At 42.5% G+C, this 288,358-nt stretch overlaps 1 protein-coding gene across 1 annotated transcript; it reads left to right on the top strand.

Annotated features, from left to right (window-relative positions):
• The first annotated feature begins 36,554 nt into the window (after positions 1-36,554).
• MTX2 (metaxin 2) lies at positions 36,555-178,733 on the top strand. Its single transcript, XM_077448083.1, has 10 exons — positions 36,555-36,709; positions 61,051-61,098; positions 71,221-71,267; positions 112,325-112,397; positions 150,571-150,647; positions 154,140-154,232; positions 155,745-155,783; positions 156,319-156,444; positions 165,533-165,609; positions 178,342-178,733. The coding sequence occupies exons 1-10, from the start codon at positions 36,670-36,672 to the stop codon at positions 178,550-178,552; spliced, it is 831 nt and encodes a 276-aa protein (XP_077304209.1). The 5' UTR covers positions 36,555-36,669; the 3' UTR covers positions 178,553-178,733.
• Positions 178,734-288,358: the final 109,625 nt, after the last annotated feature.

Raw genomic sequence — 288,358 nt, forward strand, 5'->3', positions numbered from 1 at the left:
AGAAATCATATTGAAAGCCATGGGAGGCTGACACAGAGAGGAGGTGTAGATTTAAAAAAGAGAGGTCCAAGAACAGAACATTGGGGAACCCCAATGGAGAAAGGAAGGGGAGAGGAGGAAATAGAATTGCAGTTGACACTGAAGGTGCAGTGGCATAGGTAGGAAGAGAGCCAGTGAAAAACACAGTCATGGAGCTGAAAGGAGTAACGTTTTTCCTTTTTTTTTTGAGGAGGGGGTTGTCAACTGTATCAAAGGCAGCCAAAAGGTCCAGAAGTAGGAGTACAGAATAGTGTCCATTGGATTTTTACTGTTAGTAAGTCATTTGTGAGTTTTAAAAGAACAGTTTCAGTGGAGTGCTGAAGGCGAAATTCAGACTAAAGAGGATCAGGCAGATTATTCTTAATGAGGTGGTCACTCTGTTGGCTGGAGACCATGTGTTCAAGGAGTTTAGAGAAAAAGGGGAACAAGAAGATGGGACATAGATTGTTAAGGTTGGTAGGGTCCAAGGAAGGTTTCTTAAGTATGAGGGGGACTAGTGCATGTTTTAGAGAGTTGAGGAAGATGTCAGAAGAGAGGGAGAGATTGAAAATCTGGGTTAGGGAGTGTAGCAGTGGCAGGCCAATGCCGCCCCCCATCCATGCGTCCGGCCCTCTAATCTACATGCAGGGCACCGGACGCATGGATTTCAATATGGATTTTTTTTAAGCACATGATTAGAGCCTGAGGCTCTAATTGGCTAAAAAAAAAAAAGGGTGGGCACTGTGCTCTGGGCCCACCTAGTTGTGTGACAATAGTAAATTAATATTCGTTATTGTCTTCCCGATTCTCCTCCTGGCCAATCAGGAAGCAGTTCCCAAGACTCGAATGGCCGGGAGTTTCAGTCAGGACCCACTTCCTGTTTGGACTGGGGGAGAAGCAATGTCCCCAGAACGAGGATCTGCAGCCCAGATCCATGTCTGCCTGATCTGCCTCCTTCCTAAGGTAAGCAGGCCACTGATCATCGTCGTATTCCCGTCCGTCTTCCATGGGGGGGTCACCGCATTCCCATCTGTCTCCCGCGGGGGGATGTTTAGTTTGCCACCACCCCAAAATATTGAGCACCAGCAGCCACTGGAGCGTAGGATAGAGTCAGAGGGTGACCATTATTTGTGAGGAGACAGGTGGTTAGGTGGGTGCTAGAAATAAGTTTAGCACCCTCGCCTATAGTAGTAGGGTTGAATAAGGGGAGTATTGATTGTACCTGTTGACACGGGGGAGATACCAGTAAAGTGGAGATTTCGTCACAAATTTATAAATATATACTGTATATATATTGCTCTATATTTGCATATATTCTATAGTGTATATATATATATGATAACACTTGCATTAAAGTGTACAAAAACAAAAAAGGACATGATTGGTTCTCTGTGTTACTGTTTATAGTGTACTTTTAATAACAGTGGAAAATTACTGTTGATTCTGACAGATTATTGCTCTTCCATGTTTAACTACACTACCTGCAAATTCTCTACCTGCTGAACATATAGTCACACACTCTCTTAAAGCGATATTAAACCCAAAACCAAAAATGTATTATATTGCAGCTTACCAATCATTAAATGTGGTGGCTGCATCAGATTTCTTTTCTTTGGCTTTTTCCCCTCTGTTTTCACCTGGTGATCTGGCCAGTAACGCACTTCCTTTATTAGTGAGGCACGACTGGATGAGGGAGCAGATGAGGCACAGCAGACAGCAAAATTGTCAGTCTGGGGGAGAGGGGAGTATTAGATGTACTAACAGTTTTAAATACAATAACTAATTGAAGCCAAACACCAGCTTGCACTTTATAATCAATCATAGCATTTTTTTTCCTTTTGGGATAAAGATTTTGTACAAATAAATAAAGGCTGAGCAATTTAACCATCCCCTGCCGGTGTTAAATGGTTTGTTTTTTAATGTATGGCCATACTTATGCTGGCCATGCTTATGCTGGCCATACATTATGCAATTTTCATATTCAATTTCCTTTAGATTTAACTTCAACTATCTAGTGCAAGGGCCTGCCTGATTGCATACAAATTGAAAGTGTTTAGGTCTGACCTCATATTATATGGTTTTGGAAAATCTAAAAGAAAATTGTATAATGTATAATATATAATGGCCACTCTTATTGGCTGGGTTACCAAATGAAAACATAAGAAAGAAAGCCTAAAAAAAAACATCACATCTAAGCCCCTGTACACACGGTCGGAGATTTCCAAAACCAAATCCGTCGGATTTTGCCCGTCGGATTTTGTCCATCGGATCATGTCCGAAACTGTTGCATACACACGGTCGGACTAAGTTGTTGAAAAAATCCGATCTTTCAGAACGTGATGACGTAATTTCGTTACGATGGGACTACGTTCAGGCTAGTAGCCAATAGCTTTGATGTAGGAATTTGATCTGAGCATGCGTGGCACTTGGTCCGATCAAAATTCTCTACACATGATCGGAATATGTCCGATCAAACCAGTTGGTCGGGAAATATTTCCAACATGTTGGAAAATTGGGTCCGACGGATATTCCGACGGAATCAGTCCGATGCATACCACACACAGTCGGATTATCCGACAACACGGTCCGATAGGACACATTCCGACGGATTCTCCGACCGTGTGTACAAGGGCTAAGAATTGGTAAGCTGCAATATAATAAATGTTTGCTTTTGGGTTTAATACTGCTTTAATTTCATTCAGGCAAAGTTGTGGCTTTAAGCTGGCCATAAATGTGTAGATTTCTCTAGTCTATGCTAAAAGCCCCAGCCACAAGCCATTTTATCATTTGTTATTATTCTTATTGAAAATGACCCCTCAATTTCGACTACAGGCTATATTATTTTCTACAATTGTACACATTCTAATATTTTTCCTTGCAATAAAGCCATTTTCATTTGCTTCTTGTTTGATGGGTTACAATTCTGCATGGAGCTGGAATTTAAATCAGAGGCATTCCCTACAAACATACCTCCCAACTTTTTGAGATAGGAAGGAGGTACACCTATGAGCAAAAGTATGTAGGCACAGGATACACTCCCTGCCACGCCCCCTTAAAGGAGATTTAAACAAAAAAAGAAGATTAGTTATATCCAGAAATGCTTTTTTTTTTACCACTACTATTCCTTTATACTAGATTTTGAAAATTACAGATGCAGCAATTTAGAAATTGGATGAAAGGTTTAGCACTGGGAAACACTTTTCAAAAGATAAATAGTGAATTTTAAATACAACTATATAGATCAGACCAAAATGAGGAACAAATAAGGAGGAAATAGGGACAAAGGGTATTTGTTCCTAATCAAGGACAGTTCCTTTAAATCAGGGACAGTTGGGAGCAATGCCTACAAGTGGTGCTTACTGATGCTTGCAGGGCCATACACTGCTTGAAATTTCAGCTAACGCTTTCCTGGCTCAGCAATCTTACATATCTTTTCATACCTTCTTTGTTCTTTTTGGTCCCCTTTTTTGTTGAATTTTAGTACTGAGGCCCTCAGACTGTGTAATTCCGTTTTTGGAGGATGGAGTGGTCTCCTCTATTTGATTGATGGGATGTACATTTCTTAGCGTGAGGAACGTACTCTGAACCCCGTTAAATTGCATTGTTACCATAACGTAGAAGGACATACTGAGACTTCTAGGTTTTACAGTCCGTTTTATAGTCTGTTTTGATACTAGCAAATAAGCATCATTATTACAGATTGTAGTTATACACCCCTGAAATATAAGAGGTTAGTTGTCTCAGGGAGCATGGTCTATTGCCATGCAGATTGTTGTAATATGTCCTTTGCATTGTACTCATGCAATTATAAAGTATGACTTTCTACTTTTATACAGTATGCAATTCAAATTGTGGAAGCTACGTATTGTTCAAAATCAATGCTCGAAGCTTTAATTTTGTTTTGTGAAAATCTTCTCCAAAAAAATATTAAAACAGAAATTCTAGCCAAGCTAGGAGGAATTGTCTAAAATTCAAGCAGTATATAGCCACCTTTATGCCTCGTGCACACGATCGGACATTCCGACAATGAAATCCTGGGATTTTTTTCCGAAGGATGTTGGCTCAAGCTTGTCTTGCATACAAACTGACGCACAAATGTTGACGGAAATTACGATCGTCAAAAACACGTTGACGTACAACACGTATGACGGCACTATAAAGAGGAAGTTCAATAGCTAGTGTGCCACCCTTTGGGCTCCTCCTGCTAATATCGTGTTAGTAGAAGTTTGATGAGAGACGATTCACGATTTTTAGCCCCGTGCTTTTCAGTTTGTTACTGCCCTTCAGTTTGTGCTTGTGGGTTCATATCTGGTTTTCAGTTTGTGTAGTCAGTTCGCCTCTGGTTTTCAGTGCATATTTTTATATTACGTATTTGATTTTCAGTGCGTTCTTGTTCTCGCATTTCTGATTTTCAGCTCGCTTTTCTCAGGCCTTTCAGATTTTTAGTGCTTTCTGTTAGTTCAATTTGACCAGCCGACTGTTTTTAAGCCAAGTTGCAGGTACAAACTCAATGTACAGTTCGCGCTGTGCAAGGTCTTGTTGTTGGGGTTCTTACTTTGACCCATGCCCAGTCCATGAACAGGGCAAGGAGGAGTTCACGGACAAAGAATTGGTTGCTCCATCGTGACCAATTCTCTCATATGCCTTTGTTGCAGGAGATCCCTGTGAATAATTCTGATGATTTCACGAATTATGACGGACCCCGTTTTTCACCGTCTGTTGGCTTTGCTGTCCCCTAATACGAAGCAGGATACCTGCATGCGGCAAGCCACCACTCCTGAGCAGAGGCTAGTCTCCACTTTGCAGTACTTGGTGATGGGGAGAAGTCTGCAGGACATCAAGTTCTCGACAGGCATCTCCCCCCAGGCTCTGGGAATCATTATTCCAGAAACTTGTTCTGCCATCATTCAGGTCATGCAGAAGGACTATATTAGGGTAATGCCCCGTACACACGTTCCGATTATCGGACCACAAAAGTCGCTTTCGGACAGATCGTTCGATAATCTGATTGTTAGTACGCAGCTTTCGACAGCCGATCACGACAGTCCGTCCAACTAAATCTGAAGGAACAAACAGGAAAACTTTGGTCGGATGACAGCCCATCGTACGACAGTCGTGTAGTCAGTACAGTATGCGTCCGATAAAAGTCATTAGACAAACACCACGCATGATCGGAAACATGAAAATAAACCAGAAGGACACACAGGTCACACGTTTTTGACATCATTTAAAATACGTAGCTACGCACGACGGAAGATTTTTCCAGAATCGTACGACAAAAGTCTTACACACATTTTGCACTGTTGTATTCAATCTTAGTTGTATACAACAAAATGTGAACGATCGGTCTTACGATAATCGGAACGTGTGTACGGGGCATTAGTTTCTGCTCTCTCGAAGTCCTGGACCGGATTGTGCTCCCTATTAAATGGACTGCTCAGGCTCCCAATTTTGCCTGTCAAATAGTTGATGTGTGCCCTGGGGTACAAAGGCTTCGCCAATTTCACCAGTTTATCCATCGTTGGCTTCCTCTTTATTTTGTTATGACTCCTAATAAATGTCAATTTTTTGTCTAAAATCATTGGCTAAATGTTAAAATTAAAAAAGGACAGTTTGTTTGTGAGTAGGCAGGTACATTTCAAAAAGACAAAATTAACAAGGGACACCAACACCAAACAATCTCCTTGAGATTAAAAAATACAAGATAATAATGGTGTTGTGGTAGCTTGACACACAAAGCGACACAAAATATTATGGAGATCACAAGAAAACAAAACAGGAGATCTTGATTGAAAAAAGAAAAAAGGAGATTACTATAAACAAAAATTAAAAATATTATTCTGGAGATCTGGAAAAATATATATATATTTATGAGATCACAAGAAATAATAAATAAATCAGTTTGTGTGAATATGAGCAGCAAAACAACTTCATTCTTCTAGTACTACCCTGTTTCCCCTAAAATAAGACCTAGCATGAGTGTCGGTGATGGCTGCAATATAAGCCCTACCCCCCAAATAAACCCCATCCTCTTTCCCCAAAAATAAGCCCTACCCCGAGAATAAGACATAGAAGGACTTTAACTAGGGCTTATTTGGGGGGTAGGGCTTATATTGCAGCCATCGTCGACAATCACGCTAGGTCTTATTTTAGGGGAAATAGGGTATTAAGAAGAAGAAAATGCACTGCATTTAAAGATTTCAAAATTTGCAGTGTGACGAATGTGCTATCTCCATTACAAACGTTCGTTTTATCAGACCGAGTACTTCCGTCTCGTACTTGATTTAGAGCATGCGTGGAATTTTGTGCGTCAGAATTGTGTACACACGCTCGGAATTTCCGTCAACGGATTTTGTTGTCGGAAAATTTAAGAACCAGCTCTCAATTTTTGTTGTCGGAAATTGACAAAAAATGTCCGATGGAATCTACACACGGTCGGAATTTCCGACAACAAGCTCCCATCGAACATTTGTTGTCGGAAAATCCGATCGCGTGTACGCAGCATTGGACTTGCAGGTGGGGCTGGGGGCAGGCCAAGGTACAATATGAGTAGTGCAGTTACATTTTATACCAATGCAATATACTACATCTTTTACTGAAATGATTTGGTAATCTGTCCTTTTTATATTCTCTATGTAATATAAATATAGTACAATATTCATATGCCAACAGTGATGCATACAGACACTATCATACTTTCCGTTATTTGTAGAAGATAAAGTAATTAACTATTGCTTTCTGTTGCAAAAAAATCTTGCAAGGGATTTGTCTCTCTCAACACAACCTAAGTGTCCTGGGAGAATGGTATAATGCTTCTCATGAACAACATTATTAATAATGTACTAAGCTTACATAGGTATACTTTAATGTGATCCTTCAGCATCCTAGTTTTATGTGCTGCTTATGGTGTATGGATATACAATGGGATATTTTTATGTATAAACGCAATGGGGGTTATTTACTAAAGGAAAATCCACTTTCCACTACACGTGCACTTGGAAGTAAAGTCGCTGTAGATCTGAGGAGGACATGCAAGGAAAATAAAAAACAGCATTTTTGCTTGTACATGATTGATAATAAAATCAGCAGAGCTTCCCCTCATTTCAGATCTTCCCCTCAGATCTACAGCGACTTCACTTCCAAGTGAACTTCCAAGTGCACTTGCAGTGTAAGGTGCATTTGCCTTTAGTAGATCAATCCCAATGTTTCTCTTTTAATAAATATGTGTATGACCTGAATGTTGTAGGAAAAGGAAAAACTTCTTTTTTTTTTTTTTTTTAACTGTATGGCTGTAGTTAAGGAGCCCCTGTCACCAACCTATAACATTTCAAGTAAAAGCATAGAAAAAAATAATAAAGTACCGTATTTATCGGCTTATAACACTCGCCGGCATATAACATGCACCCTAATTTAACAGGGACGTTTCTGGAAAAAAAACTTAAAAAAAAAAAAACACTTTGAAGCAAAATAATGGTCAGTGAGCATCATTACAGCCTGATTAGTGCCCATCTGCAGTTTCAGTGCAGCCTGATCTGTACCCATATGCAGTCTAATCAGTGCCCATCTGCAGTCTAATCAGTGCCCATCTGCAGTCTAATCAGTGCTCATCTGCAGTCTAATCAGTGCCCATCTGCATGCTAATCCATGCCTACCTGCAACATTGATCCTCACTGCAGCTTGATCAGTGTCCATCTGCAGCCTTGCTGGAATATAGGCTGCCACCGAAGGGAAGGAGAGGACGAGCGCTGCCAAAATAGAGCCGGATCTCTTGTGTACTCGGCTCGGCCTCATGCCCAGTCCCGTCCCCTGGCCCGGATTCTCTGATGGACATAACGCCGGTCCAATGCCGGGATGTCGATGCTAGGAGCTGTTCAGTGGGTGGGACTGAGTGTGACTGCGAGCAGTGCTGAGTAGACAGGAGATCCGGTTCTATTTTGGCATCGCTCGTACCCTCCTTCCCCTCAGTGGCAGCCTATATCGGCGTATAACACACACACACGATTTTACCCCTATTTTAAGGGGGGAAAAGTGCGTGTTATACGCCAATAAATACAGTATTTTAAATCCTTACTTGCAGCTTTTCCTTTATATAAACATTTTTTTTATTTGCAATGTGAAAGTCAATTCCTCTCCTCTTCTTGGAGTGTCCAATTACTGTCAGTGCTGGCCCAGCAAATACTCCCTCCCATCACCTTCCTACATAACCTGTTAAGTTGCAGCAAAAGGGAAACACTATAGAGTTGCTCTGAGTTTGCTAGGGCTGCTGACATCACATCCAAGATGGCAGCACCTAGCAGCAGTCTGAGGGTTTTGGATGTCTACACAAGGGAGTCTTTTACCGGTAAATACCATGCATTAAATACGTTATACACTGATCAGCCATAACTGCAGATATGCTGTGGTATCTGACACCAAGCAGATCATGGAAGATCCTTTAAGATCTGTAAGCTGAGAGGTGGTGCTTCAATGGATCTGACTTGTTTTTCCAGCACATCCCACAGACACTCAATTGGATTGAGATCTGGAGAATTTGGAGGCAAAGTCAACACCTTGAACTTGATACATATTGTTAATCTGGGGGGAAAAAAGACACAAGTTCATCCAGTTCAACCAACAGAGAAAAACACACACATATAAACACACATAGAAACACACATAGAAAATCTCCACAGTTGATCCAGAAGAAGGCAAAAAAAAATATTCTTGAACTATTTTTGCAATGTGGCAGGGTGCATTAAGCGGCTGAAAGAGGCCACTGCCATCAGGAAATACCATTTTTACAAAGGGGTGTACTTGGTCAGTAACAATGTTTAAGTAGGCGGTACATGTTAAGTAGCATCCACATAAATGGCAGGACCAAGGTTTCCCAGCAGAACATTGCCCAAAGCATCACACTGCCTATGCTGACTTGCCTTCTTCCCAAAATGCACCCAGGTGCCATCTCTTTTACAGGTAAGTGACTTACACGCAGCCAGCCAGAAACATGATGTAATAGAAAACGTCAGACCAGACCACCTTCTTCCATTGCTCCGTAGTCCAGTTCTGATGCTCACATGCCCATTGTAGGCTGTGGACATGGGCACCTTCACCAGTCTGCAGCTATGCAGACCCATACACAACAAACTGTGATGCCCAATTTTTCTGTTTTCAACACATCTGCTTCATGGACAACATGTTTACTTGCAGCCAGGTTGAGTTTTACAGTCCCCTATTCAGGAGGGTTAGTGTTAATTGTGTTTCACAGTTCTTTCTTGGTGGTTTTCCTGGGTCTGACCCACTGGTTCTATGTATTATAAAAGAGACAGGGGTGCAGACCCGAGAGGCCTGTAGCCAGAGCGGGAGTTAATAAGTGCACAAGAAGGTTACTGAAAGTCTGTGGTTGCTGCTGTCAAGGTTGCCGGAGTCTGTCCTGCTCGCCTGCTGAGCCTGCTGATATGCTGAGACTGGAGGGGCAACAAAGGATCATCTGGCCTCAGTACCCTTCCACGGCTTAGGGGGATTGTCGGGACTTGAAGTCTTCCCTGAACATGTCAATCCTGGGTACTACCAACATGGACTCAGACAGAAATGGACTCTATGCTGTGCAGGTATGCTGGGGCAGCCACAAGCCTGAGTTAGGGATTAGTTTAGGGTAAAGAAGATAAAGAGATAATTGAAGTGCATGTATGGTAGTCAGTGCTAGGTGTACGGCAGGGCTCCATACCCTTACTGGGAGTAAGTCCTTCCTAAATACATCAGTGACTGTTGTGGTGTATAAATTACAAAGTTACTAAAGTTCAGTCATCTGTTTAGGCAAAGGTACCCCATGTGTAAGGTACTGACCTGTTCTAAGTGCCTAACATAGCCCAGAAAAACCCACCCTGGGGTAGGACTCCTATGTGACCCACTGTTGGCGCCCAACAAGAATGAGAACATGGATGACATGTCACCCTACTTCCCCCACCTACGCTTACATAGTTACTGCCCAAAATATATCCCATTGACTTTCAGATGCCATTGTAATGAGATAATCAATGTTATTAACTTAACCAGTCAGTGGTCATAAAGATAGGGCTGATCAGTATATGCATATACTGTATATTGTTATGTGAAGATTTTTGCCGAAATGGATGGCCTGTTAATAGGGCCCTTTAAAGCACCAGTGGAGGCAAAAAACAAAACAAAGCCAAACAATTTGAACAGTATGGTTTTTAAGGACAGTCTCAGTGATATCATACACTGACAATACATATTTGTCTGTGGAATTGATCTGTTTATTTTACAAGTAGCATTGCATACATACCATAGCAGTATTTTTACAGGTAGTTTTAGCAAGGACAAATGCTTTTCATCAAACGATAACAGGCAGGCATTGGCCCGGCAGATAGAAAGATAGAATGGGTCAGTAGTTTATTGAGGTTGTCCAAGTTCTCAATGCGCAAAACCTGTCCTGCTGGACTTCTATCAAACCCTTATTTGGAATTTAGAGATCGCAGATGATACAGCATTGTAAAATTGCCCAGCAGCCAGACATTTTTAATGAGGAAGAATTGGCCCGAAATGTACTAGAGACAAAGAGTAATGACAGATGTTTGACTACAAGAATTGAAAGACTGCAGACGAAACAGCAATGCAAAACTAACCAGCCATTTTAATGAGCAAGGCTAAGCCCAAATAAATAGAGACAAAGAACACAGGCTGGAAAAAAAATGTAGTAAAGGCACCTTGCCATACCTGCTAATCAGCAACGGCAATTAAATAATTGTTGCTTAAAGCGGTTCCTCATCCTAGAAACAAAAAATTTAAAGTCAGCAGCTACAAATACTGTAACTGCTGACTTTTAACAATAGAACACTTACATGTCCAGGGATCCAACGTGGTCCTCACCCATGCTGGCTCTCAGTCTTCAGGTACCGGCGCTGCCATGTTTTTACTGTGGGAAGCTGGCTGTGGCTGCGCGTGACTTCACAGCTGGCTTGCGTGAGCTGAGCTGCACTTTTGAATGGTCCTGCAGCCTTCTGGGACCTGTGATGTGTCCTAGAAGGGAGCGGGGGAAGGGGAGGGAGGAGAACTTCTGCTCGGATCACTGCGGCGATCTGACCAGAAGTAGGTACCTGTCAAAATCAGGTATCTGCTCCCCCCCCCCCCAAAAAAAAATGCTTCCCGTCCATGTACTCTTTTCTTGAAAGCATATTCAATTTTTATAAAATACTGTCAAATCTATATATGGTATAGCTGTGTTCAAACATTTTCTTTTGCCCAAATAACACCATGATGTTTGCAAATGACAGCCAAATATTTCACATTTCGTAATGTTTACAAAATCAGTTTTCAATGCAAACAATATGAGCAAAACCCATATTTTGGGTATATCTGAGTACTACCATCTCATAGTAACACATGGCAGTGATCAGCAGGCCCAGGGATATGATACGGAATTTCACACCTACCAGAGGAACTACATCAAAGTATTGTGTTAATTCAGATCTCCATCGCATCAATGAAATATAATCTACAAAAATGTAGCACAGGGTAACCAAATGATGAATGGCTATAGTTGGTGGGAGCTACGATGGAATATTAGTTATGCTGAACATGCTAGCCTGGAGCTAGTGGAGATGAAGTAAAAAAAGAACAATCTGATTACACAAATTCTCCAATGTACTGATCAATGAAACCAAATAAAATTATTTTGGTTATGTGTAGAAGCTGTATCTGCGTGCTTTGCTAGAAAGTATAATGCAAGTTATATACAGCGTTATTAACGCAAGGATGACCTTTTAATAGCATTCTGCAATAAGCAGAGATGTGTGGTAGCCTGGCAGGACCCTCATTTTAACAGTTTAATGTAGTCAGAACAAAGAAATGTATTCTTGCTATTAGTGAGCGAACTTTGCACTTTTTTCCATGACTTGGATATAGGTCAAGACATTTAAATGTTCACTACAGAAAAATATACCGTATTTATCGGCATATAACACATGCCGGTGTATAACACGCACCCCAAATTTAGGAGGGAATTTTAAAGAAAAAAACTTTTATGAGGGAAGTTTAAGGAAAAAAACTTACATTTAAATGCCCATCAATGCAGCCTTGTCAGTGTCATTTGCAGCCTTCCATTGCAGCCTTGCATGTCATTTGCAGCCTTCCATTGCAGCCTTGCATGTCATTTGCAGCCTTCCATTGCAGCCTTGCATGTCATTTGCAGCCTTCCATTGCAGACTTCCATTGCAGCCTTGCCAGTCATTTGCAGCCTTGTCAGTTTCTTTTGCAGGCTTCCAGTTTAAAAATGGTGCCGCCGAGATACAGAGTGGATGTCCTGTGTATCTCGGCGGCGCTCAGTAGCTCTCGGCCGTTCTCAGCTATTTTCAGCCGCACTCGGCCATTCTTGGTGGTTTTCGTCGGAAAGCTGCCAAGAGCGGCCGAAAATAGCCGAAAGCTGCCGAGAATGGCAGAAAAGGCAGAGAAGCTGACAATCGGCGGGGGATCGGCATATAACACGCACCCACTATTTTCCCCTAAATTTAAGGGGGAAAAAGTGCATTTTATACGCCGATAAATACGGTACATAAAGGGGTAGATTTACTACAACTGGAGCGTGCAAAATCTGTTGCAGCTGTGCATGGCAGCCAATCAGCTTCTTACTTGAGCTTGTTCAATTAAGCTTTGACAAAGAAAGTTGATTGGCTACCATACAGAGCTGCACCAGATCTTGCAATCTCCAGTTTTAGTAAATCAACCCCACAGTGTTTGTAAATCCATATTCCAAAAAAAATAAATGGTCCTAGAATCCCTGCAGTATATCTAATAACTTAAAGCTACCCTAAACTACAAGGTGTGTGTAATCACAGAATGCCAAAAAAGACCAAAAAAGGAAAAAAGAAAAAAAGAAAATGTATAGACACAAAATCCCAAATCCCCCCCAAATTTCTCCCACCCACAACCAATCCGCTAAAAAACAATGCCCTCCAATACATCAAACCCTTCCCTCTAAAACTGCGACACTCCCACCCAGAGCAAGGACAGGGCAGCCCTACTGCAACCCTACTATAAGCACCTGCATGCTGGTAGAATCTGTTGCGTGTATATACATTTTCTTTTTTTTTTTTTTTTTGGTGTATGGTGTATTACAATCACTAATAAGGATGTTAATGTTTTTTTTAAAAGTAATTTTACAAAATGACAGTTTTATATATTCAGTTTTCTTTACAATTCTGCATGGGGATCCTGCCAACAAGGGCTTTATGCATGCACTTCCTGTTATAGGGTAACAATACACTATCATTGCCTCCCAGTTGTGCTTCTGCTTTGACACCTTCCAATTGAGACTACAAATGACCATTTCATCACAAATTGCACTCTGGTAACTCAAATTGCACTCTGTAGCCTCTACTATAATCCTGCTGTATTTTTAAGCTCACCTTAGAGTAGTTAAAAAATAATTCCTTGCACTGCATGGGTTAATTGCCTGCTTTGTCTAGGGAAGATGAGACATAATTTTACTTACCTGATCCTCCGCTCCCCCTGCAGGAGGTGCTCCCGCAAAATCTGGCAATGGACTTTTCCTGGACATCCGATCGTCCAGAACAGGGCTATGAATCCTGCTGTGGCCTGCTCTGGACTTGATGACATTGGGCTCCTAGAATGGTGGAGAGTGGGGGTGCAGAAGCTGCAGAGACTGGTCCAGCTGCATAGAGGAGCAGAGGATCAGGTACATGTATCTCCTTTCATTGTTCCCCTGGACATAAAGGAGCATTTAACCTTGCAGTGCAGGCACAGCCCCACTGTAAGGGATCATTTTTCATTTGCCCAGTGTTGGGCTTTAATGCAAAACAAACAATGCTACTCAAAAAAAGGACTATCTCTGTATACTAGCCAGTCAAAAGATATAATGCCTATATGATCACCAGCAAACAAGGGATGTGATGTAGTCACCAGCCAGTCCAGAGATGCAATGCATCTAGCTAGTGAACATACACATTTGACTAGGCCACATGAAACTATGTTAAGTTTGCCATTCTCAGTCCAATATTTCAGTAAACCTGGGTTTAGCATATATGGAGGAACTAATTTGGAAAACTCCAGCTCCTTAGAATTATATTTTTCACATAAAGTCTTGGAGGCATATACAATATAATTTAAAGGGTAACTTCTCTTTCATGGGAGGAAAAAATAGCAAATAAAAAAAAATAATATAGCGCATATAATTGCGACACAATTCATATTGTAATTGAATGTTATTAAAAATTACTTTCCTTTTCAATCAACAGGCACTGAAATTTTCTAAAAATGCAATGCAATATGGCTACCTGGAGTGGTTCTGTACACAGAATGTGTACTGGACACATCCCAGAAACGTAATTTCCTGCTTCTGTGATTGGCTCACCAATTTTCTCAGAAGTCTGCCTAAGATACAAGTCAGATTTCAGGCATCCCCTGCAACAAAATTTCATTTTTGGAGAGATATATTCAATAGAAACACATCTAAAGGGCTACAGGCCCAGCTGATTTCCTCATTAGTGCTCTGCAGCTGCACAGCTGATGGATAATTATAAAATCACTTCCATTAGACCCATTCAGAACAGAAGCACAGAGGAACATACAGGGATTTCTTCAGAATAACAAAAGGTAAGAATCTGCAACAAAGGTTGTTATAATCCTTGCAATGCACATAGATCACCCAGGGGGAATGTTTTTTTCTTAACAAAACCATTCTGTAAATTGAAGTTTGATGCATGCCGATAGAGTGGGAATTCCCTTTTAGTAATTCACTATTGGTTTGAGATTATTTCTTCACTATAATGATTTTGCTTCAATAAACAGCTTCTCCATTCCTGGCGATGGTACATCTACGTGATCTCTCATGGGTCTCATGGTGGACCCCCCCCAGCCTGACAGCAGTTCATAGATCCGGGGAAAATGGCTCCTGAGGTTTAAGTGCTTTGGTTGATGTACATTCTACTATACCTCTTATTTTACTCCTTGAAGAAGATTTTGACTAAAGTAATTGAAACATGTTGGGGATTTTGTTCTTGGCAGGACTTACTGTTGGAGGAATTCTACTATAAATCAGCAACATATGCTTGCCCAGTATAGTGTATAAGTGTACAAATTGGGTTTTATATTAAGCCTTGTGTGTGTTATTAAATGTGCAATGTTTTAATTCTGTACTATAAAGTTGAAAAAGAATCATATTTATATTAATAAAAAGTGGTGGAGGTATTGTTTGGCTTTTAAAATCCCAAGGAGAAATAATAGGAATGTGTATCAATTAGATTATTGGGATGAACAGCAATCGCTCTATGTATCATAAAACAGTAATGCCCTGTACACACGGTCGGAAATTCAGACGGAAAAAATTGGATTATGTTGTTGGAAAATCTGATCGTGTGTGGGCTCTATCAGACTTTTTCTGCCAGATTTTCTGACACACAAAGTTTGAGAGCAGGATCTAAAATTTTCCGACAACAAGATCCGATTGCATAAATAACGATCGTGTGTAGACAATTCCGACGGACAAAGTGCCACGCATGCTCAGAATTAACTAAGAGACGAAAGCTATTGGCTACTGGCCCATTTATAGTCCTGACGTACGTGTTGTACGTCGCCTCGTTCAGAACAATCAGATTTTCAGACAACTTTGTGCGACCGTGTGTATGCAAGACAAGTTTCGGACAAAATCTGTCGGAAAATAATCAGATTTTGTGGTCGGAATGTCCCACCGTGTGTACAGGGCATAACTCTACTAAAAAGAGTACTACTACTACTATAAAGGCCAGCCTTAGCTCCCCATGTGCATCAATGAGCCTTGGCCGCCCACGAGCCTGCTGCCAGGTCACTGTTTTTCCTTCTTTGGACCACTTTTGGTAGGTCATCCCCACTGCAGACTGAGAAAATCCCACAAGAGCTGCAGTTTTGGAGTTGCTTTTACCCAGCCCTCAAACCAGTGCAATTTGACCCTTGTCAAAGTCTCTCAAATCTTTATGCTTGCCTATTTTTTCTGATTAAAACACATCAACTTCAGGGACAATATGCTCTTTTGTTGCTTATTATATCCTACCAATTTTCAGGTGTCACTTGTAACTTGTCAGTAGTCATAAAGTTATGGGTGATCGGTGTATAAAAAAATCAATGGTAAATATTTATATTAGGTTGCTATATATCTTCAACCCCTCTCTGACTTTTATTTTAACATTTACATCAGTGTTGATAGTCTATGAGACTGTCAATATATTTGAGCATCATAATTTTTTTGTATGGCATAAGGAATAATAAACATTTAAAGTGGTTGTAAACCCACAAAAAAACAAACAAAAAAAATCCGCAAGACAAAGGCATAATGAGCTAGTGTGTGTAGCATACTAGCTTTTTATGAAATACTCACCCTAGATCGAAGTCCCCATAGCGGTCTCCGTGCACAGCTCTGGCCAGCAATATCGCTCCCGGAGTTATGTCTGGGAATCGTGGGCTCCAGTGCTGTTACATAGTAGGTAAAGCTGAAAAAAGACACAGGTCCATCAAGTCCAACCTATGTGTGTGATTTTATGTCAGTATTACATTGTATACCCCTGTATGTTGTGGTCGTTCAGGTGCTTATCTAATAGTTTTTTGAAACTATTGATGCCCCCTGCTTATACCACCACCTGTGTAAGGGAATTCCACATCTTTGCCGCTCTTACAGGAAAGAACCCTCTACGTAGTTTAAGCTTAAACTTCTTTTCTTCTAATTTTAATGAGTTGCCACGTGTCTTGTTAAACTCCCTTCTGCTAAAAACTTTTATCCCTATTGTGGGGTCACCAGTACGGTATTTATAAATTGAGATCATAACCCCTCTCAAGCGTCTTCTGCAGAGAGAATAGGTTCAGTGCTTGCAACCTTTCTTCGTAACTAATATCCTCCAGACTCTTTATTAGCTTTGTTGCCTTTCTTTGTACTCTCTCCATATCCGGTACATCCTTCCTGAGGACTGGTGCCCAGAACTGGACAGCATACTCCAGGTGCGGCCAGACCAGAGTCTTGTAGAGGGAGGGTAGAATTATAATTTTGTCTCTGGATTTGATCCCCTTTTTAATGCATGCCAATATTCTTTGCTTTGTTAGCAGCAGCTTGGCATTGCATGCCACTGCTGAGCCTGACATCTACTAGGACCCCCAGGTCCTTTTCCATCCTAGATTCCCCCAGAGGTTCTTCCTCCAGTGCATAGATTGCATTTATATTTTTACCCAAATGCATTGCTTTACATTTTTCTACATTAAATCTCATTTGCCATGTAGTTGCCCACCCCATTAATTTGTTCAGATCTTTTTGTAAGGTTTCCACATCCTGCGCAGAGGTTATTGCCCTACTTAGCTTAGTATCTTCCACAAATACAGATATTGAACTGTTTACCCCAACCTCCGGGTCATTTATAAACAAAATAAATAGGATTGGTCCCAGCACAGAACCCTGGGGGACCCCACTACCTACCTCTGACCATTCTGAGTACATTTATCACAACCCTCTGAACTTGCCCTTGTAGCCAGTTTTCAATCCATGTATTCACCCTACGGTCCATGCCAACAGACCTAATTTTGTACAGTAAACATTTATGGGGAACTGCTGTGGCCTAAACCATGACGACGTCACTCCGCATGTGCACGGGAGCTGCCGGTAACGACACACTAGCTGAAGCAGCGGCACGAACGAGCCATTGCTTTAGTGCGCATGTGCCGATGACGTCAACACATACTGATACAGGGAATATCTCCTTAACCATGCAAGTTTAGGAGATATCTGGGTTAGCTACAGGTAAGCCTTAATATAGGCTTACCTGTAGTAAAAAAAGTCATCTGTAAGGGTTTACAACCACTTTAACTAACTGGAGAGAACGGGCTTTACAAACTTTTCAGAAGGTGATATACAATTCTTTGAACTTATGTCGTATGTGTTATAATGAATTTGCTTGGAAAACCTAGCATGTATGTTCATACAACAGAATGAAAAGTATTCTATAATATAAGACAAACGTTGCTGTTAGTGGGTTGTATAGAATTATTACCTACGTCACTGACACCTACTCGCTACTAGTCTTGAGATTTTAATATGCAAAAATTATGGGCCTAAAATACTCTTTTATGATGGAATATGTCAATATGTGCTTCTCTTTTATATCATAAGTATCACAACTTTGTCTTTGCTAATCACATTTATTCCACCTGCTATAACCTTGCATCGACTGCTCATGAAATATGCATGAAATAGCAAGCTTGAAATGAATATACTGAATATACTTTGTGATACACTTGAAAAAAACTTGATAAACAGTTATTCATAGGCTCCTTGGCATCCACACATCGCAATATGGAGGTTAAAAGGATATTAAACCTTGGAATAATATGGGAACATAATACAAAGAAAATAAAAATGTTCCCCCATTCATATTCATGGCTGAAATAAGATAATTTACCAAATGGGTAAGACTATAAGGATCTTTTCTCCCTTTCCTTCAGACGCCTTTAAGTTTGCAGTTCTTGACCTTTCTGAAGCTATGATAGTATTCCCTTTTAGTCTGGGACCCCAGATGTCAGATTTACCATTGTTTTGGGACCTCAAAAAGATAAGGACCCCCATACAATATAGTGCAAATATGGTAATTAAAAAATAATAATTCTGGAGCCTCATTTTCAAACCCAACTTATTGTACTATTTTCTAATGGAGGGCTGCCATGGCTACTTATGACCCAGAAGCAAATAAGCAAATTGAGTTAAGTGACCCATGGTAACTCAGTATGAGCTACTTATAGATTACATTATATAATTAAGAAATATCAGACGTAATAGTGTTTTTGTTAGGCATGATATCAGCGATGGGACTTATACTCACCCCCTGCCTATTCACTGGATCTGTTTCTGCATTCTTTGCTAAGGTTTACAGAGAAGACTATGTAAGGTTATAGTAACTGAGATTTTACCTTATTTTCACCAGACAATTGAGAAGATGAAGCCCACAGGCTGAGTAACATACATTGGCACAGAATTCCCTACTGCTCAGCCTGTCCATTGTTCTAGTGTATACACATTTGTCAGGTTTAGAACCGGGGATACCTTGGATGACTTTTGGACTGATGGATTTCATCTATTACCTCAAACCCAAATGTAGAACAAAAGTGGAACATTTGTCCTTAATATTCATTCTACTAAGCGTGTCCAAGATGGTTGCTTCACCATATGCCCCAACAACAAGTGCTTTTAGTCCACATAGAGAAACTTAATAATAATTACCTTCCCTATTGTATTTGCAAGATAGGCAACAGCTAAACTCCAGCAGCTTAGGGCTTGTGTTGATGGGTTGATGGCATCAGTTTGACTTGAGCTTGAGCTGCTTTTGATATCATTTAAAATTGCAAGTATTGAGTGCATTGGACCTGCAATTGACCTCCTTCTCATCTGTATTTGACACGCTTCAAGCAGTTTTTGCATTCCCATAGACCTGTAAGGGAGTGCAAGCCCATCTGACAATAACAAAAGCCCTTATTCAATGATGAATGCTTATTATTAAAGAGGTAGTAAACATCGCTTGGACACCTGTACCTACAGGCAAGCTTTTAATAGAGCTTAACTGTAGGTACAAGGAATATTTCCTAAATGTGCTCTGTTTAGGAGATATTCACTGTTTCTGCAGGCGGTAATCAGCCATCCCTTCAGAGCCCTGTGCTGCGGCTGTAACTCCCGTGTCCATGTGCAGGAGTGACGTCATCGCGGCTCGGCCATTAAAACAGCCATAGCCCACGAACCTGGAAGGAAGATCAGGTGGAAGTTGGAAGCCCTGTCAGCAGTTACTAAATGCCACTGGATGCCTTTGTTTTAAAGTAAGTCTTTATTAATGCGCTGGTATGCGATACGTACTAGCACATTATGACATTAATTTGCAGGGAGTTTTTTTTTTAATGCAAGAGTTTGCTACTGGTTTAAGTACTAAATCTAAAATCCAGCGCCCAACAGCAAACAGAATTCCACTTTAAGGCTATATATGGCCACATTTGTCTGTGCAGCATCATCATACTGCATATTTTTGGTGCCAGGGATGTCCTGGTATTGCTTAGAGCTGCCCATAGACGTGAATGGGCAAAAGCAGCTGTGTTTTTACACTGCACGGGCAAAAGCCCCATATACATGAAGACTAAATGGTCTGACTTCTTCACTTTAAATTCTGTTTGATTGCTATGGCTTGGTGCACTGAAGAATTAGCTTGATGAACAAGCGCTAAATGTCATCCTAGATTTCATAAAATAGCCCCTAAGGGCAGGTTCACACTGTAGCTTTGAAGTATTTATGTTGCATGTAACCCAAATGTACACATTGGAACCCACTGTGCATTATATTCTTTAAAAAAAAAAAGGGCAGGTGCGACTTTGGCTGCACTGGGCCATTCAAAATGATTGGACTGCCTGAATATATTGCACGTTAACGCGTGACATAATGTGCATTAACACACAAGACAAGTGCAAACCCAGCTGTATACTCAGTAGCTGTAATTGAAGCCACTTTGATAATATTCTGTGAGCTCCTAGAACATAGAGTGGTGCTATGAGCCTGGACAACTCTCAAACAACTTTTCAATCATTTGTCTGACGAAAGTGATTATCAGCAGTAATACCAGGTGCTCCTCTTGCTCAGCAGTCACCAAGGCAGCTGACTTGCATCCTGAGAGTGCTATTCTTTCCTCACCACTATTTTTAAATAGGCTAATGCTATGCATCCTACAGAACGCAGCACACAGGATTCACTAGCCCTTCACATTTATAGTGGCAATATATCTATAGCATTTTTATTTATTCCACTTCAGCATTTTCTTGGATTTTTATGAGAGCTCATTCTGCAAAGTTCCTTTGTAGGCTTCTTTCAGGGTGTGTCGTGTATAGGTGAACTAATTAGTTCTATGGTGATGATTTTACAGACATTATTGAGATAATAGTACTGCTCTCACCTTACTGTATGAATATGAATACTATGTTCAGCAAAGATATAATGCTACTGGGTCAAACTTTCAGCCACCCTAAATTCATGGCAGACATAAAAGACACAAAATAATGCAACTCTGCATTCACTAATAACGCAATACATTTATTTTTTGCTTAAACTAGACTAGAGTAAGGACCTACATTTTGAGTTGGCATCAACTTCTTGCAATTTCTTTTAGCCCTGGATCATATTAATGCTACTTTGAAATTGCACTACTTTACTTGAAGTAGCACGATTTCAAAGTAGCAAGTCAGAGCAATTTCATGTACAGTTGTCTATTGTCTAATAGTCGTACACGAAATCTGTAAAAGTAGTGTAGGAACTGGTTTTGCAAATCGATGTGGTGCCGCACCGATTGGAAAGGTGCCATTCCTGGTAATAGGCTGCAACTTGTCATGCCATTTGAAATAACAAGGTGACAGAAAGAGAGAGCAGAATGCGCAGACAGATGCCCTCATCAGTCTGCTGCTGCTCCTTCACTATCCAATCAGCAGCTTTTGTCAAGTAAAGCAGTTACCTGTACATTGTATGTAACTTGAAGTTAAACTTTAATACTCTTGATCTCCCTTTAGTCCGCCATGTACCATTAAGAACCCAGCTTTCTTCTCCTGCTGGAACTTAATCCTAAACATTCTGGTCTCACTCATTCAGAGGGAAGGGGGGTTAGTGTAGCTCTTTGCTAAAGTCGCTGAGATTTAAAGCTGAACTTCAGGCAAACCGCTAAATACACACAATATTATATATATATATATATATGAGAGCTTTTTTACCTGCCAAAAGGACCTGTATTCCTGTCTATCTGGCCTCGAGATTTAGGCCCCTTTCACACCAGCGGACCGATTGGTCCACTCATTGTTCTCTATGGGGCGGCGGAAATGTCAGAAAACATGTGTCCATTGACACCCATCAGGCATCCGATCTGATAAAACTGATATATGGCGATACGTTCGCCATTCATCCGGCTGATCAGATGACAATTGGATGGAAATGGACATGCAGTCCGCTTCCATCCAACTGCCCGATAGAGAAAAGCGGGACTGTGTCTGCTCTGCATAGCGAAGCGGATATGGATCTGTCATCCGCCTGCTCAGAGGGGAACAGCGGAGAGATCCCTCGCTGAGCAGCCGGATCTGCTTGGATGGACCCGCTTCGTCTGAAAGGGGCCTGGACATTTTTACAGCTGCTGTTTTTTAATTCAGGCGTTGTTTTCTGCAGCCAGTAAACTCCCTAGCATGTTATCCTATAGCCACGTACACACGATCGGATGTTCCGACGGGAAATGTTTGATGACAGGCTGTTGGCGGTAAATCCGACTGTGTGTATGCTCCATCTGACAATTGTTGTCGGATTTTCCATCAACAAATGTTGGCTAGCAGGTTTTCAAATTTTCCGCGGACAAATGTGTGTTGTCGGATTTTCCGAGCGTGTGTACACAAGTCCGTCAGACAAAAGTCCAAAGTACAAACAGGCATGCTCGGAAGCAAGGACAAGCCAGAAGCGGTTGGTCTTGTAAACTAGTGTTTGAGAATTAACATTTGTGGCGTGGCAAATTATGAATTATCAAAATGCAGTGCACATTCTCTTCTTCTTTAATGGGATAATAATGAAGCTGCTTTGCTGGTGATACTGATGGAGTTATTGCAACTGAATTTTCAAAGCTTTTATTCTCTAGTGATATCAAGAATAATATTATTAAGCTTTTTTTTTTATTTGGGTAAGTTACTACAACACCATAATCCTGTAGTTTTTAAGATCAAAGATACAACTATGTTGGTGTCCCTTGTCAATTTTACATTGTATTTTTTTAAATGCAACTGCCTACTCCCAAACTGTCATTTGAAGTAAAACACATAGCCAAGTATTATTCTCCACAATTTTTTTATTGTGCATTAAAAAAAGAAAACAAATACAATTAGACATGCTATCTGCCAATAGAACTTAACCAAAAAGTGCATTCTATGCATCCAAAAATATAGAAAATATACCAAATCAAATCATTATTATTCAACCAAAAAAAATAATGTCAAAGCATTAACTCCAAGGCCAATAATAAATAACACGTTATCTCCTCCAATTCCGCAACGTGTCTGGTTGACGAATGGCTGTTCAGAAACGAACTGAAAAGCGTGAAATGAAAAGCGCAAAATTAAAAGCGCGAATCAACAATCACCAAACTTCTACTAACACGAAATTAGCAGAAGGAGCCCAAAGGGTGGTGCTAAAGAGCTGAAAAACCATGTAGTACATCTAGTATGTCACTACATCTGTAATTGTTGGCCAACAATTGTCTGACCGTGTGTATGCAAGACAAGTTTGGGCCAACGTCCTTCTGACAAAATTCACGGTTTTGTTGGCCAACAATCCGAGGCTTATGCGTCTTTTATCAGCAGTTTTTAGCAGGGGTGTTTTCTGGCTGGAAAAAAACAGAACTAGTGAGTTTGAAGAGGAGTTTTTCAGCTGTAAAAATGCTTTAACTCTTTAACTGGCTTTTCTGCGCTTATGAGCGTTTTTGAGCCATAAGCTTTTGTGGGAGTATAGTTTTGCTAAGAAAGCTAAAAAATACTAAAAAACTCATGCTTTTAAAAGCGGAGGTCCACCCTAAAGTGGAGCTTCCGCTCATTGGAACCCCCCCCCCCCCGGCGCCACAATTGGCACCTTTCAGGGGGGAGGGGGGTGCAGGTACCTGTACAGTACAGGTATCTGCACCCACTTCCGGCGTAGATTCTGCAGAAGCTACGCCCCTTTCTGCAGAATCTACGCCCCTTTCCGAAGGTCCCCCGCTGCCTGCTGGGAAACACACGGATCCCAGAGACAGTGGTGACCATCCTTATTGCGCAGTGCGACTCGCGAATGCGCAGTAGGGAACCGGGAAATGAAGCCGCAAGGCTCCACTTCCTGATTCCCATACCCAAGATGGCGGCGGCAGCACCCGAAAGACGATCGAGAGATTGGCTTCGGGGGCCGACATCGCGGGCGCGCTGGGCGGGTAAGTGTCATTATTTTAAAAGTCACAAAAAAACAAAACGGCGGACTCCCGCTTTAATGTAGAATTCTATAGCTAAAGTGACTTGAATTTTTATAACATCCAGTGTGCATGAGGCCACAACACAGCTGCACATCACAACATTGCCTGTCAGGGATGGGATCTGATCTTTCTCTGCTTCAGCTTCACTTTTACTTATAGGTCTCCTCCCCACCTCTACCTTGTGTCTGCACAGTGAAGGGTGAAGTGATAAAGTAAAGTGGTTCTAAAGGCAGAAGTTTTTTTACCTTAATGCATTCAGCAGCAGCCACCTCACCCAGACCCCCTTATACTTACCTGTGCCTGAGGGCAGTGGCTCTCTCTCTTCTAACTGGACATTGAGGCAGCAGGGAGAGCCATTGACTCCTTTGGCTGTCAATCACAGCCTGTGAGGAGAGAGCAGAGGAGGGGGTTGAGCCAATCTGTATGTTAAGGGACATAGCAAGTGTCTTTCTTTGGGGGCAGTCAGAATGGTTAAGGGGCCAGGAGCATAAGCGGGGGGACCCCATAAGAGGAGGATTGGGGTTGCTTTGTGCAAAACCCCATTTATTATTTATTAGTTTTTTATTACTTTTAGAATCAACTTAAAGCAAAGTAAAAATTTTAATAGGAGATTTATTAAACAGAAAGTAGTATTGTAAGTTATATGACTTATGACAGCTGCAGAAAGCATATACTATCTAATACAGGTTTATATGTAGTTTGGTTTAGTTTTTGTTGATTTCTAATATGTTTAACATTTGGCATTTCCTGATTATGTGGATGAACACCAAACTTCTAGCTTATTCAAAATGTTTTTTTCTGTTCACATCAGCTTGACCCATATAATTCTACTGGCCCTTGTTCTGAACTAATTTTCTGAATACTAATCGAATCTTCATTTAGCACTCCCACCAGTACTGGGTACAGATTACTGCACCCACTGACCAATATGTCTGCAGGAGGTAAGTAGAGTGGATATAGTCAGTCTGCTGTTTCTGTTTTTCAGCAGAATGTAAAAGAAGGCATGAGATTAGTGATAGCCGAGAAATTCTTTTACCGCCGTATTATCATATGGAAAAATTGCCACCTTTCTGACACTTTCATTTTTATTACAAATAAACTTACTCTTTCAAGTGAAAAATCAATAGTTCATGTATTGAGAGGTCTGCCAAGTTGCTATGTAGTCATAAGCTTTCGTGACAGCTTCCAATTTAATCCATATTTTTTTTTATTTTTTTATTGATTTTATGACTATTTCATATAATTGATCAGAACAATTTAGAAAGGATTACATATTGGCTTTTGCAGTACTAGTTGTGTCCTTTGTTCTTCTATCTAGAGTCTGATTTTGTGAACTCCTTTTGAATGTGAAGCTAGGTTTAAAGTCTCCCCCTACCTATTTTCCCAAAAACTCATGCTTCCCTTCCAACATAATGCATACTGTTAAAAACACATACGTGTATACTTGTGTTTAAAAATGTAAGGCCTGAATCCTAAACATCCATATACATGTAAGCCCAAATGTTTATTTTCATTTTAGAATCAGTGGTGAGGGGTTAGAACCCCTGACAGGTTTTTATTGCTGTCTGTGCTATTATTATCATTCACAATTTATATAGCGCCAACAGTTTACGCAGCGCTTTACAATGTAGAGGGGGAACAGCACAATTACAGTACAGTTCAATACAGAAGGGACAGGAGGGCCCTGCTCGTAGAGCTTACATTCTAAAGGGAGGGGGTGGGGGTACAAAAGGTAATAGATGCAGGGGATGATTTGATGGGGTTGTTAAGTGGGTGTGGAATAGGCTTCCCTGAATAAGTGAGTTTTCAGGGATCTACTAAAGGTTGGCAGGTTAGGGGCTGATCGGATATACCGGGGCAGGGAGTTCCAGAGGATGGTAGAGGCTCTGGAGAAGTCCTGAAGGCGAAAATGGGAGAAGGTAACAAGGGAGCTAGAGAGCAGGAGGTCCTGGGAGGAGTGAAGGGGACGATTTGGGCGATATCTGCAGATGAGGTTGGTGATGTAGCTGAGGGCGATGTTGTGGATGGCCTTGTGTGTTCTGGGTAGCATTTTGAATTGTATATGGCGGGGTAGGGGAAGCCAGTGAAGGGAACGGCAGAGAGGTGCTAGGATGATACTCTCTATTGATATGTCCTAATGATCGTTGTCACTGGGACTGAAAGCAAGAGAGAAACCAAAAGTGTCACCAGCAAAAGGGCAACACTTCCTATGGGGACACTCGCCCTGGTGACAACTGCCTAAAACAGCAGTTACATCACTTTAGAGAGACTTTCTTCCACTTCTTATGCTTCTTATGAAATATCCCCTATGCAAAAACTAACTTGATTATTTATTTTACATAGGTCTTATCATACACCTGAGAAGCTATTTAAATGGAAGCATAAAAACACACCCCTAAGCCCTAGATGTAATTGGGGCCTGGCTAATTTAATACATGTTATGGAGTAGCCCAAAACTCCATCAATACTGACAGGGGGTTGTTTCTACTATCAATGGTCTTTTTGGGATAAAGATGGCGATGGAGCAATAGTAAGGAGTTGGTTTCAGGCTCATAAGCTCATAGCACAAAAATGGATGTCATCATACCCTCCAACAAGAGTGGAATGGAGAACAAAAATAAAAGAATATTATAATTCTGAGAAAATATGGATAGGGTGGTCGGATACTCTGGATTGAATGCTGAGTTCGGAGCACATAGATAATTTTAGTGAGAGACTATTAGAGAAAGGAAGGTTTTTGGATTTTTTCTTTTTTTTATGTTGATTGTATTATATGTGAATATATAGTTCATATGTGACACATTTTTCTTTCATTCAAACTGAGTAAGTCATGTGACTATGACGATACGCGTTGGGCGGAGTCGGTTAAAGTAGGATTGTGAATTGTGAGTCGCACAGGAGCTGCAGCCCCGTTGCATGTTTATGTACATGCGTATTGTCTGTTTTTAATGTAAGTGGAATCGGATCGCATGGGTGTTCAGATGCGGGGTTCCCCTTAAAATCCATATCAGACCTGAAGGGCCTGGTATGGATTTGGGGGGGGGGCACGCTATTTTTTTTTAAATCTTGGCGCCGGGTTACCCTTAATATGCCTACCAGACCTGAAGGGGGAACCCCCCCACTCCATTTTTTTTTATTTTGGCACAGGGTTCCCCTTAATATCCATACCAGTCCCTAAGGGCCTGGTAATGGACTGGGGGGGGGGGGGGGGACCCATGCCGTTTTTTTCAATGATTTTTATCTATATCTAGATTTAAAATCTAAATTTTATCTATATTGCCGGGATCCGGCAATACACTACAGCCACGAGCAGTTTTAAATGAAATATTTTCCTTTACAAATGTAATTTTGCTGCTCTCATTCATAAAACTATGTATGCCCACTATGTAAGCAGCCTAACATAGTGTGGGGCGTGGACTCAGCCCACTGAGCCATGATTGGCCAAAGGCACCCTGCCTTTGGGCAATCATGGCTCTCACAGCAGAGCGCATTGTGATTGGCCAAAGCATGCAGGTCAGGTGCATGCTTTGGCCAATCAGCAGCTGTCAATGCACTGCGATCTCGCAGTGCATTGACAGTATCGCTGTTCGTTATGTGGCGTTCTGTGATTGCTTGAATTTCCGGCGAACGCCCCATAATGTTCTAAATTTGGTGAACAGGCGAACACCTGGTGTTTGTGTTCAACTTACATTCGACTCAGATTCAAAACATCAGGCTCATCCCTACAGGTAAGTATAACATGTTTGTTATTTATTTATTTCCTTTAATATTACTTTAAGCTTTGACAGTAAAACCTGAAAGCTGATCAGTTACTACAGCTGCACCAGATTTTGTGTGCACTAGTTTTAGTAAATCTCCCCCAATATGTATAAGCTGTAGTTACATTTTATTTTAACATTGTTTGACCAGCTCCAAATGTTGGTGGATGTGGGAAATGGGGATAACGGACGTTTTAGAGAATTCTTATAGCTGTACAAATTAACTCAAGCTTTGTTGCACACCTGGGACATTTTCCAATATACTATTCTAAGAGCTAGATGACAATGAATTATTTTATTGACATATAAAATTGACTTTAGAGTAGAGTTTTTTTTTTTCATTTTAAATTGTTGCATATGTAAATAGGGAATGACTTCTAATGACCACATTTTGCCAATTCCCCAGAGAATATGAAGCAACTTACTCCTGCTAGGGCCTAGAGCAGGTAGAGTTGCACATAACGGCTTACCCCAACACCTTCAGCACAACATGTGTAAAAGTTTCTAAAGAGTAAGGATGGGCTCAGGGTGTTCGCAACTGCACGTGCAGAGCCCGCCAGGAAGTCAGCACTGCACATCGCTAATCACAGGCAGTGAGACATTTCCCGATCTCTGCCGTGGATCAGGAAATGTTTCACTGCCTGTGATCAGTGCCGGCTTCCTGGTGGGCTCTGCACGTGCGGCTACGAACATACCTGAGCCCATCCTTATTAAAGAGAAACTTAACTGGTTCAATTTAGCACAAGTTTACTGTTCTAAAATCACTTGTTTACTGGAAACCTGGCATCATAAAAACTTAAATCAGTCCAGCAAGGGGGCTGAATGCTCATAGAGCTCTTGCCACATGGTTACAGGTCCAGATGATTGGTGTAAAAAGTAGACATGTGCATTCGTTTTCGTCCGAATGCATTTTCGTCCGAATTTCAGCTATTTTCGTTTTCGTTTTGACAAACGATAACGAAAGCACAAAATCCGAAAAACGAAAGATCCGACATAAATAAATGCTTTATTTTCGTTTTCATTGTTACAACAGTTCGATATAGAATAGGAGATTCGACATGACTCTGACAACAATCTGTGTCTATAGAACCTGTGTTCGAATGTGCCTAACCTTACCTCTATTAGTCCAAGATTATATAGAGAAAATATTCGACAGAGAAAAAAGATTTGACAGAGAGAAAAGATTCTGCAAGATACTGTCCTAAAAAGTGTTTGGGGACCCGGGTCCTGCCCCAGGGGACATGGATCAATGCAAAAAAAAGTTTTAAAAACTACCGTTTTTTCGGGAGCAGTGATTTTAATAATGATTAAAGTGAAACAATAAAAGTGTAATATTCCTTTAAATTTCGTAGGGGGGGGTTGTCTATAGTATGCCTGTGAAGGGGCGCATGTTTCCCGTGCTTAAAATTGTCCCTGCACAAAGTGTCATTTATGCAGGAAAAAAAAGTCCTTTAAAATCACTCGCAGCTATTATGAATTGTCGGCTCCCGTAATACAGAGAACACTCATTGAAAGTCATTGATAAAAAAATAAATAAATAAATAAATAAAAAAGCGTGGGGGTCCCCCAAATTCAATTACCAGGCCCTTCAGGTCTGGTATGGATATTAAGGGGAACCCTGCCTCAAATTTAAGAAAAAATTTGACGTGGGGTTCCCCCTAAATATCCATAACCAGACCCTTCAGGTCTGGTATGGATATTAAGGGGAACCCCGCGTCAAATTAAAAAAAAAATTGACGTGGGGTTCCCCCTAAAAATCCATACCAGACCCTTTATCCGAGCACGCAACCTGGCAGGCCGCAGGAAAAGAGGGGGGGACGAGAGAGCGGCCCCCCCTCCCTCCTGAACCGTACCAGGCCACATGCCCTCAACATTGGGAGGATGCTTTGGGGGTCTGTGACCCCTCAAAGCACCTTGTCCCCATGTTGATGAAGACAAGGGCCTCATCCCCACAACCCTGGCCGGTGGTTGTGGAGGTCTGCGGGCGGGGGGCTTATAAGAATCTGGAAGCCCCCTTTAACAAGGGGACCCCCAGATCCCGGCCCCCCCCCTGTTTGAAATGGTAAGGGGGTACAAAAGTACCCCTACCATTTCACAAAGAAAGTGTAAAAAATGGTTAAATAAAACAAACACACTTTTGAAAAATTCCTTTATTAAAAATAAAAAAATGAAAAAAAGATTCCAGCGGCGGTAATCCACTCTTGCTATCCAGCGACGGACGATCATCTCTCCAGCGATGTCTCATCTCATCCAGCGCAGCGATCCATCCTTCTTCTGTCTCCGTGGAGGAGACACTGCAGGCATTCCGGCGGCTGACGTTTCTTATATACGGAGGGCGGGGCCACCCGTCACCTGACCCCGCCCCCCTCTGACGCAAGGGGAAACCCGGGGTTCCCTGTGACGTATGGGTGACCCCGCACCCCTCTGATGTAACACAGGCAGGTTTCCGTTACATCAGAGGGGGGCGGGGTCACCTATACGTCACGGGGAACCCCGGGTTTCCCCTTGCGTCAGAGGGGGGCGGGGTCAGGTGACGGGTGGCCCCGCCCTCCGTATATAAGAAACGTCAGCCGCCGGAATCCTTGCAGTGTCTCCTCCACGGAGACAGAAGAAGGATGGATCGCTGCGCTGGATGAGATGAGACATCGCTGGAGAGATGATCGTCCGTCGCTGGATAGCAAGAGTGGATTACCGCCGCTGGAATCTTTTTTTTATTTTTTTATTTTTAATAAAGGAATTTTTCAAAAGTGTGTTTGTTTTATTTAACCATTTTTTACACTTTCTTTGTGAAATGGTAGGGGTACTTTTGTACCCCCTTACCATTTCAAACAGGGGGGGGGGGCGGGATCTGGGGGTCCCCTTGTTAAAGGGGGCTTCCAGATTCTGATAAGCCCCCCGCCCGCAGACCTCCACAACCACCGGCCAGGGTTGTGGGGATGAGGCCCTTGTCCTCATCAACATGGGGACAAGGTGCTTTGAGGGGTCACAGACCCCCAAAGCATCCTCCCAATGTTGAGGGCATGTGGCCTGGTACGGTTCAGGAGGGAGGGGGGGCCGCTCTCTCGTCCCCCCCCTCTTTTCCTGCGGCCTGCCAGGTTGCGTGCTCGGATAAAGGGTCTGGTATGGATTTTTAGGGGGAACCCCACGTCAATTTTTTTTTAAATTTGACGCGGGGTTCCCCTTAATATCCATACCAGACCTGAAGGGTCTGGTTATGGATATTTAGGGGGAACCCCACGTCAAATTTTTTCTTAAATTTGAGGCAGGGTTCCCCTTAATATCCATACCAGACCTGAAGGGCCTGGTAATTGAATTTGGGGGACCCCCACGCTTTTTTTTAAATTTATTTATTTATTTTTTTATCAATGACTTTCAATGAGTGTTCTCTGTATTACGGGAGCCGACAATTCATAATAGCTGCGAGTGATTTTAAAGGACTTTTTTTCCTGCATAAATGACACTTTGTGCAGGGACAGTTCTAAGCACGGGAAACATGCGCCCCTTCACAGGCATACTATAGACAACCCCACCCTACGAAATTTAAAGGAATATTACACTTTTATTGTTTCACTTTAATCATTATTAAAATCACTGCTCCCGAAAAAACGGCCGTTTTTAAAACTTTTTTTTGCATTGATCCATGTCCCCTGGGGCAGGACCCAGGTCCCCAAACACTTTTTAGGACAGTAACTTGCAAATTAGTCTTTAAAATGAGCACTTTAGATTTTGAACGTTGGAGTCCCATAGACTTTAATAGGGTTCTAAAGTATGCTATATACTAGCTCCGTCGAATCTTCTTTATACATTCGACAGACACCATAAGCCTTCAAAGACAGATTCGACCGTGATTCATGTGGATTTTCGGACGAATGCAATTTTTGAACGAAAAACGAAATAAATAAAAACGAATTTCGGGAGTAACTAAATAAATTAAGTTTTCAGACGAAAACGAAATTCCGAAACGAAATATTTTACTCTGCACATGTCTAGTAAAAAGACTAAACCATGACTAGACAAGTTGGCATTCATGATTTGCAGATTGACCCTATTTTAAGGCTTGATCCAAGCATTTATGCTCATCTCTAGTCCTGATTGATTTTGCTGGCCCTCTATTGCATGCATAGCTGCCAACTCTTCCAGATTTTCACTCACAGGCTTTGCAGATCAGTAATGAGAAACTTTACTGGTTTTGAATACTGATCAACATAATAACTTTTTTATTTTATTTTAAATCCAATTGAATATGTGCTGTTGAAATTATGTTCATTATGTTTAAATTTACTACTTTTGGGCTGGTGGCCACAAGAGTCAGACTCAGAAGGAAGTCAGATGCATTCGGGATAAGGTGCATTTCAGATAAAAATTGCTTTTGAGATGCATTTATCATTCGTTTAGATTGCATTCACATAGAGGAGTAAAATCCTTTCAAACAAAGCAGAATAGGACATGCTAAGTTAATAAGAAATTCAGTGCAATGCATGGCAAAAGCTACAATAAGCACAAGTGAAAATGACTTTATAAGGCTGGTTTACCTGAATCAAATATAAATGCAGTGTGCATTCCTGTGCGATTCAGTGCGGTACGATTTTCAGCCCATTTATTTGAATAGGCTATAATTGTCCTGGATTACACTAAAAGTAGTGCATGCACATGGTTCTGGAAAAGTGCATGGAAGGCAGGGTTCCTGTGCTTTATGGCAACACACAAACATCTGTGTACACAGGCCTTCCAACAGAACCTATACTTTGTCCATACTAAAGAAAAATAACAGGTTTGCTGCATAAGTGCCACTGTCTTGTACTTTCCTTCCATATGCCCCCTGCTATCCTAACCTTATATAGGGTTGGATTAACCATTAAGCAAAATAGCCACATGCTTAGGGCACCAAGGGAAAGGAGCATGTGGGGCAGATCAAGGTGATAAGGTGGTCTTTACCTTCTCCATGTTTGCATTCTCATTGGGCATTAAGCAAGGATCACAGAAGCCTACTCCAGATGGGTTCTTCTGGATTGCACTAGGCACTTCATTTAGGATCATCGCTGTGGTATCTTTACTTGAGCCACGCTCACAACCCAGACATGTGATCAAATATGAGCAAACTCTAGTAAACTCTTTTGAGGTCATATACACCAACACAGTCACTTTTGCATTTAGGAGGGACACGCAGAGCCCTTGCCTTCGCCACCTGTCAATATTACGCTGCCTCACCCCCAGTAACCGTATGGGGTCCTGCCGTGCACATAGCATGGACTCTATGCATGTACTGATTTAACTCTTTCTCTTCCATACTGGAGTACAGGATGAGGGCGCCGGCAGTGCAGATCTGCTTGCATTGCTATGGGTGATGTATCGCAGCAGAAAGAGTGACGACAACATCTCCCTCATGCAAGAGGTCACCCCACCTGCCACATGTACACGTTTAATGACCAGCTACTAGAGAAACCTTAGTTACCCTTGGTACCCACTATATCTTCACACAGTATTAACTCTTGCACTGATATCTTCATACCCCAGTGTATTTAATAACCCAAGCTGTAGATTTGTGTGCCGGATACTTGCATTGCAGCCCTTTAGTGACTTCAGACCAGACAAGTGCAAAGTTTCAAACATTTTACTTGAAGAATATAGGGAAAGGGGGGGGGGGCCTGTCTTAAGGATAACCTACATTTCTATAGGTGGATTTCTATGACCTTATTGACCTATCCCAAACTCATCCTATTTTTTGCCCTTTTTAATTGGATGACTTGCTGGCAAATTGAAATACTCTATTTTCAAAACTTTTAAAGGGTGATGCCAATAACTGCCGCTGCCTCAGATCCCATGAGGAAAGGCTTGTCCCCTCTATATCCTTACATTCTTGCACAGTTAACACTTTGTAATTGGTGACAATACTTCTTACACTGATGACACCATCACACTGTGGACACAACTTCTTGGGGAGGGGGAGGAGTCACTAGCAAAGGGGCCAAGCACGCCACCCCTTCACTACCAGAGCATCCGTCACCCTTTCCATGTCATCTGTTTCCTGGCAGGTTGGTTGCATTAGCAAGTGACACAAACACAGTAGTCCATAGCACCTGCACTCTAGCCTCCTTAGGACAGATTCTCTGCTCGTTAGACCCACGTACTATATAATTTCTAACTTATCATCAGTTCCCTGTTGTAAACCCTGTTCTTTTGATACACTATACATGCAACCCCTTTAAAGACTTCAGACCAGGCAATTTAGATGAACAATAAAAATCTCTTACTGAGGTAGTTAAATGAGACCTTTGAGCTGTACTTGATAACATCTTCAACACATCCCCAAAAAGTGCCCTTGAATAGTGCCCCATGAGGTAGCCATACCTTGTTTAGGTAGTAAGGTCCATAAAAGAGTCCTTTCCAATGCAAGAGTCTATAACTGGCAGCAATCTACATAAGGTAGCCATAATCCATAGGCAACAGATAGCACAAGTCCATGTAAATACATAGGCTCCCTACGCCATTGGCAACTCTGACTGGGCTCCCCCAAGGGGTGGTGCAATCTGACAGAGTAATGGGTAAATCTTGGCAGACGTTCCCCTAAACGACCTCTCTAGGGCACTAATGAGCCCCTACTTATATGAAATGACCTGTAGCAGCGATACACCTTCCTGAAAAGAGCAGGACCTGGCCAGTAGTGTTAGCTCTTCTTTCTCAGGAACCACCAACTCAGGTCAATGAAGGACACAGTGTAATAAGCTTACATTGTAACAAATTATATTTCCACACAAATACAGTTGAAATTAGCATATAACTCAATAGCAGCTGATTCTTGTCACCAGAATTTGAAGAGCAGCCCAAAATTGCCCGTTTGAAGGAGGCATTTTAGGTGTGCTTTTGGCCTTCTGAACAAACACTTTGCAGCTCCTGTGTGCTGGGTCATAAAATCCTTGGCGCTTTCTGAGGCCTGGGAAGCTGCACAGGCCGCCTACAACTGCCAATATAAGTGATGATATCTGTATTTGCATTTACCCCCACATGTGCATACCATGCTTCTCCCTAAGGGCTTGTTCATACCATACATGCATGAAAACTCATGGGAAAACCACACAGATTTCACTTGCAGAGAGTTTACATTAGTTTCACATCAGTTTTCATGTGCGTTTTAGTGAGTTTTTATGCAGGTTGACATCAGTTTTTATGCACGTCAGTTAAGTGCCCAGTTCACACCAATGTTGATTTCATGTCAGTTTTTTTCTTGTAGAAAACTGCATACACATTGCAAAATTCCTGCGCAGAACAAATCTGCATGTCGTGGTGTGAACAGGGCACATAGTGAACCATTGTTTTCTTTGAGCCCTTGCAAAGTGCATGCAGAAAAACTGACGTCTCTGCACCATGGTGTGAACAAAGCCCAAATGTGTCACTTTCACCAGAAAGCACAGAGAATTTTACACCCCAGCACATAGGAGCTGTTAATGGGTCCACAAGGCCCTATAGATGATAAACCACAAAGCTGGTTTATCATCTATGTGCTCTGGATGGGGAAAGGAATCATGGAAAGTCTTCAAAAAAGGTGGCTGCCTTGGTTTTACTGCGGTGACTGCTAACTTTACCCCTCCCTCCTTTTTCCCCTTTTTTTTTTTTTTTGTTTTTGTTTTTGTGTGCTCACCCCTACTTTTACAATTTGTTATACTTACTATAGCTCAGGACTGGGCAGCGCTGTCACTCTCCCCAGGACACAGTTAGTTCCCAGAAGGGGTGTTCAGGGGTGACTGATGGTGCTCTCATCCTCTCAGGATTTGTTCTTAACCACTAACATGTACATCTATGTTTTCAATGTACTTGCTTTTATTAGACTAAGCTTCCCAAATGGAAGCAACGACTACATCTACACGAAAATGTAAGTCCTATATTGCTGTTATTTTTTTTGTGCAAAATTTAATAAAAAATAAGATATAAAAAAAAAAAAAAAAGGTGGCTGCCCCAAAAATGCAGCAATGAAACGCTATGGTATCTAGCTGTTACATGCATTTTGCAGCAAACACATAAAATACACAGTACTGTGTCTGTTGTAAATGAGCCCCAACCCAACCCTTAGACCCTTTTCACACAGAGGCAGTTTTCATGCGCTTTAGCGCTAAAAATAGAGCCTGCAAACTGCTTCTCAAGCCCCCCCCCCCCAGTGTGAAAGACCAAGTGCTTTCCCACTGAGGTGGTGCGCTTAACCGACAGGAAAAAAATTCCCGCAAGCAGCATCTTTGGGGCGGTGTGGGAGCGGTGTATACATCGCTCCCACACCAGCAAGGCACCAGCAAGGCAAGGTCCGCCACTGTCTGCCGAACCTTCAGCCGGGCATTCACAGCGCACGCGCCACTGACGTCAGAGGCTGCATGCAAAGTGAATATCTTTTAAACCGTACAGGTGTAGGAGAAATTAATTTTACCAATGGGTAAGCCTTATTATAGGCTTATCTATAGGTAAAAATGTAAAAAGTGGGTATACAGCCACTTTAAAAATAAGGGTATACAACCACTCTAAAAAATTCTCATTAACATCAACTGTTACTTCTTCAGTCCTGAAATACTATATTCCAGGGAACAAATCGCTGTCAGTTATGTCAAAATCTATAGTTTCATTTTAAACAAAATCCTTTTGCCATAAACAAATATGGCTGCCCTGCTCTCCCTGCGTACACGTTCCCTATCACATGACTTCAACTCTGAGCTGGGGAAAAACAGCTTTCTAAACGTTTTTTTTTTCAATATTCTTTATTGACACGAAGCACGCATGTAGCTGTTCGTGTTTTCGTTACCAGGGATACGGACGGAAGTAATCCCCGGCAGGCCTGTCACCCCCACACACACACTTCCTGTTTTTGTGACCTTAACCTTGCATGTGGAGCGGAGGAATTCCAGACAGTCATGTCTCTGGTTACCGATGCCTTTGTGTCGCAGATAGCAGGTAACGGTGATCTGTCCTGTTCTCCTATGAGACAAGTGTGCAGCTCAGGACATAGGAGAGATCACAGCACAGGTTACATGCACACCTCACCTCTTCTGTGTATTCTGTACACAGCTCCACAATGGGAATGTTCTGTCTTAATTATAATTGTGTTTAACCACTTCAGCTCCGGAAGGTTTTACCCCCTCATGACCAGGACATTTGTTGCTGTTTGGCACTGTGCTACCTGAACTTAATCATGCAACACCATGCCCACATTATATTTATATCATTTTTACACACAAATAGTGCTTTCTTTTGGTGGTATTTAAGTACCATACTTTTTTTTATTGTTTATTCTATAAACAAAAAAATGATGACCGCTGTATCAGCAATGTTTTGAACTGTCATGAATGGGCTACGTTCATAACAGCTGTGATTGCTAGTGATTGGCCCAGGTACTATGTGATAGCTGTGGGCCAGTCACAGTATCACTGTATAGGGAGCACAGCTTTTATGAATGACATTTTTTCATGACAGCTTTGTGATAGCGATCACATGATCCCCGTGCCGCTCAAATCAGCTGGGTACCGGGAGCTGCAATCTGCTGTGTTGCAGGAGTGGCAGCGGTGCACTGTTGTGTGCTCCAGGCTGGATGACATACATGTACTCAGGATGAACTCCGGCGTGTTCACATACTCCACGTGCAGACGGGTTAAAAGGACAAGTCCAGCCAAAGCTCCGATGGATCACAGAAGTCCAATTTGTTTTGCACTCCTGTGACACGTTTTCAGCAGAGAGCAGGCTGAAGTGCTCAGTGTGTCCATTCAGACACGGAGCTGCAACTAGGCCCTGTCCCCTCTGCCGCTTTATTGGATCATTGACTTTGACAGCAGTGGGAGCAAATTGCACTTCGCTGCTGCCTCAGCCTATGAGGAGGAGAGTCCCAAGCAGCCGAGTCTCTCCTGTAACATCGCTGGTTAGAGATGGGCTCGGGAAGTATTGGGGGGGCTGCTACACACAGAAGGTTTTTTATTCTTCATGCATAAAGATAATATAACCTCCTGCCTTTACAATCACTTTAAGATGGCTCTTTATAGGGAAACATTGAATGTGACATTTCATGCGACTTGGGGCTCACAAGTCAGATCCCATGTCGCAGCATTGTGAACCGAGCCTTGGACCCCTTTCACACTGGAGCCATTTTTCAGGCACTAAAGGGCTAAAAATAGCACCTGAAAACTGCCTCCCCTGCAGCTCCAGTGCTTTCACACTGGAGCGATGCGCTTGCAGGACGTTAAAAAAAGTCCTACAAGCAGTATCTCTGGAGTGGTTTAGGAGCGGTTATACAGCACTCCTCCACCACCCCTGCCCATTGAAATGAATATGTACTGCTGCCGAAGCGCCTGCAAAGAGCTTTTTGGGTGCATTTATCCCTTTATTTGGCCGCTAGTGGGGGTTAAAAGAGCCCTGCTAGCGGACGAAAAAAGCGCCGGTAAAGCGCCATTTACACTAGAGATGCTTTACTGCTAATGCGGCGCAATGCCAGCGTGAAAGGGGTCTTGGGAAGCTTTAAAGCCCTGGTGCCTGCATGCAGCCTGTTGTTCTCTGTGTGCGGCCAGTAGGCTGTTCGGCACCATATAGTTAGCAGATTGGCAGCAGAATGCCAGCAGAATGCCAGGAGCTTCAACACTATCTGTGTGCCAGCAACCAGCAATGAAAGAGAGACTGTACTATGGTCAGAGTTTCTCATGTTTCCTATACTTCACTGAACAGCAGGGGCGGATTGACAACTCATGGGGCCCCCGGGCAATAGGAGATTATGGGGCCACACAGTATAGACAAACACAGTATACAATCACACAGTATACACAGACATGTTTATATTGGCTGAGAAGGTACTGGAGAGGTGGGGCAGCTATAATCTCTGGATTTTTAGATCAAAAGGATGTCGGTAAGGGATATTTCAGAGACAGATGTAAAAAAACAAAAAAATAAATAAATAAAAAAACACACATTTTTACATACTGTCCCTTGTTTTACTGAGGCTGGCAATCCTGTTGGGGCCCCCTAGTGGCACGGGGGCCCTTGGGCAGTGCCTGAGTGGCCCAATGGTCAGTCCGCCCCTGCTGAACAGTAATAGAGGGGAAATCCTCCAATGCAGACTAGTTCTGGTCACCTTGGTGATAACCAGGGATTTACTCACTTTGGAGGATTTCCTCTCATTTCCAGTTTTACCTATGGGACAGGAAGGGAAAGGATTGAAACCCAGATGGCAACAAAAAGTGACAGGGGTTATAACCCCCCTCACTCTATCCAAAATTAAAAAAATAAAATTGTTTTGCCGTAATATTTTCATTACCATACAGGGCTGAAGTTTGCTTTCAAGATTTAAAAAAGTGCTTGCTGAAAGCTTTACAATTATTATCTAATGTCCATATGCACACTGTGTTGTTTACATTCTTATTCGAGAGCAACGTTTAGGGGAAAACGTAAACGTGCCTAATCGCATTTGTCTATGCATTCAAATCTATTCTAGTGGCTAGAAGAAATTATTATTCTAGGCCAGTGGTCTCTAAACTGTGGTCTGAGGACTGGATGTGGCCCTTGGCGCACTATTGCTCGTAATGATTTAAGGCACTAGTCTTCCCACTGACACCAACCATGGGGCGCTATTTCTCCCACTAACACCAAAAATGGGGCATAATTCCTGGCACTGACACCAACAATGGGGCACTATTCCTCCCACTATTACTAGTGAAGAGGCACAATTTCTCATCCTACTGACTGATGTAAGTGAAAATGCAGTCACTGTATAGTGTAAATTGCTGCAGCTCAATGTATAATTAAAAATGTTTAAAGTAGAACTATAGGCAAAACCTCCTCCCCATCCCCCCCCCCCCCACTGTTTTGGATAGCGTGAGGGAGGGTTATAACACGTGTAAGAATTTATTTTGCCATCTGTCTTTCATTGGGGAGATTTCCCTTTAATTCCTGTCCCGTAGCCAAAACAGGAAGTGAGTGAAAATCCTTGCAAATTAAGTGAATTATTTGGGGATGTCCAGCTCACCAGAACTAGTGTCCCCATTAGAAAATTTCCCCTCTGTTACTTTTCTGGGGACAACCCAAAATTGAGTTTTTCTATTTTACTTTCACTTTTAATGATAATAGTAAACAGAACAACATAGAGAGGATGAATCTCCCTCCTAATAGGTGTTCTAATCCATCTCCACTGTGTCTAAAACGGGAAAAGGTTTTTTGCCTATAGTTATACTTTAATCCTGCCTGCTAAGCTATGTATAGCTGACATGTTTGTGTTTTATACTTCTCATGGTTAGTGGGGGAGTCATCAGTAGGAGTCTGCTATTGGTTGGTCCAAAAATAAGGAATACTTTGCTTGTAGGCAGGACGAATAGACTTGCCCTGCAAATGTTTTAGCTGGGATAACATTAAGAAAGTTATACAAGTACTCTACGCTAAATCATGTGTGGTTTTGTACTGGTCACATAACAGAGCTCAATATCAAAAGAACAGCTACTTGGTCTTTGAAAAAAAAAGCATGTATTTATTTAACAATATGCATTTATTATTGAGTGTATAATTATTATGTTTTTTAAATAACCAAGACCTTTGTGATCACACTCCTTTCTTAGCAGAATACAATTGAGAATATATTTTCATAGTGCAGCATATTATTCTGGTTCATGTCCGCTGTATGGTCAATCACAGGATGTGGTGGAGTGTAGACAGAGCATAATAAGGTGAAGGGGGATGGCATGGACACATAGTGAGGTAGTTGAGCAAGTGGGCATGGACAGGACTAGATGTGAACACTTTTGGCATGGACATGGCATCCTATCACGGATGGGTGAGCACAGACTTGACAACATGTTGTGGACGGAATGGGTAAGGATGTTATATGCCATCGTGGACAGGATTGGCATGGTGGGAACAGATATAACCTGATGCCACAGTGGGTGTGGGCATGGATACAGCATGATGTCACAGAGGGAGTGGGCATGGATACATCATGATGCCACAGAGGGGGTGGACATAGACTCAATTTGATATTGTGGAGGGTAGGGATGAGCTCAGCGTGTTCGCATGGAACACGTGCAGTGCCCGCCAGGAAGGCAGCGTTGCGCTAATCACAGGTAGTGAGACATTGCCCGATCTCTGCAGCCGCACATCGGGGAAATGTCTCACTGCCTGTGATTAGTGCAGCGCTGCGCCGACTTCTTGGCGGGCTCTGCACGTGTTCCATGCGAACATGTCTGAGCTCATCCCCAGTGGAGGGTATGTTGATATCACAGCAGGAACCAAAACCATTTCTTCATTTTATGAGGGTATGTTGATGATGTCATATAAGAGGTGGAGAAGGATGCAACTTAATGTTATGAAGGGTATTTTGATGATTTTGTGGATGGTTTGGACAAGGACACAACTTGTTGTTGTGGGGGATGGATAAAAACGCAAGCAACTTGGTATTTTGGAAAAGATATTGATGATGATAAGGACGCAGCTTGATATTGTGGTATGTTGATGATGTCATGGAAAGGGTGGACAAGGATGCAACCTGATGTTGTGGAGGGGGTGGGCACGGACACAACCTTTTTCCTGATTTGTGGTCCTAGGCTATGTAAAAGTTACCAATTAAAAGTAAAGGCTGCTGTTTCTGCTTAAAAGAGAAGTATAGGTTTTCTTTTTATTTATCAATCATACTTCCCTAGGTGGATGCAACATCGGTCCCCTGGCACCTCTAACACTGAGAACCGAGCGATCGAACACCCTGAGCAGAGCCCGCTGTCTGCTGAAAATGGTTCAAAGGAGAGCAGAATGAACTGCACCTCTGTAATCCATAGGAGATGTAAAGCCAACCGAGCTTTGGCTGTACTTCTGCTTTAATATCATTCTCTTAATATCATTCTTTAAAGTTTAATAAAGACAAATTTTTTTTTTTTTTTTTTTTTTGTTCGATAGAGGGGAGATGGATTAGAACACCTGTCATTTTTTATTGCTGTCTGTGTCCCTGTTAAGGAGATTCACCCTCTCTGTTTACCCTTATCGCTGAAAGCAAAAGTAAAAAAAAAAAAAAAAAATCTTCCAATAGGGACACTAGTTCTGGTGACCTGATGTCCCCAAGAGATTCCCTTAATTTGCAGAATTTCAATCACTTCCTGTTTGACTTTGGGACAAGAAGTGAAGGGAAATCTCCCCAGTAGAACAAATATGTCAGAAATGAGCCTTGCAGGGCTTATAACCCTCCCTTACTCTATCCAAAATAACTACTTTAACCACTTGCTTACTGGGCACTTAAACCCCCCTCAGTCCCAGACCAATTTTCAGCTTTCAGTGCTCTCACATTTTGAATGACAATTACTCAGTCATGCAACACTGTAACCAAATTATTTTTTTGTCCTTTTCTTCATACCAATAGAGCTTTCTTTTGGTGGTATTTGATCACCTCTCGGTTTTTTATTTTCTGCGCTATAAATCAAAAAATACCGAAAATTTTGAAAAAAAATGAATTTTTCTTTGTTTCTGTGATAAAATTTAGCAAATTAGCAATTTTTCTTCATAAATTTTGGCCACAATTTATACTACTACACATCTTTGGTAAAAATAACCCAAATTGTTGCATATTATATGATCTGTGTGAAATTTATAGAGTCTACAAGCTATGGTGCAAATCATAAAGATTTGCAAAAAAAAGATCACATCTGATGTACTAAGGCCTATCTCCATTCTTGAGACCCTAACAAGCCAGGAAAGTACAAATGCCCCCCAAATGACCCCTTTTTGCAAAGTAGACATTCCAATGTATTTAGTAAGAGGCATGGTGAGTTATTTTAAGTTGTCATTTTTTCCCACAATTCTTTGCAAAATTACGATTTTTTTTTCCACAAAATCTTCATTGTAATAGCTCCCACACGGAATGTGCATACCACAAATAACACCCCAAAATACATACTCCTACTCCTCCTGAGTATAACGATACCACATGTGTGAGACTTTTACACAGTCTGACCACATACAGAGGCCTAATTTTGAAGTAGCACCTTCAGGCATTCTAGGAGCATAAATTACACATTTCATTTCTCAACCACCTATTACAGTTTTGAAGGCCCTGGAACACCAGGGCAATGGAAACGTCCAGAAAATGACCCCATTTTGGAAAGCTAACACCCCAACGTATAATCTGTGAGGCATAATGAGTCTTTTCAATGGTTCATTTTTTTTCCAGAAGTTTTCGGAAAATGTGGAAAAAAATGAAAACGCATTTTCTTTTTTTTTTTACACAAAGTTGTCCGTTTATAAGATATTTCCAACGCATAGCATTTACATAGCAAAAATAACACCCCAAAATACATTCTACTACTCCTCCTGAGTATGGCAATACCACATGTGTGAGACGTTTACACAGCCTGGCCACATACAGAGGCGCAACATGCAAGGAACACCGTCGGCGTTCCAGGGACACATAGCCTGCACATACCAAGAATTACACCCCCAAATACATTATGCTGAGCAAAGGGTAAAGTAAAGATTACCTGTGGTTTTAGAAGCGCAGTTGTCCACAGGAGGATATCACTGGTCCAGGCAGCAGGCAGGGATACTGTCCATATTACAGTCCAGGGTCAGTGCAGAGATGTCAGCAGTGCCAAAAATATTGGTCCTGGTAGTAGGCAGATCCTTGTGGTGTGGTCAGTGCGGCATGATGGCAGTAAGTCCTACAGGCAGCAGACAGAAGTAGAGCCTCGTTCAGGACAGAATGGGGCTAGGGGTAGAGGCTTCTCCCTCCCAAATCTCTTTGAAGCCTCCGAGTCTCCAGACCCTAATCTAGGAATAAGAAAACAAAGAAAATTGTTTTCTTCTTCCAGAAAAACTATACTGGAGCCCCTCGCATATGTGAGACCCCGTGTTGAATCCCACTAGTCCAGTTGCAGAATACAAGATCAGTCCAAGAGGCAGGCAAATATCGTAGTCAAACAGTCCAAGGTCAGTTCCAGATCAGGCAGAGGTATGTACAGAATCGTTAGGCAGAAGCATGGTCGAATAACAGTCCAGGGTCAGTTCCAGATCAGGCAGCGGTATGTACAGAATCGGCAGGCATAAGAGTGGTCAAATAACAAGCCAGGGTCAGTTACAGAGCAGGCAGTGGCATAAGGGGTGTGAAGGTGTATGAAGGCAGGGACTGAGGATTATGTTTACCATACTTCACTAAAAATGTATTGAAGTATGGTAATGCCGAAAACAGTCGCCTATGCAGAGGCCTGGTTGGGAAGGACATTGTGCACAATAATAGATGTGTCTCTTCTGACTCCTGCTCTGGTACACACCTTACATCTTTTTTGACGTCTTTGGCCTGTTGGTTTGGGAGGGATTTTATCGGGAAAGTGGCGCTCGGAGAGTCGACTAATAACATCTGATCGGATATTTTCTGGTGGGCCGTTTGGGAAAATAAGGGCAGTGAAAACTTCCTCCTGGTAGCCAAAGAAACGTTGGGGGTTTTGGGTGGAGTTGCGGTAAATGACATAGGAATTGTAAATGGCCAATTTAAAAAAATAAATTGCTACTTTTTTGTACCAATGGTATGTCCGTCTTGTGACAAGATATGGTTCCATCATTTGGTCGTTGAAGTCGACTCCCCCCATGAACAAATTGTATTCATAAATGCATTTTTTTTTTTTTTACGGGGCCATTCCTTCTGGGGATTTCCACAAAGGTATCATTGTGGATAGAAGACAACATATACACATCCCTTCTGTCCCTCCACTTCACTGCCAGAACCTCCTTGTTTCTCAGACTTGCTGTTTCTCCTTTTCGCAGCTTCTTCTTCACAAGACTTTGAGGAAAGCCCTTCCGATTCCTTTTTACGGTGCCACATGCTGGCGTCTTCTTCCGGTGAAGGTTGTGGAACAGGGGCAGAGATGTGTAGAAGTTATCTACATACAGGTGGTAGCCTTTATCCAATAGGGGTTATATGAGGTCCCAAACAATTTTTCCGCTGGATCCCAAGTAGTCCGGACAATTAGGGGGCTGCAGCTGGGTGTCCTTCCCTTCGTACACTATGAATGAATATGTGTACCCTGTGGCTCGGTCGCATAATTTGTAGACCTTCACCCCATAGCGGGCCCTTTTGCTGGGCATAAATTGCTTCATTTTAAGCCTGCCGCTAAATTTAATAAGGGACTCATCCACACATATGTGTTGGTCCGGGGTAAACAATTTGGGGAATGTTTCTGAAAAATAATTAAGTATTGGTCGAATTTTGTAAAGCCTGTGGTAATTTGGATCATTTTGTGGAAGGCACTGGGAATTGTCGCTGAAATGTAAGAACCTCAGGATCATCTGATACCTGGTTCTGGGCATTACCACGGAGAAGAGCGGTGTGTGGTGGAGGGGGTGGGTTGACCAATAGGTACGCAATTGATTTTTTTTGTTGAGTCCCATGTTAAATGTGAGGCCTAAAAAAACCTTGAACTCCTCCACCGTTAGGTCTATCCATTCGTAGGGACGGGCATAATAAGATGTCGGATTTTTCAAAATAAATTGTTGTGCATACAGGTTGCACTGGGCCACAATTGACGACAACATATCCTCCGTAAAAATTAAATAAAAAAAAAATCTATTGGGGTAAAATTCTCCGTGTCCACCTGGACTCCTGGCTGGGCAGTGAAAGGGGGAACATTGGCCTCTCCTGAATTAGGAGGAAGCCACAAGGGGTTCTGAAGGGCATAGGGAAGGCCGGCATGGCTCCTAACCCTTTGGGGCTGAGATGACACCCCACTGGTACTTGGCCTTTCTTGCCGGGGCACTGCGGTGCTGGTGGACGGCACTGCGGTGCTGGTGGACGGCACTGCGGTGCTGGTCCAGGGGACACGGCCAACACATTTTTTCCCCGATGCGCGCTCCCGGGGAGCCATTAAAGGGGACGACGTCAATAGACGTAGTCCCGGCATTCGAGATCCGCGCTGTAGCCGTCATTTGACTATAGCGCGGATCTCAAGTGGTTAAAGAGGAAGTAAACCTTGGTGGGTTTACTTCCTCTTTGTTTCCCTGCAAAGGTAAAGCATAATGGTCTACTATGCATTTCATAGTTGCCCATTATGTGTCGCTTACCTGAAACAGAAGCCAGCGATTTCACCGATGTCCCCTCTTCCACGGAGCGTCCATCCTCTTTCCGTGTATCGTGGCGGCAGAGCCGTGATGACGTCACTCCTGCGCATGTGCACGGGAGACGCCACTAACGGCATGATCGCCGTTAGCAGCAGCATGCTCAGTGTGCCTGCGCACCGCTGTCTACGGCGCATGCGCCGTAGACAGCCGTGCCTGTCTTTTTGCAAATATCTCCTAAACTGTGAAGGTTTAGGAGATATTTCTTGGACCTACAGATAAGCCTTAAAGGGGTTGTAAAGGTTAATTTTTTATTTTCTATATAGGTTCCTTTAAGCTAGTGCATTGTTGGTTCACTTACCTTTTCCTTCCATTTCCCGTCTAAATGTTTTTTTTCTTTGTCTGAATATCTCACTTCCTGTTTCTCCTCAGTAAACTTCCCACCATCATCCGAGCGGTGGTTAGTCAGCCAGAACAGCTTACTGAACAGCTTACTGAGAAGGAACAGGAAGTGAGAAATTCAGACAAAGAAAACAAAGAAAAAAAAACATTTAGAAGGGAAATCGAAGGAAAAGGTAAGTGAACCAACAATGCACTAGCTTAAAGGAACCTATTTAGAAAATAAAAAACAAACCTTTACAACCCCTTTAATCTGGGCTTGCCTGTAGGTCAAGTGGTTTGTAAGGGTTTACAACCACTTTAATGTTTGTTTTGGTACATGAATTGAAGCTTTGTTCCCTAAGTGCAATCTTTTTTTCTACACACATATCCTTTTGCCATATTTATTTCATAGTGGTATAGTATGGTGCTTTTTGTTAGTGCTTTGATTTAGTGTATAAAGAAGAACTCTTGCCAGGAAGGATTTTAGTTGCTTATCAGTAGTCCAATAAAGAATTTCTTGTCTGATCATAATACTCTCTTGATTTGTGCACAGTATTTCCCCTCATGTGTACAGTATTGGTTTTGTAAATATTAAACATCAGTTGTGTTTTCTTGTAAAGAGTTAACCACCTTGGCTTGGTCTCGAAGTCTCAAACAGTTTGGGAATCAGCTGAGGAAATTGAGATTTGGAGTAATGAAACGGGAGCAGTGAATCAGTCCGTTAAGTCTCTCTGCTATGAAACTCCTTGGCATGTCCAGGCTAGCAAGTCAGCCAATCAAAACACTTCTAATTGTGTTCTTTCTGGCTGCACGGTTTCATAATTTTAATGAGATATGGGTTTCTGGAGCCATTGAGTTCTCGACTGTGCGTTCTGCTTTCTTGCTATTGATATTTTGCAAGAGCCCGTGCGGTAGTTAATCATCTCAGGAAAATTTCTCACAGCACTACACACGGCAAAACAGAAATTTATGCTTGAGGAATAAAATGCCCACCCCCGAAATCATCATCGGGCTTTTGGAGCCCCCACCAAAACCTCATCAATGGTGCTTATAGACACTGCATGATTATCTGGACAGGTTGAACAATGGTTGTTATATATGTGTGGCCAAACCATTCTAGCACAGGACTCTAACCGATCTCTATTGGCAGTGGGTGGTCAATCCAATATGCCCAAAAGGCCATATTGGATTTTTTCAGCTGCTGCGGTTAGCTGCTCAATATGTAGATGTGCACTTATATTCAATCTACCATAAAAAGTTTAGGGAACACAGCCTGCCTGCTGACTGCCTCTTTCTGGCAATTTCCATGTGCAACTGAATACCCAGCTAGCTGAATCTCTTTAGTTGTCAGTATCCTGATCCTCTAAATCGCCTAAATTTGAGACTGTGAAAATTATGTTTTCTTATGTTCCTAAAAGCGGCGCTCCACCCGAAAGAGGAATCTCCGCTTGTTTGCACCCTCCCCCCTGCACATTTGGTACTTTTTGGGGGTGATCGGGTACCTGATTTTGACAGAGCTGCACAATTAATCTTTAAAAAAAATTGTGATCTCGATTCAACCCCTCTGACATCTCTATTGCAGAGTTTGCTCATTCTTTCATATAACAAGTGGAGAGACTTCTCTGCTCACTCAGCTGTCAAAAGAAAACATCCTCTGCCAAGTTTTTAAAATGAAATATTGTAACTAACTCTTCCTTCTTAGATCAAAGGGAAACTTGTGTGTGTAAAATTTTATATATATATATATATATATTTATAGTTTGGTTCACCATTATATTGGTTTAAGGATTTTATTGATTGCTTTTTTTTCTCACTATATGGACGTTTTATCATATCCTGCACTTTATTTGGAATATTGTATATATTTTAGCACGTTATCACTTTATTGCTGTTGTTTTATAGCACATTTTTTCGTTTCACTATTTGGATTTTAAGTTTGAAAGAGCAGCGTACTTTAAAATATTGGATAATCTTTACATGATTTATGAGATTTGTGCAACGCTAGCTGCTGATTCAAAATTATAGTGTAATTTGAGAGACCCTATTTTGGGCTCATAGCAAGTGGTGGCTCGCAGGACATTACATTGTTTAATATTATCACTGTGGCAAGAAATGAGGCAAAATTTTAAAGAACTCCATCAACCTCCCCATTTTTTTTGGCCCCGCTTACCTGATGGTGGTATCTGTACATTTTCAGATACTTGCCCGTCCAGTGGATTCAGCGTTGACCCGCTGAGATCATCTCATGCCCAGCCACAGCTCCATCCCGCCCCACCATGCTCTCTCTGACATCGAGAGGCCCGCAGGCTCTTCTGAGTTCAGCGGGCGGGCCTCTCAATGACGTGTTGATAGGCCCGTTCCCTCCTCCCTGTTCTTTGGTGAAAGGTTATGCCTCCTGGTATTCATGATGTACATATCCCGGGAGGCACAGAAGGCATTGTGCGCAGCGCACCATTCACCTAAGGCGAGTGTCATGCATGGAGAGGTGGGGTGGACTTTCAATAAAAATAAATAAAAATAAAATATAAACAAAACAAAAAAAAGCCCTATTCCTGCAGGGGAAGGGAGGAGGGGTGGAGAGGCGGGATCTTACTCAGGAGGGGGAAGGTCTGCTTTAACCTCTTGCTGACCAGCGGATGCTGATTTTGTGTTGGCAGAATGGCACTGGTGGGCAAGGGGCACTGGTGGGCAAAAGGGCATACAGGTACGTCCCCTTTAAGAAGCGGTGCTGCGGGCTTGAACGTGACCGCGGGTCCCACGGACTCAATGTCCGCCGGGTGCCCACGATCGTGTCACAGAGAGGTAGAATGGGGAAATGCTTTTGTAAACAAAGCATTTCCTTGTTCTGCCTGGTGACAGGACAAAGATCACTGCTCTCTGTCACCGAGAGCAGTGATCGCTGTCATGTGAAGTGTAGCCCCTTCCCCCCACAGTTAGAATCACTCCCCAGGACACACTTAACCCCTTCACCGCCCCCTAGTGGTTAACCCCTTCACGGCCAGTGTCATTTACACAGTAATCAATGCATTTTTATAGCACTGATCGCTGTATAAATGACAGTGGTCCCAAAATAGTGTCAAAAGTGTCCGATCTGTCCGCCATAATGTCACAGTCCTGATAAAAATCGCAGTTTGCCGCCATTACTAATGAAAAAAAAAATGCCATAAACTATCCCTTATTTTGTAGGTTAGATCAGTAACTATTTATTTTCATATTACTTGGTTTAATAACACTAAAAGGGAGAACACAGGAGACAATAAAGCAATAGTTTCTATTGCTGCTGTGTCTCTGTAAGAGATTTCATCCACTTCCTGTTTTGGTAACAACATTGTCAGCTGGACAGGAATTAAGGAAAAATCTCCTAAACATGGCTGCAGACAGAAAAAAAAATGACCAGCTTTTCTTTTTTTTTTTTTTTTTACTGTTTCCCGCAGCTGATCCCTTCATAAGTATTCCAGGCTTAGTATATTGAAGATCACACAGCTGCAATCCTGTTTTCACTTTCATTAACCGCTTCAATACCAGGCAATTTTGTCCATTCCTGCCCAAGCTATTTTTTAGCTTTCAGCGCAGTCACTCTTTGAAAGACAATTGCGCGGTTATGCTACACTGTACCCAAACAATTTTTTTATCATTTTGTTCCCACAAATAGAGCTTTTTTTTGGTGGTATTTGTGACTGCTGCCATTTTTATTTTTTACGCAACAAATAAAAAAACACCGAAAATTGTGAAAAAAAAAAAAAAAGTTTTCTAAGTTTCTGTTATGAAATTTTGTAAATAAATATGTTTTCTCCTTCACCGATGGGCACTGATGAGGCTGCACTGATAAGGTGGCACTGGGCTCTACTAGTCGGCACTGATGAGCACTGATAGGTGGCACTAGTATGCAGCACTGATGGGCATTGATAGGCGGCACTGATGGGCATTGATAGGCGGCACTGATGGGCATTGATAGGTGGCACTGATGGGTACTTATGGGTGGCAGAGGTGGGCACTGATAGGGGGCACTGATGGGCATCACTGATGAGACATCTGGCAGGCACTGACTGGCAAGATATGTGGGCACTGAATGGCATTATTTGGGCACTTACTGGCATCCCTGGTCATCCATCTGTTGTGGGCATTCCTGGTGGTGTCCCTAGTGATCCAGTGTGGGCATCCGCAGGGGGGCTGCAGCTCTCCTGTCAGGAGAGCCACGGATTGGCTCTCCTCTAGTGAGGAAAGCTGATAAATGGCTCTTCCTGTTTACATCGTGATCAGCTGCGATTGGACACGGCTGATCACATGGTAAAGACCCTCCGTCAGAGGCTCTTTACAGAGATTGGTATAGAGGTGTGTCAGACTGACACACCACACCTACCGATCGCTGCGATGTGTGCCCCCACGGGCGAGCGGCGGCTGTTATTCTGCTGGACGTCATAGGAAACCCAGTCAGGATAGCGGAACCGCCACCCGGCTGTCATTCTGCTATAGGCCGGATGAAAAGTGTTTAAAAAAAAAAAAAAAAAAGGAATCTGTCATTATATTTAACATGTGTCTGCTGGAAGCTACCATACTCTGATTCCATCTTCCTCCCAGGGATGCTGAACTGGAGCTACAGAGCCTTGGAATTGGCATGCAGCTTGTGGGTCAGACAATGGCAGCCTCCACCTGAAAGTTATTATGACAAACGTTCCCTTTAAATCCTCTACTTCACCCAACCTTTCCTGAACACCATAAGCAAGCTGCCCATAGGAACCCATTATATTTCAGCTATTTCTTTCTGTACTTCAAGTTGGAAAATAGAAATGACACAGCATTACGGTTTTTACCTTCTGTCTTATTTATCTGGTTACTTCTTTTCTGATGTTTATTTTATAAGCAGCCCAATTCTCCTTCTGATTAATTAGAAAAGCATCAAGATGTAATAGATTCTGCTGTAAAATTGCTGTAGATTTTCTTTTTTCCCCTCCCGGTTGGCAGGCACACACTTAATCATCAATATATCTAACAAACATCCTTACTTTGAAACTTCTATTAAAATTGCTTAAGACTAATTTTCTTTGTCTTGTGAATCAATTTCATAAGACCAAAAAGGCAGCGCGGGCTGCAAGTTATTAGAAAACGTCTCCTATTTAGTCGGGTGAAGTATATAATGAATTTTCTATCTGTTAAATATCCAGGAACATGTATATTACTATCAATATGATGAATTGTCTCCATCTTGGAAAAACAAATATTATCCTTAGGGGTTTTTCATTCCTCACAAAACAGCTTTGTATTTCTGTCTTGTGTTGAAAGACCTTGACAGATCTTCAAATAATCCGACCACAGAACATCTCTAAACTGTGTTCATTTTTACACCGAACCAGTGGGTCATCATTACCATCTATTTGGATGTTTTGACCCCTAGTATCCGAATCTTTTAGTCCATTGATTTTTGGTATCCCTTGTAAAATTGATCTGCCCTTTTCATGAAGGTGGGTGGAATTGGCTGATGTTCAGGCAGCATATAATTACCAACTTAGGTATTACTTCCATTATTGATCATGACTAATGGAAGAGACTTTTTACAACTGCGCTTCTCTGCTTGATTCATGCATGCCTTACAGAGCACCAGCCAGTGTTGCCTGACTATGGAAGTAGGTGGCAGAGCTGGTATCTCAGGGGGATTCCTGGGTCTCTTTGCTACTGTCAGCCCAGGAGAGCATGGTGGGTAGTCCTTGTGTAATATGCAAATGTGACTGACTGCCAAAATTTGGATGCATATTGGTGGGAGGGTTGTAATCTTGTTGGCTGTAAATGCATTTAGCTTTAGGGCCCCTTCATACCAGCTATGATGGGCAATGCACATTAGAGCTGCACGATCCTGGCTAAAATGAGAATCACAATTTTTTTGCTTAGAAGATAGATCACGTTTCTCGCAGCATAACATCATCTTTCACATTAAAACAAAAAAATTAGGCTAACTCTACCGTTTCGTTTTTTTTTTTTTTTATTAATTGAAGTGTTTTTTCCCAAAAAATTATGTTTGAAAGACCGCTGGGCAAATACAGTGTGATGTAAAATATTGCAGCAATTGACATTCTATTCCCTAGGGTCTCTGCTAAAATATATATAATGTTTGGGGGTTCCAAGTAATTTTCTAGCAAAAAATATTGATTTTTAACTTAAGAAACAAGTGTCAGAAAAAGATTTAGACTTTAAGTGGTTAAACTTCCTGCATTTACAAGTGGTAAAAACTTGGCAGACTGCCTGAATTTTTTTCTTTACACACACAAGTTTCCCTTTTTGATCTAAGAAGGAAGAGTTAGTTACAATTTTTCATTGTAGAAACTTGGCAGACTGCCCAGATGTTTTCTTTTGACAGCTGAGTGAGCAGATAAGTCTCTCCACTTGTTGTTATATGAAATAATCTGCAATAGAGATCTCAGAGGGGTTGAATCGAGATCACGATTTTCTTAACGATTAATTGTGGAAGCTCTAATGCATATACAAGACAAAATACTTTGACCTATGGTTTTGGTTCACACGCTGAAATAGGAATCATTACATTTTTATGCATCACAATTTGCTGCAACACATGGTAAAACCATTGCAGACCAAATACAAAAATGCACTGCAATGATTGCAATACAGTGCAATTTAAAAATGCTTGCATGTCGCCACTTGCACATTATATACTTGACAACACATGTACTGTAGTGTGAAGAAGCCTTAAAGCGTTTGTTACCCCAAAACTTAATCTTCCTGATATGTGCCTCTGTACCATGTACTTGTATGAGAAAGTATCCTGTTCTCTCTGTATTGCTTCCTTTATGTAAAATCCCTGGTGTTCCTGCCAGTCCCTCTGCTTTCCTATTAAAACTGACCACACTGAGCACGGGAGCACACCACGGTCAGTTCTCTAGGTATACTGGGAACTCTGTGTGCTCTCCTCCAATGATCAGACCTGTCCTGACACCCCCCCCCCACAGCCATTCACTGGGAAGCTCCGTGTACTGCTGCTCCCCCCCCCCCCCCCCCAATCTCATATGCAGCTGAGAACAGAGGGAATTTGATCACTTATAAAAAAAAAAAAATGGAAAAAAGATATTTAGAATGTTTTCTTTATATCTATACAAAACAGTTTTTTTTGCCTTTTGTTTCTACTTTAAACTGAATGGGTTGTTTTACAAGGCTATCGCTTACAATCATTTTTAAGTTTCTGTAAACCGACAATCTATTGGTTAGTAGAGAGCTGGCAATTGAACATTCTTGTGCTGCAAACAAGGACTGGCAATGGGAAGGTAGAGGGCTTTCTTCAGTGCTAAGCATACCTAGTTATTACAGCAGTGCATGGAGACTGTACAGAGGACTTGTATAGCGACTAAGTGCATAAACCGTTCAAAGGTGAAACCAAAGACTTTTTTTATTTATAAGTAAATCAAAAATAAGGCTTTCTTTAGCACACAGATCAAAATATAAACCAAAGTCCACTTATCTTCAGCACAAAAGCAAAAATGAAAATGAAAGAAAAAACATACAATTCTGTAGCCGGGTCTTCGCCCCAAAGTTTTGAGAGTCCTTATTGAATCTTTTGCAGCCTCCAAAACAGCAAGACAGCTCATCAGACAGGTATAAATCACCTACTCCTCCTCCTCACCACCTCTTCATTACTTCTTGTGTTTTATGAGCTGTTTCCTGGAGGCCTTTAACCCCCTGTGTGCTGAATCCCTGTGGTCAGGGAGGGAGGCTCTTTCCCACCCGAATATCACTTCAGAGCCCCCCAAACTCCAGGTCCCAACTAACTCTCTTAAAGAGGAAGTAAACCCTTACAAACGACTTTGACCTACAGGTAAGCCTAGATTAAGGCTTACCTGTAGGTCCAAGAAATATCTCCTAAACCTATATGGTTTAGGAGATATTTGCCCAGCGGCGCGCAGGCGCACTAAACGCGGCAGTTCCAAGAATGGAGCTGCCGCATTTGTCGACTCCCGTGCGAATGCACGGGAGTGACGTCATCGCGGCTTTGCCGAATGACAGCGGCGGAGCTGCGAGACGCCACTCCCGTGCGCATGCGCAGGAGTGACGTCATCGCGGCTTCGCCGCTGTCATTCGGCGGAGCTGCGAGACGCCACAAGCAAGATGGATGCGGCGGACTACAGGGGACAGCGGCGACTTCGCTGGCTCCTGTGTCAGGTAAGTGACACATAATGGGCTACTATGCGATGCATAGTAGTCCATTATGCTTTGCCTTTGCAGGGAAAAAAAGAGGAAGTAAACTCATCAGGGTTTACTTCCTCTTTAATATAGAGAGGACCGCGAGTCAGTCCTCTCCTGATGACTACACCCGGAATTCCTCACCCATTCTGGGTGACCCCCTGAAGTCAAGGGGCCCCAATCAGAATACTGGTGCTACATAGCACCCGTCCAGGACCCAACCTTGGCGTCCTGTACTATATATATATATATATATATATATATATATATATATACAGGATTGAAGAACAATCATGGCTACTTCTATATTTGCTTTATAAAACCAAAGACCAGTACTAATACTGTTTGACTTAATTTTTGCCTTTCTTTTCCAATATTTTTTTTTTTTGATTGACAAAAGTTTAAAAAAAATACTGAGATGTAGAAACAAATACCAAGCAGTGGTGCACAACCAACTAATGTCAAAATCCAGCACGTCCTAGTCATAGGAAAAATTGAATATTTAGGAACATCAATACATCACATGATAGGCCCAAATAAGTAGAGCGTCATCCGCAAAAGTGCCCAAGTACATAAATAAAACAGTATGGTATCAAGATTTCACAATATCATGTTTTAGTTCTGCGCCATATTTGCTACTCTACATATATGATAATGTAGGGTGCTCTAAGAGCATTTGACGTTTCATATACTAAATTAGTAATTATATGCTCATATAACTGACCTAGACTGAGAAAGGCCCTGGGGCCCACACCTAAGCAACCAAACAAAAGATAATAGAGAAACCAGAAATAAAGATAAGATGAGGGGAAAGGAGGAAGAGCAAAGAAAAAGAGAGAGTGGAGCATAGCATGCAATAAGATAAAAAAAAAAAAAAACACTTTAATTGAACAAGCTGAAGTTAGAAGCTGATTGGCTACCATGCACAGCTGCACCAGGTTCTGAGTGCTCCAGTTTTATTATATTAATATTAATAATTTATATTAGTAAATCCCATCATAGTATGAGGAGATATAGTGGTTGCTAGAAACCTCAAGAATTATCTCGCACAGTGCAGATCATATACACCTCAGAAAATAAATAGTGAATACTGGGAGGGGGGGGTGAGGGGGGTGGATTTACTAAAGGCAGAGATAGACGGTGCACTCATTTCCCCAGACCTTAGTGAATGTGGTGAAGCTTCACCTTGTAAAGAATACCCAATCAGGTGCAAGGGAAAAAAAAAGAAACCCACATTGCACATGATTAGATAATGGATATCAGTGGAGCTTCACCACAATCATTTAACCCTAGAGCTGCACAATTCTGGAAAAAATGAGAATCACGATTTTTTTGCTTGGATTAAAGATCACGATTCTCTCATGATTCTCAGCATAACATCATCTTTCACATTGTACAAAAAAATAGGCTAACTTTGCTGTTTTTTTTATTTATTCATTAAAGTGTATTTAAAAAAAAAATAAAAATTGCGTTTGATAGGCCGCTGTACGAATACAGTGTCACATAAAATATTGCAATGACCGCCATTTTATTCTTTAGTGTCTCTGCTAAAAAAATATTTAATGTTTGGGGATTCTAAGTAATTTTCTAACAAAAAATACTGATTTTAACTTGTAAGCAACAAGTGTCAGAAAAAGGCCTGGTCTTTAAGTGGTTACTGGTTTTATTAACCCACTAGGTTAAAATGACATAATCCACTCTATGTATTAATGTAATGTGCCCTGTGTCTATGCCTTATAAAAATAATGCCGTAATATACCTGTTTCAGAGCTCTGATCAGCAGCCATGATCTGCCGTCTCTCTCCTTTCCTGACAGCTGCAGTGGGCTGGGCTGATGATCCCCCGATATCAACCAGGAGGGGAGGAGAAGAGAGGTGGTCCACTGCGGCTGTCATGTGAGTGAGGAAAGAGACGGTGGATCACGTGATCGCCGATCTGCGCTTGCTTTATTTTTATAAGGCATAGACACGGCACATTACATTTAATACATAGAGAGGATTATGTAATTTTAACCATAATTTGAGCGGGGGAGCAGGGCGGCGCGGACATGGAGCTGACAGGCAGGGAGAAAAGGGGGGGGGGGGTGAGAGAGCACAGAGGCAACAGACCAGGCTCCGGATGATGGAGGCACGTAAACTGACCACAGTGTAAGGGCTCATCAGCCATAACACACTGTGGTCAGTTTACAGGGGAGAGGGTATAGCCAGGTATTGCAGGTTATAGAACGGTCCAAATGGCGCAGCACAAGCACTGTGGTGTATAACATGCTTTAAGGGAACAGGTTTTTTTTAGTTTTTTTTGTTTTTCGTTAACTAACACTTTAAAGAGGAGTATGGGTTTGTTTTTGTTTTTTCCCCATCATACTTAGGTGGAGGCGGAATCGGTCCAATGCTGCATCTGTCCTCTGGTGCCTCTACACTGAGAACTCAGTGATCGAACATCGTGCTCCTCCATGCTCACTGGTGTACGGAAAGCCATTGTCTCAGGCTCTCAGTGGCTCCCTGAGAGCCTGAGACTGGTCTTGGTTGAGGCAGCTGGTGGATCCAGACTTCCGTTGTCATGATTATGCGGTGCCTGGACTGATTCCTGCAATGTCAGCAGTGAGCGGACTTCAGACCGCTCTCTGCTGGGAACGGGTCACAGGAGTGCAAAGCGAATTGCACTCCTGTGACTCATAGGAGAAGCCCAGCCAAACAAGCTTAGGCTGGACTTCTCCTTTAAACTGAGCTCATTTACAGACCGAAGTTCATCCCTCCCAGCACTGAGTGAGCAGAGACCTGCTCTACACTGTTTACATAGAATTGTGGAAATGCTGGATTAAGATCGTGAGGGGGGTTGAATCGAGATTGCAATTTTTTTTTCCAAGCAATTAATCGTGCAGCTCTAATTAGCCCTGGAGAAAAATGTGTACAACTGCACTTGCAAAGTTCACAGTCTATTTTCCTTCAGTAAATCAACCTCAGTTAATCACTATTCTGCAAGCACTAACCCCCCCCTCCCCCCCTACAAAACTCTGGCAGCAAATAAACCCGTCCCGCTACTGCCTTGGCAGCACACACATCCATCCTCACTCTCACAAATCTGCCACCCCCGTGCTCTTAACATCCACCAACACACTTGCACTTGCATGTCGACTCCTCCTGACCACTGTGTCTGACCCCCCATCTCCCTTACAATTATACCCCTTCCACTGTTACCACCACCTGCCATGCCCTGTCTTTACCCCCATTGCCAACTAGTTTAAAATATAGAAGAATGAGACTTGCACATATAATGCATCATTTTTTGTTAAAAATGTTAGGCTAAGAACCCTTTTTGGTTCCTCTTTTAAATGCATACTTTCATAATTCAGTGGATCAAATTCAGGAATATTCTGTATATATAATGTGTTATTTACCTGCTTGCCTGTCTGCCTAGGGGAGCCTTGTAGTCAGAGAATAAACTAGAGTTTGACTTCATTATAGCGTGAATGATAAGTTTATGTGGAGTTATTATAACATTAATCAAGTTGATGGATTGGAAATATGACAGAGCTGTAGCAATGTGTAATTTCCATGCCTACTGTTCTACAAATGTTGTTCACCTTTCAGATCACAATTCAAGAGTGAAGCTGCCAGTTTTGGGAGCGTTGTGTAACCCTTGTTGTGCCTATCTGGAGTACGGCTTTATTAGTAGATTACCATGATCCCAAAGCATGTGAGTGCCCAGGAACATGCTGATGCTGTAATCAGTTATGGGAGGCCATGGACATTAGATGACAATTGGATATGTAGGACCAATCGGACTGACTTTTTAAATTTATTTTTATTTTTTTATTATTATTATTAAATCAATCATTATATTCACATATACACTTGTATTTTTTCAAGCGCGTATGGTAACGTTATGGAGGAGAAGCACCATACACCCCGAGTACAGGCCTTATCTAGAGGGAATCAATATTGATTAGCCACAAATCCCAATTGGTCTGTATAAAAACAACAAAAAACACTTGACTTGTAACAAAGCAAAGCACCACCTCTGCACAATAGATGAGCTCCTAAAAGTGAAGCATGGACTTACAAAAAACATACATTCGTAGTCACCTAGGGGGATGCAGCATTGATCCCGCACTGGCTCTGCAGTCAGAACTGAGCGATCAAAGGCTGCTGATCATTCTGGCTCTCTTCTCCAATGTTCACTGCAGTGTTGGGCTGTGAAGGGGGTGGGAGGAGCGGGCTCAGGCTTTCAGCGGAATGCTGAGAGGCTGAATCATGTGCCGGTCCAAGCATCTGGGTAAATCCTGACCATATGGTCAGGATCTTTCCAGAGTCTGGATTGGCTGAGTAACGACAGACTTTAGACTGCTGTTGGCTGGAAACGGGTCATAGGAGTGCAGAATGAACTGCACCCTGTAACCTACAGAAGAAGTATAGATAAAATAACTTTGGCTATATTTCTTCTCCTTTTTAACATATACAGTATTTAGGGATGCCCTTCTGCACACCATTGTTGTAAAGAGCAGTGAACTAAACAATTACAGTCTTCTGTCAGCTTGAAGTCTGATCATTTTGCCCTGGCATCTCTCATCAAAGAGACCCTGTCACCAGACTATTCATTTTAACATCAATCTTCCCATAAATGTATACACCGACCAGCCATAACATTATGACAACTGACAGGTGAACTGAATAACATTGATATTCTCATTCCAATGGCATCTGAATGTGGGTGGGATATAATGGACTGCAAGGGAACATATTGTCTCTGAAATTGTGATGTGTTGAAAGCGGAAAAAAATGGTCAAACAAGGATTTGATTGACTTTGACAAAGACCAAATAGTATTGGTCCGATGACTGGGTCCGAGCAACTCCAGAACTGCAGCTCTTGTGGGAAGTTCCTGGTCTGCAGTGGTCAGGACCAACCAAAAGTGTGAAATTCCTGGTCTGCAGTGGTCAGGACCAACCAAAAGTGGTCCAAGGAAGGAAAACTCAAGCAACAAGGGTGATGGGCGGTGTAGGTTCATGCAAGTGGTGAGCAAAGACTGGCCTTTGTAGTCCGATCCTATAGAGCGATAAGAGCTACTGTAGCTCAAATTGCTGAAAAGGTTAATGCTGGTTCTCATAGAAAGGTGTCCAAACACTCAATGGATCGCAGTTTCTTGTGTATGGGCTATGTAGTCTCAGACTGTTTGTTCAGGGTGCCCATGCTGACGTGTGTCCACAGCCAAAAGCACCTACAATGGACAAGTGAGCATAAGAACTGGATCACAGAGCAATGGAAGAAGGTGGCCTGCTCTGTCTTTTACATCATGTGGCTGGCTGGGTGCGTGTGCACCGCATACCTGGGGAAGAGATGGCACCAGGATGCTTTATGAGAAGAAGACAAGCCAACAGAGGCAGCGACTTGCTACTGTCAGCCTATTGCTAGATACTGCAGCATATCTCTGAGGTCTAGTTGAGTCCATGCCTCGATGACATAAAGCTGGTTTAGTTGAAAAAGGGGGAGATACTCAGTATTGGGTGGGTGGTCATAACTTTATGGCTGGTGTAAGCGCATTTACTTTTTTTTAGGCACATTATTTACCTGTAAAAGCTTCCCTTGTGTAGAAATCCGAAAGACGTGAGACTGCTGCCTGACACCACCACCACCTCAAATGTGCTTTCTGCAGCTCTGACAGACTCTGGCATTCCCCTTCAATCCTGCCCCTGCAGATACATAATGGTAAAACAAAAAGTCTGTAAATAGAGGAGCTGGGCCAGCACAGACATTTAATTTTACAGTCCCAGAAAAGGAGAGGTCTATGATATGACAGGAAGGAGAAGTTTTGCTAGGGAACTGACTCTTCTGAAGTAGTAAGATTTACTAGCTCATGCAAGTAAAACCTCTAGAGCAGCCTTTCTCAACCTTTTCAACCCAGAGGAACTCTTGATATAGTTCTCCGGTCTCGGGGGAACCCATGCTAACAATTAGAAATCTACAACTCGTGATACAGCAGTGTGATGGGCAGTGGGAAGAATGGTCCTTACACTTGTGGTCATTGGGAAAAATGACTTCCTTACAGATAGCTAAAAAGGATCAATGGTGTCGGTGGGAACTTATCTGAGAGGCAGAAATGGCCCAATGCTGAAGGAACCCCTAGGAACCTCTGGAGGAACCCTGGTTGAGAATCACTGATCTAGAGATTGCAGTGTATGTATAGATTAGTACCAGCAATTATTGTCCAAGTCGTTTAGATCTTCCTTTATTAAAGCCCATGCAGGATAAAAGGTGAACATCTGTGGTCACTGTATACCATGCAAATTACAACCGTGCAACTGCCATGTCCTTATATCTCAACTATTGTATGCATTGCTAAGTGGGAGGAGCATGTTTTCCTGACTCCTCCTCCAATACTAGTGTTTGTATTACACTTTTCAGCCAGACAGCTAGGTAGAGTCCAATTCTTGAACATAATCTGAAGGTTTCCCAGGAAAGAGAATTCAATTGGGGATGATCCTTACAAAAAACAAGCAGTCCCGGCCTGCTACATTATTTATTTTTGTCGTTTGCCACATGTTAGTTTTAAACAGATTATTATTATTATTATTATTATTATTATTTTTTTTTTGTAGGAGTAAAGGACTTTGTAGTAAATGCATATTTTTGTTAATCTGTGCAGTAAATCCTAAATCTTCTTCCTTTTTTTTTTTTTTCTTCACAGCTGTGGAACCATGGCCTGAAAATGCTACTCTTTATCAGCCGATGAAAAGTAAGTATTCCTTTATAACATTTATACAGCAATATGGCTCAGTCACCCCTTGTGGCTAAAATTAGCATATTGTAACAGAACATTTAGGGGGCCCTTGTACATTTGTGCATTTAATTATTGCAGGTTATATCACGTATTAGTATGTGTTAGGGTTGCACCACTTTTTTTTCAAGACCAAGTACAAGTACCAATGCTTTTTTCAAGTACTCGCCAATACTGATTAGCAAAATTTAATTATAATGTAATTTTACAATGCTTTCCTTTTTTTTTGGGGGGGGGGGGGGGGGGATGGTGCCAGTGTGTGTTGTTTTATTTAATTCTTTATTTTATTTTAAATTTTTTTTGCAATTCAACTTTTAAATCTTTTTCTTGTTTTTTTTACAATGGAGAGACCTCTAAAATGTTCAGATTTTGGGGAATCCATATTAAAAATGATACCCACAACTCATGGCACGTTGGCGTGATCAATAATTTGTAGAAAGTTTTAAATAAAAGAATAAAAAAAATTGACACTCAGGGTGGATCATTTTTAACACCACCTACTGTATAATATTAAAAAAAATGTTCGGTTGGTATGGGCAAAAACAAATGCGGGCAGTGGAAATAACTTATGAAATTGGTAGTCAGTGGAAATTGTCATCCTTTTATCGGTGGTCAATGTGGATGGGAAATCAACTCACCATGGCACACTGCTCAAAGAACCCCCAGAAACCTCAGAAGGGATTGAGAAAGGCTGCTCTGGTGGTACTACAGGAAAATGCCACATGGCCACACACATGATCAGCAGACTGTAAAGCTAAGATAGTAGAAGATGATGAGAATTGGCTTCAGCTCAGTCCTCTACCCATAGAGGAACCCCCCAAATGCATTTCATTCATGTGGGGCTTAATCATGGAGGCATATCTTTTGCTATCTTAGCTTAACAGTCGGCTGATCCTATGGGTGGCCAGACACTAGTTTCCTACAGTCTAAGCCAGGGTTTCTCAACTAGAGCTCCTCCAGAGGTTGCCTGGGATTCCTTGAGCCATTTCTTCCTCTCAGATAAGTTCCCACTTACACCATTGATCTTTTTAGCTATCCATCAGGGGTTCATTTTCCCAATGACCACAAGTGTAAGGAGCATTCTTCCCACTGACCATCACACTAATGTATCATGCGCTATAGAGGGATAGTCATTTTTGGCAGAGGGTTCCCTGAGATCAGAAAGTTATTTCAAGGGTTTCTCTGTGTTAAAAAAGGTTGAAAAAAGCTGGTCTAAGCTGAGCCAAATAAGCTTTACATTCTGGCCAGCACCAGCACTTTCTTTCTTTCTTTCTTTCTTTCTTTCTTTCTTTTTCTTTCTTTCTTTCTTTCTTTCTTTCTTTCTTTCTTTCTTTCTTTCTTTCTTTCTTTCTTTCTTTCTTTCTTTCTTTCTTTCTTTCTTTCTTTCTTTCTTTCTTTCTTTCTTTCTTTCTTTCTTTCTTTCTTTCTTTCTTTCTTTCTTTCTTCAACATGCTTTACCTGGGTTTTTCCTGACAATAAAATTTCCCTTTCGAAATAATTTTTGATGTGAACATTTCTAAAATGCTTTATGTACTGGAAATGGTCCTTTATAGTGCAACAGCTTCCAATAGAGACTGATGACCTGACACTGGCCTGAGAGGTCTACAGTTTCTATTTTAGGACAACCTTCCTACAGGACACATCTTTCCTTTAGCCAGTGCAATAAATAGGTTTGGTAACGTCAGCCAGCAGAGTGGTTAATTGTGAGACTGATCAATAGCTTGGGGATGGTGGCAGAGGGAGTTGGGTTTGCTAGTAGGGATGATTGAGTTTAGGCTGATGTATGACTGAGCTGAAGAGGGAAGGCCTACAGTGCAAAGCATCATCTACTGTAGTCTGTTTTAGTTTGCTTCTCCTTTATTTTATCTACACATTTAAATGTATGACTTACCCTAGTCATTACTTATGTATATATTACTATATCCCCATGTAGTTTGCAATTTTATCTTCCTTACTTTATATATAACATATTGTATTTTCTTTCCCCCTATATTCTTAAATGAATAGAAGCTTTATTTATTTATTACAGGTTGTTTATATAGCACCGTCAATTTATGCAGCGCTTCACATAATATATTACATATTCACATCAGTCCCTGCCCTTAGGGAGTGCACAATATAAGTTCCCTAACACACATTCATACATACACATACTAGGGCCAATTTTGACAGGAGCCAATTAACCTATAAGCATGTCTTTGGAGTGTGGGAGGAAACTAGTGCTCCCGGAAGAAATCCATGCAGGCATGAGGACAGCATGCAAACTCCAGGCAGGTAGCTGCATGGTTGGGATTCGAACTAGTGACCCTAGAGCTGCCAGGCGGAAGCCTTTAAAGCGGAGTTCCAGTCGGGGGGGGGGGGGAGGGGGAAATGTATATAAAAGTCAGCAGCTACAAATACTGTAGCTGCTGACTTTTAATATAAGGATACTTGCCTGTCCAGGGATCCCGCAATGTCGGCACTCCAAACCGATACGTCCATCGGCTTGGGTGCATCCACCAGCATTGCAAGTAAGGAAAACCTTAGGTTTCCTACTGTGCGTGCGTGAGTTGCACTGCGTTTTCTGAATGATCCCACCGTCTTCAGTTACACACACACACACACACACACACACACACACACACACACACACACACACACACACACACACACACACACACACAGGTCCCATAAGGCAGTGGGGGGAAGGAGGAGGGTCCAGACATGACGTAGATGATAGATCGCAGATGGCAATCTTACCAGGAAGTGGGAGGGGGTATCTGTCAAAATCAGGCACCCACTCCCCCGCAAAAAGGACAAATGTGGCAGTGGAGGTGGAGAGGGTGCGAAGAAGTGGAGCTGCTTCTTTTGGGCGGAGCTCTGCTTTAACTGATAAACAACTTGTATGAAAAGGGGTGGACCCATTTTTAGTAATGGGCAATGTTCTCACTACACAAACTGTTTGAATCTTGGGGGGGGGGGGGGGGCGGTTAACCAACGCCACCCTCCCACCCTTGGCGGTGAGACAGACATTAACACGGGGAACATCGCCTCCCCGCGGCCAGATTCTGATCTCCCCTTCTTGAACTTGGGAGTGCTGGATGGCTGAGCTGGATGGTGAGCCATCCCTGGAGTGGCGGCTCGTGGGTCCATTGGTCTTCCCCTTGCTTCTTCCCCGGCCACGCATCTCCTCTCTCCTCATCGCTCTCCTCCCCTGGCCAATAACTTCGCTTCTCCTTTTAGCCAATCTGAAACGGTCTCACGACCCACTTCCTGATTGTCTGGGAGGAGAATCAGTGTGAAAATAGCACATATTAATTCGCTATTCTCATGCAACAGGGTGGGCTCTGAGCGCAGTGCTTTGTGTCCCGAGCCCACCCTTTTTATGAAGCCTATGATCACATGCTTCAAACTACCCCCCCCCCCCCCCCCCCATTGTAATCTAGGATATATACTCCGGCACCCTGTATGTAGATTAGGAGGCCATACACATGGATGGGGGTGCCCCTAATGGACGGGCTGTCACTAGTCGTCAGAATCCCAACCATGACACTACCTGCCTTGAGATCCATGCTCTCCCTGTGCCTGCGTAGGTTTCCTCTGGGTTTTCCGGTTTCCTTCCACTCCCCAAAGACATGCTGGTGAGTTGATTGATTGATTCCTGTCTAAATTAGCCCTAGTATGTGTATGTGTGAATGTGAGTTAGGGAACTTAGATTGTAAGCCCCTAGAGCCCCTTGTTCACATTGGGCCAATTTGCATGCCAAATCGAAGCCTATTGCACCGTCTGAATCGGTGCGACTCCGACTTTGCAGCGCTGTACCGATCCCCAAATGTAGTTCTTGCACTACTTTTGGCGACTTTGGGAGTGATTTCACTAGACATCTCTGCATGAATAAATGAACAAATGTCCGAAGTCGGACTGAAATGCCGGTTTGAAGTCTTGCGCGTTCAGCTGAACTCGCGCGATTTCAAGCCCGCATTTAGTGTGAGCCTAGATCTAGGGCAGGGACTGATGTGAATATACAATATATATGTGAAGTGCTGCGTAAATTAACAGCGCTATATAATAATCTGTAATAAATAATATAAAAAGTGTAACGGTACTGCCTAATATTGAAGTAGTATAGTACAGTGCTGAAGCAATCCCTGTATTAAAGAGACACTTGCAACGTGCTTAATTATCAATGCATACAATGACTTTGAGCACAGCCTTGTAAAATCCCTCCCAAACAGCCAGGATTGTGTTATTGACTTGGTAATGTGGCCGCCGATGGCTATATGAAATAATACCGAGGCAGGTACAGTTGGCATGGTTACTGCAGTGGAAAAGCTGAGCCAGCAGATATTGGAAGTGTCATGGTTAATGGAAAGGGGTGGAGGGGGCTGCTGGAGAAGGAGCTGTTAAAATACACAGGCTGGAGTGGTCCTTGCTCCCTTCAGCAGCTCTTCATATATCATCAGATTACATTATTGCCCACATTTGGTGATCTGCAGCCTGCTCCAATTGTCAAAAGGCTGCAAAGTAATGAAGACTAATACATGGCAGCCTGTAGTCTTTTAGGCATGGAATTTTTATTGCAGTGATCTTGTCATTCCTCTTTTGTCTGATGGCTCGAGCTGCCTTTTGCAATATAAGCTGCAAGCTCGTATGGTGTGATACTGAATTTCAGATGCTTTGTGATCTCTAATATACATGGATTTTTTTTTTTTTGTAACATAAAAAAATGAATGGGAAATCTGAAAGCTACATGAAAAATATTCTTATGCGCTGCAATGTTTATCTTCCTGAGCGATACATTATTACATATGTTAAGGTATATAATTTTCTATAAAGCACAAAAATTGTCCATTTGATTAACTGGTACAAGTTTTATAACACCCCCCCCCCCTCCTCCTCCCACCATATAAACTAATATGTGCACAAGGCAGCCTGATTATATGGCAGTGCTGTAGACTGTAGATTGATTCTTTCGGTCCACGGTTTTTGTTTAGTATGTGTGTTTTGTGTCTTATCTGCACCTACGGGTAGACCTATTTTAAATACGCATTTCTATTTTGTACTGCAGAGATCCTCATTTGCATAATCATTCAGCTCGTTATGGGAGTGGCTCGTATACTAATCCTGCTAATGCAGATTATACATTTATTTCACTTGCCATTAGGAATAGTCCCTATCTAGTTATACACGTCAAAAGGAACTGACAGCAATGAATATTTTTTTTTTATCTATCGTTAATTCACTGCAACGCGTTTTTTTTACTTTTTAAATCTATTTCTGGGTACAATAAATGAGAGCCCTCCTTGTTATTATTCTAGGATTCTTGCCCTTTCCTTTGGAAAGCCAAGAAGGAACGTGCTAGTTGTGACATAGTAGTGACATAAATGATTCAGGTTGGACAAATGCAGTACTGGACAAATCCCAGAAGTCCGATGGGCAGTAAAAAAATTACAGATGCCATCTTGGTTTGTGAGCTTTATCCATTGCTGTCTATTGCTTTGTCTGCACGGATTGGGACTCATGCGGAAGGAGTTGTGACTCAAGTATTTTTCAGCAGTCAACGTTTGGATATCGTCTGTAATGCCCTGTAGACACGGTCGGACAAAGTTGTCAGAAAATCCAATCGTTTTGAACATGGTGACGTTTGTTGCGTATGAAGGGACAACGTAGAGGCTACTAGCCAATAGCTTTGGTAATTTGATCTGAGCATGCGTGGCACTTTGTCCGTCAGCATTCTCTACAAACGATCGGAAAAAGTCTGATCGGATTTTTTTGTCGGAAAATTTTAGATGCTGCTCTCAAATTTTTTCCGTGGGAATTTCCGACGGAAAAAGTCTGATAGAGCCCACACACAATCGGATTTTCCAACAATATAATCCGATCGGACCTTTTCCGTCAGAATTTCCGACCGTGTATACAGGGCATAAGATGTTTCTCAATATTTATTTATTGCTCAGTACAACCAATCCATAAGTGCCCTATGTACTTATAACCAATAGGATCACAATATAAAGAAAATATGTGTTGACTTAGAGAAAACTTTTACTTTAAAAAAAGTCCTCATGGGGCAGACACCTCAAAATGCCAACATATCTAACTCAGGGGTGTCAAACTCCATTTCATTGTGGTTGCCCTCAAAGGGCTGTTTGTATTTGTAAGACTAGATGTCTAGGGCATCCCTCTCCCACCTTACATCAGATGGCAAGACTAGGGGTTGACCAATATCATTTTTTTCAGGGCCGATACCGATTTGTCAGCCGCTTTTCAGGCCCATAGCCGATATCGGGTGCTAATGTTCTGTGTATCACTGTCACTTGCCACTGTCACCTGCCACCCAGATGCAGCATGTCACTTGCCACTGTCACCTGCCACTCATTTGCAGCTTATTACTAATCGCACTATTTCTGGCTGCCTCGCTCCAGTGGCGTCCAAGTGGGTAAACTTCCACGCGCAGGCGGGCAGTGAGAGATGACCTAACTGTCTCTCTGCTTGTTCACAGCTGCAGCTCTGTCAAGAGCAGCCTTTGCAGCCCAGCTGTAGGGGCAGATGTGAGGCGGCAGTGAGCGATGATGTCATCTCTCTGCTGCCCGCCACACAGCTCACAGACTGCAGCGAGTGCCGCACGCGAACAGGGGGAGGAGGTCTGACCATTATCGGTACGTTTTTGACCAATACCGATTATTTGAAAAATATGAATATCGGCCCCCAATAATTGGCCGCTCCGATAATCGGTCCACACCTAGTCAAGACTAGCCCACCCTCCTGTACATCAGTGCATCCCCTTTAGCTTGTTCTGCTGCTGGTAAGAGCTTGGGGGGGGGGGGGGGGGGGCGGTGTGCTTAATGCTGAGACCAGGGGAGGGCGGAGATGAGAGAGTGCTGCACAGAGAGATGCAGGATCTGTAGGAAGATTTCTGTCATCCACCCTGCTTCCGACTGCTGAAACTGGGAATAGTGGGGGGACAGAAACCATGCTCTCTGCGGCTGCGAAGGAGTTTTGTCCTCCTTTCTGTAGACGACTGCTGAGTCAAGGTAGGGGCAGAAATGATGGGGGGTTCTGTAGGAGAGGTGGGAGGGCCACATGAAATGGTCTAGAGGGCCAGATTAGGCCCACTGGCCTTGTGTTTGACACATGTGATCTAAGTTGAAGGCGAGATGCCATAATGTAAACTCTTATTTAGTTCCCATAAGCATCATCCCATGTATATATACAAATTGACAAGAGCCAAAAGAAAAAAAGGACTTGAAGACCAGGCCTTTTCTGGAACTTTCTGTTTACAAGTTTAAATTTTAGTATTTTATTTCTTGTTAAAAAAAAACAAAAAAAAAACTAGTATTTTATGCTAAGAAATTATTTATTTACTCCCAAACATTATTTACTGTATTTTTATTTATTTTTTTTCATTTTTATTAGCATAGACCCTAGAGAATAAAATTGCAATTCTTGCAATATTTTATATCGCACAGTATTTGCACAGTGTTCTTTCAAACGCAGTTTTTGTGCTGCGTGTTCTAATTGGTCTCTGCTGTCTTCTGGGACCTGTCTGTCTCTGTTTTCCAGAAGACAGGCGGGGGGGGGGGGGTGGATTTGCTGGACATTGCAGTGGGAGCAGATACCTGGATTTCACAGGTATCTGCTCCCCCCTTCCCCCTGAAAGTTGCCAAATGTGACAACGGAGGGGGGTGGGGACCTGAACAGCGGAAGTTTCATTTCTGGGTCGAACTCCGCTTTAATGTCCAAACCGCTGGCAACAAAAGTGAGTACGCCCCTAGGTGAAAATTTCCAAGTTGGGCCCAATTAGCCATTTTCCCTCCCCCGGTGTCATGTGACTCGTTAATATTACAAGGTCTCAGGTGTGATTGGGTTGCAGGTGTGTTTAAATTGGGTGTTATCGCTCTCAGTCTCTCATACTGGTCACTGGAAGTTCAACATGGCACCTCATGCCAAAGAGCTGCCAGATGGCCTAGGCTATAAGTAGATTGCCAAGACCCTGAAACTGAGCTGCAGCATGGTGGCTAAGACCATACAGTGGTTTAACAGGACAGGTTCCACCCAGAACAGGCTTTGCCATGGTCGACCAAAGAAGTTGAGTACATGTGTCTTATCCGAGGTTGTCTTTGCGAAATAGACATATGAGTGTTGTCAGCATTGCTGCAGAGGTTGAAAGGGGGGGGGGGGGTCAGCCTCTCAGTGCTCAGACCTTACACCACACACTGCATCAAATTGGTCTGCATGGCTGTCGTGCATCATCTTTAGAAGAGGCTTCCTTTTGGGACAAGAAAGCCGCAAGCAGACTAAGCACATGGATTACTGGAACCATGTCCTGTGGTCTGATGAGACCAAAATAAACGTATTTGGTTCAGATGGTGTGTGGCGGCATGATAACGACCCCAAACACACCTCCTAGATGACCACTGCCTTGCTAAAGAAGCTGAGGGTAAAGGTGGTGGACTGGCCAAGCATGTCTCCAGACCTAAACCCTATTGAGCATCTGTGGGGCATCCTCAAATGGAAGGTGGAGGAGCGCAAGGTCTCTAACATCCACCAGCTCCGTGATGTCTTCATGGAGGAGTGTAAGAGGACTACGGAGGCAACCTGTGACGCTCTGGTGACCTCCATGACCAAGATGGTTAAGACCGTGCTGGAAAATAATGGTGGCCACACAAACTATTGACACTTTGAAATCTCTACTTTACATTATTATTATTATTATTATTATTATTAATATTATTATTTGAGGTACTTATATAGCGCCATCAATTTATGCAGTGCTTTTTTATATATATATCAGTCCCTACTGAGCTTACAATCTAAGGTGATTGTAGCAAAGTAATCTCTTCAGTGTTGTCACGTGAAAAGATCTAATAAAATATTTACAAAAATGTGAGGGGTGTACTCACTTTTGTGAGTTACTATATATCATCTAAATTCATCAATACACATAGCTCTGACCTTAATCCAAAGAAAATAGGTATACGAAACATCAATCGTAAAAACAGAAAAATAAGTAGGGTGGGTGATCAAGAGGTTCCTCCACCATCAGGCACTTGAATCAGAGTAAAAAAAGCCTCCACTTAGGACCACATGTCATTACAGGCATAATCCACAGATTATTACCCGTGCCCCACACAGATGTACACATTTCTAATTTGACAACTGCCTTGGAGGAACAGAACCCCTGCACACTGTACAGTTTGGGGGTAGGGTCTGTCTGTATAATAAAACTGGCCTAGCTGTTGGTTCCCCTTTGAGGACGGCAACCCTCTGGAGTGCTGATTTGTTAGAGGGGATCTTCACTGCATCTGAGCACTATAAAAACACTATTTATCATTATCATTTTTAATATTCAAAGCACAGTCCACCATCCATCCATCCATGTCCGTATGCCTTATTTTGTTGAGAAATCACTTTGAAAACCAGCCCCCTAGCATTTCTGGCCATGGCCATCTTTAGTAAGGGCAAATTATTCATGTAGCATTTACTTCCTGGAATCCACCGGCCCTTAGCTCAGGCATGCAGGAGAGTTTACAGAGAGAGAAGGAGAAAACCCCTCCTTTTTCTCCCCTCCTAAAGACTCCTGGGTTATTTAAAAAGTAACCTAGTTGTTGACCCTCCTGAGGATTCCTGGGATGTATGACATCATTTGCTTAGGCAAGAAACCAGGAAGTAACAGAAGAAATGTGTAAAAAAAAAAAAAAAAAAAAAAAAAAAGTTTTAAAACAAGTAAATATGATATACTTTCCTATCTATTTACTAATGCTAACAGCATGAGGGTGTAACTATTTTCCTTCTGCTCAATAAAATCTATATTAAAAAGCCTTGGAGGATTTTTAATTTTCATTACGTAGAATAATGTATCCAATATGTTTCTCAGAAGAGAAGCTATTGGGTACACATTAATGCTTTGAAATTCTGTTTCTAGAAAGAAGTCTCTTTTTTTTTTTTTTTAAACTGTTTCCTGGTTGTCTGCCCATAGCAACCATTTTAGCTCCCAGTTGTCATTTGTTGTAGTGCTGATTGTCATGGATTCTTTCTCAGGACCCATTGTTGTCTTCTAAATATGTTCAGAGTGTTCAAACTGCTGTTTTTGTCTTTCCTCAGGTGAACAAGTTCTGCTTTCTGACAATGCATCCTGCCTTGCTGTCCAGGTAATGATTTATTCTTTAAATCTTGGTTGCTGTGCTCTGCCTTGTTAAAAATCTGCAGCTGCGGCCCACCAGTGACCCGTTTTTAGTTTTCAGCCAAATCCAACTACCTCTCTTCAGGAGATCCACAAAGCAAATCTCGCCATCTAACCTAGGCCATCTGCTGGAGTACAAACTATCTGCTGGTACTGGCCTTTAACCACTGTGTGTGTTTGTGTATATGTATATATGTGTGATATATATATATAATTTCTGTGTGTATATATATATATATGTGTATATGTGTGTATGTATGTATGTATATATGTGTGTATATATATATATATATATATATATATATATATATATATATATATATATATATATATAATATATAATATCTGCACGACTAATAGATAACAAATCAAGATGAGATCGTGATTCTACCCTTGATTCAGTGCAGAGAGTTCTCTGCTCAAGCTGACAGCTGTCAAAAAAAAAAAAAAAACAGGCAGCCTGCCAAGTTTATCACAACATTGCTCAGGCAAGAAACATTGTAACGTTTCTTACCTTTTAGAGATCAAAGGAATGAACGTCTGTCTGTAGATGAGATAATTTTAACCACTTAAAGACTAAAACTTTTTCTGACACTTGTTGATTAAAAATTAAAATCAGTATTTTTTGTTAGAAAAGGATTTGGAACCCCCAAACATATTATATTTTGTGTGTGTGTGTGTTTAAACTGACCTCACCTACAGACAGACGTGTGTGTGTGTGTGTGTTTTAGCAGAGGCCCTAGAGAATAAAATGCCGGTTGGTGCAATATTTTATGTCACACTGTAGTATTTGCGCAGAGGTCTTTCAAATGCAATATTTTTGGAAAAGTACACTTTACTGTTTTAGTTTTTTTTTTTTTTAACTCAATAAAGTTAGCCCAATTTTTTTGTATAATGTGAAAGATCTTATGCCGAGAGAATCGTGGTCTTTATTCTAAGCAAAAAAATCAGTTGCGATTCTCATTTTAGCCAGAATCATACAGTTCTAATTAAAACAAAAAATAAATAAATAATATACACACACACACACACACACACACACACACACACACACACACACACTGTATCTACCCAGTATTGATTATAAAGTGCTAATGGGGGGGGCAGGTGTTAGAAGTGGGCTGCTTTTGATGTGTGTAGAGGCGCCTGACATTTAGGGTGTGTTCGCATTGAACACGGGTTTGAAATCGTGCAATTTCAGCTGAACTCGCATGGTTTCAAACCCACATTTCAATGCGACGTCGCACTGATTGGAACAGGGCCGTTGCCGGCAATAGCCTGCGATTTCTCATATCATATCCCGTAGATGTGAACGGGGGGCTTAGAATACTTTCAACTTTCTAAACTGCAGTCTGAAAGAGTAGCTTCACCCTTCCTGTGTACATTTTTGTTTATATGGTCCCTTATCTTTTTAGCTGTGGCATCTGCAAAAACATCCATATAACTTCCGACAGCAAAATTAAAGTGAAAAGAGATTATCGCTCCAGGTCATGATCCTGCATTGACGATATCCTTGCTAAGTTGGGAGATAAAGGGTGCCGGCTCAGCAAAAGCAATTATTGGAAGAAAGGAAAAATGGATGGCCGCACTCCAAATACACCTTTATTCACATATCATGATCCATACACCAACGGAGGCACAGGTTACAGATGTAGATAGTTGACGCATTTCGCATTGTCATAGCTGTAGGACCACCGACCCCAATCTTTCTTTTATATGTATAATCTACTGGTCACCTGACCAAACGTATTTGTTCCAGATTGTGATCAGGTGTAGTCCTTAAAGGCTTTCACACACCTGAAAAGAGGAGTGGGTGTGAAGGCGATCAGTGCAAATAGCATGCCTAAATTTAACCCAAAAATGAAGGGTAGAAATTGTTAAGAAATGTTGGGTCCATATAAACAAGCTGCAAATAATTGCTTACCAACCAACTCCAAATTTCATTCGATGTGCTTGTACATCAATCAACACTCCATGCCCATGTACCTAGTATACAGCTAATAAAAACACATTTTGAAAATGTTATACATAAATATAAGCACGTGGACATAAATGCATCATATAAAAATATGTGATACTCAAAAAACCTATATATACATGTAGTCCATGCTCGCCAGAACGGTGTCCAAAAAATGAAACGTATACATATATGTACAGAGATCCTTACATTACATTTTGAAAAATTATACAGGAATACAAATGACTGTATTAAAATATAGTGAACTTGTCTCAAAAACATATGTATATTCAATGAACATACCATCCATATAATATAATCTAGTCAAGTAGATGGATGGTATATTCATTGAATATACATATGTTGTTGAGACACTTTTTTGCTATATTTTAATATAGTCATTTGTATTCCTGTATAGTTTTTCAAATTTTATGTAAGGGTCTCTGTACATATATGTATATGTTTCTCATTTTTTGCTATTTGGGTGGAGTCCTGTTTTGGACACCATTCTGGCGAGCATTGACTAAATGTATATATATGTTTTTTAGATTTTCACATATTTTTATATGATGCATTTATGTCCACGTGCTTATATTCATGAATAATTTTCAAAAATTAGTTTTTATTGGGTGTATACTAGGTACATGGGCATGGAGTGCTATTTATTGGTGTACAAGTATCGAATGAAATTTGGAGTTGGTTGGTAATCGATCATTTGCAGCTTGTTTATATGGACCCAACATTTTGTAAAAATGTCTACCCTTCATTTTTGGTTAAATGTAGGCATGCTATTTGCACTGATTGCCTCCACACCCACTCCTCTTTTAATATGTGTGAAAGCCTTGGACTACACCTAATAGGTACAGAATAAGGGTAAAATGGCGCTACCTATATACTAAAAAGCGACAGACCCAGGCCGCTTTTTAAGTGATGTGTGCCTCTAATGTGACTATTAAATGTGCATATACCATTAATGCAAATTAATGAACTCCTAGCTTTAATAGCTAATTAGTATAGGCTTTAGCCAGCTAGACTTCCCTCCTATGTCACCCTCCGATATCCAGTGCAGGTAAAATTTTCATGCAAAAAATAAGATATGGGCTCTCATAGTGTAGTAATCAAATTTGGGAAATGTTTTTATTTCAAAGTTAAAACCGTAAGAAAAAACAAACCAAAAAATAAGATAAAAATAAAAACAAATGTTCCATGCAATGGAAACTCCTCAAAAAAGCTCTACAGCTATGGGTAAAAGTGATAGCTTCAGAGCCGTGATATATCTCGCTTGCAGCATGCGTTCCAGCTGCGTTCCGCAGACCCACTGAGCTCCTATCACACCCGGAAGTGACATCAGTGCGTGACTCCGCCTTATGCACGTTTTATTATCAAACGTCTTCTGAGATCTAGGAGAGGAGTCTAGCTGGCTGACCTTCCCCTGGAGAGATTATCTGCACGTTCAGTTTGATCTAGATGTGAGATACCCCTGGCAGGGCCATAGGGGCTGGATATTGGATGGAAAGGCTGGAGACTAGCCTGGCTGCATGACCTGACTCTGGAAGCATCATCTTTACATGAAGCTTGTCCTCTGTGCGAGATACCCCTGTAGGGGTTATTGGAGCTGGTGAGTGGGGACCCAAGAGGGGGAGCACCAAAAGTCACCTGGATTTTTCTTGTAGTTACAGTCACCAAGCACTTAAGAATCTCAAAAGGCTGTTTTGATTTTTTTGATGCATATTGTCTGGATTTAGCGTGTGTTTCACTGACCACTGGAGGTGACATTGTTTGGACTCGAAACCGGAATTTACGTCAACTCGTTTTGCCCTCCCACAAAACGTGATCAAAGACCACTTCCGATTTTTGGTGGAAAGCACACTGGATGCAACGATTCCTATTGCATTTCCTTGCTAATCCATGCACGATTTTATTTTTTCTCATTTTGTAAGTACCTATCCTAGTTTGCGTAATAAAGCCTTGCAAACTGTACTTCAACCATTAGTTCCCTTCTTTTATTTAATTTTTGGTAAAACCATCCACGCATGGCCGTTATATCTGGGGGAGATCTTCATTGGTTCCTGGTGTGAATTGCCATCCCTGGCCAGCATTCTAGTGTAAACGACCCCTAGACTGAAAAGCTAGGGGTTCATTCCATTCGGTGATTGGGCACACAGGAGGGGTGTGTGGTGCACCTTGAAGTTTGGAGCACAATTGCACTTTATCCATTGGAGCACATTTTTCACTATTATATGGACGTTTTTACTGATTTTGTTTTGTAATATTGTGAGTGTTGTAATTATATCCACTTTCAATTTGTCAAGTAATGAGCACTGTGTACAGCAGCTGCAACCACTAGTATCACTTATTTTTATTCAATTCTAGCGCTACTATATATATATTAAGTTGATATATATTTTTCACAAGTGAGGACACCGCTGGGTTCCTGGACAGGTAAGTTCTCTAATATTAAAAGTCAGCAGCTACAGTATTTGTAGCTGCTGACTTTTTTTTTTTTTTTTTTTCTGAAGGAGCCTGGAGCTCCTCTTTTAATAATGACCACTACTGGCAGTTACAGGATGGTAGCAGACAGGATGTTTGTGTCATAGTTGTACATCCTTGTGGAAAAAGAAAATTAAAGGGCTGTATCTCAATAAAACATTGACATTGAAAATATAAAGTTATTATTACTGTGCTTTGTGTAATTGCCTCTAATTTTGCTTTATAATGAAGCCCTGTCATCCTTCGCAGGTCGGCTAAAAATTTCCAGCCAGGCTGAGTGGGAGGTCATACACTTGCTGTTGAAAAGCAATAACATAGAGCAGGGATAACCAACACATAATCACATTGGCTGCTACCTGAAGTTCTGACAGTATCATTTTTCAGGCTCTGAGATGAGGGTGAGAAAGTGAGGTAATTGTTTAGCATACAGGGTTCAGGAATACCTATACAAAACCGAGCTCATGATATTTCCTCCCCCCACGTGCCTCTTCCCCTGATTTCTCTGTCAAAATCAATGGCTCATCTATCAACCTGTCCCCCCATGCCAAGGTCTTGGGTGTAATCCTGGACTCTGAACTATCCTTTCGGCCCCACATCCAGTCGCTGTCCAAATCTCGCAATATCTCCAAGATAAACCCTTTCCTAACCAATGACACTGCAAAGCTTCTAATCCACTCCCTGGTCATCTCTCGTCTCGACTACTGCAACTCCCTCCTCATTGGCTTACCTTTTTAAATAGGCTATCCCCTCTTTAGTCCATTAACGCTGCTGCCAGGCTCAGCCACCTTACAAACTGCTTGGCATCTGCTACTCCTCTTTTGCAATCCCTCCTTTGGCTGCCACTCAACCAACTAATTAAATTCAACATACTAACCATAACTTAAAAAGCCATCCATAACTCGGCCCCCAGCTTCATCACTAACTTGGTCTCAAAATACCAACCAAATAATTTTCTTTGTTTCTCCCAAGAACTCCTGCTCTCTAGCTCCCTTGTCGCCTCATCCTATGCTCACCTCCAGGACTTCTCCTGAACCTCTCCCATTTTCTGGAATGCTCTACCCCAATCTGTCCTGCTTTGTCCACTTTTAGACCATCCCTAAAAACTCATGTCTTCAGAGAAGCCTATCTGGCCCCCACCTAACAACGGTACATTTGTTTTCAGCACATGCCCCACAGTTATTACCTCTTGTATCTCTTGGCCCTCCCTCTTAGATTGTAAGCTCTAAGGAGCAGGGCTATCTGATTCCTACTGTTTTAAAGTGTACTGTAGTTGTACTGCCAACCCTCAAGTTATAAAGCGCTGCTGTGTAAACTGTTGGCACTATATAAATCCTGTATAATAATAATTGTAGGCTTAGAACATTTTATCTCCTTCCATTACAGAACCCATGTCAGGTTGTGCAGACAATACCTTATAGGTAGGCAGTGCCCAGTGCACTTCTAACTGGGGTTCCTCTTTAAGGTTTACTGGAGTGAGTGCCTTTTTTAAAGTGTTTTCCTCCTGCCGTGTGCATTATTTCTAAAGATGGTCAATGCAGCATTGTTTATTCTCATTACCTTATACCATACATTATTTAATATCTGGACATTTAACCATGTACTGTGTCTAGCCTTCCCTACGTACCCAATGTTTGAATGAAGCTGCATAATGGTTTTGCTGGCCTGTTCTCTTTGTATTTCTCTGAGCTGTCTGTGGTCTTTTTATCAACTTTTACTCTCATCAGTCAAAGTTTAAGGCTTATGGTCTTCAGTCCTAAAGACTCATGGGAAGGCCATTAGTCTCTCACTCCCCAATGCTCAGTGCCTTATTTAGTTTAGTCTGAGTTCATTTCATCCTGAGGTCATCTTTTTACTGATGCAGCAGTGAGAGTATAGCAGGCAAAATCCATACTGGAATAATTTTAAGATTAGACATAGACTGTTATTTGTGATTTGGTGTCAAGGAGATTGCAACTGCTCTGTAGCATATTATCAATATTTCAGATGTGTCTGTAGCAATAAAACCCCAGGCTGTAGAGAAAATGTCATCAAAATTCACATACAGTCTTGGAGAGAATAGACCATGTAGGAATGTTAGGTTGTCGCACGGATTTGTTTCACTTAAGCCTTGTACACACGGTACGATTGTTGGCCAACCAAGTGTCTGATTTTTCTTGTCTTGCATACTAACAGTACACAATTGTCATGCCACAAACGCGAACATAGTGACGTGCTACAAGGTATTTCAGCTCTTGAGCGCCACCCTTTGGGCCCCTTCTGCTAATTTCGTGTTTGGTGAGCATTGATTTCGAGCATGCGTGTTTGTACTTTGGACTTTTGTGTGACGGATTTGTGTACTGACCATACGAAAATCTGACATCAATCCGCTGTCTGCAGAAAATTTACAAGCCTGCCATTCAGCATTTGTTGCCCGAAAGTTGGACACAAATTGACAAAAGGAGCGCCAAATTGCCCCAAAGATGCTTGCAGAACTTTATTTTCCTGCCCCTGCAAGCGTACTCAGGCTTTCACACTGGAGAGGCATAAGAGGCAGTTTTTAGTCACTTTACAGGTTTAAACACCTGAAAACTGCCTCAGTGTGAAAGGGGTCTTACAGCCTTTAGTCTGTTGGGATGTGTCTCTGCTAACTTTGCACATCTAGACTTTGCAATATTTGGCAACTCTTCTTTGCAGAGCTACTCAAGTTCAATTAAATTCGATTTTTGTTCTGTGGAATGACACCAATTGTGTCATTCCACAGATTTTCAATGGGGTTTAAAGTGGTTGTAAACCCTTACAAACCACTTTGACCTACAGGTAAGCCTAGATTAAGGCTTACCTGTAGGTCCAAGAAATATCTCCTAAACCTACACGGTTTAGGAGATATTTACTAAAAGACAGTCACAGCTGTCTACGGCACATGCACCGTAGACAGCTGCATGCAGGCGCTCTATCACCGTTATGGCATATCGCCGTTAGCAGCGGCATGCTGCTAAGTGGAGGCTCCCATGTGCGGGAGTGATGTCATCGCTGCTCTGGCGCTGTGAGTGGCCGGAGCAGCAATACCCGGAAGAAGATGGACGCTCCGGACTACAGGGGACAGCGGCAACATCTCTGGCTCCTGTGTCAGGTAAGTGACACATAATGGGCTACTATGCGATGCATAGTAGCCCATTATGCTTTACCTTTGCAGGTAGACAAAGAGGAAGTAAACCCATCAGGGTTTACTTCCTCTTTAAGTCTGGGCTCTCGACTAGGCTATGCAAGGACATACACATTTTTTCTCCTTCATTATCATGTTGGAAGGTAAACCTTCTCATTGGCAACTTTCTGGCAGGGGACAGCAGATATTCCTCAATAATCTGACGGTATTTCTATCCTGACAAGTGCACTAGTCCCTACTGCAGAGAAACACCCCCATAACAGGATATTTCAAAGTCAAGGTCCATAAAGACATGGATGAGCCAGTTTGGGGTGGAGGAAAGTGACTGGCCTGCACAGAGTTCCGACCTCAACCCGATAGAACACCTTTGGGATGAATTAGAGCAGAGACTGTGAGCCAGGCCTTCTCATCCAACATCAGTGCCTGACCTCACAAATGCGCTTTTGGAACAATGGTCAACATGTTCAAGGATAGTTGTACCAGGTTGACATAGCCTCTTTCTTTTACAAACAAGTTGGCCTCTCTGCCTGAATTTTTTTTGCGAAGAGTGGCATTTAACATTACAGAACAGGTCCAGTTGACTGTGACTAGCTACTACTAGACATACCATGTCCTGGATAAATGAGAACCTTCATAGGCTTTCTGGTTCCATGTTCTCCTACCTGTGAGATTTGACCATACAGCCTGGGGAGGACAGAATTTTTCCAATGCCATGTGGATTGGACATTTCAACGCTGCATGACTGGTTGAAATCCGTTGTGTGGAGCAGGTGGCATGAGATCTCTACAGCAGTATATACAAATAGGTCCATATATATTTAGACACAGGCACAATTTTCATCATTTTGGCTCTGTATGACACCAGAATAAAATTAAAATGAGGAATCCAAATGAATTTGAAGTGCAGACTTTCAGTTTTAATTCAAGGGGTTGAACATAACTGTCAAGTGCACATTTTAGGAACTGCAACAGTTTTTATGCACAGTCCTCCCATTTTCAGGGGCTCAAATGTATTTGGACAAATGAATATAATCATAAATAAAATGTTCATTTTTATTTATTTTTCTTAATGTTTTTTGAGAATCTTTTACTGGTAATGACTACCTGAAGTCTGGAACCCATGAACATTACCAAAGACTGGGTTTCCTCCTTTCTGTTGTTTGGCCAGGCTCTAACTGCAGCTGTCTTCAATTCTTTGTGGGTCTTTCTGCCTTTAGTTTTGCCTTCAGCAAGTGAAATGCTCAATTGGGTTGAGCTCAGGTGATTCAGCCATTGCAGAATATTCCACGTGTTTTCCTTTAAAAGCTCCTGGGTTGCTTTTGCAGTGTGTTTTGGATCATTGTCCTTCTGAACTGTGACATGCTGCCCAATCAAGTTTGCTGCATTTGGCTGAATATGGGCTGACAGTATATCTCTAAACACTGCAGAATTTGTCCGGCTGCTTCTGTCACAACATCAATAAACATCAATAAACGCCAATGACCCAGTAGCCATGCATGCCCATGCCATCACACTGCCTCCACTATGTTTTACAGATGTCTTGTACTTTGAATCATGAGCTGTTCCAAGCCTTCTCCACACTTTTTCTTCTTCTCGTCATTCGGGTACAGATTGATCTTAGTTTCATCCGTCCAAAGAATGCTTTTCCAGAACGGGTCTGGCTTTTTTAAATGTTTTTTTTGGCAAAGTCTATTCTGGCTTTTCTATTCTTCAGGCTTATAAATGGTTTGCACCTTGCGGTGAACCCTCTGTATTTGCTCTCTTGAAGTCTTCTCTTGATTATAGACTTTGACATAATAGCCCACCTCCTGGAGAGTGTCCTTCACTTGTCTGGATGTTGTGAATAGGTTTTTCTTTACCATAGAGAGGATCCTGTAATCATCCACCACTGTTGTCTTCAGTGGACGTTCAGGCCTTCTTCGGTTGCTGAGCTCATCATTGCGTTCTTCTTTTCTCAAAATGTACTAAACTGTTGCTTTGGCCACTCCTAATGTTGCTAATATCTCTCTGATGGATTTTTTTCATTTTTGAAGCCTGTTTCACTTGCATGGACAGCTCCTTTGAATGCAAGATGTAGCTTCACAGCAATAGATTCCAAATGCAAATACCACACTTAGAATCAACTCCTAGACCTTTTACCTGCTTAATTGATGAAGAAATAACGATGGAGTAGCCCACACCTGACCCTGAAACAGCCTTTGATTCAATTGTCCAATTACTTTTGGTCCCTTGAAAAAGGAGGATGGCTATTCTTAAGTGCTGTAATTTCTAAACCCTTCCTCTTATTTGGATGGTCATACCCTCAAATTAAACCAGAGAGTGTGCACTTTAAGCCCATATCCATTATCTAACTATAGCTTGAATATAAGGCAAAAATTAAAAACAAGAACTGGGCGGGACTTTATATGAAGTACGGGGTTAAAAAAAGACAAAGTGGCTATTGAAAAAATGTATTCGTTTTTTTTATCTAGCAAAGCATGATTACATGTATATGGAGAGGTGCGCAGACAGACACATCATTGACATCAGCATTTAACTTTATACAATCATAATGACCAATACAGAATAAATAATAAAAGCGCACCTCAATTATATACATAAAATAACCAATGATAATGATGAAGAATGGACAATTGATAAAGTATGGCAACTACATGAATCTATGACTTCATGGTTGTTGCAATGAATTAATAAAAAAACATGATTAGTACAGTATTACAAAAAGCAATGCTGTTGAGATTGGGGTACCAGAATACATGGCAACTAATAGCTCTACGCATTTTGCGGCTTACTGCCGCTCATCAGGAGCAAGCTCGTGATTGGTCTAAAAATACAGAGTAGTAATAAATTAATATTTGCAATGATGGAACAAGGGGAGGTTAAAAAAAAACACCTAATGGTCACTTACACATAGCCATGCAGTCGTAGGCACGGTATCGGAAGCCACCAAGCACCCAGAGCGACGGTACGGGAGCTGAGGAGGCCCATCCTGCGGCAATGGGGCCCACAGAGTGCACACACAGGCAACCACCGGGACAACAAGGGCATTTGTCAAATGGAAACAAAATCCGCATTATAAGTGTAAGCCTAATGGGTGAAAAAAATATACATAATAAGAACTACAGGTATGGTGTAAAATATATATGAGTGCAAGTGAAGAAAGAAAACGAAAAGAGGGTGTGCAGTAAGGAAAAAGTAAGGGAAGTGTGCAATTAAGAAAAGTGTTAGGTGTGTGTAGAAGTGAATACAATTTACAGAGGAGGGGAGGGAGGGATGGCCAATATATACCATCCCCCAATCTAGTTCCCAAGTGACAAAGTGACAATAAAAGGGAAGTGAAAAGAAAAAGGGGAGCTAGAACAATAAGTGCAAGGATACCTTGTGTATGGAGAGAACACGGAATCATAAGATTGTAATGTATAATAAGTGGTTAGCCCCGGTTGTTCCGGTCCCGCCTGCCGCCGCCAACCATGGACACCACTATGCCGCCGTCAGAAGGCCCCCAACGTCACACGCACGAAACACCATGAGGAGGAGGGGAGAACGCCGGCCCTGGGATATATCACCGCCCTGAGCCGGCATAAAAATTAATACTAACTGTAACGCAGGTAAGGTATTTATACTGCTCAGTGACTGACAGAGCAGGACAGATTACTTTACACAGATGATAGGATTTATTTTTCAGTCAGTTTTATTTGTTTTACAAAATAGATTAATACAGTTAGTATATGTTTTTTTTTTTTTTAAAGGGGGGGGGGGGTCAGCCTGTCAGTGCTGGTAATACACCGCACACTGCATCAAATTGGTCTGCATGGCTGTCGTCCCAGAAGGACCCCCCCTCCCAATTGTTGAGGATCGTAGGCTACCTGGGGACATCATTGCCGGGAGCTGTGGTGGCGTATTCAGTGATAGCAACCGACATAGACAGTATTTAAGGTGGATGTAGGTCCGTAAGGCACTCCTGGTGTAGAATAGAAATGATGAGTGGGCCAACCAAGTGGAATCTCTGTGAGTAAAAAAAAAATCATGGTTGGCAATGGAACCCCCTGATAAGTGCAAGTGTAAGAGCTGGTGACAATTTGGGCTAGGCAAAAATAGAAGGTAGGTGAAAGGTAATACTTGCAACCGTGGAGCTATCCAGGAACAGTCCACAGGTTCAATAGATAATGTTAGGTTTTCATGTGTTTCTGCTTCTTTAGGAGCACGAGAAATGCCTTTGCCGTCACAGGGTTGTCCCATCATGCCTCCATGTGTATATATTTACATGCACACATACAGCAAGCATTCACCAGCATGTGTAATATTGTATTTTTAGGCTGTACAGTTCTAGAGCTTTATCTGTCAGCAGAGTGATAAATTAAACTGTGTATTTATTGAAACTGCATGCTTTAGTTTAATAATCCTCACTGACAGCTGATAGTAGCCATGGTTATTCGTGGTCACTTTATGAAAATATCTGATTCCAATAGCCTCAAAAGACTTTTTTATTTTTATATGAGGTTCATTAAATACAGATTCAGCCTGTGGCTTGTGCATATTTTTGATCTATAAAGATATCTAACAATGACAGAATGAAGCGATATCTATTTTATCGTGAAGCTTGCATTGGGAATATAAAACAACATTGGCTTATCTCAAGTTAAGGCCTTAGAAGTTTAAATAAGACAAATACTGTTTGAATATTGTGCTGTTTTGCTTCTTATCAGGTTAGAGTTACAGTGATGCATGAAACTGCGCAAAGTGCACTTGTTACGGACATACCGTGAGCTCAAATAGTTTCAAAAGTGTACCTGTCACAAACCAGAGCTTGCGTTCACACCTGAGCAGAGTGTATTCCTGGTAAGTTTTTGCATGTGTGTAAAGCATCATCATTCATATACAGGTACTCCTATTGAAGTATTGTAGTCCAAAACCTAAATACACTAAAAAGAAGCTGTACTTTTTTAGCATAGTGCGTAGAATATAGGGAGACTGAATAGGAACAGTTTGAAAGAACGGGATTCTGCATAATCAGTCATAGAAAACAAGCATAAAAATACTCACGTGTGAGTGGGAGCTTAGTGGATACTAAATGCAAAACAACAATCAAAATAGTTTAAACACTCCAACGCCTTGATTGTTATGTATCCAAAGGTGTCACAATTCGTAATACTTCGTCTAATGCAGCCCTCCTCAGACTGGGAAATTTACAAAAGAGCTGTAGGGTGCAAACACCTAGTGCATTACCACAAAAGACAAAAACATACTTAAACACCAGCTTAGCTCTGAAGAAGGGCCCATGTCCCTCGAAACATGTTAACCTTCCAACTTTGCTATACATGGTCAGATGACATCGGTTTATGGCTGAAGTAATGCCTTTTTTTTATGTTTGTGTATATGTTTTTGTGTGTTTTTACAGTTTGCAAAATAACAATCCGATCTAGAAATACTAACTGCTGACGTTTTATGCAAATTTCAACTTTTCAGAAGTCACGATTGCCCCTCCCCCTGTCTTCCTTTTTTCAAACACACCATCTATAACCCCAGAACACCAATAGGAAGCTGGAGAAGCTGTATGAGGGAGAGCCACACTTTATTCTTCATTGGAACCTAGATTTGCATATAACATGTTTTATTTCTGCATCTGATAATCATTCTGACATGCCAGAGATATAATCTTTGTTTATATGGTTTCTTCATTAGATTCTCAGTTTAAAAAGTCAATCCAAACTTTTCCTGTTCTCCTCCTCTTTTCGGCATATTATCTTTACCAGCTTTACAGTCGCTCCTTAATGGCTCATTTATACAATGAAACTTGTTTATTAAGTAAAAGACATCTGCATACTGCAGTGAGCCACGGAAATATTAAATGGAATTTCATTCTCGTGAGGGAAGTAAACCATGCTTATAAACTCGGTTACATGAGGAATAATGTACACGTTTTAACAACACTTGGAAGAATTGTTTTTCTTTATTATTAAATCTTCTTGATGTTGAAATTTATGGATTTCCCAAAACCATTCGGGCTTATTTAAAGCAACCCGGTCACATAATAAAAAAAGGTTAACCAAGCACATATTTGTAAAGAAGCAAGAAGCACATACCTATGCTAAGGGAATGTCCGCCTCTTCTACCACCTGCCCCATTGAACATTGCCGTGTTGCTGAGAAATGGTCCCGTTAACGTCCTCTAGGGAAACGGACACAAATCTCTTGGGTGCCCTGCAGCCATGCCTGGTTTCTTCTGGTGATCCCCAGGTCCATACTCGCTCTCCCTCTCCTGGTGTGATGTGGAGCTCAGCAAGAGGAACCAGTGAGAGATGCGGTGGTCCCAGGGGATTGGTACTCTTAGCCCTTGTACACACGGTCGGAGATTCCGACAACCAAATCCGTCGGAGTAATTCCGACGGAATTTATTCCGGAAGAGGTCCGGAAGTGATGTTGCATACACACGGTCGGACTAAATTGTCGGAAAATCCGATTGTACATAACGTGATGACGTTATTTCGTTACGACGGGACTACGTTCAGGCTAGTAGCCAATAGCTTTGGTCTAAGAATTTGATCTGAGCATGCGTGGCACTTTGTCCGTCGGAGTAGGCTACACATGAGTATGTCCGATCGGAGCATTTTGTCGGAAAATTTTACCGGCAACTTGGAAAACTTGGTCCGTCAGATATTCCGACGGAAACAGTCCGATGCAGACCACACACAGTCGGAATATCTGACAAAACGGTCCGATAGGACACATTCCGTCTGAATCTCCGACTGTGTGTACAAGGGCTAAGAAGTGTTGGTTTTTCATCAGATTTTGGACCAATTTTGACCCAATTTTCAGCAACAGAGTGGCCTTCTGTAGCAGAAAAGTTATGTATGCCTTCTCTTTACAATTGTGTGCTTGGTTGAAACTTTTTTATTATAATGTGGTAGGATCAGATACAAGCTAAGATTTGGAGTATACTGCATCTATTTCCCATGAATGCTCTTGAGTACTTCTCTGTTCTGCTCTAAACTTTTCGTTTACTTTATCTAGGTCCCCCATCTTTTCAGCATTATTAGGCAGAATACTGGTTTAAAGGCAGTGGAACCAAGTAATATTACGGTATATTGTTGTAACCACCCCAGAACTAAACCATCACACAGCCCTTGTGTAGAGTAGTTGAGGATATCACTGCCTTGTGTATGGTCAGAGGTGGTCACAAAAAATATATAATTTGCCCCACAAGCACACATTGCACTAGGTGCTACATATTCTCATTGGTGACGTTGCATGTCCAGGTTGTAGTTTACATCTCTAAATTAAGCTCAGGGCTTTGCAGCTGACAGGGAATGGCAGAGGCACATCACTGTGTACATGACATTGGTTAGCAAGATGACATTATCTTCCAAACTTTATTAAATGATACAAAAGCATATTAACAATAGGCTGAAGACCACAAAAATGCATTTCAAATAAATACCCAGTCCTGATTCGGTGAATGTAGCATATAATCATATGCTTTATACAAAGCAATACAGTAGATATAAAAAGTCTACACACCCCTGTTAAAATGTCAGGTTTCTGTGATGTAGAAAAAAAGAGGCAAATAATTTCAGAACTTTTTTCGCCTTTTAATGTGACCTATAATCTGTACCATTTGATTTGATTACAGCTCTGTCTTTTTGGGTATGAGTCTATCAGCATGGCACATCTTGACTTGGCAATATTTGCCCAATCTTCTTTGCAAAAACACTCCAAATCTGTCAGATTGCAAGGACATCTCCTGTGCACAGCGCTCTTCAGATCACTCCACAGGTTTTCAACCTGATTCAGGTCTGGGCTCTTGCTGGGCCATTCCAAAACTTTAATCATTTTCTGGATAAGCCATTCCTTTGTTGATTTGGATGTATGCCTGACAGTTTTGTGCCAATATTGACTGGTATTTGGAACTGTTCATAAGTCCCTCCACCTTGACTAAGGCCCCTGTTCTAGCTGAAGTAAAACAGCCCCAAAGCATGTTGCTGCCACCACCATGCTTCACTGTGGGTATGGTGTTCTTTTGGTGATGCACAGTGTTGTTTTTGCACCAAACAAATCTTTTGGAATTATAGCCAAACATTTCAACATTGGTCTCGTCAGACCAGAACACCTTTTCCCACATGCTTTTGGGAAACTTCAGATGTGTTTTTGCTAAATTTTGCTGGGTTTGGATGTTGTTTTTCATAAGAAAAGGCTTCCATCTTGCCACTACCCCATGGCCCAGTCATATAAAGAGATTGTTGTCACATGTACCACGCAGCCAGTACTTGCCAGATATTCCTGCAGCTCCTTTGGTGTTGATGTAGGCCTCTTGGCAAGCCTCCCTGACCAGTTTTGTTCTTATATTTTCATCAATTTTGGAGGGACGTCTAGTTCTTGGTAATGTCATTGTTGTGAAATATTTTATCCACTTGATGACTGTCTTCACTGTGTTCCATGGTATATCTCTTCTCCTGACTAATACCTTTCAACAATAAGATCCCTCTGATGCTTTGGTAGCTCTCTGCGGACCATGGCTTTTGCTGTAGGATGCGACTAAGAAAATGTCAGAAAAGACCTACTGTAACAGTTGAACTTTTATTTGGGGTTAATCAGAGACCCTATAAATGATGGCAGTTGTGTACTGACTACTATTTAACATGAGTTTGAATGTGATTGCTTTAATTCTGAACATAGCTACATCCCCAGTTATAAGAGGGTGTACACACTTATGCAACCCCCCCCCCCCCAAAAGATGTCCGTTTGTTTTTCAACTGAGTTGTACAGTTTATAGCTCACATTAAAGGTGGAAAAAGTTCTGAAATGATTCCTCTTTGTCTCCATTTTTTTTTTTTTACATCACAGAAACCTGACATTTTTAAAAGGGGTGTGTAAACTTTTTATATCCACTGTATATAATAAAGTCTATAAGTACATCCTAAAACAGTAAAACATGTGGTAAAGTGGACTGCATAAACATAGCTATATCATAGCATATCAAGTTTTAGGTTACTGCTTGGGCAGTTTTTAGTTTCATAGCTCAAGTAGCACAAATCGAAAGTGTTTGTGCTGTTCTTTAATTGCATCACACAAATCAAAGGACAATTCTGCACGAAGCAATGTTAGAAATAATGTTTTAGGTAATCTTACAGCTTAAGGAAAAATATCTCTTGAAAGTTTGAACAAAGATACCAGCATAGTAGTTAAAAATGCAGATAAAGGGGGTTCGGTGGTAGACCTAGATTCAGTAAGTTATAGGAGTGAAGCATTTTCTGAATCTGCCATTTACTGAAAATTGAGGGTTGACCCCGCTGAGCCTTTTAAAAAGGAGCTCTCTAATCTCATAGATAGAGCTGTATCAGTGGGTATATTCACACAAAAAAGAAATATTCATCCCTGATTTTCCAGTAATGCCAGTATTCCACCATCTACTAAAGATACATATGGGGTTAAATCCCCTTAGAGGTAGACCCATAGTGCCCGGCATAGGCTCTTTAAACGAATGGTTGGGTCAGTGGTTAGATCAACAACTACAGCCATTAGTAATAGACCTACCAGGTTTTCTCCTTGACACTAAACAACTCCTGTCAAAACTGAAAGATTTAAAGTGGAACAGCAACTACAGTTGGATTTCTTGTGATGTGTCAAGTCTCTATTCTTCAGTCCCACATACCTTGGGTTTGCAGGCTTTCCTACATTCTCGGTAGATCGGGAAGGTTTTCACCAGTCTTGCAGGAATTTATTTTGAGCTTAGAGTATTTTCTCACACACAATTTCTTCATGTTCGGGGATTATTATCTCCAGAAATGTGGAGCCTCCATGGGGGCTAAATTCTCACCATCCCTGGCTAAGTTATACATGGGATTGTGGGAGAAATTACGCATTTTTGGACCCGATAGTCCCCATCGAAGTGATACTGTATTTTACCGTAGGTATATTGATGACCTCTTTGTGGTCTCTGGACAAAACATTAGCCTTGATACATGGTTGCAATACATGAATGACAATCGGTTAAATCTAAATTTCACTGGATGCCATGATTTGGTGTCCATTAAACTTTTAGATGTGGTTCTAACTGGAAATAATGATGGAATCACTTCGAATTTATATAGAAAACCCACTGCAGGCAACACATTATTGGGAGCAAATCATCCAGGGCAAACAATAAAAAGCATTTCAGTAGGACAATTCCTTAGGCTTAAACATTTATGTAGTAGCGATTCTGATTTTAAACGGGTAGCCATTCATATGGCTTCCAGATTTGAGGAAAGAGGATATTATAAATCGGTCATTAATAGGACATTTTGTATTGCTGACAGGGTCCTTCAGTGCAATTTATTGTTAGATAAACCCTCTTCGAGGGACAAATTCAAGTATGAGAGGTCCAGTCAGTTCAGCTGCATCCCCATTTTTGTCCACGCCCTATAGTGAAGAATTTAATAAAATCATTGACAAATATCTGCCTGGACTATGCAACGACCCAATATTTTCTCAAATACTCTCTAAAGGGATCCGGTCCATCTCTAGGTGGGCACCCTCACTTGGCAGATGGTTGTCACCTAGTCTCTACACAAGTACAGCAGTGTCTACCCATTGGCTGCAATTTAAGGACATATTTGCACATAAGCTGTGCTTATTGTCCTTTCATCAAAAGGGGAGACACAGTCCTTTCAGTCACTATTGGCAAGTCCCATAAAATACTGTCCTTCATTAATTGTAACACTCACTTTTTAATATATGTGATCACATGCACATTGTGTTCCATTCAATATGTGGGTAGGATGACACAGAGACTATGATCACCTCTACGATATAGAGAAGAATTATTCTACTAACGTAGCTTGTCATTGGAATGATCATCATCATAAAGATGTGTCCAGCTTGGTGATACAGGGTATGGAAAAAATAGTGAGGCTACCCAGGGGTGGAGATAAAGTCAAAATCTTGTGTAAACAAGAAGTTCATTGGATTTTCAGATTAAATACTAGAAAACCTGCTGGCCTCAACTTTGAGTGGGACGTGTCTCATTTTTATGAATAAGATAGTTTTACAAATGAGACACATCTTTGCAGCCTTTCAATATACACATATAATTATTTCTGACCCCTTATTGTTGCCACTAATAAAGGCTTGTGACATAACAGCACTACAGATCATACCCTATGATCACTCCCTCTAATCTAAATGCGGTTTGTTTTTCTTATGTGCTGCTTTCAGCTTCCACCCAGTTTTTCAATGTAACCAATATGAACCTTGCATATTAACAAAAGTAAATTTTTTACTGAAAGGTTATCGTGAATGGCTATTTACATACATATATATATATATATATATATATATATTTACACACAGCCGTTCCATGCCACACTAGCTATGACTAAGCATCAACCCACAGTGTGAAACGTGTAAGATGTTTGCCCCCCCCTCCTCTGTACACTATTGACTGACTGACTGTTTTTGGATTTTGAATCTAGAAATAAAGGTGTTGTATCAGTGCGCGGTCGTCCAGGACTTTTTTTTCTTGCTCTTTGATAGCGGTATTCTGCCATTTTTCTATTTGGAGAAATTTATAAAAAAGTTTCAGAAAAAACAAAATGAGTTGGCCCAACAAGTTTGTCGGAAATAGACTAAACAAAATGTACAAAAATTGATCCTGGACTGTTTATTAGATTTAAAAAAAATGTGGTAGGCAAGGTTGTCACTTAGATCTGGTTAGGTTTAATTATTTTTTATTATTATTACTGTGTTTATCGGCATATAACACACACCTTAACTTTAAGAGGTAAGTTTCAGAAATAAAACCTAAATTTTAAAATAAGGGTCAGTGCTCTGCAGCCTCACCAGTGCCCATCAATGCAGCCTAATCTATGCCCATTATTGCAGCCTGTTTAGTGCCCATCTGTAGCCTCTAATGTGCCCGTTATTGCAGCCGCTAACATGCCCATCTGCAGCCTCTAGCATGTCCATGATTGCAGCCTGTTTAGTATACATCTGAAGACTCGCCTTTGCAGATAATTGCACCTGCGCCAGCATTGGATGACACAGATCCATGATCTCCTGTGTATCCATCGCTCAGTAACTCACAGTCCGCCCGGCTCATATGATGGACAGAGCAGTGGTCCAATGCCTGGCTGGGGGGCAGGACGGTGTGTGACAGCGCCGGATACACAGGAGATTGCGGCTCTGTGTCATCCAGCGGCGATTGTCCCCTCGTCCCCTCCTATTCCGAGTTGCGGGAATCGGCGTATAACACGCACACACGATTTCCCCTTGATTTTCAGGTGGAAAAGGTGCGTGTTATATGCCGATAAATACGGTATATTATAATATTATTATTATACAGGATTTATATAGCGCCAACAGTTTGTGCAGCGGTATACAACATGAATTACATGAAAGACGTTACTTTTTTTTTTTCTTTAATAGTAAGATCGTGTGCTTTTCTAGTGAATTTAATGAAAATACATTTTTATTTTTATTTATTTTGTACTTTTTTAAACCATTCTAACCTGGACCTCAAAAGTTAGTGTAAAGACAGTAGAACAATGAGTTTATACAAAGCGTAGTATTCAACAGCAAAAGATGATGTCATTACACTACAGCCCAGTGCAGCTACAAATATGATAGCAGGTTGGTTGCTTTTTGTTGCCACATGTATAAAATAATATTTTGTGTATTACCCTTCAATCTAGATCAGTTATCTGAATAAATTTAATGCATTGCATATCTGATCAGAGGACCCCCAGGAATATATATAACGGATCTGTGATGGGAGAACTATTTGCCAATCTCCCCTCACTGGGCATACAGAATCCTGTCTCTACCTGCTGTAAATTTGCAGCTAAGCAGTTTCACCGTGTGAGTGCAACCATCTCTCATACAGGTCTCCGATGAAATTACAGCCAAATGAATAGAATCTTCATTTATCTTCCGTACCTCCCCTGTGCTACAAGTGAATTTACTCTTTCTAAATCCTGCACCAATTATATTATATCATTACTGAAGTGTTCAGCGGTGGCACAAAATAAATAGTTTCTCAAACTTAACTTGGCATTCCTATAAATTTAATTCTCAGGTATAAAAGAATTTATTTTGCTGTAAATCGGCACAAACATAATTAGGCGCCCTCTTTGTGGTAAACTATAGATGCCACAATTACCCTAAATCAATTAGCAGCTTGGTATATCACGGAGTAGAATACAATTGTGTTATGAATCTACAAGGTTAGACAGCAAACCTCAATGACAGCCTATTTCAGCATTTTGTCTTATGATTACATTTGTTTAAAATATGTTGGCTTTAAAATAATCTTTGATGTTGCAGGTTAGGTGTTCTAATTTTTGAATATTGACATCCTATCCTAAATCAGATTTATTTAAAAAAACAAAAAACTCTCCCTCTCAATTCTTTTCATTGTGCCTCCATGCCTTTATTGAATGTAGGGGGTGGTATGATCAGACACATTTTGTAGGGGTATCGGAATCTGTAGAGCTCATTTAAGCGCGTTTAAGATTGTTCAGATTAATAGGAGTAGGCTAGAAATAATTTTAAAGTGGTTCTAAAGCATGGTCCTTTTATACCTTAATCCTTTCCCTACATTTAGGTAAAACATGTCCCAGTGTTTGTATGGCCCCCTCATATACTTACCTGAGCTTGATTTTGATCCATCGCTATGCCCATCTGCAGCGACTCTATTCTTCCTTCTCTACTCACATAGGCAGCAGCTGGAGCCTTTGGCTCCTTCTACTGTCCATCAAATCCTGTGAGCAGACAGTGTGGGGTGAGGCTGAGATGTGCTGTGTGTTTCAATAGCTCCACACAGCCCTGCCCAGTATCAAACCTACAGGTTTGTCCTTATAGCAAGCAGAGGAATAGAGAGCACCAGCGGGTGACCCAAGGAGAGGAGGTTCAGGGCTGCTCTGTACAAAACCATTGCACAAAGCATGCGGGTATAACATGTTTGTTATTTTAATTATAAAATGATTTACCTCTACAAACACCTTAAATGTAATGCTGAAATAAAAGATTTTACATTTTGACTAGAAGTATGGGCTAGGTTAAGGTTTGTTAAAATCAACCAAAATAGTTTTCAGAAGTTAAAGGATGAAAATGTCACCAGAGCCGAGTATGTCCATTCAGATCCAGAGCTGCGGCCCGGCCCCTCTCTCTCCTGATTGGCTAACTGACTTTGACAGCAGCAGGAACCAATGGTGCCACTGCTGTGTCCCAGCCAATCAGGAGGGAGAGTCTTGGACAGCTGAGACAGAGATGGGGCTTAGGTAAGTATTAGAGGGGCTGAGGGGGGGCTGCTGCACACAGAAGGCTTTTTATTTTACTGCATAGAATGCAGTAAGATATTAAAACCTTCTGACTTTACAACCCCTTCAACCACTTTAACCACTTCCCTACCACTACGTCATTGTCATGACGTCCGCAGGAACCCTTCGTCCCTCCGGGCGGGCGTCATGACATCCTGGGATTCCCTGCATTGTGGAGAGCGTGCGCCCGATCCACGTGCCCGGCGGCCTCGATTGTCCGTTAACCGAGCAGGACCGTGGATCTATGTGTGTAAACACACAGATCCACGTCCTGTCAGATGAGGAGACTGATCGGTGTTCCTCTGTAATGGGAACACACAAATCGGTCTCCTCCCCTTGTGAGTCCCCTCCCCCTACAGTTAGAATCACTCCTAGGACACACAGTTAACCCTTTGAACCCCCCCTAGTGTTAACCCCTTCCCAGGCCAGAGACATTTATACAGTAATCAGTGAAATTTAAAGCACGGATGGCTGTACAAATGTCACTGGTCCCAAAATAGTGTTCGATATGTCCGCCGCAATATCGCAGTCACAATAAAAATCGCAAATCACCGCCATTACTAGTAAAAAAAATTATAATAAAAATGCCATAATTCTATCCCCTATTTTGTAGACGCTATAACTTTCATTCCAATCAATATATACTTATTGCGATTTTTTTTTTTTTTTTTTTTTTTTTACCAACATATCTGCCTAAACTGAGGAATTTTTTTTTTATTGAGATATTTTATTATAGCAAAAATTAATAAATATTGTGTTTTTTTTTTTTTCTAAATTGTCGCTCTTTTTCTGTTTATAACGCAAAAATTAAAAACCGCAGAGGTGATCAAATACCACCAAAAGAACGATCTATTTGTGGGGCAAAAAAATTATCAAAATTTATTTGGGTACAACGTCGCATGATCGCACAATACTTATTCAAAGTGTGACATCGCTGAAAGCTGAAAATTGGCCTGGGCAGGAAGGGGGTCAAAATACCCTGTATGGAAGTGGTTAAATTCTGTTGTTTGCTGATCCCCATTAGGAAGTGGAGCATGTATTTCCTCCCCCTGCCTTGTGCAGGCAGGTGCCATACCTGCAGTGGACTTTTAAGTCCTGCGCTGCCAGAGGGATCAGTATACAGCATCTTCTTTTACAGTGTGACCTTTACATTTTATGGCAGATCAGTTTGAAGCCAGGCACAGCCAAGCAACCAGCAAATTCAAGAAGAAGCCAGGCTGTGGTTACTGCTCCTGTATAGCAGCACTAGGCTCATCGATTTGAATCCCCACCATGGCACAACCTGCCTGGAGTTTGCATGTTCTGCCTGTGCCTGCGTGCCTTTTCCTCCCACACTCCAAACACATGCTGGGAGGTTAATTGGCTCCTGTCTAAATTGACCCTTGTACTGTATGTGTATGAATGTATGTTAGGGATCTTGGATTGTAAGCTCTTTGAGCGCAGGGACTGATTTGAATGTACATTTATATATGTAAAGCGCTGTGTATATTGACAGTTTTATAGAAGTACCTGTAAAAAATAAATAAATAAATGAATAGCAGACCTTGATTTTTTTTTCTCATGTTAGGTGTCCTTTTAAATCATATCTAAACCCCAAAACAAAAATGTAACATGTTGCAGCTTAACAGTCCTTGGGGATAGTGGCAGCATTTGTTTTTGTTTTTTCGTTTTTATGCTTTTTTTTTATTTTCATCTGGTGATCCTGTGAATTGCGTTATTCTGTTTCTTCATGTCTACATTCATTTCTCCTTTATATCTATGGGGGCAGCCATGGTTTCACAAAGGATGGTCTTGTCTATCTGTGTTCGTCTCCAAATTCCACCGGTAGTTTTACACAATAAAGATAAAGTTCTCTGTGCTTTCTTTTCGTCTCGAAGGAAGTGACAAGGGCATTGCATTTCTGGCAGAAGCTACAGGGGTTTTCTGTACCTGCTAAAATGTTTTTAAGGCAGAACCTTTAAGCCTAGCACAGACAGGCCAATAAAAACTGTCCGAAATTCTGGCTTCTGTCAAAGGCTCATGACCGAAAAAGGTCTGCCGACTAGCTCCAGGACTCTGTGATTGAATGTTGCAGCAGTGTGGGCAGAGTCCCGCATGTCTGCACTGTTTAATACTGCCAGTGGATGCGGGGAAAAGGCCCCCCGCCCGCTGAGGTGGAGGAGCGGGAGGAGAGGCAGGAGCTGGAACATGTCACATGTTTGACCCTGAATACAGGTGGAACATGTGATATGTTCCAAAGGTGAAATGATCCTTTTAGACCCCTTTCACACTGGAGGCGGTTTTCAGGTGCTTTAGCGCTAAAAATAGCACCTGAAAAAAGCCTCAGCTGCAATCCCAGTGTGACACCCCGAGTGCTTTCACACTGGGGTGCTGCACTGGCAGGACATTAAAAAAAGTCCTGCAAGCAGCTTCTTTGCAGTGCTGTAGGATCGGTGGATACACTGCTCCTAAAGCGCCCCTGCCCATTGAGATGAATGGGCAGTGCCAGCAAAGCACAGATTTGCCGATGGTTTTCGGCCATTAGTGGGGGTTAAAAGTGCCCTGCTAGTGCTGCAAAAAACGGCGGTAAAGCAGAGCTAAAAATAGCTGCCCTTTACTGCCGACGCCCGGGCACTGGCAGTGTGAAAGTGCCCTTGTTACTGCGACGCCATGTAGTTTCATGCACTTGAAAACGTGCTGTTTTTCCCATGTGTGGAGTTGCCATTAAGAATTAATGGCACCTTTGCATGCCTGCTAAAGGGCAGCATGTTTTGATTGCGAGTTGGGGAGTGCATGTGATTTACACATTCCCGGACTCGCTACAGCGTGAACCTAGCCTCCGATGCACCCTGTATTTGGTGCACCCTGTATTTGGTCTAGATCTTAGCTATTGTTACTGAACTAAGTTCGGGTCTGGTCAACAAACATCTGAGTATCTTAATGACTATATGACAATGGGAGTCTGTACAAGCACCACACTCTAACCTACACTGTTGATACGTGTTAAACAGTGCTACTTCTGAAGTAAGGATGGGCCCAGGCTTGTTCTCAACTCGAGATGCCCGCGTTGGCCAGGAAGCTGACACTCCGCAGTGCTAATCACAGGCAGTGAGACATTTCTCCATCCGCGGCTGCACAGATCAGGAAATGTCTTACTACCTGTGATTAGCGCTGCAGAGTGTCGGCTTCCTGGCGGGCGCGGGCAGGTACGTGGAGATGTGCACACGCTAAGCTCATCCTTATTCTGAAGCTGTAACTTGTTCAATGTATGTATCTTTACTTTTGTTTTATTTTTTTTGTTTTTTTAAGTTTTGGAGTGGAGAGGGATTACAACACCTGTCAGATTTGTATTGCTGTCTATGCCACCGGAGATTCACCCTCTCTATTTGTTTTGTTTACTTTTATTGCCAAATGTACAAGAAATTATCAAATTTTGGGTTGTCCCCGGAACAGTAATAGAGGGGAAATCTTCTAATGGGGACAGTAGTTCTGGTGACAGCCAGGGATTCCTCATATTGGAGTAAGGGACAGGCATTGAAGGGAAATCTCCCCCCAAAAAACCTCCAGGGAAACAAAATTATTCCTTGCAGGGGGCTGTGCACACATTGCAAGTAAAATGATTTACTTAACTGATCCTCTGCTCTTTACTGCAGCTAGACCAGTGCCCCAGGCTCCACTGGTCTAGGGTCCTAACATCATCAGGACCAGAGGAGGGTCCAAGTTCTGGACCAGAGGATGCTGAGGGACAGTCCACCACAGGATCGTGAGGGAAAGTAAAACTGTTTCTCCTCTCCCCTGTGCAGACACAGCCCCATTGCATTTCAAGGGATCATTTCTAATTTTTCTGGACTTGGACTTTAAATTAGGAATGTAACAAAAAAGAAAAATCACAACGTTTTTGCGTTTGACTTGTGGCTTTTGTCACGCTACAGTTTAGATGGTGCTCTAATATCTTACTCATCAGAAGACCTTGAGAAGGCGTCTTACAGATTTTAGAGTAGTAAAGTGTTTTTGCCCTCCTTGCTTATCTTCTGTCTTGTCATTACCAGTTATGTGCAGTGGTTGTGCCATCTGTTTGTGAATCCGTACAGGAAGTGAAATAAAACATAAGGCAACAATTAACTTAAGCGAGTATGGCTTGGCATGGGTTCCTAAATATCCACAGTAATTTAAAGTAACGCATTTAGAAGAGTCCCTGTGTTTGGGACATGATCCAAATTTCAAGTATCCCTGCAGCTCTTTTAATAAAGTATTAAGTATTGGATACAGGATACCAAAGCAGCAGTGCTTTTTTAAAGGGAGTATTACAAAACAATTGACGATTTTAATATTATATAAAGCCGCGCTTAGGTCACACAAAATTTGTTGCAGCCTCCCCCAAAAAAAAACCCCAGTGGAGTCTTTACGATTTAAGATGTAGGATTATTTATCAGGTAGCGCCAATTACCCCCTTCTAATATATTATCAATTACAAAACAGTTGTTGCAGTGTACTTCATAATGTAAAGATATACAGTGCCTTGCGAAAGTATTCGGCCCCCTTGAACTTTTCAACCTTTTGCCACATTTCAGGCTTCAAACATAAAGATATAACATTTTTATTTTTTGTGAAGAATCACCAACAAGTGGGACACAATTGTGAAGTGGAACGAAATCTATTGGATTTTTGAAACTTTTTTAACTAATAAAAAAATGAAAAGTGGGGCGTGCAAAATTATTCGGCCCCCTTGCGTTAATACTTTGTAGAGCCACCTTTTGCTGCGATTACAGCTGCAAGTCGCTTGGGGTATGTCTCTATCAGTTTTGCACATCGAGAGACTGAAATTCTTGCCCATTCTTCCTTGCAAAACAGCTCGAGCTCAGTGAGGTTGGATGGAGAGCGTTTGTGAACAGCAGTTTTCAGCTCTTTCCACAGATTCTCGATTGGATTCAGGTCTGGACTTTGACTTGGCCATTCTAACACCTGGATACGTTTATTTGTGAACCATTCCTTTGTAGATTTTGCTGTATGTTTGGGATCATTGTCTTGTTGGAAGATAAATCTCCGTCCCAGTTTCAGGTCTTTTGCAGACTCCAACAGGTTTTCATCCAGAATGGTCCTGTATTTGGCTGCATCCATCTTCCCCTCAATTTTAACCATCTTCCCTGTCCCCGCTGAAGAAAAGCAGGCCCAAACCATGATGCTGCCACCACCATGTTTGACAGTGGGGATGGTGTGTTGAGGGTGATGAGCTGTGTTGCTTTTACGCCAAACATATCGTTTTGCATTGTGGGCAAAAAGTTCGATTTTGGTTTCATCTGACCAGAGCACCTTCTTCCACATGTTTGGTGTGTCTCCCAGGTGGCTTGTGGCAAACTTTAGACGAGACTTTTTATGGATATCTTTGAGAAATGGCTTTCTTCTTGCCACTCTTCCATAAAGGCCAGATTTGTGCAGTGTACGACTGATTGTTGTCCTATGGACAGACTCTCCCACCTCAGCTGTAGTTCTCTGCAGTTCATCCAGAGTGATCATGGGCCTCTTGGCTGCATCTCTGATCAGTCTTCGCCTTGTCTGAGCTGAAAGTTTAGAGGGACGGCCATGTCTTGGTAGATTTGCAGTGGTCTGATACTCCTTCCATTTCAAAATGATCGCTTGCACAGTGCTCCTTGGGATGTTTAAAGCTTGGGAAATCTTTTTGTATCCAAATCCGGCTTTAAACTTCTACACAACAGTATTACGGACCTGCCTGGTGTGTTCCTTGGTCTTTATGATGCTCTCTGTGCTTTCAACAGAACCCTGAGACTATCACAGAGCAGGTGCATTTATACAGAGACTTGATTACACACAGGTGGATTCTATTTATCACCATCAGTCATTTAGGACAACATTGATCATTCAGAGATCCTCGCTGAACTTCTGGAGTGAGTTTGCTGCACTGAAAGTAAAGGGGCCGAATAATTTAGCATGCACCACTTTTCAGTTTTTTATTTGCTAAAAAAGTTTAAATTATCCAATATATTTCGTTCCACTTCACAATTGTGTCACACTTGTTCGTGATTCTTCACAAAAAATTAAAATTTTATATCTTTATGTTTGAAGCCTGAAATGTGGCAAAAGGTTGAAAAGTTCAAGGGGGCGGAATACTTTCGCAAGGCACTGTATGTATGTGTATATATATATAATATATATAGTGTGTGTGTGTGTGTGTGTGTGTTTTTAACTTTGATTTTCAACATTTTACTGCTTATTTTTTTTCGCTTCCTTTATTTTCAAGTCTGTAGCTACAAATACAGTATAAGTGGGGAGTTTGGGACTTTAGATGAGGCACATATAATATGCCTCCATCCCGTTTTCAATGAGAAAAAAAGGGGAATTTTGGGACTTTAAATGAGGTGGTTGACTTGTGTAGATGAGTGCAGTCAAATTTTATTTTTGGAGTAAAAATGATATAAATGTATAACAATAATAAAATTCATATAAGAGTAAATAGGTAATTATTATCATATTTGTACGTATGCATAAAAATAGTATCATCATGTTCACAAATGTATACATGCTAAGCACATGGTAATCGTATATAGCATGATCGATTCACATAACAGCTGGCAGCCTAATCGATAATTCAAAAGGTTGAAAAATATGACATATCTGTGTAAAAACACTTAAAAACGCATCAATTGGACATACTTTGGAGATAAGGGGTTTGCGTCACTTTGTTGTGAAGGTCTCTGCATGTGCGCCCCCGTGGATATGGGGCACATGATCACCTCAGCTCCCAGGACAGACTATCCCTATGGCTACGGTTCTGCTCATACTGTCACTACTTACTGGCATGTAAGTACGCAGGGTGGACGACATTGTCATGTCTTGTCCTGCTGTACTTACCTCAATACAAGGATTAAATCTTACGTTATGTTTTTATAGATACCCTACAATATCCTCCCCTGAAGAAGTGTTTTTACACAGAAACGCGTCGGACTTTAAGGATGTACCTATGTGCCCTACTAGGATAATATCTGGATATGTCGTATTTTTCAACCTTTTGAATTACCAATTAGGCAGCCAGCTGTTATATGAATTGATCATGCTATATACGATTACCATGTGTTTACCATGTATACATTTGTGAACATGATGATACTATTTTTATACATACGTATAAATATGATAATATTTACCTATTGACTCTCTTATATGAATTTTATTATTGTTATGCATTTATGTAATTTTTACTCCAACAATAAAATTTGACTACATTTATCTACACGAGTCAACCACCTCATTTAAAGTCCCCAAATTCCCCTTTTTTTCTCACAGTTACAAATACCGTAGCTACTGAATTTTAAAAATCATCAGGTAGCAGTGCCAGCACTGTCTACCTGCAGCTGGTTCTACTTACTGCTGCGGGTTTCTAGTGCTACCATTTTGGATATGGGATCCAGCTGTGGCCGATAAAAATCAGTACACACCCTCCCAAATCCATCCCCTCAGAAAAAAACCTGTAGCCGTTACAAGGTGGGGGAGGTAATTCACTTTTTTTTAATGCAGTTTCGCTTTAAAGTGCAAGTCCACCCTAAAACTAAAATTTCTGCAATCAACTTACTGAGTGACATATTAGTATGGATGTCGCACAACTTCCTCAAACTCAATCTTTCTAAAACTGAGCTTGTTATATTTCTTCCTCTCTGATCCCCTCCCCAGGACTTTACCACTGAGATCAACGGCACAATTATTGATCCCTCCACACATGCCAGGGTTCTGGGTGTAATCCTGGACTCTGACCACTGGCTACATCTGGCCACCTTTAACCTCTGCAACGTTTCCAGAATTCGCCCTTCCTAACGACATCACAAAACAACTTATTCACTCCTTGGTTATTCCACACCTTGACTACTGCACCTACCTCCTCACTGGTCAACCTTTTACACAGGCTATCCCCCCTCCAGTCTATTATTAATGCTGCTGGTAGACTAATACACCTTTGTAACTAATCTGTGACTGCTGCTCCTCTTTGCCAATCTCTTTTCTGGCTTTCCCTACTCCATTGTATTAAATTGAATATGCTAACCACAACATATAAAGCCACCCACAACATCGCCCCCAGCTACATCACCAACCTCATCTGCAGATATCACCCAAATCGTCCCCTCCGCTCCTCCCAGAACCTCTTGCTCTCTAGCTCCCTTGTTACCTCCTCCCATGCTCGCCTAGAGGACTTCTCCAGAGCCTCTCCCATCCTCTGGAACTCCCTGCCCCAGTATGTCCAGTCCGCTCCTACCCTGTCCACCTTTGAGCGATTCTTGAAAACTTGCCTATCAGGGAAGCCTACCCCACCTCCACCTAAAACTGTACCCGAGTCACCTCCATCAGATCATCACCTTCAGCTATTACCTTTTGTACCACCTCTCCCTCCCTTTAGATTGTAAGCTCCATGAGCAGGGCCCTTCTGTTCCTACTGTATGTATTGTAATTGTTCTGTTCCCCCTCTACATTGTAAAGCGCTGCACAAACTGTTGGTGCTATATAAATCCTGTATTATTATAAAAATCATTTTAAGGGTTCAGTTTTTAGGGTTCAGATTATGTTTAATTTTGAGTAATTAGTTCTGAAACTTCTATCCTTCAGATCTGCTTTATTACTTTTTTGGCATTTGAAACCACTTTGTGCTGAAGTGACTTGTTCTAAAACGACTGTGCCGAAGTCTGTGCGCCAAATGACAACATTGTAATAGCATATAGCATAGTCTTTTTTTTTTAAAGTGTATTAACTAGCCATGCCTTCTGCTATAAACGGTCTGTTTACGTTTGAATAGAAGAATTTGTTGACTATTCCATCTTGCTGTCAGTAACCCTATCTGAGTGAAATCTAGATTGTCAGCAAGCTTTATCTTCCCAGTAGGGAATGGTCAGGAAGCCTTTATTTCACCTTGGGTATTTGGGATAGCCTGGTGAGGAATAACTTCCACAATGTCAAATGAAACCCGTAATGATTCATAAGACCCTGGTCAAGGTCAGGGAGGTAAAATAGTCATGTAGCAGACACTTGACAAGCAGTAGAGGCTCTTTTCCTATTAGTCTGGCATCCCAGTTCAGCAGTTTGTGTCAACTTCAAGCCCTCAACCCACCGCTTACACTCGCACTCTGTATCCCCAAGACATTCATACACATTGTCTATGCCTTTGATCTATTATGTGATACTTCCATAACAAAATTGATGTGAAGCACGTTGACTCAAATGCTTAGCTTACATTCTGGAGGATGGATCTTGTTTTTTTTTATATTTCTTAGAAGATTCAAAATGTTGAAATGTACTTTACTCTTCTAAATTCTGTGTTTACAGAAAAGCAAACTCTTACAGCAGACTGAAAAGTAAAAAGCAAGGTCTGCTTAGAGTGTTACTGTAAACTGTAAAATCAGCCCGTATATGCAATAAAGCATGCTTGTTATACTCGCTGTGAAACCTAGGCAGTTAATCCTTTGCATTGTGTTTAAAAAGGCGGTTTCACCCCATCTCCTCTGATCCCCACGTTCTTCCACAATCTGATGATAGAACAGAGCCTTGGGAGCAAGCTGCACATGCTCTGTTTTGGTGTATTGCTAGAGAGTTTTTTTCTTGGGAGGGTGCACGTTTGTCCTATCTGTTTGGACAGTGCTGATTGGCTAATCGGGGTATTTAGCCGTTTATATTTACTAAAATAATTGCATTCCCATGTTCTATGTACTGCGGGAGAACAGATATAGTGAATGCAGGGTCCTGGGTTTAGTAACACTTTAATATATCTGGGCCCCCTCCACCATACTGCCGAGGCAACAAAGGAGTGGCTCAAGAAGAATCACATTAAGGTCATGGAGTGTTCTAGCCAGTCTTCAGACTTTAACCCTATAGAAAATGTATAGGGGGAGCTGAAACTTTGAGTTGTCAAGAGACAGCCAAGAAACCTTAAGGATTTAGAGAAGATCTGTAAAGAAGAGTGGAACAAAATCCCTCCTGAGATGTGTGCAAACCTGGTCACCAACTACAAGAAATGTCTTACCTCCTGTGCTTGCCAACAAGGGTTCTCCACCAAGTACTAAGTCATGTTTTGCTTGGAGATCAAATACTTGTTTTACTCACGGAACTGCAAATTAATTTATTTTGTTTTATGTGTGTTTTTCTGGATTTTTGGTTGATATTCTGTCGCTATCATTTAAAATACACATATAACAATTATAGACCCTTCATTTCTTTGTAAGTGGACACACTTACAAAATCAGCAGGGGATCAAATCATTATTTTCCCCACTGTATCAGCCAGTAGGGTAGACTGGAATTCATAGCATGTGTATGTTGCCCATACAGGTGTAAATGAGTAAGCCGAGATGAAGCCACTGCCTATCTGATGGGAAATTGGGGTAAATTCAGTAAACAGCCAATAGTGTTGTATACATAATCTTAAAATAAGAGGACCAACTTCCCAATGGGGAACCATCCAGACCCAATGTGAACAAGTCCCCATTAAGACAGCATAGTAGTCAAGGCACATTTATTCCAAAGAGAGGGCTCTTGATACATATCTTAGAAACAAACTCAATTCACATAAAATCAGCATGGGTGTTTTAAAAAAACTTCTGCAGAGAGACCACTGCTTCCACACAAAGGGCGGGGACTTCTTTGCAGCAAGCTCAGTCTAGAGCTGCTTTCTAAAGAAAACTAACTGCAAGTTTATTTGGTTTGATGCACCTGGCATGTATTTAGCTGATGTAAAACTGAAAGTTCATTACCCTTACCTGTTAAAAGATCTCTTTCTCTCCCACGTCTCTTACACAGAATTGTAAAACATTTCATTATTTAAAAAAATCTTTAGTACCTTTTTTTTTTTTGCCCTGGTTCCTTCATTAGGCTAGAATTTTATATCTGGACCCCTGCATTCTCCTGGGGTTCCTCCTGATGTTGGGTCCCAACATAACTCTAGCCCAAATCCGAAGCAGTGGACTGCAGCATATCTTTTGGCATGCATGATTTTTAAAGATGGCAGTGTGGAGTAGAGGCAGCAGGCAAAGAATATCCCCGTGGAGAAGTTCATCTTTAATGGCTGGGAGCTTGTGGGTGGAATTCTCAAAATTACAAAGTATATGTTCAGGCAAAACGTTTTTATTTTTTATTTCAGAGTGTAGTGAAGAATGCTTATGCTGCGTACACACAACCGGACTTTCCGGCAGACTAGGTCCGACGTAATCAGTCCATCGGACAATCTGATTGTGTGTGGGCTAATCTGGTCGTTTTTCACATAAAAAAAAATCAGACGGACCTAGAAATAGAACGTTTCAAATCTGTCCGATGGACTCAATCCCTATCGGGAAAACCATTCATCCATATGCTGGTTCGACGGACCAAATATGACGTAAGGGCAACTTTTGGCTACTGGCTATTAAACTTCTTTTTTTAGTCGCGTCTTCCATCATCACGTTCAAAACGAATGGACTTTCGAACGGACTTCGTCCATTCGTGTGTGGGCAGGTCCGTTCATTTGGAAGGTCTGTCGGAACTCCACCGAAAGTCCGTCGATAAGACCGTCGGATCTAGTCTGCCAGAAAGTCCGGTGGGGTGTACGCGGCATTAGATTCCCTTTTGGGTCTTTACTGTTATCTGGGCTTCATTTACATCCTGAGACTATCAGTGAGAAGCAACAGTGCCTTAGATCTCATACTGGCTCCAGGCACAGGGGTGTCTAGGTACAAGAAGTGCACTGCTAATTTCAAGCTACTGCTTAGGCACATTTAACATTATTTGTCCTCTAGTATAGAAGATCATACCTTTCTGAGTTCATGTCCATTTTAATTTCAGTGGATCACCATAACAGCCAGCCAACATTAATTTTTAGAAGGAAATCTCAGCAATGACAGCCTCCGTATTCTATTAGTACTTTTCTTTAACCCTTCCACTACTGCTGTAAATTTACGAATGGCGGAGAGGTGGACTCTTATTTCCCTAACATTTATAAATTGCCCATGGGCAACTGTTGAGCCCATTATTGGCTGTGAACCAAGCTGTCAGATCCCACATACAGAATCAATCTGAGTGACTCTACCACTACGTGATCACTGTTATGACCAATCATAGTGATCACAAATGTAAACACACTACTGTTTACATTGTTGATCCCTCTCCTTCCTCCTACAATGGTGGAAGGAGAAGAAGTTATAGTAATCCTTGAATGGGAAATCTGCTGATCCATTCATTTGTTCATTCATTACTGAGTGTATTTAATAACCCTCCCTCACCTCTCCTACACATCTTCTGATATTTCCAGCCTGTCCCTGTGTATGATATTGTATATGACCTCTTTACCTCCCTTATCCTGCATTTTAACCCCTACATCTCCATCCTGTCACTGAATGTGACTTGTACATTAACCCCTTCTCCTTCCTTTTGTGTATGACCTATGATGCGCCGTGTCTAGTGTATCAAGCTCCATGTTTTAACCCCTTCAATACCAGCATGTTCCTTCAATTTTTTTGAAAATTGTGGCAAAAAATGAGATCAACTTGTGCTGTCCACTTTCCAAAAAGGGGCCGTTGTTTTATACCATCTTGGTATTTTTATGTGATATGTTTCATAGGGGAAATTATTTTTCCTTTTCATAGTTAAAAATTATTAAATAAAAAAAAAACAGTAGTTATTAAATGCCACCAAAAGAAAGCTCGATCTGTCTCAAAACAATTATATCAAAATTATTTGGGTACAGAGTTGCATGATGGGCGTAATTGTCGGTCAAAATATCATAGCACTGAAAAATGGCCTGGTAATGAAAGGGTACTACTGGCTGGTATGTATGTAGCTAATTATCTATCTCCACAAGATTGTTAACATAAGTACCATTTGAATTCAAGTCTGGTACTACATCGAATTGAACAATGCACACGTGGGTCCACTTTCTAAGAAATTAATTTAGGTTTGTATACAAAATCTATGCTTCCAGCATTAAACTGGAAGAGTAAATGTTAAATGAATAAAGGCATTAGGGGACATGAAATGCATTGCAAGTATCTATTTTGCCCTGCTTCCTTTTGGCTGTACAAGCAGAATTTTGTCATTTCGATGCTGTCGGACTCTATTATCCATTGTTTGATAACTACAAGTCTGAAAGCTGTTAGATCATCTTCACAGAGCCCACTGTAATGCAGACACAGTGTCTCCTGAGCCATCCCTGAAACAGCACATGATGAATATAAAATAATTCAGACTGAGACTAGACTTCATTTATTGGCCACTTATTAATATTCCATTAATCATACAATGCTAGCTGAAGAAGAAAGATTTGGAGTGGAAGTGTGCATTTCAGATGGTCGTTTTCAGAGTAGAGACAAAAATATATTGTTATTTATAGCTAACTTGGTGGATACCATGCAAGATTTACTGCATTCAATGTAAAAATTATACAATACGCATTTTGTTTACTTGTTAGAGACTCCTTGCTAACATGCTGGCTATTACATGATTTGATCTCCTTGTTTCCTGTTGCATGGCTGTGGGACATTCCGTTACGTTGGTACATTCTATACATTTAACTTCCAAGGCTAGGGTGGGAATGCTTAGAGCAGAACTTGATGTCTTGTCTGGAAATTTTTACATTTTAGAAAACATACATGGTGGATTTATAGCTCCCAACTGGCCCTGATTTTGAGGGACTGTCCCTGATTTGGAGCAATGTCCCTTTGTCCCTCATTTTAGTCTGATCTATATAGCTGTATATAAAATGCACTTTTTATCTATCAAAAATGTTTTCCAGCACTAAACCTTTCATCTGATTTCTAAATGGCTGCATTTGCAAAAGCCAATATAAAGGAATAGTAGTGGTAAAAAAAGCATGTATGGGTTTTAACCCATCTTGTGTTTTTTTGTGTACACTTCTCCTTTAATGGGGCATGGCAAGGGGTGTGTCCTATGCCTGCATACTTTTGCTGATAGGTGTCCCTCCATCCCATCTCAGAAAGTTGGGAGGTATGTGGATTTACCCTGTTCCATTGGCTCATATAGTTTCTATTTTTCTTCCATGCTAAACTGAATCACATTTGAACCAGCCCATTGGGAAAGAATGGAGTTTCTCCTCCAAATGCATCTTCATGCTGCAAAATGCATAATGCATGATAGAGATGCACGATTCTGGCTAAAATGAGAATCACAATTTTTTTTATTTAGAAGATAGATCATGATTCTCTCATAATTCTCGCGGCGTAACATCATCTTTCACATTAAAACAAAAAAAACAAAAAATGGGCTAACTTTATTGTTTAGTTTTTTGTTTTATTCATTGAAGTGAATTTTTTCCCAAAAAATTGCATTTGAAAGACCGCTGGGCAAATACAGTGTGACATAAAATATTGCAGCAATTGCCATTTTATTCCCTAGGGTCTCTGCTAAAATATATAATGTTTGGGGGTTCCAAGTAATTTTCTAGCAAAAAATATTGATTTTTAACTTCAGAAACAAGTGTCAGAAAAAGATTTAGACTTTTAGGCCCCTTTCACACATGCGGATGGTATGTCCATATTTCATCCATCCGTTTGCGGATGAAATACGGACATACATTCATCCCTATGGGATAGCGGGTGTCTGCGGATGAGCATCCGCAGACACCCGATATCGTCCGCCTCCGCTACTGTCCGATTCTGCAGACGGAGGAAAATCCTATTTTTCTATCCGTCTGCAGAGCGGATCGGACGAACACGGACACACGGTCCGTGCTCGTCCGATCCCCATAGAGGAGAGCGGAGATCTGACAGGGCGGTCCCTGCACAGTGTGCGGAGACCGCCCTGTCCGCAGCCGGCTCAGCGGGGACAACGGAGCGATCCCCGCTGAGCGAGCGGATCTTCACGGGGCGGATCATTACTGATCCGCCCCGTGTGAAAGAGGCCTAAGTGGTTAAACTTCCTGCATTTACAGTTGTTGAAAACTTGGCATTCTGCCCGATTATTTATTTACACAGAAGTTCTATCCCTTTGATCTAAGAAGGAAGCGTTACAATGTTGCAAGTTAAAAAAAAAACTTGGCAGACTGCCCAGATGTTTTCTTTTGACAGCTGAGTGAGCAGATAGTCTCTTCACTTATTTATATGAAAGAATCTGCAAACTGTGCAGGAGAGATCGTCAGAGGGGATGAATCGAGATCACGATTTTTTAACGATTACTTGTGCAGCTCTAATGCATGAGTTTTGCTTCAGGAAAACAGACAAGTGTAAATAGGCCCACATTGCATGATACATGATTTTAATTTATTATAACAAAACAATGGCAATGGTCTTTAGTTTACATTTTGTATTACATACAGGAGGAGTTTGGACCTAACTGCTTGCAGGTGTGGATTTCTATGATCACTTGCCAAACATATCAGTTGAATTCTTTGTTAGTTGTTTGTAGACATGATTAATCAAATCCAATCCAGGCTGTATGCAGGCATGTAGCAAGTTTTGAAGAAAGAATGAATGTATTGTAAGTTTGGTTACGCAGATATATAGCGTCCTTGTAGTTTTGGGCTTACAAGCTTTTCTTTGGTCAATTGTGATAGCGCTGGACCAGTAAAATTGGATGTTTTTAAATTTAAAAAAAAGGGGATATTCTACTTGGAGGAAGTAAACCTATTGTGGAAGGATGTTATGTTTAGACCTAATTTAGGTCCCAGGATTGTTCCCATTCTGATAACGGTGGTGGAATTGATCACCAGAAAAACCAAATCATTGGTGTATACTTGGGAGCTCTTAATAAATACTAACACATTAAATTAGATCAGTGGTCTCCAAACTGCGGCCCTTTGCTTGCTTTTATCTGGCCCTTGGGGTGCTATTTTATTCCATAAAGGGCACAATTCCTCCCAATGACACCAATGATGGGGCACAATCCCTCCCATTGCCACCAATGATGGGGGATTGTTTAGTCCCACTGGCGATGGGACGTTTTGTACTCCCGATGGCCACAGACCAGCCCCCCTAAAGTCTGAAAGTGGTTGTAAAGCCTCAAGCTTTTTCACCTTAAAGCATCTATGCATTAAAGTGGTGTGTGTGTGTGTGTGTATGTATATATATATATATATATATATATATATACACACACACACACACACACACACACACACACACACACACACACACACACACACACACACGTGTATATAGCACACACACTTTTTTTTTTATGTTTATACTATGAGGTATGGTCTTATTCAGGGGTCTCCAAACTTTATAAACAAAGGGCCAGTTTACTGTCCTTCAAGGGGTTGTAAAGCCAATGGCTCCTGCTGCTATCCACCTGAGATATATATAATTGTTCTTGTACACTAGCCCTGTAGAAGAGTGAGGCCCATCTCTCGGAATGCATTGGTTATATCTGATTTTTCTTGTTCCGTAAGTTGTCAAACTTCTGAGCGGGGTGATTGTTTTTCCTATGTGCTCCCAACTGCAGTACATACTCATGATTTGAATTTTTCTTTGGTGTAATCTACAGTAATTTGCTCCTATCCCCGATCTCGCCATGTTTCTATGCCCTCGTGGGTTGATGAAGTCCTGATAAACTTGCCTCTTTATCTGCAGTATGTGACTTTGTACAAAGATTTTGTGCTTATGGTAGAAATTTGCAGAGAACTGGAAGTCTTAGGCCGCGTACACACGGGCGGACTGTTCGCCCAACCTTGTCCGCTGAACAGTGTTTGGGCGGACAGTCCGCTCGTGTGTGGGCTTTCAGCGGACAGTTTCAGCGGACAGTTGGACGGACAAAGTCTTTCGGAAATTCCGAAAAACTGTCCGCTGAAACTGTGTTTGAGCGAACAGTCCGCCCGTGTGTGGGCCTGTCCGCTGTACTTTCGAAATGAGCGGACTGTTCCCGCTCGGAAAGTCCGCCCATTTCGAGCGCGTGTACAGGTAGGCGGGGCCCGCGAAGGAGACGTCGCGGGCTCCGCCGCCTGGAATGGGCTTAAAGGGGAACCCCAACGCCGAAAAAAATCGGCGTGGGGGTTCCCCCCAAGTCCACACCAGACCCTTGTCCGAGCACGCTACCCGGCCGGCCAGGAAAGGGGGGCGAGCGAGCGCGCCCCCCCTCCTGAGCCGTACCAGGCCGCGTGCCCTCAACATGGGGGGTGCCTTGGGGAAGGGGGGGGCCGCGCGGCCCCCCCACCCCAAAGCACCTTGTCCCCATGTTGATGAGGACAAGGGCCTCTTCCCGACAACCCTGGCCGTTGGTTGTCGGGGTCTGCGGGCGGGGGGCTTATCGGAATCCGGGAGCCCCCTTTAAGAAGGGGGCCCCCGGATACCGGCCCCCCACCCTATGTGAATGAGTATGGGGTACAATGTACCCCTACCCATTCACCTGTGAAATAAAGTACAAATAAAAACACAACACAGGGGGAAAAAATATTTTATTGCACAGCCGGGGGTCTTCCGTCTTCGGGGGTCTTCTCGCCGGACTCCTCCGCTATGTGTGTGTAGCTCTTTTGCCAGCGGAGGAGTCCGGCTTTCTTCCTCCCCGCCGCCGGCCTCTTCTCCCGACTTCGGGGGTCTTGTCCCCCTCTTCGGTTCTTCTGCCGGGCCACCGCGCCTGGTCCGGTGGCCCGGTCTTCTGTCGCCGTCTTCCGTTCTTCTGTCGCCGCCTTCGGTTCTTCTGCCGGGCCACCGCGCCTTCTTGTAGCTCTTTTACAGGCGGTGGCCCGGTCTTCTGTCGCCGTCGCCGCCTTCCGTTCGTGTTCTTCTTCTTGTTCTTCTTGTTCTTCTCCAGGCGATGTTGACTCGACGAGCTCTCCGGCCGGAATGCCGGGGACGCGCTGTGCGGTCACTTATATAGTGACAATGGGGCGGGGTCACATGGTATATGTCACATGGGTTGGTCACATGGGTTGATGTCACATGGGGACTATGACATCGTAAGGGGGCGGGGTCACCATGTGACATCAACCCATGTGACATATACCATGTGACCCCGCCCCATTGTCACTATATAAGTCACAGCGCAGGGCGGCTCTGGCATTCCGGCCGGAGGGAGCGACGTGTCAACATCGCCTGGAGAAGAACAAGAAGAAGAACACGAACGGAAGGCGGCGACGGCGACAGAAGACCGGGCCACCGCCTGTAAAAGAGCTACAAGAAGGCGCGGTGGCCCGGCAGAAGAACCGAAGGCGGCGACAGAAGAACGGAAGACGGCGACAGAAGACCGGGCCACCGGACCAGGCGCGGTGGCCCGGCAGAAGAACCGAAGAGGGGGACAAGACCCCCGAAGTCGGGAGAAGAGGCCGGCGGCGGGGAGGAAGAAAGCCGGACTCCTCCGCTGGCAAAAGAGCTACACACACATAGCGGAGGAGTCCGGCGAGAAGACCCCCGAAGACGGAAGACCCCCGGCTGTGCAATAAAATATTTTTTCCCCCTGTGTTGTGTTTTTATTTGTACTTTATTTCACAGGTGAATGGGTAGGGGTACATTGTACCCCATACTCATTCACATAGGGTGGGGGGCCGGTATCCGGGGGCCCCCTTCTTAAAGGGGGCTCCCGGATTCCGATAAGCCCCCCGCCCGCAGACCCCGACAACCAACGGCCAGGGTTGTCGGGAAGAGGCCCTTGTCCTCATCAACATGGGGACAAGGTGCTTTGGGGTGGGGGGGCCGCGCGGCCCCCCCCTTCCCCAAGGCACCCCCCCATGTTGAGGGCACGCGGCCTGGTACGGCTCAGGAGGGGGGGGCGCGCTCGCTCGCCCCCCTTTCCTGGCCGGCCGGGTAGCGTGCTCGGACAAGGGTCTGGTGTGGACTTGGGGGGAACCCCCACGCCGATTTTTTTCGGCGTTGGGGTTCCCCTTTAAGCCCATTCCAGGCGGCGGAGCCCGCGACGTCTCCTTCGCGGGCCCCGCCTACCTGTACACGCGCTCGAAATGGGCGGATTTGCCTCCTCCTTACGTGGGCGAGTCCGTTCATTTCAAAAGTTGAGCGAACTGTTTGCCCAACCTTGTTCGTCAAACAGTCCGCTCGTGTGTGGGCAAGTCCGCTCATGCAAATTTTGAGCGGACTGTTTGACAAACTGTTTGCCGAACAAGGTTGGGCGAACAGTCCGCGCGTGTGTACGCGGCCTTAGTAAACATGTTTAATGATCCGCTACATATTGTCTTTTGATATCTTTTTTTTTTTTTTCTGCCATCAGCCAACATTTGCTTTATTTCCGTTTTCAATGTCTTTCAGGCCTTCTTACAAATGTGCAATCTGCCAGTCCAGGTGGTTTGTAGGGCAAACGCTGAATATATGTCTCCATCTGGTAAGCATGGTATTCATTTAAGACGCTGTGTTTGAAATGGTGCTTTGACTCCATGGCAACTCCACGCAAGCCTCCTAGTCATAAATATATCTGCATTACTGTGCATGCTGATTCTTCTCCCTACAACTTGTAATTCTTGCTGCTTGAAAAGGCTATAAAAATGATAAATCTTGCTTAATATTTTCACCTGTACGAGTGGAAAGTCTGTATACTAGTAGGGGAGCAGCATTGTGTTTTCTGTGTGCTAGCTGTGCTTCTACCTCCGCCAGGAGCTCCCATGGATAAAAAGCCTGCGGACATTTTCATGTGATGTGCAGCGGCAGGAAAGTCACCTTCTCTTTCTAATGCCTCCGTTGATTCTCATGTGTTTCATTGGAGTCGGAAATGTTGGCATATCGTCTTCTGTTCTTTGCTAATGAAGAACTCCAGTCTTTTAATGCAGTTATAATGGGCTCTCGCTACCTTTTTCTGGGAATTCTGTTTGTCGGGCTATTTGCTCCCCATGATAAATGTCCAGCTAAAGACTGTAACACCATTTTCTACTGTAAGTCCTGTATCGTTTCTCTGGAAAATACCACGGTGCATCCAGAAAGTATTCACCCCGCCTCACTTTTTCCACATTTTGTGATGGTACAGCCTTATTCAAAAATGTATTAAATTCATTATTTGAATTACATTTTTACAAACAATACCCGATAATTTCAACGTGAAAGAAGTTTGTTTAAAAATCTTTGCAAGTTTATTAAACATAAACAATATTCACAGCCTTTTCTCAGTATTTTGTTGAAGCACATTTAGCACTAATTGCAGCCTATTTCTGGGCAGTTTCTTCCAGTCTTCTTTGCAGGACCTCTCAAGCTCCATCATGGATGGGGAGGGTCAGTGTACAGCCATTTTCAGATCTCTCCAGAGATGTTCAATCGGGTTTCAGTTAGGGATGCACCGAAATTTCGGCCGCCGAAACATATCTGCCGAAAATTGTGTTTTCGGCAAATTGCCAAAAGGAAAATCTTGCCGATAATGGGCCGAAAATGGGGACGGGGCCTGTGTGGGGCTCCGCCCCCTGGCACCGCCCATTGCACGGGTGTTTTCCTGGCTCGTCCTCTGTCCTCCGTCCTCCCTCCTCCTTTCCTCCCGCCCGACAGTGCGGTGATCTCCGTGTGTCACGGAGCTGTGCATTGAATTGCCTGGGCGGCTGCAGTAACAATGTCCCGCCTCCTGTGACAGACGGTACACTGATCCAATGGCGGGACATTGAATCAGCGTGACGTGATTACAGGAGGCGGGACATTGTTACTGCAGCCGCCCAGGGAATTCAATGCACGGCTCCGTGACACACGGAGATCACCGAACAGATCCGGGCATGGGTGAGGCTGCATTTAGACACTGGCAAGCTGCATGAGGGGGCAAGAGTGTGCCCAGGGCAAGCATTGCAGAGTTTTGTCCGCAGCTAAATCAAGTTTTTTGTGCCCACAGTGCTGCTGCATCCAAAAGTCATTTGTTTGCCTCTGAAACTATCTACCTCTGGCCAATTGTGTGAATGGAGCCATGCTATATAAACCAGGTCACAGGACAAAGGCTGTACTCACTTTATTGACCATATAAAAAAATAATAATAATCTTGATTTTGACCCAGCTAGGTTTTTATCGCCATGTGATAGAATGGGGAAGGGTTAAGTTATTGCTAGTAGAGATAACGATATGAGCATTCCCAATAGAAGTCTGTTGGAACGGAACCAGGTAGCTTGCTTGGGGCCAGTTCACACCAGATGCAGTTCCTTTGTGCTTTTTTTTTTGCACAAAATGCATGCACAGTGTTTTCCATGTATTCCAATGGCTCTAGTTCACACCATGCAGTCAGTTTCCGCACCGGAAACTGACTGCATGGTGTGAACTAAAGCCATTGGAATACATGGAAAACAATGTGCATGTATTTTTATCAGGCAGGCTGCATCTGAGGGGAACTGGTGAGGCTGCTTTGATCTCCTGTACCATGCCTGCAGTCTCTGACCAGCTCCTGTACCATGTCCCCCAGTCTCTGACCATCTCCTATACCATGCCTGCAGTCTCTGACCATCTCCTGTACCATGCCTGCAGTCTCTGACCATCTCCTGTACCATGCCTGCAGTCTCTGACCATCTCCTGTACCATGCCTGCAGTCTCTGACCATCTCCTGTACCATGCCTGCAGTCTCTGACCATCTCCTGTACCATGCCTGCAGTCTCTGACCATCTCCTGTACCATGCCCCCCAGTCTCTGACCATCTCCTGTACCATGCCCCCCAGTCTCTGACCATCTCCTGTACCATGCCTGCAGTCTCTGACCATCTTCTGTACCATGCCTGCAGTCTCTGACCATCTCCTGTACCATGCCTGCAGTCCCTGACCATCTCCTGTACCATGCCTGCAGTCCCTGACCATCTCCTGTACCATGCCTGCAATCCCTGACCATCTCCTGTACCATGCCTGCAGTCCCTGACCATCTCCTGTACCATGCCTGCAGTCCCTGACCATCTCCTGTACCATGCCTGCAGTCTCTGACCATCTCCTGTACCATGCCTGCAGTCTCTGACCATCTGCTGTATGAAAATATTTTTTAAAAACAGTCATTTTCGGTATCGGTGCTGTTTCGGTAATCGGTTTCGGTTTTCGGCCTAGTGTATTTTTCATTTTCGGTATCGGTTTCGGCACCAAAAAACCCATTCGGTGCACCCCTAGTTTCAGTCTGATCTCTGGCTAGGCCACTCAATTACATTCACAGAGTTGTGCCAATCCTTTGTTATCTTGGCAGTGTACTTGGGGATCTTGTCCTGTTGGAAGATGAGCCTTAGCCCCAGTCTGAGGTAGAGGTCGACCGATATATCGGCCGATATTTGCCGTTTTTTAATTAATCGGCATCGGCCGATTGTGCTGATAAAAAGCCGATTTAGAACAGCGGGACTTTGAAATGACTTCTATAATAGAAGTCAGTGTAAGTTGCCTGAGTCGTCATAGAAACGTCTTTCCTCCTCTCTGGGCAGTCTGCCAAGAAAAGAACAGAAAGATACAATGTTTACACTTGAATGAATGAAGTCATCTCAGTGTGTAGAAGTTCTCAGTTTAACCATTTAAAGACTAAATCTTTTCTGACACTTGTTGCTTACAAGTAAAAATCCTGTATTTTCTGCCAGAAAATCACTTAGACCCCCCAAAAATTATATATATATTTTTAGCAGAGATCCTAGGGAATAAAATAGCGGTTGTTGCAATATTTTATGTCACACGGCATTTGCACAGAGGTCTTTCAAATGCATTTTTTTGGGAAAAAAATACACTATTTAAAAAATAAAAATAAAATAAAAAAACAGTAAAGTTAGCTCATTTTTTTTTTTTTCGTCCAAAAGTTTTGACTACCTGTTTTTATTTAATATATAGTTTTTTTTTTTTTTTATCTAAATCATACATACAAGTAAACTGATTGGAGGTTTGTTTTTTTAATAAATGTTTAAATGTAAGAAATTTTCTGTATCACTTATGAAGGCTGCTTTCACACTGGAGCGGGCAGGCGTTGATGGTAAAACGCAAGTTTTAGCGGCTCTTTACCATCATTTTAGCGGCGCTATTTGGCTGCTAGTGGGGCACATATAAGCCAGCTAGCGGCCAAGGAAGAGGTTAAATGCGCCCATGAAGCACTGCTGCCAAATCGCATTGCATGCGCTTCGGCAGTGGTGCCCATTCATATCAATGGGCAGGAGTGGTGGAGGAGCGGTATACACCACTCCAAACGTGCTGCTTGCAGGACTTTTTTTTAAGATCCTGCCAGCGCATCGCCTCAGTGTGAAAGCAGACTGCAGGGGAGCCATTTTGCAGGCACTATATTTTTAGCCCAAAAGCGCCTGAAAAATGCCCCAGTGGGAAAGGTGTGTTAGATCAAGGGGGATTTAAAAAAAATAAAATAAAAAATAAAAAAGGAAATAAATAAATAAATAAAATAAAATCGGCCTAACATATCGGCCCAAAAAAATCGGCATCATATATCGGCTATCGGCCGCCATGATTTCTAAATATCGGCATCGGCCAGAGAAAAACCCATATCGGTCGACCTCTAGTCTGAGGTCCAGAGCTCTCTGGAGCAGGTTTTCATAAAATATGTCTCTATACATTGCTGCCTTCATCTTTCCCTCGATCCTGACCAGTCTTCCAGTTCCTGTCGCTGAAAACATCCCCACAGCATGATGCTGCCCCACTACGCTTCACTGTAGGGATGGTATTGGCCAGGGGATGAGCTGTGTCTGGTTTCCTCCAAACATGACGCTTTCCATTCAGGCAAAATAATTCAATGTTTTGTTTCATCAGACCAGAGAATTTTGTTTCTCATGGTCTGAGAGTCCTTCAGGTGCCTTTTGGCAAACTCCAGATGGGCCTTTTACTGAGGATTGGCTTCTGTCTGGCCACTCTATCATACAGGCCTGATTGGTGGAGTGCTACAGAGATGGTGCTTCTTCTGGGAGGTTCTCCTCTCTCCACAGAGAAACGCTGGAGCTCTGTCAGAGTGACCATCTAGTATTTGGTCACCTCCATGGCTAAGGCCCTTCTCCCCCCGATCGCTCAGTTTGGCAAGGCGGCGCGCTCTAGGAAGAGTCCTGATAGTTCCAAACTTCTTCCATTTACGAATGATGGAGGCCACTGTGCTCATTGAGACCGTCAATGCGGCAAAAACTTTTCTGTACCCTTCCCCAGATCTGTGCCTCCATACAATCCTGTCTCGGAGGTCTGCAGTCAATTCATTGGCCTTTATGGCTTGGTTTGTGCTCCAACATGCACAGTTAACTGTGGGACCTTTGTGTAGACAATTGTGTGCCTTTCCAAATCATGTCCAGTTAACTGAATTATCCACAGGTGGACTCCAATCAAGTTGTAGAAACTAGAGGGGAACAGAATGGGTTTTTTGGTGCCGAAACCGATACCAAAAATTAAAAATACACTAGGCCGAAAACCGATACCGAAACAGCACCGATACCGAAAATGACTGTTTTAAAAAAATATTTTCATACAGCAGATGGTCAGAGACTGGGGACATGGTACAGGAGATGGTCAGAGACTGCAGACATGGTACAGGAGATGGTCAGAGACTGCAGACATGGTACAGGAGATGGTCAGAGACTGCAGACATGGTACAGGAGATGGTCAGAGACTGCAGACATGGTCCAGGAGATGGTCAGAGACTGCAGACATGGTACAGGAGATGGTCAGAGACTGCAGACATGCTACAGGAGATGGTTAGAGACTGCAGACATGCTACAGGAGATGGTTAGAGACTGCAGACATGATACAGGAGATGGCCAGAGACTGCAGACATGCTACAGGAGATGGTCAGAGAGTGCAGACATGCTACAGGAGATGGTCAGAGACTGCAGACATGCTACAGGAGAGGGTCAGAGACTGCAGACATGCTACAGATGATGGTCAGAGACTGCAGACATGGTACAGGAGATGGCCAGAGACTGCGAACATGGTACAGGAGATCAAAGCAGCCTCACCAGTTCCCTTCAGATGCAGCCTGCCTGATAAAAATATATGCACAGTGTTTTCCATGTATTCCAATGGCTTTAGTTCACACCACGCAGTCAGTTTCCGGTGCGGAAACTGACTGCATGGTGTGAACTAGAGCCATGCAAAAAAAAAAGAGAACTGGCCCCAAGCAAGCTACCTGGTTCCGTTCCAACAGATTTCTATTGGCAATGATCATATCGTTACCTCTACTAGCAATAACTTAACCCTTCCCCATTCTATCACATGGCGATAAAAACCTAGCTGGGTCAAAATCAAGATTATTAATTTTTTTTTTATATGGTCAATAAAGGGAGTACAGCCTTTGTCCTGTGACCTGGGTTATATACCGTAGCATGGCTACATTCACACAAGTGGCCAGAGGTAGATAGTTTCAGAGGCAAACAAATGACTATTTTGGATGCAGCAGCACTGTGGGCACAAAAAACTTGTGATTTAGCTGCGGACAAAACTCTGCAATGCTTGCCCTGGACACACTCTTTCCCCCTCATGCAGCTTGCCAGTGTCTGAATGCAGCCTTATCCATGCCCGGATCAGAGCGGTGATCTCCGTGTGTCACGGAGCTGTGCATTGAATTGCCCGGGCGGCTGCAGTAACAATGTCCCGCCTCCTGTAATCATGTCAGGCTGATTCAATGTCCCGCCATTGGATCAGTGTACCGTCTGTCACAGGAGGCGGGACATTGTTACTGCAGCCGCCCAGGCAATTCAATGCACAGCTCCGTGACACACGGAGATCACTGCACTGTCGGGCAGGAGGAGGGAGGAAAGGAGGAGGGAGGACGGAGGACTGGGGACGAGCCAGGAAAACACCCCTGCAATGGGCGGCACCAGGGGGCGGAGGCCCGCCCAGGCCCCGTCCCCATTTTCGGCCCCATTATCGGCAAGATTTTCCTTTTCGGCAATTTGGCGAAAACACAATTTTCGGCCGATATGTTTCGGCGGCCGAAATTTCTGTGCGTCCCTAGTAGAAACATCTTAAGAATGATTAGTGGAAACAGGATGCACCTGAGCTCAATTTTGAGTGTCATGGCAAAGGCTGTGAATACTTATGTACACTTGATTTATTTATTTATTTTTTATAAATTTGCAAAGATTTCAAACACACTTCTTTCACGTTGACATTATGGGGTAAAATAATGGGGGAAAATAATAAATTTAGCCCTGGTTCACATTGATGCTACATACAGATAGTGTGGTAATATGGCATACTTTGGATATGACATATTACATATAAATGGATGTGGTGTGTATTAGAAAAAAAAACGGGGAATTAAGTCAAGTCCATAAAAATAAGTCCATGTAAGGATAGCTTTTATGCTGTCCTCAGGAGGCTGCCAGTGTTTCGTCATATATGGTGACCCATCACATTTGGCTACCTGCTGGACTGCGCATGCGCGACGCCGCTATATGCGTTCCAACACTGTGGCGATCTTGCGCAGAATTTTGTGCCCACACCCCTGAGTCCAGGTTCAAGCCCCACCATCCAAGTAGACACGGTGTTAGATTATAATTATGCAGAGCGAAGCGAGGCCATGACCAAAGCGTGGAGAGCGGCCCTGTGTTGGAACGCATATGGTGGCGTCGCGCATGTGCACTCCAGCGGGTAGCAAAATGTGATGGGTAGCCGAATGTGACGTGACACCAGTTCAGTCGTTTTGGAAGGACAAAACTCTGGAATGTAAGAAGGACAAAGAACATCACCCTCTAAGTGCAGCAGGTAAACAGTTTTAATAGTAAACAATCAATATGAATACACTCACTAAAGAGTAGTATGTTCAGGCATAGAATATAGTTCATCTGCTGTGGCTTCCGGGTGGATGCTGGCGTCACTGGCTTAGATGTTGGTCCACAATCTGGCCATCCTCCAGCCGCATCGGGTGGTTCACATCGCTTCAGGATGGCTGGAACAATAATTGGCGATGCACACAGACCGCGTCACTTCTGGGTCAGGTCAGCGGGCATTGATGCTACTTTGAGATTGCGCTAATTCACATGAAGGTGCTACTTGATAGACATCTGTGTGGCTTAATGCACAGATGTTTATTGAAGTTGCACTAGAAATCGGCAAAAGTAGTGCAAGAACTACTTTTGCAAATTGGTGCGGCGCAGCAAAATCGGTGTCGCTCCAATTGGAACAGTGCCATTGCCTCCAGTAGGTTGCGTCATTCGTTTTTGATCTAACAAATCACCCCAATGTGAACCTAGACTTAATCCACTTTTGGAATAAGGCTGGATTCACACCTATGCATTTTTAGTGCGTTTTGCAGATTTGCACTACAGGCCATTTAACATGGTTTCCTATGGAACATGTTCTGTAGTGCAAATCTGCAAAATGCAAAAAACACAAAAAATGCATAGGTGTGAATCCAGCCCTAAGCCTGTAACATAACAAAAAATGTGGAAAAAAGTGAAGCGCTGTGAATACTTTCAGGATGCACTGTATATCTGGCTGTGGCCTGGACTCTGAATGTTGCCTAAACACCACCTATTTTCCTTTACTGTATCTGAAATGCATCAGGTTGCAGATGGAACAGGAAATTAATTTGCATGTGTCAAGCATAAAAACGGTCTTCCTTCCCTTGAATATGATCTAGCCAGTCAGTCATGACTCTTTCTTATAGTCATGACAATGGTGCATGTATTGTAGACAGAACCCTTGCTGGAAGACTGGTCATTATTGAGGGTAAAATGGGTGACGCCAAATACAGGATAGTTCTAGAGGAAAACCTGTTTAAGTCTGTGAGGGACCTGAGACAGGTAGCTGTTCACCTTCCAGCAGAATGACGGTTATAAACTTACATACACACAGATCAGACTATCCGGTGGACTTAGTCCTTAAAGGGGAAGTCCTACTCCGAAAAAACTGCGTGGGGGTCCCCCCTAGGTCCCCGCCCATTATGATGTCGCAGCCCCAGAAGATGCTGGGACTGTGACATCATAATGGGCGGGGACATCACCCGGCGATGTCCCTATATAAGTCGCCGCACATTGCGGCCAGAGACAGCGACGAGTCAACATCTCAAGAAGAAGAAGAGAAAGCGGCGGCGGCGATAGAAGACCGGGCCACCGCTTGTAAAAGAGCTGGAAGAAGGCGCGGAGGCCCGGCAAGAAGAACCGAAGAGGGGGACAAGACCCCCGAAGAGGGGGGCAAGACCCCCGAAGTCAGAAGAAGACCCCCGGGTGGCGGCAACTAAGAAGAAAGCCGGGCTCCTCCGCTAGTAAAAGAGCAGAAGATAGCGGAGTCTGGCGAGAAGACCCCCTGAAGACGGAAGAAGACCCCCGGAGCTGTGCAATAAATTATTTTTAACCCTTGTGTGTTGTGTTTTATTTACATTTTTTTCACAGGTGAATGGGTAGGGGTACATTGTACCCCATACTCATTCACATTGGGTGGGGGGCCGGTATCCGGGGGCCCCCTTATTAAAGGGGGCTCCCGGATTCTGATAAGCCTCCCGTCTGCAGACCCTGACAAACAACGGCCAGGGTTGTCGGGAAGAGGCCCTTGTCCTCATCAACATGGGGACAAGGTGCTTTTTTGGTGGGGGAACGGCTTGGGGGGGGGGGGGGCGCTCGCTCATCCCCACCCCTTTCCTGACCGGCCGGGTTGCATGCTCTTATAAGGGTCTGATATGGACCTGGAGGGGGACCCCCACGCCGTTTTTTCAGCTTAGGGCTTCCCCTTTAAGTCCATACAAGGTGATGGGGCCAGCGACGTGTCAATCTTATGACATTGACTTCCTTCGCTAGTCCCGTCTACCTGGAGCCGCGTTCAAAATTAACAGACTTTTCTCCGTGCGGGAAAAGTCTGTTCATTTCAAAAGTACGGCGGACTAGCACACACACGGCCATATTGTCCGCCGGACTGCGAGTCTGGCGGACAATTTTTGAGTCAAAACTACTTTCTAAGTCCGCCGGACTTTTGGGTAAAAAAAGTCAGCCGGAGCCCACACATCGGCGGATTGTCCGCCGGATAATTTGATCTTGTGTACGCTGCATAAGCAACACTTGAGTGGTTTAAGCCAAACACATAAATGTCATAGAATGGCCAGTTCAAAGCCCACACTTTAATTTGATAATGCGTGGCAGGCCTAAAAATAACTGTTCACTAATGGTGACTTTTCAACCTGGCAAAGCCAAAACAATTTGCCAAGAAAAGGCAAAAATTACAAGTTCCAGCTGTGCAAAGGGAGAGACTTTTTACAAGCTGTCATTGCAGCTATACATGGCTCGATCAAGTATTAAAGTGGTTGTAAAGGCGCAAGGTTTCTTACCTTCATCCATTGAAGGTAAAAAACCTTCTGTGTGCAGCAGCCCCCCCCCATTACTTACCTAAGCCCTCTCTCGATCCAGTAATGTCCTCCAGAGCTGGGGATTCACACTCCTGATTCGCTTTTGACAGCAGCAGGAGCCATTGGCTTCCGCTGCTTTCAATCACAGCCAGTGAGTCAATCAGGAGACCGAGGTGGCGGGGCCGAGCCGCTGCTCCATGTGTGAATGGACACACAGAGCCATGGTTCTGGAGCGCGCCTGCTTGGGTGCCCCCCAGAGCAAGCTGCTTGATCTAGGGGCACCCAACAGGAAGGAGGAGCCAGTACCACTGGCGTGGAACCCAAGAAGAGGAGGATCCGGACTGCTGTGTGCAAAAGCACTGCACAGAGCTGGTAAGAATAATGTGTTTGTTTTAAAAAAAAGAAAAACAAGGCTTTAACCCCTTGGCGCAGGCTGCACGCAAATATGCGGCCTCTCCGTGCATGGTCCTTGGCGCCGTGGGGGCCGTATAGTTACGCAAATTGCTGTCCACACAGCTGTGACCAGAGCGTGCACAGTGCGTGCTCTCGACACAGTTACCGGCGCCCAATTGATAACAATAAAAGCTATCACATGCCTGACCTTTCGGCGTCTTTAACTTCTTAAAGAATGGGAGACGCCAGCTTGAAGAGGTTAATATTGCTTTAATGCAGTTTTTGCATGACGGTGAGAAATATTTTGTACCTTCAGGGCTAATTCACATCGAAAACTGCGTGTTTTTGATTCCATGTTTACTTGCGTTTGAAGCGTGCTTGACATGCATTTGAATGCGTTTTGCAATGCATTTGCAGTGCTTTTTTCTATAAGTTTTTGGGCTGTGCTTTCTTGGCTTAAAGTGAAACTTCATTCTCTCAATCAACTTTGATTATTTTTAATCCTCATACTGCTAGCATTAGTAAATGGATAGGAAAGTAGATCATATTTACCTGTTTTAACCACTTCAATACCGGGCACTTAAACACCTTCCTGCCCAGACCAATTTGGAGCTTTCAGCGATGTAGCATTTTGAATGACAATTGCGCGGTCATGCTACACTGTACCAAAATAAAATTTTCATCATTTTTTTCTCACAAATAGAGCTTTATTTTGGTGGTATTTAATTACCTCTACGGTTTTTATTTTTTGCTAAACAAATAAAAAAAAAAAACGAAAATTTTGAAAAATTGTTTCAGTTTCAAAACTTTGTAAATAAGTAAGTTTTCTCCTTCACTGATGGGGCTGCACTGACGGGCACTGATAAGGCGGCACTGATGGGCACCGATGAGGTGGCACTTATGAGGTGGCATTGAAGTGCACTGATATGTGGCACTGATAGGCGGCACTGATAGGTGGCAGAAATTGGCACTGATAGCTGGCACAGATTGGCATGGATAGGCGGCACAGATGGGCATGGATAGGCAGCATGGATGGTCACTGATAGGTGGCATGTATGGGCACTGATAGGTGGCACGGATGGACACTGATAGGCGGCATTGTATTGTATTATATTGTACTGATGGATGCCAATCAGTGCCAAAACAATAATGTATGCCAATCAGTGATGCCCATTGTGGGCACTGATTGGCATCCATTGTGGGCACTGACTGGCATCCCTGGTGGTCTAGGGTGGCATACCTGGTGCTGGGCATCCCTGGTGGTCCTGTGTGGGCATCCTCGGGGGGGGGGGGGGGCTGCGCTGATAATCGATCAGCACAGACCCCCCCTGTCAGAGGAGCAGCCAATCGGCTCTCCTCTACTCGCGTCTGACAGACGCAAGTGAGGAAAAGCCGATCACTGGGTGATTGGACACGGCTTATCACGTGGTAAAGAGTCTCCATCGGATCGACACCCCGCAACAACGATTGCCAGAGTCGCGCAGCGGTACAAAATCCTGAGGACGTCATATGACGCCCAGTCAGGATTTTGAAACCACTTTGCCGCCGTCATTCTGCTATAGGGCGGGCGGCAAGTGGTTAAAACTTTTTTTTAATATATATTTCTTCAGTTATTCTTCGGTTATTTTCTGATTTCTCTTGCCTAGGCAAATTTTTTCATACATCCCAGGAGTCTTCAGAAGGGGAGGAGCTAAGCACACTCTCCTTCATGCATGCTTGAGCTAAGGGCAGATGGATTTCAGGAAGTAAATGCTACATTAATCATTTGCCCTTACAGCCAGAAATGTGAGGGGGTTGTTTTTCAAAGTAATGGATGGGGGAATTTGCTTTGAATATTAAAAACTAGTGTTTTTTAGTCTGTGGTGCTCAGATGCAGTGAAGATCTTCTTTAAATGGGCGTGATGCAGGTGCGGTGTGTTTGAAGCACGTTTGTAGTGTGTTCCCTGCATTTGCGGTGCAGGAAACTGCGGCATGCTCTACTTCTTCTTTTTATTTTTTTATTTTTATTTTTTAACTACGCTGAACTGCACTGCAATGATGTGAAATATGCCCATAGGATTACCTTGATTTTGACCTGTCTATGCAGTTGGAGAGCAGTTCAAAATGCATCCAACTGCAGCCAGCTGTGTTCAGTGTAAACAGGGCCCCCATTTCTGACAGGTAGCATGCTTACCTGTCCCTTAGATTTTCACTGTGACAAGCACAGTACAGATTTTGCATTGCAGTAATTGGTGATTGAGACAGATGCGTGAAAGAAGCAAGACCTGAAAGTGAGGATTTTTAACTACAGGTGGCATGGTGCCAATCAGATGACACAGGATGTATCTCCATGCCTTGGAATTTTTGAGGGGCATATAGAGAATAGCAAAAACACTGATATAAAAGCAGAAATGTTTATTGTTTAATAACATTAATATCAACAGTAAGACTCTACAAAAGCCTTTAAAATATGTCTGCCTTTAGGTTCACAAGTAATGATGACATCATTCAAAAGAAAAATCCACATAAACTCAACGCGTTTCAAATGATCTTTCTCAGGAGTACATGTGAAAGAAATCGATACGATGGGACCCAGTTGCTATTTGGAGTTACGGAGTACAATATTGGCTGGAATAGGTGCTGCTGGACCTAGACGATTATGATTTGGCAATATAGTTTACAACTTGTACTTTGATTCACTTATGATGGATGACCTGCTACTGCTGACCAGGGATATCCATGGTCCCCTCATAGTTTTTCCTTTCTGTTTTGTGATGAACGTTTACATACACGTTGCCAAATTATGTTATTTTTTTAAAGACCTTGTATTAGAGACATGCATTTGTTATACTTACCAAATTTGAATAATGCACAATTTTGAAAATGGCGGCCTTCTGCCTGTTTGGTGTCCATGCGGCTCCAGGGGGATGAAGGAATCGTGCTTGATCTTTATTGCAGCTGATATTGTACTCTGTAACTCCAAATAGCAACTTTGTCCATCGTATCAATTCTTTTCACATGTACTCCTGATGAAGATCATTTGAAACGCGTTGAGTTTACATGTGGTATTTTATTTGGAATCATTGCATCTATGTAAACCTGAAGGCAGACATTTTTTTAATGACTATTGTAGAGTCTTCTTCTTGATTTTTAAAGTTGGTAAAAAATAAAAATGTCTGCTTTTATATCTGTGTTTTTGCTTTACTCTGTATGTCTCCCCAGAAGTCCACGGCTATGTATCAGTTCTCCATGTGTATACTGCCTTATAAGGAGGAGGGCATATAGCACACATGGTCTTATATATCTTATATCTATATGTGTGTATATATTAATTTTTTTCTTTTTTTTTTATTCTAATTTGTAAAACTACAAAAACCTCCCCCCTAAAATGTGCTCATTCCTTGAATGAATCATTTGGAACGGTAACATTAGTCTACTTTGGATTTTTTAAGGTCGGTGCTTGGCATTTGCATTGTAGAGAACTGGCCATGCCTGCTACAGTTTAATTTTTTTTATTAAGTTCATAAATCTAAATGATGGGGGCTCACATAAGATCTATGGCACTCCTAAAATTTGGAAGAGGATGGATAAAACATTTATTGCATAATATGGCTCTCGGCCACATCAATTGCAATCTGATTGTACAATATCCTTTAGATTTATGAACAACTATGTATTGCAGGGCTCTGATTAAATATGATTTGATTAAGCAGGTCTAATTTTGTTTCTGGTAAATCTAAAAAAATATTGTGTGGATATTGTAGAATCATTTTTTAATGGTCACCTTGATGTCATGATTCTGCATGCAGATCTGCAAAGAGCAGCTCCTCTCTGTTTTGATATTACTGTGTGTTCTTGCTTTGCACTTCAATCTTCTCTAAACTGAAGGTAACCTGGCATTGCCAGGGTATAGGGACGCATGTGCACTCAACTGTATGTACACTATATTGCCAAAAGTATTGGGACACCTGCCTTTACACACACACACATGAACTTTAATGGCATCCCAGTCTTAGTCCGTAGGGTTCAATATTGAGTTGGCCCAGTTTTCCGCTATAACAGCTTCAACTCTTTTGGGACAGCTGTGCACAAGGTTTAGGAGTACGTCTATCGAAATGTTTGACCATTCTTCCAGAAGCGCATTTGTGAGGTCAGGCACTGATGTTGAACGAGAAGGCCTTGTTCGCAGCCTTCGCTCTAATTTATCCCAAAGGTGTTCTATCGGGTTGAGGTCAAGACTCTGTCCAGGCCAGTTAAGTTCCTTCACTGCAAAGGGTGGGCCAACTCAATATTCAACCCTACGGACTAAGACTGGGATGCCATTAAATGCCATTATGGACCTTACTTTTTGCACTGGTCCAAATCTTTTGGTGGAGGGGGGATTATGGTGGGGGGTTGTTTTTCAGGGGTTGGGCTTGGCCCCTTTGTTCCAGTGCTTGTAAAGGCAGGCGCCCCAGTACTTTTGCCAATATAGTGCATTTTACTCTGGAGTAGTAGTTTTATAGCTACAACCGCTGCACTGCCAATGCATTTAGTAATACAGTGGGACTTTCACATATCAGTCTGTCCAATAACATGGTAGTCTTACATAGTTGGGCAGGCCTATAGGTGTCTTGACTAAACTCACTGGGTAATATGTGCACATTCATGAAAATCCAGCCCCCTTTTAAAGCCACACCCCTTTTCAGACAAATCACTTGCGCTATTTTTTTTGGCCCGCATTTTTTAACCCCGATAAACTACCTGCATGCCTAGATTTCACCTGACCAAAGAAACTTTAGCATATTTCTTCTCTGTATTACTACTTTGTATAACATTGAATGGATTGTCCAGACATAATCATAGTCCTGCTGAGTCGTGCATTATTTCCTGGTGCGGCAACACATTAGAAATAGAGCTTTGATGGTGCTTCCTATCCACAAAATATCTAAAAATAATAACCACTCTACTGCTATTGTGGGTGTCACAATAAAGAGACTATTGATCTCCAGGGGAAGGTGCTGAGCTGACTTTTCTCTAAGCATCAATTGATAGAGAAGCTAATGGAAAGCTTGAGCAAGAAATCAGTGGAAGAGTTATTAAGGCTGCTGAGGCGAAGTGCTTTAGATCTAGTATTGGAAAGCAGTTAGCGCTGCTGGGAGACATCGGCCTATGTGCCAATACAAAGCAACACAAACAGATTAGGAAAAACATACAAATGGTCACTTCCATTCTTGCCTATTTGTTTACATCAGTTGTCAGTTTGTTTTAGTTTTCCATCTGGAATTTACAGTCACTGTGATGTCAGCCATCGTAGAGGAGTCTGGAGTTGTGCCTGTATTCATAATTAATAATACACTTTTAGATAGGCCACATTGTTTGCCTTAAAAGGGAAAACCCCAGTTCCAAAAAAAGTTGGGATGCGGTGTAAAATCAACATAAAAACATAATGCAATGATTTACAAGTCTCATAAATCCCTATTTTATTCACAATTGAAACTTGAAAACTTAGCTAATCTTTTAACTGAAAAATGTTTTAGAAAAAAAAAAAGTAATTTCAAAACTAATGGCTGCAACACTTTCCAAAGAAGTTAGTGCAGGGCAACAAAAAGCTGGCAAATTACAACCCCAATTCCAAAAACCTTGGGACTAGGCCATGTTTGCCAAAGGTGTAGCATCCCCTCTTCTTTCAAACGTCTTGGAACCGAGGAGACCGGTTGCTGGAGTTTTGGGAGCGAAATGTTGTCCCATTCTTGCCTAAGCATATGCGGCTCTAAAACCTGGATACGTCTTTCAGCATTGGTGGTGTCTTTCCAGATGTGCAAGCTGCCCAGTCCATATGTAGTGATGCAGGCTTTTGAACTGAACACTTTTAACAAGCCAATAGGTCCCTCTCCTCTTTAGTCCAAAGGATATGGTGCCCTTGGTTGCCATAAAACATGTCAATTTGACTGACCATAGAACAGTTTTCCACTTTGCAACAGACCATTTTAAATAAACTTTGGTCCAGAGAAGACATCCGCATATCTGGATCATGTTCAGATATGACTTCTTCTTTGCATGATGGAGCTTTCCTTTGCATTTTTTGATGGCACAATGAACTGCGCTCACAGGCAGCTATGTTTGGAAGTATTTCTGAGCCAATGCAGTGAAGTCCATCACAAAGCCTTGCCTGGTTTTAATGGAGTGCCATCTGAAGTCCCAAAGATCACGGGCATGCAATATTGCAGTTTGGCCTTGTCACTTGCTGGAATTTTTTTCTCCAGATTCTCTGAATCTTTTGACGATGATATATAATGTAGATGATGATATATTTAAAGTATTTGCAATTTATTTTGAACATTATTGTGAAATTATTTGACAATTATTTAAACGCAGCTTTTCACAGATTGGTGTACCTCTGCCCATCTTTACTTCTGAGACACTCTAAGTCTCTAAGATGCTCTTTTTGTACACAATCGTGTTACTAACCTGTTGCCAATTAAAGTGGTAGTAAACCACAGCTTTAAAAGAAAAAAATCCCTGCAAAGGCAATGCCATAATGTGCTAGTATGCATTGCATACTAGCAGACTTTGAAATACCCTAGAACGTGGAGACTGCTGACAGTACTTCCATCTTCCCCCAGTCTTCTTTTCGGGTTTGTGGGCTCCGGCTGTATGAGTGGCCAGGCTGCGATGATGTCGCTTCCGTGCATGCACGTGGGAGCCCTCGGCTGCAGCACAAAGCTCTGAAGGTCCAACTCAGTATTCCAGACCTTCAGTGCGCATGCGCCAGTGACTGCACCGGCTGCATCCAGTGAAAATATCTTCTAAAAACCTCAATTTCAAGAGTTATTCAATGTACCTACAGATAAGTCTTATTATAGTCCAGAAAATGACTTTACTTCTACTTTAACTTAATTACCATATTTTTCGCTCTATAAGACGCACCTGACCATAAGATGCACCTAGGTTTTAGAGGAGGAAAACAAGAAAAAAAATATTCTGAACCAAATAGTGTACTAAAATATTTTCCAGTGCCCATGAAATACAGCCTGACCTTTACCAAAGAAAGGCAGACTGACCATTGCCATAAACGCAGACTGACCATTGCCACAAACACAGCCTTACCTGATGTTATCCAATCTGCTGACGAGCAGCCCGAGCAGTTGAATGCTTTGTTTTCTGTGTTTGGCAGAGCAGGGGGAATCGCCTGGCGCCCACGGGGGTTTGAATGTCTGGCAGAGCAAGGGGATTTCCCCGATGCCCACGGGGGTTTGAATGTCTGGCAGAGCAGGGGGATCATCTGGCGCCCACGGGGGTTTGAATGTCTGGCAGAGTAGGGGGATCATCCGATGCCCACTGGGGTTTGAATGTTGGGCAGAGCAGGGGTATTGCCCGGCGCCTACGGGGGGTTTGAATGTCTGTGCCCCGTTCTCCTGCCTCTCTTCTAGTGGGGGGGGGAGCTGTGCCTGTCGTTTATTCGCACCATAAGACATTTTCCCTCATATTTTTGGGGGGAAAAAGTGCGTCTTATGGTTCAAAAAATAGCTCTTACTTGTTAATACCACATACTTTGCCAGCTTTTTGTTGTCCTGTCCCAACTTTTTTATACAGGTGTTTCTGGCATTAATTTCAAAATTACCTTATTTTTTTCCTAAAATTGTACATTTTCTCAGTTTTAAACATTTAGTATGTTTTCTGTTTTCTATTATGAACAAAATATTGATTTATGAGATTTGCCAATTGTTGAATTCAGTTTTATATACATTTTTACACAACGTCCCAACTTTTTTGGAAATGGGGTTGTAATTAAAAAATATTTTTTTTTACCAGGCAATTTCTTTAAAAGGGACTTGTCAGTATAGGAAAATGGGAGATTACGTTTTGTTTTTACAGGTACTGTATATACCCCAGGGCTGTCATCTTTATCCTTCTGTAATTAACAAGTCACCGACATGGAACAAACATGCACATAAGGTGTTAGAATGTCTGCTATAAGGATGCTTGTTATGGGACAGGGACTCCCAAAGTAGTGATGGAAGGATAAGGATCCTCCTTTCTTGCAGTAATGTCTGCTCCATATGGCTTTCCAGGAAAATGCTTATTAACAATAAATGTGCAATGTGTACAGAATATTCCAAGACAGAAGAGCTCCTAAATAGAAATGTGTAATATCCTATAACAACCAGAATATTGCTATGAGGAAGGCTGTATTAGCCAAAATGCGTTAGTGGTATGTGCACCGACATACATACATATATACGTAGCCAATAAAGATTTACATCAAAAAGTACAGAGTGGCCGGCTTTAATTGTCATGGACTATTTTTATTGGGGATGGAATATCCCAGCCAGAGCACTGGTTATCAGCTTTTGAATCCTGAACGTGGTTGAGCTGGGGTATGGTTTTGTATCTATTAGCAACCAGAAATTATAGTTCAGTCTGTGAACTACGAAGGGGAATTATGCTCCTTGAACATCATCATCATCATTCCTCATTCAAGTTTAAAGCGTTGCAACATAAAACACAGTTTTTATCACTATCCGTAGATCGATTTGCACTACTCCTGAAAATTGTGACCTGCAATTTGCCACCCATTCATAAAATGCAGACTCTGGTATCCTTTGAATTTTTGTCTGCTTAACGCAGCAGAGAGAACTCCATGATTGGAGGAGAGGCAGTCATGTGACATTGACAGGTCTTGTTCTGGCTTTTGTGTGAAAAAAACTTTTTACTTTTATTGCACTTCTCCAACTTTAGACGCTTAAAACCAGTGGAGCTTTAAGGGGTTGCAAACCCTCAAGGATTTTCACCTTAATGCATTCTATCTATTAAGATGAAAAACCTGTAGTGCAGCAGCCCCCGCAGAGCCCCCCTTTTACTTACCTGAACCCAATCGTTCCAGAGATGGGGACGAGCACAGCAGCTCCAGCCGCTATCTTGAGTCCACATTGGATAGATTGATAGCAGCGGGAGCCATTGGCAGTCAAATTCAGTGACGCGGGAGGAGGGACTTAGTCCTGTGTTCGTCAATGGACAAAGCAGCATGACTTGGGAGTGCGCCCACACGAGTGCACCCATGGAGTGTGGCTCTCCATGGGGGGCACTCGAAGAGGAGGAGCCAGGAGCACCGCTGAGGGACCCCAGAAGAGGAGGATCAGGGCCGCTTTGTGCAAAACCCTTGCACAGAGGAGGTTAATATGACATGTTTGTTATTTAAATAAAAAAAAAAAAACAACAACACCCCTTTAATGAACATTTTTAATGCACAGGATGCATTAAGGTGAAAAAACATGAGGGTTTACAAACCCTTTAAGTCCTGCTAGATCACTTCAGGCTGGGCCCTTTTTCAGATATAGCTATGTAAAACATTACAAAGAAGTGTCTATACTGTTTAAAATCCAGCGATACACTGCCTCACCCTGCTCTGCACATGCTCAGTTGCTCTCCATTTTTAGGTACCACTGAGATTGCAGAGGCCGATCTGCTGACAGCCTTAAAGCGGAATTTAATCCTCCTATCCTTTATAGCCAAGGAAGCTCCTTCTGTTTTAATCTGCAACTGCCATGGTGCTGCACATGTGATCGGTTATGACACCAGCCGTTTGACAGTTTGGTTGAGGACACAAGTAAAAGTGACAGTTGACAATCTTGGCATTCCACTAATGTAACTGTTTTTTAAAGCTGTTTAAATTGATCAGTTTAGTTCCGTTTTATGATTTACTGCTGTTCAGGTGCTCTGAGCTTAAGCAAAATGGCAGCCTCCAGCAAGAAGAAACGAGCAATGCTGGAGGCAATTCATAGCACAAATTAGTTTTGGTAGCATCATTATTAATGTGGAAAGTTGAAGAACTTGTTGAAGAACACAATTTTTTTATCAAGTTGTTATGGGTAAAGTTCCACTTTGGGAACCCCTAGCAACCTCTGGAGGAACCCTAGGGTTCCATTGGACCCTGGTTGAGAATGGCTGATCTAGATGCTGACTGGGTGGCAATTCGTTTACATGTGCACCTTGTATCATAAACAATTGCCATGTTATTTTCATCCTTTCTTTTTGTGCCTCGACGCTGCTGATCTCCTACATCCTCTGTTAGATATTCCTGTTTTCATGCATGGACTCCAGCATCTGAAACACACAATTGTTCTGCCCAGTTTACTCATAATGACAATGGTGGGAAATGGCTACACAATGTATGTTGGCACGGCCACTTGTATTCTCCACAAGGAGAGCATATGACAAGATGACAACGCAGGAGAGTAATTGGGAGACATAGACAGAGCATTGTCACCCCACAACGGAACGTTTCATAGCAAATTCACCAGATTAAAAAAAAATAGATTGAAACTGACTATTGAGATTACATAACCATGATAAGAGTTTATATCTTTTAGTGATAGGGTTTAGATCCACATTAACACAAATGGAATTGCTTTTAAGCCCCACCCCTAGTGTTCCCCAATGTATTTTATTTTTGTGGTTGATGTAACTCTCACTTAGTACCATTGAGTTCCAAACATTGACTGTCATTTCTGACTGTTGATGGCTGTTTCTGCATGGCTTTTCTGTATCACTGATATGAATGTTTTTCTGACCTATATGATGTATGCGTGATGTGCTGTTATGTTTTTCCTGGAGTAAAAGAATGTAAGGCCAGTTTCAGATGTTGAATATGGATGCCAGAATATGAAAAGATCTCTCAACCAGTAACATGGCTGTACAGTCTGAATAAAACCTTTGACTCCTTGCAGTTCAAAAAGCCCTTCATTTCTTTTGTAATACACTTTAGAGTATGGATGCAGATGAGGTCTTTGTTGGTGCCATGCACCTCATCCATTACCCTTAGGCTGACTGTGAAGCAAGAGAAGAGGGAATCTGTTGAAAAGGACCATGACAGAGCCTGCTGTTAGCATGAACTCTGTGTGAACCAGGCCTAACAGCAGGTTTCCTGCATGTGCTTCGGGGGAACATTTGGTGAAGAACACTCAAAAACCTCCAAGTATCACGTGAATCCACAGGAAACTACACATTTTTCCACCAGTTTCATAGGATACTCCTTCCTCCTCTGGCTGTGAAATGACTCTACTAATCCAGACGGTGCAGAGAAGTGCTGTATTCTTTTAAATAAAGTTTTCTAACAAGAACTTGGGTGTGTAGTAACATTCCAGTTTTGGTCTACCAGGTCTTGTTGATACCAACAGAGTTTTAAGAAATTTTACTATTTTTTAATATTTTATTTAAAGCGATAATTCAGTAAAAAATAAGTTGTCAGCATTTTGAGCCTCAGTAACTTATAGATCCGACATCTAACAAAAAAAAAAAAACCTTATGTAATATACTTCTGTAACTTAATAATAAAAGAGAAATAAAGGTAACATAGATTGTAAGCTCTAACGAGCAGGGCCCTCTAATTCCTCCTGTATTGAATTGTATTGTAACTGTAATGTCTGCCTTCATGTTGTAAAGCGCTGCGCAAACTGTTGGTGCTATTAATAATAAATATATGCCACTTGCAAGGCTTCATTGCAGGACCCCACTAAGATTTTTTCCGTATTTTTAAACTGACCTCAAGAAAAGTAAAGACAGAAAAAGAAGAAAAGTAAAGTAAATCTAAAAATGTGTTGTGCACCACCATATCAGAAAACGAGTGTCCGATAACTCCTCGAGAGCATAAAATTGATCCATCAAAGCCACGTTTCGTGAAATCGAGCTTCCTGTCTATTCATTGATGCAGTAACTTCCTCCATGTGCTTTATATAATTTACTGCTCTGATCCAATGACCTATAGTAGGAGGAAAGGCAGATTTCCACTGTTCTGGTATATAGGCCCTAGCCGCATTAAGTAGATGTCTCACTACAGACTGGTGATACCTGTTTTTAGAAAGAGAGTTAAGGTGTAGTAAGCAGGCTGCTGGGTTCTGACCAAAAAGAGCCAATAAGAGCCTTATTTAAAGTACAGACATTTTGCTTGTAAGGACGAATTCGGGGACCAGAAGATGTGAAAAAGTGTTCGCCTGTCTTCTCCACATCTCCAACATGTAGGGTCACTGTTCGGGAACATACGGTGTAATATTTTTCCAGAGACCTATATGATCTGGTCAACAACTTATAGCCTGACTCCTGCAATATTGAGGATATTGATGATTTCCGTAAAAAGTTAAATCTCTTTGGTCAGTGGACAGTGTTTTATTCAAGTCTTTTTTCCCATGCCAAAATAAAAGATGGAGTAAAGGAATCAATTTTTCAAATTGAGATAAGGAAAAATAACCCGTGCAACACCGGCACAGTCTAAGAATATTAAAGTGATTGTAAACCTATTTACACCACTTTTATCTACAAGTAAGCCCATAAAAAGGCTTACATGTAGGTACTGGAAATATCTCCTAAACCTACACAGTTTAATAGATATTTACCATGTACGCTTGCGCCGACATCGGCGCATAGGCCCTGAAAAAGGGGCACAATCATGCCATTTCTAAAGGGCCCATGCTGCAACCGGGAGTGACATTATGCGACTCCGGCCAGTCACGGAGCCGGAGTCCACAGCCCCAAAAGGAAGAGGAGTGAAGATGGATGCGGGGACAGCAGGGACATCACGGGCTTCGTTTGCAGGTAAGTGTAACAGTGGGCTAGCATGCGATGCGTGATGGCCCATTGTGCTTTTACTTTGCAGGGGAAAAAAAGAGGAAGTAAACCCCATCAGAGTTTACTTCCTCTTTAAATCTGCACAAAACTGATATAATTTTTTGGTGGATAGTCAAATTATCCATTCCTTCTTTACATTTTTTGGGAACCCAGTGGGCGAGATCTCTGTGGCCCCTGGCTCTGCTCACTGCCATCTGCAATGTGGAGAATGGAGCTGGATGACTTGTAAACCATCCGCAATGCCTGAAAATGGTATGAATCAAGTGGGTGATCTGAACATGCAAGCATCATTGCAGAACTGAACTACTGCTGTAGTTTTGGGGGAGATTCTTTCCTTTTTTTATTTTAAGTGATTAAAATGGACTTTGAGTAACTTTACAAGTTTGCATGAATAAATTCCTCACATGGTACAATAGACGACATTAGTATAATTTTTTTTAAAAAGTGTACCAGTAATCATTTAAGGGCCCATTTAGACCCCTTGCATCGGTAGGGTGTCTTAACAATGTTACAATGCACCCAGGAGGAACAGGTGCAGTGTTCACCTCCACTGCCTGCAGCCTGTCAGTCTATGGCAGGTTGTGTCTGGACAGTGCTGAACGTTCTACCAAGTGGTACTTGCATTTAGGGCGCTTATATCTTCAGGAACAAATGCTTGGAAAGGTCAGAAGGTCTGGGTTTGAGGAATTCTAAATCCTTGAACATTTAGGGACCTAAACGCAAGAACCGCTCAGTACAGCATCTAGCCAAAGTCCAGCTGCTGCATTTTTCAGCCTGCCATAGACTGGACTCTTCACCTGTGCTTCTCAGCTAGATGCCCCTTTCCAAGGGGTCCTAGACCTTACATTTAGGTAACACCTGGCAACACATGATTACGGTGCTATTCATTTTAAAAGTCACCCCAATGCACTAAGGCAGGGGTTTTCCCTTTACAGGCGATAAAAAAAATAACAAGATCGCCTGTCAGTGTTTGGAGCTCTGTGTTATTTACAACACAGAGTGGATACTCTCAATCAGTGATTGGCCAGGACTCACTGATTGGCTTGTGCAGTAACAAAGCACATCGCATGCGCATGCCCCCTACCCAGAAGTGCTGATCATGTATTAGATACGTTATCCAGAGCAGATCCGCTTCCTTGCAGCAGTCTATCTGCATGGGGTGGTCGGCAAGCTGTTAATTTGCAGAGATTTCCGCTCGCTTCTTGTTTTGGCTTTAGGAGAGGAAGTGAAGGGAAATCTCCACAAAATCTCCACAATGGGACACATGGCGCAGAAAAAATTAAATAAAATCTGACTGGGGTTATAACCCCCTCCCTTGCTCTATCCAAAATGATGATTGGGGGGGGGGGGTTTTGCCTATAGTCTTACTTTAAGGACCCTTGGGCTTGGTCAATGGAGGCTTCCTACCATATGTATCTTTACTTGTGGTGGTAAAGTGCTGTAGTCACATGTTGTACACCCACAGGGGTAATTATGGGCTGCATGCAGAAGATCTTTTGGGATTTTGTTTGCAGTAATGTCTGTGGCCAGCTTAATTCTTTTCAATGTTTGATATCATCACGTGGTTTTCTTGCCATCCATACCTAACGCCTTGTCTGCTTTGTTACTGTTGAATTCCTGCACTGCGAATCAGTGGATTCTATGGCTGAGCTTATCAGTATTTTTCAGAACGATTTTTCTAGCGCATAGCAGAAAAAACTTCTAGCATGTTGAAATAGGCAATTGATCAGTGCTCCTGATTTCTATCATAAAATGTATTTATAATCGTTTGCTGCATCTGGACACAGAGATGTAGAAGTGCCACTCACGTTTTTATTATAGTTGAAAACATGTCTGCATATGAAGAGCAAGGGGTACATGCAATATCCAATTAGTCTAATTAATATTTATTAGGCTGTTTTATTTATGGTGCATCAGCAAACATCTGCAGCATTGTTGAGTAAGTAAAATAACAGTAATATACTAATGGACAGCTGCAGAATATAATTAATATGTATTTTCGGCATGTTTATCTGTAAAAGCCTCACTTGTGTAGACATTCCAGAGCTCTAAGACTGTTGCTGGGCATCACAATTTTGGATGTGATGTCAAAACTGTCACTCATGAGATTCTATAGCTCCTTCTCTAGCTCCTACATAAAAGGTTATATAGAGAGGGGCAGAGGAGCTAGGCCAGCACAGACATTCACTAGAAAATGCCCCTGTGCCAGTGGGAGTAAACCTTGCCTCTGGCTTGGTCAGTGGAAGTAAAAAAATTATGAATTGTGACCCATCATTGGTGTCGGAAGGAATAGTTCCCCTGGAAAATGATTATTATTTTATTATACAGGATTTATATAGTGCCAACAGTTTGCGCAGTGCTTAAAAATAATGAAGGCAGACAAGAGAAATCGGAGGGCCCTGCTCATTAGAGCTTACAATCTAAGAGGGAGGGTAGGTTGATTCAAAAGGTAATGGCTGTGAGGGCTGAGCTGATAGAGGAAGTAAAACTGTGTATTAGAAGCAGAATAGACTTCTTTAAAGAGAAGGGTTTTCAGGGATCGTCTAAAGATGGATACTAGGGGACAGTCGGACAGATTGGGGTAGAGAGTTCCAAAGGATAGGAGAAGCTCGGGAGAAATCCTGGAGGTGAGCATGGGAGGAGCTGACAAGAGAGCTATAGAGCAGGAGGTCTTGGGAGGACCGAAGTGTGTGGCTTGGTTGGTATTTTGGGACTAGGTTAGTGATTTATCTGGAGGTTAGAGTTATGGATAGCTTTGTAAATTATTGTTAGTACTTTGAATTTTGAGGGTGAGTGGAAGCCAGTGGAGAGATTGGCAGAGAGGGGTGGAGGACACTCTATGGTTGGTAAGGTGGAAGAGTCTTGCAGCGGCATTCATTATGGACTGAAGGGGGGATAGTCTATGTAAAGGTAATCCAATGAGGAGGGAGTTGCAGTAGTCAAAGTAAGAGATAACCAGGGAGTGAATTAGAAGTTGGTGGTGTCATTAGTTAAAAAGGGGCATATTCTAGAAATGTTTTGGAGGCTAAGGCGGCACGATTTGGGCAGATATTGGATGTGGGCCTGAAAGGACAGTTCAGAGTCTAAGTAGGCCATCATTTATATGAGTGGGAAGAATAATTTTTCTGGGTGACAGTAGAGCTGCACAATTAATCGTTAAAAAATTCTGATCTCGATTCAACTCCCTGACGATCGCTATTGCAGAGTTTGCCGATTCCGATGCCGATATAACAAGTGGAGAGACTTATCTGCTCACTCAGCTGTCAAAAGAAAACATCCCAGCAGTCTGCCAAGTTTTTAAAATGAAACATTGTAACTAACTCTTAAGCCTCATACACACGATAGGACTTTGTACAAACTTTCCCTTGGATTTTTGTACAAAGGGCGTCGGCCCTGAACTTGTATTGCATACACACAGCAGGACTTTTTCAGCCAACTTTCACCAAATCATGTGGTTTTTCTGCTCTTTACCGCCACCTTTGGTCAACTTCTGTATTGTTGTCTGATCTTTTGCATTGGTTCTGAGCATGCCCGTTTGTACTTTGTACAAAAGTCCTATGGTTTTCTGTACACACGATCAGACTTTGCTCCATAGGACTTTTGTTGCCAGAAAGTTTGTCCGTTCGCACAGCCAACAAAAGTCAGATGAAAACCAAAAAAGTTTGTCCGATGGAGCGTACACACGGTAGGATGTTGCTCCAAAACAGCTAATTTGCATGTTTGTTGTCAAAAAGTCTGATCGTGTGTATGGGCCTTTAGATCAAAGGGAGAAACTTCTGTGTGAAAAAAAAATCCAGGCAGGCTGCCAAGTGTAAATGCAGGAAGTTTAACTACTTAGTGTCGGTTCACACTGAGGCAACATGACTTGCAGCGCGACTGCCTCAGACAACAAGAAGTCAATGCAAGCCGCCTCCAAAGTCATACAGGAACCTTTTTCTAAGTCGGAGCTATTGTATAGAATGGGTTGTCCCAGTGTGAACTGACCCTAAAAGATTAAATCTCTTTCTGACATTTGTTTCTTAAGTTAAATTACTTGGAACCCTCAAACATATATATTTTAGCAGAGACCCTAGGAAATAAAATGTCAATTGCTGCAATATTTTACGTCGCTCTGTATTTGCCCGCAGGTTTTTCAAACGCAATTTTTTGGGAAAAATACACTTCAATGAATTAAAAAAAAAAATAGTAAAGTTAGCCCAATTTTTTTGTTTTAATGTGAAAGATGATGTTACAATGCGAGAATCGTGATCTATGTTCTAAGCAATAAAATCGTAAATTCTCATTTTAGCCAGAATCGTGCAGCTCTAGGTGACAGTCGGAGGAATTATGCCCCATTGTTGGTGTCAGCGGAAGGAACAGTGCCTCATTCTTGATGTTAGCCGGAAGTATAGTACCCCATGGGTTAGATGAATGCAAGCAAAGAGCCGCATCGGGCCCGTGGGCCATAGTTTGGTGACCGCTGGTTTAAAGGCAGATTGCAAGTGAATAAATCATTTCTGTAAAGGAAAACACTGCAAGTAAGCAGCGTTTAAAAAAAAAAAAAAAAATAAATTGTATCACTTTTATTGCTGTCACAAGGAATATATACATTGCAATAGGCAGTGACAGGCACTGGCTGGGGAGAGATCTGGGGTATATTAGACCCCAGATCTCTCTTCTGTCCTTAAAAGCAAGATTGGTGTGATCAGATGCTTTTAATTTTTAAAAATGGTGCTGTTTACTTCTGAGGTGGTGACTCCTGCCTCCTGTAAAAGCAAAAGCCTAAATAGCAAAAAAGCCGATTGCCTCCTGGCAGAAACAATACTGGGATGCCTGTAGCTTCAGGCGTTCACAGAGTTCTGTGAATGTGAAAACTACAGGTACCAACAGCCTTTGCGGCTGCCTGCTTGTAGTTCGCAATGAATTACCAGGGAGCTGTTGAACGCTCTAGGACAGGTAGTTTTATTGCTTCTTCCAGTCAGTGTGCAACTGCCTCCTGTACAAGGTATGAGCACACAGCTTACCCTGACAGTCTGCAGGAGCCCTGCATTGCACCCGAGATCTGCTGATCATAGGTGCAATGCTTTGCAGGATGCTAGTAAAATAATAATAAATCCACATTTTTTTACCTGCAAAAAGATGTGCATTTATTTATTGTATCTTTTTCTACAAAGGTGAACTCCTTTAATCCTTGCAGTGTGGACAGAGATCCAGTGTAAGGAGGAACTTTGTGATTTTCAGCAGGTTATTGTTGGAAGCAGACAGAGACAGAGTACCTAAACAGGATCATCAGGTAATTGTTTATTAAAGGAGAAGTCCAGCATAAGCTCGTTTGGCTGGGCCTCTCCTATCGGACACAGGAGTACAATTCGTTTTGCACTCCTGTGACCCATTTTCAGCAGAGAGCGGTCTGAAGTCCGCTCTCTGCTGACATCACAGGAATCAGTCCAGGCACCGCGTCATCACGACAATGAAGTCTGGCTCCGCCATGTGCCTGGACTGATACCCATTTCAGCGAGCCGCTAAAAGCCTGAGACGGCCGCTCCCCGCCCTTCCACAGCTCGGTGCTCCAGTGAGCATGGGGGAGCAGAGTGGAGAGCTGCTGATTGACAGTCAGCAGCTCTCTGCTCAGAGAGCTGTGAGAACCGAGCCATCAGGGATGTGCGATCGCTCAGTTCTCAGTGAAGAGGCATAGGGGGACAGATGCAGCATCGGACCGATTCTTCATCCACCTAAGTATGAATATGGAAACCCCCCAAACCCATATTTCTCTTTTAAAAGCTGCAGTGTTAAAAGGAATTCAAATACTTTTGAAAGGAGATTAACACATTAAATGTATACAACATTTTAGTGATTGGGTTCACATATTCTATATTATTATTTATATTATACAGCTGCTTTAATATTTTTGAATATATCATTCTATATTATTTTTGAATATAGCTATTTATCAGTGCGGGATCACATGCAACTGTTTTAGTGTTGTGCCCAGTGTGCCATATTGGTGCCAGCAGTCGATCAGGGGCAGTGGTACAGAGAGTGATCTGTGTTTAGCAGAAGATAATGAAGATATAAAGGAACAGGTGTATGTTGTCATGTTTCTGGAGTAATGATTGGTCCAAGATCTTTAGCGGCTTTCTGTTTGAGCGCAGAAGCCATTTGAAGAGCAGATGTCAGAAGAGATAAGAAAAAAAAAAACCCCGATGTACTAGATTATTAAGGATTAAGATATGATGTACGATCTCTAAGCCTATGATAGATTAGGGGCTTCATGTCTGTGCGGGGCCACAATTCTTCAAACGTGGAGGAGTAAGAGAGCTCCGTGGACGGGCAGTCATACCACTTCATAAATAATACAGGCGTACTGGATTTTTTAAGGATATCACTTGACAACGCAGGGAATTGTGCTGTAGGGGAACTTTAAGAATTAGGGCAAAGGCTCTCGGCATGAGGCAATTTACAGTTGAATTCCATGCAAACTGCTAAATTTAAAAAATACAAATATATATAAAAGGATTGCTGCTAAAGGATTTGTATTTCTGTTTAAAGTGGTTCCAAACCTTTACATATACCCGATAAAGTCACTGGCCTCAGGTAATACACAGAGATGAAACAAATCTTTTAACATAAGCTGTACCTGTTTATCTGTAGTCTTTTCTTCTCTACATTCGTTCAATGTCCAGAATTTATAACGCTTTTTTTAGCTATCAGAAAACAAGGAGTAGAGAGCTGAAATCGCACTGCAGAGCTCCGTGAAGGAAGCTTTGAGAGCTGACTGGAGGGAAGGAATAACCCCCCTCATTACACAGCACCTAGGAGCAGAGCTGAAGCTGTCAATCTGCTGAAGTTACCTCCCCTGTCACCTTTTTTCTCTTGGTGTCAGGAAAACTTGTCAGAAGTGATTCATGCTGATAGCAGAGGAACAAAGCAGCAGACAGAAATTACACTTAGTGCTCTGGATTGAGACAAGTGCACACTATAGAGCAGGGGTCTCAAACTGGTGGCCCTCCAACTGTTACGAAACGACAAGTTCCATGAGGCATTGCAAGGCTGATAGTTTCAAACATGACTCCTACAGGCAGAGGCATGATGGGACTTGTAAATTTGCAACAGCTGGACGGCTGCCGGTTTGAGACCCCTGCTATAGAGGGATATGCTTTGTTCATATTTCATGTGTGAGGTTTACAACCACTTTAAGCGAGTCTTAGGATACTAATCTCCTTGCCCAACAGAAACAGCAGGTTCTAGACCTCCCCTATAGCTACGTGGCAGATAAGGGTAAGCTGGCAATAGATGGCTTGAATTTTGTCAGATTGCTGCTGAATGGGCCGAAACTTGAGCTGGTGGTGGTCCTACAAGCATTGCTCAACTCCAACTTTATTAAAAAATTGACTGAGCTTGGTGGAAAAAGGACAACTCAACAAAGGCACCACTGTATTCAGACAGGCGCAGGTGCCACCACTCCTAAATACCGATGTCAGCAGTGGAGATTCTTCCATCCATTCTGTTTAGTGAGGATGGGAGAATCAATTGATTGTCCTCTTGCCTAGCCTGTGGGCTGAATGAGAGAAAATCTGTGTATGGCTAGCATAAGTTTTGATAGATATAAAAGCAGTGGTGGCTGGTGCTAAACATTTTTAGGGGAGCAGCAAACAAACCCCCCCCCCCCAGGTCTGGACTCACCCCTCCAGTGGTCGCGGTGTCGCGGCTTTCCTGTCTTCTCCGCCCGACCTAACCTGGTCTTCTTTAGATCCGCTTTCTTTTCTGATTGGCTGCGGGAAGAAGCCAGAAACCGATAGCAAATATTGATTCGCTCGTATCACAAGAGGGAGAGTTCGGAGCACAACCTTTTTCAAGCCAATTAGAGCCTCAGGCTCTAATCATGTGCTTGGGGGAAAAAAGAGACCTCGTAGAAAGGCATTAGTCCGGCACCCCGCATGCAAACTAGGGGCCTGGCGCCCTGCGCCCCTGCACCTCTTATGGACCGGCTGCCACTGTATAAAAGACCTGCAATTTTTCCAATTCTGTAAATCTGTTAAGATGCGTTTTACAGAGTAAATCTTTGTCTTTTATACAAATTTTCTGCAATCGCCTATACATCCGTGTAGCACTTTCAGCCATTCGGGCCTTACTACATTGCCCAGTGCAATCAATCTAACAAATGGGAATTGCTCATCGGAGGAATAAGTAAAAAGGTGATATCAACAGTAATCCAAGTTCTCATGTGCATATTTTTCCAGTATGCCTTTTCTTTAGTCTTTTTGTGCAATCTTGTTACCGTATATACTCGAGTATAGGCCGACCCGAATATAAGCCGAGGCCCCCAATTTACCCCCAAAAAAACTGGCAAACTTATTGACTCGTGTATAAGCCGAGGGTGAGACATGCCTGTCCATCCCTGTGTGTGTGTCCGTCCATCCCTGTGTGTCCGTCCATCCCTGTGTGTCCGTCCATCCCTGTGTGTCCGTCCATCCCTGTGTGTCCGTCCATCCATCCCTGTGTGTGTGTGTGTCCATCCATCCATCCATCCCTGTGTGTGTGTGTGTCTCCATCCATCCATCCATCCATCCCTGTGTGTGTGTGTCTCCATCCATCCATCCATCCATCCATCCCTGTGTGTGTGTGTCTCCATCCATCCATCCATCCATCCCTGTGTGTGTCTCCATCCGTGTGTGTGTGTGTGTGTGTGTGTGTGTGTGTGTGTGTGTGTGTGTGTGTGTGTCCAGCCTACCTTTGTCCCGAGCCTCCGTCCCGTGCCTTGCCTCCTTGCCTCCGTCCCGTGCCGGGCCTTGCCTCCTTGCATCCGTCCCGTGTCGTGCCTTGCCTTGCCCCCGTCCCGTCCCGTCCCGTGCCGTGCCGTCCCGTGCCCTCTTCGTCGGCGGCCATTGTAAGTTCAAAAGCTGCGCCGCCGCCTTCGCCTGTGATAGGCGGAACACTGAATTTCCCAGCAGCCTGTGTTCCGCCTATCACAGACGTCGTATCATCCTCGTCCGTAGTACGAGGATGATACGACGTCCGTGATAGGCGGAACACAGGCTGCTGGGAAATTCAGTGTTCCGCCTATCACAGGCGAAGGCGGAGCCGGAGGCGCGGCTTTTGAATAGAATGGCCGCTGTCTGTCTGCTCGACACGCTGATCGAGCGGGCAGACAGCGATGACTCGAGTATAAGCCGAGGGGGGCACTTTCAGCCTCAAAAAAGAGGCTGAAAATCTCGGCTTATACTCGAGTATATACGGTATATATAAATAAAGATTACATTAAAAAAAGACAAAACAAACAGTAGCTGTTTCTTCACTCTGCATACATAGACTTTTGTAAGCTGTAATGGTCTGACCACAGTGGAGATAAGTGAATGATTAGGATTTTGCATAGAGTTGGCTGGAGATATCTGGATTAGAAAAGTGGACACAGCTGCACTTATACTTTAGGCAGTATTCCACCCTTCAGGACCCAACCCAGTCTGTGAGAGGACAACAAAGAAGCAGCAGCACTCTGATGAGGTCCCCCTTCTGCTCTCTTCACCTGTAAGTTCTCATGCACACAGGACGTTTGCAAACTCTCCTAGAAGTCTCCTGGCAGCAGAATTTTGGCAGAAAAAAACACCTGATGCTTGTAAAAGTATGTAATGCATTTAGGTGCATTTACAGGGGCCAAGCTTTTGAGCTTTAATTCATTCCATTGACCAGAATAATAATATATTCTAGTCATTGACATAAGTGATCAAGCCCTAAATGTGCCTAGCGTTTAAATGTGTTTTACATCAATGTTTTTTCTGCCAAAACTCTGCTGCTCCTAGAAGCACCGGCAGTGGGGTTTTTTTTCAGTCTTTAAAAGGCCCTGCCACTTAATGCTGCTAAAATCCTATGTAGGGGAGTGTAGAGGTAGGGGAAAAAATGCCCGATGCCCCTAGAAGCAGTTGCAAAAACTTCCAAGTGTGCATGAGGCCTAAGCATGCTGTCTGTGTTAGGTAGCATTGTGATTTGCAGTAGAGCCCCGATTGGGCTTGACCTCTGTTTCGCAGCCTTAATAATGCATACACATCCACTACCCCATTTCCCCAAAAATAAGACCTAGTGTGATTGTTGGTGATGGCTGCAATATAAGCCCTACCCCCCAAATAAGCCCTACTCTGAAAATAAGACCTACAAGGACTTTAACTAGGGCTTATTTGGGGGGTAGGGCTTATTTTCGGGGAAACAGGGTACTTAAAGTGGAAGTAAACTTCCTCTGCTGACATTTACCTATAGGTAAGCCTATAATGAGGCTTACCTATAGGTAGTGAAAATATCTCCTAAACGTACACCGTTTAGGAGATAATTACATTGCATGTAGCCAGTGACATCACTGGCGCATACGCTCTGAAGGAACGGCTGTGGGTGCCGTTCCTTCCAAGCCCCGTGCCGTAAACTAGCATGCACGGGAGTGACGTCATCGCGGCTTTGGCCAATCACGGCGCAGGGGCCCGCGGACCCGGAAGAAACTTCAAGGAAAATGTCAGCGGTGTGTGGGTGCTGCTGGAACAGCTTCGTTCCAAGGTAGTATACATCACATACTATGATTATGCCTTTGTCTTACAGGGAGTTTTTTTTCTTAGTTTTTTTCTGAGGCTTACTACCTCTTTAGTGGCCCTATAATCTATAAAGGAGAAATACAGCCAAAGCTTGTTTGGCTGTACTTCTGTTGATCACAGGAGAGCAGTTCGTTCTGCCGTTTTTAGTAGACAGCGGGCTGAGGTCACAGTGCCAGTCAAGGCTCAGGCAAGATCACCACCATATGGTCGGGATCTGCCCACATGCCTGGACCGGCACCTGACTCAGCCACTCCAGTGAGCATCCGGAGGGCAGAGGGCGGGTGGGTGGGTGCAGAACAGAGAGCCGCTGACCAGTTGTCTGTTCATGGAGCTGTAAGAACCGATCGATCAGTGGTGTTTGATCGCTCAGTTCTCAGTGTTAGGACCAGCAGTTGACAGATGCGGCATCGGACTGATGTTGCATCCAGCTAGGTAAGTATGACACTACAATAAAAATAATACCCTTACTTCTCTTTTAAATAGTTTCTTATTGTGTTTTTCTGCCTCCTTGTAACATCCTCCGTAAGCTCCTGAGCCTCTCCTTTTTCCTCCACGCTTCTGTTTGTTTGGAATGAGCAGGGCACATTAGTGGCAGTCATCTGGACTGCTGTGTGCACACTACAAATCTCATAGTCCATAGTCAATCATCGGAGTGAGCAAGAGAGGGTGCCTATGTTTCTTATATACCGTGGCACTGCGGAGAGCTAACTTATCCACTCTCTAACAGAAAGTCGCATCACAGCAACCAAAGAAAGGGAATTTGGAAATTTTGAGGAAGCTGAGAGCAAAAGAAGTTACTTTGAGTTAAAGCTGTTGTAAACTTTTTTATTTTTTTACTATTTTGATAGGAAATGGAGTTAGACCATGCAAAGGTGATATTAATTAATCCTGTCCTACTGCTATCTGATTACGAAATCTCAATGTAAAAAATGTGTGAAGGAGAGACAGTGCTGTGCCCAGGTGTGTGCTAAACGAATATATCCCCCAAAAAAACATAATAACTTAATATATGTGTGTAACTTAACACAATCCTATATTCTCTCTCTCTCTCTCTAATAATTTCTAATGTGATGATGGCAATTCTATCTGAATAATATAATGGAAGTGAAAAACCCTTTTGCACAGAGCATGCAAGTATAACATCTTTTTTATTTATTTTAAAAAAAATTTAAAAGTGTAACCTACCACAATCTTATATTCTCTCTTTAATAATTTCTAATGTGATGGTGGTAATTCTATCTAAATAATATATAATAGAAATATATTGTGATGTGCGACGACACCAACACATATTAAATGAGTGGGTAACTAAATGCACATAAGCATCCGCTTAAATCTATGTATATCTATATCTAACCAAAAAACAAGAACAAAATTCAAAGTCCATAAAGTGTCCCAATGATGTAGTGCCAAAAAATTGTGCCAGAAAAAAAATATCATTTGTAAACCTATGTATAAAAAAAAAAAAAGAGTTCAATAAAACTTTGTTCACTCCCCCAAGTGTAAATAGCAGATTCTTCATATATTGTATCCTCCACCTCTCATGACCTAAATCACTCACCGATATATGTGGCTGGTGATAAGGAACCAGCAAACGTGCATTCTCTCGTAGCAGGGTGCAATATTCTGCAGATCTGTGATAGATGATGATCTCAGATCTCCTAAGATGCAATCAATCTAGACATTCAATGGGTAAATTCCTTTCCATCTTGAAGTGCAATGGTCTGTAAAAGATAACCGTTTCCGACTCTCTTCCACAATTATATAAATGGTCTCTCCAGAGAGGTGTAATCGGAAATAAAAGAAAAGCACAGTATAGCATAAAATCCTTTAAAAAAAGGTTCCTTATTTATTTAAACCACATAGCACTCACATTTAAAAGTGTGTCCCGACACTGGTAAAACAGGCATAAGTTATATATGTCTATTCAGGTCTCATCATCCCATGAGTAGACATCCAGTATAGCATGGTAACAATGCCTCCAACAACTTACCCTACGTACGTTTCGTCGATAGACGTCCTCACGGGAGAATGCGTGTTTGCTGGTTCCTTAGCAGGCACATATATCAGTGAGTGATTTCGATCATAAGCGGTGGAGGATACAATATATGAAGAATCTACTATTTACACTTGTGGGAGTAAACAAAGTTTTATTGAACTCCTTTTTTTTTTTTTTTTTTGATACATATGTTTACAAATATTTTTTCTGGCACAATTTTTTTGGCACTACATCTTTGGGACACTTTATGGACTTTTGAATTTTGTTCTTGTTTTTTGGTTAGATATAGATATACAATGTACATAGATTTAGATTTGGTGTCATCGCACATCACAATATATTTCTATTAAATATTATTTAGATAGAATTACCACCATCACATTAGAAATTATTAGAGGGAGAATACAGGATTGTGTTAGGTTACACTTTTTTAAACTAAAATAAATAAAATAGATGTTATACTTGCTCTGTGCAAAAGGTTTTTTCACAGAGGGGCCAAGAACCTCATCTTCTGGGGTTCCCCTGCCAGCGCTCTTGGCTCCTCATATTCTCCGTGTGCCACCATAGGAAGTCACTTTCTGTGGTGGCATTTGGTGCAGACTCTCTCCTGAACCAATTGCTCCCATTGATACAGGACTTGTGAAAAGCTACCTATACACCTATAGATTATCTGCAGATTTTCTATGGTTAGATGAAAAAAATGCAACAGATTTCTCAATGTTCACTAAACAGTGTGGATGGAGGAATCTCCCACTTTTTCCTGCTAACCATAGAAAATTTGTAGATAATCTATAGGAGTATGGCGAGCTTAAGTATTTAGGGAGGGGGAGAGGAACAGCTACTGAAGTGTTTTTATTTTATTTGTTTTCATTCTAAATGCATAAAATGCATTAGAGAAAGACCTTTTTACATTAGAACCACTTTAAGAATACATACCTGAAAAATATATATTTTTTTTAACCAACTAAGAGTTTAGTGTGAGACCAAATTTAGGCACTTATATGTAAAATTTGTTTGGTGACATAACTGGATAAAATGTTGTTTTGCATAGCTAACTATAATTTGGCCTTAGGCCTAGCTCACACAGGGCATATCAATGTGCCACATGTGAGGGCTATGTTTAGAGGGATATTGCTCCACACCAGCCTTTCTCAAACTTTGCAACACAGAGGAACCCTTGAAATAGTTCTGGAGTCTCGGGGAACCCCTGCTAAAAATTAGAAATCTACAACTCATGATACAATAGTGTGATGGTCAGTGGGAAGAATTACCCCCTTACAGATAGCTAAAAAGATCAATGGTGTCAGTGGGAACTTATCTGAGAGGCAGAAATGGCCCAATGCTGAAGGAACCCCTAGCAACCTCTGGAGGAACCCTGGTTGAGAATCACTGCTCCACACTATGAAGTATAAAAAAATCTCATGTATGGTGGTAAGGTTCAACTATAGAAGGCACAAGGAATTCTCCTATCCCCAGGCTCTTGCGGATATGGATCTCCATCAGCTTATCTTCAATATGTCCCAATACTGTGTGTAGAATTAAAGTCTTGTATGAGTTTCCTGGATCTGAGAATGTGAAGTTATTTTGGAGACCCTTGCATTTTCCCCGGTAGCCATATGTGAACTGCACAGGGGTGTCATTTAGGAACATATGAGTATTTTAGGAGCGTAGAAGGGAAATTTGGCAGCCGTGTGCGGACTATAGATAGTAGTGCTATAAATCCAGGATTTTGCTATACACTTTATCACACAGTGAACTCTAGTTTCCAGGATCACATTTTAGTAACTAGTTCTGCACTTTTTATACAATAAAGCCTCATATTTTATTATAAAATTTTATATTATTATTAAAAATAAATATTTTCTTATTAGACCGCTGTTGACTGAAATGATCAATCCTCTTTGTATGAGACGTGAGTGGGACATTTTCAGGTTTGCATCAGTGGCCTGTGGCTTTTGATTATATATCTGGCGTGGTGCACTAATGATTACAGCAGAAATGTCTATTATTGCATTGTGACCTGATTGGCAGGATTTATTTGTTTGATTCTTTATTGTTCGTGGATTCAGAAGAAGTAAGCCTGTTCTGGGTTTTGCTGCCTACTGAAGCTGACTTGGCATGCACTGAACTACAGATATGCAGATCAGAAGAGACTGTGGATGCTAAAGCCCCATACACACTATCAGTTTTCCTGCTGATTTTTTTTCTTCAGATTTACCAAAACCATATAATATGAGGTCAAACCTTAGGAGTTTCAATTTGTACGCAATCAGGCAGGCCCTTGTACTACATGGTTTTGGTAAATCTGAAGACAAAAATCTGCAGAAAATCTGATAGTGTGTATAGGGCTTTAGAAAAACCATTATGATTTCCTTTTCTGTACCTAAAGGGGTTCCCCACATTCTATATGACATTTTTTTTAATTGTCCTTGATGCTGATAGAAGAAAGGAACTGGTTGGGACTGCAGTTCATCCCAAAAAGCAGAACAAGTGTTCTAGTAAGCTTAGGGTTAATTTTATAGGCATTGGAAATAGCTAATGGCCTGGAATTTAGGGTGATATATATGGAGTAATCCCCTTCAGTGAGCATCAGAGGCTGGATAAGGTTTCCCTTCTTCTGACAAATAACAAGATAATAAATAAATACTTATTGAACTGCTATGTGTACCATGCTTATTCCAGCCAATGGCTTAAATGATATCATACTAGTAATGAAGAGACCTGACTAACCACACATTTGTGACTTTTTTATTTCTGTTAATGGTTTTTTAATATTACTTAAAGTTTTTTGTTTTGTTTTTTAACTTAGGAAAAGTTCCTTTTATCCATGTTGGGAATCAAGTAATATCAGAACTGGGACCAATAGTACAATTTGTGAAAGCCAAGGTAAGGCTTCCAAGAGAATACACTAAATGTGTGTGATTGTTTACAAGAAAACTTAAAGTAGAGTTTCATACATTTCTTTTTTTTTTTTTAATATAGAATTACCCCTGTGACAGTCACTGCTTGGTCTTTACAATTCGGCCATCCTCAAAAGGGTCCCCTGCGGCTGAACTGCTTATTTTTACTGCCCCCAGCTACCAGTGTGAATGAGACCTTAGACTGCACATTACAAAGCCCTCCATCATACCAGGGCATTAAAAGTTGGGAACTTGAGTGAAACATCTCACCCCGCCAGTTCAGATACATGTAAGAAAGTAGAATAAATCAACCAACCAGCTTCTAGTCATAACTGAAATATTTGTTTTTGGTGGGATGATGCTTAAAGGCATTGTAAACCCTCAAGGTTTTTCACCTTAATGCATTCAAAGAATTAAGGTGAAAAACCTCCTGTGATGCAGCTGCCCCCCAGAGACCCCCTTTTTTACTCACCTGAACCCTGTTTTTACAGCAACGGGCACAAGCACACCAACTCTTGGGTCCTGATTGGACAGATTGATAGCAGCGCAGCTATTGTCAATCAAATCCAGTGACGGAGCCGGGGGCGAGTCCTGCTGTCTGTGTCAATGGATGCAGCAGCAGGACGCGGGAGCATGCCCACAAAAGGGAAGCGGCTCTCCAATGGGGCGCTCGAGAAGAGGAGGAGCCAGGAGCGCCACGAGAGACCCCAGAAGAGGAGGATGGGGGCCACTCTGTGCAAAACCAACTGCACAGAAGAGGTAAGTATGACATGTTTTTTTTTTTTTTAAACTAACCTTTACATAGCCTTTAAAAAATTCTGGATTTTGTGAGCCTGAATCCACATATAGTCTTTCTATAACAAAATACTGCTGTATATTATGCAGTAAAATAAAATCACTGGACAAGTTCTGTCTGTAGATATTATAGTAAAAGCATTGGAAAGCATCCAGGCTGGTCTGGGGATATTCTGTCAAGCTGAATTTATAACCCTAGTAAAGGGCCACTCTGCATGACGTGTATGTGTACCACAGGCTGCCTAATGGCTCCACTGAGACACAGCAGATACCTAGAATTTGTTACATATATCTCTGTGATTGCAGTGGGGAGATGGCAAATGCATACATTTACATTTAAAGTATATTTATTTTCAGTTTTGCAGCCAAATTTGAGAAACCCCCGCTATGTGTGTTATATGTTCCCATTCACCCTGCATACCTAAAAAATAAAAATCTTATATTTCTGGGTGTTTCTTTGCACATGGTTCATACGTTTTCTGTGGGCAGTTTTTATTGTTTAGAATAGTTTATAATGTGCAATTAGGTGCAGACTGAGGGACAGTTTTTTTTAATGTGTATTGCCATACAGTACAGTGCTGCACAGTGTACCACCTGAGCATTGAGATCTTTATCTCTTCTTTGGGACAGTGCAGAAATCTAGTTTACAACTGATAATGGCATATGGCAGCACAAAACAGACAGAGTTATGATAGTAAACATCAATTCCCCAACTTCTCCAGTACCATTACATGGGAAAACTAGGTAGTATTTTTTGTTTTTGTTTTAGTAAGCTGCAATTTTTTATATTTTTAAGTTGCTTATGTGAATGGGAGCATGGAACATATATAAGGCCCCTTTCACACGGGACGGATCCTTAATGATCCGCCCCGTGGTGATCCGCTTGCTCATCGGGGATCACTCCGTTGATCCCCGCTGAGCCAGCAGATGACAGGGCGGTCCATGCACACTGTGCAGCGACCATCCTGTCAGATCTCCGCTCTCCTCTATGGGGGATGGGATGAACACAGACCGTCTGTCCATGTTCATCCGATGCGCTCTGCAGACAGATAGAAAAATAGGATTTTCCTCCGTCTGCAGAATTGGACCATAGCGGAGACGGACGATATTGGGTGTCTGCGAATGTTCACCCGCAGACACACGCTATCTCATAGGGATACATGTATGTCCGTATTTCATCCGCAAATGGATGGATGAAATACGGACATACAGTCCACACGTGTGAAAGGGGCCTAAAGTAGTCTTTATCCTAATTTAGCTTCAAAAGTGTAAATGCCCTATAAGATAATCTTTCCAGTCATTTTGTATAATAATGTATGGCTGTGAATTTGTTGCCTTATTATTAGTATTCTGACCTAATGTAAAATATATTTTTTAGAAATGATTTGTTCTTAAAGTGGTATTAAATGTTTGACTTAAAAAACAAAAACAAACATGTTATGCTTACCTGCTCTGTGTAGTGGTTTTGCACAGAGCAGCCCAGATCCTCTTCTCTTCGGGTCCCCCACCAGCGCTCCTGGCTCTTCCCCCTTGACCAGTGACCCCCTACTAGCAAGCCGCCAGCTTAAGGCTGGTCATGTATTAAGCAACTTTCTTTCCTTCCATCAGGGATTGAAGGAAAGACAAATCACTTAATTCCCATATCAACACATTTAGAAAAACCTGACAGTCTGGTTGTACTGAAGTAGTCTTTATTATTTATTTGTTTCCATTTCAGGTACTTATGTAGCGCCGTCAATTTACGCAGTGCTTTACATCTAAAGTGTACATTCACATCAGTCCCTACCCTCAAGGAGCTTACAATCTAAGGTCCTTAACTCACATATACTATACTGTACTAGGGCCAATTAAGACAGGATCCAATTAACCTACCAGCAAACTCCAGGTAGGTAGGGTTGTGGTTGGCATACGGACCATCGACCCTTTTGCTGCTAGGTGAATGTGCTAACCACTATACCACTGTGCCACCCATATAGATCAATTTCAGTACAAACAACCTGCCCATAGATGGATCAAAATTCTTTTGGTTCCTGCTAAATTGGCAGAATTTTGATAGTTCTATGGCTGGCTTAAATCTTTGCTAACAATTGGATATGTCATGAGGTGGATCTATGTACTCAAGTTAATCAGAGAATCCTGCTGCTTTTGGCTGGATTGGGCAGTGATAATATCTGTATGGAAGCCCTTCATGATTGTTGCATTAAGAATCTCAGAAGGAACAATTGATCAAGCAAGTTCGAGAATCTGCCCGATTTGGATTATTTTCCTCTGATAAACACCACTGGGAACATCTGTCAGTGCAACTTAAATCCTCTGCTTTCCCTCTGAGTAGCAACAAGCATTAAAGTGCATCTAAAGCCAAGAACCAAGAAAGTAATAAATGTCTATAGATATGGTTGGGGCATTTGTTTGGTTTTATTGCTTTTTTTTTTTTTGGTGTGAGATCTTGCAACTAGGATTCCATTAAAGACTGGTGCAGTGCAAAAAAAATCTTCTAACACACAATAATCTTAAGCTAATATGTCCGTTTTGTGGGGAATTACCTTTTAGGACTTAAAGGGTAATTCCCCACAAAATTGAAGTATTAGTTTGAGCTTAAAGCTTAAGTGATTAGGTGTCGATGTTAATGTGAGTTGTGTTAAAGACCACCATATAGTCAGCCATTGGCATTCTCCCTACACAGGGCCATTCCCTCAGTGACGGATTGGATGAAGTCCAGAGAGCAGAGATGAAAGCCTACATGGAACTGGTTAATAACATGCTTTTGACAGCAGAGGTAACTAACTATGCCACTTCATTTTATGGTATATCAATGTTAAACCCACTAAAAAAAGTTCTATATTGATTTGCATTTTAATGAGTGAAATAAGTATTTGACCCCTTCGCAAATCATGACTTAGTACCTGGTGGCAAAACCATTGTTAGCAATCACAGAGGTCAGACGTTTTGTGTAGTTGGCCACCAGGTTTGTACGCAGCTATGTCTAAGCATATGTTTGTGATGTGAAACGCGTTAGCTGTTCTTCCCGGTCTTCTATGCCTAAGATATGACCATTTTTGGATTTTAATCTTTCAATAAAGATGCCTTCAGCAGAAGGATTTTTCCTTCCTTCCAGGTTTGTACACATCTCAGGAGGAATCTTGTCCCACTCCTCTTTGCAGATCCTCTCCAAGTCATTAAGGTTTTGAGGTTGACGTTTGGTAACTCGAACCTTCAGCTCCCTCCACATATTTTCTATGGGAGTAAGGTCTGGAGACGTAGGCCACTCTAGGACCTTAATGTGCCTCTTCTTGAGTCACTCTTTTGTTGCTTTGGCCTTGTGTTTTGGGTCATTGTCATGCTGGAATACCTATCCCAAACCCATTTTCAATGTTCCGGCTGAGGGAAGGAGGTTCTCACCCTAGATTTGACAGTACATGGCATATTTATTTCACTCATTAAAATGCAAATCAATTGATAACTTTTTTGAAATGTGTTTTTCTGGATATTTTTGTTGTTATTCTGTCTCTCACTGTTAAAATAAACCTACTATTAAAATTATAGCCTGATCATTTCTTTGTCGGTGGGAAAACCTACAAAATCAGCAGGGGATCAAATCTTTTCCCCCCCTCACTTTAATGCCCCGTACACACGATCCGAAAATCGGACAACAGATCGTTTGACTTTTTTCACTTACTAGTCGCAAGTAGAAATTGAATAGGTTACTGAAGTCATGAAAATTCAGAACAAAAAAAGTAGGAAATTATGTCATGTGTTGTAGTGTATTTCTATTGTTTTTTCTGACGACAACTGTACTGACTAAACGAAAATTGTACGATCTGATATCGTATGAGGAAAATGTTTGTGCTTGTCCAATCAAATAATATCGGATGAACTGTTCTGATCGGCTCTCGAAAGCTCTGTACTAACGACCTGATTATCGTACGATTGCGTAGAAAGCGGTATTTTTCATCCAATTTTCGGATGGTGTATACGGGCCATAAGTCAGGTAGGCCCTCACATTACACAACTAGTGGCAAATCTGCATATTTGATAGAGCAACAATCTGTGTGATGTGAACACCTTAATTTTTGGTAAAAGATAATTCAGTAGTTGGATTGGTCTACAGACGTCCAACTTCCATCCAATGTCTTTGGCTGGACTTGAACGTTTCTGTTGAGCTGTTCTATAGTCCTCTTTACTGGACTATGTTTGAAAACAAAGAAAGCTCGTTCTATTTGAATGCATTTCTCCCTTTGCCTCCTCTCTTTGTACATGATATTTTTTTGTACTGTTTATTTTCTTGCAGTTATATATTCAGTGGTGTGATGAAGCTACACTAGAGGAGGTGAGTGACTCCAAAGCATTTATCTTGGTTAAAATTTAATGAGAAAACACTTTTGCTCACAATTGTTGGTCCCTTCTCATAAATGAAACATTGAGGTTTTATGCCATTAGTTGATACAGTGTGTTTTTTTTTCTGCTGGCACATACATTTTACAATACATCTGGCAAATTTTAATATAGCTGTTAGCCATTTTATATATATAATATATATAATAATATATATATATATATATATATATATATATATATATATATATATACATACATACATATATACATATATATATATATATATATATATATATATATATATATATATATGTATATGTATATATATATATATATATATATATATATATTTTTTTTTTTATTATTATTATTATTTAGAATAAGCAATGTTTAAAGGGAAATATTTACTGCTGCAGGCTACGATTTTCATTTGGGAAATATCCATTGTGGATAAATGCAGCTTATTAGGCCGTGTTGTATATTTTCTTCCTGTGTTTGAGGTTCTTGTGGTCTTTGTGTTTACGCAGATCACTCAGCCCCGGTATAGCTCGCCGTATTCATGGCCACTCAATTCCATCCTAGTTCTTCAAAAGAAATGGGAAATTAAGAGGAAAATGAAAGCCATTGGGTGGGCTGGGAAGACACTAGAACAGGTGAGTAGAGGAATGGCATTGCTTTCCCATACTGTATGCTGGGGGAAAAAAATGTGATATTCAAAAAAATATCAATGAGGATATATGCAAGGTGACGTAACCCGTATGAGTATGAATTTCCTAAAGCTGGAACAAGTTCTGATTGGCTGCTTTGCATTACTGAACTTTACGTCTCCTTGGCTTATTAAATATGCCCGAACATGTTTATAATTGTAGTTTATTAATTTTAAAGAGAATCTGTCTTGACTAATATGTGAAAGTCCTCAGATGAAAGCTTACATTCTTTGATTTGTGTAAATAACCGTTTCAAAGTATTGACCTTTACAGTAAACCTTTGGCCTGGCTATGGACATTCAGGTATTTTTTATAAGTAGCAAATGACCTTTCAACAAGCCATCCTGGACTTCTGGAGCTGCAGGCAGAATTAAGCAATTGCTCCTCTAAAAGTCACTGCAGAAGCACTAAAGACTTTTCAGGAGCTCAGCTCCCTCTGCTCCCCCTCCCTGCAGTGGCTCTGAAGCCTTGAAGCTTTCTAATCGGCATTGTAAACATAGAGCAGGTGATATGGAAGAGAGAGAGTAGCAGGGTGAGCTGAGCTGCTGAGAAGCCATTATTTCAGTACTTCTGCTTTGAAATTTAAAGTGGAACTAAACCTTATCTGAGCACCACAAACTGAAAAACTCTACTTAATTCATTTTTAAAGAGGAAGTAAACCCTGATGGGATTTACTTCCTCTTTATTTACCTGCAAAGGTAAAGCATAATGGGCTACTATGCATCGCATTTTAGCCCGTTATGTGTCACTTACCTGAAACGGAAGCCTGTAATGTCACCGCTGTTGCCACTAGCAGCGAGCGTCCATTTTCACCCCTTTTCCTTCCGGGGCCGCGAACTCCAGCTCTGTGACTGGCCGGGCCACATGCGCGTGGGAGCCATCAGTCATGGCATGATCCCCTTTAGAAACAGCATGATCTGCCCTTTCTAAAGTGGGCAGACATCGGCGCACGGCTTTATTTTAAATATCTCCTAAACTGTGGAGGTTTAGGAGATATTTCCAGCACCTACAGGAAAGCCTTAATATAGGCTTACCTGTAGGTAAAAGTGATTGTACAGGGTGTACAACCACTCAAAGCAAACTTACCCATACATGTCTCCATGCTTTATTTTGTTGAGAAATCTATTTGAAAAACACCCCCTAGCATTCTTAGCTGCACTCATCTTGAGTAAGGGCAGTTGCTTCATGTAGTATTTACTTCTTGGAATCCCTCTCCCCTTAGTTCAGACATGCAGGCAGGAGGGCGTGCTTAGCTGAGAAACCATTCCTCCCCTCCTCCAGATGAAATAGAAAAAAAAGCCCATGAAGACTCCTGGGATGTATGACATCATTTTGGCTTAGGCTAAAACCAGGGAGCAATGGTAAAAAAAAGGTTAACGCTAGAAAATATAATATACCTACCTATATATTTACTAATGTTAGCAGCACACGGATTAAAACTGGTTAATGTAGATTGAGTTTATTTATGCTTTAGGGAGGAATTACTCCACAGTAGCTGTAGCTAAATTAGTCAGTGAGGGATTGCTATAAAGCTCAATTACTGCCTTTCAAGGACCTTAAATTGCCTTTGCCTAGTCACAGGTTTACTTTAACCTGTTAATTCAAGACATTGGGAGCTTATTTTTGAAGCTTGCTACACATGATGGATGTCCATCCTTCTACTTGAACACAAATTATATTCCACTTGTATACATCATCGTGGGAGCCCCATGTACTGCATTGTAAGTAAAATTGTGCTGCCATTATTTAATTTCAATCTTTTTGTTGAGCTTCCATAACAAAGAAGGCCCCCAACAATCGGGAAGAGTGAACAGGCACTTGGGTACATATATCATCAGTAGTGTTACAGAATCAGCCATAACAAGGCTTTCAGCTTAAGCATAAAGAAAATTATGACTATGTCATAACAGTTGATTGCAGAATAAAGAAGTGAACGATAGCTACATACCGTATATACTCGAGTATAAGCCGAGATTTTCAGCCTCTTTTTTGAGGCTGAAAGTGCCCCCCTCGGCTTATACTCGAGTCATCGCTGTCTGCCCGCTCGATCAGCGTGTCGAGCAGACAGACAGCGGCCATTCTGATTCAAAAGCCGCGCCTCCGGCTCCCCCTTCGCCTGTGATAGGCGGAACACTGAATTTCCCAGCAGCCTGTGTTCCGCCTATCACGGACTTCGTATCATCCTCGTACTACGGACGAGGATGATACGACGTCTGTGATAGGCGGAACACAGGCTGCTGGGAAATTCAGTGTTCCGCCTATCACAGGCGAAGGCGGCGGCGCAGCTTTTGAATTTTACAATGGCCGCCGACGAACGAAGAGGGCACGGGACGGAGGCAAGGCACAGGACGGCACGGCACGGGACGGGACGGGACGGGACCGGAGGCAAGGCATGGCGGCGAGGCACGGCGGCGAGGCACGGAGGCAAGGAGGCTCGGCACGGGACGGAGGCTCGGGACAAAGGCTCAGGACACAGGTAGGCTGGACACACACACACACACACACACACACACACACACACACACACACACACACACACACACACAGGGATGGATGGATGGATGGAGACACACACACACAGGGATGGATGGACGGACACACAGGGATGGACGGACACACAGGGATGGACGGACACACAGGGATGGACGGACACACACACAGGGATGGACAGGCATGTCTTACCCTCGGCTTATACACGAGTCAATAAGTTTGCCAGTTTTTTTGGGGGTAAATTGGGGGCCTCGGCTTATATTCGGGTCGGCCTATACTCGAGTATATACGGTAACCAGTATTTTTGGCTACCGTTTTTCTTGTACACAGTATCAAAGAGTAAATAAGGTACAAAAAGGTTGAAGATTTTCAAGATCTCCAGGAGAAAGATTTTTTCTTCTTTAAAAAATAAATAAAAATGAGGCCGGGGGGTTGTGATAGTGGTTGAGGAATAGATACCCAAGTGGCACTACAGTAGACCCTGTCCAAGTACCAAAGCCACGGTGGCCAGGTTTTATTGAATTGAACTGGATGCTAGTAAGGGCACACAAAAGTTTATAGTTGACCATTAACCAGTTCAGTTTCTCTTTAACTTATTCAATTGGTTCCAGCACCTGGCTTGCAATATTGATAAGGCTCATGAAATCAGGTGTTTGAAGATCTTGTTGGCCATAGGAATTCCTCTCCTTGTTTTAACCTCCCTGGCGGTATGATTCAGTCTGGAATAAGGTGCTGAAAGCGGTACAATTATTTTGCATGGAAATCTGGCTTTTATTTTGTAGTCCTGTAATTCTTAGGAATAACGCTCTGAAATCTCTTCAAACCAGAGTCTAGCGGACATCCCGGGTATGATAAAGTTTATAATATAATAAAGAATAATAAAAATTATTCAATAATGTAATCAAATCCAAAAAAAACTGAAAAAGGGACATGTTTTGGTTGCTATGGACAATCTCCAAATTCCAAGCAGTAAAAAACTGTATTTATAATATAAAAGTGCATGCAGGGCATTGCACAAACCACTAGGGACAAAGGGGGTGTGTATTTTTTACTACAGCACTGTAATCTGTAAGATTACAGTGTTGTGTGTGTTTTGTGTACTTTTACTTTTTTGAATTTGCCGCCGTTCTCCGCTCCCGTACGCCGTAACGCCGCAGGGAACGGAGCTCGGCGGCATTCGGCACTGTGAATCGAGCGGAGGACAGCTCGATCACACAGCGCGGCGGACATCGCTGGATCCAGGGGACAAGGTAAGTAACGATCCCTGTGTCCTCCCCTGCATCGAGCGGTGCAAGCCCGAGTCTGGCTCGGGGTTACCGCTATTGTAATGAAATTCCCAACCCGAGCCAGACTCGGGATTACCGCTAGGGAGGTTAATATCTTAAAGTATCGTATTTATCGACGTATAACACTCACCCCAAGTTTAGGAGGGAAGTTTAAGGAAAAAAAACTTACATTTAAATGCCCATCACTGCAGCCTTATCAGTGTCATTTGCAGCCTTGTCCATCATTTGCAGCCTTGTCATGCAGCCTTGTCCATCATTGCACCCTTGTCAGTGTCATTTGCAGCCTTGTCCATCATTGCACCCTTGTCAGTGTCATATGCAGCCTTGTCCATCATTTCACCCTTGTCCGTGTCATATGCAGCTTCGTCCATCATTTGCAGCCCTGTCAGTTTAATTTTCACCTTTGCCTTTTAGAAATGGCGCCGCCGAGATACAGAGCCGGATATCCTGTGTATCTCGGCGGCGATCGGTAGTTCTCACCGGCTTTCGGCCATTCTCAGCAGCCAAAAGCCACCGAGAAGGGCCGAAGGAGGCTGAAAGCTGCCCAAGGCTCACAATCAGCTGGGGATCGACGTATTACACACACTCGTGATTTTCCCCTGATTTTAAGGGGAAAAAAGTGTGTGTTATACGCCGATAAATACGGCACCCATAGACCAGGAGGTGACCGTTGTAGACATTTTCACTTGGATGGAAGAAGATGGTACAGTGGGTCTGCATTTTTATTGAGGTTAATGTTAACCACCCTAAGGGCCAGTTCACACTAGGGCAATGTCGGACCAAAGTCATGCAGGACTGTTTATTGTCCGCACCAGAATCGGATCGCATGGATGTTCTCACACCCATGCGACTCGATTCTGAAAATCGCGCTGTGCTTTGCAAACTGATTGTGGGGGTTTTGTTAACATATACTCCGCAATTGGTTCGCATGAACAGGTTTGCGATTTAGATGCGCATCTAGTGTGAACCGAGCATGAAAGAATACAATATTGTCAATAAGCCACTTTGTTTAAATTGCACTGTGCAGTTTGAAATGACACACCTTGTGATCACCCTGGGGGATGCTTGAGTACTGGGAGGTGTGGAGATGCAGGCATGTCATATACAGAAAGTCTTGCAGACATTTACAGTTTGACCTGTGCTCAGGGCTCTATTCACTATAATGACACTTACAGGCCAGTGCCTAGGGCAACTGAACTAGAGGAGGCAGCACCAAACTTCAAAATGTACAAATTGTGGCCAATTTTTGTTTATTTTGTTTCCATTTTCTCTCCTTCTCTGGACAATAGAGAACTGTATGGAGAAGAGAGAACAGGGAATATCAAGAGAAGTCAGAAGGCTCTTTTATAATAATAATAATAAAAAAAAAAAAAAAAAAAGCATAAGCCATCTCTGCTTTTTCTTGTTTGATGATCTGTACAATTGAAATGTAGCTTTGCATGAACCGCAGATCAAATGATGCTTCTAACAGTGCATTCTTCCATTAAGTTTTACTAAAATAATAACATAATGCAAAGGGTGCCATCATTCAGATGTACCTAGGGCGGCATAATGTCTAAATGCAGCCCTGCTTAGTGTATGGCAAGAGCCATCACTTTGTAAAACAGGTATGCACTGGATGAAAATCATGCAAGATCATGAACTTAGTGTTTTTACACCCAAAAACAAGTATCTTTTACTTTTGCACCTTTAGAATTACTTTAAAATTGTAGAAAATGCAAAAACGGCTTTAATTTCCTTTACACAATCTTGGTATAAGCGGAGACCCTGTGTACTTTGTTTTATTGAAAAATGACCTAACCTGCTGACAGATTTCTTTTGTGTTAAACACACACACACACTTATTCTATTATGTATACATTGTACAAGAAGGATTGCATTCTGTGCGCATAGAGCGGGTGGTTATAGACTTCAAAGGCTCCTGTGCAGAAAACCATTAGGTGCTAACCACTGCCACCCATATCCTTTTCACAAGAAGATAAATACTTTTAAAGTCCTGAACCTGCCACGTAATATCACTTAAAGCTGAACTCTAGAAAATAAGTCCTTCCTTGCCATGAGGCTTTGCCACACTGCAAGGACTAACTGTTTATGCCTAGAGGAGAGAGTACAGCAGATTTACTGTAATCCTACACTTCCAAAGATCCCCGCATTGCTAGACCGGTCCCTGCGGATGTCAAGGTTGATCCAAGGACCACTGACCTTGGTTGTGAGGACCCCAAGGGACAATCCACTGCTGGTGAAAAACAACATTTGCCATGGGGGCAGAGGATGAGGTAAGTAAAGCTGCTATTACTGTCCCTAGGCTAAATGAGCAGTTGACCCTTGCAATTCAGGCACAGCCCACTGAAAAGGAGAACGTTTTATTTTTTTGGAGTTCAGCGCTTCCTATGCAACAGATGTGCCCTAGGTATATCATAGAAACAGTCTTGGGGCACACTAATCTGGTCTGTCTACGCTATTTGCTGCTAAGAGCTCAGGCTTTACCTGCACTACCTTTATAGGCCACCTTCTTTTTTGGGGCACCGTGATGCATCACAGTCATTACATTTATATCAAGTGATATTTTCTCCCCTATCCTAGGATAATTCTTAATATATTATAGGATAGAAAATGTTCTAACACGACTGTTCAACTGTTCAGTGTTTTGTTTTCTGCCTCCATGTAAGTCTTTGGTTACTTTCACACAGGCATTTGTAGGCGTTTGGAGGCAGCCTACAATGCCAATGATATGAACGCCCAAATGCCTGACGCACTTAAACCAGTTTGCAAAACGCATCTTTAGGCATGTCTTTAATGCTACTTTTCTCCTACCAGGAGAAATGGCGTTCAGTAGAGCTGAGCAAAAACCCGGTGTGCATGAGACCTAAAGGGTTTTTGGGTGTCATTTGTTATCTATTCAGACTGTATGCCCTGTTATTGTTTGGGGGTTTTTTTTTCCCAAACTCTCATACATTCAAACTAGAAAGCATTTCAGGTATTTTACACCTATGTGTAACACAATGACAAGACAACACATCAATAACGCCTGTCGTATGTTGGTTTCAGATGAAGTGATTTGTGCTGAATTATCCAGATGACACGGTGATCGCTATCAGTAACATATTTCTTAAGCTGACATACCTAGCTAGATCCCCTACAAGCATGCACTGCAGATATTGACAACTTTTATCTCTATCATTAAAATTTCTGTGGCATTTTTAGCGTTTTGTTCTGCTAGACTTAAATAACTGTGAAAGTAGAGATGTTTTATTTTCCTGGAGAGGAATTCGGTGCGTTTTGTTGGAGGTAGATGAAGAGATGGTTTACATGTCTGGTTCTTTTACACCTCAAGGCCATGATCTGTTATCTCCAATTTATCTTATCTGATAAAGGCTTTCAGAATAGACTGATTTCATAATTTGCCTAGCAACAAGACCTTAAATCCTAATTAAATTTTTTCAGTGTATAGTTCTTTTTATATAAAGTACTTACTATCTAGTGCGTAAATGTAAACTTTCCACCTGGTCTATTAACTGAACGTTTGCTAACCTGTATAAAAAAAAGGAAGTATGTAGGTATCCTTTACCTACCTACTTGTAAGTTGCCTGCCTGTCATACTGATCCAATGTCTTCAATATTTTGGGTTACTTAAGCTTGCCCTGGATACCTAATAATTTTTTTTTTGATCAACCCGTCAGCTGTTTGTAAACAAAAATAAATGGATTCGCTCATCCACACATACAAGTTGGATGGAGGAATCCTCCCCGCTCTGTCATTGTTAGATCAACTTTGAAAATTGGAAACAGCCATGGATGAATCGAAAATTTGTCTGGTGTCTGCTGAACGGGGCAAATTTCGATCCATCTATGGGCAGCCTAACTCTGAACATATATGCTGATCAGCTGTTCAGTTGGCATCCTTCTAAAATTGCTAGATTGCTGGCTGATTTCAATACATTCTGTGTCGATGATTTGGAACAAACAAAAGAGTAAATCTGCGCACTTGCTCAAGATTGGTGATTTGAGAAGAAGTGCTAAAGTCTTTGGATAATCGTGACAGGTAAGCAATTCGAATTTTCAGAATGACGACTCAGAAGGGGTAGCCTTTATATTTCTCTTTGTACAGGTTCTCACTTGCATTTTTCAGGTCTTTGTGATCACCTTTCGGTGATCTGATGTTGGTCAACAATCAAAGATCTTTACTTATAAAGCTGGTCACAAATGGCTCATTTTTCTTTTTGTTCAGTCCATGGGCTGGTTGAGCAAAATCAGTTTTTCTCCAACGTTTTTCAATCGGCTCAGTTGATTTTTTTTATTAACTTTTGTTGAGCCTAACTGTTCTTACAGGGCCACTCAAGGCTTGAATTCCAGTTTAATAGAAATTAGCTGAAATTCAGGCCATCTATGGCCAACATAAAGCTTATAGTACTTTATTCAAACGTTTGTGTGGAAATTGTGAAAAATCGCTCCTTCATGAATGGAATTCCAGATGTATTAAACAGGATACTTTCTTGCATAGAACATGTCTAGTACAATAACTTTAAATGTTCTTGCTACTATGGTCAGTAACGATAGTAGATTTGACCCCACAACTGTAGAACTTATTAGCAGGGGTTCTGAAACCTGAAAGCTATGTTAAGGGTTCCTTCAGGTTAAAAACCTTGAGTAAGACTGCTATAGAAGTAGAAAATATGTAGCTGGATAGCCGCACTCCAAATTATTCAACTTTATTTCAAAAATGTAGTTAAAATCATAGCATCTAGGCTTGTATACAGACTAACTGCACAGCTGCTGACATGTTTCACACCGAACACGGTGCTTAGTCATTGGCTAAGACTAAGCACCGTGTTCGGTGTGAAACATGTCAGTTAGTCTGTATACAAGCCTAGATGCTATGATTTTAACTACATTTTTTAAATAAAGTTGAATAATTTGGAGTGCGGCTATCCAGCTACATCTTTTCTACTTCAGTTCCTGTTGCAAACAGAGCTGGCACTCTGTGGGATTGTGGAGACAGCTGTTTTGGGAGAAGCCATTACCTTGGAGCTGTAATTCTTGAGTGAGACTTGAGTGACCTCTTTGAGTCTGCTGAGCCTACTGACTTCACATACTAAATGGCTGTGGACCCACAGCAGTCTCAGGGCTTTTGGATATCTACACAGGGAGGCTTTTACAGGTAAATAACATGTATAAAACACATGAAATGCACATATAATCTTATGATAATAAATTTGATGAAATATTTGTTCTGATGAGGTCTTTTGTGTGTTCTTTCAGGTTTATGAGGATGTAGATCAGTGCTGCCAGGCCTTATCACAGAGGTTAGGAACCCAGCCCTATTTCTTTAATAAACAGTAAGTCATTTGGTTTAAAATATGTTTCTGTATTTTTGTACTATTCTTCATGTGCTGAAATCTTGACTCCAGACAAAGCATTCTTTAATTATTAGAAGCTCTGTCAGGTTTTTATTATTTCCTTGTTGGAGATATTTGTGCCACGGGACAAAAAATTACAAAAATCTCACTAAAGGATATGGACTCCGCAATAAAAACATTTTTTATTAAAAAAAGAAAATGGAGACTTATTAGAAACGCTGGCTTTTATTGTTGTCTTTTGCTTTCTGTCCCAATGATAGATATTTACTCTGTAGGGTCACAGAGGACAATAAAAAACTGCCACAAATCAAACTTCTTCCTACTTTATACAAAACTCCAAAAAAAAAAAAAAAAAACTGTCATGAATTGGGCTTTTTTTTTTAAAATCCAAACTCTTTTATTGATATCAAAAATCTGAGCAAGAAAGTAATTACATCATACAGCACTTCATATAGGATATACAGACATGCATAGATACAGTGTATCAGAAAAGCTCATAACGCCTACATCAGTAACTTTTGAGTTTATTGTTACAACTCAAGAAGAGTTTTGTAAGTTAAAGTGCAAAACATAAAATTAAAGTGAACATACAGAAAAAATGTAAATTAAACTAAACAGATTCCATAAAGTGGGGGAACTAAAGACCAGAGTACCATGGGGTATAACCTCCATAGTTTTACAGCTGCAGTAATCTAGCCATTACTAGGTGTAGGGGGCCAACCGTGGTGAGTCTGGCCATCCCTGCCAGACTTACGGTGGTGGTAAGCAAGTTACTCTCAGTAGTAGAGAATTACCATACTCTATCCATTGTTTAACCTTTGGAATGGTGGAAGACATCCAATATCTTGCTATCAACTTTCTAGCCAAATATAGGATTCGTAATATTGTATACACATCTAGTTGGTATAGTTCAGGGTCCAAGGCACCCATTAAGCACACTAATGGATCAGCAGTTATGGTAGCTTGAGAAACTGAAGAAACCGTTTGGACCACTTGCGCCCAGTATCTCTTACATTGCGGACACCTCCATATCATATGGATAAAATCGCCTCTATGAGAGGTGCCAGTCGGACATAAAAGCAAATCTCTCCTTCCCCAGTTAAACAGTTGGGCCAGTGTTCTAAAGGCTCAATGCAATATTAAGAGCTGAGAGAGTTTATGTGAGGAGGACAGGGAGATAAGGGGGGTTGATTCTAGGGCCATAGACCAGTGTTCTCCATCTTTCAGTTGGGCTTTATAATGCATCTACATCCAAAAACAAAAATTTAATGTATTGCAGCTTACCAGTCCTTGGATCAGGTGGCTTTTGTCTTCTTTATTTGTACCTGGTGATTCTGCTAGGAATGCATTTTCTGTTGTAGGATGACAACTATACTGTATCTGGGAGTAGTATTGTCACCCCAGGAAAAAAGAGTACTATACTGTACATCACCTCTCCCTCCCCATAACATAGGAGGATGTGTGTTCTAGTCAGATAGCTGTGAACAATGCTAACTGATAACTGCGCAGAGGAAGAAAGCACATGAAGTTATCAGATGAGAAGATTTCTGGCTGTATAAACAACTTTTTTTTTTGTGCGCTTGTAAACAGATAAAACAAAATTCTTTGGCATATTTAAAGTGATTGTTAAGTCTTGTTAGTCTTTCCTATAAAAATAATGAACATGTTATACTTGCCTACTCTGTTGCAGTGGATTTGCACAGAGCAGCCTGGATCCTCCACTTCTCGGGTCCCTCTTCTTTGCTCCTCGACCCCTCCCTCCTGTTCAGTGCCCCCGCAGCAAGCAGCTTTTTATCCTAATGCATAGAATGCTTGCATTTTAAAAACCTTCTGACTTTACAACCACTTTAAAGAGGAAGTAAACTCTCCCACTCTGATGCTTCTTTTCATTTAGTCCATTATAATGAGTAATTATCAAACTATAGCCACTGTAATCCAGCCCAAATTGCATATTACTGTTTAAAGAAACTTTAAAAAACTTGTTTCCAGGTGTTAGGCAGCACCATCTTAAGTATTGTTTTCTGAGTCCACAGTAGAGTGTATTTCCACCTTTACATTGAGCACTTCCTGTACTATTCACCAAGCCTCCTTCTAAATCCAATGTTTCTATGGCAACCCTGCTTCCCTGTTCATAGCTGACTTGTTTTATTTCATAGTATTTACTTGTGCTGATTACCAAGCGTTTGCCTGTGTGAGTCCTATCAGCTTCAGCTGATAAGTCTGCAGTAATGCTGTCCCATGCCCTGCTTTACACTGTATGTGAGGTCACATGGGGTGTAGGAGGAAGCTCTGAGTGATTATGAAGTCTCCTGGGATTTCAATGGTGTGCTGTAGTAAATCCTGATAAGATAGATAAGCACATAGAGAGTGTGCTGTGAATCAGGGGAGATCTGGGCATGCTCAGTGACATCATTCTAAAGAACAAAAAGGATTACAACAATACTACGTAAGCAAGTAAGGAGATATCTACAAGCAGTGTTCATTAAGGTTTTTTATGCTGATTTACATGGGACAAAGTTGTGGGGGAGAGTTTACAACCACTTTAACAAACCATAAGGGAATTACAATTACAATTACAATAATGAGGAATTTAGCCTGTAAAATCCCACAATCTCCTCCATGCCCAGAGCTAATACACTACAGTGCATGTGACCATTCCCATCCACAAACATTTTGGGAGTTTTCTGTAGCACCAACAGATTTCATTGCCCTGATTTTTTTCAGTAAATGTACTGCTGCCAGAATATCTGTTTGCCTAGACAATGGTAACTTTTCCTGTAAATAGAAGGGACCTGGGTACAATTTGTTGTATTGAGACCAAGTTTCCTGTAAGCTAAGTGTATATACCCTTCCATCTTTACTCCCCTGACAGTTGGCTTTTGGCTCAATTCAGCACAATATGTTGGAATTGATATGATGCTGTTTGTAGAGTTCATGGAACCCTGCCTGGAGCATAGCTACATATTACATAGCTGAACGGGACCTTTCCTATTAATTTTTTATCACCAGAAAATTTAGGCCCCCGTCTCTACTACAGTTGTGCTCCTCATACATTTTTAATGAACCATACAATCAATGTCAAAGTTTCCCAGGTTCTCTCTGTTAATTTAGAGCTGAGGGTGGTGGAGTGTCACAGGTGCATTATTGAATTCCAGTGAACTCAGAGAGGACCTTTTAACAAATTTATATTAAGGCTGCATTTGCACCTGAGTGTTTTAATGTTGTGCAATTTTACTACGATTTTACCACATTTTTAACTGAGATTTTACTGCGTTTCGGGTCACCAATGTAAAAGGCAGAAAAACGCCAATAATCTGCCCCAAAGGAGCTCATGTTCTTTTTTTGAGCTTAGGGCGTTTTTCAGGCGTTTGGCTTCAGGTGACAAAACGTTCAAATGTGAACAGGTGCCATTGAAATTGTGGGATTGTGCTTGTTGGGTGTTTTCCAGGCGTTTTTTGGGGTGTTTTACGAGCTGAAAACGCTCAGGTGTGAATGCAGCCTTAATGAATTATCATTCTTAAAACATATTTTACTATTACATTTGTTGCTCTTTGAACTTTTAGTAGTACAATCTTTTCAACTGCTTGAAACCCTGTTGCACATTTATGGTGCTCTCATGAGCTAATACAAGTTGACAGTATTTGACATCACTGTAAGCACTGTAAGTGCTGAAGCCAAGAGATGCTAATACTACAATTTTTAGCCCGATATGATGTTTAGTTAAACCTTGTCCTTCATTCAGCATCAACTGTAAGTAGCAGTGTTTGCAAAAATGTATTTTGTCATGATTTTATGGAAGAACAAGGGTGTAACTTTAACCCCGGCTGATCATGTGACTGGTAAGGGGCCCAGAAGCACAAAGGGCCAAGCAATGTCAGGTTACACAGTGATTAAAGAAGACAGTAAAAGCTTTGGGCATATACGGTACATTGGAAAAAAGGAAATTTAATGGTTTGAAAACCTTTATACAATTTCTGTTAATATCTTACTTTGTATCATATTGTACAACCCCAATTCCTAAAAAGTTGGGACGCTGTGTAAAATCTACTTAAAAAAAAAAAATGCAGTGCAAATATTATAAACCCATATTTTTATTCATAATAGAAAATAAAAATGGTATCAGTAGTTTAAACTGAGAAAATGTATTTTAAGAAAAAAATCAGGTAGTTTTTAAATTGATGGTAGCAAAAAAAATTGTGGCAGGGCCATGTTTTCCCCCGTGTAGTATCCCCTCTTCTTTTAGCAAAACTCGTTGGGAACCAATTAGACCAGTTTCTGGAGTTTTGGGAGAGGAATGGTGTCCCGTTCTTTTCTGATATAGGATTCTAACTGCTCGACAGTCATATTTTTTGTTTCAAGATGTGCCAAATATTTTCATTTGGTAAAAGTGTCTGGACTACAGGCAGACCAGTTAAGCACCTACATTCTTCTGCTACAAAGCCATGCTGTTGGCATAGATGCAGTAAGCGGTTTAGAATTGTCCTCCTAAAATATGCAAGGCCTTCCCTGAAAAAGACATTGTCTGGATGGAAGCAAATTCTGCTCTTAAACCTGGATATATCTTTCAGCATTGATGATGCCTTTCCAGGTGTGCAAGCTTCCCATTTAATATGCAGTAATGCACCCTCATACCATCAGAGATGCAGGCTTTTGAACTGGGCACTGATAACAAACTGCAAGGTTCCAAACTCTTTAGTCCAGAGGACATGGCACCCATGGTTGCCAAAAAGAGTGTCAACTTTTAGTGGTCAGATTAGCCTGACCTCAAAACAGTTTTCCACTTTGCATCAGACTATTTAAAATGAGCTTTGGCGCAGGGAATATGGTGGAGTTTCTGGATTATGTTCAGCTATGGCTGCTTCTTTGCATGAAAGCTTTAACTTGTATTTTTGGATGGCATTGTGAACTGTGTTCACAGATAGTGATTTTTGGAAGTATTCCTGAGCCCATGCAGTGATGTCCATCACAGAATCATGCCTGTTTTTAATGCAGTGCTATCAGAAGGCCCCAAGATTATAGCCATCCAATATTGCGTTTTGGCCTTGTCCCTTGCGCACATTGAATTCTCCAGATTTTCTGAATCTTTTGATGATATTATGTAGTCTTTGCAATTTTTCATTCGGTAACATTATTCTGAAATCGTTTGACAGTTTTTAGATGTAGGTTTTCACAGATTGGTGAACCTCATCTTTACTTCTGAGACACTATGACTAACCTAATTGGTTGCAAAATATGCTTCCAGCTCTTCCTTGTTAGTACCACTTATTTTGCCAGCTTTTTGTTGGCCTGTCCCAACTTTTTTGAGACGTATTGATGCCAGTTTCAAAATGACCTTATTTTTTTTTTCTACATTTTGTCAGTTTAAACTTTTGATCTGTTTTATATTTTCTGTTGTGAATAAATGATGGGTTTATGAGATTGGCAAATCATTGCATTCTGTTTTATGTAGATTTTACACAGCATCCCAACTTTTCTGGAATTGGGGTTTTAGATACAGTATCTCACAAAAGTGAGTACACCCCTCATATTTTTGTAAATATTTTATTATACCTTTTAATGTGAGAAAGAAATGACACTTTTCTACAATGTAAAGTAGTGAGTGTGCAGCTTGTATAACAGTGTGAATTTGCCGTCCCCTCAAAACAACTCAACACAGCCATTAATGTCTAAACTGCTGGCAACAAAAGTGAGTACACCCCTAAGTGAAAATGTCCAAATTTGGGCCATTTAGCCATTTTCCCTCCCCGGTGTCATGTGACTCGTTAGTGTTACAAGGTCTCAAGTGTGAATGGGGAGCAGGTGTGTTAAATTTGGTGGTATCGCTCTCACTCTCTCATACTGGTCACTGGAAGTTCAACATGGCAACATGACAACTCTCTGAGGATCTGAAAAAAAGAATTGTTGCTCTACATAAATATGGCCTAGGCTATAACAAGATTGCCCAGTCCCTGAAACTGAGCTGCAGTACAGTGGCCAAGACCATACAGCGGTTTAACAGGACAGGTTCCACTCAGAACAGGCCTTGCCATGGTCGACCAAAGAAGTTGAGTGCATGTGCTTAGCATCATATTCAGAGAAAATAGACATATAAGTGCTGCCAGCATTGCTGCAGAGGTTGAAGGGGAGGGGGGTCATCCTGTCAGTGCTCAGACCATACGGTGCACACTGCATCAAATTGGACTGCATGGCTGTCATTCCAGAAGGAAGCCTCTTCTAAAGATGATACACAAGAAATCCCACAGTTTGCTGAAGACAAGCAGACTAAGGACATAGATTACTGGAACCATGTCCTGTGGTCTGATGAGACCAAGATAAACTTTTTTGGTTCAGATGGTGTCAAGTGTGTGTGTGGCAACCAGGTAAGGAGTACAAAGACAAGTGTGTCTTGCTTACAGTCAAGCATGGTGATAGGAGTGTCATGGTCTGGGGCTGCATGAGTGCTGCCGGCACTGAGAGCTACAGGTCATTGAGGGAACCATGAAGGCCAACATGTACTGTGACATACTGAAACAGAGCATGATCCCCTCCCTACTGAGACTGGGCAGCAGGGCAGTATTCCAACATAACGACCCCAAATATACCTCCAAAACTACCACTGTCTTGCTAAAGAAGCTGAGGGTAAAGGTGATGGACTGGCCAAGCATGTCCACAGACCTAAACCCTATTGAGCAACTATGTGGCATCCTCAATTGGAAGGTGGAGGAGCACAAGGTCTCTAACATCCACCAGCTCCGTGATGTTGTCATGAAGAAGTGGAAGAGGACTCCAGTAACAATCTGTGAAGCTTTGGTGAACTCCATGCCCAAGAGGGTTAAGGCAGTGCTGAAAAATAATGGTTGCCACACAAAATATCGATACTTTGGGCCCAATTTGGACATTTTCACTTAGGGGTGTACTCACTTCTGTTGCCAGCGGTTTAGACATTAATGGCTGTGTGTTGAATTATTTTGAGGGAACAGCAAATTTACACTGTTATACAAGCTGTACACTCACTACTTTACATTGTAGCAAAGTGTAATTTCTTTAGTGTTGTCACATGAAAAGATATAATAAAATATTTACAAAAATGTGAGGGGAGTACTCACTTTTGTGAGATACTGTATATTGCTTTTGAGATTGGCAATAAAATGTCAGGGAACCCTTCTGTTTTGGTATAGGGCCCCATTACACAAATTATTATGGCCCTGTATAAGAACATGTGATCTCAGCTTAAAGCAGTTGTAAACCCGCTGATGTTTTTTTTTTCCTACCTGCAAAAGGAAAAGGCATAATGAGCTACATACATACATACCTTAGAACGAGGCCCCGACATCTGGTCCGATCCACGCAGAGGGAGCTGACATGTTCCCTCTGCGTTTCTTCTGGGTATCGCGGCTCCAGCGCTGTGAGTGGCCGGAGCCACGTTATCGTCACTCCCGCGCATGTACGCAGGAGATTTCTTCCCGGCAGGGTCCGGCATCTGCCGGGCTTTCAGCCGAAAATCCCGTGTGCATGCGCCGCTGCAGAAAGCAGCGCATTGCGAGGGGAATATCTCCTAAACCGTACAGGTTTAGGAGATATTTTTTTTTACCTACAGGTAAGCCTTATAGGCTTTCCTGTAGGTAAAAGTCCCAAAAAGGACTATACAACCACTTTAACTCAATAACAGTTGCCCCATATATAAATGCTGCTGATCATATCATAGTTGTGCATGTGTTGGGTGGAAAAACCTCATTCAATGGTACATCTAATGTACATCTTTGCAAATCTCTCTGGCAGCTGCCCAGAATTGCAGCGAAGGGGTCTCAGATGCAAAGAAGTCCTATTGTAAATGAGAGGTAGCTTGGTTTGCACAAGAGATGCACCTGGTTCTGTTGGTATGTTGCTTAATAAATCTCCCTCAATGTGACATGCAGAGATTTACAAGCTCTGGAAAGTTCTTAGGCTGTCATTGCTCCATTATACAAATGCACAAAGTCATAATATCTTAGTTATGCTTAGACACAGTGGATGAAGCCTTTTATATGTGGTTATTAATATTTTTTTCAAATATGTATTTGTCTGTTGATGTTACTCCTTAAGCTAGCTAAGAGAAATGGCATTCTCTTCTATATCTACCTAGCATGCCAGCGCTCCATATGGAAAACACGTGTTGTGAGCAATTTAGAAATCATTATGATGCTCTTATCTAGCTCTTTATCCCATTAAGTCTGTAATATAACATTGTCCATATGGCAGTTTTTAAAGTATAAACTGACCAACAAGGAGTTCTACACACTATGTTTATCCGGTACATAATTTATTCACATTGCATCAGGCTGACAAAACATGGGTTATTTTTGAAAGTTGATACTCCTGCTAAATTTGACAATAAATACATACAAGCATATCTAATGATTGCTATACATGGAAGAGGCTGCCAGATGTGGTTGACCCACTTGCACTTGCCTTCCCTGCATTCCCCCTGCCACTCCTTAGCTTTGTTGTTGCTGATGCAAATTACCAAGTGGTTTTGGGTATTTGGAGAGCATGTGATCACCTCTCAAAAGCCAATTGCTGGGCCTAATCACTATCGCATGAGAAAGAGGAGGACATGTTATCAACCCTGTGTAAGCTCAAATAACATTTGACAAAGAGCATACACATGGTTATGAAAACGGAGAAATAGAACAGCAGGATAAGTGAATATAAGTGGGTCTAGGATGGGCAAAACTGTCACTTTGTCTTTCATCAGCAGTAACTAATATGGTTACATTTCTATGCATTCTCAGTAACCTTTCAATATCGGTGGTTTCCCCATTAGGCCAGCACATACCTTTTGATAACACTAGTGATCTAGTTCAGTTCCTGCAATTTCCCTTTAGTGGCATTACAAGCTCCATAACAGCCAACATACCAGTCAGCAAGTGCTGCATTGTCTCTGGCATTGTCATATTTGATATACTCCCAGTCTTCCAGGGCTTAAGGCTGAGATGGGACTTGAATAGGTCATTTGTAGAGAAACTTCAGAATTGTCTGTTAGTAAGTGATTTTTCTAGGAACAATACAAAGCTGAGAATGAGCCAAGAACTTTGTGTTGCTAGATCAGGAATGGAGACACTGGACATCTCCAGGGACACAGTGTTCTGTGCTGGGATTCTAGTATGGTGGTATTTACAATGCACTACCAAACTGGGAAAGGGGCATACCGAGGTTTCCAGGTGGAGTTTGCTGATGAGTCAGGAATGGCGATCCAAGAACATTTTCAGGGACATTGCTGAATGGAAAAACATAACACTAAAGTAAGAGAATTTTAAACCTGTTTTTTTCCATTACACGAATAGGCATACCTCTGCTAGTAATAGTCTATGGGCAATCATATTTAATAGAGGTCTGAGCACAGATATTGAGTATGGCCTTCACATGGGACCTTACAGCCACTGTAATGCTGGACTCGAGGAGAGGAAAAAAAAAATCCCACTCACTTAAAAAAATAAATACAATTCTGGACTTTTTTTGGCTTCTTCACCTTCATGGGTCCTCCTGTTCTCTTCACTTTTTCAAATGTATGTGACGGGTGAGCTGTGCACACAGGAAAACTCCAGTGTGTGCTATGACTGATGAAACGCATACTAACCTATTTCAATACACACTGCAGCTCGCTGCAATCTTATGGGAATAAACTGTTGCTGCAGGGAAATCCCAGGGTAATTTTTATGTAAATATACAAATCGCCATAAGTAAACAAAATTGGTAAATCACAATCTTATAAAGATCATTTTTGAATAAAGGCTGTCTAAATATAGTGGCTTGTGGCACGTCTTTGGTGGATTTTTGTTTCAAGCTGAAAAACTGGAGTGTGTCTTTTCAGCTGGTGTGATGTCCATATTTATGTCCTGTAATATTGCAGGAGATAAGTGTACCTTGTCCTACTCCTAGTGACTTGACATCGCCCTGAGTGACAAGGTCACAGTATTCATGGCTGTCAGGTGGAAGTGCTGCCTTTCACAGGGACACCGGTTCTCTTTGATTTTGCAGTGATGTTTATTACCATTTGTTTAGCCATTAACACAACAGAAATGGATCTCACTGCCATCACTAGGTAGTTCCTATTCTCACTTGGCAAGGAATTCTAGACGCATGAAAAGCCCAGGAGGGATGTCAGGGAGTGTTTGAAGTGTATTCGTCTTTTCTTACTAAGTTTTGTTATGCACAGGAGCTGTGGGGGACATTAGGAAGAGACAGGCATTTTATCTAGTTTGTCCCACCAGCTGAAAGGGTGAGAAACAGTTGTCACCGGTCAATCTGCTGGTCAAGGGGAGGACACCTATCAGAAACTCCCTTAGCTAACTTGCGTATGCGATGAGAAATAGCTTATGCACACGACAATGTCATGTGTAAGACAAAGTACATTTTGGGGGGGGGTTAAATAACTGTCCTATATTAGCTACTATCTGTAACATATCTATCCTTAACATGTCACACTGCTTTAACAAATGTTGGCATGTAGTATTAATAATAAAGTGATACTAAGGCTCGTGTTTGTTATTTAGAAAAAAAAAAAACATGTTATACTTACCTGCTCTGTGTAGTGGTTTTGCACAGAGCAGCCCAGATCATCCTCTTCTCAGGTCCCTCTTTGGTGCTCCTGGCTCCTCCCTCCTGGTTAATGCCCCCACAGCAAGCAGCTTTCTATGGGAGCACCCGAGCCGAGCCACAGCTTCCTGTGTCCATTCAGGCACGGAGCCCCCTTTTTCTCCTTACTGGCTCACTGACTTTGATGGACAGCAGCAGAAGCCAATGGCGCACCACTGCTTTCGCATCCAATCAGGAGGGAGAGTCCCAGACATCCGAGTCTCTCGTGAAACAACACTGGATTGAGATGAGGCTCAGGTAAGTATTAGGGGGGGCTGTTGCACACAGAAGACTTTTTATCTTAATGCATAGAATGCATTAAGATAATAAACCGTCTGCTTTTACAGCCACTTTAATTTACTCTAGCCATTGGAATGAATGAACACTCAAGTGCCTAGCGTTTAGGCATGTTTACACATGTTTAGGCATATCAAGCATTTTTTTCTGCTCAAACACTCCTCTCCTGAATGAAGAGTATGCGACTGCGTTAAACAAGAAAAATAAATAAATATAAAATGATTATTTTGTGGCTAGCACTGTATGTGTGAGGAAGTGACCGCAGCTGGTGTTGTAATTTACAGACATTGGTGCAGATTGCATTCACTCTTCTGAATGCTCAAGCAATGTTTTTTTTTTTTTTTCTCCATCCTGTAAATGCCTATGTGTGCATGGATACACAGGGGTTGATTTACTAAAACTGGAGCACTTACAATCTGGTTCAGCTGTGCATGGCAGCCAATCGGCATCTAACTTCAGCTTTTTCCGTTAAGCTTTGACAAAAAAGAAACTGGAAGCTAATTGGTTTCTTTGTAAAACCGCACCAGATTTAGAGGTAGACAAAAAGAAAGCCAAACGCCCTTAAAAGCAGCGTTTTTTACACCCAATGTACATGTGACCCTAAAATACAGTTCAGGGTTGGGTGAGATTTTACAACAAGCTGAAAAACCTTTATGAAACCAACCCAGTTATTGCAAGTTACTTTTAAAATTTGGAGTCTTGCTTGCTGCTACTAAAGCTGTTCAAATTTAGACCAGATCATCAGTGGGTGGCCCTGAGCCAGAAAATTGTCAACCGAACAATGCCTACATCCAAGATCATACCCAAAGATGCCACCGCTCTTTGGGTATATTGATAGCTGGCAGACCAGCTGTCAAAATACAATAGCCGAAGCGAGAGATTCATTCATCTGTGTTGAGTAGCGTGAATGGAGGATTCTGTTTGATTTGCTCTGACCAGCCTGTAGGTTGAACTGGAAAAAATCTATGTGTATGGCCAGCTCTAGTCATTTATGCAAATAATGAGGTGTTAATGGACAAATGTGATAGTCTCTTGCTCTGCAGCGAAATGGGCTTTTTAGAACATAAGGTGGTACACCTTCAGATACCATCAGTTGATTTTTTTGGGGGGAAAACATTGTCCAGTATGCTTTTCTCCATTGATAATCCAGGGCCATAGGTGTTTCTAGCAGGCCTTTAGCTTCCTTTTCCATAGTCCTAATTGCGAACAGTAGCCTGACACAACCTTTTGTATTTAGGGGCTTGCTAAAGATGGAGATACCCTAGAAGAGTCAGAGTTGTTTCTCTATGCCTGACTACCCACTATTGTCTATGGCTGTTCTACAGTATCAAATATTTTATACGCTTAGTATGGAGCTGGACAGGCAAGCTGCAGACACCGGTGGCACCAGTTTAGCAATCAAATCAAGATATTCCACCTTTCAAATCACTGTTTCCCTAGATAAGCCTATACAGGTAGCTAATAGACATTAGACTATTGGCTGTCATCTATGTCTATAGGAACCTTTTGGGGGCAAAGGGCAATAAATATAATACCTTTGCGCATAAACAGTGCAGAAAGAACAAGTCGTTATCATGTAACTTTACCATACACAAAAAAAGCTATAATAGCCCTAAGATTATCATCTGGACAATTCTAAACCTTTCCATTCCAGCATTGTTTGCCAAATTAATCCGTGGCAAGCCCTTAGCCGTGAAAGGAGTTAATCTGATCGGAAACATTTGCAGAATTTATGTTACGTGTTTTAGCCTCATTAATAGAAGTCACAGATGGTTTTTGCCTCGAACATTGCTCTGATCTGTTTCTTGTCTATTCCTGTAGACCCACTGAGCTGGATGCTCTGGTATTCGGACATCTGTTCACAATCCTCACCACTCAGCTGACTAACGATGAACTCCATGAAAAAGTCAAGAATTACAGCAACTTGATTGCTTTCTGCCGAAGAATTGAGCAAAACTATTTTGAAGACCATGACAGGGACAGTTCCACTGGCTCTTCCATGAGATTATCCAAAGGTCCAGCACTGCCTTAGAGTTTGTTATGTTTTTTGGGGTTTTTCTTTTTTTTTGGGGGGGGGGGGTGTTATGGGAATGAGAATAAAAATGTTTTGTAAAGTTTACTATGTGCATACATTGACTGGCCCTTCACATGGCACACAAAGCACCCTTAGAACCAGACTGTATCTGCATCATAATAAATTTAAGACAACTGAATGAAGAGTACATTTCCTTCTTTTTGATCTTACCCCAAGACCTATACAGATGTAGCAAACAGTGGCTTTAATTCCTGACAGCAAAAGAACAAAGGACATCTCATTTGCATTACACTCCAGGGATCACAGTCCCCAAATGCTAGTTACATGATGCAGTAGGGCTAGTTAAACTACTGTTTTCGGGGGTTTAACAAGGATGGACTCAGAAAATCTGTGTGTTTACAAGGTGATTATCCCCTGTAACAGATTAGCATTCCAAAGATGAGAGTGTAAAGTTAATCCAGTTAAGTAACCAACTTCTCTTTTTTCCCTGTTGAGTTTTGCTTAAAAAAAGTATATTATTATTGCTTACACTACTTCCTTTGAAACAAAGCCATTTGGTGTCTATTCCTTTACATCTTTTGGAGAGGTTTGCAACAGGTCTGCTTTGTCCAGCAGCCTCCTCCCTTTAATCTGAATGCGCTCACACATTAGGTAACCGTCAGCCAAACATACCCGTTTTTGTGAGAATCGGCAGTGACTGTATTATTTTTTTTCTTTATCATCCTATTTCAGCATATACTGCCAATAGATAGAATGTGTGTGTGTGTGTCATGGGAGGTCTATCTGTTGGTTTAAGGTATATGTCTGGGCAAAATAAAAAATGTATATTTTGTGCATCTGTGCTATGCATAGTACAGTAAGGAGATCTATAGAGAAAAGGTTACCAAAGGACTTTTTAAAGTGCTGGACAATCACGCATTATATAGATAAATATACCAATTTTTATTTGAGTATACCATAAAACTTTAAAAAGATGAAGTTTAAAAATCCACCAAGAAACCTTCAATGTGGTTCACATATGTAGTGACTTCCACTCTACATGTTTCGCCAATCACTGGCTTCTTCAGGAGATTTATGAATACTAAATATTGCACCACTGAAATAAAAACGGGAAACAAATCACAGGTGTATCAAAATGTAGGATACAAACAAATATAAGGAGATCTGTTGAAATTTTGAAAGGACAATGTCACGTGAAAGATTGCACAAACTTAATGTTAATGATGTATGTTAATCAGTGGACCCTCAATATGTAGTGAAGATGCAGAGGTATTGTGTTTCAGGGCTAAAGCACAGTAAATTTATTGGGAGACTATAACAGCAAGTTGTTAATGTATTTAGAAACTTGTATAGTGATCAGAAAAAAAATTAAGGGCAAGTTCAAAAGGCAGCATTAAAAAGTGTTGAACACAAAGGAAATATGATATTTGTCTATTGGAAGTAAAACAATTATTGCTAAAATGTTAATATTTTTGTTTTGAAATTAAATGAAACTATACTGCTACTCAGTAGTAGCTGGTGTGCCACTATCCCACGATTATCATTCCTTTTAATTTAAAGTACCGTATATACTCGAGTATAAGCCGAGATTTTCAGCCTCTTTTTTGAGGCTGAAAGTGCCCCCCTCGGCTTATACTCGAGTCATCGCTGTCTGCCCGCTCGATCAGCGTGTCGAGCAGACAGACAGCGGCCATTCTATAGTTCAAAAGCCGCGCCTCCGGCTCCGCCTTCGCCTGTGATAGGCGGAACACTGAATTTCCCAGCAGCCTGTGTTCCGCCTATCACGGACATCGTATCATCCTCGTACTACGGACGAGGATGATACGATGTACGTGATAGGCGGAACACAGGCTGCTGGGAAATTCAGTGTTCCGCCTATCACAGGCGAAGGCGGCGGCGCAGCTTTTGAATTTTACAATGGCCGCCGAGGCGCCGACGAACGAAGAGGGCACGGGACGGAGGCAAGGCAAGGCACGGCACGGGACGGGACGGAGGCAAGGCACGGCGGCGAGGCACGGAGGCAAGGAGGCTCGGCACGGGACGGAGGCTCGGGACAAAGGCTCGGGACACAGGTAGGCTGGACACACACACACACACACACACACACACACGGATGGATACACACACACACAGGGATGGATGGATGGATGGAGACACACACACACAGGGATGGATGGATGGATGGATGGAGACACACACACACAGGGATGGATGGATGGATGGACACACACACACACAGGGATGGATGGACGGACACACAGGGATGGACGGACACACAGGGATGGACGGACACACAGGGATGGACGGACACACACACAGGGATGGACAGGCATGTCTTACCCTCAGCTTATACACGAGTCAATAAGTTTGCCAGTTTTTTTGGGGGTAAATTGGGGGCCTCGGCTTATATTCGGGTCGGCCTATACTCGAGTATATACGGTATATCTAAAGTTAAAACCAAAAATGTAATATATTGCAGCTTACCTGTCCTAAGATGTGATGGCTGCAGTAGTTTTAATTTTTCAGGCTAAACACATTTTCATCAAGTACAGAACTGCAGCGCCCTTTTCACTCAATAGAAAACAAACATCCTAAAAAAAAAATGTTGTACTAATCTCATCAATCCACCGTGTAATGGAGATGAACAAAAGCAAGACATGTTTGAAGTTCAGCCTGTGTGACAGCCATGGGCTCGCTCCATAAATGCAGTGGAGGACTAAGTGTAGCTACCCAGGGACAGTGTGTGTTATTCACAGGATTATCAGGTGAAAATAAAAGGTAGAAAGCCTTAAAAAAAAAAACTAAAACTAAAATGCCCATCACATTTAAGGACTGGTAAGCTGCAATAAATGACATTTTTTATTTTGAATTTAGATAAATTTTAAGTAATTGTGTTAAATTTGGTTCTTGAGCTGGTCTCACTCATTACAAATATACATATTTTCTCTGAACCCTTCTTTCCAACATGCATATGAATAACTGAAATATGCAAAGTGAAAGGGTAGTTATCTTTTACTGTAGGCATGAAAAGAATGATTACAGTGCCATAGATTACTCAGTGTGCTAAAAATTCTGTGTGATCAAATGCTAAAGACACTCACTGCTCATTAACATTTTTTCCTGTGGCCAGCCTAATGAACAACTCAACCCTTCCTAGCACATTTTCCCCTAATACAAGGCCCAATGTTTCATTTTGTTCTTCCATTGGGAAGCAATTTTTAACTATCTTGGCTTTGTTGGAACTCTCTGCAGTCCAGAGCCCACTAAAATATACCGTACTTCAGCCAAAAGTAAAAATCAAGCCTTGGTATGTAAATGTACACATCCAAAACGGAAATGTTTGTACATTTATCTTTTCTGATATAAAAAAATATATAAAATCAAGCCTTCATATGCATACACTTTCAGACAAAAAAGTCTACACACCCATGTTAAAATTTCAGGTTTCTGTGACCTTTAATGTGACCTATAAACAACTCAATTAAAAAACAAACTGAAATCTTTTTGGGGGGGGGGGTAAAAAAAAAATAATAATAATAATGTGGTTGCATAAGTGTGCACACCCTCTTATAACTGGGGATGTAAATGTGTTCAGAATGAGCCCTGGTTCACATTGATGCGATCTGGCATGCCAAATTGCTTGCAATCGCACTGTCCTAATTGGTGTGCCGCCGCATCAATTCCCAAAAGTAGTTTCTTTACTACTTTTTGCGATTTGGGGGTGCAATTTCCATTGACATCTGTGCAGCAACCCTGAACTCGCACAATTTCATTCCCGCAGTCAGTGTGAACCTAGGGCTAGAGCTGGGCTCTTAAAGGGCAACGTGCCTGTGCCCAGCCGTGCCATTCTGCCGACGTATATCGGCGTGAAGCGGTCCTTAAGTGGTTAAAGGTATCAGTCAGGAGAAGGGTAGAAAAGAATTTCAAAGACTTTAGATATACCATGGAACACCGTGAAGACAGCCATCAAGTGGAGAAAATATGGCATAACAGTGACATTACCAAGAACTGGACATCCCTCCAAAATTGATGAAAAGACAAGAAGAAAACAATCTCCTGTATTCTTCATATGTCTAGGCTATGGGGTAGAGTGGCAAGAGGAAAGCCTTTTCTTTATGAAGAAAAACATCTAAGCCTGGCTAAATTTTGCAAGAAAACATCTGAAGTCTCCCAAAAGTATGTGGGAAAATGTGTTCTGTCTGATGAAACTGAACTTTTTGGCCATAATTCCAAAAGATATGTTTGGCACAAAAACAACACTGCAAATCACCAAAAGAACACCATACCCCCAGTGAAGCATGAGGCTGTTTTTTTTTCAGCGGGAACAGGGGCCTTAGTCAAGGTAGAGAGAATTATGAACAGTTTCTAACACCAGTCAATATTGGCACAAAACATTCAGGCTTCTGTTAGAAAGCTAAACATGAAGAGGAACTTCATCTTTTAGCATGACAACGACCCAAAGCATACATCCAAATCAACAAAGGAATGACTTCACCAGAAGAAGAACAACGTTTTTTAATGGCCCAGACCTGAATCCGATTGAAAATCTGTGGGGTCATCTGAAGAGGGCTGTGTACAGGAGATGCCCTCGCAATCTGACAGATCTGGAGTGTTTGTGCAAAGAAGATTGGGCAAATATTGCCAAGTCAAGATGTGCCATGCTGATAGACTCAGACTCATACCCAAAAAGATTGAGTGCTGTAATAAAATCCATATGTGCACACTTATGCAACCATATTATTTTAGAATGTTATTTTTACTTCTCTCCACCTAAAAGATTTCAGTTTGTTGCTCAACTGAGTTTTACAGTTTATAGGTCACAATAAATGTGGAATAAATTCTGAAATTATTTATCTTTGTCTAATTTACATCACAGAAACCTGACATTTTAACAGGGGTGTGTAGACTTTTTATATCCACTGTAACTGTAGTGCACCAGTCAACCCTGCTTTTTTTTTTATTTATTTATTTATTTATTTTTTTTTATATTTGATCTAAGAACCTGTTTTGCTAACCTGTTTGTAATGCCATAAGAGCCATTCCCAAACACATCCACTGTAGACTCCTTCCTGTCTCTGGCATTCAAATAGCCATATGTATCAAAATGTCAGTAACAGACATTTCTCACAGCTGTTAATCGCCTTGAAAGTCTGAATATAATTGACTATAAATCAAGCCAAGAGTTACAGCACAGGGTTGTTATTAATATTATTATTATATAGGATTTATATTACCCAACGGTTTGCACAGTACTTTACACAATAAAGGAGGACAGTACAGTTACAATACAATTCAAGACAAGATCGTTAGAAGGGCCCTGCTCATGAGAGCTTACAATATACTAAATCCACCTCCTTCAAGTAAGTAAGCTCTCTGGAGTTTGGCTGTGGTAGAATACATAGAACACATAAGATAAATCCAGTACACTTTCTGTACAGTTGCAGTGTTTGCTGATTGGTTTTATTTGTCTGGAATTGTACTTTATAAGAAAACTGCCAAAGAGACGTACAGGTGTTGCTACCTATTTCTGAAAAATGATAGTTGCAAGGTGGTTATGCTGAATATCCATCAATGAGGATAAGGCATTTGGATTTCATTTGCTGCATTGCCTGAATTTTCAGGAGGTCAGCAAAGTCAACCATTTCTCTCAAAAACAGGTTTCCTTTAAACCAGAGCTGTACTCCAATACCAACCAACAACTATCCTTTCAAAACCTCTCCATTAAACTTTAAAAACTGTAAAAAGAGGCTGCAAAGTAATTTTCCTGCAGAAACAGGTACTCCAGGCTTCTTTAGATTGCCCATTCATATGACCAGTAACATGACACTAGACATGTGTGGTTGATTTACTAAAACTGGAGTGCAAATTTTGGTGCAGCTCTGCATGGTAGCCAATCAGCTTCCAACTTCAGCTTGTTCAATAAAGCTTTGACAAAAAAAAAAAAACTGGAAGCTGATTGGTTTCTTTACAGAGCTGCACCAGATTTTACCCTCCAGTTTTAGTAAATAAATTCCATGGGGTCTCCCAAAGCCAAACCACTGGTTTATAATCCTTTAAGCCACTTGGGCCATTTGATCACTATGGCAGCATTGGCCTTGTGATTGGCTGCCATAGGGTGTCCAGAACAGAATTCTTAGAATACCGTATATACTCGAGTATAAGCCGAGATTTTCAGCCTCTTTTTTGAGGCTGAAAGTGCCCCCCTCGGCTTATACTCGAGTCACTGCCGTCTGTCTACCCGATCAGCGTGTCGAGCAGACAGACAGCGGCCATTCAACTATTCAAAAGCCGCGCCTCCCTGTCTGTGATAGGCGGAACACTCAATTTCCCAGCAGTCAGTGGTCCGCCTATCACGGACATCTGCTCATCCTCATACTACGGACGAGGATGAGAGGATGTCCGTGATAGGTGGAACACAGACTGCTGGGAAATTGAGTGTTCCGCCTATCACAGACGGAGGCGCGGCTTTTGAACAGTGGAATGGCCGCCGTCTGTCAGACGAGAAGAGGTGCGGCGATCCTGGCATGGCCGCCGTATGTGCAGAAGCACACAGGCTCGGGACGCAGGCTCGGGACACAGGTAGGCTGCACACACAAGGCTGCACACACAGGGATGGACGGACACACAGGGATGGACGGACACACAGGGATGGACGGACACACAGGGCTGGACACACAGGGATGGACGGACACACAGGGATGGACGGACACACAGGGATGGACAGGCATGTCTTACCCTCGGCTTATACACGAGTCAATACGTTTTCCCATTTTTTTTGTGGTAAATTAGGGGCCTCGGCTTATATTCGGATCGACCTATACTCGAGTATATACGGTATATGGGGGTTACTGTTAGTATAGATCTGCTATTAAAGGGCAGGACTTTGTCCAATCCATGAAACCATCATAATTTGTGAACTGTGGATGGTGGAGTTAAAATTTGTATCAATATGAGATTTTCGAGTGCTAGGAAGTATGCCTAAGGGCTACTCTTATGCCACGTGCACACGACAGGACTTTACGTCAGAATAAACTCTGATGGTCTTTCCGACGGAGTTCCGACCGAACGGACTTGTCTACACATGATCACACCAAAGTCCGTTTGTTTCGAACGCGATGACGTACGACGGGACTAGAAAAGGAAGTTCAATGGGCAGTAGCCAATAACTGCCCTTGCGTCGTATTTGGTCAGTCGGAATAACATACAAACGATTTTTCTGATAGAAATGGATTCCGTTGCAAAGATTTAAAACATGTTCTAGGTCCGTCACAATTTTTGCAGAAATAAGTCAGATGAAGCCCACACACGATCGGAATATCCAATGAAATTATTCCATCGGACCTTTTCTGCCGGAAAGTCCGGTCATGTGTACGCGGCATTAGACATATAGCAGTGCTGACTCAACTTGTAAATTCACACTATAGATTGTTCCTTATTCAGAAATATTTTACTGTACCAAAAATACTCTGTGCAACACCCACATGCAGGGGTGTCTGAAGTATGAAATTGATGAAGATGATATACATGTTGTGTGCATTTGAGTATCCTAAGATTACGAAAAAATAGATGTGCAAGAAAATGGTTTGTCTAAGAAACTAGGAATAAATTCAATCTCAGCTTTATTTGTTTGTAGAATGAAGTGGTGAAATGAAGAATTGAAGGTTGCCATTTTGTTTTACTTTGCTATTCTATCTATATGGCTGGTATTGGTGGTATAACAAGGATATTGCCTCTAACCCAAACACCTTATGTAAACAATTACCTTAACATGTTTGACCTTATTTTTTAAGTACATTGGTAAATGTTTCCTGGATAGAGATTACACCAAAAATAGGACAGTATACCAGCAGATATAACCCCACTATACTTGTTCTATTTTTTTGTGGCGAGAAGGAAAGGACTGGCAATTACACAGAAGTGAGAAGCGTTTGACTAGCAGATATTGTCCAACAAAAAAAGTAATGGGCACTTCCAGGCCCCTTAAAGCAGAAGTAAATCCATCAATTTAACAGTTTCAAGTTAGCAAGTTTCGGGAATGTAACTGTCTGGTTGTGCTCTCAACTAAACTGTCCATCCATCCAATGGCTGATTTCATAACTGATCACATGTGCAGCATCATGGCAGCTGAAGATTAAAGAGGCCAAGATGGCAGCTTCCTTTGCCAAAAGTGATAGGAGGGTTTACTTCCACTTTAAATTTAATTGCACTCTTTCTAGTAACCTTTTAATCAGTCCAATTATTACAAATTAAGCTTGTATCTCTTACATCTTTTGCTTGTATCCAGCAGTAATCACTATATTGGCTGCCATATATAGATCCAGTGGATAGTGCAATCAGTCTATGTCTAATAAATGGTGTATGTTTTTAACAGTTTATCAGTGACAATAAAAAATATAATAAAGCACACCTTTACTGCATCACATGGAGATTCCATACCATACACAGGATAGCAAAGGCTTTTTCCAGGACTTATTGTGTCTATGCAGATTTTAGTTTGGCAAGCCATACTCTCCCCATCACTTGCTACCTTAGGCGGAGTAGACATTGATTAACATTCCTTCTTCCTCAGAGTAAGCAGAGGTCAGTTCCTTGAAACATATCGGTGTCTTGCAGGTCACAAGTAGCTTACCTTTTGACCTAGGAGGTGACTACCTTATAAGCAAACACCATTGTTGGTTATTCTTATCTTATGCCTGTTCCTGAAAAATAAAGAGGTGCTAGATCAATGGGCTGATTAAACACTTTGCGTAGACATTAAATCTTTTTATTTGTTAATAGAACTGTGTTGAGCACTAAATCAACACTCTTTTAAAGATAAATATAAAAACAGAAATGGTTTAGATAAGGTAAGTAGCTTCTGAATCACCTGAAAACCACAGCCATCCATCAAAAAGTCAAATCTGCTATAGATCCAACTGTTTGCCAGACATATAACTGGATCCACTGGATTAGGATAGTACTACATGGGCAACTTTCAGTAGTCTGTTCGCACCCTTAAAATCAGTGGAGATTAATCTTCAGTAGTAATGATTGATCACTAATCAGATATAACAAATGGTTTACTGAAGAGTAAGCTATGCCTGTAGCATGTAGTAGCAATGAATCATACTTGATTGCCCAAGTGTCCAATTATGTGATATTGATTGTTATATAGTTATCAACTTCAACCAACTGACCTGCAGCACACCCAGCACTGTCTATGGGTATCGGTATCTGAACTTCTGTATATCTAAATCTCTGTATGGGTAGCTGAACTGCAGAATATACAGTTTTCTGTGTATGTCAACAGACCTTCCCATTGCTTCTTAAAATAATTTCTCAAATTGAATAGAAGTGCCACACGACTACCAAATAGGCAATCCAAAAAGTAGCTAATGCGTTTTGAGGTCCAAAGTTGCCCCTTGAAAACAGGCTGTCAAATCAGTTGATGATAATGCCTATGCTTATAATCACTCTGAAAGAAATAACATTAAATATCCAGTTTGCTTCTAGTCTATTATTGTTTTCAAGCCCTGACGAAGGGGGCTTTGCACCCCTGAAACACGATTGATATTTTTGAATTGTCCCCTTGGCTTTTATTGCAGTAAAATTTTGTATCTGCACCTCTTAGCAATGGTGAGCTGCTTTAATTTCCATTTTTGTTGCCTTACACTACAATCCTCTGGGGTGTAGAAGCCACCTGCCTGGGAACCAATTTATATAGATCAACATCAATAACAATACCAATAAGAAATTCTTACAGGTCCAGTGCTATTTTTCCACTTTCCTTAACTATTTGAGGACATTTCTTGACATGCACAGAATACTGGATGTGCATGTTGGGCGACCAGAAGTAATTTTCACCTGTTTGATTTAGGCTAAATGAAATTTGTTAATAAATCCCAGTGTAAAATCCATGACAGCCATTTTTAAACATATGTATATCTAATCTGGAAAGTTTATCAAAGTGCACTTAGGTGTCATGTTGGGAAAGGACAACGTGTTCTTGCAGACGGTTAAAACTCGGCTATGTGGAGAACAGATTACCACCAAGATACAAATGGTGAGCTGGGATGACCTTAATGAGGCCTCTTAGGATCAGCTGGATGGCTGAAAGACGCTTCATTTCCTGTGGATTTCTTTCCTTAAAAGCAGCACATGGCTCTCCTGGCTCTTACAATTATCACACACTTTTTGTGCAGGTTTCTAAGTTTTCTACATTAGTCAGGTTGAGAAATTTGCAGTATTAATCATGACTGAAGTTGTTATTTATCACATGCTGAGTGAAAAATAATATTTTGGTGCTGGCAGGGCAGCAGGCCAGAGGTACGAAATGAAGCAAAGCATCTAATCACTACTTAGAACCCTTTATCTGATTAATAGATTGCTATACAATTCTATTCATAGTGTTTCCTAAAAATGTTTATAAGGACATGAGTGGTTGGTTTGTGGCCTTCTAGGTTTCAAGAAACTAGAAGTCCCATCTTGCCTTGACTACCTGCTCAATTAAGTTGTAATGTTAGTTTGATTTTCTTGTTCAGTCATGTTTTTTGAAAGAAAGTTTGTCAGAAATGCAAAAGTTGCATGAGTAAGCCCCCATTTAGACTACAGCAGTTTGTGCATTTCCCGAAGCATGACAACTCTCAACATGAAGATGCCCGCTCACACCGGATCATCGCACTGCCACTTGTCATATTAAAAATAATGTGAGCTTTTTTAGGCAGAATTGTGGGCTTTAGCCCCAAGAACTTCAATGTGATTACCTAAAAAACGGTTGACACAAGCATTTCTTTGCATCTTTGCACCCATGAACTGGTCTTCTACTAGCAATCTCAGGCCTGTGTGGTAAGGGCCCAAAAAACCCACCGCTTTGACTCTAGTGATGCCCATTACAAGAATCATGGCAATCTACAGAGGGCCTGGAAAGGTATTGGCATAACGGATATGTCTCAAGAGCTCTAATAGCACAGAACAACACAACACCCTAAAAAAACTGAGACAAGGAAGACCGCATATGAAATCACAGATGATACTGCTTTGCCGAAACAATTATTCTTTAAAGTCACCTGAAAATGCTCACGCTCGTCTAAATGCACAATTACAGTACAGTTCAATACAGAAGGGATAGGAGGTCCCTGCTCATAGAGCTTACATTCTAAAAGGAGGGGGTGGTGGTACACAAGGTAATAGATGCGGAGAATGATTGATTTAATGGGGATGGCTTGGGGACAGTTGGATGTGGGATAGGCTTCCCTGAATAAGTGAGTTTTCAGGGATCTCCTAAAGGTGGACAGGTTGGGGCCTGATTGGATATATCGGGGCAGAGAATTCCAGAGGATGGGAGAGGCAACAAGGGAGCTAGAGAGCAGGAGGTCCTATTAGTCTAGCAGCAGCATTTATAATAGACTGAAGGGGGGGGGGGGTAGCCTGTGTAAGGGTAAGCCATTAAGGAGAGAGTTGCGGGAATTCACAAGGAGTGAATAAGTTGCTTTGTGATGTCATATAGAAATGACAAAGGATTCTCAAAGTTGCAGTTTGAGAAGCTCCAGAGTATTTCTTATGAGCAGGGAAAGTCATGTTTCAAAGCTTTCTCTTAGTAATCCTGAATCGGGACCTGGAGCTTGATGGTTCCAAAGTGTTTTGGGTGGGATGGAGTCTTCAATCCTGTGTCCAGGTTTTGCTGGAGGCCTGCAGCCTGTATGAGTACACAGGTGTGCAGGGTCATTATAAACCAAGACAAAGGGCTCCCGTTTTGGAGACAGGACCCTGTCAGGAGAGCAGTGTGTTCCTGTCAGAGACTGTACCCCATGGTGGGGAGATTCCTTGGGACAGCTGTGCAAGTCTGGGAGACAAGAAAGCTGAGGCGGCTAGTAAGTTGAGGGAATCTGGAGGTTGGAAGGCTGTAAAACCCCATTTAGAGGCCAGGAGTGGCCCTGTGCTGTGAGGTTCTGCAACTGAGGCTGAGTGTGCCAGAAAGTTGGGTGCTGCTGAAGCATAGCCCGGTGGCTCTGTATTTTCAGTTATTATGTTTTGCTGGAGAAGCCCTGCATGGGCAAAATTACCATGTATGAACTTTTTTATTTTGCATAAAAAAAAGTGGGCTGCCATGCCCTTAACCACTTGCTTACTGGGCACTTATATCCCCTTCCTGCTCAGGCCAATTTTCAGCTTTCAGGACTCTCACAGTTTGAATGACAATCGCGCGGTCATGCAACACTGTACCCAAATTTTTCACACAAATAGAGCTTTTTTTTTGCTGATATTTAACCACTAGTCGACCAGCCGCCGCACTTATACTGCGGCAGATTGGCATGGGTACACGAATCGCCAAAGCTGTACGTCACTTCTTTAAGACGTCACAGCAGGTGGCGCGTGCACCCGCCTGCCGCATGTCCCCGGAGCTGATGCAAGTGCCCGGCAGGCATGATGACCACCGAGGGCATCTGCGATCGTTGGTGATAGAGTGAGAACCGGGATCTGTGTGTAAACACAAACCCTGGTTCTCTCAGGGGAGAGGAGATGGATCGTGTGTTCATACTAAGTGTGAACCCTCGTTCGATTGCCTCCCCTATTCAGTCACATCCCCCTAACAGTTAGAACACACCTAGGGAACACAGTTAACCCCTTGATCGCCCCCAGTGTTAACTCCTTCCCTGCCAGTGACATTTATAGAGTAATCAATGGCTATTTTTACCTCTGATTGCTGTATAAATGGTCCAAAAATAGTGTCAAAAGTGTCCGATCTGTCTGCCGCAAGTCCTGATAAAAATCGTAGATCGCTGCCATTATTAATCAAACACTTATTCCAATTTTTTTTTTACCAAAAATATGTAGAAGAATACATATCGACCTAAACGGAGGACATTTATTTAAATTTTTTAAATTTTTGGATATTATAGCAAAAAGTACAAAATTTGTTTTTTTTTCAAATATGGCACTCTTTTTTTGTTCATAGCGCAAAAAAATTAAAAACCGTAGAGGTGAATACCAAATACCACCAACAAAAAGCTCTATTTGTTGGGGGGAAAAAAGGACAAAAGCGTTGGGTACAACATCGTGAGACTGCACAATTGTCAATTAAAGCAACACAGTGCAACATCGCAAAAAATGGCCTGGTCAGGAAGGGGGCAAATCCTTACAGGGCTAAAGTGGTTAATCACCACTGGAGGTTTTTTTTTTTTTTTTTGCTAAACAAACAAAAAAATACCAAAAATGTAAAAAAAAAATGTTTTTCATATTTTGTTATAAAATTTTGCAAACAGGTAATTTTTCCCCTTTGCTGATGGGCACTGATCAGAAGGCACTGATGAGGTTGCACTGATAGGTGGCACTGATGAGCACTGATAGGTGGCAATGATCAGGAGGCACTGATCAGCAAAACTGATGGGCACTGATTAGCAGTTTTGATAGGTGGCACTGGTTGGAGGCACTAGTTAACGGCTTTCTTCTTTTCTTCACTGATAGCATGAAGAAAATATCAAGCCGGAAACCGGCTTCTGTTTACTTCCGCGTTCAGCTGTCATGTGATTGGCCCTTTACCCTGCTCTGTGATCAGCCGGGTCCCAAGTACTTATTGACCAGAGAGCGGAGGTGCGCAGTGCTGTGAGAACGTCCATGTACGCCCTCCCAGCATTTTAACCCCGTGCTGTAGCTGTCTTTTGGGTATAGCGCAGGCGCAAAGTGGTTAAACTGTAGTTCAGACTGCCATGACTAACTAAAAGCACATCTAATACAAAATCTAAAGATCCCCCAGATCACAATATTCAAATTATGATGTTGTGTTTTTAGTCAGTCATGTCAGTCCGAACTGCAGTAACATATTTTATGGCAAGGGAATGTTTATCCGCTAATAGCTGCTATGGCAACAACAGATTGGAGCCTGGTGGCCTCTTCATTGCTAATTTATTAGATATTTCAATATGACAGTGAACTTGGGGGTCAGTACTCAAATTCCAATCCCTCCTCTCTCTAAATATGTTTTTTTTTTTAAATCTCTATTTTTTTTTTCATCATGGAATCATTACCCATACTAATTCCTGCAGGTTAGAGCATGACCCTAATCTTTTCAGCAGCTCCAGTCAAATATTCACACTGGAATGCTATTTTCTTGCTGCATGTCAGAAGCCATCTTGCAGCAAATGCTTCACGCACCTCCGAGTGCAGCTTGTGGAACTGATGAGGTGAAGAGCACTGCAAGACAGCTCTGCGCTGGTAATCACGGGGCTGAGGAAACACATACATCATCTGCCACATAGGTTGGCATTTCAAGTAAAAACCTTCACATTGTGTAAGATGTCGGACAAATGATGGGCCATATGCAAGTGCGTCTCCGCAGATGGCTCTACATCTTCGGCGAGGGGGGAAAAGCTGAGCTCGGCACTTTCCTACAGACGCAATTTAATATTAGTGACACAGTTTATGTCCTCTGCAAAAACAATCATGGAAGATAAGGTGACATAAATAATTTGCAAATCATTTGACATATGCCTGGGTATTGTCCGTGCAGTAATCGGAGTCTGTCAGTTTACGATATGAACCGCGCCACTGCCGCTTCACATCATTTCCTTAAATCCCTCTTGTGGTCTAAATTTTACGTTTAGGCTTAGAAGGGTTCGGAAACAAATTGAATTTTATTATATTTGGTTGTCTCCCAATTTAATGGGAAGGTAGCTATAGCACGTAGCTGGGAGACTGCCCTGTCCGTAAAATATACCACCTGTAGGGAGATGGGTATTAAAGCCGGACTTCAGGCAAACAGCTAAACATAGAGATGAAATACATACATGGGGCTGTTTTACCTGCCATAGGATTTCTATTTACAGTATGTCTATCCAGTTCTGAAATGTATACAGCCCTGCTAAATTCCAGAATCCTGCCTGAGTTTTCACTGCTGCAATTAGGTAACACTTTAGCCCTGGTTCACATTGATGCGATTTGGCATGTGATTTGACATGTCAAGTCGAATGCCAAATCAGCGGTAATTGCCGACAATGGTACTGTCTGAATGGGTGTGACGCTTCATTTGCGGCGCCACGCCAATTCCCAAAACTAGTTTCCTTACTATTTTTGGCAATTTCAGGGTGAGATTTCCATTGACAACCCGCAAAGATGTCTCTGAAATCGCCCTCAAAGTGGGGACTGACATGCGGGAATGAAATTGTGCGAGTTCAGCTGAAATGGAGTTCCAGTCTGGGGGGGAAAAAGTAAAAGTCATCCCGGGAGGTCGGTATCCTAAGCTGATTCATCCGGCATTGCAAGTAAGGGAAACCGGCAGTGAAGCCATTAGGCTTCACAGCCAGTTTCCTACTGCGCATGCACGAGTTGTGCTGCGCTTTCTGAATGGTCCCACTGTCTTGGACATACACAGGTCCCAGAAGGCAACGGGTTGAAGGAGGGGCTGGACATGACACAGATTGGCGTGGTGGTGGAGGAGGGATGCGAACAAGCAGAGCTTTCCCTTTTGGGTGGAGCTCTGCTTTAAGCTGGCCAACTATGGCTCAAATTCATAGGAATCGTCCATAATGTGATCTAAGGATAGTTCTGCCAACTCCACCCAACTCGACAAAAACTTTGTGAAATCAAAAAAGTTGGCGGAACAGTTATTGCAGCCAATCATGTGCAGTCACTGTTTGGATAGTCTGTCATGGGTGGACTACAGGAGGCTGTTATCAAGTCAAATACAGATATTTAAGCACCATGCACACTGGGCTTTTATCCATCGGCATGGAACTGCAGGCTGAACATTTAGCTGCAAGCTGAGGGCTCAAGTGCACCTTCCAGCCTCGCTGCTGGCAGTCTGTCAAACACAATGAGACCTTCTCTGGGTGGATGGTGCACCTAGCAGTACAAACCTTTAGGGCAGTAGGCATCTAGGAATGAATGTCTGGAATGCAGACTTTGCCCCTGGGCGCATACTGCCCTGAATGAAGTCAGTCTCCCATTTTTTGGGCATGGATCTGCAACTAAAAGCCAGGGCCCAATGCCCGGGCTAAAAACCCAGTGTACATGGAGTCCTAAAACTGCTTACCGTATATACTCGAGTATAAGCCGAGATTTTCAGCCTCTTTTTTGAGGCTGAAAGTGCCCCCCTCGGCTTATACTCGAGTCACCGCCGTCTGTCTACCCGATCAGCGTGTCGAGCAGACAGACGGCGGCCATTCAACTATTCAAAAGCCGCGCCTCCCTGTCTGTGATAGGCGGAACACTCAATTTCCCAGCAGTCAGTGGTCCGCCTATCACGGACATCCGCTCATCCTCATACTACGGACGAGGATGAGAGGATGTCCGTGATAGGCGGAACACAGACTGCTGGGAAATTGAGTGTTCCGCCTATCACAGACGGAGGCGCGGCTTTTGAACAGTGGAATGGCCGCCGTCTGTCAGACGAGAAGAGGTGCGGCGATCCTGGCATGGCCGCCGTATGTGCAGAAGCACACAGGCTCGGGACGCAGGCTCGGGACACAGGTAGGCTGTACACACAAGGATGGACGGACACAGGGATGGACGGACACACAGGGATGGACGGACACACAGGGATGGACGGACACACAGGGATGGACGGACACACAGGGATGGACGGACACACAGGGATGGACAGGCATGTCTCACCCTCGGCTTATACACGAGTCAATACGTTTTCCCATTTTTTTTGTGGTAAATTAGGGGCCTCGGCTTATATTCGGATCGACCTATACTCGAGTATATACGGTATATTTACAAAATACATTTAATGATGCATTATTGAAGTCTTACATTACAAACACTTAAAGCAGAGCTCCACCCAAAAAAGGGAAGTTCCGCTCTTTGCTTCCTCCCCTCCTCTGCAGCCATATGTGGCACCTTACAGGGGAGCAGGTACCTGTTTTTTGCAGGTACCCATCCCCACTTCCTTGAGACCTCATCACGGACCTCCCTGAAGAAAGTTCACTGCTGGTTAACCTTACAAGGAATGGCGGCGGCAGCACCCGAGAGCCGATTGAAAAATCAGGTGGGGTTCTGACATTGCTGGACCCCTGGACAGTTAAGTGTCCTAATATTAAAAGTCAGCAGCTACAGTATTTGTATTTGGATGGGGGGCCGATGTTCCACTTTAAAAATGTTTTTCTACTTCCTAAAACGAGAATAAAGTAGAGCTGCGTCTTTTGTAACATTTCATAACCATAACCCACATTGATTTATATGGTGCCTGCTCGGACAGAAGCTTAATAAGGAGATGGCACTTTAGCTAACAAGAAATGGCAATCTGTGTGTTTTATTACAGAACAGTGAGTGCTGATGGAACTATTAGTGCAAGCAGAGAAGGAAAGGTCAACAGATAGCAAATTAAAGAAGAAGTGACACCTTTTCATTTTCTTATTTCTCATTGCTGTCTCATGATGAAGAAAAGACCTGACCATCTTACAAATGCCTTCACCAAGTTTTTGTATTTCTAATTTTCTTTCCTTTGTGAACCTTTTTTTTTTATAGTATTTCATGTTCTTTAGATTTAAACAGATTTCTTACTATGGGTTAAGGTAGCCATAGAGGGCTCAAATTTCAGCCAATTCTTTGTAAATCAGCCAAAATTAAAGCCATGGGTAACCCTGCAAGCACCACTCAGCTAGACAAACATTTTTAATAATCTTCTGAGCTAGGTGGAAAATTGTTGGCTGAATTGTTACTGCATCCTATCAGATGGAGCCACTGATTGGGTATTCAGGCATCCGCTAGTGCCGCTTCTGAATATAATGGTGAGCAAGGGAGATTCAACACCCCTGAACATAAGAAATATAGCTGTATACCCAGCCTAAAACTGCCCGTACATCTGTAGAATTATATTTGGAAATTTTTGTTTTCTGAACATTTGTTACATTTTCTAATGGTTAGTGGGGTCAAATCAACAATCATTTTTCGACTATAGTGATGACAAAGCTATGAGCTATGAATAAGGCTTTGCAAGCTGAAATGCGTTCGTTTTCTGCTGTATACTGGACCACTTGGTTTTTTAATAAACTCTGCCAATTACGCATGGACCCCAGCCTTAACTCTTTTGAAAAAATTCAAATTCAGCAGAATGGAAATATTTTCTCAAACAGAGTTCCAAGGGAGTTCCGTTGAAACTGTCTTTCATCACACGATCACACCAAAGTCCGACCGTCAAGAACGCGGTGACGTACAACACGTACGACAGCACTAAAAAAAAGGAAGTTCAGTAGCCAATAGCTTCCGTCTCGTACTTGCTTCAGAGAATGCGTCATTTTTGGTCCGTTGGAACAGCATACAGACGAGCAGTTTTCTCAATAGGAATTGGTTCCATCGGAAATATTTAGAACATGTTCCATTTCTAGGTCCATCAGAATTTGACGTAAGAAGTCCGATGGGGCATACACACGATTGGAATATACGATGGAAAGCTCCCGTCAGACTTTTTCTATCGGACATTCCGCTCATGTGTACGCGGCATAACTGTGAAAGTGGCTTTTGTTGGGGAAAAGTCTCACGTATTGTAACGCGCATATTCTAGGTACAAAATATTTTTAATACTTCTAGGATTCCATTCAAGTAGAAGATCTAGATGAAAGTTTAAGGGCTTTCGAACATAATTAGTTGACTGATGGCAAACTTAAACACTCTGATAAATGTATGGCTAGCTTTAAGCTGGGTTCACACCTATAATGGATGTGGCTCTCAGCAGGGGGTGCGTCCCTGTTCTCCATTTCACGGACGAATCAGGGCTGAATTTTTGTCTGAATTTGGCCCTGAAACGGATACAAAGACACATAGCTCCGCAGCCATAGCTCCACAGCGAACTCGGCTGTCCCGGACTCTCCCTCCTCATTGGCTGAGTCAGCAGTGAATGGACACACAGAGCAGCAGCTTGGCTCGGGTGCCCCCATAGAAATCTGCTTGCTGTGGGGGCACTCAACAGGAGTGAGGGGCCAGGAGCCCCAAAGAGGAACCCAAGAAGAGGAGGATCTGGGCTGCTCTGCAAAACCACTGCACAGAGCAGGTAAGTATAACATATTTGTTATTTTAAAACCCCAATAAAATGAGACTTTAGGATCACTGTAAAGGCTGAAAGAAAAAAATGGATCACCAGTGCGTTAAGGAGAGGAGCGTTTGGGCAGAAAAAAAAAACACTGAACGTACCTAAACACTAGGCACACTTAGCGCTTGAGTGTTCAGTCATTCCACTGGTCAAAATAAATGAATATGGAAATGAAATGAATGAATACGCAAATGCTTGACGCACCTAAACAAAGTTGTAAAGCGCAGCTATAGCTACGCTTTTAAACCTCCTTTTTCCTCCCCTGGAACAAAGGCATCCAGGTGAAGAAAAAAAAATCCTGTGTGCATGAAACCTTAAACTGAATTTAATAAGGCTCATGCAGAAGTTGATAAAAAAAACATTCAGCTCTAGTCTGAAGCACAAATTTTAGTGGTCTACATCAATGGATGATGGCAAATGCTTTCTAAATGCTGTTAAAAGCTTCCATAAGCACTCCTATTACAGCCCAACTTTGTGAAAAATGTTTTCTTAGAGTGGGTAAAAGTTATAACCTCTTTATTAATGAATAAAAAGCATTCCTTAATTAGGTGAGGTGGAGAGTGTGACATCACTGCCCTACAACTCCACCTGGTCCAATCCGGGAGTGTATTGCATTCATTTAGAAAATGTAATGCATTCCCTGAATGGCACCTATGCCGAGTGTCTGACCTCCTGTATTCAAAATGAACAGGGCAGCCACTTAGCACGGGACCTAGAAGCAAGTGGAGATCACTGGAGGAGCGGTGTCTACTACAGTGATTTCCAGCTTCCAGGGGCATCAGCCAGGTATGGTATATACATAGATACATTAATCCAAGTTTCACCAATGTAAGTATGTATACAATATCCATACCTGGAATGTATTCTACTGATTACTGAATTAATAAATGGTATAGCTTTATAACTGCCAGAAGATAATGCTTCCAATTAATGGGCAGCAGAGGGGCTAAGTGGTTAGCCCTTTTGCCTAGAAGCACTAAGTTCTTTGGTTCAAATCCCAACCACAGCACTACCTTCCTGGAGTTTGCATGTTCACCCTTTGCCTGTGTGGTGCAGTTTCCTCCCACACTCCAAAGGCATGCTGGTAGGTAAATTGGCCCCTGTCACAATTGGCACTATTACATGTATGTATAAATGTGAGTTATGCCGCGTACACACGAGCGGACTTTTCAACATCCAAAGTCCGACGGACTGAGTCCGTCGGACTATTCGATCGTGTGTGGGCTGCAACGGACTTTTGACTCGCCAAAGTCCGAAGGACTTTAGAATATGGAACATGCTTCAAATTTTTCCGAAGGAACTCCGCCGGACCCGGTCCCTTCGAAAAATTCGCTCGTGTGTATGCTACTCCGACGGACTAAAACCGACGCTAGGGCAGCTATTGGCTACTGGCTATGAACTTCCTTATTCGAATCCAGTCGTACGTCATCACGTTCGAATCCGTCGGAGTTTAGTGTGATCGTGTGTGGCCAAGTCCGCTCAGCCGAAAAGTCTGTCAGAACTCCGTCGGAATTCCAGCAGAACTCTGACGGAACTCCTTCGGAAGTCTGTCGGACTTAAGTCCTCTCGTGTGTACGGGGCTTTAGGGATCTTAGATTGTAACTCCTAAAGGGTAGTGACTGATGTGAATGTACAATATATATATGTAAAACGCTGCACCTGTAATAAATAAAATAATAAAGCAACTCTTCCAAAAATGTAATGGCAAGAGCTATTGCTCTAAACTGCAGGTGACCACTCCAAGCCACCAACTGTGGCTTATGTATAAAATCTCAGCAAGTTAAAGCAAGATTCTAAAAAACACAGAAAACAAACACAGGCCCAATAAATGGGCTGCTCAAACCCATTAAAATGGGTAATTTCAAGCAAACCCAAATCAAATGTCTCTGGCTGATTGCTAGGTATTGCAGCACTTTGCACAATCTAGACTATATAGAGTGTTTTTGGTGGATATGTCTATGAACACCACTGTATAAATATCTCCAATGTTTATTTTTCGCCTTTAGATCTGTATATATGATAACTACTGAATCCTCCCTTGCGGTCAGCAAGGGCATAAACAGTTCTATAAAGAAATAATGATATTAGTCCTGTGTGATAACAAGTCACGAGTGGTGTACAGTTGTAGGCCTTATCTTCCAAAACACTTTTTGCGGGATGTGAAACCTCATATTTGCAGCAAGCAAATATGTCAGCTTGTGATCATCCTTCATAAATCATCAAGATCTATACTATCAGCGGAGTTGATAATTCTGAAATATGATTCATCGGTGCCAACAAGGTTTCCTGGGCACATATAACCTCAGCCCATGAAACAACACAAGACAACCATTTCAGATACTGATGCAATCTTTCAGCCACATCAGGTTGTTGACTTTTTATTGTCTAACTGTAACAGCAAATCTTTACATGTTAGATGTCATAATATAGAAGAGAAATTAAATTCTGACCCATGAAATAAGGTGAGCGTATGGTGGATGGAGGAATACCAATAATGATACAAATGGAAACATGTAAAAGAACAGGAGCTGGCACATTGCTGTATACCTTCTATTGCATAGACCAAGGAGTCTATGTTTTTTGATGACACAACAGTAATGCGTTTCTAGCTGGTTATGTCAGCAATGGCTCTTCTGTAACACGCCACTGAAAGAAAGAGAGTAGATTGTATGTGGTTAGTTGTGCCACACAACATCTTAAAGAGAGGTGAAGAGTTTTGTGCCAGGGCGTGTGACTGCTCCATAAATTATTATAGGTACACTTCATTAAAGTAGCTGCCTCCGAAAAAACAAAAACTGTTGTCGTGTATAAAGTATAGGCACCTTGAGGTATCTGCAAATATCTACAGAACCCTTCAAAGCTTAACGGTCATGGCGTGCCATAACAGGTGACACTTCGCTACGCCCTAATAGTGCTCGAATTTGTCAATAAGCCTCATCATCACACATTCCTATTATCCCATTACTATTGGTGGGCTGCCCCACTGACAGTTGAGAATGTGCAGGGAGCAGATAGGAAGAACTTGGTGGACTAAAGCTGTCCAAACATGTATAAATTTCTTTCATTCAGCTTTTTAATCATGCTAGATAGTGCAGATGGATGAATTTCCTCTGCCAGTCTGCCAGTTATTGTATTCTGATAGCCAGTGCCTGTGGCTATAAGAATACTCCATCAATAACTGCATCTTATTGGCTGTAGTCACTGCTTGTCGGACAAATTATTATTATGTTCTCTTTGATCTTCAGATCTAAGATTGTTGAGCCGGGTGTTGCTGGCAGGACCACCCATGGATTGAATTTTGGCCAATTCCCCAGGAAATGACCAAAAAAAATGTTAATTTATGTATGGCCAGCTTGAATTAACCCCTGAATTTTTGTTGCATGTATAAATGTTATATTAACTAGCCAACATCAAAGACCGTGCCTGACCCTGTTCCTGTCAACTTTGGGGGTTTTGGGTTTTCCCACCCACCTTTTTTTATTCTTTATTTGTGTTATTTAACTAAATATGCATACATTGGACAGATTGTGAGTACTGTATATGACCTGTCATGTACCATGGGTGTAGTACATATAGTCCCAGAGCCATATAGTTGCTATGATCCCCAAAGACCCAAAGCTGATGGGTCCCAAACTGAGTTTAATAACAATAGCTAAAGACCAGACCACCAACCAGGTACAGGATGCATTTGAGACTGTAACTTTCAATGCATGGGAAGAATTTTTTAAAATCTTTTTATTGCTTTTTTAGAGAAATACAAAAAGGAACCCATGCAGGGGTCAAAACTTGGAAGACCACTGGCAGCTGCCTCTCGACCACTATTACTCAAAAAAAGTAAAAAACTACAATGGGAAGACTTTTAAATTATGTATGGGAAAAAAAGAGGAGGAAAGGGACAAAGGTAACACCCCCTCCCTCTGACCCAGTGCCCAGGCCCCATCCTCACAGGGGGTTCAGGCCTCTCACTGTAAAGTATTAGTGTGCATAAAGCCCCATACACACTATCAGATTTTCTGCTGAGTTTTTTCTTCAGATTTACCAATACCATGTAGTGCAAGGGCCTGCCTGATTGCATACACATTGAAACTCCTAAGGTTTGACCTCATATTATATGGTTTTGGTAAATCTGAAGGAAAAACAGCAGAAAATCTGATAGTGTGTATGGGGCTTAAGAGCTTCATTCTTTCAAGTGGTTGAGAACTTTATCAAAAGCTTCTCCACTTGAACTGACTAACTCTTCCGTGTGTTTAATGTAATTGCACCCACCTTTTTGAGTTGTAGCACCTCCTGTTGCATTCTCCAAAAAATAAAATGCAAAAGAAAAATCCAGCAGGGACAATAGGACCCTTTCAAAATGGTCACAGTAGATGTGCAGTCCTGGAAACTCAAGCTCAGGTACCTTACCAATGAAGTCCTCTAGAGCAGTGGTTCTCAACCTCAGTCCTCAAGTACCCTCAACGGGCCATGTTTTCAGGTTTTCCTTTACTTTGCACAGCTGCTTTAAATCAATATCAATGACATGGTATTGATAAGAACTATTTTATCTAAGTGAAGTTCCCAAAATATGGCCCGTTGTGGGTACTTGAGGGCTGAAGTTGAGAACCACTGCCCTAGAGAGTGCATTTCCAAAATCTGATTTTGTTTGTCAAATTATTTGTCAATTTACTACATGGGTAAATCATTATGCAGCTAGACTTTCATTGGCCAATTGTTGCGATTGCCCCATGGTCGCTAATTCGAGGGACAACTTATTTAGGGTGGAGGTCCAACTTATTTACCGCAATTAGGACCACTGATGTCTATGCCCACCCTTGTACAAATGAATATAGAAGGAAATCTGCAGCTGTAGCAGGCAGTCAGTGTTACATTTATTTTTGTTCTGCGTTCTCTTTCTTTAATATATTGGATGTAGGTGGCAGTTTCACTTTTAAAATGTAAACGATTTCTTATTTAAATAAACTGTGACGAATCTTTTAGAATTAAATTGTTTTACCAGGCAATATAATAAAATAAATGTACCTTCCTCTTCTGCTTTTAGAATAAATTTAGTGCGATGCAATGCCATTCTTGATTTCATTTATCTGTGACGGAAAGCTAAATAAAGATAATGGAATTACTGACAACTCCAGTCTCCTCTCTATCGCTGCACCTGAAGCTGGTGTCTCATACACTAGATCTTCCCCGTCACCGAGATGAAGAAGGAAAAGGTGTCATTAATTTGTGGAACAAGGAAATTCGGGAAGAAATCGTTTAATAAATCATAATGATCCTAACTACCTTATGGCAGGATTTTAGTCTTTTTTCAGAATATTGTATCTCTGTGGGAGAGCACATTCTTCACTGGAGATAAAAAAAACTATGTCTGATACAGTGGGGGTTATTTACTAAAGGAAAATCCACTTTGCACTGCAATTGCACTTGGAAGTAAAGTTGCTGTAGATCCCAGGGGGACATACAAGAAAAATAAAAAACAGCATTTTAGCTTGTACATGATTGGATGGTAAAATCAGCAGAGCTTCCCCTCATTTCAGATGTAACCCTTTGATTTAGAGCGACTGTACTTGCAAGTGCACTTTCAAGTGCACTTGCAGTGCAAAGTGTATTTTCCTTTCGTAAATAACCCCCAGTGTGTTTCTAGGGGCTTATACTCCATTTTGGAAAGATATGAAGTATGTATGAAGTAGAACAGGGGTCTCCAAACTATGGCCCGAGGGCCACAGGCCTGCTACAAGAGTTTATTCGGTCCGCAGTAATTCTGATGTCAAGGGGGACTTCTAATGGGATTGGGGGACTCTGATGTAAAGGCGGGGCTTTTGAAGTGAAAAGGGGGCTTTTGATTTGAAAGGGGATTCTTATGGAAGGGGGGCTCTAATGTGATAGAGTAACTTCTGATGTGAAAATGGGGTTTTAATGTGAGAAGATACCATGCCTGGCAAAATAGCCCAAATCAAGGACAAGCTATAAATAAGGACTAATGCCGGCCATACACGAAATACAATACAATTTCGAAAGAATTTTCTTTCAAAAATCGTATCTAAGAATTTTCGTATGAACTTCACACCATTAGTGGGCTGCAGCAACAGCCGATTTTCGCGCTGAAATAAAATTTGAGGAATCGGACATTTTGGAAATTTTTTGAAAAACAAACGATCTTCTAATCAATAATGGGTGAATCGTGCGAGAAATGTAATAAGAAAAGAAAATTTACGGAGAGAAAAGAAGATTCCCGGCCAAGAAAATTATTTTCTGTAGCAACATGAGGTGAAATTGAAGGCTTGGTCAGCCGAATTTCGAAAATCAATGGTGGCACCATCAGATCACAAAAAAAACTAATTTTCTGATTTTGAAAAAAAAATTTGTTCGAAATTTGACCATGTATGGCCTGCATTACAGAATACCTGTCATAAGAAACAAAGAACTTGGATGGACTCAGAGAAAACAGTCACGTCACAGATCCATATTAGAACCCAGGTAACCCAGGTAAGTAGTTGAGTAGCAATAGAGCTCTGCTACTGTGACATTGTTACTAATGTGGAGAGCTTATTACTGGTTCCAATATAGATCTGTGAGGTCCATCCGAGGTTTTTTTTCTGTGTAGAGCCCTGATGAAGGAAGTGTTGTGTTCCTGTAACTTGTTGGATGTTTTATATTATTTATTTAACGACAAATTAAATGATCTTGGACTCTTATTTTTTTTTACTTATTGTATTTCTATGGTTTAAGTTACTGTCCGGTGCCCATCGAGGGAAGCCTTGCTGTGTGAGATCCACCTTGCCATGAGCTTGTTTCATGTTTTTCGTCATAGGACGGCACATAATAGTTCGTAAGTTTCCAACTGTTGTTCTGGATAAGAAACATAGAGGCTGCCAATTCTGATTTCTCTTTCTGAAAATGCTAATTGCCTGACTGTCTTGGTGACCTTCTTGATTTAATATTTTTAAGTCAATAAGCTGGAACATAAGCAGTGCTCGGGGTGCTTGGCAGATTTGCCGAGTTCTCCGGGCTACAAGTTAATTGGGAGAAGTCCAGTGCGATGGCTATTGACACGGAGGCCCGCGCTCTGGCGACCACCAGAGTTCCCATTGCGTGGGTACAAGAATTTAAGTATCTGGGTGTGAGAGTGTCGCCAAGGGTGGGGGATTATCTGTCTCTTAATCTCCTCCCCTTGCTGACCAGAGTTAAGGTACAACTGGACGCATGGAAACATCTACCCCTATCCCTAATTGGCAGAGTTAACTTGCTGAAAATGAAAGTTTTGCCGATTTTTTTGTATTTTTTACGAAATTCGCCAATGTGGATCCCGTGCTCTTTTTTTCGGAGAGTTAACAACATGTTCAGTTCCTTTTTGTGGGCCGCTGCACATCCCAGAATAAGTATCCGCGTTTTGCAGGAGCCCTGGGGTCAAGGCGGCCTGGCACTGCCGGATCTCTTTAAGTATTTCATAGCTGGGCAGATGGTGGTCACCAGGCGCTGGTTAGCAAGGGGACTCAGCAACGGTACTAGAGGCAGCCCTTCTGGGATCGTACGAAGGTCTATCCTACTTGGTATACAGGGGCTCACGGGCTTCACAGTCTCTGACGGCTTCAATGCGAGTAACGGTGAGAGCTTGGAAAAAGGCACAGGTCTTGATGAAGCACACAGTGGAGAGTTGGTCACCAGACACCCCTCTTTGGTTTAATCCTAGACTGCCACATTTTGGTGCGATCCCTGACCCAGTGATATGGGCCAGGGTTGGCATTAAACAACTGAAACATATAGTGGGGGGGGGGGACGAATCTACTTATGTTTGACCAACTGAAAGTTAAATATAACCTTCCAAATTGGTACCTTTTTTCGATACCTCCAGTTGCGGCATGCCTTTCTCTCGCAGTTCGGTTCTGAGGTGCTGGAGCTGGGAGTGTCTCCACTAGAGAGGTTGCTGCGGACGGAGGACTTGCTGAAGCCCCTGTCTGCAGTCTATAAAGAGCTGTTCGTAGACAGGCCAAAACCGGTGCAAAAATGTAGGGACACTTGGAGTGCCCTAGTGACAGACTTCGGGGGGAGGACTGGGACGACATGTGGGATCACCCATTTCAAACCCTGGTATCAGTCAGAGACAGACTTATTCAATTCAAAATTCTCCACAGGGTGTATTATACCCCTGTAAGACTAGCTAGGATGTATGGCCCGGGATCGGCGGGTTGCTGGCGTTGTACAGCTGATCGCGCTGACTTTGACCATATATTCTGCCAGTGCCAGCAGATCGGGGACTTTTGGAAGGGAGTGACGCACACCATACAAACAGTACTCTCGGTTCTGATTCCTCTTACAGTTGCGGCATGTCTGCTGGGGCTGGTGGAGGAGTTAGCGCCTCGTAGGGCGCAGAGAACTATGATTTCCTTGTCCTTATTTTATGCACCCAAAGCTATTCTGTTATGTTGGAAAAAACCCAAAACCGCCTACGGTATCATATTGGAAAAGCTTGATACATAAAGCACTACCATTCTATAAGGCTACATATCTAAGTACGGGATGCCACAATAAATTTGAGAAAGTGTGGCAGGGCTGGTTGGATAACAAGGACACTTTGAATTAAATTCCTAGGTGGGGGGGGGGCAACCCCCAACCAACTGGCTGGTTTAGGGGGCAGGGTGCTGCTCTAAGTCTTATTGGCTCCTTACTTTTCTCCGGGGGTCAGGAACACCATTACTGATGGGTAGTAAGCTTTCTGAGGGGTACAGCTGGTGTACATGGTATGTGATTTGGTGTTATTGGAGGGCTGCACGGGAGAGGTTTTTGGGGGGGGGGGGGAGGGAGGGATGTGGGGCATATGTTTTGTATGTTTTGTATTACATGTGTTGAAAACTGTTAAACACAAATTTGCAAAAAATAAGCTGGAACATGTATGCAAGTAAATCTTTCAAGTTTTTTTTATCATCATAGAAAAATTATTACAGTATAATCATCAATGAAAAATCATTACAATATAATTCACAGTGAAGTCAAAAGATGTGTCCACAGTCTATTGGTTATCTTTCCACTGTGACAATTGGAACTAACAATATAGAGAAATAAAATATAAAATAATATAAATACGTGACTTTGACTGTATCCATTCAATTTCATGTTGTAGATCTGCCTATTTTAAGATAGGATAAAGCCGCACGCCCCCTCCGACACCCCAAAAGGGATCACGCTGTGTCCAAGGAGGGGCGAGGGTCCTCCTTCTAATCATCCAGTATTTTCTATAAACGTCTAGTTGAGAGATGAGAAGAGATATTATTATCATCCTGCGATATCCACCTCAAAGGTTATTGCAGATTTAACAGGGGTACAATATAATGTTCCCATAATACTAGAGTAAAGTCTAACATCCTGACCTTAGTATGATAAATTAGTATATAGACCTGAGAATTCCTATGTAACTTAAGGAAAAACTATACTGTTCCTAAAACAGAAAAAGAAAATATTTTAAAGGCGAAAGACTAGAGGAGAAGAAGAAAAGATAAAGCAATAGTAAAGAAAAGAGTATAGAAAGATTTTCTGTCCGATGTAAAGTTCAAACATCAGCGATTTGTGTTGCTACCTATGCCCGAGAAATTCCCAGAAACTGAGCCCAGGGGTCCCATGTGGCTTCAAATTGTGTGGTCTTGTCCAATAAGGAACTGACCATTTTTTTCCTGTTCCATTATCCATGAAATCTTTCTTTTCATGGACAATAGAGATACCGAAGACCTTTTCCATGCTTTGGCAATAGTTAACTTGGCTCCCGTCAATAAAACAGAGTCAATTTACGGGGGATTTTAGGCACATGTGGCAAGAATTCATTCAGCAAGTCAGTCGCTGGTGTTTGGGGGATAGCACAACCTTTGACCTTTCATATGATGTGGAAGACCCTATTCCAAAATCCTCGGATTCTGGGACATTCCCACCATATGTGAATCAGTACTGAAGCCAGTGGGTTAACATACCAGGAGAGCCTTTGCATGCTTGAGCACTTTTCCTGCATGGATGAGGCCCTTATGTGAACAAGCAGGTGTCAGGAACTAGCTTTATTTATTTTATATATTTATTTGCTACAGCACCGTCCATTTACCCAGCACTTTAAATACACTATATTGTCAAAAGTATTGTGACACCTACCTTTACATGCAGTTTAATGACATCCCAGTCTTATGCCCTGTACACACGGTCAGACATTCCGATCACAAAATCCATCCGAAACTTGTGTTGCATACACATGGTCGCACAAAGTTGTGGGAAATTTGATCATTCGGAACGAGGTGACGTACAAAACCTACGACGGGACTACGTAGAGGCCAGTAGCCAATAGCTTTCGTCTCTGAATTTTTTAGGAGCATGCGTGGCACTTTGTGCATCGGAATTCTCTACACACGATTGGAAAAAGTCTGATCGGATTTTGTTGTCGGAAATTTTTAGATCCAGCCCTGAAACTTTTTGAAAAAGTCTGATTGAACCCACACACGATCGGATTTTCTGACAACATAATCCGATCTGACTTTTTCCGTCGGAATTTCCGACCGTGTGTATGGGGCATATGTCTGTAAGGTTCAATATTACGTTAGCCTGCCCTTTGCAGCTATAACAGCTTCAACTCTTCTGGGAAGGCTGTCCACAAGTTTTAGAAATGTGTCTATGGGAATGTTTGACCATTCTTCCAGTCCTGGCTTGCAGTCTCTGCTCCAATTCATCCCAAAGGTGTTCTATTGGGTTCAGGTCAGGACAGACAAGTTCCTCCACCCCAAACTCGCTCATCCATGTCTTTATGGACCTTGCTTTGTGCACTGGTGAGCAGCCATTTTGGAACAGGAAGAGGCCATCACCAAAGTGTTCCTACAAAGTGGGGAGCATGAAATTGCCCAAAATGTCTTGGTATGCTGATGTCTTAAGAGTTCCCTTCACTAGAAATAAAGGGCCAAGCTTGACCCCTGAAAAACAAGCCCACACCATAATCCCCCATCCACCAACTGATTTGGACCAGTGCACAAAGCAAGGTCCATAAAGACATGGATGAGCGAGTTTGGGGTGGAGGAACTCGACTGGCCTGCACAGAGTCCTGACCTCAATCCAATAGAACACCTTTGTGATGAATTAGAGCGTAAAACGCCAAGCCAGGCCTTCTTGTCCAACATCAGTGCCTGACCTCACAAATGCACTTTTGGAAGAATTGTCAAACATTCCCATAGATACACTCCTAAACCTTGTGGACAGCCTTCTTAGAAGAGTTGAAGCTGTTTTAGCTGCAAAGGGTGGACCAACTCAATATTGAACCCTACGGACTAAGGCCCCATACACACTATTCGATTTTCTGCAGATTTTTGTCTTTAGATCAAAACCATGTAGTTCAAGGGCCTGCCTGATTGCATACACATTGAAACTCTTAAGGTTTGACCTCATATTATATGGTTTTGGTAAATCTGAAGACAAAAATCTGTAGAAATCTAATAATGTTTTAGCACTGACCCACGAAGGAGCTGCTGGTTTTATTGGGCTTACCGTTACCTTCTTGACCTCTTCTCCATCTAGGGGTTTCTGTGGTAGATGGCCCAAAGAAATGTGGAAACTGACACTGAATCTTCTTTTGGGTTATTTATTTGTAACAGAAACAGAGTCTTTAGATATGGGTAGAGAGTTAGGATTAAATTCAGGTACTTTGGACTGAAAAAATGGAAAGTCTCTTATAGGAAAAATCCAGAGAATAGGAACCGTTTCACAGCTGGATTTTACAACCCCCGGATAGACCTCCTCTCACTAGGCCTAGCAGCCGGTAGGGTGTTAAGCAAAGTCTCTGCCACAGACTTGAGCGTAGGATAATTCAGAAAGTCTCTGCCACAGACTTGAGCATCATTGAGGGACATTAGACAAACTTAAATGAATGAATGAATGAAATATTTGTATAGCGCACAATGCAAACTGAATCGCCTCTTAAAGAGCTATCATACAGTACCAGTATCTCTCAGCCGATCCGGCGATACTGTATGAGTGTAGATCCATGTAGTGGCCTTCAACTAAGCCTCCAGGCTCCTTCAGAGAAGCCAGCCTTGCGCGCGGCCTTCTCCTGAAGAGTCCTTCCTTGGGGTTTCTCCAGTTGCTGGGCTTCTCCCTTAGACGAGACAGCGCCAGACCACCTTTGGATCAATAGGCCCCCAAATCCATTCAGGCCCGTCCCTGCAGTTGCGTTGCCTCGGGCTAGCCAGCCCCGAGTCGCAAAATGCATGGTTCCGCACCCCAGGCCAGGAGGGCCATGGGGCTGGTCAGGAGGACCAGAACCAAACAGGCAGAAAATTATCTCTGGAACAGAATAGAACGGAACCCCAAAGCACATGATGTCAGTACCTTAAATACCACCTCCCAGAATGCACAGCAGGAGAACACTCCCACTGGGCTGGTTCCGAAAGAACAGTGGCATTCAATACACCTAGCTAGACTGCGTTCTCACTTTTGCTGGCGGTGACAGCGACACCTGCAATCAAGGAGAACCCAGTGCAACCCAGCCAGACTGGTACTGAAACCAGAATTTAGAAAATTAGCCCCAAAACCCAACTGTGGTTTCAGGAAAATTAACTTTGAAAAAACCATAGTGCCTGCTCGTCAGGAGCCAGCGCTACAATGTGTATTGGGGTCTAACACGGGGATGCCATTAAAGTTCATGTGCGTGTAAAGGCCGGCGTTCCAATACTTTTGACAATATAGTGTATATGTTATACATTCACATCAGTCCCTGCTTTGCATAGACGTCTAGCCTGACGCTGCATACGTCTCCATTGTTATGTACGGAGATGTGCCAAGAGAGGATTTTCAGTATTATTCTAAACGCTGTCTCTTCCACCCGATTTATTATGAATTGTACTTATTTTGTTTCCAACTGTTTTGTCAATCTCTGTGTACATTGAATTAGATTTCACAGTATGCTCTAATTATTACTGCACTTATTTATGGCCTTTATTTTAATTAGGAACCCCTGCGTATCCTATAAAAATACAATTACATGTACATACGCACCAGGCTCTCCATCACACTAAATCATAAGCCTATTGGAAATGACTGCTTGCGTGGCTCGGGCTCATCTTCAGACATATGCTGGGTAATCTGCCTTGCACAGTCTGTTTAAGCTGCAATATCCTTTGTACGGGAATGACCACTTACCTGTCCACCTTTACAATAAGATCCCAAATCAGAGCGCCACATGGTCATGTGACCTAGTCCTGCCATTAGGTTACATGGCCTACAGAAGCTTTGCAAATTAGAAAGCTATCTTTGCTGACTTATCTTTCTGAAAATGTTTGTTGCCTGGCTGATGCATATTTTTTTTAGGCTTTCTATTATCTGGTGATCCAGCAGATAAGTCTGTTGTTTTTCAAAGGAACAAGGATGAGACAAACTAGTAAGCATTGGCAGCAGCGTTGCCAACCCCCCGAAGTGAGATTTACTGGCAGAACGCCAAAATTTACAAACAGCGCCATTTTTTTACTGGCACAAAATCGTGAAATTTACTGACGGATCCACATTCTTTACTGGCACTGAAAAAAAGTACCTACAATTACGGTTTTTAGTGCTAAACAGTGAAAATATCAATATTTGAACTATAAACACATAGCTAGTGCTATTAGCAATGTGTTTAAGTACAAAAAAGGTCAAAAAACATATTTCTCAATTTACATGATGGTCAGGATACTATAACCCAGCCAGCACAGAGTTCTCCCTTACATCAGAGTCTGCAGGATGGTGACCAGAGACCACCTTCCGCAGAGTGAATACACTAAGGTAAGGGGGGATTACTAATATAGGGGGGAACCTTTATATCACTCCCCCCTTACATCAGACTGGCCTGGCGGCGCTGTCACTGACCTCTTCTCGGGTGCACCATGCAGAGCTCAGTCAGACGGCTCCAGCTTGGCGGCTCTGGTTTTATAGTCTCCTCCCCACAGTCCACACATGTCTGTTTCTTCCCGACACCCCCATCCCAGCGGCGCTCACACTCTTGACTTCTTTCTGGGATCCTCTCAGAGACTGCAGACATGATAAAAGACAAGAGATGGTCAGAAGCTGCGGACATTGATACAGGAGGTGGACAGAGGCTGCGGACATGATACAGGAGGTGGACAGAGGCTGCGGACATGATATAGGAGGTGGACAGAGGCTGCAGACATGATATAGGAGGTGGACAGAGCTGCAGACATGATATAGGAGGTGGACAGAGGCTGCGGACATGATACAGTAGGTGGACAGAGGCTGCGGACATGATATAGGAGGTGGACAGAGGCTGCAGACATGATATAGGAGGTGGACAGAGCTGCAGACATGATATAGGAGGTGGACAGAGGCTGCGGACATGATACAGTAGGTGGACAGAGGCTGCGGACATGATATAGGAGGTGGACAGAGGCTGTGGACATGATGCAGGAGGTGAACAGAGGCTGCGGACATGATACAGGAGGTGGACAGAGGCTGCGGACGTGATACAGGAGGTGGAGAGACGCTGCGGACATACTACAGGAGGTGGACAGAGGCTGCGGACATACTACAGGAGGTGGACAGAGGCTGCGGACAAACTACAGGAGATGGACAGAGGCTGCGGACATGTTGTGTCCTCCTCAGCCCCTCACAATAGCCTCCTCATCTGCCCACAATCATATTACACTTCCAATCCACATCATCAGTGTGCTGTGTCCTCCTCCTGTGCCCTTTCACCTCTCCACAGGTCAGGTCAGGGGAGAGAATACAGCCATCGCGTAGTACAGATTAGTAAATGCAATATATTACATTTTTGGTTTTGGGATTAGTGTCGCTTTAAAGCGGAGTTCCACCCTGAAAAACATTTTTACATTTTCACAGTCCTTTATTAGTATTAAAAAAGATCTGGAGTGAAATTTTTTTTTTAACTCATCTGAAATGCCCTGTTGCTATGTGGTGGCTCCTAATCTGCCACTTCCTGGTCCGTGGCGCTCCGCATCACTTCCTCCCTTGCCTGTGCTCCTGGGAAATGTGAGTCATAATTTCCCAGGAGTCAGTGGGCAGTACTGTGAGAAAAAAAATTGCATTGTTTTCAGATAGAAAATTACGCGCTTTAAGGCGGATCACATTGCCATCTTGGTTGCCATCACAATGGGGCAGGCACCCCTTTGTGATGGCAACATGAGAAGTTTCCTTCGCCACTTCCTGTGCTTACTGGGCATGCGTGAGAATGGGCTCTGCATGCTGGTAATACAGAAGCACCGTATCCCTGCCTCGCCTACCCTGCTTCGCTTGCCCACAACTAAGATGGGAATGCCCAAGCAGGAATAATATAAGGTAACTTTTATAATAAAATAGTAATAAAAGCGGTGCTATTTACAAGACTAACCAATGTTAATTAAACATTATATGATAGAAAGAGATAGATTTAAAAAAATATGTGGTTGGTTAAGTAATAAGCAGTGAGGTGAAATAAAAATAAAGCACAATGGCCCTGTATCTTTCTCTAGACATGTTTAGGCTGGCAGCACACATTTTACTGAGATTACCACATCACACATTTATAAACTGCATTAATTTTTATTTATTTAGATATAGTGGGGGAAGGGTTAGGGCCATTGTAAATTTTTTTGCTCTTTGGGGATTTTCCAGTGAGACAGAAAAAAATGCTTTTCTTTATTAGAAGGAGACTAGAAATCCTTGTTGCTTGCTGTTTTCTGGGGGCACAGAGAAGGAGGAACAGCGTCAGTACCTCTCTCTCTGTGTAGTGCCGCCATCACCACCGGGCGCATTGGTGATTGGACGGCAGAGTCTGGGAAAAGTGCAGGCATCATCCCGGTATAACCACTTCAAACCAATGACGTCATGTGATGTCATACAGGTGGGAAATGGATGATAGAGGATGCTACAATGTGGTAAACATGTAGTGTAGTTCTACTTTAGGAACAATATTTCAAAAGAAAAGGGTCAACATTTAAAATAATTTGTTCTTCAATTTTTTTACTTTTTTTTCTATATCCTGTCAGAGTAGTTCAGTGTAGACCAATAGGAATATTTTTAGCTATCATCAATTGTTTTTAATCATGACAGCTTGATTGCTATTGTGATCTGTGATTGACTACAGCTGCTGTGATTTGCCCAGGTACCATGTGATAGCTGTAGGCCAATCACAGCTTCACAATACTAAGCCCAGCTTTTATGAATGAAACACATTCATAACAGTTGTGCTTGTTTGATAATGTGATTGCATAGCGATCACGTAATACCCTGGCAAAAATGGCCAGGTACCCACAAGCCAGGGACATACATGTACATGATTGTGCCCAGCAATGCCGCTGTGGGTGGGAAGGCAAGTGGTTGATCCTTATGCTGCCAGCATTAGTAAATAGATAAGAAAGTATATTATATTTATGTGTTATAAACTTTTTTTTACATTTCTTCAGTTACATCCTGGCCTAGGCAAATGATGTCATATGTCCCAGGAGTATACAGGGGGGGGGGGGTTCTCAGCTAAGCACACACTCCTTCCTTTATGCCTGAGCTAAGGGCAGATGGATTGCAGGAAGTAAATGTTACATGAATAATCTGCCCTTACGCAAGACGGCCACGGCATTTCTCTACAAAATAAAGCATGGAGACATGGATATATGGGTGAGTTTGCTTTGAATATTAAAAATGATCTAAATTGCATCCTTGGTTTGTGAGGCTCAGATGTAGTAAACTTCTACTTTAGAAACAATAGTTATTCCAAAAGAAAAGGGTTAAAACATATTTCCTGTAGTATTTACTATGGCTACAAAAGTACTGTATGTAAGGAAGAGGAGTAACTTATCAACTGGAGAACAGCTGGGCACACATTCTTTTTTTGTATCCTTAAAGCAGACTTCCACCCAAAAGTGGAACTTCCGCTTTAAGCACTCCTCACCCCCTGACAGTGGTTACTTAGTTTAGAGTGGGACTTCCTGTCCCACTTCCTTCTTCCTGCTCTTGGTCGCCTAGGCGATTCCTCCTCTCTCCCTGCCAGCAATCTTCTGGGACACTTGACAGGTAATAGAAGATGGCCTGGCCACTAGCGACTTGACTTGTGTATGCGCAGTGCGCGCCCGGCCATGAAGCCGAAAGCTGTCACGGCTGGGTGCCCACAGTGGCTATGATGGCGGAGAGGAAGGGGAGAGGAGCGAGGCTCCGGGCGGCCGCATCCCTGGACCGTGGGACAGGTGAGTGTCTGTTTATTAAAAGTCAGCAGCTACACTTTTTGTAGCTGCTAACTTTTAATAAACTAAAAAAATGTGTGGAACTCCGCTTTAACCACTTCCCGACCACCGCACGACGATGTACGTCGACAGAATGGCACGGGCAGGCATATTGGCGTACATGTGCGTCCCTGCCTTCCCGCGGGTCGGGGTCCCGATCGGGCCCCCGCCCGGTGCCCGCGGCGGTCGGTATTCGTTCGGGAGCGATCCCGGACGAGGGGACGGCCATTCATTCATGGCCACCCCCTCGCGATCGCTCCCGACGAATGAAAATGCTCCGTGACATCACTTCCTCTCCTGTAATGTAAACACAGGAGAGGAAGTGATGTAATCTCTCCTCCGTGTCGGTATTTTTCGTTCCGACACCGAGGAGAGAGGATCGGTGAGTTGCACCAACACGACACTACACAGTAGAACATGCCAGGCACACTCACACCCCCCCGATCACCCCCCCAATTACCCCTGCCCCCCAGTCACAGTGACACCAATGTAATTTTTTTTTTTTTTTTTTTTGCATTGGTGTCATTTGTGACTGTAATAACTGTTAGGGCAGTTAGGGTTAGACCCCTTTAGTTCTAATGTACCCCCCTAACCCCCCCAATAAAGGTTTAACCCCGTGATCACCCCCCGTCGCCAGTGTCACTAAGGCTGGGTTCACATTGCAGCGGTTTATGAGAACGAATGTGATTCGCACCGCACTGCAGTGCAAATCACATCCGATCTCTGTGCGATTCGAGTTCAGCCATTCGCCGCACTCGCCACAACCGCCGCACCCGCCGCAAATTCGCACGGGACCCTTTTTTTGGTCCGCAGCAGAATCGGATCGCATGGGTGTTCACACCATGCGATCCGAGTTTGCAGATCGCACTGCGATATGCGAACTGATCTGGGGGTGTCATTAACATTTCACTGACTCTCCCAGCAGTTCGCATAGGGCAGTGTGAACTGCCGCCGGGAGGCATGCGATGCGGGAACCCGCCGCGGATTCGTGGCGTTCCCGCATCACTCCAGTGTGAACCCAGCCTAATAAGCGATCGTTTTTCTGATCGCTGTATTAGTGTCACAGGTGACGCTAGTTAGGCAGGTAGGTATTTAGGTTCGCCGCAGCTTTTTATAGCGCCAGGGACCCCCATATACTACCGCATAAAGCCCCCTGATTGCCCCCTAGTTAACCCTTTCACCAGTGATCACCATATAACTGTTACAGGTGACGCTGGTTGGTTAGTTATTTTTTTATAGTTTCAGGGCACCCGCCATTTATTACCTAATAAAGGTTTAACCCCCTGATCACCCGGCGGGTGTCATTTGTGACTGCAATACCTGTTAGGGCAGTTAGGGTTAGCCCCCTTTAGTTCTAAGGTACCCCCCTAACCCCCCCAATAAAGGTTTAACCCCGTGATCACCCCCCGTCGCCAGTGTCACTAAGGCTGGGTTCACATTGCAGCGGTTTATGAGAACGGATGTGATTCGCACCGCACTGCAGTGCAAATCACATCCGATCTCTGTGCGATTCGAGTTCAGCCATACAGATAGTATGGCTGAATTCGTGTCGCACCCGCCGCAAACTCGCACGGGACCCTTTTTTTGGTCCGCAGCAGAATCGGATCGCATGGGTGTTCACACCATGCGATCCGAGTTTGCAGATCGCACTGCGATATGCGAACTGATCTGGGGGTGTCATTAACATTTCACTGACCCTCCCAGCAGTTCGCATAGGGCAGTGTGAACTGCCGCCGGGAGGCATGCGATGCGGGAACCCGCCGCGCATTCGTGGCGTTCCCACATCGCTCCAGTGTGAACCCAGCCTAATAAGCGATCATTTTTCTGATCGCTGTATTAGTGTCACAGGTGACGCTAGTTAGGCAGGTAGGTATTTAGGTTCGCCGCAGCTTTTTATAGCGCCAGGGGCCCCCATATACTACCGCATAAAGCCCCCTGATTGCCCCCTAGTTAACCCTTTCACCAGTGATCACCATATAACTGTTACAGGTGACGCTGGTTGGTTAGTTATTTTTTTATAGTTTCAGGGCACCCGCCATTTATTACCTAGTCTCACTAGTGTACCCCTAAATTTAGGGGTGTCTACTTTCCAAAATGGGGTCATTTGGGGGGGGGGGGGGGTTTGTGCCATCTTGGCATTTTATGGCCTTCAAAACTGTAACGCCCTTAGAAAGCCTGAAGGCGGTGCTTGGTTTTCGGGGCCCAGTACGTGGCTAGGCTCCCAAAAAGTCCCACATATGTGGTATCCCCGTACTCAGGAGAAGCAGCAGAATTTATTTTGGGGTGTCATTTCACATATGCCCATGGCATGCGTGAGCAATATATCATTTAGTGACAACTTTGTGAAAAAAAAAAAAAAAAAAAAAAAGTTTGTAATTTTCCCGCAACTTGTGGCAAAATATAAAATATTCCATGGACTCAACATGCCTCTCAGCAAATAGCTTGGGTTGTCTACTTTCTAAAATGGGGTCATTTGTGGGGGTTTTGTGCCATCTTGGCATTTTATGGCCTTCAAAACTGTAATAGGTAGTGAGGAGTGAAGTCAAATATTTACGCCCTTAGAAAACCTGAAGGCGGTTCTTGGTTTTCGGGGCCCCGTACGCGGCTAGGCTCCCAAAAAATCCCACACATGTGGTATCCCCGTACTCAGGAGAAGCAGCAGAATTTATTTTGGGGTGTCATTTCACATATGCCCATAGCATGTGTGAGCAATATATCATTTAGTGACAACTTTGTGAAAAAAAAATTAAAAAAAATTAAAGTTTGTAATTTTTCCGCAACTTGTGGCAAAATATAAAATATTCCATGGACTCAACATGCCTCTCAGCAAATAGCTTGGGGTGTCTACTTTCTAAAATGGGGTCATTTGTGGGGGTTTTGTGCCATCTTGGCATTTTATGGCCTTCAAAACTGTAATAGGTAGTGAGAAGTGAAATCAAAAATTTACGCCCTTAGAAAGCCTGAAGGCGGTGCTTGGTTTTCGGGGCCCCGTACGCGGCTAGGCTCCCAAAAAGTCCCACATATGTGGTATCCCCGTACTCAGGAGAAGCAGCAGAATTTATTTTGGGGTGTCATTTCACATATGCCCATAGCATGTGTGAGCAATATATCATTTAGTGACAACTTTGTGTAAAAAAAAAAAAAAAATTTTTTTTTTGTCATTATTCAATCGCTTGAGGCAAAAAAATAAAATATTCAATGGGCTCAACATGCCACTTATCAATTTCCTTAGGGGGTCTACTTTCCAAAATGCGGTCATTTGGGGGGGTTTTGTACTGCCCTGCCATTTTAGCACCTCAAGAAATGAGATAGGCAGTCGGAAACTAAAAGCTGCGTAAATTCCAGAAAACGTACCTTAGTTTGTAGATGTGACAACTTTTGCGCAAACCAATAAATATACAATTATTGACTTTTTTTTTACCAAAGACATGTGGCTGAATACATTTTGGCCTAAATGTATGACTAAAATTGAGTTTATTGGATTTTTCTAATAACAAAAAGTAGAAAATATCATTTTTTTTCAAAATTTGCGGTCTTTTTACGTTTATATCGCAAAAAATAAAAATCACAGAGGCAATCAAATACCATCAAAAGAAAGCTCTATTTGTGGGAAGAAAAGGACGCAAATTTTGTTTGGGTACAACATTGCATGACCGCGCAATTACCAGTTAAAGCAGTGCAGTGCCAAATTGTAAAAAGACCTCTGGTCATTTACCAGCAAAATGGTCCGGTCTGAAAGTGGTTAAACCACTGAGGGCGCAAGAAGGCCGCTTGTGGCCGTATAACACTGGTTTGATGTACGTGCATTAGATCATAATGAACCTGCACTACATGCAACAGGTGCGGTTATTTGTGTGTTGATGACCTATTCAGGATGAATGAGCTGCCTTACCACAGACATAAGTGTGAAGACAAGACCAGAAATATGTAGTAAACTTATTACATGTATTTATATAGTGCTGTCAATTTATGCATCACTTTACATAGTGTCCATTCACATAAGTCCCCGCCTTCAGGGAGCTTACAATCGAAGGTCCCTATTTTACATATACAGACATACTAGGGCCAATGTTAGCCAAGAGCCAATTAACATACCAGCATGTCTTTGAAGTGTGGGAGGAAAACCATGCAAGCGCAGGCAGAACGTGCAAACTCCATGCAGTTAGCATCCTTGCCAGGATTTAACTTGAGGACCCAAGTGTTGCAGGGCAGAAGTGCTAACCACTGAGCCACTATGCAAACATTTTCAAACATTTAAAATATGGAGATATCAGCAAGCATGGGAATTAGGCTAGGTTCACATTAGCCCAGCCTCTGAAAAGGGATCTACGGTGGATAGCATTTCAGAGTGCAGCTAAGTGGCTGCTGTCTGGTGTTCAGGAGGTGATCCCAAATGCAGATTTTTGGTGAACGCCATTTTGCAATAGAAAAAAAATCAAAAGAGGGCACCGCCATCTAAGCATAGGCTGTTTACTAAAAAAGAAATGTAATAAAATAATGGATCCACTGCATTCTGTGTGAGGAAGGCATGTCATAAGATGTAGCATGAGGTCATCTTTGGAGCAACCGGGGTATGCAGAGATCAGCAGGCAAGCGGCTGCTCTGGTATGCAGAGCTTGGCAGGCAAGCAGTTGGCAATATGCAGAGATCCGCAAGGAAGCTGCTGGTGGGATGAGAGGAACCACTGTCAAGTCTGAAGAGTAGAATGCAAGCTCAGTGTTGACTAAGCCGATTCTGGGTACCACGTACTGGCCCAAATTAGATCGGCTCAGCATCGGAGATACCAGAGAATGTGATTATGTTGGGGGCATGGCTACGCGTTTCAGGGCACAAGGCATGGCCCTTTGTCAAACCAAAAAGCTTTTTGTAATAGGACTAATGAGCCACAACTATGAGCCAAGCGTTTGGCTTGAAGTTGCAGGATGGCCCAGTTGACTTGACAGGTGGTGACATTTGTCAACTCAACCTGCCATGTTAAATTTGATTTGCAGGATAAGTGCACTTGATTTGCAGTGTCCTGGCACTGTTTTGCATTGTAGATGTAGCATGTGAATAGCGGCTGTATTGTGGACTTTCGGTGGCTGGTCGGGGAGGTAAAAAGATGGCTCAGTTAACTGTTTTATGCACCCTCCCCAGCCGCCTGTGTGAAAGTTGCCTTCTAGCTACCCTGGCTGACAGCTGCGGACGATGACACTCAGTGGGCAAGATGTATTGCAAGTCCACATGCTCTGAATATTAAATGCCACACATCCACCCATTACACACAGGGCCATGGATAGGGGGATACCACCATTCCTCCTATACGGGGCCCAGGCCTGCAGAGGGGCCCAGGTGACAGGGTGAATCAGGTGTGGGCAGGGAAGGTGATAGGAGCAGCAAGGGGGAAATTACTGAAAGCAATCCCCTGTATGGCTTTCTCTGCAGCAGCTAAATGCTGGCTTCTTCTCCTCTCCTGCTGTCCAGGCTCCCCCTGTGTGCCCACCATTCTCTCCTTTCCATCAGCAGCTTCAAGGACACAATAGGATCCTTTAAGATTGAGAGTAGGGGAAGGGTTTGGTAAATATGTCATATTTACCAGCCCCTTCCTTTCCTGAATGAATGATCGGTACCAATCCCTCATTCTTTTCATTCATAACTAAAGCATTGTCTGTAAGGGGCCCAGTGGTTTCTAACAGCAGCCCTGATTGCCTACGCTGCTGTTGGGGGCCTCTTTGCAAAATCTGCTGGCCCCTCATCCTCTTCCATCTTGCTATTTGCGGGATGAGCCAGACACTACAACAGTGTTCCTTTTAGCGGTAACTGTGCCACTCATACTGCGTGTGTGCAGTGCTCATTCCATTGCTCCAGCTAAGCTCAGTAGCGGCCTCGCAGAACAAACTGAGCATGTGCACCGTATGCTCGCTCCTTCTCTAGCTGAGCTTTAAATGTAAAATGTTTATGTTTAACCGGAGTGTACCTCTATCCTTATAATGACTGATTATAAACAGATTCACGGAGACAACCCTAATGCCATGGAATGTTAGAGCCTGAAGTACATTATATTCTCAATCTATACATTTAACAGAAATCCAACAAAAACATTCTAATGATTTTTCTTCTCCTCTGCCGGCATTTGCCCCGCAGTGTTTGGGTGGCAGGCTCATTTCAATAACAGAGATTTTCTACCTGAAAGATTGCGTTGAAAGCACGACTACAGCAAAGATCTAAAGAAATGAATGTCATAATAGCTCGGACGGAGTCAAAACATAACATAAATAGATGTCATACTACACAAATCTCTGAAATAACTTATTTGATTTCTGTAAAAGCTCTTAATAAACATTGCTCATATGACTATCCTGGCCCGCTATCAAAACACACTTGTCAACGCACACAATGTAATTCCATCAGTCTCATTTTTCTTACTTGGCTTTGAGTGGTTTTCTTTTTCCCTTTTACAATCTACAACTTGTATGAGTATAAAGACTGCAATAAATATTTACATTCAATTTACCTCTTCAGCTCCTTTATTAAAGTATTGCTGAGAGTCCATCACAGACTTGGAAGTGCAATGTTGTGGTGGCCTCACCATGGGGTGGTCAGAATATAATTTCTTATATCTGGTGAGTAACCCAATAAACTTTTAAGGCAGGATAGAGGTCTCAGAATATAATTTCTTATATCTGGTGAGTAACCCAATAAACTTTTAAGGCAGGATAGAGGTCTCCATGATCACCCAATCCACAGCAAAGGATTGACCATATCCAAATAAAAAGAATGGTGGTAGTCAAAACCACAAGAGCTCATTCACACCAAAGTGTTGGAACACCTTACCTATAGCTGGACTAATGCCGCGTACACACGACTGGACTTTTTCGAGGGACTAGGTCCGACGGTCTTTCTGATGGACTTTCGGCGGAGTTCCGACGGACTTTCCAAATGAACGGACTTGGCCACACACAATCACACCAAAGTCTGATGGATTCTAACGTGATCACGTACGACTGGACTAGAATAAGGAAGTTTATAGCCAGTAGCCAATAGCTGCCCTAGCGTTGTTTTTTGTCAGTCGGACTAGCATACACACGAACGGATTTCTTGGTCTAGCGTAGTTCCGGTGGAAAAATTTAAAACATGTTCTATTTCTAAAGTCCGCCAGATTTTTGGCAAGCAAAGGTCCGATGGAGCCCACACACGATCAAATTGTCCGACGGACTAGTTGTGTACGCAGCATTACACTAGCAGAATGTTGTGCAAAATTTTTCATTTTAAGAACATTTGTTCGATTTTCTAACTGTAGGCCATACCCTGGTAAATTAAAAAAAAAAAAAGAACTTGACATAAAGAATGGTGTTCAAAAGTACTTAAGAATTGTGTGTGCTTTTAAAATTAAATTTTGGATAAAATATAATTTCCCAAATGAAAACTGTATTCACTGTTAGAAGTACATTAATTGCAGAAAGATTTTACATCCATAGCTTTGAATTTTCTTGTCACTGTGGTCGAAAATGAAAGTCGATTTGATGCTATTTGAAGCTACTAACGATTCGAAAATTAAACAAACATTCTCAAAATTAAATTTTTTTAACTAAATTCGATAATTTTTTAAAAAGTGTCCATATGAGTGTTCATTCGAAAATCTACTAGTGTCTCCTTTCTCAACCTTTTAAAAGCTGAAGAACCCTTGAAAGAACTTTCCGATGTCAGAGAGCCCCTGCTAAAAATGACTATATCCACATCTCATGATACATTGTGTGCTGGTCAATGGGAAGAATGCCCCTTAGCCCTTGTACACACGGTCGGACATTCCGATGGACAATGTCCGATAGGACCGTTTTGTCGGATAATCCGACAGTGTGTGGGCTCCATCCGACTGTTTCCATCGGAGTATCCGACGGACCAAATTTTCCAGCTGGGCTAAAAAAAAATTTCCGACAACATGATCCGATCGGACTTTGTCCGATCATGTGTAGAGAATTCCGATCGGACAAAGTGTCACACATGCTCAGATCAAATTCCTAGACCAAAGCTATTGGCTACTAGCCTGAACGTAGTCCCGTCCTAACGAAATAACGTCATCACGTTAAGTACGATCGGATTTTCTGACAACTTTGTCCAACTGTGTGTATGCAACAGTTTCGGACAAAATCCGTCGGACAAAATCCGTCGGACAAAATCCGACGGATTTGGTTGTCGGAATGTCCGATCATGTGTACAAGGGCTTACACTTGTGGTCATTGGGAAGAATTACCCCCTTACAGATCTCTAAAAAGATCAATGGTGTCTGTGGGAACTTACCTGAGAGGCAGAAATTGCTCATTGCTCAGGGAACCCCCAGGAATTTCTGGAGGAACCTTGGTTGAGAAACCCTTTACTAGTGTATGGCCAGCTAAAGTCTATGCATGACTGGATTCAATGATTATATGAATTGAGACCTATTAATCAATTCTATATAGTGTTATTGGTCCGTGTATACAAATCTATGTGCATACAGCTAAAAAAAAAAAAATATATATTATACAATAAAGTGTCAATTTATTAAAATTCCACAAAAACTGCAGTAGTGCAGATATCTCCAACAAATTCAGGCTCAACGTCCATATCATTGATCCCATAAAAGTGCTCTCATGTTCACTTCCCGAATACATGCAGACAAATAATGCAGTGCTTGAGTGATCCTCCATCACCAACACAAAAAACTCACCAGATTTATATTACCACCCACTACAGGTAAGTCAAAAAACACATGTTACACAGGGGTTAAAACACCATCCACTTTTCACCTGGACCGACTCCTTTTCTCTCCTCTTGCTGGTGTTATAATCATATAGACTCATACAACATAAGGAAGAAAAACTTTATTTTGCCATAAAACCACTTCCGCATTGTCTACTGACATTAAAACAGGGGATGCCTTGCACTAAGGTACATTTGCTTGTTTGCTGACATCGACATCAACAGTAATAGGGTGCCTGCTTTATTCTGTGGCCACGGACTCTCTCTTCCTACTCTTCCCAAGGTGTATGATTCGTCACTTCTGATGAGGAAGCCCCATGTCGGGGAGGGCCGGGAAGTGACAAAACTATGAGTACAACTAGCATTTTGGATTTTTCTACCCATGGTGGAAGGAAAGAAAATCATATCATCTTTGGCCAACCTTACTGTGTTTTTCTGCCACCCTGTAATGTCCTCCAATTGCTCTCCAGGTACTTTTGCTTGGAAATTATAAGTGCATGTTAGTTGCGGTAATGTGTACTGCTCTATGCACACAACACATACCATAGTCCATAGTCCATGTCAAGAGAGAGGCAAAAGAGGGTGGCTATGTTCCTACATGCAGTGGGACCATGGAGAAGGAATGTGGCTATGCTTTAACACAGGGGTCCTCAAACTTTTTAAACAGGGGGCCAGTTCACGGTCCCTCAGACCGTTAGAGGGCCAGACTATTGTTTTAAAAAAAAAAAAACTATGAACAAATTCCTATGCACACTGCACATATCTTATTTTTAAGTGAAAAAACAAAACGGGAACAAATACAATATTTAAAATGAAGATCAAGTAAAGTTAAATGAACAAATTTACCAGTATTTCAATGGGAACTATGGGCCTGCTTTTGGCTAATGAGATGGTCAATGTCACAGCCCAATCAGTGCCCCCCTCACCATCATTGCAAGCCCCCCCTCACCATTATTGTAAGCCCCCCTCACCATCATTGCAAGCCCCCTCACCATCATTGCAAGCCCCCCTCACCATCATTGCAAGCCCCCCTCACCATCATTGCAAGCCCCCCCTCACCATCATTGTAACCCCCCCTCACCATCATTGTAACCCCCCCTCACCATCATTGTAAGCCCCCCTCACCATCATTGCAAGCCCCCCTCACCATCATTGCAAGCCTCCCTCACCATCATTGCAAGCCCCCCTCACCATCATTGCAAGCCCCCCCTAACCATCATTGCAAGCCCCCCCCACCATCATTGAAAGCCCCCCTCACCATCATTGCAAGCCCCCCTCACCATCATTGCAAGCCCCCCCTCACCATAATTGCAAGCCCCCCCCCCCCTCACCATCATTGCAAACCCCCCCACCATCATTGAAAGCCCCCCCCCACCATCATTGAAAGCCCCCCCCACCATCATTGCAAGCCCCCCTCACCATCATTGAAAGCCCCCCCTCACCATCATTGAAAGCCCCCCTCACCATCATTGCAAGCCCTCCTCACCATCATTGCAAGCACCCCCTCACCATCATTGCAAGCCCCCCCCTCACCATCATTGAAAGCCCCCCTCACCATCATTGCAAGCCCCCCCTCACCATCATTGCAATAAAGTCTCAATAAAGAGAACCTGTCACTGTCTATTGTTATCACAAGGGATGTTTACAAATAATACATTTTTTTTTAAAGGTACAATATAAAAATAATTATAAAAACAAATGTTTAAAACGCCTGACCCCCCCCCCCCCCCCATGCTTGCATGCAAAGGCGCAGGCATGTGTTGCTCCTGCGTCTTATGTAAACAGTGATCGCAGGACACATGGGGGGTATCACAGTGAACATCAGATTGAGAGCAATAATTTTTGCCCAGACCTCCTGTGTAAATCTAAAGTGGTAACCTGTAGAGGCTTTTAAAACATCACCTGAGGATAATATAGTTTACGTAGTTTGTCGCCGTTACCACATGTGTGCGGAATAAAGCGTGATATGTTTGGTATCTGTTTACTCAGCATAACATAAAACAATTGGGTATTATATTGTGTTTTGTGCACTAAAATTAATTTAAGTGTATTTTTTCCCCAAAAATGTTGTTTTAAAAACCGCTGTGCAAGTACCGTGTGCTATAAAAAATTGCAACACCCATCATTTTATTCTCCAGGGCTTCTGATTTAAAATAAATATATAATGTTTGGGGTTTCTAAGTAATTTTCTAGGAAAAAATACCGATTTTTACATGTACACTATATTGCCAAAAGTATTGGGATGCCTGCCTTTGCACACACATGAACTTTAATGGCATCCCTGTCTTTGTCCGTAAGGTTCAAGATTGAGTTGGCCCACCCTTCAACTCTTCTGAGAAGGCTGTCCACAAGGTTTAGGAGTGTGCTTATGGGAATACTTGACCATTCTTATTTGACCATTGACCAGAAGCGCATTTGTGAGGTCAGGCACTGATGTAGGACAAGAAGGCCTGGCTCGTAGTCTCCGCTCTAATTCATCCCAAAGGTGTTCTATTGGGTTGAGGTTAGGACTCTGAGCAGGCGAGTCAAGTTTCTCCACTCCAAACTCGCTCATCCATGTCTTTATGGACCTTGCACTGGTCCAAATCATTTGGTGGAGGGGGGATTATGGTGTGGGGTTGTTTTTCAGGGGTTGAACTTGGCCCCTTAGTTCCAGTGAAGGGAACTCTAAGCCCTTGTACACACGGTCGGAGATTACGACGGAATGTGTCTGATCGGACCGTATTGTCGGATAATCCGACTGTGTGTGGTCTCCACTGGACTGTTTCCGTCGGAGTATCCGACGGACCAAGTTTTCCAACTTGTCTATAAAATTTTCCGACAACATGATCCGATCGGACATACTCCGATCATGTGTAGCCTACTCCGACGGACAAACTGCCACGCATGCTCAGATCAAATTCCTAGACCAAAGCTATTGGCTATTAGCCTGAACGTAGTCCCGTCGTAATGAAATAACGTCATCACGTTATGTACAATCGGATTTTCCGTCAACTTTGTCCGACCGTGTGTATGCAACAGTTTCGGACAAAATCCAACGGATTTGGTTGTCAGAATGTCCGACCGTGTGTACAAGGGCTTAAAGTAGAAGTAAACTCCCCTATCGTTTTCAGCCAAGGAAGCTGCCATCTTTGCCTCTGTTTAATCTTCAACTGCTATGGTGCTGCACATGTGATTCGTTATGACACCAGCCATTGGATGGTTTGATAGTTTGGCTGAAAGCACAGCCAATGTGCAGTTAGCATTCCCGGCATGCCTTTTTTTTTTACTGTTTAAATCCATGGGTTTACTTCCACTTTAAAGAGGTTGTAAACCACCAACCCCCCCCCCCCCCCCCCCCCCAAAAAAAAGAAAAAACAACCTGCAAGACAAAAATCACAATCTAATTGTACAATCTCTGCTCAAACTCCTTGAGTCTTAACAAGACTGTGTATATGAGGACAATTCTAAACCATTCATTCAACTAGTATCAAATCAGGCAGGCCCTTGCACTACATTGTTGATGTGAGATCTAAAGAAGATTGTACAATCAGATTGTATAGTGTATGGTCAGCATTTGATTTACCACAATAATGAAATATGAGGACAAACCTAAACAATCCATTCCATTTGTATTTAGGCAGGCAGGCCCTCACACTACATGATTTATGGTAACTCCAAAGGAGATTGTACAATCAGATTGTATAGTGTATGCTCAGTCTAGTTTTGTTGAATTGGATGCACTTTTACCCACCAATACACGACTAAGCTGATCACCAATCACTATAAATATATTCATTCTGTGGTGGGGGGGTTAGGAAAATTTGGATATCCCTAAAATTGGGGGGGGGGGGGGGGGGGTAAATGATCCAAATATAGTAGAAAGAAGAGGAAAGGAGAGAGAAGAGAGGGCAGATCACATTCTCACGACAATGATTTTATTGTAATTAGTGTTGTTGGAAATCCAATCAGAGCGGATTGTAATATCATGGCACCCTCCACCTTTACCTATGGCTGTGAGCGGCTGATAATAACCGTGTGCTGCCCTGATAAGACTCGCCGGCCTTCCAATTATTCTATGTGTGCGTTTCCTTCCTCTGTCCTATGGATCATCTCCCCTCCCCCACACATGAGATCCAGCCTTTAATATTTCATTCAGCTCTTTTATTCCCCCCATCCATCCCCGGCCCCCTATACACTCAGCACCTTATGGGGTATGCTCTTCATAACCAGCTCAGAACATTTGAATGTCATGTTTAGAAAACACACAACGATGGAGCTTTGATTCCAGGCTCTCTATTTGCAGACAGACAATATGTTAACAAAAGGCGCCAACTAGTGGTCAACTTTAGATTGCAGCACTCTGCGCTCAACATGGATGAGCTGCTGCTTCGTACTTACAGTAGGCTGGCCATACTTGAAACATGATCGTTCACTGTAATGACCATAAAAGAATTATATAAAGCTCATCACACACACATTACAACCTGATTGCACAATTTCCTTTAGATCTGCCATCAACTATGTAACCCAAGGGCCTGTCCCATTGGATACAGTTTGATTGAATATTATTATTGTAGCGGATGACATTTTGGACAAATGTAAATTTCGTTTTTTCTTCAGAACAGTAGGGGTTCTGAGGGTTAATTACGTATGATGGCCTTGACATCAGTCTGGCTAGGCTGTGTTGGAAGTTCTGCCTGGTCATGTGACCAGTGAGATGCGCATGACATGCCAGAACCAGGCCTGGTTGGATGTTTTGAGTATCAACCTTCTTGGGACCAATCAGTGGGAGTGCCGGGCCCAGCTGGGGAGTCTGGGAAGGAGTACTTAAGATGTGTGGGTCACCTGTTTAGGGAGAGGAGTTTGTGAGGCCCGTGTGGTCTGGTCTGGTTCCAGGACCAGGGTAGCCCCGTAAGGGATCCCGGTCACGGGGTGCTCGACATCCCGCAACATGTTCCTGTTAGAGGCCCCTCATAGACCTGCCTGGTCTGGGGTAGGGATCCGTCTGTTCCCGAGTCTTGGAGCCGGCTGGTCCGAGGCACAGTAACTGAGGGAGGATTCAAGGTGTCCGGGTGTGCTCTCGGCTTGGAGAGGCAGCACAGCTCGTGTAAGTGACCGGGGGAGGACTCTTCAGAGGAGGGCCGACAAGTGGCATCCTGAGAAGTGCCTGGTTACTGAGTTGGGAAGGGCATTGACGAATTCACTTTTTTCCAGTACCATTGAGGAGACAGAGAACGTTCCAGGTACTGAGGAAAAAGGTTCCTGTTCACCCTTAGTTACAACTTGTCCACGTTCATAGGATTGTTTTGCGTATTTGAGTCAACGTGCTGACTGCCATGATCTCTGACTAGAGATCGGTTCAGCCTTGAAGTACCCAGCTGTGAGTGGCTACTCTCTGGGTGGAATTAGAGACTTTGCTAGACCTGCAGTTCAAGGTGCCTGAGTTCTTCACCCGTACCCTCTGTTCCCACGAGAGACTGTTATTGGATGTTATTACTGCAAAATAAAACCTTTCAAAAGGACTTTATTTGTGTCAGTGTTCAAGTCGTTGGGTATCAACCTTGGGAACCCCTAGACGTGGAAGAGCAGGCCAAGAGGAGGTAACTGGTAAGCCCAATAAGTCAAGGCTGCCCTGCAAGGGATATGGCCGCTACATTATAATAAAGGATTTATAGAATGCCAACAGTGTGCACAGCGCTTTACAATATAAAGGGAGGCAGTACAGTTACAATACAATTGTGGAAGGAAAATAATAAATGGTTTTCAACATTTTTTTAAATAAATAAAATAAATATTCAGCCCCCGAGCCAATACTTTGTAGAAGCACCTTTTGCTACAATTACAGCTGCAAGTCTTTTTGGGGATGTCTCTACCAGTTTTGTACATCTAGAGAGTGACATTTTTGCCCATTCTTCTTTGCAAAATAGCTCAAGCTCTGTCAGATTGGTTGGAGAGCGTCTGTGAACAGCAATTTTCAAGTCTTGCCACAGATTCTCAATTGGATTTAGGTCTGGACTTTGACTGGGCCATTATAACACATGAATATGCTTTGATCTAAAACCATTCCATTGTAGCTCTGGCTGTATGTTTTGGGGCGTTGTCCTGCTGGAAGGTGAACCTCCACCCCAGTCTCAAGTCTTGTGCAGACTCTAAAGCCCCATACACACTATCAGTTTTTCTGCTGAGTTTTTACTTCAGGTTTACCAAAACCATGTAGTACAAGGACCTGCCTGATTGCGTACAAATTGAAACTCCTAAGGTTTGACCTCATATTATATGGTTTTTGGTAAATCTGAAGGAAAAACTCAACAGAAAAACTGAGTGTGTGTATGGGGCTTTAGAGTCTGCACAAGACTAGACAAGTGTGTATTAACAGGTTTTCTTCTAAGATTGCCCTGTATTTGGCTCCATCCATCTTCCCATCAACTCTGACCAGCTTCCCTGTCCCTGCTGAAGAAAAGGATCCCCACAACATGATGCTGCCACCACCATGTTCCACAGTGGGGATGGTGTGTTCAGGGTGATGTGCAGTTAGTTTTATGCCACACATAGCATTTTGCTTTTAGGCCAAAAAGTTCAATTTTGGTCTCATCTGACCAGAGCACCTTCTTCCATGTGTTTGTTGCCTTGTCCCTCACATGGCTTCTCCCAAACTACAAACGGAACTTCTTATGGCTTTCTTTCAACAAGGGCTTTCTTCTTGCCCCTCTTCCATAAAGGCCAGATTTGTGGAGTGCACGACTAATAGTTGTCCTGTGAACAGATTCTCCCACCTGAGCTGTGGATCTCTGCAGCTCCTCCAGAGTTACCATGGGCCTCTTGGCTGCTTCTCTGATTAATGCTCTCCTTGCCCGGCCTGTCAGTTTAGTTGGACAGCCATGTCTTGGTAGGTTTTCAGTCGTGCCATACTCTTTCCATTTTCGGCTGATGGATTGAACAGTGCTCCATGAGATGTTCAAAGCTTGGGATATTTTTTTAACCTAACTCTGCTTTAAACTTCTCCCCAACTTTATCCCTGACCTGTCTGGTGTGTTCCTTGGCCTTCATGATGCTGTTTGTTCACTAAGGTTCTCTAACAAACCGCTGAGGGCTTCACAGAACAGCTGTATTTATACTGAGATTAAATTACACACAGGTAGACTTTATTTACTAACTAGGCTACTTCTGAAGGCAAATGGTTCCACTAGATTTTAGTTAGGGGTATCAGAGTAAAGGGGGCTGAATACAAATGCACACCATATTTAGTTGTAAAAACCATTGAAAACCATTTATAATTTTCCTTTCACTGTACAATTATGTGCCACTTTGTGTAGGTCTAGCACATAAAATCCCAATAAAATACATTTATGTAGGGTACATTTATGACAAAATTGGAAAATTCCAAGGGGTAGTAATACTTTTTAAAGGCACTGTATAGATCGCCAACAGTTTACAGCATTTTAATTTATAAAGGGAGAGAGTGCAGTTACAATCCAATTCATTAATCTTACCAAAATATGGGCACTAGGTATCAAAATAATATCAATCCATGGGTCACCTTTCAGAGGGCTTCAAAGTAGGCTGCCTGTGTGAAAAACGGTCCTAAAGTGTAAGTAGAGACAATTTTTTTGTTTTGTTATCACCTCTCTATCTGCCCTTCAATGAACAATGCCACTGAGACAAAAAGTAAGCTCTGAGGAAGGGGGTTTTCCCCGAAACACGTCAGCCATCCAATCGGGTTTAGTCCTGTGACGGGCACATCACATTTGGCTGAGGTTTATGAGTTTTATGCATACTGTTTTATCCCTACAACAAAGATAAGGAGGGCGCAAACACCTAGTGCATTACCTTCAACACCATTGTAGATTTTTGAAAAGTTGAGCTTTAACATTTACATAACAGGTACCTCTTCTTTCATGCATTATCACAGTAAGACATACTACAGAACATACTAACAATGCAGAACATATCAGTTCTCACCACAACTCAGAGCTTCAGCTTCTATTCATAGCCCCTGTGAAAGCCAAGCTCCTGGCACCAGGATGAAGACACAACACCCACAAATGACTTCTAGTCCTACTCCATATTTGTAAAATAACATGGCTTCCCATTACTTCATTTTCATTTGATGGAAGGCATAGTGTTACACCATGTCACTACAGTGGGATTTTTTAAAATGATCAACCTCCTTAAAAAAAAACAGATGCGGCAACACTACTCAGGCCTGCACTCCCTACTGCTCCACCAGCTACTCCCCACACTCTACCATGGCATGGCTATATATTTCTTAGAAAAGCGTAGAGAACGGGACTTTGTGGGTGCTTTGTGGGTTTGAGCTGTAGAATATTGGGCATCAGCCATAATTTGTACCTTCTTTCCTTTGTCTGTTTGGTTTTATGGAATAGATGCATTTTTATTCAATTTTTCTAATAAAGGAATATTTTTTATATAGATTTTTTTCATTTGACTCCGCACCCACAAAGTCCCGTTCTCTACTAGGGGGTAACCTTGTTATATGTACTTTATATGCACTTACGCTGATTTATTTATTTTTTATTCAACAAGCTTTATTGCACCTATTGCAAACCCGCAAAGCCAGACTTGTGGCACATTGACCACCGCCAGACCCTCTACTAGTCCTCTGTTGCCTTTCTCCCCAGTAAGGGCTTAATCTTGAAATGTTAGAGTTAAAGAATAATATAAATAATTTCTTTCTGAATAAATAAGTGTGCCTAAAGGATAAATTCACTTTAAAAAAAAAAAAATACAAATTTTTTTTGCCGGTAAAAAAATGTACATTTATTTATTTATTTATTTTTGAGCCTGTAAAGCATTGCACCAGCGTTCAGCAGATCGTCGGTGCCAAGCAGATCTGCCAGTGTATCCGCTTGCCTGTACAGCCTGTATAAACTTAAAAAAAATATATTTTTTGATATTTTGATAATAAAAAATAAAAAAAAAAGAGAAATCCATTATCAATTACCACCAAATGAAAGCCCAATGTGTCCTGAAAAAACTAAGGTATAATCCACGCGTGATTATATGTACGGTTTTACCAACACGTGTAAAAGTTGCAAAATTTTGCTTAGGCATTAACATTTGTTTTACTCTGATGCCGCGTACACACGACCGGACTTTTCAGGCAGACTAGGTCCGACGGTCTTCTCGATGGACTTTTGGTGGAGTTTTGATAGACTTACGAACAAATGGACTTGGCTACACACAAATGGACTAAGTCCTTTCGTTTTGAACGTGATGACGTAAGACAGGACTAAAAAAAGGAAGCTCAATAGCCAGTAGCCAATAGCTTCCCTTGCGTCGTATTTGGACCAGCATACAGACGAATGGTTTTCCCAATAGGTATTGAGTCCGTCGGTCAGATTTGAAACATGTTCTATTTCTAGGCCCATCTGATTTTGATGATCGGATCAGCCCACACACGATCGGATTGTCTGACAGACTGATTCCGTCTGACCTAGTCTGCCGTAAAGTCCAGTTGTGTGTACGCGGCATTAGGCACAAAGGGGTTAATACGCCGCTCATAGATGGATCGTACCGAGGTTTGAACATCTATGGCCGGCTTTAGACATCAGACAGACTGATGGACAGAGTTGGGAATTTGTAGCCTGTGGAATCTCCGGTTTAGGATTAGGTGCTCCCAGATCACCAGTTTGGTGCCAATATGAGGGTTTCACACAATGGGTTGGCTTAGTGTATTCCAGCAATGCCAGAGGGACAAGGACAAGCCCTGGGCAGATAAGTGGCACTAGAAGTGATTAGTTGGTTGCATTTCCATGCACATTTTCTGGTTTTGAATGTTCGTATAACGGCCTGGGTGGCCATTATAAAGAAGATATATACATCAGACAAGACAGGCAAACTTATCCAGAGGGGTCTAATACATTAAAATACTTTGTGTCATATCCGTACTTGTCATATAGATGTAGAGTAAATGGTGTTGTGACACATAAATATGGCCGGTTACATACCCGGAGCAGACTAGAACAAGAGCTGGTGATTAAAAAGCTATTCATCAACCTGCAAAGAGTTATGGAGCTACAGACCCTCCTGTCCCACTCCTGGCTATGGAGCAGATACTTCAAATGTGATCTCTAATCTGCCATTTGTATCTGCAATGACTTTATAGAGCTTCCTAGTAAAACTCCTGGCTAGATTGTGAAATCTCTCTACAGCAGATGGAAAGGACAGATACAGCAATGAGACCTTGTGAAGCTTCACTTGTCAGCAATAAAGAACAGGGGACATTTCCAGCTCCCTGATCCTTATCACAGCTCATTAATATTTATTTTATTACAGTATGAACAGTAAGGACACCGACAAGTTACCTGCTCAGGGAGTCCAAGTGAACCTGTCACCAAAGCATAGTGACAGGCCGTGACACAACTTTTGGTGTCATGGAAAGCTCCAGCTGTGACTGGACTGATAGAAAATGATGCTTACAATCTGATTGGACAATCTTTGTGCGATCATTTGTGGACGTACTAAAAGTAAGTTATATGAGGCCCAAACTAAACAATTTAACCACTTCAGCTCCCCATCTTCATGACCAGGCCATTTTTTGCAATATGGCCCTGCCTTATTTTAACTCACAATTGCGCGGTCCTGCGGTGCTGTACCCAAATAAAATGTATATTCTTTTTTTCTCCCAAATAGAGCTTTCTTTTTGTGGTATTTGATCACCTTACGCAAAAAACAAAACAAAAAACTACCATTTTAAAAAACAACAATATTTTTTACTTTAAGCTTTAAAACACATCCAAATAAAAAATGTAAAAAATCTAATTTCTTCATCAATTTAGGCCAATATGTATTCTGCTACATATTTTTTGATAAGCAAATCCCAATGAATGTATATTGATTGGTTTGCGCAAAATTTATAGCATCTGCAAACTATGGAATATATTCATGGAACTTTTATTTATTTATTTCTACTAGTAATGGAGGCGATCAGTGACTTAGTTAGATAGTGGGACTGAGATATTGCGGTGGACAAATTGGGCGCTAACTCAAACTTTTAAACACTTTTTTGGGGACCAATTACATTATTACAGTAATCAGTGATAAAAATATGCCCCGTCACTGTACTAATGACACTGGCTGGGAAGGAGTTAACATTAGGGGCGATCAAAGGGTTAACTGTGTACCTAAAATGTGTTTTCTAACTGTGGGGGAGGTACTTATACTAGTGGAAGGCATGGATTGGTGTTCCTGCTTTGCAGGAACACAGAATTCATGCCTTCCTTACTGAAAGAATAGCAATCTGCCTTGTTTACATAGGCAGATCGCTGTTCTGCCTGTGTACAGAATGATCAACAGGTGCCAGCGGACATTGGGTGCGTAGGACCCGCTGATCATCTCCTGCTGTGTAGAATGACAGCGGAAAAAAGAAAAAGTATTCATGCCTCTTCAAATTTTCCACATTTTCTCATGTTACAACCAAAAACATAAATGTATTTTTTTGGGATTTTACATGATAGACTAACACAAAGTGCACATAATTATGAAGTGGAAGGAAAATGATAAATTATTTTTTGTTTTTTACAAATAAACACCTAAACTGACATGCCATGGTAACTCTGGAGGGGCTGCAGAGACCCACAGCTCAGGTGGGAAAATCTGTCCACAGGACAACTATTATTCATGCACTCCACAAATCTGACCTTTATGGAAGAGTGGCAAGAAGAAAGCCATTGTTGAAAGAAAGCCATAAAAAGATCTCTTTGCAGTTTGTGAGAAGCCATGTGGGGGACACAGCAAACATGTGGAAGAAGGTGCTCTGGTCATATGAGACCAAAATTGAACTTTTTGACCTGAAAGCACATTGCTATGTGTGGCGGAAAACGAACACTGCACATCACCCTGAACACACCATCACCACCTTGAAACATGGTGGTGGCAGCATCATGTTGTGGGGATGCTTTTCTTCAGCAGAGACAGGGAAACTGGTCAGAGTTGATGAGAAGATGGATGGAGCCAAATAGAGGGCAATCTTAGAAGAAGACATGTTATGCCGCATACACACAGTTGGGCTTTCCGATGGCAAATGTGCGATCGGAGCTTGTTGGAAATTCCGACTGTGTGTAGGCTCCATCCAACAGTTTCCATCGGAAATTTCCGTCGCACAAAATTTGACATCTGATTTGCAAATATTCCAACAAAAAAATCAGTTTGCGTAAATTCCGAACGTGTGTACACAATTCCGAAGCACAAAGTTCCACGCATGCTCAAATCAAGCAGAAGAGCCACATTGGCTATTGAAATTAATTTTGCAGGCAGGGACTGCGGGTATGGTGTAACAAAATCATAGTCCCGGTGCTATCTGTCCCACATGGATACCGATCACAGTACCACCTCTTCGGGCCCTGTTAGCCCTCCTGGCTGCAGCTGCCTCTTTCCACTGCCCATGCCACCACAGTCGTCCTTACTTTCTCTGCTCTCATCCCAGACTGCTTGCACCCAGTCCTCTCAGGTGTGCCTTCCAGTCCTCCTGACTGTGTGCCACTCACCAGCCCTCCTGGTTGCACCTTGTTGTTCCTCCTGAAGACTTGCCTGTCAGTGTTCTCCTGATGTTCTCTCCTTGCTCCCATGCCTTCTGCCTAGAACACCTCCATTGGTTGTAGGAAGGTCCCATCTACACCCCAGCCCAGGCCCAAAGTAATCCCCCCCAGACTGGGGAGCTCCCTCAAAGGCCACAACAGCCTAACACTCCATTTCCAGCTTCCATTTGAACAACTCCTCCCCAGCTAGGCTGACCCTGAGTATTTGAGGAGGCCTGCCCCCTGCAAATCCAAGTTGGGGATTGGTCAGGGCCCTCAGAATACTCCAGGCAGCTCCACGTCTCCTCCTATCTTTCCAGACGGTTCCAGCACATTCTGGATATAAGTGGGAGGTCTTAGTTATGCTGCATGTGAGTCATCCAGCACTGGATTTCTGCCAACCCAGGAAACAAGCAGACTTGCCTACACAGACAAAAAAAATAAAAACTTATCTTTCACACCTAGCACACTAGAGGGTGCTACACATTATATTGCCAAAAGTATTGCAACGCCTGCCTTTAAACGCACATGAACTTTAATGGCATCCCAGTCTTATGCTCCATACACACAGTCGGACATTCCGACCACAAAATCCATCAGATTTTTTCTGACGGATTTTGGCCGAAACTTGTGTTGCATACACACGGTCGCACAAAGTTGTTGGAAAATCCAATCGTTCTGAACGAGGTGACGTCAAAAACACGTACGTTGGGCCAGTAGCCAATATCTTTCATCTCTTAGTTTATTCTGAGCATGCGTGGCTCTTTTCCGTCGGAATTGTCTACACACGATTGGCATTTACACAGTCAGATTTTGTTGTTGGAAAATTTTAGATCCTGCTCTCAAACTTTGTGCGTTGGAAAATTTGACAGAAAAAGTCAGATGGAGCCCACACACACGATCGGATTTTCTGACAACATGATCCGATCGCACATTTTCCATCGGAAAATCCGACTGTGTGTATAGGACCTTAGTCTGTAGGGTTCAATATTGAGTTGGCCCACCCTTTGCAGCTGGAACAGCTTCAACTCTTCTGTGAAGGCTGTCCGCAAGGTTTAGGAGTGTGTCTATGGGAATGTTTAACCATTCTTCCAGAAACGCATTTATGAGGTCAGGCACTGATGTTGGATGAGAAGGCCTGGCTTGCAGTCTTCATTCTAATTCATCCCAAAGCTGTTCTATCAGGTTGAGGTCAGGGCTCTGTGCAGGCCAGTCAAGTCCCTCCACTCCAAACTTGTTCATCCATGTCTTTATGGACCTTGCTTGCTGAATTTGACCACATTTTGGCGACACAAAGTGGAGTTGGGAATAACTGGCTTCGAGCGGATGGGGGGGTTGGAGGCAGCGTGGGCTTTCCCCTACTACCCCCCCCCCCCTTTTTTTTTACCTTGGAGTGTCATATTGAGCTTTGATCTGGAGCTTTGGTCCCGGTAAGTGAGTACCATTAGGAGATATCAGTGGAGCCATCCACACTAGCTGTGATGATGGGTGACAAGACCAGTACCTTATCTTGTTGGACACCTGATATGCGTCCTGTGCTACCGCTGTTTTCATGATTAGTTGTATATGAGGTTCTTTTTTCTATGATTGTACAGTGGGTATAGAAAAGAATAACCCCCTATGAAATGAAGACAGACACATTTTTTGTTTTATCCAGCCATATTTACTTTAGTGCAACCTATAACATCCAAGTGAAAAATATAACACCAAAATGTCAGAAAAAAATTATAATTCAAAAACAGAATCACTGAGTTGGAAAAAGGATCACCCTCCTTCTAAAAATTACTTGTACACTCAATCAGGTGTATCTAAGCACCTTCTCAATGGCACACAACGCCATTTGACTTTAAACTGTGTTCAGCTGTGCTCATTTTGATTAGCTCAGCATTAAAAGAGCTTTCCTGGAGCATTTCAGTTCCTGTAGCGCAACTGAAGTAAACAATCAACTATCAATGACAAGGCACTTTCCCCCGGGATCTCCAGGATAAAGTTGTGGACAGGCACAAGTCAGTAGATGATACAAACAATGTCCAAGGATTTATCAATGCCTAGCAGCACAGTGAAGTATATTATTAGGACATATTTGGTACAACACAGATCCTCCCAGGATCAGGACTTTGCTCCAAACTGGATGGAAGAGCCAGGAGGAAACTGGTCAGAGAGGCTACTAAGAGGCCTACAGCAACTCTGAAGCAGTTGCAGGAATTTATGACAAAGAATGGTAATTGTGACAACAAGATCATAAATTCTCCACAAATTTGTTCTGTATGGGAGGGTTGCAAGAAAAAAGCCACTCCTCAAGAAAGGCCACATGCAGTCACAAATGAGCTTTGCCAAAAGGCACCTTGAAGGTTCTGAGGCCACATGGAAAAAGGTGTTATGGTCAGATGGGACTAAAATGGAATTATTTGGCCTCAAATCCAATACAGCTCACCATCCAAATAAAACCATTCCTACAGGAAGCCTTGGTTCACACTGACTACGGGAATGAAATTGTGCGAGTTCAGCTTAACTCGCACAATTTCATTCCCACATGTCAATCCAAACTTCAGCGTCGATTTCAGAAACATCTGTGCAGGTTTGCGCACAGATGTCAATGGAAAACGCACCCTGAAATCGGCAAAAGTAGTACAGAAGCTGCTTTTGGAAATTGCTGCGGCGCCACAAATGTTGCTATTGCCGTCAATTGCCGCCGATTTGGCATGTCAAATCGCATTAATGTGAACCAGGGCTCAAGCATGGAGGTAGTAATATCTTGTTATGGGGGTGTTTCTCTGCAGCAGGGACTGGAGCACTTGTCAGGATAGAAGGAAAAAACAGATGAGGCAAAATACCATCAAATTATTGAGGAAAACCTGCTGCCCTCTACCAGAGAGTTGTCAGTGGGAAGAAGGTTTACTCTCCAGTGAAAATGACCACATAGTGGTTAAAGGAGAAAAAGGTGAATGTCCTTGCAGGGCCTAGTCATAGCCCAGACTTAAACACCATTGCAAATCTGTGGAAAGTCTTGAAATCTGCAGTCCACAAACGGTCACCATCCAATTTAACTGAACTTGAGCAGTTCTGCAAAGAAGAGTGGGCAAATATTTTCAAAGTCCGGATGTGCATAGTTAGTAGAGACATATCCCAACAGACTAAAGACTAAAGAATGTAAATAAAGCAAAAGGTGGTTTAAGAAAATACTGACACAAGGGGGTGATCCTTTTTCCAACTCAGGGATTCTGTTTTTTTTTTCTTCTGACATGTTTGTGTTTTATGTTTTAGTTGGATGTTATAAGTTGCACTGAGAAAATACAGCTGGATAAAACAAAACCCGTGTCTGTCTTAATTTCAGGCTGCAAAGCAACAAAATGTGATTATTTCAAAAGGGGGAGATTCTTTTCCATACCCAATGTATACTTGACTATTTTATTCACCCATATTTAGGGTGGTCTGTATTGTATTTTCTACTTTTGCAAAACTATGTAAAAAATTTTTTTTTCAAAACTAAAAAAAACTAAAAAAAAAAAAAAAAGAATAATGGCACCCAAACACGTGTTGCATGTTTTGCGGGCAGAATAGCAGCAATTCCACAGTTCCAAAATGCCTAATGTGAATGGGACCTTAATGTGTTAACATATAGTGTATATTCTGTTACATATCTGCTAATGGCTCATTTTGGCAGATACATAGCTTTCTAATATCTTTTTATGTCTATTACATTGTACAGAAAAGCCTAAAATAAACCAATAAAGCTGCAACCAAAGTATCCAAGTCTCAGCTGTTGTCATAGAAACCAAAAATGTTACTAAAAAGTGCTGATTGTAGAATATCCAACATTTCCAGAACAGTAAAACCAGAACACAGTGTATGTACTACACTCTGGCCTGTGCACATTTTCCTTTCCTTTGAAACTACAGAGAGGATGTTCTAATGAACATAGTGGAAGTGAAATACCGCGCTGTCGCTCAAAAAATATCCAACAGCAGCCAGCACAGCAACGAGACAATTACAAACAAATAATAACTAATAAATGTGCAGGGCTAGCCAGGAGAGTCACTAAAATTATAAGAGAGACCGTATAAGTGATAAATATGCTGATACATATAACTCTTAGCCCTTGTACACACGGTCGGGGATTCCGACAACCAAATCCGACGGATTTTGTCCGACGGATCTTGTCCGAAACTGTTGCATACACACGGTCGGACAAAGTTGTCGGAAAATCCAACCGTTCAGAACGTGATGACGTTATTTCGCTACGATGGGACTACGTTCAGGCTAGTAGCCAATAGCTTTGATGTAGGAATTTGATCTGAGCATGCGTGGCACTTTGTCCGATCGGAATTCTCTACACATGATCGGAGTATGTCCGATCGGAGCATTTTGTCGGAAAATATTTCCGGCAAGTTGGAAAATTTAGTCCGACGGATATTCTGACGGAAACAGTCCGATGCAGACCACACACAGTCGGAATATCCGTCAAAACACTCCGATCGGACACATTCCGTCGGAATCTCCGATCGTGTGTACAAGGGCTAGGATTAATAAAAATAATGAATAATCCACCAATGTGATGAGTGACCAGACAGGAGTCGTGTTATGCCGTGTACACGCGATCAAATTGTCCGGCGCACTTAGTCCGCCAAAACGCATTTCAACGGACAATTCGATCGTGTGTGGGCTTCAGCGGACTTTTCCAGCGTAAAGTCCGGCGGACTTAGAAAGTATTTTTGCAGTCCAATCTTGGGATTCAGTGGACAATACGTTTGTCATTATGCTAGTCCGGTGGACTAAGAATGACGCATGCTCAGAAGCAAGTACGAAAAGGAAGCTATTGGCTACTGGCTATTGAACCTCCTTTTTCTAGTCCCGTCATACGTGCTGTACGTCATCGCGCTAACAAACGCCGGACTTTCTGTGTGCCCGTTTGTGGCCAAGTCCGTTCGGTAGAAAGTCCGCTGGACTATCCGCCGGATTGTTTGCCGGACTAAGTATGCCAGACAATTCGCTCGTGTGTACGCGGCATTTCTCTGCAAGGACCCGACAACTCACTGCCCTCATCATCGTGCTGCTTCCTGCCAGCCTGAAAAATGACTCTCTGCTACCTGTAGTCCCACCTGCTCATCCCAGAGATGTGCCCAACGCCATTTACTTCCATGTGAGTGGATATTGTATTTACAATAAATTGTTTTTGATATAATCTCAGAGGCGCCCCTCTCCCTGTTCACCATTGTCGGTGGTGGTCATTTTCCATACTTACTCTCCTCAACTGTCTTCCCTCTGATGTTCCAATGATGTCCTCCAGTTGACTCCACATCCAACTGTTAGGATCAATCTATGGACTCAATCTTCCTTTGGTTTCACCTATATGTGTTTTTGTACACAATATTCATCTATTTTTCACTCATCACATTGGTAGATTATTCATTATTTTGATTAATATAAGAGTCATATGTATCAGCATATTTATCACTTATACGGTCTCTCTTATAATTTTAGTGAATGTTCTTCATAGCTCTGCACATTTATTAGTTATTATTTGTTCTATTAAACATGAATGTTTTTCAGAAAGCTTTGACTTGAAGCGGTATTAAACCCCAAAACAAAAATGTGTTATATTGCAGCTTACTGATCATTGGATGTGTGCATTCATTTCTTTCTTTATTATGACTTCTCTTATGCACGCTGACAGTCCCCATGTACAGGAAACCGTGTGTGGGGTCATATGATGCTCATATGCGTGCATGAGAATAAGCACAGCGGTGACTGCATTTGATCCACACTGTCAGCTGGAGCTCCTATCAAGGGCGGTGAGAGGATTTTGGTGCACAGTACTGTGCTGGGAAGATGTGATTGATAAGCTCTAATTCTTTCTTTTCTTGTGAGTGCATTTCTACCTAGTTTTCAACCCCTTGCCTACTGGGCACTTTTACCCCCTTCCTGCCCAGGCCAATTTTCAGCATTCAGCACTGTCACACTTTGAATGACAATTGCGCAGCGCTGTACCCATATGACATTTTTGTCTTTTTTTTTTAACACAAATAGAGCTTTCTTTTGGTGGTATTTAATCACCACTGGTTTTTATTTTTTGCTGTACAAACAAAAAAAGACCATAAACGAACAAAAAATAAATAATTAAACAATCTCATAGTTTGTTATTAACTTTTGCAAACAGGTCATTTTTCTCCTTCACTGATGAGGCTGCACAGATGGGCACTGATGAGGCTGCACTGATAAGGCAACACTGGTGGGCACTAATCAGGAGGCCCTGATGAAGCTGCACTGATGGGTGACACTGATAGATGGCAGTAATGGGCACTGATAAGCACTGGTAGGTGGCACTGATAGGCAGCACTAATAAGTGACACAGTGACACTGATGATGAGGCACTGATTGGCATCACTGATAGGTGTCACTAGTGGGCACTGAGGGGCACTGATAGGTGTCACTGGTGGGCACTGATTAGCAGTACTGATGGGAACTGATTAGCAGTACTGATGGGCACTGATAGGTGTCATTGGTGGGCACTGATTAGCAGTACTGATGGGCACTGATTAGCAGTACTGATGGGCACTGATAGGCGTCACTTGTGGACACTGATTAGCAGTACTGATGGGCACCGATAGGTGACACTGGTCATCAATTTTGGGACCAATGTCCTTTTAACAGAAGCCGGCTATCGGCCTTCCCCTTTTCTCCTCACACTGTCAGCATGAGGGGGGGAAGCCGATAACCGGCTTCTGTTTACATCATGTGAACAGCTGTCATTGGCTGACAGCTGATCATGTAGTAAAGGACCACTGTAATTGACCCTTTACCCCAATCTGTGATCACAGAGTGCGCTGCAACGCGAGCACCAGAGGACATCCATGGACACCCTGCCGGCATTTTAAGATGGCTACAGCATGGGTGGGAAGGGGTTAATCATACAATAAAGGGTATTGCACCAGTGTCCTCTTCTCTCTTGTTCCAGTTATGGAGAAGAGGGAGGTGTTCTGTAGTCTTAACACACCCTGTCCTAGGTTGACAACACTGCTCAGTACAGTTGTCAACCCAGGTAATGATAATGGCAGGATCATCAGTTTAAAATAAAGGGAAATAATTGTGAAAAACAAAACTAATGCAGCCACCACATCTAAAGTGCGGCAAGCTGCAATACTATGACTTTTTTGTTTTTGGGTTTAGACACGCTTTAACAATAAAGGTCTGACCTTTGGCATCTCATCAGTGAGAAATGGTATCATATATATACTGTATATACCGTATATATACACAGACACAATTCTAGCTGCGGAATTTCCAGTGACAGGAAAAGGTGGATGAGATGTGTTCTCAGCTGCCAGAATGTTAATCTGAAGCAGATGAATGAGTGTTAAACTGTCATCCATCCCAAAATATTATCTAAAACAGCTGTACTAATAACATTCATAGGACGGGATTTGCTGACTGAACGTTGGAGATATTTTTACACTCATTACAGGGAAATGTGTTCTGTAGTCCTGGTTCTCCGGGTGCTTCCACTGCCATGTTGAGTACATATGTCAGACCGGCTGAGCTCTTCTCTTGTCTCTCACTCACAGGATAAAGGTGAAGACACTGTAAGGGCTCTTTCTCACTGGCGGATGGGGGAGCATTGAGATCAATGGGGCCGCGCCGCAGCTGCAAGCCAAACGCTTGGCTCACAGTTGCGGCACAGTCCTGGAATGTAAAATGAAAAAACTAAGAAATAAGAAAAAAACAAACAAACCACACAACACAAGAGGGGACAGTAGCGCCTCCTGAACAGGGGTGGCCCATCCATTAGGTGCACAGGCACCGCCCCTTCTATCCACGCCACCCCCTATATGGTTAATGGATAGATTCACGCATTGCATGAATCTATCCACTGCCACCGCGGTCACCCCCTATTAATGAGTCTGTCCCCTTTCAGGACACCGGGCGCCTGAATTACAGCTGCGGTGTTGTTTTTTTGAAGTACTTGATTAGAGCCATAGACTCTAATAGGCTTAAAAACAGGGTGGACTCGGATCGCAGAGCATTACGCTCGGAGCCCACCCAGGTGTTTTAGAAAAGCAAATGAATATTCACCTTCACAACACTGAATCGCCTCTCTGCCAATCGGGATTAGCTGAAAGGTCAGGTAATCCTATTGGATGCCTAGGAGGAGGGGAGGAGATGCACGGCGGAAGCCGCTGTGATCTCAGATGAGAAGAGGACACAGGAGACGATGCAAAAGACTGATTCACTGCCCGATGTGCCCACACTGACGGGGTAAGTCGCGGGGGACCGGCAGACAGCGGTGGGGGGGGGGGGTGTTTGCCCCCCCAACAAAAAAACAACACTGCTCCTGAACACCTGCCAGCCGTATCTATACCATCCTATAAAAGAGGGTGGTAAGCATTCCCACCTGCCTGAAGGAGCCCTAAGGGACAACTTATGTCTATGCTTCAGAATGAATGTGTTACATGCATTGATGTGACATTCATTTTGAACAAACAGAAATCAAGTAATATACAGTATTTAAGCTTTCCAGTCTTTAGATGTGGTAGCTTCTTTAGTTTTCTTTCTTTAGGCTTTTTTTCCTTTATTTCAACTGGTGATCCTGCCAGTAACACACTCGCTGTCCTAGGATGACAACTTTCATTTGACTTTATCTATGGAGGAACAGCGTGGTCACCCAAGCACAGGAAGTGTGTTAGGACTACAGGATATCCCCACTTCTCGTCATCATTACATGGGGGGGAAAGGTTTTCTTTAGATTAGAATTGAGCTGGGCAGGGCTGATAAGACTGCTTGATATAACACTGCGTGCACAGGACATTGGGCAACACTGGATTTCTGGCAGGATCAACAGTTTTTTTGTTACCTTTCAGTTAATGTCCAGATATAACAAAATGCTTTCAATGGTATATTTAACAGATCAAAAGGGACCAAATAAAGGAAGTTCACCATTAGGGTTTCCATACACCTTAATAAATGTTAAATTGTTTAAATGAATTGACAGCAAGTAGAGCACGAGACAACAGTTCTGTGGCCTTGAAGGCCAAACAAAACAAAGAGTGCATTGGTCCTGCACAGGCAGTGGGCAGCAAACAGGCAATTGTGACAAAAAAATTGCAACACTTGGGCAATCTCAGTATTACATGGACAGCCAATGAACAATTATGACCATAACATGGGCAACAGAAGAACCATCAAGGTATTACATGGACAACCAATGAACAATTGAGAAAAAAAGCGTAGGCAACATATGGGCAATCATGGTATTACATGGACAACAAACAAACAATTGTGACAAGCAGGGGCAACACATGAATAATCATGGTATTACATTCACCCCCCTTGAAATTTTGCTACAATCAAAAATGTAACTGTATTTTATTGGGATTTTATGCAATAGACTATCACTTTGATGGTGATTTACTAAGGAGAAGGCACTGCACCAATTCATACATTAATTGGTGTGCCGGAAAAGTCATTAATCGAACGTGCGAACTGGCGCACATTGAAGCGCAAATAGAGATAATAAATACCCGCATATATAAACTGCAACTTTCACTAGGGTAACTGCGGTTTTCTCATTGATAATAGCGCACGTTAGGCAATTAGTAGGTGTTCTCAGTTAATTAACCATTTTGATGCTAATCTCATTCCTATCACTTCTAATATATCTTTGAAATGTGTTTTTTTTTTCTTTTTTTACCCAAATCTTTCAATACATTGCAAAGAACAGAGAAATGTTTCTAAACCCAATAAATTCATATTTTCAGATCTTGATCTTTAAAGGTGACCATATACTGCAATCAGTTAGAATAAATTACCACATTTATCGGCATATAACACGCACCCCAGGAGGGAATTTTAAGGAAAAAAACTTTTAGGAGGGAAGTTTAACCACTAGAGATCCGCGCTATAGCCGAATGACGGCTACAGCGTGGACCTGCTTTGCCGGGACGACGTCTATTGACGTCGTCCCGTGCACGAGCGGCCTGCGCCCCCCCCCAAGGGGCGCACAGGGCGCGCTCTGTGATCAGCAAGTCTATGAAACTTGCCTGATCACGGATCGGAGCAAGGGGTCCATCCCGACCCCTTACCACATGATCAGCTGTCAGCCAATGACAGCTGATCATGTGACACAACAGAGCCGGTAATCGGCTATTTTTCCTCCTCGCGAGAAGAAAAAAAAAGCCGATCACCGGCAGCCATGATAGGGACATCAGTCCCGATCACGGCCATCTTATCAGTGCCCACCTGCCCCCTGCCAGTGCCACCTAAATAATAAAAAAGTGCCCCCATCAGTGCCACCCATCAGTGCCCATAGTGCCACCCATCAGTGCCACCCATCAGTGCCCACAGTGCCACCTATCAGTGCCCACAGTGTCACCTATCAGTGCCCACAGTGCCACCTATCAGTGCCCACAATCTGCCTCAACAACAGTGCTGCACCCCAGTGCCACATATCCGTGCCCATCAGTGTCATCTACCAGTGCCCATCAGTGCCGCCCATCAGTGCCCAGCAGTGCCACCTATCAGTGCCACCTATCAGTGCCACCTATCAGTGCCCATCAGTCCCATCTATCAGTGGTACCTATCAGTGCCCCTTAGTTCCACCCATCCGTGCCAACCATCAGTGCCATCTTATGTGCCCATCTTTGTCCATCAGTGCCGCCTTATCTGTGCCCATCAGTACTGCCTTATCTGTGCCTATTAGTGCCGCCTTAACTGTGCCTATCAGTGCAGCATATCAGTGCCCACCAGTGCAGCCTATCAGTGCCTACCAGTGCCGCCTCATCAGCGCATTTCAATGAAGGAGAAAAATGACCTGTTTGCAAAATTTTATAACAAACTAAGAAAAATTATAATTTTTTTTTTATTTTGCATTTTTTTGTTTGTTTAGCAAAAAAATAAAACTCCCAGCTGTAATTAAATACCACCAAAAGAAAGCTCTATTTGTGGGAAAAAAAATTATAAAAATTTCATTTGGGTACAGTGTTGTATGGCTGCACAATTGTCATTCAAAGTGTATCAGCGCTGAAAGCTGAAAATTGGTCTGGGCAGGAGGGGGGGGGGGGGGGGGGGTTAAGTGCCCAGTAAGCAAGTGGTTAAGGAAAAAAAAAAAAACTTACATTCAAAGCAGTTGTATATTGTTTTGTTTTTTTACTTTTACCTACAGGTAAGCCTATAATAAGGCTTACCTGTAGGTAAAAAAAATATCTCCTAAACCTGTAAGGTTTAGGAGATATTCCCCTCGCAATGCGCCGCTGACTGCAGCGGCGCATGCGCACAGACAATTTTTCGGCTGAAAGCCCAGCAGACGCCGGACTTTGCTGGAAAGAAATCTTTGGCTTGCATGCGTGGGAGTGATGATATCACGGCTCAGGCCACTCACAGCACCGGAGCCGCCATACCCGGAAGATACGCAGAGGGAATATGTCAGCTCCCTCGGCGTGGATCGTCTGAGATATCGGGGCCTCAGTCCAAGGTAAGTATTTCATACTTACGGTGCATACTAGCTCATTATGCCTTTTGCCTTGCAGGTCAGAAAAAAAAAAATTTGGCGGGTTTACTCCCGCTTTAAATGGCCATCAATGCAGCCTTGTCAGTGCAGCCTCGTTAGTGCAACCTTGCCCCAGTGTCCATTGCAGCCTTGTCAGTGCAGCCTTGCCCCAGTGTCCATTGCAGCCTTGCCCAAGTGCAGCCTTGCCCCACTGTCCATTGCAGCCTTGTCAGTGCAGCCTAGCCCCAGTGTCCATTGCAGCCTTGTCAGTGCAGCCTTGCCCCAGTGCAGCCTTTCCCCAGCGTCCATTGCAGCCTTGTCATTGTTACTGGGTGGATTTAAAATTGTCGCCGCTGAGATTGTCGAGAGTGGGCAGAGTGGAGCGAGCACCACCGAGATCACTGAGACTGGACAGAGCAGAGCGATTGCCCCCGAGTTACACATAGCCGAGTGTACTCGGCTCCTCTTGGCTCCGCTCACAGTCACACCCACTCTTGCCCTATGATGGACATAACACAGGTCCAATGGCGGGACTGAGCGGAGCCGAGCCTAGCCGAGTACACTCGGCGGCGATCACTCCACTCACAATCAGTAGAGATCGTCGGGGACAATATAACATGCACCCACGATTTTCCCCTGATTTTAAGAGGAAAAGGTGTGTGTTATAGGCCGATAAAAATGGTAGATTTAGTGCAAAATCCTGTTTGCTTTCTTATAATTTGAATTCATTGTTCAAGTGCGTCTTCCTATTACCTATTTTGCCTAACAATCGAGTTGTACAGAGATTGGTCAATCAGATTGCATAGTGCATGACCATCTTAAGTGCCAAATTTGGAATGTAGATGTGCCATGACCCACTTGTATTTTCCAAACAATGTTTCTTGGGCATTATTCAAGGCACATGAAAAAACACCTTTTTTCAAGACATGCTAGAGCAGGAATCTTCAAACTACGGCTCTCCAGCTGTTGCGAAACTACACATCCTAAAAGGCTTTGTAAAATGCTGACATTCACAGACATGACTAGGCATGATGGGAATTGTAGTTCCTGAACAACTGGAGGCCGTAGTTTGAAGACCCCTGGCTAGACCATTATTATGCCTCCAGAATTGGAAGTGTGACATCTACCTAACTTCTCTCTGCTGGTGGACACAACAACCTACATTTATCTCTCTCTCTCTCACACACACACACTGAAGCAGGAAGCAATATACATTGACCTTAAGTGAATCTGTACACAGGAAGTAGGTGTGTGTTTTGAGGCCAAATCATTTAGACATACACACATGACCCACACAAACACCACCCCATGCAAAAATAAATTTAAAAAATCTTAATTTTCAAATAAGGATCATCTCTTCCTCAGAGAACAGTGAATGGGGCATGGTGGTGGGAAGAAATGAGCAGCAGTACAAGCAACTTCCTGTAGGGGCATGATGTCATTCCTGTGTGCTGGCCACTGCTTCCGGGAACCAGATATGCGCCATGGGTACATACCTCCGTGCACACAGCAGTTGTGCATCTCACATACACAGCGGTCACGCATCTAGCTACAGGAACCCAATTTTTATGGATTTAATAGTAAAACAGATGCATATTTCCAGGACTGGACTAACAAATGTTTATAGCGAAAGGCAACTGATGTTTTCTATTAAACAAGGTCTAAATGGGCCATTGACATGCATCACAGTTGAACATAGGAATGTGTCTTTGCAAAGTTAAACTAAATGAAATCCTTTATTATTTTTGCTTGGGTATAGAGTGCAGAGGGATTAGAAGTCTTGTCAGTTTTTGGGGATGTCTGCACCATTGATAGAGTGAAGACACCTCCCAAAATTTGCCACTTTCTCCTTCAAATTTCTATCTATTCCTGTCACTTAGCTAAACAGGAAGGGAGGGTAAAACCCTACCAATGTCTTTCCTTGGGGACACGCAGGTCAGTCTAAATAGTTTCCCCACTAGGGAAATTGCACTCTGTGTACACCCCAAATTATTAGGTATCTTTAGGGTTTATTTACTAAAGGCAAATCCACTTTGCACTACAAGTGCACTTGGAAGCGCAGTTGCTGGAGATCCGAGGGGGACGTGCAAGGAAAAAACCCAAAAAACAGCATCTTTGCTTCTACATGATTGGATGATAAAATCACCAGTGCTTCCCCACAGATTTACAGCGAGTACACTTGTATTTCAGAGTGGATTTGCCTTTAATAAGCCTCAAAATACCTAATAATTTGGGGTGTACACAACAAAGTGATAGAGTGCAATTTGCCTAATGGGGACACTAGTTACATTGACCCGTGTGCCCCCCAAGGAAAGACATTGATAAGGTTTTACCCTCTCTTCCTGTTTAGCTGCATGACAGGAAGTGACACCAATTTTCAGAAAAGGGACACAAAGCCCAACCTAAAAAAGACAAGCAGGGGTTCTAACACTCACTTTGTTTCCCTCAATTTTCCACAATTAGAATAGGATTGTCTTGAGCTAGATTTTAGCTCAGTGGTTAAATCAGTGGTTCGGAACCCTGTCCTCAAGTACCCTCAATACGCCATGTTTGCAGGTTTTCCTTTATCTTGCACAGATGCTTTAAATCAGTCAATGACTTGATATTTTGGACAGTTATTTTAGCCAAGATAAATTCCCAAAACATGTCCTGTCGGGGGTTCTTGAGGACTGAGGATGAGAACCACTGCACTAAAAAGGAAAATGGAATACTAACCTCTCTGTAATTTTCCTTTCCTGGTGCCTATCCATGGCAGCATACGCACAATCCATGCATATGCTGCCATGAAGGCACCAGGAATGTAGCGTTTAGACAAATCACACCTGTTTTTGTTTTACCATGCCAATCAGCCTAGTTAAAGTGGTTGTAAACCCTTACAACCAACTTTGACCCACAGGTAAACCTAGATTAAGGCTTACCTGTAGGTCCAAGAAATATCTCCTAAACCTACACGGTTTGCCGAAAGACAGGCACCGCTGTCTACGGAGCATGCACTATGCCACGAGTGTCGGCTCCCGTGCGCATGCGCGGGAGTGACGTCATCGCGGCTTCGCCCAATGACAGCGGCGAGACCCACCGAGAAGATGGATGCGCTGGACTACAGGGGACAGCGGTGACTTCGCTAGCTCCTGTGTCAGGTAAGTGACACATAATGGGCGATGCATAGTAGTCCATTATGCTTTATCTTTGCAGGGAATCAAAGAGGGAGTAAACTCATCAGGGTTTACTTCCTCTTTTTAAGCTGCAGCTGAGTAATTTCTTGCATGAAAATTGTTGAAGCGGGGGGGGGGGGGGGTGGGGTGTAAAATGCATTAAAAAAAACAAAATGTATATTAATTTGAGACACTAACAGAATATGGTTTTGAGGTCTGATCATTTTGCAGAGGAAATTAACAGGAGTTAGAAGGACTGTGCCCACAAATGGAGTCTCTTAAGGATTTAAACATTTATTAGTCACAACATCTTGGCCATCTTGAGATCTCAAGTGTGTCTGCCTTTCCATGCTCCAGTGGTCGCCGACAAGGCCGCAGCTTTTCTCAATTTGTTTTTAATTTGGATGCAACAATTTATGGCAAATCTTCATCTAATGTGCAGGGTCTGTGTATGTTTAACTATTTCCTGAATTCAATCATAGTGAATCATTAAATCATTTTTGTCTTTATTCCAATGTGCTGACTGTATTTTTACACTCGTGTTTTTCTCATTTATAGACGTATTATCGTCTTGATGAAACCACTTACCCCTGAAGAAGAGAACTATTACGATAGATTCAAACCACGTTGGGTTTTCTCTCTTGTTACAATTGTTTTCAATTGAGTGTTGGTTTATATGCATTGTAATTCTTACCTTTGTATTTGCCCCTTTGCATCCTGCATTTCTGTGTCCTGCACAACCGTGATATATTTAATCTTAATTAATAAATAAGCAATATTTTTGATAATAATACTGCCTGACTTTACCGAAGCAGCGTCCCGTCCAAAAGTCCCAATTAGAGGAAACCCACTTTCAGTGATCTATTATACAGTTTAGGGATGTGGGTTGGCTGACTTCTTTTGCTAAAAACGAAAACACTACAAACCTATATTTTCAATGCCCATCAGTTCCACCCATCAATGTCCATTAGTGCCCATCAGTACCGCCAATCCGTGCCACCTATCAGTGCCCACCAGTGCCACCTATCAGTGTCCACCAGTGCCGCCTATCAGTGCCCATAAGTGAGGCATATTAGCACCTCTTCATCAGTGCCACCTAATCAGTGCTGCCTCATCAGTGCCCACCAGTTCAGCCTATCAGTGCACATCAGTGAAGGAGAAAAATTACTTAATTTCTGTCAGTAAATTTTGTAACTAAGTAAAAAAACAAGTTTCTTTTCAAAATGTTTGTGTTTTTTTTTTGTAAAAAATAAAAAAAACCAGCAGTCGTTAAATACCACCAAAATAAAGCTCTATTTGTATGAAGAAAATGATAAAAATGTAATCTGGTTACAGTGTAGCATGACAATTGCAATTGTCATTCAAAGTGCGACAGTGGTGTAGTGGTTAGCACTCTCGCCTAGCAGTAAAAAGGGTCGCTGGTTTGAATCTCAACCATGACACAGTTTCCTCCCACACTCCAAAGACATGCTGGTAGGTTAATTGGCTTCTGTCCCAAAAAATTGGCCCTAGTATATGAATGCGAGTTGTGGGCTCCTTGAGGGTAGTGACCAAAGTGAGCGTGTGATGTATGTGTGGAGTACTGTGTAAATTGACGGTGCTATATGGGTACCTTAAATAAATAGGGATAATTGTAGACATGCACCCACACTCACTCAGGTTGAACTGGATGGACTAGTGTCTTTATTCAACCTTACTAACTATGTAACTATGACAGCTCTGAAAAGGGGCCTGGGCAGGAAGGGGGTGTAAGTGCCCTGTAGGTAAGTAGTTAAACTAGTGGGTACAAAGTGCTTTGTGGTCGGTATTGGGCTGAGCCCAACATGCCCCAAAGCCAGCCAGCTATGTTGAGTGCATGTGGCCTTGTATAGTTCAGGAGGGGGTTGGGCAATTGCTCTTCTCGCCCCTTTTCTAGCTGGCCCTGTTGTATGCTCTGAAAAAGGATGTGGTTTGGATTGGTGAGGGCATCTCACAGCCTTTTGAGAATGGAGTGGAGTGTGGAGTTGCCCTTTAAAAGCAAAAGCTTTTCTCTGAAGCCCTCAGAGGCTTGTTAGAGAACCTTAGTAAACAAACAGCATAATGAAGGCCAAGGAACACACTAGGCAGGTAATGGATAAAGTTGTGAAGTTTAAAGCAGGGTTAGGTTATAAAAAAAAAATCCCAAGCTTTGAACATCTCACGGAGCACTGTTCAATCCATCATCCGAAAATGGAAAGAGTATGGCACAACTGCAAACCTACCAAGACATGGCTGCCAACCTAAAGTGACAGGCTGGGTAAGGAAAGCATTAATCAGAGAAGCAGCCTAGAAGCCTATGGCAACTCTGGAGGAGCTGCAGAGATCCACAGCTCAGGTGGGAGAATCTGTCCACAGGACAACTATTATACACACTGGACATTTTTACAGCAGCTGCTCTTGGCTTCAGGCAGCCAGTAAATTCCCCAGCATATTATCCTATGTGTCCATGCACACATAGGCTGTTATCAGCGTTTTTTGGCAAGGGAGTTTTCTGGCTGTAAAAAACGATCAGAACTAGTGGGTTTTAAGAGTAGTTTTTCAGCTGTAAAAACTCTCTAATTCTGATAAAAATTTAAAAACACAGAAAAATGCTAGAAAACGCTATAAACTCGGCTATTCAGTATCGATCAGCGCTTTTGTGGGAGTATAGTTTTGCTTAAAAAAAAAAAAAAAAAAAAAAAAAAGCTACACATCACCCTGAAAGCACCATCCCCACCGTGAAAAAGTAGTGGTGGCAGCATCATGTTGTGGAGATGATTTTCTTCAACAGAGACAGGTGAGCTGGTCAGAGTTGATGGGAAGATAGATCCACCCAAATATAGGGCAATAGAAGAACACCTGTTAGAGTCTGCAAAAGACTTAAGATCAGGGTGGATTTTCACCTTCTAGCAGGACAATGACCCTAAACATACAGCCAGAGATACAATGGAATGGTTTAGATCAAAGCATATTCATGTGTTAGAATGGCCCAGTCAAAGTCCAGACCTAAATCCAATTGAGAATCTGTGGCAAGACTTGAAAATTGCTGTTTACAGAGCTTGAGCTATTTTGCAAAGAAGAATGGGCAAAAATTTCACTTTCTAGATGTGCAAAGCTGGTAGAGACCTACCCAAAAATACTTGCAGCTGTACTTGCAGCGAAAGGTGGTTCTACAAAGTATTGACTCAGGGAGGCTGAATACAAATGCATGCCACACTTTTCACATATTTATTTGTAAAAAATTTGGAAAACCATTTATAATTTTCCTTCCACTTCACAATCATGTGCCACTTTGTGTTGGTCTATCACATAAAATCCCAATAAAATACATTTATATTTTTGATTGTAACATGACAAAATGTGGAAAATTTCAAGGAGTATGAATACTTTTTCAAGGCACTGTAGGTAGACAACAAATGAACAATTGTGACAAAGCATGGGCCAGACACGAGCAATCATTGTACAGTATTATTTGGACAACAAATGAACTATTGTGACAAAAATGGGCCACACATGGGGCAATTGTGGCATTACATGGATAACAAATGGACAATTGTGACATAACACGGGCAACACATGGGCATTCATGGGGGTTATTTACTGGAGGCAAATCCACTTTGCACTACAAGTAAGTGCACTTGGAAGTAAAGTCGCTGTAGATCCGAGGTGGACATGCAAGGAAAATAAAAAACAGCATTTTAGCTTGAACACGATTGGATAATAAAATCAGCAGAGCTTCCACTTATTTCAGATCTACCCCTCAGATTTACAGCGACTGCACTTCCAAATGCACTTTCTATGCAATTTCAAGTGCACTTTGCATTTGTAGTAGTTAAAATAACCCCCATGGTATTAAAGAGGAAGTAAACCCTGATGGGTTTACTTCCTTTGTCTCTCTGCAAAGGTAAAGCATAATGGACTACTATGCATCGTATAGTAGCCCATTATGTGTCACTTACCTGACACAGGAGCCAGTGATGTCACCGCTGTCCCCTGTAGCACGAAGCGTCCATCTTCTTCTGGGGATCGCTGCTCCGGCCACTCACAGCGCCGGAGCAGCGATGACATCACTCCCGCGCAGGTGCACGGGAGCCGCCACTGACGGCATATTGCCGTTGGCAGCGGCATGGTCAGTGCGTTTGCGCGCCATAGACAGCTGTGACTGTCTTTTTGTAAATATCTCCTAAACCATGTAGGCTTAGGAGATATTTATTGGACCTACAGGTAAGCCTTAATCTAGGCTTACCTGTAGGTCAAAGTGGTTTGTAAGGGTTTACAACAACTTTAACAAATTAACAATTGTGAAAAAAATATGGGCAACACTTGGGCAATCACGGTATTATGTGGGCAACAAATGAATAAATCATAACAAAGCACAGCCAAAAAATGGGCACTCATGGTGTTTTGTGGACATCAAAGAATTGTGACAAAGCATGACCACACATGGGCAATCGTGGTATTATGTGGATAACAAATGGACAGTTGTGACAAAACATGGGCAACACAAGAGCATTCAGGCTATTAGATGGGCAACAAATGAACAATTGTGACAAAACATGGGCAACACTTGGGCGGTCATGGTATTACTTGGGCAACAAATGAGCAACTGTGATGACGCATGGGCAACAAATAGACAATTGTGGTACTATGTGGACAACAAATTGGCAATTGTTACAATACAAATGAAACACATGGAACCTTTCTTGCAATTTTCAGGGTTTGGTTGTAAAATCCATCAAGGGATACAAGGTCGCCTACCACCCTAACCACAATTTTGATCATTAACAGTTCGGTTATATTCCAATGCAAAGCTGGATGAATGTGGCTGAATTTGTCAGAAATTTGCGGTGTATATGGCCACGGGCTGGTACTGTTCAGTAATGCCAAACCCATGGAACTCGCACAACCCGTCTTGTCATATTGTAAACATATTGCTATTAAAGTAATAGGCGTTCATCCTGAAACAATTTCAGCCATGTTTATCTAGTCCCAGGTGGATTGGTTACACGGACTCACATGCAGTCAGCTATAAAAGTTTTTGCAATATACCATTAGAGGTTTTTGTGAGAATAAATCTTAAAAGGTTTTCATCAAGTATTATAAAAGTTGTCATAAATCAAGCTTTATTTTAAAACAGTTATTGCTGGTCCCCTTCTGATTCAAATAAGGTTTTGGGAATGCAATGTCATATTCACTTCATGCTAATAGTGCTGATAAAAGCAGTCGGTGTTAAAGAAGTTTCTGCAGGCTGGGCTCCCCCTACTGGCTTTGGGAGGAACTACACATCCAAGAACATAAAATCTGTGACCTAATGGATGGTTTGCTGCAGCAGGCACATTGGATGCTGCTGGCTTTATTAGTACAAGAGATGTTTAGGGCTTAGAGCTGCCAGACATTGGCTGATTTCTTACTGTGAATATCTGGAGGTGAAATCTGGTTGTCCTCATTTGTTGCTTTGGAATCAGATCTTCTCTTGATGACTTGGATGCTGCACACATAGTAAGAGACTGACCTCTTTTCTATGGAGGAACTGGAATAACTGCTGACTGAGTAATAGTGTGCCCTTCCAACTCTGGCAGATGCTTATTATAGCTGTTTTTTTTAAAGACCAACTCTAGCTTCATTTAAAAAATAAAGTGACACTAAAGTCTGGTATAAAAAATGTATTCAAGCATGTATTTTTAAAGTTGTATTATACTCAAACGCAAACATTTATTACATTGCAGCTTACCAATTCTTAGATGTGACGAATGCAATCATTTTCTTTTTAAATAATTTTTCTTCTATTTTCATCTGGTGATTTGGCCAGGAAGTCTGTTTTTCAAAAGAACAAGCTCTCTTTCAGACGTATCAGTTGACAGGGATGAGACAAACCATTTACCTCTGACAGGGGTGCTTACAGTGATCAGCTTTTTATTTTTTATGTAAAACCTTTATCCCAAAAGGAAAAATTTTTTTTTTGCTGTAACTGATTATGAAGTGTGAGCTGGAGTTTGGCTTAAATTTGTTAGTGCATTTAACTTTTTTGCTGTCAGAGCCATTTTTGCATTTTATGGCACACATTTTAGGCCTGAAGATTGCATAAACACCTCTAAAACATTATATATTTTCTAAAAGCAGACACCCAGAGAATAAAATAGTGGTAGTTCCAATTTTTTATTCAATAGCAGGCTATTTAAGGAGGTAATGTATGGACGTCGGCGTACTAGCGTCCCCTGAAGTCGCGCATTTGCATAAAACGCGTTGGGTCAGGAGCTACACGCTGATGTCTCGTCACTGCTTCCATGCTTGGAACTGGTGACTTTATTTGTAAGTGCATTGTTTTATTTGTCATGACAATCATTTTACTGGAATTTGGATGAAGCCTTTTAGTTTTTTATGTGAAATCTATACTTTTTAATAAATATACTACACTATATATGGTCCCCTGCTTATGGCTCCATATGGTGAGCGTTTTTTTCCCCAGACCGTATTAACCAAACCTTCTGACTGTCCCTAGTGGTAATTTTAGTGCACACAAATGCAATAAATTACCCAATTTTTCATTATAATATAAACGATAAGGTTGCACCAAGTAAATAAATACCCAACATGTTAAACCTTAAATTTGCGTGCGCCTGTGAAGTGACAACAAACTTCAGTACCTTATATTTTACATTGGCAACGCTTTAAAAGCCCTCTATAGGTATCAGTTTAGTGTCACAAAGGAGTTCTGATGCTATAAATATTGCTCTCATTCCGATGAATGCAGCAATATGTAACATCTGTGTACATGTGTGACTATACATGGGGGTGGGGCCTCAAAAACATTTTTGGGGGGATTTTATGTGCTTCAGTGTAAATAAAAATTTTACATTTTTAATTTTTTTTTTAACTTAAAGTGTTACTAAACCCACAACAGTAAAATCAGTGTGTATATGCAGCATAGCATACTTGTCATACTCACTGTGGAGTGGAACTTAAGGGGTTAATCCTCTGCATTGTGTAAAAAGGCTCTGTGATCCTGTATGCACAGATCCTTCCCTCCTGCACTGTGTAGCTGGGGAAGGCCAGCTAACACAGGCCGAGTAGCCGACCTGCACATGCTCAGTTGTGTCTTTTCTGCTGGAGAGAACAGTTTCTTGTTCTCAGAGATAGCCAGGTCACATAATATTGACATCACACATGTGGGCGTGTATACAGGCAGTAGTGAAAATCTCCTCCTTCCTGAACTCTCAGCCTTTAATGTAAAAAGAATATTTATAAGCTGTGGGCACTGTGGGGGTGCAAATGAACTATTTTCATATTAATGGGTAATATGAATACACATTAACCTTTTTTCCATCTCATAAGGAACAAAAAGTCCCCTATGTGATGATTTTTTGGTGACAGGTTCTCTTTAATAAGACAGGATGTCTCCCCTGTGCTCCACTGCGACGTGCATTGCATTACATTCTTTCCCGGATATGCTGGACGGGGAAACAGAGGCGGACCTGGAAGTGACATCAAACACGCAGTTTTCTGGGTCAGCCACAAGGAGGGCAGCCTCTCTTCGCCCACTCCCCCCGTCTGGCAGCACCTGCTATGTTTGGATCTGGGCAAACGGAGCCCGGGATACATGGTTGGGGGGGGGTCCTGGGGACAGCTGTAGTAATTGGGTTTGAAAGTGGAAAATAGAGGAGGGTAGAGGAGGGCAGAGAAATGCTGCTAAACGCTATCGCGGCTAAACGTGCATTAATGCCAATGCAAAACGCTTCTAAAAGCGAGTTTTTACAGTGCGCTTCTTCCTGGCGTCGGTACTGGCTTTGCAACTAATTTTTTTTTGTTTGTTTTTTATTGCCCTGTGTGCATGAGACCTAGTACAGGTGGTGTGTAATTGCCCAGATCACCAGGTGAAAATAGAGGGGAAAAAGACTAAAAAAGAAAAGAAAGAAAACAAATGCAGCCACCACGTTTAATGATTGGTAAGCTGCAATATAATAAATTTTTGGTTTTGGGTTTAATACCATTTTAACTTTAAAAAGTCCATACTATTGCTCTAAGCCTCCTCCAAATTCCATTGTTTTGCTTCTGTAATCTGACTTCCTGGATGGACGTTCATTCTCCATGGTCCCACTGTATGTAGGAACATAGGCACTCTCTTGTTATCCCGCAATGCACTATGGACTATGGCATTTGTGGTGTGCATAGAGAAATTTACATGACTCAACTAACCTGCACTGCTCATTCCAAACAAATGGAAGTGATTGTAATACCGCATACACACAACTGGACTAGGTTCGACGGTCTTCCCGACAGACTTTCAGAATGAACGGACTTGGCCACACACAATCACACCAAAGTCAGACTGATTTGAACGTGATGACGTACAACCGGACTAGAATAAGGAAGTTCATAGCCAGTAGCCAATAGCTGCCCTAGCGTCGGTTTTCATCCGTCAGACTAGCATACAGATGAACGGATTTTTCGATTGGACTCGAGTCCGTCGGAAAGATTTGAAACATGTTTTATTTCTACGTCCGTCAGACTTTTGGGGAAAAAAAAGTCAGCTGAAGCCCATACACGATCGTAATATGCGACGGATTCATTCCGTCGGACCTAGTCTGTCAAAGTCCGGCCGTGTGTACGCGGCATAAAAGGAGAGGCTCAGGCACTCATGGAGGACTTGGGGGTTATTTAAGAAAAGCAAATCCACTTTACTCTACAAGGGCGCTGCAAATGCAGCCACTATAGATCTGAGGGGGACATGCAAGGAAAATAAAAAACATTATTTTTGCTTGTACATGATTGGATGATAAAATCAGCAGAGCTTCCCCTAATTTCAGAGCTTCCCCTCAGATTTACAGCGATCTACAACGACTGTCCTTGCAGTGCACTTGTAGTGCAGAGTGGATTTCCCTTTATTAAAGCAACCCCTAGGAGAGAGAAAAATACAGTAAGAAATTATTTCACAAAAAATGAATTACAGACCATTACGTAGTGGATGTGTATGTTGTGTATTGTTTAGTGTCACTATAATTGACCCAAAGTTAGAATATAAAAAGCTCTCACTGTAGGGCTCACTCACCTGAAGGCCCACTCCTCTACCATCCAGGGTTGCTCCTCTTTCGGGTTTAATGATACCTTGCGTCACTCTTGCTGTGAGCCCAGGGTGTCACTGTCACACCTATGCGGGCGCATCGTTAAGCCCAGGATTAAATGAGAATGCTGCAAAGAATGGCGCTAATGTCATTACATGTGCAGCACACAGCACCCCCTACTGGCAGAGAAGAGGACAATGCTATGACATCATGTGACCGTCAGGGAAAGCAGCAGAATGTACAGACACAGAGATTTCAGAGACCGGACTGTAGCAACCAATGAAACTTTTATATATGATAAACCCAGCCATAAAGGATACAGTGTGAAAGGGTTAGAATCCCTGTCAGGTTTTCTACCCTACCTTAGATACAGTATATTTTTTGTATGATTGAGCCATGTGACATTATCTTCCTGGGTATAATCACCAACAGGCCAAATCTGTTAGGATTTAAAGTTGTGCGTTGCAATAATGTACACATTATGAACCCTTTCATGCTGCGGTGCTTTTGCTGCATTTTTACTGTCCTAAAAAACCTCAAGAAACATGTTTCCCTTTAAATCCAAAGGGGACTCTTCGCACCAATGTGTTGCTGCTGCAGTGCATTTTGAAAAGTCCTTGCTGCATCATTGCTTTAAGAACGCAGGTCATCATTGAAATGCATAGAAAACGCAGTAAAAACATACCTGCGTTGCATTTTTTGGTGTGCGTGTCCAAGTTTCACAGGTGCATGGATAGAAAATGCAATGGAAACACATAAAAAAAACTGCCAAAATCGCATCTGCGTTTTTATGATTTTTTTCAGCAGATCAGTGTGAAAGCAGCCCCATGCTTGATACACGCTATGCGGTGCGATTCATTTTAAATATCATCCAACGCACTAAGGTGACGCACATGCATTGCCACGCATGACAGAGCATCATAGCGTGTTGTGTTACACATTTTTTGTCCATCCAATTATCAGGACAAGTTGGTGCACTGGCAGCCCATTATTTTCACTTTCAATATTTTTATTGATTTTGTATAAACGCAAAAGGCAACAATAATACAAAGGGACATTAATCATCAATACCAAATATACAAAAAGAATGGGAAAAAGGGTGAACAGCTCCCGGTCTACAGTTGAAAATAACAAAATACAGTATAAAGTTATTCTAGGATGCAACCTGTTGTTTTTTAGCAGGTTGCCTTAGCGCAACGCACATTAATGTGTGGCATAACATTGAATTCATTCCATTGAAATGGAACTATAAATAAGTATCTCATGAATCAGTGAGGCACATGTCAGCATTATCAAACCATCCCTTGTTCCTTGGATCAAAGGCTACTGCGCCTGAGATCCCGCAGGTCACACAGGATGTTGGCGGAAAATCCGACTGTGTGTATGCTCCAGACAATTGTTGTCAGATTTTCCACAAACAAATGTTGGATAGCAGGATTTAAAAAATTTTGTGGACAAATGTGTGTTGCCGGATTTTCAGAGAGTGTGTACACAAGTCCGTCGGACAAAAGTCCAAAGTACAAGTCCAAAGTACACACATGCTCGGAAGCAAGGGCGAGCTGGAAGAAGTCGGTCTTGTAAACTAGCGCTCATAATGGAGAGTTAACATTCATGGCAAATTATGAAATCTCAAAATGCAGCGCACATTCTCTTCTTTAATGAGATAATAATGAAGCTGCTTTGCTGGTGATACTGATGGAGTTATTGCAAACACGTTTTCAAAGGCTTTTTTTTCCTAGTGATATCAAGAATAATATTATTAAGCTTTTTTTTGTTTTGTTTTTTGGGCATGTTACTACAACACCATTATCCTGTAGTTTTTAAGATCAAAGATACATTTATGTTGGTGTCCCTTGTCAATTTTAGATTGTATTTTTTTAAATGTAACTGCCTACTCCCAAACTGTCATTTGAAGTAAAACACATAGCCAAATATTATTCCCCACATTTTTTTTTTATTGTGCATTAAAAAAAGTAAACAAATAAAATTAGACATGCTATAACTTAACCAAAAAGTGCATTCTATGCATCCAAAAATATAGAAAATATAACAAATAAAATCATTATTATTCAACCAAAAAATAAAATAAAAGCCTCATGCATGTGTCCTGCTTCTTAATATAGGGAGTCAACAAGGCCAAGAGTTGGTGAAAGCAGGGGTCTGTTATCCGGAGATAATTCTGAAAATCATCTGGATCATTCTCCCGGAGCTCCCGCAGCAAAGGCATATGACATAATTGTTCACGATTAATATGGCAACCAATTTTTGGTCCAAGAACTCCTCCTTCTCCTGTTCCTGGACTGGACTTGGGTCAAAGAAATAACTCCAAGGCCAATAATAAATACACGTTATCTGCTAAGATTCCGCAACATGTCTGGTTGACGAACAGCCGTGCAGAAACAAACTGAAAAGCACGAAATGAAAAGCATGAACTGAAAAGCGCTAAATAAAAAGCATGAATCAACACTCACTAAACTTATACTAACATGGAATTAGCAGAATTAGCAGAAAGGGTGGCGCTAAAGAGCTGAAAACCACGTAGTTCGTCACTACGTTCGGGTTTGTTGGCCGGCAATCTCTTGCTATTTGTATGCAAGACAAAATTCAGGCACATGCCTTCAGACATGTGTACGAGGCTTAAGGGACAAATGTGCAACTCAACTAAAGCTGGCCATACACTATTTTGTTTTTAGAATGTTTGTTCGATTTTCTAATCATTTTAGTGCAGAGATGAGAAAATTCTAGGGAGTAGGATGGGAACATTTTCTCAAACAATCGAATTTCTAACAGTGACTGTGGTTTTCGTTACATTCACTCCAAAATCCAAAAAGCAAAGGTTTGGCCTGACATGCTGATTCATTTGTTCATTCACTCGCTGTAAAATCTACAGGAGTATGGACAGTTGGGCTCTACACTATATGCTTATTTTTCAAAAATAATTGATTCCCATCCACTACTTAATGGCCCTGTAACCTACAATATCTTACAAACCCTTGTTTTTAAACGTATACTGTTAGACAGGTTAATCTGGTTGGTCGCAGGTTGGTTGGTAAGTAGAGCTTGGAATTTTTCCAAGGAATTTTTCCTTGGCTTTTGTTTGATATACTGCGGCAGGGTGGTCCTTAAGCGCAAAATCACATACCTGCATGGGATTAATTTCTTCGGGTCTGGGGCGTGTGCATGCCGCTGTGATTGGACACAGCTGGAGCCATACAGCAGGTCCAGTGAAACCGATGTCTGGCGATTGTTCCGAGAGAGGCAGAACGGCGGTCTGCCTATGTAAACAAGACAGATCGCTGTTCTGCTAGTAAGGAAGACAGATATCCTGTGGTTCTGCTAAGCAGGAACACAGATCTCTGTCTTCCTACAGTTAACTCCCCCCCCCCGCACAGTAAAAAAAAAAAACCTTTGATCCCTCTGATGTTAACTCCTTCCCTGTCAGTGTCATTAGTACAGTGACAGTCCTTTTTTTTTTAGCACTGATCACTGTGTTGGAGTCACCGGTCCCCAAAAAGTGTCAGATTTGTCCGCCGCAATGTCGCAGTCCTGCTAAAAATCGTTGATCGGAGTTCCCCTTTAAATCATGGCGACTGACTTCAAACCTGAGATCTCATGATAAGGATGAGAAGAAAAAAAAGGTGTTGTCTCTAACAGCCAATCAGATTGTACATGGGAATTTCTAGTGTATGCAGGAAGCAAACGCTAATCACATCGCCTTATCTCTTTTATTGGACTTTCTAGTTAAACCCAGTTAATATTTTATGTGTCTGTTCCCAGTCAAGCCTATGTGTGTATTGGAGGATCTCTAATCTTCAGTCCCTGTATGCAAAAAACAAAAATATTATTTACAAGTTAACAAGCAAACATAAAAGAACCTTTGTTTAGTGTGTGCTAAATATTTAGAAGTTGTTAAAATAACATTAACCCACCATTTCTGCTTGTCAGCTTTATAGGATGCTGAGCACAATGTATTATTTAACAGCATTTTATGGCATGTAATAAGAGTTTTGTCATCCTCTTGTGTCTGCCTTTTACTGGCTTTTTAAACACCACCCGAGACCTTTTGTTTAACAGTTTTTATGTTGTTATAATGACTGTAAGCCGCGGCTTTCAAAGTGAACCTGTCATGCACACATGCATGTTGTGCATCAAAAAGTCGTTTTCCATGGGGCTCTGACTGTCTCTGGAAAGAGTTCCTGTAAAATAATATTTTACCAAAAAAGCCAAAAAAGACTGTTGCAGTGACCATAAATGCATCAATTTCACTATCCGATCGATATGTGATTCAGTCAAAATTATTGAATCTGCACACAATTCAATAGCCATACTTTCAATTTCCAAATCAATTTCAATCAAACTGAGTCGACCGACCAGAGCAGAATATCATCAAGCGTTTGGCATTGAGATACTTTGGGGCTGATTTACTAAGAAGAATGCACTGCGTCAGTTCATACATTAATTGGTGCGCTGGAAAAGTAATTAACCGAAGCGGCGCACATAACAATGATAAATACCCGCATATGTAAACTGCAACTATCACTAGCGTAACTGCGGTTTTCTCATTGATAATAGCGCACGCCCAGTACAATTGGTTATTTTCATCTCATTGGATGTGTCTTGTTATGCGGTTAGTAGGTGTTCTCAATTAATTAACCCTTTTGATGCTAATCTCATTCCTATCACTTCTAATATAGCTTTGAAATGCTTTTTTTTTTCTTTTTTTACCCAAATCTTTGAATACATTACAAAGAACAGACAAGTGTTTCCAAACCCAATAAATGTATATTTTCAGATCTTGATCTTTAAAGGTGACCATACACTGTAATCAGTTAGATGTCAGGGACGTTACCTGGATGGTCGCGGTGCTGCCCGCGCTGGTGTGCGCCGATGTCCTGCGGTGCGTGCGGGGGTGCGTGTTCCTGTGCGCGTGGAGGTGCGCGCTCCTGCAGGCGCTGGTGCGTGCCGGTGTGTGTGCCCTTGCGTGCTCCTGCTGGCGCCAGTGCGCGCCGGCGCGCGCTGTTGTGGGCACTTTGGGTGGCACTGGTGTGTGTGCTGGCGCCCGGGTGCGCGAGCGCGCGAGCCTATGCGCGTGCTCACGCGCGTCGGCGCACGCACGTGTGCGCGGCGCTTGGCGCCAATCGGCCTATTTAGGCCTGCTGCTTACACCGTTCAGGTGCTGCCTGATCAACAGCTCCCCGGTTCCTGTTCCGTTGCCCGTATTCTGCGTTCCTGTTTCCTGATCTCCTGACAACCCGGCTCTCCTTGGACACCTCTGACCTCTGCCTGCACCTGACCTCAGCCTGTTTGACCTCGCTCCTGCCTGCTCCTTCTGTACCTCTGCTGTCCGCCTGTTGCCAAACCCTGCCTGAACCCGGACCTGCCTGCTCAGCTCCTGCTCTGTACCCAGTTTGCCTGTGTCCTGCCTACGCACCTGCTGCTGGAAGTTTCCTGCAAATTCCTGCTCCTGGAGCCATACCACAGGCTCTCTTACCACTCCGCACTCTCAGCCACCTGTCTACTCTATCAGGGGTTGTAAGTCGGACACGTACGGGAGACCACCCTCTGCCCAAGCGGACTCACCGGTTCGGTAAGTGCTAGTCTGACAGTATCAGGCAGCCATGACTGAGTCCGGGCAGGGGGTCTCCTCCATGGATGAATTATGCAGACATTTGGCTGGTCTGACCCAAGCGGTGAAGAATCTCCAGGAAGGCTACTCAAGATTGGAGGAGCAAGTTCAAGCCTTGTCTGCCTCAACTAACCCTCAAGGAACCTCTTCCACCGGCCTTTCATCCGCACCCTCCGTAGTGATGCTTCCTCCAGAGCCACGAGTACCTGCGCCCGAGAGGTTTTCTGGTGATCGCACCAAGTATCGTGCGTTTCGCAACTCTTGCAAACTGTACTTCGCACTGCACCCCCGGACATTCTCTCTAGAGGCAACCAAGGTGGGCTTTGTAATATCCCTGTTGTCCTGCGAAACTCAGACCTGGGCCCACCGTCTGCTGGAGCAGAAATCTGGAACCCTGGATAGCCTTCATAATTTCTTCTTGGCCATGTCTCGATTATATGAGGACCCCCAATTGACTGCGACTGCAGAAGCCGCACTGCATTCTCTCCAACAAGGTCGCAGGGCGGCCGAGGACTATGCGGTGGAATTCTGCCGTTGGATTTCCGACACGGATTGGAATGACGCCGCCTTGCGCCACCATATCCGGATGGGACTTTCTGACCCCCTTAAGGATGAGTTGGCACGGGTAGGAATACCACAAACCCTGGATGAGTTAGTCAATCTCTCCATTCAGATTGATCGTCGCTTAAGGGAGCGCCGGTCGGAGAGGTCCTCCAGCCACTTCCTCCCCACCTGGATGCTCCCCAAGGTTCCCAGTTCTGCTGGTCAGTTCTCTTCCACCTCTTCTGCTGCCACTCTGGAAGCTCCTGAACCGATGCAGCTCGGTTTACTTCGGCCCTCGTTGACCCCTGAAGAAAAGCAGCGCAGACGTGCCCACAACCTATGTCTCTACTGTGGGGAACTTGGGCACTATGTCAGGGCCTGCCCCAACAAGACACGTAAGTGTGTTTCCTCTTCCTTCATGTGTGCCTCTGTTCTACGAAAACCCAGTTCTCACCTTGCCCTTCTCCTCACTTTGCAGCTTCCAGGAGGGAGTTTCCCAGTGTCAGCCATCATTGACTCCGGAGCATGCAGCTGCTTCATCGATCTGACTTTCGCTGCCAACCATCACATCTCGCTTCTACCTAAGGCTCAGGGGCTTGCTGTACACCTAGCAGATGGCTCCGCTCTTAGTTCCGGTCCTGTCACGCAAGAGACTGTCCCTTTGCTGGCTACTATGGGCACCTGTCACCAGGAGCACCTACGTCTGGATGCCATCTCCTCCCCCCTGTTTCCCATTATCCTGGGGATACCCTGGTTGAAGGCCCACAATCCAAGCATAAACTGGGCCACAGGAGAAGTCAAGTTCCTTTCTGAGTACTGTCAACAACACTGCTTGGGCCGACCAACCAATATTTCCTCTCAACTTCTCTGTTTGGATGTCGATCCGGAATGGCATCAGTCCATTCCCGAACCCTATAAAGACTTTCTGGATGTATTCAGCAAGAAAGGGGCAGAGACTCTTCCCCCCCCACAGGCCTTATGACTGCCCTATAGAACTGTTACCAGGCACCGAAGTTCCTTTTGGGAGAATTTTTCCATTAATGGAGCAGGAGTTAGGCACGCTGAAAGATTATATTGATGAGAACCTGAAAAAGGGGTTTATCCGTCCTTCTACTTCCCCTGCCGGTGCTGGCATTTTGTTAGTCGAAAAAAAGGACCATTCCCTATGTCCCTGCATTGACTATTGGGAATTGAACAAGATAACTGTTAAAAACCGTTATCCTTTACCCCTAGTACCTGAGTTATTCCAAAGGCTGGGGTCTGCAGTCATCTTTTCGAAATTGGATCTTCGCGGAGCTTATAATCGAATCCGTATCCGAGAAGGGGACGAATGGAAGACAGCGTTCCGTACTCTTTTTGGGCACTTCGAGTACCTTGTCATGCCCTTCGGGTTGTGTAATGCACCCGCGACCTTTCAACATTTTGTCAACGACATTTTTCGTGACTACCTGGACCTATATGTAATTGCACACCTGGACGATATCTTAATTTTTTCCTCATCATTGGAGGACCATCGTAGACATGTCCGTAGCGTTTTAACTCGACTCAGGGTACACGGGCTCTATGCAAAACTCGAAAAGTGTGAGTTTGAACGCCAGTCCATCCAATTCCTGGGCCTGGTTATATCAGTGGAGGGCATCAAGATGGATCCCCAAAAAGTGTCTGCCATCCTGGACTGGCCTGCGCCTGTGGACAAGAAGGGTGTACAGCACTTCATTGGCTTTTCCAACTTCTACCGGAAATGTATCAAGGGTTTCTCTGCAATTATTGCTCCCATCACCAAACTGACCAGGCAGGGTACCCGATTCTCTTGGACCCCTGAGGCTCAGCTGGCCTTTGAAAGACTCAAGACGCTATTTACGTCTGCCTCTATTCTGAAACATCCGGATCTAGCCTTACCCTTCGTCCTTGAGGTTGATGCTTCAGAAATCGGCGTGGGGGCGGTGCTCTCCCAGCGGCAGGGTGCCAAGGCCCTTCTTTTTCCGGTGGCGTTCTTTTCCCGTAAACTGTCGTCATCCGAAAGGAACTATGACGTTGGGGACCGAGAACTTCTGGCCATTAAGGCGGCTCTGGAGGAATGGCGTTATCTATTGTAGGGTGCTGCACATCCTATCCTGGTCTACACTGACCATAAAAACTTGGAATATCTGAGAACTGCCAAAAGACTTAGACCACGGCAAGCCAGATGGGCTCTTTTTTTTTCCCGGTTTCAATTCCACATTACCTATAGACCTGGTTCTAAAAACCTCAAGCCGGATGCGCTGTCACGTATGTTTTCTAACCCTGAAAAGACTCGGCCTCCTGATACAATTCTCCCTTCTGGGAACTTCCTGCTCCTCCAAGGGAACCTTATCTCCCGAATCAGACAGGCTTCTGTGGGAATGCCCCCGAGCCCTGAAGTCAGCTGTAGTGAGGGGTTGTTCTGGCATAAAGGCAAAATTGTGGTCCCTGAAGCCTTGAAGGTGAACGTGTTGGAGCTCTGCCACGACCATAAGATAGCCGGACACTTTGGTACCTTGAAGACTGCCGAACTGGTTCAGCGCACCTTTTGGTGGCCTCAACTACTTAAGGATTGCAAGGACTATGTGGACTCTTGTAGCACTTGTGCCCGAAGTAAAAACAGCCGGACACGGGCTTGGGGTCTACTGAAACCTTTGCCTGTCCCTGAGAGACCGTGGAAAATGATTTCGATGGACTTTATCGTGGAACTTCCCCTATCCGAGGGGTTCTCTACTATCGTTGTTGTTTTAGATAGGTTGTCCAAAATGGCCCACTTCCTCCCGATGAAGGGCACCCCCTCGGCAATGGAGACGGCCAAGATCTTTGTCAAAGAAATTGTAAGGCTGCATGGGGTTCCGGCAAGTATTGTGTCCGATCGAGGTGTCCAATTCACTTCAAGGTTTTGGAAGGCTCTCTGCGGGTCTCTTGAAATTGAATTGGCATTTTCATCCGCTTATCACCCCCAGACAAACGGACAAATGGAAAGAACCAATCAGTCCCTGGAGCAGTACATCCGCTGTTTTTCTTCTTTCTCGCAAGATGACTGGGTCTCGTTACTACCTATGGCGGAGTTCGCATATAACAACTCCTTGCATTCCGCCATCAACCAAACACCGTTCTTTGCCAATTACGGCTTCCACCCAGCTTTTTTACCCAGTTCAGTTCCAGAATGCACTGTTCCGGCAGTTTCCGAGACATTGGACTTCTTCTCCGATAACAACAAACTCCTAAAGGAGACTATGGCCCAGTCCCAGGAATGCTATAAACGGGCGTTTGACAAGAAGAGACGTGGAGAACTTGTTCTGGCGCCCGGCGACCAAGTATGGTTATCCACAGCTAACCTAAAGATGGCCTGTCCCTCCAGGAAATTAGGCCCTAAATTCATGGGTCCTTTCACAGTAAAGAGGAAGATAAATGAAGTTGCCTATGAACTTAATCTACCTGACTCTTTTAGAGTGCACCCGGTCTTTCATGTGACCTTATTGAAACCTGTTACCCCAAATCCCTTTGCTGGCCGCACTACTGGCCCACCCGAACCTGTTATAGTGGACAATGAAGAAGAGTTTGAGGTCGAAGCAATTCTTGACTGTAGGAAGAAGGGTAATGTAACCCAGTACCTTATCAAATGGAAGGGGTATGGCCCTGAAGACAACTCCTGGGAGCCCGAGGGCAACCTACATGCTCAAGAACTTTTGCGGGCCTTCAAGAACCGCCAGGTTTCCAGATCGGCTCAGCTGGGCAGCCGGAGTCTGCCCTTAAGGAGGGGGCACTGTCAGGGACGTTACCTGGATGGTCGCGGTGCTGCCCGCGCTGGTGTGTGCCGATGTCCTGCGGTGCGTGCGGGGGTGCGTGTTCCTGTGCGCGCGGTGGTGCGCGCTCCTGCGGGCGCTGGTGCGCACCGGTGTGTGCCCTTGCGTGCTCCTGCTGGCGCCGGTGCGTGTCGGGCGTGCCGGTGCGCGCTGTTGGGGGCACTTCGGGTGGCACTGGTGTGTGTGCTGGTGCCTATGCGCGTGCCGGCGTGCGCACACGCACGGCGCTTGGCGCCAATCGGCCTATTTATGCCTGCTGCTTAGACCGTTCAGGTGCTGCCTGATCAACAGCTCCCAGGTTCCTGTTCCGTTGCCCGTATTCTGCGTTCCTGTTTCCTGATCTCCTGACGACCCGGCTCTCCTTGGACACCTCTGACCTCTGCCTGCACATGACCTCGGCCTGTTTGACCTCGCTCCTGCCTGCTCCTTCTGTACCTCTGCTGTCCGCCTGTTGCCAAACCCTGCCTGAACCCGGACCTGCCTGCTCAGCTCCTGCTCTGTACCCAGTTTGCCTGTGTCCTGCCTACGCACCTGCTGCTGGAAGTTTCCTGCAAGTTCCTGCTCCTGGAGCCATACCACAGGCTCTCTTACCACTCCGCACTCTCAGCCACCTGTCTACTCTATCAGGGGTTGTAAGTCGGACACGTACGGGAGACCACTCTCTGCCCAAGCGGACTCACCGGTTCAGTAAGTGCTTGTCTGACATTAGATCTTAAATTAGATTTAGTGCAAGAGGCTGATTGATTTTCTATAATTTGAATTAATTGTTCAAGTGCGTCTTCCTATTACCCATTTTGCCTAAATATCGAGTTAGACAGAGATGGACCAATCAGATTGCATAGTGCATGATCATCTTGAGTGCCAAATTTGTAATGTAGATGTGCCATGACCCACTTGTATTTTCCAAGCAATAGTTCTTGGGCACCTGATAGGGTGAAGACACCTCCGAAATTTTGCCCCTTTCTCCTTCAAATGTATTCACTTCCTGTCACATAGCCAGAGTCACATAGTCACATAGCTCAATCTAACTAGTGTCCCCATTAGGTAAATTGCACTCTAGCATTTTGCTCTGTACACCCCAAATTATTAGGTATCTTGGACTTTGGGGTTTATTTACTAAAGGGAAATTAATTTTGCACTAAAAGTGCACTTGGAAGGGCAGTTGCTGGAGACTGAGGGGGACATGCAAGGAAAATAAAATAACAGCATCTCTGCTTCTACATGATTGGATGATAAAATCACCAGTGCTACCCCTCAGAATTACAGCAAGTACACTTGTATTGCAGAGTGGATTTGCCTTTAATAAACCCCAAAATATGTTATAATTTGGGGTGTACACAAGTGCTAGAGTGCAATTTGCCTAATGGGGATACTAGTTAGATTGATCTGTGTGTCCCCATGGAAAGACATTGGTAGGGTTTTACCCTCACTTCCTGTTTAGCTATGTGACAGGAAGTGAAGCCAATTTAAAAAAGACAAGTAGGGGTTCTAACACTCACTTGGTTTCCCTCAAATGCCCACAAATAGAATAGGATTGTCTTGAGCTAGATTTTAGCCCAGTGCTCTAAATCAGTGGTTCTTAACCCTGTCCTCGAGTACCCCCAATAGGCCATGTTTGCAGGTTTTCCTTCATCTCTCACAGGTGCTTTAAATCACAATCAATGGCTTGGTATTTTGGCCAGCTATTTTAGCCAAGATAAATTTCCAAAACATGTCCTGTTGGGGGTACTTAAGGAGTGAGGCTGAGAACCACTGCGCTAAACTGGAAAATTGAATACTTATCTCTCTGTAATTTTCCTTTCCTGGTGCCTATTCTTGGCAGCATACGCACAATCCATGCATATGCTACCATGAAGGCACCAGGAATGTATCGTTTAGACAAATCACCCCTTTTTTTGTTTTGCCATGCCAATCAGCCTAGTTAAACTGCAGCTGGGAAATCTGTTGCATGAAAATTAACAAAACACAAAAAACTAAAATTTGCTACAAATTTTATTGGTCAAAAAAACAGGACTCGGAAAAAAGCAAGGAAAGCAAAAAACACATGTATGTTAATTTGAGACACTAACAGAATATGGTTTTGAGGTCTGACCATTTTGCAGAGGAAATTAACAGGAGTTAAAAGGACTGCACCCACAAATGGACAGTTGCTTAAGGATTTAAACATTAGTCACAACATCTTGAGGAAGATTTTGCAAAATAATGCATCACAGACAATTAAATCAAAGTGAAACTAACAACCTACAAAACGACACACATTGACAACATCTGTCACGTACCTTACAGCGGAGTTCAAAATCCTGAGGGTGGCCTCTTGCACGGTTCCAGTCCCAACACCCCTGATGGTGGGCACAGGGAGTGCTGGGGCAATGAAAGGGTGCAGGTGCCTGCAGGCAGAAGGCTGGAGCTTGGAGATACAGGAACCCCTCAGAGGAAGGCGTGGAGACTGATCACCAGACTTGTTCAACAGGAGCCAGGCAGGTAGGTATGGACTCAGGAACAACTGCAGCATCAGGAACAGGCAAGGTTGGCAACTGGCTGGCAACAAGGTACATAGACGGAAGACAGGATCACAGTCAAGGACAGGCAGAGGTCAGCAAAGGGCTGGCAATGAGGTACAAGATCAGGAGGCGGAGCCGTGGTAGTGAATCCAAGCCAAGATCTGTATGAGAGTAGAGGCAGATAAACAGGCAGGGGTAGTCCTGTAGAGTAGTCAAGGAAGCCGGGTTGTCAAGAGCAAGGTCAGCAGATCTGAACACCATTCAGTAACACAGGGACAAGCTGAAGACGATCCAGCACTGGTATCAGGCAGAGTCTCTGTTTATATAGGGCGCCATGCACCGGGATTGGCGAATGCGAATGTGCGTGCGCGAGTGAGCATGGGTGCGCCAGTGTGCATGTTTGCCCTGGATCTTGCTCGTCACTGTTGGGGACATGTGCATGCCTATTTGCATTAGCAGAACGGGAATTGGCCACTGCTGCATGGAGATGGGCATTAGCAATGTGAGTTCACTGACAACATCACAAATATTTCAGGGAAAAATATCCCCCCCCCACCCCAAAATAAAATAAACAAAAGGAAAAAAAAACTTGCTCTAAAACACATCTGTTTTGCAAAGCCATAACAAACAAAATACATGTGTTACAAACTCTATAAGGACACACACCTCTTTTCAGGGTAAAAAAGTGGTATCTGCAAGCTTTATATAACATAGGTTTACATGCTAATTCAGGTAATTGAAACCACATGCACAGTCCATTGAACACACAAAATGCAAGTTCACCCAATGTAGAGACAGAACTTCGAAGTGGGTACACCTGTTAAGGATGTCTTTAAATTACTATTCCAAAAAACACTCTCTGAGCATACCCAGAAAAATCCAAGTGCTGTTCACACACTAAAAAATTCAGTCCCTGAGCATGCCCAGACCAACCCAAATGCATTTCACACACCAAAAGCCACAGGAAAAAAATCAAAGTCCCTGAGCATGCCCAGAATAACCCAAATGTAGCTAGCTACAAAATTACAGATGGGACAAACACCCCCGGTCCAGGGGGGCAAACAAAGAGCCTAACATGGGCAAAAGTTATACAACAAATACCATTGCAATCTATGGGGACTGACTTGTTAATTTTACTAGTCCCCATTTGGCTGGCTTATCTTCTAGTTATTGGCCTTAAAATGGGTATAGGGGCCCAGGTCCCATCCTGAGGGACATATATCAATGTCACCAATTTGGGCAACCCCAAAAATGAAACAAGGAGAAGTGCCTTTAAAAATTAAAAATTGCTTAAAGAGGAAGTAAACCCTGGTGGATTTTACTTCCTCTTTATTTCCCTGCAAAGGTAAAGCATAATGGGCTACTATGTATCGCATAGTAGCCCATTATGTGTCACTTACCTGACCCCAAAGCCTGCAATATTGGCGTTGTTCCCACGAGCACGTCGCCCCTCTTCCTTTTGGGGCCACGAACACTGGCTCTGTGACTGGCCAGAGTCGCGTGACGTTGCGGGAGTTGCCAGTCACGGCATGACCCCTATTAGAAAAGACACGATGTGCCCTTTACTAAAAGGCGCATGCACTGATGACATCAGCACATGCGCCGTAGTCATCGGCGCTCGTCTTTTTAGTAAATATCTCCTAAATCGTGGAGGTTTAGGAGATATTTCAAGCACCTACAGGTAAGCCTTAATATAGGCTTACCTGTAGGTAAAAGTGGTTGTACAGGGTGTACTCTGCCTGTCTGTCAAGTGGTGCATCTGTAGCATGTATCCAAAATGCTGCTTCAAAGATGTTCGGCTTTTGAGAAAACATACAAATCTACATTGCAGCTGCAAGATTTTAACACAAAACAAAAAATAGCCTGCCCCCCAATACATTCAAGGCCATTTGGGTTTGTTAAGGCTTAAAATGAGAACCCCCACGTGAAAAATACCACCCCAAACTAAAAATAATATTGTGCCCCTCCCACACACTTACAAACCCTTAGCCAAACACACAGAAAGCCAGCCCATGAAAGAGGGGTGGATGCTTGGGAGCAGGAGGGGCTCAGGCACCCCAAAAGTCAACGCCTTGTTACCATATTTAGGGGTACAAGGGCCTATTCCACACAACCTATGCTGGGGTTGTGGGGGGCTGCAGACAGGGGGCTTTATGGAATGTGGAAAGCCCCTTTAAACTAATGAATACAAAGTGGTTTGTGGTTGGGATTGGGCTAAGCCCAACATGCCCCAAAGGCAGACAACTATGTTGAGTGCATGTGGCCTTGTATGGTTCAGGAGGGGGTTGGGTGATCGCTCTTCTTGCCCCTTTCCTAGCTGACCCTGTTGCTGGTTAAAATTTTTAGGAGGAGATCTCAATCTGCTCTGACTGTCCTATAAGGCTGCAGGATCCCTGACCCTCTGTCTGAACAGTGCTGATTGGCCCTGTGCTGATCACATGCACCCTCCTAAGAGAAAAACACCACTCTCTGGCAGTACACACCAAACTGAGCATGTGCAGAGTGCCCCCAAGGCTCTGTACTTTCATCAGATGAATTGGGGACAGTGAAAGAATGGGAGAAACAGAGAAGACAGGATCAAACAGCCTTTTTGCATAATGCAGAGGATATAACAAGCATGCTTTACTGCATATACAGACTGATTTTATTGTTGTGGGGTTAGTAACACTTCAAAAACAAAAGGTAAGTGAACAGGTGCTGGTTCCATTAGTAACAGATAAACACGTGACCACTTCCAGGAGCTCCAGGTGACCCCACATGGATGTGCACTCATCACAATGGATGGAATCTTTTATTACTTTTTTTGGTTGGACCCACTGTGTATCTTTTCACCAACTTGAGCATTAACATGTACCAGAATGTAATTCCTTCCAGTGCCATATGCCACCATTCAAAAAACAGTTACAGGAAAAAAGTTCATTGCACAAAGCAGCCAATTAGGGCCTCAGGTCCAATCACATGCTTCCAAAAAAAAAAAAATAACATAGAAATCCATGCGTCCGGTGCCATGCATGTAGATTAGGGGCCGGCCGCATTGAATAGGGGGGTTGCGCCCCTGCGCCCCTAATGAAGCGGCCACCACTGATTGGGCTTCTTCAGGAAGCTGCATGCATGGTGTGAATGGAGCCTAACAATCATATCTGGAATTAAAGGCAATATATATATATATATATATATATATATTCAATTTTGGATAAAGTAAGAGAAGGTTATAGACCCTGTAAGGTTTTTTTTTTGTTCTATCTGTGTCCCATTGAGGAGATTTCCCTTCCCGAGCCAAAACAGGATGTGAGAGGGAATTCCTTCAAAGTGAAGGAATTCCTTGGTTGTCACCAGAGCTTGTGTCCCCATTAGATATTCCCATGATTCCTGTTCTGGGAACAAACCAACTTGGGATTTCCCCTTACTTACACTATTGATGATAACGGTAAACAGGACAAAACGAGAAAAAATCGCCCCCTAATGGGAGCACAGGCAGCGATAAAAACTGACATATTCTAACCCATCTCCAATCTATCCAAAACTAAAAAAGAAAAGTTGTGCCCTTAGTTATATTTTAGCTATCAATTAAGATGGTACTTCTATTTACTGTATATAGCAAAAAATAACAAAGCCAGTAGGGATTAAATACCACCAAACGAAAGCTCTATTTGTGTGAAAACAATGATATAAATGTAATTTGGGTACAGCGTTGCATGACCGAGCAATCGCCAATTAAAGTAACGCAGTGCTGAATAGCAAAGATACCCTGGTCATGAAGGGGGTAAAACCTTCCAGAAGTCAAGTGGTCAACAATGTGTCTATTGCTGCCTCTGTGCCTTCCAGTCCCAGTGACAGCCACTTCTCTCGTGAGTCCCAAGGAAGTAAAGTGAGGAAAAATTCCCCAATGAGAGAACAGACAGAGATGAAGCTTTAAAAATTGCTGGATTGCTAGAAAAATAATCCTGGAGGTCAGACAGGCTCTAGAGTGTTCTGACTGTATGAGTAACATGTATGATATTAGTGTATTTATACAGATAATATTCAGAAGAAGTGTCGTATGATATGGTGTTATAGTGGTTTACATGTCACTTGATGTGACAACTTGGGGTTGATTTAGTAAAAATGAATAGACTTCACTTTGCAAAGAAAGTTGCACTTTGTAATTTGCTCCAGAGCTTAGTGAATAATGTGAAGCTCTGCTGCCTTCTTCATCCAATCATTTGCAAGCAAAGGTTTTTTTTTTTCCTCGCACCGGATTGGGTATTCTTTGCAAAGTGACATTTCACTACATCCACTAAGCTCTGAGGGAAATTCCCTTGCAAAGTGCAACTTCCCTTGCAAAGTGCACAGTCTATTTACCTTTATTAAATCACCCCCCTTTTCGTACTGTCCCCCGCCTAGCAGGATAATCTTCTGAGCACTTTGACAGTTTGAAAAATAGGGGGAGCTGTAGAAAGAGGATTTCTTGGAAACTTTGCAAATGGAATCATATTATTCAACTGCTTGGGAAAGTTTCATAAAGAATAACACCAAATCTGCAGCCATGCCTGTTCACATATTGAGATGCCGCATTCCAGAGTGCAAGCCGAGCGTATCACTTGTATGTCTTTGGGGAAGGTTAATATCTGCTTATTAGACAAGCTTTTAGCATATGCATTTATTTCCATCATAATTGCATTTCACAGAGCCGCTGCCAGATTGTATCACGAATATTAGAAAGAGCTTTGTCTTTGCCTTGCCAGCCTTAAAAAAAAAAGAAAACACCTCTCAAAAGCTAATAATAAGTCAGAAATAAATTTGCTTTGAATCACTTCTCAGGGATTAAAAGGTGACTGCAAATCACATCAGCCAAGCATTATTCAGAAATGGAAGAAAACTTTTTATTTTTTCCAAAATTTGAGCATACAGTATACTGAGCCATTTTATACAGTATGGACAATTTATAGAAGGTTGAGTACAAAAAAAATGGGACTAGTCACTAGATCCCTTATTTTGTTCTGTAAGAATATGAACCCTGATTGGGTAAACCTGGGATGCACGTGTAGTTGTTCTCTAACCCCCGGAGACCAGCGGGGCTCCCCTGAGGTCAGGTAGGTGACATTTACCCCAGGGCTGCTCTCTTGACTGCTAGTGGGTGATGGAAAACAATGGGCCCCAGTTTATGGTGAAATTGTTATAGGGAGTTATGGATACCTACATTCTGTGTCTTGAAGTACCTTTATTCAGGGGGTGGATGACTCAATTTTTCCTCCCAGAAAAGTCACTACCTATGAGGTTCTAGCTTCACATGGCTTTACAGCACTCCTCCAATTCTTCACCTTGCACCACTACCTTATAGGACCAGCTTGCCTTCATACAGGTTGGGCCAGCCTCAGGTCTAAAATCCAGGTTAGGTCCTATCTTGGCATCAATTCTAAGAGGACAGAAGAACTGATACACCTCCTCCCCAGGCCAAGTCCTGGGGGAAAGACCTTTCCACGAGGGCATCCAGATATTTATACCTTTCCACAGCATGCACCACTAGTATAAACCTCCTGGTGGTTGGCCAGAGAGGGTCATAAATATCCTGACCCTTGTCTCTTTCTGTATTAGCAGAGCCCCTCCCTGGTTACCGGTAGAAGTAAACAATCAATCGGGGTTTATTGACCTTGCTTTGTGCACTGGTGCATATCATTTGGTGGAGGGGGGATTATGGTGTGGGGTTGTTTTTCAGGGGTTGGGCTTGGCCTCTTAGTTCCAGTGAAGGGAACTCTTAGGGCCGGTTCACACTGCGACGCGAGGCGAGGCGACACGGCTCGCCTCGCCTCGCTCCCGCAAGTCGCCCCCATTCAGTGCTATGGAACCGTTCTGAGAGGAGCGACTCGAGTCGCTCCGACTCAGAAAAAAGGTTCCTGTACTACTTCGGGGCGACTTCGGGGGCGACTTGCATTGACTTCTATGCAGAAGTCCTCTGCAAGTCGTCGCTGAGGTCCGTGCAGGTCGCGGCGAGGCAAGTCGGAGACGCCTCGCCGCGCATCGCTGTGTGGAACGGCCCTTAAGGTGTCAGCATACCAAGACATTTTTGGACAATTTCATGCTCCTAACTTTGTGGGAACAGTTTCGGAGGTGGCCCCTTCTTGTTCCAACATGACTGCGCACTAGTGCACAAAGCAAGGTCCACAAAGGCATGAATGAGCAAATTTGGGGAGGAGGAACTTGACTGGCCTGCACATAGTCCTGACCGAAACCTGATTGAACACCTTTGGGATGTATTATAACGGAGACTGAGAGCCAGACCTTTTTGTCCACATCAGTGCCTGACCTCACAAATGCACTTTTGGAAGAATGGTCAAACATTCCCTTAGACAAACTCCTAAACTTTGTGGACAACCTTCCCAGAAGAGTTGAAGCTGTTATAGCTGCAAAGGATGGGCCAACTCAATATTGAACCCTATGGACTAAGACTGGGATGCCATTAAAACACATGTGCGTGTAAAGGCAGCCGTCCCAATAATTTTGACACTATAGTGTATATGCGTGTGTGTGTGTTTGTTGTGTGTGTTGTGTGTGTATATATATATATATATACATATATATATATATATATATATATATATATATATATATATATATATATATACATACATATATATATATACATATATATATACATATATATATATACATATATATATATATATATATATATATATATATATATATATATATATATATATATATACAATGTGTTAAATAAAAAAATGCTAAGGGTTTGATAACACCCTAAAGTTGTACACAATTGTCTATAACTTATTTTATATATATATATATATATATATATATATATACATATATATATATTCATTCATACCTAGCTGTCCTTTAAGTGGCCTCAGTAAAGTTGATGTCACGGGATTGCTGGTTTTCTGTTTCAATGAGCACTGTAAAACTCTGAATATATTACAAGCCAGTGACAAGCGAGGTAAAGGTATCTTCACTTTCCCTAATGCATCCTAAACCATGCTATATTTAATAGCCTCTCTTCAAGTTGAACATTCTTGCATTATCTCAATGCTCTATAATTGCTCTGGATAAGGTCCATACCATTAAGTGATGGGCGTTTCAAAAGCGTTTTTTACTTCCATCAACCATCACAGTTTGGAGTCTCTAACATACCACAAAGGTCTACACATGTGTAAAGCATTTCTCAGCAGTGATAGCTGCTGATTTACACTTCTTTAATTTATAGCCGAAGTAGAGAAGAGAGAGAAAACGGCAGATTATTTAGTGTCTTAAGTATTGTGGATTATATAACTGCCCTTGTAAATCCATCTAGAAGGAGGCCCCACTTACTTAGAAGCTTTACATCTGGAGCTTGAAATGCATTATTAAAAACAATTGTTGCTTACTTTAAAATCAGATGGAGTTGTGTAAAACACGACTTTGAGTTTATTAATGGGCCATAAAGCTAAAAACGCAGTTATAAAATATATATTCATTGCAAAGTTTTACAGTAGAATTAAATGTAGCTTGTCTGAAATGTAGAAACTTTAATTTGCAGCTAAACTAAATGTGTTATTTTAGTAATTGGTGCGACATTTATAACAGTTAAGGAAAAATCCTGTCATTATAAAACTCCAATGAAATTAAGTAACATATGGTTATGTGCACTTAGATTTTTAGAGACCCTGATGCCAGGCCATTTATTTTAACAAAATATTTCCATTGGATTATATGGGCATTTAACATATTTTATACATGTTATTTACTTGTAAAAGCCTCCCTTGTGTAGACATTAGAAAGGTCTGTGGCTGCTGGTGGGCACCAACAATATTTTTGTTGGGTCTTGGGGGAACCCTTATTAAAACCAATGTATTTGGGATCAATGTCAGAATGCCCCTTACATCAGTGGTCACTAGAAAGAATGCAACCATTACGGTGGTGGTCAGAATGCAATTCTTACAGAGTTAAAAATAATCATTGGAGTCATGCCACTGGCTCTGTAGCAACAAGTACAACAAGTAATGTTGGACCCAAAATTATCCGGGAACATCAGATGGGAGGTCAATCAGGCACAGCTCGAGAAACCCCTAGCAACCTCTGGAGGAACCCTAGGGCTCCATGGAACCCATGCTTGAGAATGGCTGATCTATATTTTTCTCCACTCCTCCACCCCCCATTGCATAAAAAGTTGAGTAGGGAGGTTAGGGGAGGGGTGCAGTAGCTAGAAAAGCACAGACTGTATTTAGACAATCCAAGACAAGGAGAGGGCTATGATGTGGCAGAAGATAGGGGGTACATTGATCGTGCTAGGGAATTAACTCTTTCTGGAGTGGCTGAATTCCATAGCAAGGCCAAAGGCACACTGCAAATGAATTAAAAATGATTTATAGAAAGAAAAAAACACTGCAAGCAGGCATTTAAAGTGGCAGTAAAGGCAGAAGTTTTCTTTACCTTACTGCATTCTATGCAGTAATGTACAGTGCCTTGAAAAAGTATTCATACCTCTTGAAATTTTTCGACATTTTGTCATGTTACAACCAAAAACGTAAATGTACTTTATTGGGATTTTATGGGATAGACCAACACAAAGTGGCACTTAATTTTGAAGTGGAAGGAAAATAATAAAAAATGGTTTTCAAAATGTTTTACAAATAAATATCTGAAAAGTGTGTTTGTATTCAGCCCCCCCTGAGTCAATACTTTGTAGAACCACCTTTCGCTGCAATTACAGCTGCAAGTCTTTTTGGGGATGTCTCTACCAGCTTTACACATCTAGACAGTGAAATGTTTGCCCATTATTCTTTGCAAAATAGCTCAAGCTCTGTCAGATTGGATGGAGAGCGTCTGTGAACAGCAATTTTAAAGTCTTGTTACAGATTCTTAATTGGATTTAGGTCTGGACTTTGACTGGGCCATTCTAACACATGAATGTGCTTTGATTTAACCTCTGGCTGTATATTTAGGGTTATTGTACTGCTGGAAGGTGAACCTCCGCCTCAGTCTCAAGTCTTTTGCACACTCTAGCAGGTTTTCTTCTAATATTGCCCTGTATTTGGCTCCATCCATCTTCCCATCAACTCTGACCAGCTTCCCTGTTCCTGCTGAAGAAAAGCATCCCCACAACATGATGCTACCACCACCATGTTTCACGGTGGGAATGGTGTGTTCCAGGTGATGTCCAGTGTTCGTTTTCTGCTACACATAGTGTTTTTTGCTTTAAGGTAAAAAAGTAAAATTTTGGTTTCATCTGACCAGATCACCTTCTTCCACGTTTCCTGTGGCTTCTCGCAAACTGCAAACAGGACTTCTTATGGCTTTCTTTCAACAATGGCTTTCTTCTTGCCACTCTTAAATAAAGGCCAGATTTGTGGAGTGCACGATTTGTGGACAGATTCTCCCACCTGAGCTGTGGACCTCTGAAGCTCCACCAGAGTTACCATGAGCTTCTTGGCTGCTTCTCTGATTAATGCTCTCCTTGCCTGGCCTGTCAACTTAGGTGGACAGCCACGTCTTGGTGGGTTTTCAGTTGTGCCATACTCTTTCCATTTTCAGTTGATGGATTGAACAGTGCTCTGTAAGAAGTTCAAAGCTTGGGATATTTTTTTTATTACCTAACCCTGCTTTAAACTTCCCCACAACTTTATCCCTGACCTGTCTGTTGTGTTCCTTGGCCTTCACGATGCTGGTTGTTCACCAAGGTTCTCTAACAAACCTCCGAGGGCTTCAAAGAGCAACTGTTTTCATACTGAGATTAAATTACACACAGGTGGACACTATTTACTGATTAGGTGACTTCTGAAAGCAATTGGTTCCACTAGATTTTAGTTAGGAGTATCAGAGTAAAGGGGGCTGAATACAAATGCAAGCCACACTTTTCAGATATTTATTAGTAAAAAAAATTGGAAAAACAAATTATCATTTTCCTTCCACTTCACAATTTTATGTGACACTTTGTGTTGGTATATCATATAAATCCCATTAAAATACATTTACGTTTTTGGTTGTAACATGACAAAATGTTGAAAATATCAAGGGGTATGAATACTTTTTAAAGGCACTATAAAAACTCTCTGCATGCAGATCCCTCCGCAGCCTCCACTAAATACATACCTGAGCCTGATCTCGATCCAGTGATGTGCCCAAGAGTTAAGGCTCTCTTGGCTGCCTCCCTCCTCTTTGGCTCAGATACAGCAGCTCCCACTACTGTCATTCACAGCAAGTGACTTGGAAGCAAGCATGAACAAGTGCCTCCATAGCAAGGGCCTTGGTATGGGGGCAAGCCCCAGTGAAGGGGCAAGCACTCAATAGAGGGGAGGAGCCAGAAGCACCAGTGGGGGACCAGAGAAGAGGAGGATAAGGGCTGCTCTGTGTAAAACCATTGCACAGAGCCGGTAAGTATAACACAGTTGTTATTTTAAGAGAAAAAAAACAAATCTTTACTATGATATGGGGCATATATAATGGGGCACAAAGTACGAGGGCAATTACTCCTGACTGTTGCATGCTGTACTTTATGTTACGTAGTCCTGTTCATTACACTCCATATCCTATGTTGTACATTACACAGTCCTGAGTGCTGCACTCCATACACTCTGTTGAACATTGCATATTCTGGACTGTAGCACTCTATAAACCAGGTTGTACATTGGCCCTTACGATTAAGCATTTTGTGTAAAATGCATAAAGATTCCTTTGTTGATGTTTGTTTACCTGTGCATACCTTTTTATACACTAAACCTATGGTTGAATAAGAAAACAAAGTGGTTTCCTTACACTTCTAATCCCTTACTTTCTGTTGTTTTTGTGACCCCCACCCCCAAAGGAACAGCTTCATAACTTGGGCTCTCTGTTCTGTGCCTTGACTATGGTAACCTCCTCGGCCACCCTGACACAGCTTGTTGAATGGAAATTGCCAGCTACATTTAAGGAACCACAAGCAAAGATACCCTTGACATGGTAGCAAGCTAGTACCAAGGAATGAATAAGAGACTCAGTGTATTATAGTGAATTGGATTAAATTGAGGCTTTAGCATCAATAAACATATAAGAGGTAGGAGTAGAATCACTATGCCAGAGCTACTTAAATTAAAGTTCTATACTGCTAAACTGGAGTCAACGCAGGATCCACCAAGATCAGTAATAGTGAATATGAACAGTAACCTTGCTGACATTAGGGATATTACAATTACTGTACCCAAACTATGACAAAGTCCCATGTGTTTCCCCTTGTGTGGTACCTCTAAATTAAGTGACTAGCAAAGGTCTCTATGTGGCAACTGTAAATAGTCAGTCTTTGGGCCTAAATCTTTAGCCAACTAGTGTTGGGACCCAATCATACCGTTGGTGCATATAAGGACAGTCACAGCAAGGCCTGCAGGCAGTGACAAGGCTATGGGACAGCTAGATGTAGCTTCCAAGGGCTCAGTCTCTCTAGTGGCAGTAACAGTAACTTCTGTGTCTTATTGAGGGGTTAAGCTGCTTGTGAATGGGGCCAATGTCAGTAGATGACCATATTGGGTCTGTAGAAGAACTTCAATGCATACATCAGCATTTGAAATACAACTTTGTACTGTATATTGTACATTACATAGTCCTGACCACTGTACTTATTCATTAATGAATATATTTGTCTGTAAATGTTCTCATTCATCCAGGTATTGGTATACAGTATCTAGTAGTTAATTTGTGCTTCAGTGGATGTCAAGAAGCAGATACTGGTCTGTGTGGATAGGTCTCCTGTAGATCTCAATGTCCCAGACCCCACTTCCAGGTCTCACTGGCTTTGCTGGGGCACCGGGAGCTATTGGCTCCCAGGGCTGTCAATCAAAGCCTGCGAAGAGTGCAGATGAAGGGGCAGAGTTTGTGGTATGTGTCAATAGACGCACCAGCAGGGCTTGGGTGTGATTACACATGAGTGCCCCCATGGGACGTCGCTTCCCATGGGGTCACTGGACAGAGGGGAAGGGCCAGGAGCGCCAGCAGGGGACCCAAAAATAGGAGGTTTGCAACCGCTCTGTGCAATTCAATTGCACAGAGCAGGTAAGTATAGACATGCTTGGTATTTAAAAATAAATAAATTTACCTTTACAATCACTTTAACATTGGGTAGGATATCATGTGCCCCTTTCTTCTCCATCCAATAAAATAAATAAAAAAATAGCTGAAGATACAATTTGAGTGTTAGTGCAGGATATGGTTAATGGTTTAGTAGGCTTTGGAATTTTCACTTGTTCTCATTGACAAAAACCGCATTTCAGAAACAAATTGCATTGGCATTATGAAACAGTATACCAGAAAATAAAACTAGACGAGGGTGCGTTACCCTGAGCACTAAATGCCACTAAATGCCACTTGTGTAAAATGTTTATTGTAAATCATAAGTGTATGACCATAGATATGCCTGTAAGGTGATGTCTATCTCTCAGATATACGATATGGGTACACTCATCCATGTGGGTAAAAATAAGCACTGATGGATGAGCCCCATATTTTAAGTTTTTCAATTTATTACAGGTACTTATATAGTGAATTTATGCAGTGCTTTACATATACGTTGTACATTCACATCAGTCCCTAACCTCAAGGAGCTTACAACCTAAGGTCCCTAACACACATATACTAAGGCCTACCAGCATGTCTGGGAGGAGGAAACCGGAGTGTGGGAGGAAACCAGAGTACCCAGAGGAAACCCACACAGGCACAGGGAGAACATGCAAACTCCAGGCAGATGGTGTCGTGGTTGAGATTCGAACCAGCAGCCCTTTTTGCTGCTAGGTGAAGGTGCTAACCACTACACCACTGTGCTGCCCATACCAGGTGCTCATACCCATATATCACCATATCCACAAAAAAGCTTCTCTCTTAATCAAGACTGCATTGACACAATGCATATGTCACCCCAGAAAAAAGAAAAAGGGAGGGGGAAAGATTTTGTCAGGACAAAAATTTGATCATGTGAACCTAAATGAAAATAAAGTCAGAAGGTGCTCCCAAAATCAAATCACCCAAACCTAACATGTTTCACTGTTCAAATAGAGCTTTGTCGGAGGTAAAAAAAGGGCACAGAAAGTGAAGAAAATGAGCAACCCACAGTAATTGACTGTCATATGTTGAAAAGAAAAGGTATACCAGTATAACAGCAACATGGATGACGGAACTGGACCCAGGGATTTGTTTTATTGAGACATTGACATGGATAAATTGATGAAAAATACAGTAATTCAGGTCAAAGTGACTGACATTAGGATCTCTGAATAGTGGTTAATAGAGATATGAGAATGTGGCCCGCATCACACCAGGCTTCTTCTTAAATGGTGTTGGTAGCAGCAGCATGTGGCAGATCTGCTGGAGCCAGAGGGTAATGTGGGAGCCCTGGCTCTGCGCCTCTTGGTAGGTGCCACCTAATACAAATGACCTACCGGTAATTGTTAGAATAGCCTACAGATACAGAAAAATTAGAAAATGCATTGGTTCCTGTATTAACACACAGATAACTAGACAAGATCTTCTATAAACATAAATGTGACAGAATGTGGAAATACTGCAATACACAGATTTTAAACCAATATTCTCATTTTCATTTTCGTTGTCCATGAAGCTGAATACTATCGCTGCATTTGTGAATGAAATGCAATTATCTAGATGGATATACAGGCTTCTGGAATGAGGATAATAAAAACAATGCTCCTAATGGAATATTAAGTTACCATTGACAGTTATACAGCTTCGTGTATTAAATATTCAACTGGACATTTGAGAGATAGCATTAGTTATGGTGAAATGCCAAGGACTGCAAAACAATTAAGTGTTGTCTCAAGGGTTTTTCTGTGTGTTATCCCTCTAAGACAGAAGACAGGGAACAACAATAATCCAGAAATAAACAGGAACACAAGAGGAAAATGTTCTTTGCTTTTCACAAAATATTACAAAAACCTGAACCAACTTAGGTGTGTACAAAATTTGGATTTTTTTTTTTTTTAAAGAGGAAGTCAGGAGCAAAGCTTACATTTGTTTGAAACCTCCCCAATATCAACTACTTCAATACCAGACACTTTCACCCCTTCCTGCCCAGGACAATTTTCAGATTTCAGCACTGTCGCACTTTGAATGACAATTGCGCGGTCATGCAACACTGTACCCAAACTACATTTTTATAATTTTCTTCCCACAAGTAGAGATTTCTTTTGGTGGTATTTGATCATCTCTGTGGTTTTTATTTTTTGCTAATCAAACTAAAAAAGACCGACATTTTTGAAAAAAAAAGACGTTTTTCTTAGTGTCTGTCATAAAATTTTGTTTTCTCCTTCACTGATGGGCACTGATGAGGCGGCACTTATGGGCACTGAGGAGTTGGCACTGATAAGGTGGCACTGATGGGCACTGATGAGGAAGTACTGATATGTAGAATTAGTCGACACTGATATGCAGCACTGATGGGCACTGATGAGCATTGATAGGCTGCACTAATGGGCACTGACAGGCAGCACTGATGGACACTGACAGGCAGCACTGATGGGCACTGACCGGCAGCACTAATTGGCACTGACAGGTGGAACTGATGGACAGCACTGATGATGAGGTACTGACAGGTGTTACTGCTGGGCACTGATTGGCAGTGTGATGGGCACTGATTGGCACTTTGGCACTGACAGACGTTATTGATGGGGCACTGACTGGCAGCTGATGGGCACTGACTGGCAGCTGATGGGCACTGACTGGCAGCTGATGGGCACATCTGATGGGGGCTGTGCTGATAATCAATGTGCTGATTATCAGCACAGGCGCGACTCGAGGAATGCTTTACCGGCACTTCCCGGTTCACACGATGATCAACTGTGATTGGTCACAGCTGTTCATGTGGTAAGAAGCCTCTGTCAGAGGCTCCTTACCCCAATCGGAGATGCGGTGTGTCAAACTGAAACCCCACACCTCCGATCGCTGTACTGCGTGCCCCCACTCCTGCTGGACATCATATGACACGCAGTCAGGATAACAGAACCACCGTCTGGTCATCAATCTTATATAGGCTGGGCGGGAAGTGGTTAAAGTGGTATTAAAGGCAATTTTTTTTTAGCTTAATGCATTCTCATTATTAACCACTTGACAACAAGGAGGTTTTACTCCCCTAATGACCAGAGCATTTTTTGATATTCAGCAATTGCCCAATAATGCAACACTGTGCACAGATGAAATGTATATATATATTTTTTCACACAAATAGAGCTTTCTTTTGGGGGTATTTGATCACAGCTGGGATTTAGATGCTGGTGTATCCCACTGGTCTGTGCCAATGCATTTCACAGTCAATAGCTGCTTCATCAGGAAAACATTTACAGTACAAATATCATTAACTAGATCAGACCATGTAAACCAATAAGCTTACCACAACGTCTGTCATATTTGTATCCACCGCTAGATCTAAATCGGATGCCACATTCAAGGTCTGAAAGCCAGCCCCTTACCAGCCAAGCATGGGGGTGGCGTAACAGGCACTGAACCACGCAGAGGGGAAACGAGGGCCACAACCAACCACACCGTTACAACTGCAAAAATAACATAACTCTAAGTTCGCCTATATATGGCCCTACTTCAATAATGTGCTCACTACACAAAGTAGTGAGCAACAAAATTCAGAACGACTACACAAACACCCACACACAAATTATTGAACTCTTAGTCTTACCATCCGCAAGGATCCTTTGGAGCATAAATCCCTCATATAGACAAAGCCCACTCCTCCTACCTCAAAGCCACAATGCATATTGCCAGATACTCCCACATAAGCTCTATACAACTACAACATCGCACTACCAGCCATTCCCTACATCCTGACCTTACAACCTCAGCACTCAAAACACTCATAAATCCTCCAACATTCATACAAACCACACAAATCAATGGCAAAAGGCTATGTCCACACTAGATTCCACCAATTCAGAAGACACATACACAGTCCATACACATAACCCAAACCCTAAACCCATCAGGATAACAGCCCCCCCCCCCCCCCCCCCCACAAGCACATTATAGAACTAAGCACACAACCAACCACTCTGCCACCCCCAAAAGATTCCCATATCACCCCACTAACATGCAAATTACTGGCTTTGCAAAACCACACGCAGGACCCACATAACCTACCCCCCCATAAGCGCTTCCTGGGTATCCAGTTACATACACCACCACAGCACATATATATCCCTCCCTAAATAGTTCCATCAGAAGAGG

This window comes from Lithobates pipiens, unplaced genomic scaffold (assembly GCF_037356315.1).
Source record: "Lithobates pipiens isolate NorthernLeopardFrog02 unplaced genomic scaffold, aLitPip1_a1.2 Scaffold_22, whole genome shotgun sequence".
NCBI lineage: Eukaryota > Metazoa > Chordata > Amphibia > Anura > Ranidae > Lithobates > Lithobates pipiens.

What these genes read in the sequence shown, in the direction of transcription:
- MTX2 (XM_077448083.1), top strand. Translation starts at nt 36,670, where the DNA reads ATGTCTCTGGTTACCGATGCCTTTGTGTCGCAGATAGCAG. An exon ending in TGAATATATGTCTCCATCTG is followed by an intron (nt 112,398 to 150,570) that starts GTAAGCATGGTA and finishes TTTTTAACTTAG; the next exon opens with GAAAAGTTCCTTTTATCCAT. An exon ending in CTGGGAAGACACTAGAACAG is followed by an intron (nt 156,445 to 165,532) that starts GTGAGTAGAGGA and finishes GTGTTCTTTCAG; the next exon opens with GTTTATGAGGATGTAGATCA.